Here is a 229,521-nt window from a genome sequence, read left to right as displayed (position 1 = left end):
TTACTGCGTGCATTTTGGGGAAATACCAGCACAGTAGTGCCTCACAAACAAAATGGACATTCTTTTGTAGTGAAACTTTCAGGACCTCAACCATCTCTCAGTTTAGTGCTATTATGGACCTTTCTTTACGACCTGGCCTTTGAGGCTGAATCACAGCTCATTGCAGCTGTAACATTAGCGAATGGTCGCTTCTCCATCTCATGAGAGGATGTTTTGCTTACCATTCCTGGGAAACCCAGTGGCTTCATGCTGCCTGCAGATAGTAATAGCAAGCTCTAACATTCCATACCTCTGTTTTCTTTTGCACCCAAAATAGGCTCCGAGGGCTGAGCACACACTGTCCCTGTAATTTGACAGGCCAGCTGCAGATCTTGAAATGCCTGGGTCAGTCCTTGATGCCTCTCCCACTTGCTGAATATGTTTTGATGGTCCTAGAGACTGGCATTACAAGTCATACTTGCCAGGACTGGAGCTGAAACCAGTGTTTGTTTATTTAGCAAAAATATTTTTAGGCTGTCTTTGAGGATAAAAAAAACCTTCACAAGGCAGTTTCCGTAAAAGCACCATCAGCACTATCATAGACCACAATATCATGTTCCATTAAAACTGAAATTAAAACAACAGTATAATACAATACCAGGCCAGCATCATATCATTAAATATCATCAGGAGCATTAGAAAAAAAGGCATAAAAGCAGCACCACCATAAAACCTTTAGGAAAAGGGTGTTTTAAATAAACAAATAAATAAATAAATAAACCTTTAAAGCCATTCTAAAAGCCTGAATTATTAGGGCCACATTACACCAAGCAATTACAGTTGTGCACAAATGCCTTCTTGAAATTGCCCGCTCTAATTTTGGGCAGAGAAATTTGGGGGATTTCACTGAATTTCTCCACAGAGAGTAGAATTCTCCAGCATATGTGTGTGTGTGTGTGTGTGTAATATGTTGGCTACTGCTGCAACAGCAACCGTGTTGAAAGTCTGACCACCATTTTGCATACTTCCCAATGCACAAGACATCACGTCTTGAGGCAGTGTGTGTGTGTATGTGAGTGTGTGTGTTGGTGGTGGTGGGAAATGGTGGCCATCACAAAAAAAGTGAGTAATATTTGAAGACAATTCTGCAAAGTGCTCTTCTTTTTCTATAGGGCTGAGAAAAATATCAGAAATCTTTTCAGAAAAATATCTTCTGAGAAAATTCAGCACAGCTCTAGTTGTGTTCCAAAAGTGTGTTCTGCCTATGGTGTATGTAGCAAGAGGAGAAAAAGAGGTATTTTGATCCACAGGGAAAGAAGAGAAAGTAGTTTTGAGTTATTGCATCCCAGCTAAAGAACAGGAAGCTTAACCACAAGTCCAGGGATTGTGTGAATTACTCCTGAGAGTAGAAGGACAAAGCACAATTGAAATGAAACCTGAATGGCATGGTGCTAACCTGACTCCTATTTGATTTTTGCAGCAATAACCGTTTCTTGGATTTTAAACGAGATGAATAGAATAGCTGCCCATGGACTCTTTCTATTAATAGGATGAGCCTGATTAAATTAGAACTGAAAGCAGTTTGTTGACAGAGATGGCTATGCGAAAGCTACCATGGAAACGCAGAGGTCAGTATTACATCAACAGCTGAAGGAAGCTTTTCAGCTACATTAGGAACTAGAACTGTGAAGAGCTAAATAAAGCCAAATTGGGCAAGCTGCTCTTGTCAGTAAATTAAGTTGTCGATGTCTCCATCAGACTTTGTGTAGTAAAAGCCAATCAAGCAACTGTTTTCCTTTAACCAATTCATCAGTTAACTCATTGATTACGCTTAAATTTGCATATTGTTGGACATCAGTATTGATGCTTTGGTGAGATATTGAATGAAGTTGCAGGGGTGTTTGTCTATTTATTTATTTAGGAGAGGGGTGGGCAACACTTAGCATGCTGCATGCTCCCCCCAATCCCTGACAAGAACAAAAGAAATAATGAAAGGAGGTCATAGTAAACTAGTTTAGAACCCCCTGATTATGTGCAAAATCATAACACATAAATGGTGCAGGAGAACTTTATTATATTTATTGGAAAAATGATCTTATTTTTGATAAATTCATAATGGCAAAAAAGCATTTAACACACACAGAGACACACCCAGACACCCAGCCAGTACATCCCTACATCATTACTCAAAGAATAACAATTTTAATACAAACACAACCATGTGAACAATAAAGTGTGGTTATAACTATTTGTGTAACCTTATTGTATATTATGATTATGATAAATAATAAATATAATCAGAATCATAGGAATGTGGAATTGGAAGGGACCACAAAGATCATCCAGTCCAATCCTCTGCAATGTGCAGGAAAACCAATTAAACCTTATCCAGGGGAGGTGGCTGTCCGGACTCTTCGTAAAAACCTCCAGAGTTGGAGAACCCACATCCTCTGTAGGTAGACTGTTCCGCTGTCACAAAGTTTTTCCTTATATTTAATAGAAATCTAAGTAGCTGTAACTTGTCCCCATTATTTTGGGTCCTAATTTCTGTGGCCATGGAAAATAGTTCTTGACCATCTTCCCTGTGGCATCCTTTTATGTACTTGAACACTGCTAACATGTCTCCCCTCAGTCTCCTTTTCTCCAGACTGAACATCCCAAGTTCCTTCAGCCTGTCCTCACAGGGCATGTCCTCAAGTCCCTATATCATCTTTGTTGCCCTCCTCTGAACTGGTTCTAACCTGTCAATGTCCTTCTGGAAATGTGGTGCCCAGAATCATACACAATACTCCTGGTGTGGTTTCGCTAGTGCTGAGTACTTACAAAATGCCTAAGATTTTCTAACTGTTGGAGAGATATTAAAAAGATAAGACAGTCTCTGACCACAATCTAATAGACATGATATGGAAGGTAAAAGGAGGGAATGGAGAAAAAAAGCAAGCACTTGATGACAGCTCCTTCTTTGGTTAATGGATGGGGTCAGGTTGGCCTCCCGTTGCCAAGATGGTCTTCCTGGGAGGCAGGTCTTGCAACCTCCCAGTGGCCTTGGTGTCCTGGCTGGTGGAAGAGGACAGAGTATGCCTCCCTTCAGCTCTGAGGTCCCAGAGAAACCTTATATCTCCCCTTATTCCCTCATAACTCATTTTAAATTTAAAGCTATGATTTCTAAACACTGCCAGTTTTGCCGTGCTTTATGCAGAAACTATTTATATATGAACACTGAAGAAAACATCTGAGATACTCCATTCAATGTATTGGTTTTGGTGGTACAAGTGCATCCACTTTATTTATTTTAATGAATTGCTTTATATGATTTCAGGGATTTCCTAATATAAGAATAGAATTGCCAACCATTGGAATCTGCTTGCTATATCAACATTGTTTGAAACATGTCCAGTCTTGTTCAAATCTAGTATGAGTATCTGTTCCCAGGCTAATTGGTACGGCTAAGTCAATTTTTCCAAAGTTGCCTTATGCCATAATTTAGATCTTACTTTTACAAGTTTTAAGGAAGTGCTCAAGGCAGAGAATGTAACTTAAATAATAAATAAATGTTAATAGATCTAATCAATCAATAATAGAAGAAATAAGTAAGTAAACAAACATAAAAAAACAATTATAATATAAGGATCCAGTGAACAAAACCAGACGTTCATTAGGCAGCAGAAAAGTCTTCAGTTGGCAGTGTATGGTTGCTCCTTGAATAGCTGTCCTGTTTTTCAAAACCTCCCACTTTCGTGGGAGACAATAACGAGGCCTGCTAAGTAATCGACAAACCTTTATTTAAGTAATGAACATCTCTTCTCACCTGAAGAGAGTCTAATCTCTAGGAAACTTTCCCCTAGGCAAAACTATGCAAACTAAGTGAGACAATTGTCCTTTCAAGAAGAGCCTTTTCCCCAGACGCCTTAACTTCAGAGAGACTAGTTTTGATGCAGCTTCTAATGGGACGCCAGTCAGGCCGACTTTCTCTCGCCTTCCTTTAGCTCTCCCCATTTTAGTCCCCATTTTAGTTTGCGGCGAACTCTAGGATCAGTTAACTTCTCCGTGCTCTCCCCTTCGGAAGAATTCTGAAACTGACTGATCACCCGAAACACCTTCTTCCAACCCAGGGGGAGCAGGGCTAGACATGACACCAGTTTCATGTCCTTCTTTTTTGGTTTCCTGTCCTTCTTTTTTGGAATATATTCTCTGACACAAGTTTTTTTGTGTTTTTAATTGTGTTTTTTATTTGTTTTTAGGATTGTTTTAACTAAGTTTATGTGAATCTTGATTTTATTACTGTTAGCTGTCTTGAGCAGCATTTTTTTGGGGGGTAAAAATGTGGGTTATAAATCAAATAAAAAATTAAAAGCACAATTAAAACAGGAACAACATGAGCAGTCACACAAAAAACTGGTAACACCAAAAGTGCAGGAAGGCAGCTTCTTTGAATAGTAGCCCAAAGTTGTACTTTCAAAACAGGACAGAGACCATAATCAGGCAATACGTACACTACCCTTGATGAGCCCTGTCAAATTGTACAAGCAATACATCACTACGTCAAACATTTAAAGGGGGAAATGATTAATAATTGCATCTGTAATAATGTCTTCCACCTACTCCTGAGATGCATCATCAGTCAAGTAGAGGCGCATCTGAGAGTTGAGGGGGAAATGCAATTTGTCCTTCTAAGCCCGATTCAAGGTGCTGGTTTTAACCTATAAAGCCTTACACAACTTGGGACTACAATACCTGATGAACCACCTTCACCGATATGAACCTACCCGAACACTACGTTCAACATCTAAGGCCCTCCTCCAGGTACCTACTCCAAGGGAAGCTTGGAGGATGGCATCAAGAGAGAGGGTCTTCTCTGTGGTGCCCCCCCCCCAACTGTGGAACAATCTCCCTGACGAGGCCCGCCTGGCACCAACATTGTTATCTTTTTGGCACCAGGACAAGACTTTTCTCCCAGGCATTTAGCAATATGTGATGAGCCTGGGTCTGTTTTTTTAGGCTCATAGTCAAGTTGTTATAGTGGTTTTAAATGTATGTGTATATTGTATGTTTTTGTGTTTTTTAATTTTTGTATATTGTTTTTAAGTGTCTTAATCTTTTGTAAACCGGCCAGAGAGCTTTGGCTATGGGGCAGTATACAAATGCAATAAATAATAAAATAATAATAATAAACCTTGATAAATTCTACAAGCAGTCTAAATCTCTTCTGAATCTCCTGCTCTCCTTCACTGATGAGAGTACTCTGAAATTTAGTTGCTTCCTGCCTGGCCTCTTTCTGTAACTGCTTCAGCCTCTACCCTAGGTCTGGCATCTTTGTTCTGCAGATTCTGATGGATTGCATCCAATGTAGTCCTTTGTAGGGTGTCTCTACACTCTTACCAGGCTTTCTTTTTGTCGGATCTTTCTGTGTTCACTATGGGCTCCTTTAGACAGTAACCAATGGTGACCATGTGATTTTGAATTGAAAACTTCCCCTTTGGGGAATGCGATTCTGCTAAATGAAACAGTATCATCTAGTGGCGGAATAATAGCACTACGCTAACTTTACATGCTTGAGAAATCCCACAATAGTTTAAATACTGCATTATCGCCATAAAAAATAATTTTAAAAGCAGGATCTTCGGGGAAAAGCACTAGAGCTGTCCTGAAGGTTGCCGGCGTCATGTAAAGGACCTGCAAATTTCCTTGATTGGCCAATTCTGAGCGTGCAATAAATCGCTCATGTAGAAAAGCTTGCAGAGTGGGTTCATTGAAATGAATGGGACATAAATAAGATGAACATTGGATACAGCCCATTGCATATAGCCCATGGCAATTCCTTCTGAAATGACTTTGTGGGTAGGGACTAGATGAAACCTGTTTTGCTAGCATACCTGAAAACCTGCATAAACATAGCATGTATCAAAAGTATAGGCAGCATATAATATGTCTACTATAAAAATGAAATTATTATGATTCTCCTGGCTGGATTGTTCATTTTGTATTCAGATCATCAAAGCAACAGTTAATTTTGAATGAAATTGCTGAGCATTTTCTAGACCCTGGATGCAGAAACTACTACACAAATTTTTAAACTATAAAACACAGTGCAATAACTGCTGTCTAAAAACAAGGGAAAACAGGAAGCAGTGGGGCCTCATCACCTGTAGACTAGCTGTGCACTTCCATCGTGACCTTGAGTTTAATATCAGGCTTGCTACAATAGAGCCATCTGTGTATGGGGAGCCTTTAAGATCCCATAGAATTTCATCAGTTAAACCATGGCTATTTCGCTATCCCAGTTTAGAGTGTACGTTTATTCCATAAGCCAGATGGTGGCAGTATAGAATGTATTAGATAGCTTGGGAGATGCCTGTTCTCTAGAGGTAAAAAGAGTTTTTAAATAGATAGGAAAAGATAAATTAAGACTCACCTATATCATCTTCTGTTCCTTATTTGTTGGGTTTAAAATAGATGCTTTCCCACCTTCGTTGAAAAGAAATAAGGCAAGGGTGGTATACTTGTTGTATTCAGCCTTGGTGTTGTATGTAAGGCTGCAGTTCTAGACACACTTACCTGGGGCCAGCTGAAAGCATACTGGATACTGTTGTTTTTATACTGTTGTTTTTATGTTTCTGATGGTTTTTTAAAATTTTGTATACTTTTTTTTTAATATTTACTGTTTTTAACTTTTGTAAACCGCCCAGAGAGCTTCGGCTATGGGGCGGTATATAAAAGTAATAAATAAATAAATAAATTTGGCTGCCTGACATGAAGGATGAGATGATCCCCACCCCCGCTCCATGCCAGAGCCAGAAGTCACTTGAATCTTACTCCAGCACTGATGAGGATGGTACAGCTCTTCGCTCCTCTGATGCCATGTTTCTCGCCTGCCCAAGGGTCTCTACTTCCCTTGTTCGGCTTCGTCCATTTTCTTCCACTGCCCCTTACGCCTGGAATGCTCTCCCAGAACATTTGAGATCTACAACTTCAATCACAGCTTTTAAAGCTCAGCTAAAAACTTTTCTTTTTCCTAAAGCTTTTAAAACTTGATGTTGCTCAGACTTTAGACTGTTAGTTATACTGTTATACTGTTAGCTTTACCCTACCCTGTGCCTGTTTACCCTACCCAGTGCCTGTTTCCATTCTCTTCCCCTCCTTATTGCTTTACTTTGATTTTATTAGAATGTAAGCCTATGCGGCAGGGTCTTGCTATTTACTGTTTTACTCTGTACAGCACCATGTGCATTGATGGTGCTATATATATAAATAAATAAATAATAATAATAATAATAATAATAATAATAATAATACAGCATCCTTCACTAAATCTGAGGGCAGCACACAAGCTTATGGGGTGGCCAGGTGTCCTCTTTAACAGTCTTCTATTTTGAGGGCTGCCAGGTGTCCTATTTAACAGTCCTCTATTTTAAGGGCTGTTTGAAGGTGTCCTATCCAACTGCAGTTTAAAGATATTTAACTATAAGAACAGTTTGGCAGCAGACGGAACAGGCAAGCACAGACATCACCTGGTCACAGTCTTCCACACAATTTATTTATTTCTAACATTTCTGTACCGCCATATCTGCTAAAAAGTCAACAAGGCAGTGTACAATGATTTTAAAACCATGAAACCCTGCAGCTATAAAAACAAGAACACTAAAAATAGTTAAAATGTTTAAAACTACACATTTTAAAAGGCTTAGGGTACAGTCCTACGATTGCCAGGGGCTATAGGATTTTTCAAATTCCTCCTCTCAAACCCATAGACATTGTTACGACTTCAGGCACTCAAAGCGGCTAACAATCATGGGAAGTTTAAAAACAGAAAAATGAGAATTTGGTTAAAAATAAAATAAAATAATAATAATAATAATAATAATAATAATAATAATAATTTGAAAACACAGATAAAACACATAAAATTGCAGAATGAAAACAACATCCAACCCAGCAAACCAGTTTATGTACAAAAGATCCGCTTAACAGAACCATCTGCCTGCTGGTGGCAGGACAGCAGAGGAATCCAACCAGCCTCCCTTGGCAGGAACTTTCATAATCTGGGAGCAGCTGCTGAGAAGGCCCTCCCTCGTGTTGCCACCAAATGTGCCTCTGAAGGCAGTGGCACCAAGATCTGAAAACCTGGGCAGGCTTGAATGGGAGAAAGCAGTCTTTAAGGTAGTGTGCAGCTCTGTATGGAAGTTTTAGCTTTAGTTAACAGTAAGAGTGGGGCCCAATCCAGTTTTTTTTTTACTATAATGATACCTGCCGCCTTTTCTTGCTGTGTGCAGGAGAAGCAGTGCGATAAAAAGGCCCACTGAATGGGCCATGTGGTTGTTGCTGCTTCCTCTTTGGAAGCTGTTGGTCCCTATTGTAGGACAGAAGCAAGAGGCCAAGTAATGGTAGGAAAACATGTCCCCCACCCCATCTGCGGAGGCTCTAACAGCCCCGGAACATCTTCCTAAGCATTTGGCGTGGAGTAAATTTCCCCTTTGAAAATATCTTTAGCTGAAGCCATGGCCACCACCATGATCACATTTGACTGGTAGTATTAGCATTTCGGTCTTGAAAGCTGCCCTGAGCACAGCTTAGCTGACCCCTCGGTGACCAAATGTTGTGGAAGAAGTGACCATTAACAAGACTCCCCTGTGGAGGATGAATGAGTATTCAGCGTATTTCTGCTGTCACATCCTCGAATCAAATCCCAAAGTGCATGTAAGCAGCATTTCTAATAAAGAGCCTACCTCTGAGCAAGACAGTTTTAAGCTCTGTTAAATCAGTCTCCAGTGAGGTGTTCCTTTTAGTGTCTCTCCAAACATACAGGGTTTCCACTTATTTTGAAGGGTTTTATTCTATTCTAGTGTCCAAGATATTTGAGCTTTAACAAAGGCACCAACTAAGCCTCTATGTACACTACATGAAACAAACATCCACAACGCATCGTAACCCCTGGGGTGGCTGCTTACGCATCACAAAAAGTAGAAGACAAAAGAATATGCTGGTTTGCTTATAATTTACCCTTGCTAATTTCTATGTATAGATACAAATTTAGAAAGAAGAATTTGCTATAATCTAAACAGAAATAGAATTCTGTTAGGCTCCTGCACCCCACTCCTGATGGAGGAGAATTTCTAGGAGCTCCAGCACTTACTCAGACTTCAGTTTCCTAGAAGGAAGGTATTGGAGACATGTGGTATTTACTTACGCTGTGCTCAGGATAAAGGCTCACAACATCACAGTTCCAAGCAATGACTGCTTCCTTAGTGCTCCCTGAAAATTTTCTTCCCCAAGGCAAGAGCTACTCTCTTGTCTTAGATTCACCCTTTCCCCAGATACATGTCCTCCTACTTCTCAGGCCTTGTAGAATGAAAACTACCAATTCAAGAGTCACAGGGTTGAAGGAAATCCTAAGTGCCTTATACTCAGAGGCACTGAATTGTAAGTGACACCTGGAGGTAATTTAGACTGACCCCAGGCACATAATGCTATATTTCATCGTAGTGGAGAAGACTGACCAGGTGACCTGTGTGCCTTGCTCAGTCGGCTGTCCAAGTATTGATGGGCAACTTCAAGGCCCAGCTCTTCCTTATGATGGTTCTTTATCTTCAAACCAGACTTGGACTAGACATCTCTTCAGAGAGAGGATGCCTTCAAACTAGAGGACAACCCTCTGTAAAGAAGACAAATGGTAATTTTAGTACCAGTTACGCATTCCTGGTAAGAACATTCCATCATTGGGTGCTACCACTATCCCTATTCAGGGTTGTAAATTACATAATTATAACCTTCTTTTGATTCTTTATCTTTAAACTGCACTTGGTCTAGATAGCCCTTCAAATAGAAGGACCTCCTCTAACTTTCCACTACAAGGTAAGACACTTGCCTGCCCAAAACACCTCCAAGGAGAAAGTGCCATTACTTTAAAACCAGAAGATCATGGGCTGGTGATGATCTACCAACATTTCACAAGTGAAAATAAGGACATGCTTGTAAAACCCATATTAACATAGTAAGGGTCACTACCAAAGCACTCCCACCATGTGACTTTTACACTACTACTGATGTCACCTACTCCACTATCTGAATGCTATATTCATATCTTCAGCCTCAGCTTGCTTTCTGCCAGTTTAAAAGCCAGAAAGATGCTTGCTCATGATACAAATGTACTTGAAAAATGTAATTGTCCTAAGAATAGGTTATCAGTGCTTTCAAACCTTTCTCAGCACCTATGGTGTGTGAAGTGGCAGTGCATGTTGCCATACAATGCAATCCTATACAGGTCTACCCAGAAGTAAGTCCCATTAAATTCAGTGGTTCTTACTTCCAGGTAAGTGGGTAAAGGATTGCAGTTTTATAGCACAATCCTAGACATATTTACTCAGAGGTACTGTAAGTCCCAATGGGACTTACACCCAAGTCCTTGTCTATACGATTGCAGCCTTACAACTAAACCATGCATTATTTTAAAGATGTAGCTCACAGCTATCTCTTTTTCTATTTTACTTTAGAGTAAGTGCTGCGTCCCCAATCTGGATCAGGACCGTCGTGTAGTGGGAGGGCTCGCCCTGCAATGTGATCGAGGAAAGCCTGCACTTGCAACATATATTGCCAAACAGCGATCCGCTTGCTTTAGTGACCATGCATTTAAATGCATGCGCAATAGAGACTTTGCTATCAGAAAAGGAGTAGAGTCTGCTATAATTCCTGCACAATATTCACCTGCCACCTTGGTGAGAACTAGTCCTCAATTGGCTGCTACCAGAATAGGATTTTGCATGACAGCTGAACGCACAACATTCAGTTTATCCATTAACTTCAATGCTCTTCACGTTGCTTGTTGAAACAGCCCGGATCACTCAATTCATCACTTTCAATGGACCCCTGTCACATTTATTAACAGCCTAAAGGCAATTATTTATGCTGAGAAATTTAAAAATGACAAAGTCACATTGAAAGAAACTGAATTGAAGCACTTAACTGTGAGCTTTTAGGCCATGTATGTTTAGGCTACACTTCTAAGCTTCCTTGTGAGGGAGCAAAATGTCCCATTGAAATCAAATTACCCCCAAATACACATGCTTAGGATCATGGCAAATGCCTAATTTTCAAGGATTGTTATTTGTGGAAGGTCACTTTCATAATAATAAAAAAGCAAAATTTGGCATTCATAGGGTGCTGAGGGCACAGTTCACATGGGGCATACATAGTGCAATCAAGATCAATTACTCATGGAATTTCTGGGTCATTTTCATGACAGCCTCCTCCTCCTCTGGTGTCTCTCTTGATGTTTTTGAGTTTTATTCCGCTGAGATTTAACTCACCGAAAATGGAGTAACAAATATACACCGCTATCAAAGAGCTGGTGTATTTCCTGGATAGCAAAATATTCCTATAAGGTTGAAGCACCAGCTACTCGTGGTTTAAATAGAAGATATGGAACTTCCCCACCAGAGGAACCATAAAATTAAATAAATTAAATTAAAAAAAAACTACCTGGGGGTGGGGGAAGGGGGAGGTACATTTATTGTGTCTATTGTAATCTGAGAATGGCTCTGCAAGAAGAAAACCCAGTAAACCTGATAGCAGCTGTATAAGATAGGTCAGTATTTGTTATCCCATCTTGCAGATGGAATAGGATGATGGGGAAAAAGGGCCTGTCATTCTCTCACCTGGATTGTGAGATGGTATCATTCTCCTTAGCAGTCTAAGAGGTGGTTTTCTTAGTGAGTCTTTTCTTACAATAAAGCTCAGTCCAACCCCATCCTTAACACTACAGATTTTATGTTTTTGTCTGTTCAGTTATAACCCTTTTTTCCTAACCGCTCAAGGCAACTCACAACATCAGCTGGAAGAGTGACTCCATAGTGAAAAAAGAAATGAAACTAAATCAACATACTTTTGAATAGAATTCCTGCCAAATTATATTAGCTTGTGGCAGTGAACGCTAGAAAGAGAATGGAAATGTCTGGGGGGAAAGATCCCAAACCATGACGCCTGTGATAAAAGGAGAGAAATAAACATTGTGTGAAACAATCCCAGCAAGTCTTTTAGCTGTCAATTTCTGGTCACTGAACTGAGCCCAAGTAAGTCTCTGAGGCGTCACTCTTGGTATTTCCTCCCCGCCCAAAGCCAGTGTGATATTTAATTAACTATGCTGCATTTCTATGCAAGGCAGAGAAAAATATGTTTAATATGTTTCGCGCAGCATGGTGCGGCTTCGTGCGACTGTGTCTCTTGAAATGCAACTTTTGCAGGACAGGTGTTCCCAATAGATATTGTACAATATTGTGAACTAAAGCGTGTAGGAAATTAGGGATTAGGGACTTGTTCCTTTCCTTGGACAGAAGATTGGGCAGAAAGTAGATCCCCAGATGTTTTGGTCTTCAACTCCCAGCATTCCTGACCATTGGTCACATTGGCAGGGGCTTCTGGGAGTTGAAGTCCAAAACATCTGCCCACCCCCTGGAATGCACACACCTTAATGAATACTAAAGCTTATTATGAACACAGGAAGCTGCTGTATACCAACAAGTCAGGCTATTTGTTCACCTACCCCAGTATTTTCTACTATGAAAGGCTGCAGCTCTCCAGGACAGGGTAGCCATATATCATACTTTATTATACCAATGGCAGTCCTCTATTTGATGGCCTCCTCTATTGGAAGGGCTGTTTCAGAATTCTTTTAATTCTAAGTGGGTCTTTTGTACTGCGTTCCAGTGGGTGGATCTCGAGGTTCTAGTAAAAGACAAAGTAGACCCTGCAAGCCTGAAAGCCATGCATCCCTAGTGCAGATGGAAACATTTCAGCAGGCACAGCTGTGTTCACGTCTGTGGGATGAGCTTCACCTGCAGAACTTCTGTCTTCCGCACATCTATTAGAGCTGCCGGAGTCCTGTCCTCCTTTGTATCTAGTCACCCTTGGGATTCTCTCAGCAGGAGTTCCAATAAATCCTAACAAATTAAAGCTCTGAATCTGAATAGGTTTGAAGTGCCTCATTATTTTATAAGGGGTGTGTGTATGTGTGTGTGTGTGTGTGTAGGTATAGCTTTTAATATCCCAATCATTAAAATAAACAATAACCCACTGATGACAGCATGAATCAAAATGCTACAGGGAAAACCTGAGCAGATTTCAAAAGCTTTTGCAACATCTTGGACCACCCTTAGCTTGAGGACTAAATTACCCTTTATGTCACCAAGCACACAGCGTATTCTATGTTTTTCCCTTCCTTTCCTGGAAAGGTTAATTTTAGATACAAGGAGAAAAACTGTTCTCTCAAACTGTTGAGAAAGTAGACGTACTGTATGGAAAAGGCTATGCCCAATACGCACGTCTATCTGCAATGTGTTTGTTAATAAGAGATGCCATTTAGATGTCAATCATCCTCTGTATTTCAGGCTGAAATCCTGTGCTTCTTGATGCCTTAAGGTTGAAGAAGACAGACATAATGTTGGTTCTTCACCCACAGTGTGAGCCCAGCTTCTTCCCACCTTCAAAACGTATGCGACAGACATATCAGCAAGCTGTCACTCTTGGCCTTCGTTCTATGCTTCAGATGTGCTGCCCACTCATGTACATCCATTTATCATTCACCTTATTAAAAGAACATCCTGCAAACATTTAAAAAAGAAATTCAAAGCTGTTTTGGATTATTGGGGCGGGGGGAGTGTTATACGACATCTCAATCCCTTCCAATAATAATAATAATAATAATAATAATAATAATAATAATAATAATAATTTATTTATTTATTTCTTACCTGCCTCTCCCTTTGGATTGAGGTGGGGAACATGTGTTAGTACAGGAATCAACACATCTTAAAAATTCTTGATTTTACATTGATGAGTAAAATGAGTGCCCTGCACATGTATATCTTCCCTATTCCGCTTCAAACACATAGAATCACATTTGTTTTCAAAGCATCTTGCATCAGAACTGAAGAAGTACGTGTATTTGCAAAGCTGTGAAATGACTTCCCCCATTCTCAAAGTGAGTCATCTTTCTTTACCTGAACAGCAGATGTGCTGGCAGGGCTGGCCCTACCATTAGGTAGAGTGAGGCAGTCATCCAGGCTGCCGAGCCTGGGAGGGGTTAGCAAGGTTCTGGAGGAGAGAGCTATGGGCCATGTGGCTTGCCCCGCACCCCCTAAGATAGCCTGCCGCCTTCATGTGTGGGGGAGGATGCTGCCCCATTGCCAGTGCCAAGCAGCAATTCAGCGCCCTGCCCCCTTTGGCTTTTGTACATGGAATGGGAGTTGGCACCATCATATCCTTAGCCTCAGGCAGCAAAATGTCTTCTGTCAGTCCTGTGTTTTGGGCATTTGATCCAATCATTAAATTTCATTTTTAAAATGAAAATGAAGTATTGTTAAACACACAGACTCACACACACTATGAAAGACAATAGCGACCGCATACCCTTGTATAACAAATTGACATAGAAGAAGATTATTTAATTCACTAACTGCTCCTCCTGAACTGATTTTGTAAGTTACAGATGTAATGTGCTAGGTATTTTTAGTTGGTTCGTGACTGCGTTTTCCCACGCATTTCTTCAAGCAAAAGCCAGATACCCCCACTAGGGGGCAGAATGAGACAAATATTCAGTGAAAGTGACAGCTGGGAAAAACCTGAGAAAGTAAAATGCGTGGTCCCCAAATCTCTGCAGCAGGTTAAACCAGTGGGACTAAATAAGGGTCTTTTAAAATAACCCTTTTCATCTTCTAATTAAAAATGAGCACCTCTCCCTGAATTATGTACTTTTGACTCAGCCCATCAATGTTAGGGAGACATTTTTGTCAGCCATAAGTAAAAAGCACAGTGATGGATATGCTTGTTTTGCATATTAAATCTGCATCTCTCTTGGCTGTAACAGTAGCCATGTTGGCCTGCAAAATGGTTTGATCCAGTCTAAGCTCTGTTTTGTTCTTGCAATGTATATAGAACCAAGTATTTCCCTTTTGTTCACTTCCCCTTCGATTCTACTTGTGAGACCACTCTGTCAATAACCCCAGGGTCTTAGCAAATCTGCTAATAAGATTTCAGTTAGTCATTTTCATTCCTGCTCCACTCTCCCTCCCTCCCTCTCTCTCTCCCTCTCTCTCGCTCTCTCCTCCCCCCCCTCCTCGCTTATAGAAAGGGGTGGGGTGGGGTGGGCTGGATAGGGAGAGGATAGCATTTCAGCCAGGTAAGTTTAGATCTTGGGCAATGGTCTTACGAAGGGGCTCTTTAGATGGTCATGCATATTATTTCAGTTGTGACGCGCACCATTAACATCTCATCTCTCCCCCCATCCAAATCTCATGCTTTAAAACTGCTTCTACATTCCTGATACATTGGAGAAAAACAACAGCAAAACAAACAAACGTGTTTGTCAATACTGATTAAAAAAAGGAATGCTCTGAGCATATGCAGTTCAACATTTTCAACTCATTTAAATCATAGCACCTTCACGATTATATGAATGAAAAGGAGTTTGGCAGCCCAGGTGCTGACCTGTTTGCTGCTCCCCTCCATCACCTGCCACTCACTGGGTGGCTCTTTGCCTTCCCACCCCCCAGGGATGCAGGGCATTGGGCTTTCGCCCTGAGTTTCAGCCCTAGTGGCACCACTGTAAGAGGGCAAAGCGGGATGGAGAGAGAGAGGATGTGTTCTAGGGTGCAATCCTATAGGGCTGACCCTAGGGCCATTTCTACACCCACCTTTTCCCCTGGGATCGTCCTGGGATCATCCCTGTGCATCCAAATGACACACAGGGGATCCCGGGAGCAGGCAGGGACGACCCCTCCATTTTTCTGGGATAATCCTTAGGTGTAGAAAGGGCCTAAGCCTCCGAACTCAGGGACTTTCAGCCATTCAGTGCAGGGCAGGAGGAGCAGCAGAGATGATCTTTGCCTCTACAATTCTCCCGCTTTGCATTTTGGCTAGATGGATCCCCACCCACCTCTAGCTAGGACACATTGAAGCTGGAAGGAAGGAAGCTGGGGAGGCCTGAGGGTACATTGTAAGCCTCTCCTCCTCACCCACAGAAACGCCCCCTTCCCTTCCTCTCTAAGGTTACCTTTGCAGTTTCGGAAAGGCAGCCGGTGAAGTTCTCTCCATGCTGCCTGCAACCGGGGGTGGGGGGAGGGGCGGGGGACTCGGATTCCCGGCTCTACATTTGATCTAACCTTGGATCCAGGAATCCGAACTATACTGTGCCCCCTTCCCCCAGACTGGTTAGAGGCCATAGGATTGCTCCCCTAATGAATTTTTGGAATGCCCCAAAGAAAGGAATTTCAAGACAGCCTGTTCTATAAACAGATACAATTACAATCCTTCCTGGGTTCAGTTGTCTTATTCAGCCCTGCATGTACATCTGCAAGAGTTATTAACCCACAACCATTTTTATTAACCCACCTGTCCAAACACCTGGTAAGATACACGGCACACTGACAGCCTGGAAGGAGAATATATCAAGGCTGGCGATCCTCCAGCCCGTGGCCTCCCTATCTGACTCACGCAGCATCCCTTCCTTTGGCCAGCACTGTTGCCAATGGAAGCTTTTAGAAAAATCTAGTTGCTGAGCAGGGGGCAATCATTCATGGTGTGTGTGTTTGTTAAAGTCCCCATGCAAGTGGGCCAGTTACAAGTGAGCCATTAATCCTATGCACTCTACTTGGGAGTAAGACTCATTAGACTCAGTGGGATTTGCTTCTGAGTAGGCATGCATAGCATTGTGCTGGAATAGTGTTTTAAGGAAAAGGGAAGGCAGTGGGGTGGGGAGGCTGGGAAGATGCTAATCTCGGATCTCTTGCACCATTCTGGATGTGAAGGGTGGGGGAAGAACTGCAATCCAGTGGGGCAACTTCTGGGTATTGAGAGAGGTGATAGAGATGCACACCCCCCCCTTGTCATTCTGTTGCAGGTTTCTCTCAGGAGCAGGGCAGCTGGAAGCGGGGAAGGATGCTCAGTAGCTGGCCTACAAGGCAGGTAGAGCACAAGGAAGGAGGTGAAATAAAGAGACCGGCAACAAAGGACTAGCAAGAGCATCATCCAGTGATGCCTCCAGCACTGTGGCTGTTGGACAGGAAAGTGCTCTGTCAAATTGAGCAAGGACAGGGACACACACACACACACACAGAGAGAGAGAGAGAGAGAGAGAGAGAGAGAGAAGCTGTACTGGAAGTCTTTGTGAGATGCAAATGGCCGGCAGACCTTGCAGTGAAGACCATCGCCCTAGCATTTTACAGTATGTCAGTGTGTACTATCTCTTATGCTGTTTATATGTCTAACAGGGTAACCTCATAGATGTCCACTCAAAAGTAAGTTCAGCGAGGCATACTCCTGGGCAAAGGGCCATTCCTCTTTAGGGCTGCCGTAGTTGGTGGCCATAGATATAGTAAAAACAGAGAGCTGACTTGAGCCTCCCAGAAAGCTCAGCTCTCTGGGAGGAGCACAATGTACAGGTAAGTCCCAGCAGCAGCAGCTCTGGGTTGGGGAGGAAGGGATGAGGGACTGCGAGTGGGGAATGGGAAGTTGGGAGTCCCACCTTTCCTGGGTGATGGCTGTGTGACCAGCACCCAGGAACCTGCAAGGCTGAGTCGCTTCAGGGGAGATCTTGCTTTGGCACCGAGGCAAGGTGGGCACTCCCCAAATGGCCTGAGTCGAATTGGGGCCATTTCGGAGGTGAGTTGGGGGTGGAGCCTGTGCACAGCCCTACTGATAGGGCTGATGATGATAATAAATATTATCATTAGGCATGTGCTCCGCTCCGATTAGAACCGGAGAATCAGAAGCGAATTGGCTTGCTCCGCCTTGCCCAGAGGCAGAGTAGAAGCGGACCGCGGACCCTTAGAAGCAAGGCGAAGAGAAGCGCCCATTTTCGGAGTGATTCTCTTTCCACGGACCGATCCGATCGCCATTTTGAAACATTTCGCCCATAGGATTGCATTGCGGAAAAGAAAGGGGGATAACTGTGTTGTTTTTGAAGCTGTCTTTCTGAAACTTCTTGTGCTTAGAGAGTCATGGCTGGGGGTCATTTTGAGCCTACTCTCAGCTCTCTGCGTGGTGCGGTTCGCTTGTTAGAATTTTTTAAAAAGTAGGGTAAAGGCGGGAAAAAGATTACCTTTTCGATTGCTGAGGGGCAGAGTCAACTCCTGGTCATGATCACATGATCCCAAAGTTGGAGGAGGGGATAGGCAAAACGGGTAACTTGGGATTCTGGGAACTTCTCTTTCTTAGTCTGAACGGACTTTTCCCAGTGTTTTTTAAAACAGTAGCCCCACCAAATGCACAAACACAACCTGAAATCATATACTAAGCCAATAATAAGAGATAGAAAAAACACAGCACTGCTACCCACCCTAACTTTGGGGAACAACTGAATAGATGTGGTGCAAGGGGATGAGCTCCCCTAGGGCATGTGGCCGTGCCCTCACTTTCCTGTTCTTGGAGGGCCATCAGAGCCCTCCAAAGAGTAACCTAGTGAAGCAATGCCTATCATGAGTTGAAGTGAGTGTTTGCTTCTTAAAAGACTGGTACCTAGACAGGACCAGTCAAATTGGCAGATGATTCCCCCTTTGGGCACGTCCACCCCCCCCATTACTGGTAAAAGACAGATATAGCCTTTTAAAAAAAGTTCTTCTTGTTGTTTATTCAGCAACACTGCTGCTTTTAATTCCACCCCTCCTTTGTTTATTTATTTATTTATTTATTCCATTTTATATGCATTACTGGCTTATCCTTGGCTCACTTCCTTATGCCCCCAGAAATGTCTGCTGCCTGCCTGCCTTCCCTCCCTCCTCCCCTGCCCACCTCGCAGGGATGGTTTGTGTCTGGCTTTGACTCAGGGGAGAAGTCCTTCCTGCGCTCAATTAGACTTTTGGAAGTTCCAAATCCATTTTTCAAGTGTGGAAGAAGATTCATATTTAGGCTGATCTCTCTACTCCCCAATTCATGGCATGTTGGGATTTCCTTTGAAATGGCCCCATTGAGCTGTCTGCAGGTTTAAGCTCTGCCAAAAATCAGGGGATGATGGGATTGCCTTGTACCTTGGCATGATTGTGGGTCTAGATGGCATCTGTGAGTGTGCCCACTTCCCTTTTTTTTATCTGTCCAAATGTCAGAGAACAGTCCACGTCTGCAAATGGGGTGCCCGATTTTCATAAATTCCCCCAAAATCAGGGGATGATGGGACTGCCTTGAGTCTGGGTGTGCATGTGTATCCCTGGATAAGCTATCATGGTGCCGAGTACATTAATTTCTAAACTGGTGTCAAGTAATAATTTCTCTCTAATCTTCGTATAAAAACATCAACAGAGTAAAACGTGGACAACCGATTCAATTTCATTGCTTCCACATGGGCACAAGCGATCATGAAAAGTAATTTTCTGAAACCTCCTCTGCAATAGAATAGATGGCAGGATATTAAATCTTGCCATAGTTAGTGCGTGCCAATATTTGGGTATATTAAGCATTGAAAAATATTTCGCTTCTGCCATTCCGAATCTTGGGTTACTACCTAAGAACAGAGGGGAACAGGTTCTATCTGCTGCAGATCTTAGAACTTGTGTATCAGTCTCTTACCCTTTGAGACAAAAGGGCCTTCGCTTCTATCATTAATAGAGACTCTTGGCAGAAGCTTGTTCCAGAGTAGTTTCATCCACTCAGTGACGAATGGGTCATTTCGTATCTTGTAGAGGTAGCCTGAAGAACCAGGGCTGTACAAACAAATCCAGAATTTTAGTATTAATAAGTATCAATTTTAGTATTGATAAGTACTAAAAGGCAACCAGCGTCATCTCTGGAAAGATGACAAGCATGTAGTTATGTGTCTAGTACTTCTGCTAACCACTGAAATGTATCACATACATCACCTAAATAATACTAACAGCATACAGTAACGTAGGCCAAGATTATTATCCCTATCTTAGCAAGAGGGACTGAGAAGTAGAGGCTTTCTTAAGATGTTCCAGTTTGAATGGTGGGGTAAACCAGTCATTGCATGTTTCTGTATCCTAGTAGTTGTAGATGCAACCTCAAACCTGCCCAACAGCTAGTAGAGTCTAATCTAATTATCTGCTGTCTCCTTGTGAAGCACAGCCACTTATACATTGCCCAAAATGAGGTAATGCAGCACCAGAAAAGAGGACATCAATTTGCATTAAAGTTATGCACACACATACACACACTGTCACATTCACAAATTTAGGAATTGCTATTATAATTTAAATAAAAATACAGTACATCTCACCATAGTGCGGAAGATGGTGACCAGGAGACCTTTGGGCCTCGCTCAGTCTTTTGGCTAAGTGCTGTTGAAGTGCAACTTCTTTATCTTTAAACTGGACTGGACTGTCCTTCAAATAGAGGATTCCTTCAAAACAGAGGGCAGTCCTCTGCCAGCCCATCAAATAGAGTGTTGTCTGAATCTCAGTTGCATTACTGCCTGCCATCACAACGTACCAGGACAGTCTTCAGGTAAGAAAATAATATATTCACAAAAACCAGAAGGCACTTTTCACATGCTCAGGGGCACTTCAATGGGGGAGGAAGAAACTCTGCATGTGCTCAGAGTGCTCAAGCCCTTGGTGCCAGAATTTGTGTAAATGAAGGTCACAAGCTTAGACAAGGGTTGTGGGTTGGAAGCCAGCCACCCATTCTATCTGTATCCTGTTTGGGGAACTGGTTTGTAGATTTGGAACAGAGACTAGACTGATCCAGACCTATTTAGGTCTTCTCAAAGTTCATCATTATTTGCTATCACATATTTCAGCATAGAATTCTGCATGAAGTGGGCCTATGTATTGCCCTCCTGGGCAGAACTTTTGGGGCGTAGTATTCTTTTTAAAGACAACTCATCCTCTGTACTATTTTATTCACTGGAAGGAAGTATGGGATCATGTTGCAATTGCTTTCCTAGTTTCATTGACAGAGGTGGGAAAGGGGTTAAAGCCCCCTCCTATCTCTCTGAATACCCCATTGTGGACCTTGATATTAAGTAATGTACTGTTAATGTCTAATGTGGTATATGAAGTGTCTGTACCCAAGGAATCAGCTATCCATTCTATAACACTCATGCTGGCATCTGAGCAGGGAATTATGAGATATTCATTCTTCATTTATTTCCTTCTCTCCCTGCCACAGTAGTTTTAACCCCCATTTGGGTAGTGATTTAGGAAATAAACACATTTGCCACCAGTTTACCTCAGGAAAACGATTAACTAGGTAGGGCAAAAGTCATATGAAGAATGCCATATAGATCTCTCTTGGCTTCACAGCCATTCCCCTTAGCCCTGTTGCCATGGAAATTATTTATAATGCCTACAGGGAGTGCACAGTATGGATACATAGAACTACAATATGTTTTCAGCCTATTTAAGTCAAAGCTGACAGCAACAAATGTGTGTGTGTGTGTGTGTGTGTGTGTGTGTGTGTGTGTGATTGAATGGAGCTGGCCTTCATTTGATGGGAGGGATCATTTGAAAAGAAAAAAAAGAGAGAGAGGGTGCTTTAAAGAAACAACATTGGTTAATTAGAGTAGTTTAGGAAATAATTCAGTGAAATTTATCCTAATTAAAACATATTGAAACCTTTTTAATTTGTCTGCTGATTACTAATTTGTTTACTGACGAATTCGTGGAGAATCTGTTTATCAGAATGCCTATTAGGGCACAATCCTATGCATGTTTTGACAAAAAAAATAATCCTATTTTTTGGCTGGCTGTGGATGCTGGTAGTTGTAGAACTTTTTCCTGTCTAAACATGCATAGGATTGCAGCCTTAGTCATGATAATGAAATGCAACCTCCGCATTCAGGGGCAGTTTGCTTTGCTGGAGCAGATATTAGGAACAAACATCAAGGGAAGAATGTTACCTTCATGCCACACCTGTGAGCACTTAGGATGGCGAGGAAGAACAGGAATGTCCAACATGTCCTATTTTTACAAATCAAGGGGGTAAAATGCCGCAATAAAGACCTATATTATTCCCTTTACAGTTTGGTGCTAAAATGGAAGTAACATCATGAAGGTTCAGCTGAACCCCTCTATGCATTGAAAGAATAGGAGCCTTTCTGCATGAGTCATTTATTGTGTACTCAAGATTCTTCACTCACAGTAGTTTGTGGGTGCTTTACACAACGTTGTCATCCTCCAGGGCCTCTCCCATGTTTTGCAATCATTATAGCATTTCTTTTTTTCTAACGAGGAATGTATGGCATGTCTGTGAATGGCAGCGTGCATGCAGGCCTCATGTATTTGCGCAATTCTGCTACACCATAGTGCCACTTGGTGTTTATGAAATGAAACATATAGAAAGGCAGAGAAAGAAAACCCTGAGGGGGAAAACATGTATAAAGGAACCAATCTCAATCTGGAAATGCTTCCGTAAAGTGGTGGGTTAAAAGCCTCTTGTATGAAAGCCCTACACTGGCTGTGGGTCCATGAGAGACAACTCACCCCCCCATTACTGCTGATTCTCCCAGAGACCACATACACTCTGCTGTGTGGTTAAGAAAGGGGATCTCCATGTGCACTGATATACAAGCGTAGAATGCCTCCAAACAAGCAGAACCCTAATCAAGCCAGCCTCCTCCAATGAGCACAAAGCAGCATACATGGTTCTCTCCCCTTCCTTTTACCCTCACACAGTCCTGTGAGGTAGGTTGGGCAGAGAGAGACAATGGCCTAATCTACACCAAGCAGGATCTTGCACTATGAAAGTGGTATATAAAAGGCAGGAGCCACACTAAGCAGGATATAGCAGTATGAAAGCGGTATATGGTCTATTGGACTATGTCAATGGGCCCCAACAGTTGTCAGTGCAGTTCAGTACCGCTATAAAGCAGTAGTGTGGTTCCTGCCTCTTATCTACTGCTTTCACAGTGTAAAATCCTGCTTGGTGTAGATTAGGCCTTAGTGATGCCCCCCACCCCCTGCAAAATATGTTTTGTGCTTCTGTAAACCTTAACTTTCCCCCCAAGCCTGCTAATACCCCCCTCTTGTCTTTTATTGGCTCTGTTTTTCACTACCATAATTTTAGCAATACTCAGCAGCTGAGTTATCTATCTATCTATCAATCTATCTATTAGGGTGGGCAGCATAGGGGCTAGAGCATCTGCCCTATGAGGGAAGGTTACAACAGCTGGGATTGTTTAGCTTGGAGAAAAAGGAGGCTAAGGGGACATGTGGTAGAGGTATACAAAATTATGCATGGTGTGGAGAATGCACATTTTTCTCCCTCTCCCATAATACTAGAACCCAAGGTCATCCCATGAAGCTGATTGTTGGGAAATTCAGGAGAGGTAAAAAGAAGTACTTTTCCACTTAGTACATAGTTAAACTATGGAATTCACTACCCCAAGGTGCGGTGATGGCCATCAATTTCAATGGCTTTAAAAAGTGGTTGGATAAACTCTCGGAGGAGAGGGCTATCATTGGCTACTAGTCTTGATGGCTGTGTGCTTTCTCCGGTATTAGAGACAGTAAGACTATATACACCAGTTTCTGGGGAACATGGGTGGGAAGGTGCTGATGCTTATGGGTCCCTGGTTGACAGCTGTTTGGACACTGTGTGAACAGAGTGCCAGACTAGATAGACTCATTGTCTGATCCAGCATGGTTCTTCTTACATTATTATGGCCCTCCAGATATTTTGGCTTACACCTCCCATGATCCCTCATTATTGTCTACGTTGACTAGGGCTGACAGGAGTTGTAGGCCAAAACATTTGGAGGGCCACAAGTTGTCTACCTCTGAATGATATATGACAGGAAGATGATGTTCCAAGGTCAGAGATCAAGGCTGAGCTGAAGCCTGAATGAATTAGGTTCTCTTTTCCAGGGGGGGATCTACACTACTGCTTTTAAAGCCCTTTAAAGCACTTTGCAAACGTTTTGAAACCTGTATATGCAGTGTGTCCTGGGCCCCAACAGTTCTCAAAACTGTTATAAAGCGCTTTAAAGCGCTTCAAAGCAGTAGTGTAGATCCCCCCCAGGTAAGATGTGTAGGTAAGATTCAGTAATATGAAGAGGGGATCAAGCTACAGGTCACAAGTTGACCTTGAAATATTGGAGTTCCACAATTCTTACATTCTTACATGTCAATCAGCCAAGGCTGGGTGATGCAGCAGATCCCTGTTCACCATGAAGGCTGTCTCATCTTAAGATTGGCAGGTGTGAATTGATGCTCTCCCAAATGCAGGACCTAAAGCACTTGATGACACCAGGTTTTTCTTTTTTTGCAATTCTCACTACTGATGACGTGACTTGAATCTATGACTTTTTACTCTACAGAATATAAGGAAATACATACATGCACACAGCGTTGCTGTTTATTTAAGACTCCTTGTACCCTAGGCACTTGTCTTGTCTCACCTTTGACTCTTTCTTGAAAAAGAATTTGCCAACAGACTTTCCTTTTTACCACCCTTAGATGGTGATGTGAGGAATCTATCCTCAAAATATTTGCTCACGTGGGCATTGATTTTGACAGGCTGCTCTGTTTCATGGCTCTTGCGATGGCATATATTCTACATTCTTTCTCCTTTTGCACATTCCCTCATCTCTGGGGTTATTTTCCAAGAGGCAGATGCATTGCCAAAGCCTTTCCATCCCTTTCAATTTAAAAAGTTTTGCAGAATTTCGCAAAAGAAAATAGCTTGATTGGAGTTTGTTTCATCCACATGCCATGGGTCACAAAGGCGGGGAAAAAACGTAAATGCAGGCAACAGATGATTAAAAGCAGGGGTTAATCTTCAGTTGCGATATTAAATATTTACATGGAGACTATTAATATTAATATTTCTGATTTCATCTTCCTAGCTTTGGGCTTAGTGCTTTTTGGAGACGATCCTCTATGCTGCATTTACTCTTTGTCATGAAAAATGTAAATGCAGGGTGAATAAAAAAGGAACTGCCCATAAAAGTTTAATCACCAGCACTGCTCATACAAGCTAAATGCAGGCACTTCTAAATACAAATCCTGTGTATATGTCCTGCTTGTAAATGGGCACGATCCAGAAAAACATCCATTGAGATCCCATTGATTTTAATTGGAGAGAGTTACACAAAATGTTTAATTCTCCCATTGAAAGACAGGATTGCTTATCTTTAGCTGGATTGCACCCAGTAACTCTTACAAGTTTTAGTTTGTTGGGTCCCAGCATTTCCTCAAACAAAACCTAACAAATATTGGGAATGATACAGCCAAAGATGAATGCTTTAAATACCCATTGATTTCAATGGGATAATTTGTCTAAATGGCCTCCATTGTAATTAATAGACTTTAAAGTGCTTGATTTTGGCTAGATTACACTCTGAGTTTATAGCTACTGCCCCTTTCTATTCAATCTGATGTTCTTGGACACAACAGCAGAGCAAAGAAATCACCCATAAGTCAAAGATAAAAGATAAATGTTGGAGCCAGGTGGAGCTAAAGGTTGATTTCTTGTGCTGTGCATATTCTTCAATTACATACATGTGCTGAAAATGTAAAAAGCTATGACATTGGGTTCAGACTTAAGCAAATTTTAAAAAACAAGGACCTAGATCTTATGAAAGTGTAGATGGGAATACTGTATGCACATAGTGGTTAATGAAAACTCAGAAGCAAGATGAGGAGGGGCTGTAGCTTAGGGTGACCATATTTGGGAAACCAAAAAAGAGGACACCTAGTGTGCGTGTGGGGAAGCAGCTTTCTGAGTCCTGCAGAAAGTATGTTATTCCCCCACCACCTTAAAGAACCCGATTGGAGTGGAGGAGGGGAAAGGATTTCATTCTGCACCATCACCATCCACTCCAATTGGGGCCTTTTCTATAATGTCCACGAATGACCCACTTTCCCCTTTAAGACCTCAATTGGAGCTCAGGATGGGGGAATGATGTGCCTCAAGAAAGCATGTCATTTCCTTAAAGGGGAAGGTGTGTCATTCCAGGACATTATTGAAAATTATAGAAAATCCCCCCTGACACCATGGAAAGAACAAAAACCAGGACAAATCCGGGGAAATCCTGACAGTTGGTCACCCTACTGTAGCTCAATGGTAGTAGACATGCTTAGCATGAAGAAGGTCCCAGGTTCAATCCCTGCTATCTCCAAGCAAGGATAGGAAGGCAGTCCAGTGTCAACAATTCTGGGCTAGATGGACCAGTGTCTATCAGAATAAGGCAGGTTCCAATGTTCCTAAAAGGCAATCTCAATTTTGAGGGAAATTTAAATATATGCAATACTTGCTTTCTTATCAGACTTAGGCCTTAGCTAGACCAGGCAAAATCCTGGGGCGAACCCTGGGATCATCCCTGTGCATCCACATAACGCGCAGGGGATCCCGGGATCAGTGAGAGATGATCCTTCCCTTTCCCAGGGATCTCGCCCTCCACTTTGGGCCTGCTTTTTCCGTGGTCCTGGGCTAAGCCCGAGACCACAGAACATGTGGCCCGTTGCTGTGGCTTGACCCAGCTCCATGTGATTACTCGCACAGAGCCGGGAGCTGCGCCCATTGGGGGTAGGGTGGGGGAGTGGGGAAATTAAGTTAATTTTTTTTAAAAAAACTTACCTTTGCACACAACCGTTCGTGCGCTCCATCTTCTTTAAAAAATAAAAAAATGGCGGGTGCGATGCCTCTCTTTCTGAGATCATCGTGCCTTACGTGTAAATGGAGGAGGGATTGCGCGTTAATCACAACGCAAGATCTTCCCTCCTCTGTTGTGGGATAGAAGGCAGGTCTAGCTAAGGCCTGAAACTTATTTAACTGCTTAACCAATATAAAATTGATCTTTATCAATTAGCTAGCATTTTACTTCTTTTGTCAAGGGCCTTAAAAGACAGCAATGTGTAAACAGTTCTCAATGGCCCTTCTGCATGTATCAAGAGTGTGGAGATCTTTGCTATGCTGGAGGGTATGAGGTTAAATATTCTTATCCATGGCCTGGAAATGTGGCTCTCGCTTCATTAATCCATTAGAAGCCATCTGCTTCAAAAGGCTGCAGTTACGTCAGATCAAGTTATTTCCTTTAGCATCTTCCAACTCCCCAGTTTAAGATGTGTACAAAATGATGCTCTGTTAAATTCAATCATTTTGATGGTCATGCTTTTGTCACTTTTGATCCCATGGGTTGTATTTGTTTTCAGCATTCTTTTCATGAGGGATGCAGGAGAGTTTGGGAATGATTGTATGGAATGCAAGTATGGTGTGGAGGTCAAAAGCGTTATGATTTCTCCCCATCCCCCAGTTAACATCTTTCTTTCTAATGTTTATTTTTAATCCATCTTCCTCTTCCATGGCTATTTTAGGGCCAAACAAGATATAGTGGCAAAAGAACTATGCTCAGATCTTTTGACATTTATTAGAATAATTACAAGGATTTCTTAACGTGGTTAAATTTAGCTGTAAAATATCATTACGTAACTCACTACAAGTCAGTGAAACTCATGTCTCACAATTAGATTTAGGATTACGGTATTAATAAAATATTTGGGGATACGGAATGGATATCAAAGATGAAATAATTCACCACAAAAACAAAAAAAGCAGCAGCAAAAGGAAAGGTATTTTTTTTAACAAATATTTTCTCTGTACTTTAGCTTTGAACCCTTCATTTAAAAATATTTATATACTGCCCTTCATTAACAAATTCCACAGTGGTTAATTTCAGTTAATGAGATTGGAGATAATATGTGTAAACCCAGTCAGGATAACCTAAGGGAAATATCTTCCATCCATTCCCATTTAGTACATCCTCTTGAGCCTTCTTTTTTGTCCATAATATTTCACTTTAGGTATTTTTTTTATTTACGTACATGATTTATATTCCAGCCCCTCTTAACATTGTCCTCTAGGCGATTGACCAAAAAGGTTAAAAACATAAAAACAATACTATTCTAAAAATAGATTACCACCAGCCTCTGATCAAGGCTAAATGAATAAATGAATCCAGCAACAATAAAACATTAAAGGTGCAATCCTATGCATATTTAGACAGAAACAAGTTTCCCAGCTAGTTGTAGGACTGTTTACTGTGTAAAAATGCATAGCATTGCAGCTAAAGACAGCAGAATTGAAAGCACTGACGATCTTTAAACAAATCTTAAAATGCCTGGGATGGTAAAAAGGTCTTTGGCCAATGCCAAAAGGATCAAAAAGTAGGTACCAGGTGAACCTCTCTGGGGAGTGAGAGTTTTCCACAATCAAGGCATCACTGCTGAATAGTGGAAATTTTGAGGGAAATTGAAATATACACAATACTTGCTTACTTATCAGACTTTTTTTTTACTCAATCCAAGGTTTATTGTACTAGCTAAAGGCCATGACAAATACATCAAAAGAAAGCATCCATACATATATACAGTAATACAGATACCTCAAAAATACACAACTTGAAATTTACCATAACTAAAACTCAGCTTTCACTCAGCAGTCTGAATCTCCATGGCAGTTTATGGCAATTTTGTCTTAAACTTTTTTGTTTTAAAATTATTTAACTGCTTAACCAATATAAAATTGATCTTTATCAATTAGCATATAAAATTGCACACTATTTGGCACATATCTGAACCGCCCAGAGAGCTTCGGCTACTGGGTGGTATAAAAATGTAATAAATAAATAATATCTGTTTACTCAGACATAAGACCCATTCTGTTTAGTGGAGCTTACTCCCAGACAAACATACACAAACTCCTAGGTAAATGCATATAAACTTACTCCCGGGTAAGCACATGCTTAAGATTTGCAGCAGTGTGTCAGTGTCACAGGGCTCATCTACATGAAGCAGGATATTCCACTATAAAAGCAGTATGAAAGTGGTATATAAAAGGCATGAGTCACACTACTGCTTTAGAGAGGTACTGAAGTGCACTGACAACTGTTGGGGCCCATTGACACCTACCATATACTGCTTTCATATCGCTTGTTGTATATGTCTCATGGACCCCAACAGTTGTCAGTGCACTTCAGTACCACTATAATGCAGCAGTGTAGATCCTGAAGTGCACTTCAATACTGCTATAAAGCAGCAGTGTGGCTCCTGCCTTTTATGTACTGCTTTCATACTGCTTTCATAGTGGAATATCCTGCTTGGTGTAGATGAGCCCAGTGTCATTTGAGGGTAGAAGTGTATGGATTGTGAAGTCAATTCTGTCTACATTTCACGGATTATCAGGGGCCTTTCATTCCATGATCTGCTAATCAGTGGAATCAGGGTTTTTTAAATTTCCAAATTTGTGCAAATTTGCACTTGTGAAAATGCAAACAAACAAACAAACAAACCAAAAAACAAACAAACAAACAAACAAACAAAAACCAAATGCACATTTTCACATTCTAGCCTATGGGGAAAATGCACATTTTTGGCCATTAAAAACAAAGCAAAAACGTTTGTGTATTTTTCTATCTCTAAATTTGTGGAAAATTCCAAAAAGTTAGGGAAATGGTCTACAAGTTTGTAGAATCCTCCCGATTGGAGAAAGCAGGCACACTGCAGAATCTGCGGGTCAGATTTATAAAAATCCAAACTCATTTGATTTTGTTTGGATTTCTCCAACATCCCTATTTGAGAGGAGATGAAAATGTCAACCACAAGAATCATAGAATCATAGAATCATAGAACAGCAGAGTTGGAAGGGGCCTACAAGGCCAACGAGTCCAACCCCCTGCTCAATGCAGGAATCCACCCTAAAGCATCACCGACAGATGGTTGTCCAGCTGCCTCTTGAATGCCTCTAGTGTGGGAGAGCCCACAACCTCCCTAGGTAACTGATTCCACCGTCGCACTGCTCTAACAGTTAGGAAGTTTTTCCTGATGTCCAGCCGGAATCTGGCTTCCTTTAACTTGAGCCCGTTATTCCGTGTCCTGCATTCTGGGAGGATCGAGAAGAGATCCTGGCCCTCCTCTGTGTAACAACCTTTTAAGTATTTGAAGAGTGCTATCATGTCTCCCCTCAATCTTCTCTTCTCCAGGCTAAACAGGCCCAGTTCTTTCAGTCTCTCTTCATAGGGATTTGTTTCTAGACCTCTGATCATCCTGGTTGCCCTCTTCTGAACACGCTCCAGCTTGTCTGCGTCCTTCTTGAATTGTGGAGCCCAGAACTGGACACAATACTCTAGATGAGGCCTAACCAAGGCCGAATAGAGAGGAACCAGTACCTCACGTGATTTGGAAGCTATACTTCTGTTAATGCAGCCCAAAATAGCATTTGCCTTTCTTGCAGCCATATCGCACTGTTGGCTCATATTCAGCTTGTGATCTACAACAATTCCAAGATCCTTCTCGTTTGTAGTATTGCTGAGCCAAGTGTCCCCCATCTTGTAACTGTGCATTTGGTTTCTATTCCCTAAATGTAGAACTTGGCATTTATCCCTATTAAATTTCATTCTGTTGTTTTCAGCCCAGCACTCCAGCCTATCAAGATCACTTTGAAGTTTGTTTCTGTCTTCCAGGGTATTAGCTATCCCACCCAATTTTGTGTCATCTGCAAATTTGATCAGCGTTCCCTGCACCTCCTCGTCCAAATCATTAATAAAAATGTTGAAGAGCACTGGGCCCAGGACTGAGCCCTGTGGCACCCCACTCGTTGCCTCTCCCCAGTTTGAGAAGGTTCCATTGATAAGTACTCTTTGAGTCCGATTCTGTAGCCAGCTGTGGATCCACCTAATAGTTGTTCCATCTAGCCCACTTTTAGCTAGTTTGTTAATCAGAATGTCATGTGGTACTTTGTCAAAAGCTTTGCTGAAGTCAAGATATATGACATCCACAGCATTCCCACAGTCCACAAGGGAGGTTATCCTATCAAAAAATGAGATCAAATTAGTCTGACAGGATTTGTTCCTGACAAATCCATGTTGGCTTCTAGTAATCACTGCATTGATTTCAAGGTGTTTACAGATTGACTTCTTTATAATCTGCTCCAGAATTTTCCCAGGGATGGATGTCAGACTGACTGGTCTGTAGTTCCCAGGTTCCTCCTTTTTTGCCCTTTTTGAAGATAGGGACAACGTTAGCCCTCCTCCAGTCGTCCGGCACCTCACCCGTCTTCCATGATTTTGCAAAGATAATAGACAAAGGTTCTGAGAGTTCTTCTGCTAGTTCCTTCATTACTGTAGGATGCAGTTCATCGGGCCCTGGAGATTTAAACTCATTCAAGGAAATTAGGTGTTCTTTGACCATTTGTTTATCAATCTCAAACTGCAATCCTGCCCCCTCAACTTCTGCTTCACTTTTTCCAGGGGGGTCATAGACCCGCTTTTGGGAGAAGACCGAGGCAAAGTAGGAATTGAGCATTTCAGCCTTTTCTTTGTCGTCTGTTATCAATTTGCCATCCTCATTAAGCAGTTGAACCACCATTTCTTTCCTCTGCCTTTTACTACTCACGTATCTGAAGAAAGCCTTTTTATTGCTTTTAGCATCCCTCGCTAATCTCAGCTCATTCACAGCTTTAGCCTTCCTGACGCCATTTCGGCACTTCTGCGCCACTTATCTGTACTCTTCTTTTGTAGCCTGGCCTTCCTTCCACTTCCTATATGTATCCCTTTTTGTTTTCAGGTCATCTCTAAGCTTTTTGTGGAGCCACATTGGTTTCCTCTGTTGTCTTCTATCTTTTCTCCTTGTTGGAATTGTTTGTAACTGTGCCTTTAAAATTTCATTTTTTAAATACTCCCACCCATCCTGCACTCCTTTTCTCATTAGGCTCCCTTGCCACGGGACCTTACTTATTATAGTTCTGAGTTTATTAAAATCAGCTTTCCTAAAATCCAGAGTACGTGTATGGCTACGCTCGACTTTTGTCTCCTTCTTAATCAAGAATTCAAGTATGACGTGGTCACTTTCCCCCAGAGTTCCCGTAACTGCCAGTTTATCCACTGAGTCATCCCTATTGGTCAATAACAAGTCAAGGATTGCCGATCCTCTAGTTCCTTCCACCACTTTCTGTTGGAGAAAGTTATCACCCATACATGTCAGGAATTTCTTGGAAGGACCGCTTTTGGCAGTAATGGTCTCCCAACAGATATCAGGATAATTGAAGTCCCCCATCACTACTACATCACACTTCCTTGAAACACTGGCAATTTGTTTCTCAAAAGTTTCGTCCTCGTCCTCTCCTTGATTGGGTGGTCGGTAGTAGACTCCGATTATCATATTCTTTTTATTCCTTGCCCCATTTATTTTAATCCATACGCTCTCGACGGGGCTCCCAGTCTCATCCGCCTGTGTTTCTGTGTAGGGATCGGTATTTTTAACATATAGTGCAACTCCACCTCCCTTTCTATTTCTTCTGTTCTTTTTGAACAAGTTATATCCTTCAATTGCTATATTCCAGTCATGGGAGTCATCCCACCAAGTTTCAGTTATACCTATCAAGTCGTATTTGCCTTCATGTAATAAGAGTTCAAGTTCATTCTGTTTGTTTCCCATGCTCTGAGCATTAGTATATAGACATCGAAGACCATGTGTTTTATAGTCTGGCTTTGTTCCTACCTTGTTGCAGACACTATTTTGGGACACTGTTGGAGCTGTTCTCTGTACTGTGGTGCATTGGCCTTCATCCATTGTTGCCTCAAAATTTACGTCTCCCACCCCCGTAAGATTCAGTTTAAAGCCCTCCTGATGAAGTTCTTCATGCTGTGGCCAAACTCATTCTTTCCAGCCCTTGTGAGGTGCAACCCATCCCTTGCCAGCAGTCTGTGTTCCAAGTAGCGTAGCCCGTGGTCCCAGAATCCAAAACTCTCATGACGGCACCACCTTCGAAGCCAGTCATTCATCCGGAGTATTTTTCTTTCCCTTTCTAATCCTCTTCCAAGAACCGGGAGGATGGATGAGAAAACTACCTGGGCCCCAAAGTTCTTCAGTTTCCTTCCCAGAACTTCAAAGTCTGAAGTTTGAAGAGGGCAAGCTCAAAAGGATAGCAGATGCAGGGTACTTGAGTCCAGTATTTATTTATTTATATTTATTTATTACATTTTTATACCGCCCAATAGCTGAAGCTCTCTGGGCGGGTCACAAAAATATTTGTAAATTGCATCAAAGGTCTCCAGAAGCAAGCAAGCAAAGAAGCACCAATTCATAAGCAATGAAGGCCACATTCCTCCCATGAAGGTTCCAGTATCCTCTAGGTATCGGAATGCATCTTGAATTAGACTGCTGAATATGGCAGCTGCAGCCTTCTTCAACCTAGTGTCCTCCAGATGTTTTGGACTACAACTTCCATCAGCCCCAGCCAGCATAGATGTAAAGGGAGTTATAGTCCACCACACTTGGAGGACATCAGGTTGGGGAAGGTTGCTCTGAACTATGCACAGGAATTATAATTTTCTAATGGTATAGAAAATGTTGTGCTATATATAAAAACCTTCATACTGTGCATTTTGAGTTGGCAAAACTTTACCTTAAAAAGGATTTCACTCTTCTAAAACTGAAAATATTTCACAGGGGTAGCCCCCCCCAGTGTTTCCCCAAATTTCCAATTTTGCCACAGAAAAAAGTACTTGAAAAACACACACAGGGAAAACATTACAATTTATTTATTTATTTTTGCATTTATATCCCGCCTGTCTTCCTTCAAGGAACCCAAGGTGGCATACATAATCTTCCTCCTCTCCATTTTTATCCTCACAACAACAGCCCTGTGAGGTGTGTTGGGCTGAGAGTCTGTGACTGGCCAAAGTCACCCAGTGGGTTTCCATGGCCAAGTGGAGACTAGAACCCGGATCTCCCAACTCCCAGTCTGACACTTTAGCCACTGCACCACACTGGCTCCTAATAAATAAGGGTGCAATCCTATGCACGTTGAGACAAAAAAATATCCTACAGTTCCCAGCATGCCCCAGCCACAATGGCTGGTTGGGCCACGCTGGAAATCGTAGTACTTTTTTCTATCTAAACTTACATAGGATTGCTCATTAAATCAATCAATCAATCAATCAATCAATCTAGGCTTTTACATCTCTAATTTGAACATTTTGCTCCACCAAGGTGGAGATATCTTGTTTCCCCATGCATCTAGTGCAGGTATGGGCAACAAATAGGCTGCATGGTGTATGTGAGTCCTTGGCCTTAAGTGTGGCTCCCACTGAAGTTGTTGTTGCAGCAGCAGCAATGTCAAAACAACCACTGGATTGCCACCGAATTTCAGTGCCAAACCGTGACAATGGCCTAAAAAGACCAAATTTGTGCATCGCATGCATTAAGACCACAGTTGTAATGTGCTTGTTGTTTTTCTGCTGGCAGCACTGAAATTTAGTGGTATGCGGAGGCAGAGTGTAGTCACTGGGGATTCGGGCTGGGTGGGTTTGAAACTGCCTCCTGAAGACCTAAAGTTGCCCACCTGGTCTAGTGCAATCTTAAGAACATCTACTCAGAAGTGACCCTTTCTACACCATTGTTTTTCTCCGGGGTCATCCCTGTGCATCCAAATGACACACAGGGGATCCCAGGGACAACCAGGGATGATCCCAGGGGAACCAGAAACTGGGGATTTCCTGTTTTTTCTGCAATCCCGGGACCAACCCAGGACTGCGGGAGATGTATGGGTGCTTGCCCCTGCTTTGTCCCACCTCTTTATGAGTAAACGTGAGGAGGCTGGAAATGGGCATGGGGCACAGAGCTCTTCGGGCACTACATGCCCGTCGGGGTGGGTAGGTTTTTTTTTAATAAAAAGAAGTACATTTTTGTTGGGAGCACAATTGCGCTCATCTACCCTATTTTTTTTTAAAAAATGGCAGGCACGACATCCCCCCTTCCTCCCGAGTGTGCGCGTATGGATCCAGGGGGAGGATCTCACAAGCAGAATATCGCAAGATCCTCCCCTCTCCCTCCTGGGAGGCCTGGAAGTGTAGAAAGGGTCTTACTCTCTAGTAAGAGTGTTTAGGATTGAAACCACAGAAAAGCGTTTAGGATTGAAGCCATAGCTTCTAGTCCCTGTAGCATTCTACACCACCAGCACTGTACTCTTTCAAAGAGCTCATCTGGTCAATGGTGTCCTACTAAGTACGGAATAACAAAGAAGAATCATATCTGGAGTTTCATCAACTGAGACAGCACAGTAGGGAATCTTGGAAGGTTGTCTGACAATTGAAGGCTTTTAGCCCTAAGGTGTGCTCCCCTTTTGCCGCCTCCTATTGGAAATTTTACCCACTAGGAGTCTATTATATATATATATTTAAAGCATACCTTTGTGGTCCATTATTTTACTCATCTGGACTATTATATTATTTTATTCTATTCCATTAACAAAGTAATTAACCAAAACAAAATGAAACTCAACAGGACAATTTTCAGACCTCGTTCTTAATTAGTTCTGGCTAAATTTAATCATGTGTTCCTACTTGTTGTTGTTGTTGTTGTTGTTGCAAGAAATAATATATTTTTTAAAAAAACGCAACCACCAGCACAGTGCTGGTTTTTCCCTAGGTAACCAAGCAGAAATATAGCTCTTGAAATATAATGCACATGTTATGCTCCATATGAATTTGGTATGCACATCCCAAAGTTGTTAAAAGCCCTGAAAGCGGCATTCTGACTGAAACATTCAAGGCTGGCTTAGCAATTTCACATGTACTCTGTTTTATTGGGTTTACTGTGAGATTTTTTTTTCTTGCCGAGAGAGAAAAATCAGCAATGGCTTCATATGAAGCAGCCAGGATAGAGGATAGCTCAGTGAAAATGCTGACCCAGTGTGCAACTGACAAAGTCCGTGCTGGGAATCATTAGGAAAGGAAGTGAAAATAAAACTGCCAATATCATCATGTTCTAATACAAATCTGTGGTGTGACAACACTCTGCCTTGGTCACTGCATCTCAAAATTGAGCCGATAGGTCAATTCACTGATTAACTCTGCCTGCATGAATTTATACATGGGCTAAGCAATACTTCTAAAGAAAAGGTTTTCTTAGACAATGCACGCACACGTCACAGCAGGTATCACCTTAGGAGAGGCATTCCATTGTGACTCTTCTATGATAGTGCCTCCTACTTACAGCTTTTGTAAGTTCTTCTATTAAAACAATCAATTTTAAGGAATCCTCCCTTGCTTTGTAATTAATTGGCGACATATTTTTAGTCCATCAAAAGTTGTTGTTTTTAAATTAAATTAATCTGATCAATCAACTATTTCTCAAAGGATAGGGTGAACATATAAAAAGGAGGACAGGGCTCCTGTATCTTTAAGAATTGTATAGAAAAAGGAATTTCAGCAGGTGCCATTTGTATGCATGCAACACCTAGTGAAATTCCCTTTCCATCACAACTGTTAAAGCTGCAGGAGCCCTGCCCCCTTTGTATCTGATCACTCTGGTATAGCTCCTGCAGCTTTAACTATTGCGATGAAGAGAGAATTTCACCAGGTGCTGCATGCCTACAAATGGCACCTGCTGAAATTCCCCTTTCAACACAACTGTTAAAGTTACAGGAGCCCTGTCCTCCTTTCCATAGGGCCACCCTATCAAAGGATGTGTTTAAGGACTAGTGGGCACATTGGGTGGTGTCCAGTGTGTTTGCTCTATGAGTGGAAGGAGATTGGGTTCATGGATGGAGAGCTGCATTCATGGAAGGCTTCTGTGAATGCAACACTCCTTCCCTGAATTCCCAGAATGTTATTGGGGTGGGGTGAGCCTGCTTCCATTCAAGCAGTGAAAATTTTGCATACCAACCATTATGCCCAGCTTGTATGAGCTATATTGATGCACATAACGCCTGGCTGCATAAAACAAGACCTTTCTCTCTATCTAGACACATTCCATATACCATTTTCAAACTGTTTTCAAAGTGTTACATCCTGCTTGGTTTAGATCTGGCCACTTCTCTCATAGGGAATTGCTCCAGCTCCTTGATCATTTTAGTTGCCCCTTTCTAGATTATCCCTAATCTAAATGCTTATCATGGATCCAAGGGTGTGGGATCCAGCAAGCCACCAGTCTGGCTGCAGTGCTGAGCCCAAACTCCTCCCTGCCATAAACTCATTACAACATGCACACACAGGATGCCACATCAGACGGGTGAAAATCACATTTGCCTACCGTCACTTCTCCATCTCTGCTTTTCTTGCTCAATACTTTCTCTTTCTCTCAGGGAGAGGAAAGAGGAAGTAAAAAAGTGCACGTGGCCTATTCAGGGGATGACTTTAGCAAGAGATAGCAGCAACTTCAGTCTTTAAAAATAATACGGACTTACTGGGGACTTTTTTTTTGTCATGCGAAGGACGCTAGAAGGGGCCATGCCTTGAGAGGGATCCACAAAAATCCATGAGTGCCCAGTAACAAGTGTGCAATAAAACCCTCATCTGATAACAATCCTAATCTCACTGAAAACTTTTATCTGAACTGTTTTGTTGATCTCTTCAGTTTCTGCTTTCAGTGGTGTGTGTGTGTGTGTGTGTGTGTGTGTGTGTGTGTGTGTATGTATGTATTTCTCCACCTCTTTGTACAGCCTCAAAGAAACCAGCACAGTCTTTATACCTAACTTTTTAATCTAATGGTGTGTCTATATAGGTCTCCAAATAGCTCCGGGGCATATTAACTGTAGAGGAAAAAAAAAAGTAGCACAAGAATATTGTAATATAAAGGATTTAGAAATGGTTGACAGGACTTGAGAATAGAAGAAAAAAAAGTAAAAGAAGAATGCTATCAGTCCTGTTTGAACTGAAAGATGCTATTTACCAACAGACCATCTCCTAGGTTTTTAGTCTAAACTATCGCTAAGTATGTGTGTCTTCCAAATAGCCTTCTGCCAAACACACTAGATTTAGAAAGGAAATTTCCTTGGCAGACCCAATATATATTTAGATTGTCCATCATTATCCTTCTCTGCCTTTCTTCAGTGATTGTGCATTTTACACACTTACAAAAGAGAGCAATTTAGATTGCCTGTTGTGCATAAAATAATCCACAGCCATGTTGCCTGCTGACAAAGAGGAACATTTTTTTTATTCAGGATAATTTCCTCTCCCCCGTCCTGCACATGGAGGCATTGTGTTTGTTCCACCAAAGGAAAGATTACAGATTTTTTTGTGTTTTAATTCAATGGTACATTAGCAGGCTAGAGAAACACAGCACCAAAGAATGATTGGGTTTCCTGCCGAAATCATGAATGAGCTTTTTTTTTTTTTTTTTTAAAAAAAGTGGCTCTTAACTGTACTATTGACTTGGCATAGCTCCTAGATTCGTATAATATTCCTTAATGTGATTTTTTTCATCACACAAACCTCACTCTCACCTAATATTGGAACCCAGAGTCATCAAATGAAGTTGAATGGCAGGAGATTCAGAACAGGCAAGAGGATTCCTGCATTGAGCAGGGGGTTGGACTCGATGGCCTTGAAGGCCCCTTCCAACTCTGCTATTCTATGATTCTATGATTCTAAGTACTTCTTCACAAAGTGCATAATTAAACTATGGAACACTGTACCACAAGTTGTGGCGATGGCCACTAACTTAAATAGCTTTGAAAGAGAATCAGACAAATTCATGGAGGAGACTATCAACGGCTATTAGTGATGATGGCTTTATATTACCTCTAATATTAGAGACATTAGTCCTCTCAACACATTGCTGGAGAATATGACCAACAGAGTATGTCCTGCTTGTGATTATCCCATTGGGATACTTGGGCCTTAGCTAGATCTAAGGTTTATCCCGGGATTGTCCCAGGGTCATCCCTGTTCATGTAAATGACATACAGGATATCCCGGGAACAGCCAGGGATGATCCCGGGATAAACCTTAGGTCTAGATAAGGCCTTGGTTGATCACTGTTGGAACAGAATGCTGGACTGGATGAGCCATTGGTCTGATCTAAGAGGGCTCTTCAATGTTCATATGATGACCGAGAGATATGTAGACCTTACCTTGAGCAATTTCACTAACTTTACAGAAACTCTTTAGGCTTCTGGACCAAGCAACAAGCAAAGGATTAAGGTAGCAATGGAGTATATGAGCAAGAAGTCCAATGAACCTAGAGGGTTAAAGCAGAGATGGGAAACGTATGTCCCTTCAGATGTTGTTGGAGTGCAACTCCCATAATCCCTCACCATTGGCTATGCTGGCATGGGCTGATAGGAGTTGCAGTCCAAGAACATCTGGAGGGACACACATGGCCCTCTCCTGGTTTCAAGTCTGGTGAATAGTTGAGCTGGGCCAGATCTACACGTCGTTGCGAAGGCGCGTCCGTGCTCCTTTTTTAAAGACATACCTAAAAGAAGCGCCTCTTTCTTTACTGTGTGTACTGTGAGCTAGGCAGCGCCGCCTGCGGAAGAATCTCTACCCCATTCAAAGACGCTGCTCTGCTCTGGCCGCTTCCCCCTCACGTGTTCTTCCATTCGAATAATCCCCCCTCCTACCCGGCGGCTCCTCCTGCAAAACACTTTTCTCTCTCAGTGTGTTTGTATTTGCGTTTGCGTGCGCGTGGCGGACGAGTTCAGCTCCTGCCTTTCGCTCCCCCCCGCGGTGTCATCTCCCTGGGACTCTCTTCGGTGTGTGCTCGCACACGTGCACACAAACACAAATACAAACACACCGAGAGAGAAAAGTGTTTTGCAGGAGAAGCTGCCGCCACCGGGACGCGCCAGAAGAGCTGCCGGGTGGGAGGGGGGATTATTCGAATGGAAGAACACGCGAGGGGGAAGCGGCCAGAGCAGAGCAGCGTCTTTGAATGGGGTAGAGATTCTTCTGCAGGTGGTGCTGCCTACCTCACAGTACACACAGTAAAGAAAGAGGCGCTTCTTTTAGGTACGTCTTTTAAAAAGGAGCACGGAAGCGCCTTCGCAACGACGTGTAGATCTGGCCCAGCTCTAAACTGTAGGCATACAAAGCCTCATACCTCGTGAGAATTATGGCCTGTTTGGTCGGCTGGGTGTGAAAAAGATACCACAAGCTTTCATGGGCCAGATCTACACCAAGCAGCATATAGCACTAGGAAAGCGGTAATAATAATAATAATAATAATAATAATAATAATAATAATAATAATTTTCTTACCCGCCTCTCCACTTGGATTGAGGCGGGGAACAACAATGAATATAAAACACATTAAGAACTGATTTAAAACATAGCATGCATGATTAAAACATCCTTAAAACATTCTAAAAACATTCTAAAATGAAATGAAAGCAGTATATAAAAGGCAGGAGCCACACTACTGTTTTATAGCAGCATTGAAGTGCACTGACAACTGTTGGGTCCCATATACCATTTTCATACCACTTTCCTAGTGCTATATCCTGCTTGGTGTAGATCTGGCCACGATCTCTCTCCTATCAGTATAAATTTCGTATTCACCAGGTAGCAGAGAGATTTCATCAGAGAATCCTTTGATGTCCATGCGCACGGTCTCAAGAGGCTCTCTACTTTGGAATATCATATGATAAAAGACTCCAGACATACCAAGGAAAGAAGTTCTTTCCAAGTGCATTATTTAGGAGATTTTCTTATTCATATGTGAGCCGTGGTTTGCAATTGGTAGGTATGGGTTAGAAAAACAGAATCTTAACTGGACTAAAACCCAGCAGAAACATTTTGGCTCAGAACCTTGTAATTCCATTGTCTTAACACATGTCTGTATTCGAGTGATATGAAAATTATTATTATTATTATTATTATTATTATTATTATTATTATTATTTATTTATATAGCACCATCAGTGTACATGGTGCTGTACAGAGTAAAACAGTAAATAGCAAGACCCTGCCGCATAGGCTTACAATCTAATAAAACCATAGTAAAACAATAAGGAGGGGAAGAGAATGCAAACAGGTACAGGGTAGGGTAAGCAGGCACAGGGTAGGGTAAAACTAACAGTAGAAAGTAACAGTAGAAGTCTGCACAACATCAAGTTTTAAAAGCTTTAGGAAAAAGAAAAGTTTTTAGTTGAGCTTTAAAAGCTGCGGTTGAACTTGTAGTTCTCAAATGTTCTGGAAGAGTGTTCCAGGCGTAAGGGGCAGCAGAAGAGAATGGACGAAGCCGAGCAAGGGAAGTAGAGGCCCTTGGGCAGGCGAGAAACATGGCATCAGAGGAGCGAAGAGCACGAGCGGGGCAATAGTGTGAGATGAGAGAGGAGAGATAGGAAGGAGCTAGACCGTGAAAAGCTTTGAAGGTTAACAGGAGAAGTTTATATTGGATTCTGAAGTGAATTGGAAGCCAATGAAGAGATTTCAGAAGTGGAGTAACATGGTCGGAGCGGCGAGCCAAGAAGATGATCTTTGCGACAGAGTGGTGAACAGAAACCAACGGACTGATGTGAGAAGAATTGAAGTTGAATGTTGGTTAGAGCAATACCTCCACTTTCCTTTTCCTGCCCTGCCTAGCTTTATCGGTTTAGCCTTGCAGTAGCGATGCTGCGGGCTTTTGAGCTATGGGATGGTGTATATACGAGCTCCAAAGCGGCAGCATATTTACACCTTCCCATAGGCAGACTCCTCCAGAAGCAAATTCTGTCGCTGCTGAGGAATCTTTGCACAGCACAGACATATTAACTGGGTACCAAGGGCAACAATAGGCTCCTGCCTTGACATTTCCCCTCAATTTGGAAATCCTTGTGTGCCATCTCATGCTTACTCTAAGTAGTTTCTATGGCAGTCGCAGCTTTCTAATTAACACGTATATAGGAAAGCAGCCAAGGAACAAAACATTTTGTACTTCAGTGTAAATAAAAGGCTGACAGCTTGTTAGCAAACTCCCCACCCCCAACAACAACACATTGATTGTTGTTGTCTCTTTTGAACGAAGAGTCAAGTTGAATCAGCTTAATGCAACATTGCTTGAACTCTATTAACTACCCTGGTTACGAAGGAAAGCAGGAAGTGGGCGGTGGGAGGGGGCGGGGAGGAAGAGTTTTTGCCAGCCCAGAAAAGAAGCAGACAGATATGTGCCTTCTGACTGGCTTCTTGCCTTTCCAAATAACATCCAGAATATAGCATGCGTATTATAATAGTGCCGTTTTCTAGCAGTTTTCTCATTTTGAAATGTTTTTGACAGCATTTTATAAATACCTTTTCAAAAAGAATTATTTCCATGTATGGCATTGTGTGGAGGATGGAGGAGAGCATGACTGACTGGCACATTTTCTACCCGCCTCCTCTTGAGGGCTCCTCATGTCGGCGCTTCCAAGTGCAACCGACTCCCAGAGGATGGCCATTGGTGAGGTGTTCTTGAAAACCTTAGGAAAAAAGTTCTAGCTAAGGGCCAATATAGGATCAAATTAGGGCTGTTCACAAATGGCCTCTCAAAATTTCCCACCCTATTTGTGGGCAGAGAAATGGTGGGGGTGGGTGGTGGGTGGGAAATTTCACCAAATTTCTCTAGGGGAAGGAGAAATTTTCAATCAGGCCATGGCTAGACCAGGCCTATATCCCAGGATTGTCCCGGGATCATCCCTGTGCATCCAAATGACACACAGGGGATCCTGGGAGCAGGCAGGGACGACCCCTCCATTTGCCTGGGATAATTCTTAGGTCTAGCTAAGGCCTCAGTTTCTTGGAGGTGGGGCTCCGCATTTGCAGGGGTGGGTCTTTGTTTTTACCTTAAGGTTTTGGTTTTGCTAGCGGTACTGCAAGTGGCATCAGCAACAAATTCTGCTGATGCCCCCATTTTGCATCTGTCCCCATGCATGCTCCATAGCTTGTGTCATCCAAGGGCATTTTATAAGGGGAGAGGGGGCCACCACAAAAACAGTGTCTTGGTAGTGGACAGGAATGTCGTGTGAATCCCCCCTTTCTATTACACTTCTCTCCATTGCTCTTCAGTCTCCTAGAGTGTCGTCAGGCAAGCATTTTATTGCACACTTGTTACTGCCCACTCACAGTTTTTCGCAGGTCCTTTTGATGCTGCTGTCTGCCTCCCGTGCCACTCTTATCCTTTCTGCTTGTTTTCCCGTATCAAAAAAAGACCCAAAACGTGCTGCCATTTCCTGCTGTGTGCAGGAGAAGCAGCAGGATGAAAACGCCCACATGGTGACTGTTTACTTCCTCTTTCTTCTCCACGTAAAGAAAGAACAAGTATTGTGGGACAGAAGCATGGCGGGAGAAAGCAATGGTAAGGAAAAATGATTTCCCTTTTGTCTGATGACGCTCCTAGGGTGCTGTAGTTCCTAATCATAAAAAGCCCTATGGAAGAAATGATCTCATGTTGACGTCCCCTGAGCTTTAATTGAAATGTGGGAAGTGAAGGAAGCTACAGGTTGCCAGAGAGATGAGTGGACAATGAAAGACAGGGCACTTGCACACACCCCTCAGCCACCTCATAAGTAAGTTAAGCACAAGAACACTGAATCCAACCCATGAGAATATCTCCAATTTTTTCTTCTGGAAAGCAATTTATTTTCTATCAAATTGAATCAGAATGGTCGGGGGGTGGGATACGTGGAAGAAATTTTTGGCACGCCACTAGTTCTAATCAAACATTTTAAAACTAGAAGTATGCACACTGTGATTGCAACTATATGCTGCCTGGGGGTATATAATTAGATTTTGTTCACACATATGCATGTTACACACTGTACTGTGCATGTTAGTAAACCTCATGTGTTATTTCATGTCATTTCAAAGACTACACTTTTCAATGTAGGCAGTTCATGGGCAGCCCTAATAAAGTAATTATCACTGTCTATACTTTCTGTATTTCATTTCCCTCGGACCTCACTGATTACATTTTCAGTTCCCACTCCAATGTGTGTATTTAAACTGGTAATGCAGGATAAGTCTTCATACATCTGCTGTAGTGAACTGTAGTCTGCAAATGCTTATGCCATAATAAATTTGTTAGGCTTTAAGGTGCCATGAGATTCTTTGTTGATCATATGTTGTTGAGTAGTCAAGTACTGAAACTGCCTGTGTGAATTCATCTTGAGAGTTCATCCAAGTAGTTCATTCACACATTTCACACAATGTGTGCCAAGGGTATGATATATTGAATGAATATTTAAGGAGCCTGTAATGGAACAGTCCATTTCCTCCTCTGATACTTGCCTGCTGTGGTTCCATTCCACTGAATGTGGTTCTGGATTGTCCCATCTTTCTCTGTATATGTTGGAGATTGTGGAAGTCTCCACAAGCTGCTTTGTTTTGCTACCAGAGCATTAGGTTTCTATGTACCTTTTAAATAAATAAATAAATAGGAAGCTGTTCATCATCTGTATCTATTGAATGCTGACTTGACAAGACAATCTCAATAGGAAGCTGGGAGAACTGCCCAGAGAGCTTTGGCTATTGGGCAGTATAAAAATGCAATAAATAAATAAACTAGCTCAGTAGATAGGAAGCTGGGACATCAGGCTTCAGATCCTCTTGTATGAAAGAATACACTTGGAATTAAAGAATCCTGAGCCCAAGAATTTGTTTTGAATCCCAGAACTGAATGGAGCACAAAATTTCTCCAAGCTTTCTTGATTTAATTTGTTGCTGCTTTTGTTACACAACTGCCAATCTACTACAAATCATCCAGAGGATCTACCAATAAAACCAGATCTGCCTTCTGCCCATCCCTGGTCTGTCCTGATTGGCAGAGGCTCTTGAAGATTTAGACAGGAATCTTTTCCTACACTACCTGAAATAATGAGTGGACCTGGGACTTTCTGCATGCTGAGCATATGCTCTACACAGAGCTACAGCACTGCACATGTAAAAAAAAAAAGTGTTCATACATTGTTTTCATGCAAAATCACCCAGTTAAAGAGCTTTCTCATCCCACTCCTCAAACTTTCCATTAAACATGCCTTAACTGATGTTTGATAGTGCTATATAAAATAAATAGATCTTCAGGAGAGTATTCCTAACAAATATGCTTTGAGGTTGTTTTTAAAAATATACATATCTTCAATAAACCATTTGATATGTTTTATCATGTGCAATTTCCTGTTTCTTTAGAAGGTGGGACATTAGCAAAGTTTATTACTGTGTACACACTCAACATCATTCTTAGGGGTGCTTGCGTAAGCTTGTTCTTAGAAAAATGTGTGTGGGTGTGTAATATGAAAGTGGAATGGGAAAAGCTGTTGCTGTCAAAATGGAAGTTTTGGAAATGATATTAAAAATATAGCAGTGGGGACTAGTGTCTCTGAGCCTGGGACCCACATGACAAAAATCTTCATATGGCTAAGAAATACCAGAATGTATTATTAGATTGTTTTGTCTTAATCCTGTGGACAAGGCAATGTCTTTTTAATTTTTATATGGTGCATTTTTAATAAATGATGAATGAAGGCTATGACAAGACACATTTCACACTTTTCACTTGCCTGCTAGATTCACTTCACTTGAATTCACTTGACTGGAGAATAAGAACCACTTCTTTTTAAAAGCATGGGGTTTTTGCTATTGCTAATCCAAAGTGATTCTTTGGATTAGTAGGGGATGATCCAGACCTCTTTTCCTGCTCCTTGTGCAGAATTCCTCTGTTATTCTCCCTCCTTTGCCTCTTCCCCTCGCCCAGGCAGGACTGTGCTTACACAATGCCTTTTGTGGGAGATAGCTTGGGTCATAGGACAGAAACAGAAGGGTGCCTGATTAGGGATATATGGATTTTGCTAAATCCATTCTGTCCGTGTTTCATGAATTGCCAGGCACCTTTTGTCCTGTCGTCCACTCATTGATGGAATCATATTTTGGGTCCACTTTGGAAAGTGCCCAGGGCAAGTAAAGGAAACTGTTCCATCTTTCTCACTCTGGTCCCTGCTTGCATGCTTAGAGAAAGGAAATGAACATGTAATGACAGCAAGGATGAGCAGTTTCGTGGACAGGAAGCTCCAGGGAGGACAGTGGGCCCCCTGCAGGGGTTTGAGCCTCGACAGGTGCTCAGTGATGCCTACCACTGACACCAGCTCTGGCGCCATTACTAATATATGTCCCAGGACTATGGCATGGTAATAAAAGCAGGTTCAAGGACTGAACCCATTATTATTATTATTATTATTATTATTATTATTATTATTATCATTTATATACCACCCCATAGCTGAAGCTCTCTGGGCAGTTTACAAAGATTAAAAAGATTAGATTAAAAAGACTGAACATTAAAAATCAATGTACAAAATTTAAAAACAAAAGCATAAAAACAGCTAACATTTAAAACAATTTTTGAACACTCAGCCAGGCCAAAGCCCGTTTTGGAGTCAGTTGAAACTCAACATATGCTGTTAAATGCCTGGGAGAAAAGGAAAGTCTTAACCTGGTGCTGAAAAGATAACAATGTTGGCGCCAGGCGGGCCTCATCGGGGAGATCATTCCATAATTGGGGGGCCACCAATTATCTGGTTAAGGGCAAGTAATTTTACTTCCAATGAACCTTTGGGCAAGTATACTTAGTCCTGTAGCCTGAGGGCCAACTTTGACATAATATTTGTCACATGTTTAGTGCCATATTATGTATGCTTACTCACAAGAAATCCCCACTGAGTTCAGTGGAAGTTACTCCCAGGTTAAAAAAGAAAAGAAAAGCCAAACACATTTTTGAGGCTCAAGTGAATCCTCCATGCAACTTACTCATATATGATCACATTGACTGCATCTATTTAGCTTACGGGATTTTCCACGGACAATTTTGGTGGAAAAATTTAGGGAAAACAAGCTTCACTCCTGGACCATGGAGTCATGGATGCTAAATGTCATGCTAAAACTGGTCCTCGGTTTAATCAGTTCATTGCTGATATTCACATATGGGTGCAGACTGGATGTACAAGCAAATGACTACTAAATCTCTGCATGGCCCCTGAATATCAGAACCATCCCAGTGATGATTTAATGCTAATGCTACCTTTCTTCTGACCCACCGACTTGCATTTCCCATTACACTTAACCTGCAATCCTATGCACACTTATCTAGGACTAAACCCCATTGAATATAGTTCGAATTTCTTCCAAGTAAACCAACTTAGGATCCCACTGCTCATGAGGGGAAGCCACATGCAAAGTGAACGTGTTAAACCTCACCTCTGATTATTTGGGTCAAACTGCAGTTCACCTTCCAGTCATTCTGGAGTCTGTCATCTCCTGATACCAAGTAAGCCAACCCATTTAGAAAAGCTGACATATGGTCTCCTTACAGCTCTCGCTTGCTTGAAATTTGCATGCCACATTGGGAAGGTCTGACAGTTGTTGTTATCTTTTAAATGCAATGCAAGACATTTAGTCTGATCCTCCCCCACCCCCATGACTCAGTACAGAGGCTGTCTTTTATAATTTGAAACATTAAGATTACCTTATTGGAACATCCATTTCCTCCTTAAATCTATGTTGGAGCACAAGAACTCTCTCAGACACTCTGGCAGATAACTCACTGACTTCTCCACTCATAGGAGATGGGATTGCTGCGTGGTGGCAGTGGAAAAAGTGGTATTGGCTAGGGTGACCACATGCAAAGGTGGACAGGGCTCCTGTTGCATAGAAAAGGGAATTTCGGCAGGTATCATTTCTATGAATGCAGCACCTGGTGAAAGTCCCTTTTCATCACAACGCTTAAAGCTGCAGGAGACCTGTCCTCTCGACCAGATACAAAATTCCCTTTTCTATTCAACTGTTAAAGATACAGGAGCCCTGTCCTCCTTTCCATATGGTCACCCTTGGCTACATTGTAAATGCTGTGGGAGTGAGTTTAAAGCTTCTTTTGCTAGAGCCCCAATGAATCCATAATCATTGTTCCCGTACTGCTAATAGCAGCATGGGAACAGCAGGCTTTTCCCTGCCTCCCAACTGATAGCTGATCAGCTGGGCAGCACGGGAGAGTGGGGAGCCCTTCCGGAGGCCCAGCGGGCTGTACAAGAGTGGCCAAGGGCTACATGCAGTCCTTGCCTTATCCTTACTTGGTCCATGGAGGAACCAAAGTCCACACCCACTCCCTCTCCTAGTCCCTGCATTCAGGCTGGGAGCTCCTTCATGCACCACTTGACATCCCCATCAGGACAATGAGAGGTGCACAAAAGGGCTTGATTGGTAGGGTGACCATATGACAAGGAGGACAGGGCTCCTGTATCTTTAATAGTTGCATAGAAAAGGGAAATTCAGCAGGTGTCATTTGTATACATGGAGAACCTGGTGAAATTCCCTCTTCATCACAGCAGTTAAAGCTGCAGGAGCTATGCTAGAGTGACCAGATTTAAAAGAGGGCTGGGCACCTGCAGCTTTAACTGGTGTGATGAAGAGGGAATTTCACCAGGTTCCCCATATGGTGCTTGGACAATCTGCATCTTCAATCATTGGCTGAGTCCTTTTATCCAGGCAGAGAGAAGCATGGAGCTCCATGCCTCTCTTTACACGGACAAAGGAAAAATGGGTGTGGCGTGAAAATGTGCCGGAGAAGGGATAAGGGCTTTGGGAGTGAGGCCTGTCCCTCCCTGATGCCATCTAGGCCCTTTCTACACCTAAGGGTGTAGAGGGACACAGGGGAGACAATCCTGGGATTTCCTGCTTCTGAGAGCGTCGCCCTGCATCCATATGGCCGTGCGACATCCTGGAAGTGAAGAGGTATGTTGTGGCTGCCATTTTTTAAAAAGAAAGAACAGGAGCTGGAGTGCACTTGGGCTCCAGCAGAAACTAAGGTAAAAAAATGAACCCCCCCCCAATGTCCCTGCATTCCTCCCAGCCCAGCTCCTTCCCTCTGCTGATCCTGAAGACGGGATGTGTGCCCACACTGTCTGCAGTCCCCAGGATTGGCCCAGGACTGCGGGTAATCCGGGATATTAGCAGTCCCAGAAATCCTGGGAAAATGGAGGGATGGTCCCTGCCTGCTTCCGGTATCCCGTTTGTGTCATTTGGACACACAGGGACGATCCAGGGATGATCTCAGGAAAAAGGGCAGATGCAGAGCCCTAGACTCCCAGACCGGTTTGGAAGGGTGCAATTTTGGACCCCACCTCTGCTGTCAAGGGACTCTAACAGTGCAATGCTATGCATATTTTCTCAGGGTATGTTCAGTGGTGCTTACTCCCAAATAACTAAACAAAATGAGTTGTTTATTTAATTTATGCTACTTTATTATTTCTTTTTTCTTTTAGCCCTGCTGTACCCCTTTATTTTGTCTATTTAATTTGCAATTGTATCGCATTAATTATATCTTATTCCAATAACAGTTTTGTAATCTGGATGGATTACAAAATATGATTTTGAGTATGCTTGTACAGTGTTTTCTGGCTCTTTCAACTTGGACTTTTCCTAACACCATTTGTTGCCTGATCTTTGGCATGGATGCCTATTCGGCTCTTTGCATTCCCAATTTGTCCAAATGCCAACTTTACGTCTGGCTTTGACCCAGACCCTGTGGCTTATCACCTGACAACACTATCCTGTAATGTTAAAACGGTGGTTCCAGCATCACCCTGCTGCTTCAGTGAAGTTTCTACCAATGTCAGCCAAAAATAAATCATTAATCCAAGCGACCCTTCCACCTGAGATTTATTGTAAATGACTTGCCTGCACCCGCAGCTCTGATGAAGAGTAATCCCACGAAACTCATAAATCATTCACTGGGACTATTCATGCACTCCACGCTATCCATGCGCCCACCCCCACCCCCAGCCAAGCACCAATGCCCCAGAAATACATTAATTATCATTTCCTGCCATTCAACAAACACCATGACACATATGATCACAGCTCATGAATGGCCTAGTTCCAACCTTCATTTCTCTCTTTATGTGCAGTTCATAGAAGTAGGTCAGGTTAGGCAGTGATCCTGGAGTGCAAAACGGTGCTGCCTATGGGGGAAGGGGGGACGGCTGCCATGCGCACAGTGGCACCTGTCATGTTGACTTCAGTACTAAAACAAATGAATGACGATGACTGGGGCTAGTGACCTGCCTCAAGGTTGGATATTGTTTGGCCTTAATTAATTGGCAAGGATGGTTACGAAGTTGTGTTTGATGACAATGATCTGGTTCTGCGCTTCCTACATCCACATTGTATTAGATAGCACAACCCTTAGAGGAAACCTAGTTTATTAGTTTTCAGGGCCAGCCTTTATTAACACGGAAGGGTGTTAAGTAAGCGCATTGTTGTAAATTGCCATTTTGGAGGTGGCACCATAGCAACTGCAGCCACAGAAATTTATTTTTAGGCTCGGCAGGACTCAAAAATAAATAAATAAATTAAAATTAAAAGCATCTCCACAGAACCTCTGGGATCGAAGAGTTTTTGGCTTGGTAGGACTGATTGCTTGGTTGAAATGTTCACCGTTGTGGGAAATTGAGTCAGTAGAGCCAGTCAGAGGAATTTTGCTGTGCTAGACAGAATACTCCTATGCTTTTCCAAGAGGGTCAAGTAGATTAGATCCACCCCACATACAAGCGACAGCATGGTGGACCATGATTATCCCTATATTCTCCAATTTCTCTCGGTCATGCATAAATCCTTGTTGATAATGGGAGTGGGAGCAACAACAGTGGCCAATTTATTTATTTATTATTTATTTATTTATTTAAAACACTTATATCCCACCTTATATCATTAAGATCTCAGAGCGGCGTACAGATAAAAACATACAGTACAAAACAATAAATACCTGCTGTCCCATGCCTATCTTTCAGTTGATCACATGCCTCCCTCGAATTAATGTTGTTTTCTTTCTTATTCCTTTCCATGGCTTGTATCCAATGTTAGTCCTACTTAGAGTAGATCCATTAAAATGAATTGGAGTTAAGTTAGACTAACATTGGGTAAAAAAAGCCCTTTGGATTCAACCTTATGGATTCTGTAATTCACTGTCAAAATCCATCCCCCTTTCCCCCAGTGTGGAATGTCTGAACCCACTGCACTGCTTCCTGGACAAACAGATCACCCTAGTCTACCATGTATGACTGAGCTGGAGGAGTTGTTGTCCATAAATCTGGGAATAGGCCCAAGACACGGGACATTGGGAATAAGCCAAGCTTTGGGGGAGCACAAATGATGGCGTGCACCTAAGCTATAAGATGAGCAGAATTTCCCCAGGGATGGAATGTTATGAGTACACCCTGCAACTATTGCATGCTCTAATGCAGCCTATCCCACCTTGGAGCCTTCCAGATGTGTTGCCCAATGACTGGGCATGATGGGAGTTGAAGTCCAACACTTCTAGAGAGGGCACCCGGTTGGGGAAGGCTGCTGTAATGTTTCCAGCTAGCTTTTAATTTGTGACAGTCAATCTTTGCAAAGTCAAACTTGATTAGATTATAGATTCTTTTTTGCTAGTTTGATGCATTCCATAAGCTGTACTCCATTGAATCATAAGCTCAGCTCAATGATAGCTATCAGAAAAACTAGTTTAAGTTAATAAAGTATTATTTAAAAATGCTTAACACCGTAGGAGACAGAAAAAAGATTCAAGGTGAGCTTGGCAGGATGGAGAACTGCACCAAAATTAACAAAATGGATTTCAACAGAGATAACTTTAAAGTTCTGCATTTGAAAAGGAGAAATCAGCTGCACAAATGCATGTCCTTTGAGGAAAGGTTGAAGAAAATGGGTATGCTAGAGAAGAGACTATTAAGAAACAATATGGTATCTATCTTCAAATATCTGAAGGGTGATCATATAGATGATTGAGCAAATCTGTTTTATCTTGGACCCAAACCAATGGGCTCAAATTGCAAGAAGAAGAATTTTAAGCATTAGGGAGAACTTCTTGATGGTCTGAAGTGTCTGATGGTGGAAGGGACTGCCTCAGAAAGTGGTGGATTCTCTGTCTTTAGAGGTTTTTAAGCAGAGGCTGGATGGCCACATATCAGGGATGCTGTAGTAGTGAATGATCTGCATCATCAAGGGTTGGACTACATGAGGCACCTTCCTACTTTATGATTCTATTATTCTACCTGGGCCCTGCTGACACATCCTCTGGTTCGAGTATTATAGCTGCTAAAATACTTATTATCAAGGTAATCCATTGATAAACACATCTTGAATTAGCTGCTATACGCATGGAAACCGCTTCAGCTATCATGGACCAGGACTCCAGTTTCTCATCCTCAGAGGATCCTGACCCCTTATCCTCAGAAGAAAAGGCTCTGGAGTTAATGGGAGAAGACATTATGGAAAAGTGTCATGAGGCTTCCATTTCTCTGGGGCCCAGAGGAGGTTGCATTACCTTCTTCAGACTGTAAGGACTCGGGCCACGAGGAGACTAGCATGCCTCAGCTGTTCCCACATTGTCACAGTCTGATATTGCTAAAACAGGCCAGGCCCCTTTAAGAAACAAAGCCTCAGTTAGTATTGAGATATGGCCAGCCAGCTTAATGCAACTAAACTCTTATTTAAGGGTCAGCCTTACTCCGCTCTTTATTGGAGCAGCATATAGGCAAGCCTATCTGTTTCCATCCAAAGCACCACTCGGAGTTTTCTGTGGTGCCGTTATATTTCGGACCCTGAAACCTGACCTTGCTGGAAAACACACACCAATCTATAGATGGCATCATCGGTGCCTAAACAACACTAAGCCCTCATCACAGCAGAGGCAGAACAGAACATCTGCACGTGTATCTCTTTGTGCATAAGGAACCCTGTTTTGTATTCTGTTTTATTTTTTTCTGTACAGCACCATGAACACTGAAGGTGCTAAATAAATAAATAAACAAACAAACAAATAAATAAATAATAACTGTGTGCATATGAGTGCTGTGCACATTGTTGTCTGAGATGAAAGCATCATCCAATACCCTGGTGTTGAGCTAAGGAACACCCGTTTGTTACAATTGCATAAGATAGATTTCCAGTAGATTGCAGCCATCAGACAGGCATTGTTTTGTGTGCAGAAATGTAAATATTGTATATTCCTTTCCTGAAATTTTCATTTCACCCCAGATGCCTTCTCATGGCCTTCTCATGCTATATAAAGGAACAATATCCTACCCTGAAAATTCACTTATTTTGGCATTCTTTATTCCTCACTCACCCTCTACACTTCCAAATGTTGTAGCTTACGGAAACCAGAAGCAAACAATGGTCTTCAGCCAGCTAATTAGTTAAGAGCAGCTGTCAATGAAACAAATTTGTGTCGGTGAATATTGTTTCACAGATTAGCTCAAGAAATCACCTTTTTTTCATCAGGCAGTCAGTGACCATACTTGTAACTTTAATATGAGAATGAGTGTTTATACTAAGGTGACCATTGCTTCCCCTTCTTTTAATTTTTTTTATTTAAAGGAAAGCAATAAGAGATACAATTACGTTAACAAATACTATTTTGGTCCTGAAGTCATAGCGAGTCTTCCTGCCACTGGATTCTCCCATCTGCACCACTATGAGTTCTGTACATCTGTTCATGCTGGGTGTCAGCGTGAAGATTTGACACTCCCCCCCCCCCCCGCTGCTAGCTTGTTCTGCTTTTGCCACATAGCTTTTCTTTTTTACTTGCCAAGCTGTGGAATTTCTAACTGAAAGTAAATGACAGTTTTATTTACTGACTAGCAAATAGACATGGCTTTACACGGGTTGGAATAGTCTTTATTTTGATACAGAGAAGCCCTCATGCAAAGGTACGGAGCTGTCAGAGTTGGACACAAAGTTGTGCCCAACTCTGAGCGAAACCACACCCACTGATACCCCGAGGCATGGCTCCTGCCAGGGTGCACTCCCATAGGCCCCTGAGGGAGGGGTTTTTCTACTTCATTCCCCTGAAGGGGGCTGCCTGGGAGCAGAGAGAAGGGGGCATGCATATAACTCTGTCCCTCAGTGTACTCCTCTCCATTGACTTCAAACTGTATTGAATGTTGGTCAGGGGATCAGCCACCCAGTGACTGAAGATGGTACTTCAGGTTCAAACTCCCATGTGTTTAAATTAATTTAAATTAATTGATACATTTTTATTTTTTAAAAAACAACAAATCCCAAAGTGCACACCCCTAGGGTCTTCTTAATAGGCTTGTCAACTTTGAAGTGTCTAGGTTTCACGGTCTTGGAGCTATGGTGCTGAAAGGCACCCACCTACCCACCCCTTTATTATTATAGATGTGTTTAAATGTATAGTATGGCCTATCTCAAGGGTTTAGTTCTCAAGGGTATGCTCAGGAAGTTTTGGACTGCAATTCCCACATGGCTGTGCTGATTGGGGATCATAGGAGCTGTAATCCAACACATCTGGAGGACACCAGGTTGGAGGAAGGCTGCTCTGTAAAATATATTTTTAAAAAGGGATTTAGAGTGTAGTCCTAGTGGGATAATTTAAGCCTCCAAACATGGAGTCTTACAGTCAGCCAATGCAGAGCTGGAGGAGTGATGGAGATGATCTTTACCTCCATGCTCCTTCTGCTTTGCATTTTTGCTAGATGGGTTTTTTTTTGCCCATCTAGTTGAGGCACTTCAGAGGGGGAGGAAAGTAGCCCGGAGAGGCCTGTGGATAGCTTGGAATCCAGCCTCTCCCCTCCCCACCCACCATAACTCCTCTTTACCCCCTCTCTGAGGTTGTGTTCCTGACCTCAGAGGCGCAGTTCTTTCCATGCTGGATGTGAGGGGGAGGGCGTAGGGAGTGCAGATTCTTGGATCTCACACTGGAGCACTGTCTCCAACCTCAGATTCAGGAATCTGAAGTATCTTATGCTCCCCTGCCCCCAGATGTTGTCTAGGGGCCAAAGGATTACTGCCTTAGTTATTGCATCATATGTTTTCAGGTGGCACATTTTGGCCTTTAGAATTAGTATCAATCCATAGTAAAACCTGGGCAGGATCTACACTACTGCTTTATAAGAAATTTGACAACTATTTGGGCCCATAACATGTTACATATACCATTTTCAAAGTGTTTTATCCTGATTGGTGTAGGAACTCCATCAGACGAAGGGAAATAATAGTTCCCTACCATTGCTTCTCTGCCCCCGCTTTTGTTGCTCAATACTTCCTCTTTCTCAGGGAGAGGAAAGAAGATGTAAACAACGTGTACGTGGCCCATTCAGTGGGCCGTGTATATTGCATTGCTTTTCCTGCACACAGCAGGAGATAGCAGCAAGTTCCATCTCTAAAAATGAATCGGACTTACTGGGGTCTTTTTTTGTCATGGGAAGAAGACCAGAAGGGGTGGGAGATGCACGAAAGGTGGTTGGCATCATGAATAGGACCTGCAAAAATCCATGAGTGTCCAGTAATAAGCGTGCAATAAAACACTCATCTGATGATGCTCTAGATCTGGCCCTGTATTATGAAATTAGCATTAGCAGATTTTAATATAGATAGATAGATAGATAGATAGATAGATAGATAGAGATATATACATACACACATACACACACATATTAGCAGTGGTTTTCAAACTGTGTTTCTAGCAGCTCTGGCATTCTTTGGAAGCTCTTATCAGGGGTTCCTCATGGAGATGTTCAGTAATGGTGGACAAGTTCTTAAAGATGGCCTATCCCTCACTACCATGCCTTACAACGAGTATTGTGTTCTGGATGCACCCTTGGTTTGTGTAGGGTGAAGCACAAGGCCAGCACCCATGTGAATGGAGGGTGGAACCTAGAACACTCCCCTAGATCTTCTACAGGATAAGGAGTTGTCTTGCAGAAGGCCAGGGCTCCCTTGGGAGACAGACTAAAATGAAAAGACACCCTGAAGGTAGAAAGGTGGCAATGACTGTACTTGAGATGCATTTAGCAATCTTCTTGACGCAAGAGAGAAAGGCCTTTGAAGTTTACTGAAATGGATTGATCTGCATTATGAGACCTTTTCTACTTCTGTTTTGCAAGGTGTGGGGAAACTGCGGAGCCCACACCTTGCACACCTTCCATCAGCTCCAGCCAGAAAGGCCAATGGTCACAGATGGTGAGAGCAGCAGTCCAGCCACACCTGGATGACCACATAGGTTCCCCATCCCTATCATAATGACTTATACAAAGCCTACAGGGGCAGAAGTAGAGCTTGCCCAGTGCATTACATTCCCTGGTTGTACCTTCCATAATGACACAGGAAGAAAGAGACCCAGAATAACATATGACAAAGGAAAGCTCAAGCAAGCCGCCATTGCACCATGAGGAGTCAATCACTGGCCATCCCTGTGGCCACTTCCCTGCTTCTCTAGGCCTGCTGGCATTGATTGACTGATTCAAAAATTATACCTGCCTTTTTGCAATAAAGCACGTAAGGTGACTAACAAGTACAACACAGAGACATAGCATAAAATATACCTACACACTTCTCTATTTGTATGTGAATAAAAACCACAGATGACAACTTCTTGAGCCACACTTACTGCTCAATTTTTATCTTTGCCATTAAAATGCCAAATCTTCATCAACACGCAGAAGAATGCTGCCCCTCCGCCCCACTAACAGCAGAAGGCAAGAAGGAATCAACACCTAGAACAGGGATGTGGGGAACCTCTGCCCCCTGGGCTGGATGTGGCCCTTGGGGGTTCTCCATCCACCCACAAGCTTCTTTTGCTGTTATCTCTGATCAATGATGGGGGATAATAGGGCATTTAAAGGGAATTATCCTTTAAATACTCTGCAAATTTATTTATTTAAAACATTTCTTAGCCACCTATCAGGGCAGAAGCCCTCCCAAGGTGGCTTACAACCATACATGAAACAGTATAAACATTAAAAACAATAAAAGCACAAACAGTAAAATATCTGTTAAAAACTAATAAAAGCTGACAGTAAAAATTAACAATGAAAACAACAAGGGCAGTCAAAAATCAAGCTGTGCTTTTTGCTGGGCGTGAGAGCTGTTGCAAAGAACTGAGCTGTGCATCTTGCAGGCAGAGAGCTGTTGCATTAGGGCCTACTCCTGCATAGACTTGTTTAGGTTTGAGCTTAGTTTTGAATGCTTGCTGGGAAAATGTCCAAATGGGTAAGAATAACATCTGGCCCTACTCCCACTGCCCTTAACTGCGCCCACTGAGACCTAGAGCTGGCCTTATGTGAAATAGGAGGAAGCTCCCGCAGGAGGCGGTGGGGTGTGGAAAGGGTGCCAGATCTGTGCCCCTGCCAGGAGGGCTCACCGGTTCCTCCTGGGCAAGGCAGCCTTGGTGATCGTTGCTGATGCTGTTCTTCAGTGCACCAGTGCCAGGACTGGCCTTACCATTAAGTGGAAGGAAGTGGGTGCAGCACCTCCCGCTGCACCAGCTGGCTTACTTTCCTTAGTGGGGACACATGCGCCCACATTGCCAGCGTGCTACCTCTGTAAGGTCTTCCTTCCTTCAGGAGCCACACTGGACAAGCGTGCAGGTGCTGCATGGATTCGGAAGGCCAAAAGAGCTTTCAGAAGCAGCGCAAGGCACGGTGAGGCGCATGGGCCACTGAGCAGCTGCTGGGGTGGGGTGGGGTGGCCCTTGGGCCGGGCCTGCTGTTACTCCTCCCACGTTAGAATTTTGCCCCTGGGTGGAAAAAGGTTGGACACCCTGACCTAGAATCTAGAACCCAAGAATTTTTGTGTTACCATGTTTTCATATCATGAGGGGAATGGGGAGGGAATATCCAGAATAATTGATCTAGTATTGCACACTTTCCCTTCTACCATGAGTACTGTCATCAGAAGACATCCATGGATGCCACCAAAATATTGCAGCACCTCCTCAAAACTACAGTTCTCAGTCCTCTTTGGAGAAAGTTTTTGTGGTGCAACTGGTTTAAATAGGTAGTGTGTGGACATACCCTTAAGTAGAGTAACCATATGAAAAGGAGGACAGGACTCCTGTATCTTTAACAGTTGCATAGAAAACGGAATTTGAGCAGGTGTCATTCGTATCTATGGAGAACCTGGTGAAATTCCCTCTTCATCACAACTGTTAAAGCTGCAGGAGCTATACTAGAGTGACCAGATTTAAAAGAGGGCAGGGCACCTGCAGCTTTAAGTGTTGTGATGAAGAGGAAATTTCACCAGGTTCTCCATATATACAAATGACACCTGCAGAAATTCCCTTTTCAATACAACTGTTAAAGATACAGGAGCCCCGTCCTCCTTTTCATATGGTCACCCTACCTTAAGTATACAGAAACCATTTGGGGGAAGTTTGCATTTTATATTTTAAAGCTCCAGCACTGTAGCCTGAAAATGAGACTCAGTGGATCCGTTTATTCTTCTGCTTCGGTCTCTTAAGTAGAATGAGAGCGTGATGCAGATGTTGCCTCAATATGATATGTTTTTCAAAAAGCGGTGCTTATTAGCTCAAGATGTGCCCTCCGTGTAAATAGTAACACATAGAGATAAAATAGCAATGTCAAAATATTCATGCTGAGACCCTCTTGTAAGGAATAATGTAATCTGTTTAAAAGCATAATAATACCGAATGGGCTGAACCTTGAAAACGTTCTGCTGTTAGCAAATAATTCATACACATTTGGCTGCTAGTTGAAGTGGAACACAGGCTGTAAAACATGAAAATCTTTCCGGTACAATCCCAGGTTGTGTTGCTGGATTTCTGTGTCATCCTTTCGTATTTTGTAGAACTTTTCACAGGAGAAATCTGACCTGATATACTTCAGTGTCTGCTGTCCTCCCTAAAAACATATAATCCACAAAGCAGATGGGAAACTAAACCTAATACTACCAGCTAAGAAGAAGGAGAAAAAGAAGAGATCATTGCGGAAGAAATCTTTGAACAAGAACAATTTCCCTGGGTTCCATCACACCAGCGTTTTATTGCACTGTCATCCTGCCTTGTTTACCGCTTTGCCCTGCGACACTCATACAACGTTGTCCCTGTCCTGCAGTTGTCTCACCTCTTCCCCTCCATTTTCTGTAGTGTTCTAGGGCAGGGAAAGTGTGGCATTTTTCCTCCACATGGGATAAAACTCTTCCATCCCTGTGTATTGCTGTCCTAGTGCTATGACACAGAATCTTCCTTCTTGGGGGCATCTGTGTTGAAGGGCGGTCTTGCTGATGAAAGAGGAGGGCGTGCTGAGCTGCTTGAACAGACTTCCACTGCTCCAACCTCTCTCACATTGCTATTTCTCCCCCTTGAAAGGTAGAAACAGTACCTAACTGATCAAACGCTAAATCATTAAAACAGTAGACAACAGAGGCCATCTGTGTGTGTGTGGGGAAGGCACCCACATCCTTCACAATGTCCATCAACCACAAGAACCAATGAAGTAGAGGGGGAAGGAATAGGGTTGGGACAAGTTCGGTGGTGATACCAGGAAGTGGGAGCCGGCGTAGGTGGAAAGGTAAACAAAGCGAAATAGAGCAAGAATGCACACATGTGAAAGTGACCAGCTCTTGACGCATTAATGAAATGGAGGTGGAAATCGTGGATGCATACCAGGAAAAAAAAGTAGGTGTGATGGAATTCACTATCATATACAATAGATTACTCAAGGGTCATACATAAATCCAGATGAAGCGACCAGAGACATAGGTAGAGTAGCCAACTTACATATGGCCACAGAAGAGGACAAAAGAGGACACAGATTTGTATAATATTTATGCATGCTAATTGTTTAGGTATAGATGCAAATCTGGAAATCTTTACAGTAATAGTACTTCCAGACGGAAACTGTTTTGCCTCCTTAACAGATTTTTTGTAATAAGAAAAAAGACCAAAGAAACAGTGGGAGTGTTGAAAAGGAAGATGAAGATGAACAATTTTAATACGCTGTTTTAATCACGTTATCATTTTACTGTTTTATTTCTTATGTTCCCCACTCCGGAATCTATTTTAGATAAGGAGCAGTATATAAATGCTGTAAATAAAATACAAAAATTTTGTGTTTGAGGCACAATAAAACCCTCATCTGGAAGCACCGCATTTTAAAGAGAAATAAGTATTTTCCAGCACCTGTGGTGGGGTTCTGGGGTGCAAAAATGGTCCCCAGTCCTCCAGTGGTTTTGGGGAGAAGCCTGGAAGGAGGAAGAGAAAGCTGTGTCATCAAAGGGTGGCCCTGAGGAGAGAAGTTGGCTTCATGTTCCCCTGATTTGTTTCCCCCCAAATGAGCTTTATTTCCAATAAAGTCTTCATGCTGTTTGGGATGACTGTTCTTCTAAAATCTCCACTCTGTGCTGAAAACACCCTGCTTAACATGTCTACTCACAAGTAATTTCCATTGACTTCCATTGCACTTACTCAGCATGGGAGCAGAGAGAAGGATGGGAAGAGAATTGCTTTGCGTTTCATTTCAAATCTCGCTCATCCAGAAGAGCGGACTTTATGCGTGAGACTCCACTCACATATGCCCAAACTAATGCAATTTCTCATGCAGTAGGCCATGCAAAAGTGGTTCTGTTTGTTTCTTTGCATAAGCCAGTTTAATTGGCTGCATGTGCCACAAGAAGAGCAAATGTGATTGGATGAAAGCATGGTTTTAAACTGAATTGCATTGGAAAACGTCTCCATGTCGATAGGCCCCTAGTGTGCCTAGCCTTAAGTTTTGAACATGATTCTGGTTCATTTCTCAACTCAACATGGACTAAAGCTCACCTTGCACAAATCTTGCCTCAATTTCCCATTTGTGAAGTAGTATTGATGCCGATGTACCTCACATCCTCTTGACAAAGATAGCAATGATGTCTGTTTATTAGAAGCACTTGATGAGAAAACTGATCTTCCAAGTGTCCTTTCATACCTTTATCAATGGTTATGGTCGGAATCCAGATAAGTCCATTCTTGGACACAAAGCCCTTCTCCGCATGCTTGGGAAGGTGACAGAGGTGGTGGATGGTTATTCATTCTCATAGCAGTCCCATTACAGTACTCCTACAGATGGCCTCTGATCTTCGGTGGGGTTGGGGAAGCCACAAGGGGGAGCTAAAAGTCTTTATTATTTATTTAATTTTAAAAAAAAAATCAGTAATGAATTTGCAGCAGAAAGCAAGAACCAGCTCATGTCATTGCTCTGAAGTGGAATGAAGGCGCCACAGAAAACTCCCATATCAGAAATATCTTCCTGTGTCTCATGATAAGAATAGCCTTTTCTTTCAGTATACAGTCTGAACAATATTCATGATTATTCCTTGTTAGAATGAAAACCTTTCCTATTCCCCTCCCACCTTTTCTCTCCCTGCTGCTGTTGTGGGGTCAACCTCATCATCAGTTATGTATGGATAAATTACTTCATTAGGACTGATGGCGTAGGTAGCTACGGGAAGGATTATAGTCTTGAATGGGTAAGTTTCACGTCTTATATTATATGTATGTTCTTTCTAGTTCTGTAAATAGGTATCTAGCAGTCATCAAATTGTCAGTTGCATCGAGATCCTCAAGATATTAGGCCTGATTGAAGAAGTAAAAATGTTCCTCTATTCATCTTCTACCTGCTCATCACCACCTCTTGAATCTTATGGACAAAAGCATAGCTACCGTGAAAATTAACTCTTTTACCCATGTCAAGATCTGAGGGCTCATCTACACCTACTACCTGGGATGGGTGGTGGTGGAAGGATCCCGGGCTTTCCTGTTTCCACGATCGTCCCCCAGTGTACACACACCAGTGCAATGTCCCAGAAGTCAGGAGGGACACTCCAGCACTGTTTTTTTTTTAATTTTAAAAAAGCAGGAGCTGGTTGCGCAACTGCCCAGGTGCGATCCTGCAAAAAATGTAAGTTAAAAAACAAAACCCAAAACTTAGCACCAAAAAGTGCCAGCAGCCATTCTGGAGATGGCAAAACTGCTACTCCCCACCTCCATGGGCACACAGCCTCCCCCCCCACAGCTCCATGCCCATTGCAAAGCCCCGCTACTTGTGGGGAGGAGGGACACCTGGGAGCCTGCATTACACACACCGCGGTCCTCGAGGTTGTCCCAGGACTGCGGGAAAAACCAGGATAAGTGCTGTCCATTTTATACCAGGGAAAGTGAGTGATCATCCCCAGTTGACCCCAGGATCCCCTGTGCATCATTTGGACACACAGGGATGACCTCAAGCTGACCCCAGGATAAATGGATGGTGTAGACATGTCCTCGGTTAATGATGGCATATAAATGATTCACTTTCTAGTACCTACAGTGATCTCCTCCTTGATAATGGGAACTTTGGCCCTTTCTACACCATATGGGTGTAGAGGGAGGGAGGGGGGCGATCCCAGACTTACCTCCTTCCAGGATCATCCCCCACGTCCAAAAGGCCAGTGCGACGTCTGGGATGGGAGGTGGGATGTCGTGTGAGTGGAGGTGGCCATTTTTTAAAAAGTTACAGGAGCTGGAGCATGCTCGCGCTTCAGCAAAAGGTACGTGGGGGAAACCCCCCGCTCTTGCTGCCCCACCCACCCCTGATTCCTCCTGGCCTGGCTCCTTCTCCCTACTGATCCCCGCTGCTTGTGGGGAAGAGCGAAGAAGCCGTGATGGGTGGCCACACACCTTCCGTGGTCTTGGGATGATCCCAAGACCGTGGGAGGAATCGGGTTTTCCCAGGGATTATTTATCCCTGGGAAAATGCATGCTCGTCCGCGCTGCCTCCTGGAGACCCTGTGTGTCATTTGGATGCACAGGGACTCAGCTGTGACAAGCCCGGATTTTCAGGCTGGTGTAGAAACGGTCTTTGACTCTCCAGCAGAGAGGATGTCTTCCTTACTTTTTATCATCCTGCATGTAATCAGACCACAATTGGACTTACGAAAGGGCAAGTGGAGCACACGGCAAGGAGAGGAATGTTTCATTTTTTATTTTTTGGGGCACGATGGCACATTGAACCTGTCCCACAGAATAGGCAGGCCTCAGTAACATAGGACAAGACAGAATATGTTTCAGCACAAATTGAAAACCCCTGTTGTCACTTGCTAAGTAAACAGAAAAATAGCAACCGTATTCATTTTAAATAACACTTCATGGATTTGTAATAATAAAAAAGGAGATGAATGCTGCAATCCTATGCATGTTTAGGCAGAAATAAGTCCTACAACTCCCAGCATGACTCAGCCAGTGTAGTTGCAATACTAGTAGAAAAACCTCAGATAGAAATATTCACAAAAATAATATACACACCTCAGATCTAGGTGTTCAGACTGATAAGGAAAAGTTGTTTCTGTACAATTTCAAAGCAACCTGGGTGTGGATGGGGAAAAGTTCATTCCATAGAATTCTAAACCCACTACACAAAATCAATCACAAGCAAATGGTGGTATGAAAGCGGTATATAAAAGGCAGGAGCCACACTACTGCTTTATAGCGGTATTGAAGTGCACTGACAGCTGTTGGGGCCCATTGACACATACCATATACAATAATAATAATAATAATAATAATAATAATAATAATAATAATAATAATAATTCTTACCCACCTCTCCGATTGGATCCAAGCAGGAAACAACAGCAAGCATAAAATACATATATCCTGCTTGGTGTGGCTCCTGCCTTTTATATACTGTTTTCATACCACTTTCGTAGTGCAATATTCTGCGTGGTGTAGATTAGGCCCAAGAGGCTTAGTGAGATAAATGGGGGAAAGTGGCTGCAATGGCTTTTTAGTTGTTTTTAACTTGCATCTCTGCCACTTGCAGCGGTGGAGTGCCATTCTCCTCAATGCCTCTCTCTGTATGATGCCATGTCCGGATATAGTAGCTTTCCCCAACCTGGGGCATCTTAGGCCTTAGCTAGACCTAAGGTTTATCCCGAGATCATCCTGGGGTCATCCCTGTTCATGTAAATGACACACAGGATATCCCGGGAGCAGGCAGGGACGACCCCGGGACGATCCCAGGATAAACCTTAGGTCTAGCTAAGGCCTCTGATGGGTTGGATAACAACTGTCCATTTTTCCAGGGGGATATCATCCAATGGTTTCTCAGGGGGTGGCGCTCACCATTAGCAGTGGCAATAGCATAGCTTCTCCTTTCTTCCCCTAAGGATTCCTCCACCACTCTCACCACCGCTTGCTGCCTGTGGCAGCAGCTGCACCTTTGTGTCGTCAACCCGAGCACCATTTTGTGTCTTCCACAATACCCTGGATTTAGCAGCACTCTGGGCCTTGTGGGGAGAAAATGGCAGCCACCAGAATAATTGGTAGATGAAATTTGGAGCATTTTCTGCAAAGTGGCCTTCTTTTTGGCAGTGGTGGTGGTAGTGATGGTAAGAAAAAGGAAAACAATTAGGAATTTTCTCAGAAAAAAATGTTTTCTGAGAAATTTTGGCTTAGGTTTAGAAAATATAGAATGAGTACAATTCTTGAGTATTTTGTACAGTAAAATGTATTTTATTGCTTAGGGTTGAATGGGGCTTTGGATACAAATCTTTGTCATTAATGACGAGCTTCTTATTTTTGAGGCAGTTTGATTTCAGGTCAGCATCTGTCCATTAACAGATTGTAGGCTTGCTGACATTGTTTATCAAAATTGTAAAGGAAAAATGGTTGTGGCCATGCTCTCTGTTCAAGTGGGCTCCATATCAACGCAGTATATCCCCTACCTAGAACATAACCCAGAATCCTCTGCAATGCACTTAGGGTTCTGGAGGAGAAGTGTAGGGGTTTTTCAGCAGACAAATTGATATGGAAAATAGTTGCTGAAGGAAGAGAGATTGAAAACCGGCATTACTTAATTCTTGATCCTTAAGTGCATGTACCTAATTTGTATGGTAACAGATGGGTTAATAAATTCTCTCTGAAACAAATATTCAGAATAAAAAGACCAGTGCCACCAATTTGATATTCAAAGAGACAAAGGCTCTGATATCCACGTGGTGTTCTTTTGAATCTGGTACCATATTGGAAGAATAAAGGATTGTATTCCTGATTTTGTTTTTCTCCTATTACAAGACAAAATGAGGCAATTCGCTGAAGTCTTTATTCATTGTGGAGCATGATTGATCTGAGATTCATAGAAAGAGGCAGCTGTTTGCAGAAATAGTGTTGTACCCTTGGCAGCAGAGTGAGATTTTGCAAACCCAGTAAATAGCTGAACTTCTGAATTAATCGCTGCTTAATGTAATTGAATCCTCATATTCTAGGAAGACAGAAGGCCTTTTCATTAATGCAGGGGAGACAAGCTGTGGTTTGTGAGAATGTGATAAGGTCAGTTCATGCTTTGAAATGAGAGGAAGTGCTTCTGTGTTATCTAGTCATCCCCAACAATTAAAACATCCTACTGAGATCACTGTACAAAAGGAGGTGATGATGAAAGTCTTCCCACACTTCCTACAGGCAAACTGTGCTTAAGTAACTCAGGCTGCCTCCTGTTTTTTTGGGGGGGGGGTTCTTTAAAAAAGCAGGGGTGGGGGGTAAGAGGCATCTAGGCAGGCTTTCCTTGGGGAAAATGTTCATAATTCAATCCAAGAACCATTTTGGACGCCCATTGCCAAAGCATGTGGTGGAAAGTAATAAAATAGAAATGAGCACATCCCACTGGGATGTTCTCTGGCACAAATCACATTGAAATGAATGCACAGGACAGTACTCCTATGGGCCAAGGTTGCATGTCATAACAACTCAGTGTGTTTGTTTTTAAACTCGAGTAGTTGTGCATGACTGGGAGTGAGTGAGCTTACTGGCTCCTGATCAACCCAGGAATCCGGGATTTAACCATGGGTTCCAACTCTGGATTGTTTCTCCCCCAACAATCGAGAGTTTCAAGTTCAGACATCATGATAACCCAAAGACAGAGCATCCCTGGGTGGTATAGCTCCTCCCACTTATAGAGGGAGTGATCAAATTGCCAGGAGCCAAGGGTGGGGTGACCTATTTTTTGTTGAATTCATATTCTAGCAGTGGGTGGAGCCAGAGTGAAAAGTTGGCAGGTTTATGGATGTTCAGAATGCATTACGTTCAATGACCTTTGTTCAGGATGCATTGCATAATTTGAGGGGGGTGGAGATAATAGGGGTGTGCAGAGCAGGTCTGCTCCTCCCTGAAATTTGGTGTGAAGCTCCAATGAGGCAATTCCCAACCCTGATTTTAGGGGCGGCTCTGTCTCCCCACACCATCGGATTACCTGGCAGAAAACTGCTCTGTTTTCAGAGAACCGTTCTATTATTGTCAATGGGAATAAACAAAAATGCTTACATCTCTGTCATTTTTAAAGATAAAGAAATGAAACTTGGCACCCTGGTAGCTCTTAAGTAGCTCTTTAGATATGCCAAGTTGGATGAAGATCCCTTCATCCCTTGATTGTTAGGATTTTTTTTTATTTCCTCCCCTCCAACCGTTCCCCCTCCATTCCCCCTCCCCCACTTCAGATGCACTTCATCTTCTCTCAAGTGAGACTGCAGAAGTTTCAGAAACTACAAACCTCCTATAAAAATCAACGTCCCCTATCTCCATGTGTGGAACAAGAGCACACACCTACACACTCAATAACACACAAAGGGGAGCATGGGGGTGGTACTACAAGAAGCAAATAAAAGCAGACACACACAGACAAAAGAAAACCCAGCAAAGAACGCTGGCTCTGGCCATGTTGGGAGAGGGAGAGGTGTTTCTTCTAGTTCCCTCCCCGCCCCCACCAAAATTAGGCACACCCTTTTCTGTGTTGCTGGTGGTCCTTTTGAAGTGCCAGGGAAAGCTAATGGAACTTTCCCATTTCTGGGACATTCAGTCAGCCTCAGCTGCATTGTGAAAGAGCAGGGCTATGAACTATGGGCCCTTTCTTTTATAATCCCGCTCCCTAAGCAATGTGATTGAGGGGGAACAAGGAGGACTGTGGCTATTGGTTAGCCATAGATGCCAAACTCAAAACTACCCCTCCCCCACCCCTCAGCGTCTTCCTAATATGGAAGTGTTCAGTTAGCTGTCCATCAACATAAAATGAGCCCTCACGTCGCCTAAAAAGACTTCGGATACCTATTGATCCATTCGTGGCTCGAAACAATCTTCTAACCGCTCTGCAGCTTTCCGACGGTTTTGAAACTGTCCCCTAACTGCACCACGATTTCAGTGGTCCATCAGAGCTCCGTCAGATCCCCAGATTTTTGGTGTGGAGCACCCCCCCGCCAACCAGTAAATAATATCAACAATCCGGAGCAGGGCAAGAGAGTGGACATGGCCTGTTGACATGATGGTCATGGCATAGGGAGAGTCTTTTGGTTTGGACTGAGAGGCCTCGAGTTCTGCATTTGTCCTGTGGCCTGGACGTTTCTCACCCCCCACATTGTCCTGTTCATGTTCAGAAATTTATAAGCAGCTTCCTGCTCCCCTAGCTCTGAAACTAGGCAGTCGAGCATTAATAAGCTAAGGGGAGGATTCCCCATCCCACCCCTACAACTCCAATGATTCCTCATGGGCTTCTAGTTTGTATGTTGAATTCACATTCTTCATGGGAATTGTCATGGACTGCAACTCCGTTCACTCTCAGCCGGCACATCTAGAGGTGCCACATTGGGGGATGCTGAATTAAATCACTGCCTATCTGTGTTCAAGTTGTTAAACTCCTCATGGTAGTTGCAAGCTTTAAAAAAAAAAGGGAAAAGAAATTTCAGGGGATGAAGACTTACCTGAGTAGCTCCACTATTCCATCAGTTACGTGATCATCTGTCTCTAGAACTAAACTCTTCCTTTGTAATCTACAGTTACCTGGAGGCTTCACTTATTAAACTGGACTCCCCACTGATTTCGTTTACTGTCTTTGTTTATTAAACTGGACTCCTGTTGACCTCCTTGATTGACTCTCTGATGCTATCCATGGAACATTCCAGATTGGAACTCTTTAATACAAAGAACATTATGCTACGATTGGAAAGAGGTTGTAAAGGTTTATGCTCAAGTTTACCATTAAACAATGAGACTGCTTTGCTAATTTCCTGGGTACTCTTTGGTTTTTTTAAAAATAGGTCGCATATTACATAAAAGCTCCCAATAGAAGGGCAGTAGAAAAAGCTTCTTTGTGCAGTAAGGGATTTGTGGTTTTTTTTTGGTCTCTGGTGATTTTTAAGTATAGACTGAATATACCTCTCTTGTTGATTGTTTTCAAATATGAAATTACATTGGCTTTATATCAGTTTAAATGATGGCTTCTCCCAAATAATCTTGGAAACTGTAGTGTGGTAAGAATTCTTTCTTAGACCATAGCTAGACAGGGCAAAATCCCGGGGCGATCCCTGTGATTGTCCCTTTACGTTCACATGTTGCACAGGGGATCCTGGGATCAGGGAGGGATGATCCCTCCCTTGCCCTGGGATCTCGCCCTCCCTTTCAAGTCTGGTTTTTCCATCGTCCCGGGCTGAGCCCTAGACCATGGAACATGTGGCCAGGCGTCGCGGTGTGTCCTGGTTCCTCGCGAGTAACTGCGAGGAGCCGAGAACCATGCACGGGGTGCAGAATGGAGGGCGTGGGATATATATATATATATATATATATATATATATATATATATATACACATATACACATACACCTTTGGGCGCACAAGCGCTCGTGCGCATCTTCTGTTGTTGTTAAAAAAAGAAAATGGCGGCCGCAATGTCCTCTCCTTCTGAGGCCGTCGCGCGCCCGCATGTAAACAGAGGGGGGATGTCACGATAAAAACATTGTGGGATCTTCAGCTCTCCATTGAGCAATAACAGGTAGGTCTAGCTGAGGCCTCAAAATGGGATATTCCTAACTTCCCTCACAGAAATGGCTGTAGACGTAGGGTGACCATATTTTGGAAACCAAAAAGGAGGACAACATGGCTGCCCCCAATGGGGTGTGCCCACCAACATGCCCAGCCCCCAAGGGGGTGTGCCCACCCAAACATGGCCTTGATCACATGTCTGATTTCACAGCACACAATTAAGACAAACCTGTTCTACATAACATCTTAATGTTAAAATCACTGGAATAAAGAACAAGTGATTCAATGTATCTGAAATCAACTTTACTCATTCCTACTTTTGTAGCTTTTGCTGTCATTTGAAACTTTTGCTATACTCTGTGTGATACAGTTGCCCCTTCCCTCAAATATCTTTTCAGACTGCAAGTCCTTTACTGGATGACCATAGTCTCACCTTTCCTAACATTTAACACTCTTTCCCCATCACCTTTCTCATATCCTTACTCACACATTCAGCATACTGCTACCAATGAACAGATGAAGCAGTTGACAAGTACAGAAAAATCTAGTACAATAAACCAGCAACCAAACATTCAGAAAGAGTATAAACTACTATTCCCCTGCAAACATTAGCCATGGAACAAAATGGATTAAAGGCTAGCACCTCTTAGCTTGTTTCAACTTCAACCAGACATAACAGTCAAAAACAACCAAGAAAAACACATTGACATAGCAATACCTAAAGACAAAAATGTTGCAGAAAAGGAAGAGGAAAAGAGAGAAAAATATCACCACTGGCTATGGAAGTTAAAGAACTATGGCAACAGGAAAAAGTTACAATTATTCCTTTAGTCACATCAATCACCAGCATCACATCATATTTTTTTCAACAGAAACCCTTCAGAAGTTAGGCCTACCAAAATACATGCACGCCAATGTCTAGAAGGGAGTCATACTTAAAACATGTTCAATAGTCAAGAAATTTCTAAATCAGTAAAAGACAGCATGACTTGGCAAGCCTATCATGTTCATCGAGAAAAAACACCACAAGCAAGAAAAGAGAGGTATATGATGATGATGATGATGATGATGATGATGATGATGATGATGATGATCATAACAGCAACCCTGTTAATTTTTTTAAAGGTTTTTAAGAAGGATGAACAATTATCAGCCATTGTTACAAAATATACATTATGCCAAAATACAATTATATTGTATTTTATATTATGGTTTTTATACTGTTATTTTATACTTTGAATGTTTTTAATTTTTGTAAACTGCCCAGAGATCTCCGGCTATTGGGTGGTATAGAAATGTAATAAATAAATAAATAAATAAATAATAAAATAATTATATCAAACAAATTGGAAAGGAAGGTCTATGGGTCTAAAATGCATTATTTAATAGGAACATCACCTCCAAATCACCCCAACTCACAGAATACAGCCCCCCCCACTGCAAACATGCACATGCATTCATTCATTCAAACAACCAGGCATCCCATTCAGACATCAATACACTCTCGCACGTGTGCGCGCACACACACACATTCAGGATCACACCATGCACCCATACGCTCTCTCTCTCTCTCATTCACACACATTGAGGATTGTTGCGATTAACGCGAGATCTCGCCATCATTAACACGTAAGGCGCAATGACCTCAGGAAGAGAGGCATCGTGCCCGCCATATTTTTAAAAAAGGGGACGGAGCACATGAATGCTTGTGCGCAAAGGTAAGGTTTTTAAAATTTAAACTACTTTCCCCACTCCCCCAACCCTACCCCTGATGGGTGCAGTGCTCCTGAGCAGCTCTGCGCCCTGTGCGCAGCTCCCGGCTCCGTGTGAGTAATCGCACGGAGCCAGGTAAACCCAAGGAAATGGGCCACACGCTTCACGGTCTCACGCTCAGCCCGAGACCGCGGAAAAAGCAGGCCCAAAGGGGAGGGCTGTATCCTGGGGCAAGGGAGGGATGATTCCTCCCTGATTCCAGGATCCCCTGTGTGTCATCTGGACGTACAGGGACGATCCTGGGATTCGCGCCAGGATATAGCCGGGTCTAGCTAAGGCCTCTCTCTCACTGGCCTGATTCAGACAACATGCTAAACCATGCTGCTTAACCACAAAATGGTTAAGAGAACCATCTTGTGGTTAAGCAGAATGGTTTAGTGTGTTGTCTGAACCATGCCTCTGTGTGTGCGTGCGTGTGTTTCTGGGAAAGACAAAGCGCCGATTTAAACATGATATTGCTCATGGAGACTCAACATACCCATGTTAGCATTCCATACAGTTGTCATCCGAATCTTCTGCCATGGGAGCTGGCCAAAATGCAATCAGTGTTAACATGCCAGTGTTGGATGCACAAATGCAAGTATCTGATTGCTGTCATGCTAATGTTTCCTATCTGTGGACTAGCACATGTGGTAAGAGAAGTCATCTGCATGAAACATTTCAAATGGGCAAAGGTTTTGGCTGGTGTCACCTTTAAATTGCAGTTAATGGCTACTTCAGTTGATACATGTCATGTGGATGGATTCACTCTGTGTGATAAACATGAATGTTTATCTGTGGCATGGAGGCAAGTCAAATGGTGTGTGGCAAGGAAACAAACCATGTTGTCTCTCATCACAACAATCTACCTGGTGAACCAGTATGTGTGAAAAATGGTGCATGGCTGCCATGTGAAAGCAGAGGTGCCTCAAGGGTGGTGATTGTAACTTTAAAATGACTTTAAAATTCTTTAAATGCATTTTAAACTTTAAAATTTTAAAATGACTCTAAGGCCATGGCTAGACCAGGCCTATATCCCGGGATCATCCCTGTACACCCAAATGACACACAGGGGATACCGAGAGCAGGCAGGGACAACCCCTCCATTTGCCTGGGATAATCCTTAGGTCTAGCTAAGGCCTAAGTGACCAAGTGAGAGGCTATGACAATTCTTGGGCCTCAGCTAGACCTACCGGATCTAGCGCGATGGAGGGGTGAGGATCTCGTGATATTTTTATCGTGAGATCTCCCCCTCTGTTTACACGCGGCGAGCGACAACCTCAGAGGGAGAGGACGTCATGCCCATTTTGTTTTGTTTTTGTTAAAGAGGAGCACATGAACACCTATGTGCAAAAGATAAGTTGTTTTATTTTAAATAATTTTCCCTGCTCCCCCCACCCCACCCCCAATGGGCGCAGAGCTCCTCAGGAGCTCTGCGCCCTGTGTGTGGGTCCTGGCTCCTCATGAGTAACCACGAGGAGCTGGCACAAACCGCGACGCCCACACACACGTTCCGCGGTCTTGGGATCAACCTGAGACGGTGGGAAAAGCGGGCTCAATGGGTAGGGCGAGATCCCGGGGAAAGGGAGGCATCATCCCTCCCTGCTCCCTGGATCCCCTGTGCATCATGTGGACACACAGGGATGATCCCGGGGATTGCCCCAGGATATCGCCCCATTTAGCTATGGCCTTTACTATTTTAGTTTACTATTTTAGTCTACTATAGCAAAAGCAGGGCTTATTAACCTTTATATATATATATATATATTAGTGATCAAAACCCTAAGTGTTTCCAATGGCCATTTTTGCCTGTAAGTTTCATACCTTTGTGTCAGCAAGGACCTCAGCCATTTAAATTGCTTATCCTGCCCAATTTCCATCGAGAATATGTCTCGTTTGATTTCAGCATTCTTTTTCCTTGTAAATGCAGAAAGATGATTAAAAATTGAATTTCCATAAAGCTGCAGTATAAATGGCTATTTATAAGCAGATAACTGGATTAGTTTCCATAGGAACAGAAAATAAAGTGTAAGAATCAAATGAAAACCAAGTACAACCAAGGGATCTTTCCTGTTCAAATACAGATCCCTGTTCTTCCTCTATCACCAGCACTTTTTTTTATTCCCATCTAGAATTGTATAAATCCAAACCTTTTCTTAGTCATGATCCACGATTCCAGGGGAGGAGGTTGGGACCAAGAAAATCACACTGTGGAATAGGCATGTGCTCTGCTCCGATTAGAAGCGCAGAAGCAGGAACGAATTGGCCTGCTCCGCCTTGCCCAGAGGTGGAGTAGAAGCGGACCGCAGACCCCTAGAAGCAAGGCGAAGAGAAGCGCCCATTTTTCGGAGCTTCTCTTTCAGGCGGACCGCTCCGCTCGCCATCTTGAAACATTTCGCCCATAGATAACTGGGTTGTTTTTGAAGCTATCGTTCTGAAAATTCTTGTGCTTAGACAGTCGTGGATGGGGGTCATTTTGAGACTACTCTCACCTCTCTGCGTCGTGCGGGTCGTGTGCTATATTTTTTTAAAAATCGGGTAAACGAACATTACAAACAGGGACAGCGCGGGCCAAACGGCGGTTTTCGCCCATAGGATTGCATTGCGGAAAAGAATCGGGGATAACTGGGTTGTTTTTTAAGCTATCGTTCTGAAAATTCTTGTGCTTAGACAGTCATGGATGGGGGTCATTTGAGACTACTCTCAGCTCTCTGTGTGGTGCGGGTCATGCGCTAGAATTTTTTAAAAAGTAGGGTAAAGGCGGGAAAAAGATTACTTTTTCGATTGCTGAGGGGCAGAGTCAACTCCCGGTCATGATCACATGATCCCAAAGTTGGAGGAGGGGATAGGCAAAACGGGTAACTTGGGATTCTGGGAACTTCTCTTTCTTAGTCTGAACGGACTTTTCCCAGTGTTTTTTAAAACAGTAGCCCCACCAAATGCACAAACACAACCTGTGAAATCATATACTAAGCCAATAATAAGAGATAGAAACACAGCACTGCTACCCACCCTAACTTTGGGGAACAACTGAAAAGATGTGGTGCAAGGGGATGAGCTCCCCTAGGGCATCTCATTGTGGACGTGCCCCCACTCTCTCCTGTACTTGGAAGGCCATCAGAGCCTTCCAAAGAGAGTAACCCGGTGGAGCAATGCCTATCATGACTTGAAGTGAGCGGTCTACTTCTCTTAGTGGTGGAGCGATGCCTATCATGAGTTGAAGTGACAGTTCCACTTTTCAGATCTCTCGTGGTGGAGCAATGGCTTTCATGAGTTGAACTGACAGCCTTGCTTCTTAAAAGACTGGTTGACCACCAGTCAAATTGGCAGCTGCTGCTTCCCCCTCCCCTGGGCACGTCCCCCTATTGCTGGTAAAAGACAGATATAGCCTTTTTAAAAAAGTTCTTCTTGTTGTTTATTCAGCAACACTGCTGCTTTTAATTCCACCCCTCCTTCGTTTATTTATTTATTTATTCCATTTTATATGCATTACTGGCTTATCCTTGGCTCACTTCCTTATGCCCCCAGAAATGTCTGCTGCCTGCCTGCCTGCCTTCCCTCTCTCCTCCCCTGCCCGCCTTGCAGGGATGTTGTGTGTGTCTGGCTTTGACTCAGGGGAGAAGTCCTTCCTGCGCTCACTTGGAGTTTTGGAAGTTCCAAATCCATTTTTCAAGTGTGGAAGAAGATTCATATAGGTTTATCTCTACTCCCCAATTCATGGCATGTTGGGATTTCCTTTGAAATGGCCCCATTGAGAGGTCTGCAGGTTTAAGCCCCGCCAAAAAACAGGGGATGATGGGACTGCATTGAGTCTTGGCGTACGGCGTATGTATCCCTGGATAAGCTGTCATGGTGGTGAGTTTGAGGTTTTTTTTTAACGTGCAAATTGACGGAGCTATTGGAAAGGGGTGTGAATGGGTGTTGGATTTTCATAAATTCCCCAAAAATCAGGGGATGATGGGACTGCCTTGAGTCTTGGCGTGCGTATGTATCCCTGGATAAGCTTTCATGGTGGCAAGTTTGAGGTTTCTAATGTGCAAATTGATGGAGCTATGGAAAGGGGTGTGAATGGGGTGCCTGATTTTCAAAAATTCCCCAAAAATCAGGGGATGATGGGATTTCCTTAAAACGTGGCGTCTATGTGGACACATGGATAAGCTATCATGGTGCCAAGTTTGAGGTTTCTAACATGCAAATTGACGGAGCTATCGAAAGGGGTGTGACTTAGGGTTATGGGTGGTGCGTTAGAGGTTAGAGCCCCGCCAAAAATCAGGGGATGATGGGACTGCCTTGAGTCTGGGCGTCCATGTGGACACATGGATATGCTGTCATGGTGGCGAGTTTGAGGTTTCTAACGTGCAAATTGACGGAGCTATCCCAAGGGGTCTGAATGGGGTGCCCAATTTTCATAAATTCCCCAAAAATCAGGGGATGATGGGATTGCCTTAAAACTTTGTGTGCGTGTGTATACGTCCATGAGGTGTCATGGTGCCAAACATGAGGTTTCTAACTTGAACCAAAAAAAAGTTGTTTACTTTTTTAGCTTTCAATGCAACCCTATGGGGGGAAAAAACGGAGCTCCGATCCGGATCCGGAGCTCCGAGTGGAGCGGGGGCAGGGCGAAGCGGCCCGATCCGAAAATCGTGGATCTGGAAGTGAAGCGGAGCGGGGGGTCCATGCACACCCCTACTGTGGAACTAAAGAGAAATCTGCATATTGGCAGTATTTTTGCAGCATTTTCAATCTGAAGAATTTAATCGAGCTGCGAAATTTGGGTTTCTGGTTTATAAAATTGGGGGAACTCATACAGGATTTTAAGCAAAGACACACACACAATCACGTTGAGAGCCTGAATTCTAACGCAGTCGATAAAGCTATCAAAATAAGCTGAGTTGTGTTGATATAAAGATGGCAATGCAGCCTTTGTATGTGATGGGCTACTCCAATGCTGATTTGTTTCCATGGCAACAGGTCTCTTGCCTCATCACTCTAGCAACAGGTGTCTGATCACTTTGGCAGTCAGTTTGGGGATCTGTAACAGTATTGGGATTGTATTTTTTTTTTGCTGCCTAATACTTGCCATTTTCCAGCATTGCTATTCAGCCTCTATTAAAAGAGCCTGATCCTGTAATCAGAATCTGCCAGATGCAGAGTATCTTTAGACGAATATTTTATCCTGTGCTCATGACTGGCAACTCACAGATCTTTGCGAGTCATTTTAAGCCGGCAATCCTCCTGCTATTTCTGTTGTTTTCCGCGCTACAAAATAAGACCTGGAAAATTAGTTTCTTCTTGACCCTGATGATAATTGGCACTACTTCTTGCTGTGTGCAGGCGAAGCTGCGCCATAAAAAACACCCACTGCATGGGTCACATGGTCATTGCTGCTTCCTCTTCCCAGTGTGAAGAAAGAGGAAGCTGTTCATCCCTACTGTGGGAGAGAAGCAGGAGGCAAAGTGATGGTGGGGAAACGTGAGCCTCCTCCCCATCTGAAAATGCTCGCAGAGTCAAACTACATGTGTTTAATTTTAGGGTAAGTGTGCAAGGGCCTGATTCGGATTGGGGACAGTGCATGCTGGGAAGGGAGGATTAAATCTTCCTCTCCCATGTGTTTGCATCCCAAAATTCTGTTCTCTCCCTGCCCCTGTTCTGTGATAAAGAAAAGAAAAAAGCCTCCATTGACTCAAATGGTAATTGTTCTTATTTTGTAAATCCCTGCACTGGTTTGGTTTGGCCCTTATTTATCCAGAGATTCAAGAAAAGTATTTAAAACGACTGTGTTTAGGCAATACTGTACTGAATCTGAATGATAGTAGTGTGACACTAGTAAGAGGTTTACAGCACCGCTTTCACTGAATTAGAAATCAAGCTGGCCCCTTCATCTCCATAATTTCATCCTGGGTTCCATTTGGCCAAACAAGATTATGAAGAAAATATGGATCCCACAAACTGGTTTCTAAATGATATATTACCCTTGCTATCTTGTATGCTCACTTATATATTGTATGTGTATTTTAAATTTTACGTTACCTTGTTAAACACAGTGTGTATTATTTCATCATAATTATTTCCAGAGATATTGGCTTTAAAGCTGTACCTTTAAAACTGTACATAGTTTGGGTCCAGGTTACCTGCGGGATCACCTTCCCCTGTACAATCCACCCTGCACACTCAGGTCCCCGAGAAGGGTTTTCTCCAGTCAGCCACAACTAGGCTGACAAGTATTACCCAGAGGACCTTTTCTTCTGCTGCCCCCAGACTGTGGAATGGCTTGCCAGAGGAGATTCGTCAGCTTAATACTCTCTCTGAGTTTAAGACAGCCATAAAGACTAGTCTCTTCTGGCAGGCCTACCCAGATGAATTTTAAACTTAAGAATTTTAAGATGTTGTCATTGTTATTTTAATATTGTATTGGTTTTATATGCTCTTTTAACCATTTTTATTTATTATATTGTCTATAATATTGTTCCCCGCCTCGATCCGGAGGGAGGGGCGGGTAAGAAATATATTATTATTATTATTATTATTATTATTATTATTATTATTATTATTATTATTATTGCTATTGTACACATAAAACTGTTTGTGTTCATGCGCATGCTTTCCTGGGTACTTATTAGGTCTGTTTTTGATCCCTTGGCTCATGTATGGATTTTGGGGCGTAGTTTCTGTTTTGCTGTCATGCTGGACTGCACGCAAGGCCCTGCTCCACTTGTGAATCTTCATTGGTGCTTGAAAATGTTCTCAGCTCATGTATTGTGCATGGAAAGGTTTTTATAGATTTGTTGCTTAACAATTATAGGGCTTCTCACTGTTGGGACCTCTGCCTGCAGCTGTCTTTAAATACAGAGCAAGAGATAGTTTAATAGAGCTTTTTTATTATTATTTTTACTAATGCCCATAAAGGCTTCTTGATGCAAATAACTGGCAAAATATGTTGGTATCTAAATTAAGACAACAAATAAGCTAAGGGCATGATGTATGTAGTTTGATCCAGCAAGTCAATTCTTACATTTTTAGCTGAACTCCTTTGTGTTTTACAGCCACATAATCTACATCTATATATGTCTGTATAAGACTTTCAATTTGGGCTTCCTGTCCTCCAGCAACTTCTTATGAAAACCTAGGTTGTTTGTATGATTGGTATGTGTGTGTGTGTGTGTGTGTGTGTGTGTGTGTGTGTGTGTGTCTAAGGCAGGGATGGGTGAGAATTTAGTTTGGTTCATTTTTTGAGAAGAACATATCCAAATTCACGAATTTCTTCATAATCAGGATGGAAAGAATTTGAGATTTAAAAACAAAACAAAACAAACAAATCCTGAATGTAGAACAAAGCCAATCTCAGAGATTCGTTCACTGAGGCTAAGAGTTTTGACTGCTTAGCTCTTCAAAGTCTGGCTTTGAATCTCTGTGTATTCAACCACATTTGTGGTACTGAATTCGGGTTGCCACCTCTTTTTTTCTGACAGGCTCCTCATCTTTTATCAGCTATGTGGCGGGCAAACATATTATGGTGCTCTCCATACTGGGATAAGTTGTACAGATAGGTGATAACTTTATTTTTTATGAGAATTTATCAGAGCTCACACAATTCTTCATATATGGAGAAAAATGGATGGAAAAAAACGGATGGAAAAAAATCTGAAGATGGGAGAAAGCAAAACTCTGAGAATCGTCCATCCAGGCAGAGGGCTTTGTGTGCTTAGCTCTTTAAAGTCTGGTTTTGAATTCCTGTGTATTCAGCCATCTTTGTGGTGCTGAATTAGGATTGCCATGTGTTTTTTCCAACAGGTTCGTCGTCGTTTAACAGGTACATGACAGGCAAGTACCATATGGTCCCTTCCATGCTAGAGATAGCTGCACTGATTGAATTGGGCTAGTGCGAATGGGTGAGGATCTTGTTCAGGTTTTTTGTTTTTGTTTATAAGAACTTACCAAAGTTTGAAAATTTCTTCATAAATGGGACGGAAAGAATTGAATGTAGGAGAAAGGGAGATGGACAGATTTGTCCAGGGATGTTACTTCTTTTACATAGCAAGGGTCTGCACCTTAGGAGCTGCACAGGAGATGAATGAATGAATAAATAAATAAATAAATAAATAATAAAGGTTTTCCCAGCTTGGAGAAAAGCCTCTTGTGGTTTAGAAAAATGTCACCAGTTGACTTTTTGCGTATTGTCACTAACCCTTGGTGTTCCTCTTCATCATCAGCAATGCATATACTGTTATATAGGAAAAGAAGGGTGTACAGTGAAGATCTAAACTCCCTTGGGACACAGATGAGATCTCTCTGCTTCAATGAGGAATTTAATATTTATTTTTAATGATATTAGCACAATAAACTCACACAGTAGCATTGATTCTGTACTTATTTAACAAAATACATTTATAGCAATTTACAAATAGTTTTCGTTTTCATTTTAAAACAGTGCATAACATTTTATTAGAACACAATACTTTATATAGAATTCTCATTTGAAAACATATTTTTTATTTTACCCAATTTATTTATTTATCTGTTTATTTATTTTTCTTAGTAAATTACAGCCTAACAAAGAAATCGGTGCCCATTTTAGCAAGTAAGAAAAAAACTAGAAGATGCCACCTGCCCATTTATTTGATTTGTTTGAAATTAAGGTATCAGTGGAATGTAAACAAAGGTTCGTTTTACAAAAGGCTCCATATACGATATACACATAGGAGTCAGAGTTCCATTGTATATCTTTATTACATTTTATTTATTTGTTCTTGAATGTAATTACGTTTCTGAGAAGCCGTTATTAAAAAAGAGTAACCTTTGGCACTTCTGAGTAAAAAAAGAGTATTTTCAATATTTTACGTAAAGAATGCAATTACAATGATTCTGCAAGTGCTTTAAAATTGTCTGTTGTAATAAGTAGGAAAAAGTTTAGATAGGAAAAATATCACACTGCACTTGAAAGAATGCAGTGAATTTCTGAGTCTGAAAAGCAACTCATGATACCTTTAATATATGGTAGGCTAATCAAAACAAAGCAATTGAAAAAGCAACCACCCCCACCCAAAAAAACACCTATATGTGCTGTTGACAAAATAATCTGTTTTTTCTAGAAGGGCTATTTTCAAGTCCTTGTATTATTGCAGTTGCTTAGGCTGTAATCCTAGACAAATTTACCTGGGAGTAAGTCCTACTGAACTCAGTGGAACGTACTTCTGAGCAGACATGCCTAGGATTATGCTGTTATCATTTCCCTTTCTTAGATTATCGATTTATTAACACCTACATGCTCTCTCATATTTCTAGGCTAGCAGTGACTGTGGCCTACCTGTGCTTTTGAAGACCTTCCTACTTGGTGTAGCTAAATTGAGCTATAATTCTTCATCGAGCCAAGTCTCTCCTCCATTTAAAGAGATGCCGGTGGTGGAAATGATAAATACCAAACATTTGCAGATCTGCAGCCTTGTTTACAAAAATGCTTGTCAATACTGCAAATGGAAAATGATTGCAACCAATCCAGCTAGGGCATTCCCTATGCAGATCTCTACACAGAGTTGGGATCTATAGATGCAAGAGGGTGTTGGACATGAAGGTCATCGGCTGGATGCCTGCATCCAGCAAGCCGGGCTGCATGCTCGGTTCCTGAGCTGGATTGGGAGTTGCATGAGCACAGGGTGGGTGGAACTGGGATATAGCTATAAATCCGGATGTGTATCCCAGCACACAGTGCTCATTAGCTCTCAGTGGTGTGGATTAATGGTTCCTTTTCATCAAATGCCCTATTAGATGTTTCCTTGAGTCACTGGGTGGTGATGTTCACTGCTTGCAAATACTGTGCTGTGTGGCTAATGCTGGATTTCTGAGCCATTAACCAAAAATCACTCCCTTCTTGTAGAATATGACAAGGGCCAGATCTACACCAAGCAGATATAACACTTTGAAAGCAGTTTGAAAATGGTATATGAAATGTGTCCTGGGCCCCAACAGTTGTCAACACCATTATAAACCATTATAAAGCAGTAGTGTAGATCTTGCCCCAGGTTCCATTGCAATCATGACTAAATGAATGCTCTCAGGAAGGAAAGCAGGGAAAGACCCTGGAAACCACTGCTATCTGGCCAGACTAGGATAGATGAGTTGTGTTTGGACATGGGAAACCTAGGTTTAAATCCTTGTTCTACAATTAAACTCTCTGGGTGGTCTTAGGTAAGTCAATATTTCTTTACTTTACAGGATTGTTGTGAGGATAAGATGCCACTCTGAGCTACGTGGAAGAAGTGTGAGAAACAAATATAGCAGAAAAAAGTAATTCTAATTGATTGTGCCCCATTTAGGTTAAAAAAAAACTAAAATGCTTAGCATCCAAGGATTTTGAGTTAATTGAATTGTTGCCAAATGGTAGCCCGTTCTATAACTGTCAGCATTTCTAGCTGGGAGGGATGCTTGGAGAATTTTGATTTTGCCAATTTCTGATACAAATTGACCTGATCTGCAACTCCCAGATTAATATGCAGATCGGAACCAAAATTATTCAATACATTTTGCATGTCCCGAAAGTTCTGAAGCAGTTCTTGGCTCCAAAAACAACAACAACAACAAAAAAGTAAGATTAAAATGTATTTTAAAATGCTTGAGAGAAAATATCTTTAGAAATGCACATTTTGAAAGAAAATAAGTTTAGAAATGTGTATTTTAATACCTATTTAAATGTGAATTTTTGTGCGGATTAAAAATTCACAGATTAATGTAGAAACAGGACAGGGTAGACCTTGGCGTGAACATGTGACAGGGACTGGAAAAAAGATTTGTCCATCTCCAGATGACCCCAAGGAACCCCGTGTCTCTTTCACAGCATGTTTCAGTAGTCACTTTTCTCCTTAGAAAACCATCTCAGTGGCATCTCATCTCCTCAAGGTGAGTTTATGGTAAGGAAAAATAATTTCGGTCCCTACCTGAAAATGATGTTTAATGAGATTGTTCACTGACTGCAATAGGTTCTACAATGCAGCATTCGTACATTGATTTGCCTGTTACAGGCTGTTCCAAAAGGTAAAATGAAGTCTAACCACGTGAACATGCTATGGGTACTTTAGTGGTAATTGTGTGCCAAGCCAAACAAGTGAGGCAAACATGTCTGGCTGTGAACTTGAGTGTGGGGTATTTCATCAGTTGTTTGTCCCCATGTGACAGGGCCGGCCTGTCCGTTGGTCCAAGGTATCAGGCCTCCAGAGACCACCAGGTAGCCAGCTACCAGATATCTCTGCCATTGTTGCCATGTGGGATATGAAGCACTCAGAGGAAGGTAGAAATTCCACAGTGATGCAGGAAGGTAAGAGAAAAATATTGTGCCTGCTTAATATCACCTTGCTTTGAGTATGAAAGATGGCAAAAACTCATCTGGGGTGGGATGCGGTAATTTGAACACTCAGTGAATGCACTCCTATTGTTTTATTTCAGCCTCCATCTCTGCTGAATGTTTTACCAGCCTTTACAACACAGATGCAATTATCAATGTGAAGCACTAGTTTAACAATGTTGAATTTTAAAAAAAGGAAAGGTCAGCAACGAGACAAATTGAGAAACTGTTTACAAAAACTAAGAATGTGTTGAATTAGTGCTGTAAGAGATCCCTATTAAAAAACAACAACAACACAATACTTAAACTAGTCCCAAGTTAGCTCACTAAGAAGCGACCTCTGTGTTTGTAGCACCGGTAACTAAACAAAGTTTGGAGAGAAGGGGGAAAAAAAACTAACCAGGAGAGAGAATGTGGAATATCATCCACATTTTGTTTCATTTTGTCTCCAGTAAACATTTCAAAGAACTACACAAAACCTTTGCAATCTTTTAATGTGAAAATTCCACTATAACAAAGCTGCAATATTTTTCTACTCTAAATGAATGCAGCCAGCATCATATTTTCAGCAATTTTACTCGGAAAGGAGTTACACATCAAAATGCCATGTGTCTGTAGAGAGGAACAGGTATGTAATTTTTCTAAAAATGTAAAGTTAGAATCAGCACCGACTTGTATTAAATTTTGGTGCAAAACCCGCAAAGGTGAAGTACAACACTGGTACAGCTTTTGCTTTTTTTTTTTTTTTTAAAAAAATCAATCACCTTCCATTGGTTCTTGGACATATATAAATCAAAAAAGTTGGCACATTCAGGAAATAAGGTGTCTATATTTATGATTGCTGTTTTGTTGACAATCGTTCCCCCTTTGAGTCTGGGGGAAAAAAACCCAACCCCGTTATAGGAAACATCCCATTCATTAGGTTCTTGCATTGTGCTTTCCACACCCCCCCCGCAACATGAAATCCACAAATTCATGCACAATCACTACACATCAGCAACATCCATAAACGGTCAGGCTGATGGTCGATATTTTGGCACATCAAGAATATTTCGGCATCAGCTCAAAAAATAAAAAAAGAGAGCACAAAGATTGTACCAAACGGTATTGATAGTTAGTGGCGTGGCTCAGCTGATGCACCAGCCCTCACTCTTTGTAAGCTCTTGTAGGAGATGTTCCTTTATAGAAGATGTTCCTGGTGTTCTCCGGGCTGCTGCCCCTCTCAGGGATTAAAATGATGTTACCTTTTCTCCGAAGTGTTGAGTCGCGGCTGGACGAAATGGACAGGGTCTCTGAGCCAATCTCGCTGCCTTCTACTGGGGTGACCCTGATCGTGGTTATCCCATGATGGTGGTGCTCGCTGCTATCGAGGTTACTTCTTTTTCTGTCCCCCGATCCGTAACTGTCTTTCAAAGATTCACAGCTCTCAGAGTCTCTGTTAAGATCGTTGAGCTCGTAGGTTTGACGAAGGCTTCCTTTCTCGGGTGCTTTCCATTTCCATGAGCCACTCCCTTCCCCTTCCGATGGCATCTGAATGATGGGCCTGTTGTTTTCTGGGTGGGCCTCCACTCTTACAATGCCACTCGGCTCGTGGTCTGTCAAGGTTTTGTATCGGATCGCTCCGGTACAGGTGACCGTGCTGCCATCAGAGCTCTTTGGGCTGCCCTGAAGGACGCCTTGTTGCTTTGACATAGCTATGACCTGCATGATCCTTGGCTGGCTGTTGCTTCTGCATCCAACAGTCTTCTCAGCAGCTTTCAGCCACTTGGCGCGAGCTGAGCTAGTTTTTGGAGATGTATTCACGTTTTCCTGGGTCTCTTCAGGAATATGCACCAGCTGCGAAGAACCTGGGCGTGACTGAATAGAAACCCTCGGCCCGCCAGAAAGGCCGACGCTGTTACAGCCTGGCATGCTACCAGGCTGAAGCTTCAGGTACTGGTTGCTAGGGCCATGGTGATCTCCATTAACGCCCACTCTGGATGGCTCAGAGCTTGACCTCATTTCAATGGCCCTCGGAGGGGACTGTCCAGAATCCGTCTCTATCACCTGCAAGGACAACTTCCGACTTTCGTTTTTGTTCTTCCACTGGGAGAGCAGCTGCTTTGAGCGGGCAGAATCCATGGATGCATGGATTGTTGCATTCCGTCGAGCTGATTCTTCCATTGCAGGCGTGTTGGCTCTGGGCAATGTGTTGCTGAAGGTGACCATGTTCTCCTTTCCCATCGGACTTCGTGGCGTTATAATCTCCACGTCAGCATTTGCTCTTTTGAGGTTAGTTAGGGAGCCAGTGTCTCTGTGGTTCCTGGTCAAGATACTCTCAGCGTGGTGCGTGGAAATGGCATCATTGCTGTTACCATTCTTCCCTGGTAAAATTCTATTGGCATCTTGACTCAGGTCAGTCAACGACCTTATTGGTTCTCGTTGGGGGTTCGGATGAAACATATTGTCTTCGCTTGGCAGGAAGTTTCCCACAGCGTAAAAGCCCTGGTATTGGGAAGAAAAACAAGATCCCATTATGGAAATTAAACATTTGTAGGTTCTTTGATTATGGGTAGTTAGCTTCTCACACTCAGTGTTGCAGATATGGCCCAGTGTCATAAAACTCCAAATATATCTGCACGTTATATTTTATGTCCAAGTAAAGAATTTACTCTACTGGAAAGAATTTACTTCAGTCAGCAAAAACTAGGCTGACAACCATTACCCAGAGGACCTTCTCTTCCGCCGCTCCCGGACTGTGGAATGGCCTGCCAGAGGAGATTCGTCAACTTAACAGTCTTCTGGAATTTAAGAAAGCCATAAAGACTGATCTCTTCCAGCAGGCCTACCCAGTTGAATTTTAAGATGCATAATAATAATAATAATAATAATAATAATAATAATAATAATAATAATAATAATAATATTCCTTACCCACCTCTCCATTTTGATTGAGGTGGGGAATAACAGTAAACGGTAAAATACATAAAACTGAATTAAAACATAAATATGCATTGTTAAAACATCCTAAAAAACATTCTAAAAGCATTCTAAAAACATCCTAAAATCCCACTGGATAGGCCTGACAGAAGAGATCAGTCTTTATAGCTTTCTTGAATGCTAGTAGACTGTTAAGTTGATGAGCCGGCAGGCCATTCCACAGTCTGGGAGCAGCAGAAGAGAAGGTCCTCTGGGTAACAGGTATTAATCTAGTTTTTGCTAGCTGAAGTAGATTTTTCCCAGAGGACCCTAGTGTGCGGGGCAGATTGTATGGGAGAAGGCGATCCCGCAGGTAGCCTGAACTCAAACCATGTAGGGCTTTAAAGGTAATAACCAACACTTTATACTTCACTCGGAAATTAATTGGCAGCCAGTGAAGAGATTTTAAAACTGGTGTAATATGGTCATCCCTAGGTGTACTGGTGACCAGCCTGGCTGCCATATTTTGAACTAGTTGAAGTTTCCGGACTAGGCACAAAGGTAGCCCTATGTAAAGCGCATTGCAGAAGTCAAGCCTTGAAGTTACCAGAGTGTGCACTGCTCTCTTTAGGTCTTCTGACTCTAGGAAGGGGTGCAGCTGGCATATCAGCCAAAGCTGATAGTAGGCACTCCTGGCCGTCACATCTATCTGGGCTGTCATTTGGAGTGACAGATCTAGAAGCACCCCCAAGCTGTGAACACAGTATTTCAGAGGGAGTGTAACCTCATGCAGAACTGGTTGACACACCTCCAAACCAAGGTTGTGGCCTTTGACAGCAAGCACCTCCATCTTGTCTGGATTCAGCTTCAGTTTGTTTTCCCTCATCCAGCCCATAACTGCCTCTTAGCATTCATTCAGAGGAGACACACTATGTGCTGCCTTTTAATAATGTATTTGTTTTATATGTTTTTAATCAATTATATGTATTTTATGGTGTTTTGTGTTGTACCCCGCCTCGATCCAGACGGAGAGGCGGGTAAGAAATAATAATAATAATAATAATAATAATAATAATAATAATAATAATAATAATAATAATGTGGTATGACTCATGACAACCTTCCTAATGAGTATTTGAATCCCTCATTGCCTGTTGTACGATCCCAAAGAAGGGAACAGACTTGTCAGCAGCCAGAATAGGTAGAGAAGGATCTGGAAGGGTGGAGGTGGGGATCTAGATCAGCTTGTACTCCTTCATCCACATTCCCAGAAAGAAGGAGGAGTAGGAGCTGCCACACATCAAGCCATCCTCAGAACAGCCACCGTGGCTGTTTTAAAGGAATAATGGTTTGCTTACTCTGGCAGCAGCTGCCTTTGCCTAATACTAAGGGGAGAGCAGCTGCTGCCAGAGTCAACAAAGCTGAAGGCAGGTTTGAATAAGGTGGGGAGTGCGGATTTTGCATAGGTGTTAGGTTGTTTCTGTATGGAATGTAGGAAATAGGCAAAGGTATGTCAATAATTAGATCTTATCCACCCCTTTCTGCCTTTTTTGGCTGCTGTTAGGAGGCACCTGCTTTTTTTTTTTTTTTTAAGAAGAGCAGACTTCTACAATTCATACATTGTTTCCATGTGTATATAGACATGGAAAATATTGGAGTTATTCAGTGACAGCGTCTGCAAAAAAATATTTTGGGTTTGGCTGTAATTCGTCTTGATAGATCAACACAGGGAGGCCTGCAAATTGCAAAACCTTTCTGAAAAAAAATATTTGGAGCTACTTTAAGCATGCTCAAGCTTTGGGCATACCCAGAGGGATGTTAAAAAATTCCCACCTCCGCCCTTGTCTTTAAGCAGCAGGCATCACAATTTACTTTGAAACACCCCTCGGTTTCAAAAGTTGCTTGCCATATATTATGGCTGACCATATGAAAAAGAGGACAGGGCTCCTGTATCTTTAACAGTTGTTTGAAAAGGGAATTTCAGCAGGTGTCATTTGTATATATGGAGAACCTGGTGAAATTCCTTCTTCATCACAACAGTTAAAACTGCAGGTGCCCTGCCCTCTTCTAAATCCGGTCACAGTATAGCTGCAGTATAGTTCCTGCAGCTTTAAATGTTGTGATGAAGAAATTTCAACAGGTGCTGCATGCATACAAATGACACCTGCTGAAATTTCCTTTTCTATGCAACTGTTAAAGATACAGGAGCCCTGTCCTCCTTTTCATATGGTCACCCTACCATACATTATATAGCATATAGGATGATGGAGGGTGTGGCTTAGTCCAAACTAGATCTTGGCCACTGTGGTGGGAAACATGCACTGTAATTTTAAGGGCTTAACTTGGAATAAAAAACAGTGCATTTCAACTGCCATTTCAACAGGAATAAAGTGGCTTAAATTACCGGAATCATAAGAAAGAGTGACAAAGATCTGCTGGACGCAGCCTAGTTTCCTATTAAAATGAGTGCTCAGATTATGAACACTCACCAGTAACTGCGTTAAGACAACATCTGTACAAGAGAAGTGATCAATGTGACCAACCATAAATTCAAAGAATTCTCAAAGGATTTTTAATATATATAAAAATTTTAATACTAATGTTTTCTATTCATTTCAGCTTTGTTTGGGAGCAATTCCTGGCCTCTGCATTTTATTTTACAGGCACACAGTCTGATTTACTGATCCTTGCCTCAACCTGATTAGTTTTCTATTCAAAGGTTATGCCCTTTCTGTTGCTTAATATCCATGTAATGTAATATCTTCGTGAGAGACAAATTCATCAGTTTCAAAACAGTTTGTGCAGAAACTCTGCAGGGCTTTGAGATTCACTCTATTCACACATTCATGGTCCATTAAAAAACACCACCACCACACTGTGATTTTTTTTCCTGCTGGGGTGGTCTTCTGATGGGGAGTCTAAAACCTGAAGAATACCAAGGGATTTTTCAAGTTCATGACGTGTATTCTGAAAGGGCTTATTTTGGATAACATATTCTATTTCTGCTAATTAATTTCCTAAATGGCTTGGGGCCAGATAACCTGAAGGATCATCTCCATATACCTATAGCCATATAGCCATATATACCTATCCAGACCCTAAGATCATCTACAATGGTCCTTCTCCAGGAGCTCCCCCTCAAAGGAAGTGAGGTGTGTGGCTACTAAAATGAGGGCCTTTTCTGCTGTAGCACCCTGGTTATGGAATGAGCTCCCCAGAGAGGCTTACCTGGTGTGCCTACATTGTACTCTTCTTGACACCAGGTAAAAAGTCATTTAGTTTCTGTTGCTTTAAATTTGTGACTGTGTTTTAAATCTTTAAACCTGCTAAGTTTTATTTTGGTTTTTATTTTATACCGTATTTTTAAACTTTTGTACTGTATTTTATCATGTTGTAGTTGATGGTTTTAATTATTGTGAACTGCTATGGGGTGCTATAGAAATTGAATAAATAAATAAGTTAATAGGAAGGGGAAAGAAGCTGTTAACGGTATTGACAACTGAACTCCAGCCCTACACCCCAACAGTGGGTGAACCTCTGGGCCTGTCCTAAAACATGTGGAATGAGACATTTAAAATGTTGGCCCAATTCCCTCCCCAGTCCAGCAAGGGTGATGTTAATGGGCCTGTTCAGATGACACTTCAAGCTCTGTGGTTAGCGGAACTGTTGCACACAACACTTTAAGCCATGGTTAGAGCTGCTAACCCTGCTGCAGGCAGTCTGACTGTGGCTAGTGAGTGAGCAGGGTTTAGCGAAACACATCATACGAGACACCTTAAACCTTGCTGCTTAACCAAACTCCTTAACCAGCAGGGTTTACGGTGTCTTCTGAACAGGCCCAATATGAAAGAAAGAGTCCTGCGTGGCCATTCCCTGCTGAAATGGGCACTGTCCATCTAGCCACTCAGGGTAGGACTTTGGGATAGAAGTCCATCGCCCCACCCAGCAGAATGAGCAGGAGGGCTCACAAGGTCAGCAAATCTTGCTTACCACATTTTGAAGAGAAGGAATACATATCACCATCTAAAGAGTCCTCCTTGCCCTGCCATAAGAACATTAAGTCCAGAATCTAAAATTACCTAAGTGCCCCACTGCATCCAGTACTGGGGGCATCATATGTGGTGCCCAATGCTGTACTCAGGACTGTTGTGCATCCTCTATTAAACAGCTGGGAGGCCCCAACATGGGCTCATTATTACATTTATAACTTATCCTCCAAGGAGTTTGAGGCAATATACATGAATCTGCTCCCCTGTCCCCATTTTTTCTTCTCAACAACCCTGTAAGATAGGCCAGGCTGAGTGACGGGGACTGCCCCAAGGCCAACCAGTGAGCTTCATGGCTGATTAGAGACTTACATGCAGGCCCACTACTTCATATGTGAAGTCTTAAACATAATGGGATGTACCCAATGTCAGTCTATCTCATGTCCCATTCATTTCAATGAGTCTACTCTAAGCAGGAGTAAGACTGGATACAGCCCATTACATTGTCTACCCTAACAGATTATTAGCTGCCTTTTGTTTGCAAGTGTGTCGGAGGCGCGTTTGAGAGAGTCACACAGAACATGATATATTACAAATCTAAAAGTAATGTAAGATTTCTTAATTATAAGGCATGGTGTCTCTGAACAGTATACTTACCAAGTAAAGGGCAATTCCACCTCCAATTAAAAATCCACAATAAACATCAACTGGATGGTTTTTGTACTGAGTGATGCGGGTCAGTCCACAAATAATCCCACAGATGATAAATGCGAATACTAGAAGTGGTTTCAGGAGCTTAGAGGAGTCAGTTAATGTAGAATTGAAGTACATCTTTAAAAGAAATACATTAAAAAGGTTTAGTAAAGTGTGCCAGATGGAATAATTTCTTTTGCTTTCTTGTTGCTTTAATGAGGTAGTAAAGAAGACCAAACCAATCGCATTAGGTAGTTTTCAAATAAATTTTTTTGACTTGGTTTATAGGATGAGCAGCGGTGGTCAATTTTTACAGCTCCTGGGGCTGTATGTGTTGTTGGATGGGTGCCTGGACACACACACACACACACACACATGTATAAAGGCCCTTCCATAGATTCCCCTGCTTAATGTGGAGAGGTGGGTGGCTACTAAGCAGAAGGCCTTTCCAGTGGTGGCACCCAGGATGTGGAATGCCCTTCCCAGAGAGGCTCACTTGGCAACTACATTGTAGTCTTTTCAGCACCAGGTGAAAACCTTATTACTTTTTCAGTTTAAAAATTCTGTTATGGCACAGTTCTATGCATGTTTAGACCTATAACTCCTGGTTAGGAAATGCTGTGATTTGTAGGACTTTTTCTCTCTCTAAACGTGTGTAGGATTGTACCCTTAGTGAGTTTTTAGACGTTTGCACTGCTGCTGACTTTTAGCTTGGTTCTTACTCTGGTTGAATTTTATTTTAAACTTAAGGGTTTTTAAAAATTTATTTTACTATGGTATTGTATTTTGTGGTTTTAAGTTAGTTTTGTGAACCACTCCTGCCCCCAGAATTGTTTCTGCTGAGAAAGGGGGCACGCAAGGAGAGTCATCTTCATGTGTCCTGTTCCCCAGGAGAGTTGGGCTCCTGCCAGCCGACCGAACATGCACACATAAACACACAGGTTGAATCCAGACTTAGGGGGCAATCCTATGTCCCCTAGAGAGTGTTAGGTGGGGGGACAAAGGATTTTTCAGTTTTCTGGCTTTGAGCTCACAGACAGCACTCTGAGCTGGGACCCAGGAAACAGCGTTCCCCACCTCCTCCCCCTTGCAGCCAGCATGGAATAAACCACGGTGGCTGCCTCTCTGTGCTTGGTAAATGGAACATGGAGTGGACGAAAAGGGGGAGGTCCTGCAGGGATGGGTGGCGGGGGAGGAAGAGACCAGAGAAGTTGGTCTAGCTGAAAAAAAGAGGGCGGACAGAGCACAGAGGAGCAGTTCCCCTTTGCGCTGCAGCCGCTCTGCATTGGGAAGTCCATGAGTTCAGGAGCTTAAGCGTATCCAGGGTACAATCCATAGGATTGCGCACTTAGTCATACTTAAAGTAGACCCATTGAAATCAATGGGACTTAGTTCACAGATAATTACTTCTCTAAGTATGTCTGGAACCAACTCAGAAGATTTTGGGAGAAATAGAAATTTATCCAGATTTTTACTTTCTTATCAAGCCAAAACTTTCTTTACTAATTTAAGGACTTAAACTATAGTTGGAGTAACTATATTGTTAATAGTACATACATGTTATTCTTTATATATCAAATGTAAATGTATGCATACTTTCACTTTATTAAAACAATAATTACAGTTATCCAGGGTTCAAGATAAATTTACAAGCTGCCAATATCCTATTTATCTATTATATTTTAAATTTGCCTAAAAACAGGTGTTCTCTGGGTGGATTATATAAAGCTAAAAGGGAAAAAAATCAATTCAAAATAACAACAAATAGTAAAAGTAAAACATTATAAAAAGGTATAAAATCAACCATAAAATTCTCTGGCTTGTAATTAATTGCAATTAATCATATGTTGCTCCATCTTACTGTTCCTTGCATTTATTGGTATTGTTTTTAGTAGTGCATTGTAAATGTGATGTTTACAATGTATATGTGAATGGATTAAATATTTTATTATTATAAATGGTATATAAGTATTTTAAATAAACAAACAAATAAATAAATAAATAAAATGCCTGGGAGAAAATAAAGGTATGTCTGGCATTGAAATGATAACTGTAAGCGAGCCTCCTTGGGGTGGGCATTCCATAAATGCACAACTGAGAAGGCCCTGTTTCTTTGTTTTGGTCAGCTGGGCAAACAGTAACGAAAGAAAAGGTGAAAAGTTGGGTGAAAATAGAAACCTTCAATAGTGGAGCATAAGAAGGAGGGATGTTCCATATGGGTTTAGAAACAGCATGTGGAGGTTGGAATGAACACGTAGCAACACAATAAACACTTTTTTTTAATTAAAGAAAAATAAAGACTCCAACAAAAGTTATTAAGGAGTAGTTATACCAACCCCCTTTTAAAAAATCACTGGGAAATCTGGCGAATATATAAAAAGGATTTAGTCCCGAGCATATCCCCAATTACACCAGTGATAATAATGAGGAACTTTCCGGAAAATTTAAAAAAAGGGTTGGGAAAATGTTTAAAAGAAGGAAAGGTATTGAAGTTAAGAGACTGGATAGAAAAGATGAAAACTAGTGAAGAAATAAAGGAGAGATTAAAAGAGAAAAATATATCGTGGTTTAATTGTATTCAATTAGAACAGTGGACGAAGGTTAAAAGATAACAGAGAGTGTAGAGGAATTACTAAGTCTGAGGAGTTGATTTAAAAAAAAGAAAAAGAGAAAATAGAAAATAAACCAATAAAAGGCTTAATGAGTGAAATATATAGAATATTAGTGGAAAAGAGAGACAGAAAGCAAAGATAAGATGGTATGGGAAACTGATTTGAAGGAACAAATAGGGCAACTGAGCTGGAAGGGGATATGAAACGAGTGTTGAGAAACATGTCCTTGAGGATAAAAGAAAACTATTATAAGCTCGTCTGGAGGTGGTACCTAACCCCAGTGAAACTAAATATGATAAACAAGACGAATTTGGCATTATGTTGGAGAGGTTGTCAAGAGAAAGGATTGTATTTACACATGTGGTTTGAATGTATATTTGTATAAATATTATGGAAAATGGTGTTCAATGAGATAAAAGAAATTATAGGAATGAAGATAGAGGAGACACCAATCGTGGCATTGTTATCAGTGTATGGTGATTTGAAATGTAATCAAGAGTTAAAAGAATTGATAACGAATTTGTTAACAGCTGCAAGATTAATGACATCCAGGAACTGGAAGGTTCAAGGGGATTATCATATAGAAGATTGGTATAAAGAAATGGGATATTGCTATTAATGAAAAATTAATATGTAACAGAGTTAGAAGAGGAATGACAAAACCGAATGATTTTGAAGTAATACGGAAATAGTTTTTGGACTTTGTATTATTAAGGCGGAGAGGGAAAACACCTCCAGAAGAATCAATGAGATTTTGGAAATCAGAATAAGATCCCTGGGTTGGGGGTGCACGTTAATGTTAATCAAGGATTAGATCAAAGTAGAATTAAGTGAAAAGAATGTATGTTTATTAATTTGTTTAAGTATGTATTATTATGTATTATGGGGTTATTATTATATATTGTTTTGTTTGTATTGTTTAGAAGTATGGTTATGTAGTTATAGAAAATCAATAAAAATATATATTATAAGGAGTAGTTATACCTCTGGATATTCAGCTATACTTTGTAATACTACTGAAAAGGATAGTATTATTTAATGGTCATGCACAGCCAGTGTCAGTTATAGTAACAGTGAACAAACAAGACTAAATTACCCATGCTTATTTACTAGATTTTTAAATCTAACTCCATCTCAGTAAATAATATATTATTTACAGATAGTTTTAGCATAAAATTCTAAAATCAGATCGGAATGAATCTAGAGCCAGATTTACAGCTTGTGTCAAATCATTATGAATGTGGAATAAAAAGCAGGATATAACACTATGAAAGTGGTATATGGAGTGTGGATTGTGCCCCAACAGTTATTAGGGTACTTCCATACCACTATAAAGTGGTAGTGTAGATCTAGCCTGGGTCTGAGGCTGCAATACTATCCTACTATACTCAGTGGGGGCTTATGTCTGAGTAAACATGTATTGGATTGCGCTACAAAAGATCCGTAGCTTCCCATTCTGAACTTTCACTTTGAGCGCCAGAGTCTTCATAAAATGGAAGGCTTTCACAAACTGAAAGAATCTTCTAAGTTCTTTTTACATATTGGTTGGTTCCTTGATTGCGTATATTTTAAAATATTAATTAGTTTATTTCATCTGGGGTAGAAGGAGGAATCTAAGAGATTTGCATCAGTGTGAATTAGCTGTAGATCAATACTGTGCTTTTAGAAATATTTCATGTATTTTGAAAGCAAAAAATATTTCGTATAAGGGGTGGTTTCCACGAATTTCCCCCTTAATTTCCAAATTTTCCATTTCAGGTCTATGAAAAAAATAGGGAGAGAGGGAAGAGTCCTCTCCCCCGATCCCCCCCCTTCATCCCCCTGCTCCCTTATTTACATATCTAATCTTTACCAGCCTGCTTTGCAGTAGACATGAAATGCCATTCTGACTTTCCCCTTATTACAATTATTATTATTATTATTTATTTATTTATTTATATAGCACCATTAATGTACATGGTGCTGTACAGAGTAAAACAATAAATAGCAAGACCCTGCCGCATAGGCTTACATTCTAATAAAATCATAATAAAGCAATAAGGAGGGGAAGAGAATGCACCAAACAGGCAGTATAAAAGTCAGAACAATTCAAGTTTTTAAAGCTTTAGGAGGCTGAATTACTCACCGAAACGTACACAGCTGCAAAAGCGGCCAGGGTGGCATGTTGAGAAGGGAATGACTTTCTGCAAAGGAAGGACACTCAAATTAAATTTCTCACTTAAAAATACATTCTACTAGGGCTGGTTTAAAAATAACCAAAGCGATGGGTGGCCCAATATGGCAATCATGTTTAACTTACAAGCTGTAATCAGGGAAGTGATTATTACATTATTGGGTTTATAAAAGAAAAGAAAAGAAAAGAAGCCCTTTTAGCATTCTGGAGAGCATAGCTGCGAAAGTCCACATTAGCAAATATTAGCAAATAACATATTTTGATTGCTGTGATTAAACTTCTGATCTCAAATAACTTGACCCCCCCCTTTTTAATGATGGAAAGAAATTCTACAGACATACACAAAAAAATCACTACTGCACTATGATCTAGGAACAAGTTATGTACTGGTAGCCATTGATTTCAGGAGAGATTTGAAAAAATAATTAACCTATCAATTAACACCTTGAATCTATTGCTTCAAAACTGGCAGCAATGCCCTCCCCGATCATGTATAAGTGATTTCCTACTTGTGGTCTCGGGCCCATTTGGAGAGGAAGGCTGAGCTGATGGCCACAATTTGGTTTATTTTATTAATTTATGAATTAATTAATTACATTTTTATACTGCTCAATAGCTGAGGCTCTCTGGATAGTTCACAATTAAAACCTTAAAATACAGTAAATCAGAACATAATATCAAGTTAAAAGTACCAGATAAAACCAAAATAAGTTACAGTCCAGGTAAAGCCTGTGTGAAAAGGTATGTTTTCAGAAGGAGTTTAAAGAATGTTACTTTTTCTGCTTCCTGTACTGCATGAGGTAGGATTTTCAGAGGGTGTGCCGCTACAGAGAAGGCCTGCCTTCAAGGTTCTTCATGGCGATATTCCGTTCGTTTCAGAATGACTAGCAAGACCTTCTCTGAAGATCGACTGGGCTTGTGTACACGCATCTTGCCCCGATACAAAAGAGGGCAGGGCTCCTGCAGCTTTAACTGTTGTGATGAAGAGGGAATTTCACTAGGTGTTGCATGCATAACAAAGACACCTGCTGAAATCCCCTTTTCTATGCAACTGTTAAAGATACAGGAGCCCTGTCCTCCTTTTCATATGGTCACCCTATAAGTTCTGAAGTAACATTTAAATACTTCCTTTCTCTAAAGAACACACAAAAAAAGAACACATAAAGAAACATTTCCAAGAAAGCAAAATTTAGGGACTGCAGCCTGGCTATGAAACAGACACAGTCCTGCAAAGAAAAGCCTACGACGATTGGTGACGTATGGAAACGCAGTAGAATCTGTACTGACCTTTACATGTGTGAAACATAATGAGAAAATAGATGCAGGGATGTTGTCCCTTTAGTTTGCCAAGGCAATCTTAATGGGAGCCACTATTCTGCCTAGCTCTGGGAACTGAAATAAGGTTTTCAGGGTGTGTGTTTTTAGGAACAAAGGTCGAGCCATATTTTTTGTTGTTTGTCTTCTCTGAATAATTCATGAAATTGCCAGCCCAACTTTCTGCCTGCTAGTGGCAAGTGTTTGTAGGTCATTATGTTTTCATGTGGCTATGATTCGCAGTACAAGTTTTTAATGACCAAGTAGAAAGACATCCTGCATCTCCTTTGAAAATGCCAGGTGCACGTCTTTCTTACCCTCTCCCAGAGGGTTGTCCCGGCTCCTTGCGGTTCCTCGTTAGGAGCCGGGAACTGCGCACAGGGTGCAGAGCTCCTCAGGAGCTCGGTGCTCATTGGGGGTGAGGTGGGGGGAATGGGGAATTTTTTTTTTAAAGAAAGGACTTACCTTTTGCCCACAAGTGCTGCTGCCTCTTTAAAAAACAAAACAAAATGGCAGGCGCGACGCCTCTCCCTCTGAGGTCATCACACACCACATGTGAACAGAGGGGGAGATCTCACGATAAAAATATTGCGGGATCTTCACCCCTCCATCCCACTAGACCGCTAGGGCTAGCTGAGGCCCCGGAATGGCTCTTTTCGTATGTTCTTATGAAGGAACTAAACTGTTCAGCCATGTTTTGTTTGTTCTTAGTTGCAGTGTAGGATACAGACTGTACCGTGACAACCATAAGCTTGAATGGGAGCCGGTGCGAATGAAGTCTGCTCCCAACCTCAACACTCCAGCCCTTCATCTTTCTTACCCTCTCCCAGTATCCTACTCCTTGGTTATGCTAATGTGTGAAAGAGCACAGGAAATGGCTTTGACACATATACATATGGAGAAGTGAGAAAACAGTTGGGGTATTCCATCACCACTGCTGAGAAACCAGCTACCTTTTACTCACCCCAAGTGCCATTTAGCTGGCAGCCATCAGGCTACCTCTTTTCATTCCTGCTGGTTGTGATGAGAACTATAACTTTAAGAACTGGTACGTCAGCTTGCTTTTTTCCTCCTCTCATCCCATCCCTTTTTCCTTATCTAGGGTGATCATATGAAAAGGAAGACAGGGCTCTTGTATCTTTAACAGTTCTGTAGAAAAAGGAATTAAAGCTGCAGGAGCTATACTAGAGTGACCAGATACAAAAGAGGCCAGGGCTCCTGCAGCTTTAACTGTTGTGATGAAGAGGGAATTTCACCAGGTGCTGCATGCATACAAATGACACCTATGTGGTTCAATTGTTAAAGATACAGGAGCCCTTTCCTCCTTTTCACATGGTCACCTTACCTTGTCTGTCATGTTTTCTAAATTGTAAGCCTGTGGGGTAGGGACTATCTTACTACTGATTTCTTTAGAGCTAAAGAGGAGGGTAAAATGATTTAAATAAAGAAATAATAATCAAATATACCCATCACGGAAAAGCGATGCATGCATACCACAACCTTACAAAAGCTTACATATGTTATCCACAAATGTACATCCAAAACTTTGCATAAAAGCAGATGGCAAGACATTCTCAACAAATTAACATACTTTAAATAATAATAATAATTCTTATGTCTAACCTTCCATCATTGATGACCATGGGATCAGATCCTGAGCAAATATCCTCCACAATGTAAGAATTTTCTGAGCAGGATACATTGAGGGATGTATAGTTAGGCTTGCATACAGTCAGGAAATATGGCGTTTGATACCCAGTGGACAGCTGTATAATATCAGTGATGAGAGCAGTGGCACAAAGGCCAAAAACATGGACACCTAGAAGCAGAGCAAAAGAACTGTTACACCTTTTGCCAAAGAGATATAGTGCTTTATTCTAGTCCGGGAATGGCAAACTAGTGGTCTGTGGCCCAAATCTGCATTTCTGGGGGGGCGGCTGGTAGTGTATGAAGCACAATGTCCCACCCTTCAATTCTCCTTAACCCTCTTTTTGGATTTTGTATGTAACATCTCAGCTGTGCCTTCAGAACTGTGCAATTCTTGCTACTAGATTGGCCTTCTCCCACACAGTATCCTTCAGATGCTTTTGCTACAGCTCCCATAATCTCTGATTATGTGCTGGTTGGGGCTGATGGGAATTGTAGTCCACATTTGTAGAGCACCAAGTTGGGTAAGGCTGTGCTAGATGACCCCAGCTTTATCATTAAGGCTAACTATGACTATAACTGGACCCAATCCAATGTTCTTACAGTCCCCCCTGTTTTTATAATCATGTGTATTATATCACTTTCTTCAAAATGTGATGAGCTATCTCTGCTGTGTTTGGGGGTCCTCCTGCTCATTCTGCTGAGTGGGGCCCAGGACATCTACCCCAAAGTCCAACCCTGAGTGCACCACTGGACCTACTTCCAATTTATTACATTTATATCCTGCCCTTTCTTCAAGGAGCTCAGCAAAAGCCTACAAGGTAGGTTGCTTAAGTTGAGAGATGGTGACTGGCCCAAGATCATCCCATGAGCTTCATGGCTGACTGGGGATTTGAACTCATCTCTCCTGTGTTGAGAAAAGTGTGTGGGTAAATGGAGGCATGGACTGGGTAATCTTTTGATATTATGGTTAAAAGGAACACATTACGTACTTGCTCAGGGTCAGTGTTTTTACAGTAATGGTTGTAACTACAGACTTTCGTTCTGATCTCAAAGAGAAGCATGCTAAATTAATACCACTGGCTGTGTGTATTTATTTCTTTTCCTATTGTAAAACGAGAACTAGTCCTGCTTTTTTTTTATAAAGGGTAAAGGAAAATATTGTATTTCTCTTATGGCTGTTATGTATTGGTGATTTATTACTGAGTGTTGAGTATTGCTGATAAAAAAGACATATTAGAGCCAATTCAAACATGAGAAATGCTATGTCTGATAGTTCATCCTTGACTGGACTGATTCATGCTGCAGGAATATTTTAAATGTTATAAGTCTGAATGAATCACGTTTTTAAAGGCAGGGAGGCCCACTTGTCAAGTTCAGATGCTGCTGCAGAGATGATGTAACTTCTAGAATTGGTTCCTGTATCTGTTCTCTTTCCTCTTCCCGCCCCATTCCTTTTTTCCTTTTGTATCATGTCTATTCGATTGTGAGGCTGTGGGCCTTGTCTTTTCATCTCTTTACTACACTGAGAGAGTTTTAGATGCTTTATAAGTGAACCGTCGTCATCATCAGCTGCAACAGGGGTAGGGAACATGTGGCCCTCCAGATGTTGCTAGACTGCAACTACCATCAGTCTTAGCCAGCATTGCCAGTGGTGAGGGATGATAGGAGTTGCAGTCCAACATCTGGAGAGCCACATGTTCCCTGTCCCTGATCTGCATTAAAAGGATCCACAAACATCTCACCACATGCTTCAGAACCATCACAGTCTGAATCATAGAATCATAGAATACTAGAGTTGGAAGGGGCCTACAAGGCCATCGAGTCCAACCCCCTGCTCAATGCAGGAATCCACCCTAAAGCATCTCTGACAGATGGTTGTCCAGCTTCCTCTTGATAGAAGCGGATAGAATCTCCATGCCTTTCCCTTGACCACAAGGAACAGGAAGTGATGGATGCTCATGATAGCCTCAATCCATGTGGTGAGTACTTCAAAACATTAAGAGAAGTAGAAGGATCGGTTGGCACCATTCCCATGGTGAAGATAATGTTTGCTCTGATCCTTCATGTTTTTTTTTCCCCTTACAGGTCTGACACATCTAACACATCTTTTAGAGTTCTAAACATCATGTCTAAAGCAATAATAATCCAGCCTTCCTCCACCTGGTGTCCTCCAGATATGTTGGACTTCAACTCCCATAATTCCCAGCTAGTATGGCCATGCTGGACAGGAAATATGGGAGGGGAAGTCCAACACATGTAGAGGGCGTCAGGTTGGAGAAGGCTGAAATAATAGAAACCAAGATTTTTTTCAACAAAAGGCATTAGCCAAACAAAACCCACCAACAAATCGGACGGCTCTCCTAAGGAAAGAGTTGAAGTTGCAGCCACCTGCATTGATATTGGCCTCAGCTCCGATTCCGTTCCGGCGTTTTGAAAGGCAGCAGTAGAGAATGCCTTCACCCACCATGATCTAGAATGACAAAGGAAGGCTACAACAATTCTGTGACCAGGGCAGGACATGATTTGAAGGTATCATATATAATCATAAGGGAACAAACATAATTTGTGTGTTAACATTGCATCATGCACATCTCTTAACACAATTTTGCTGAGTGAGGGCAAGGGATGTATTATATTTTTATTATCTTGAAAACTCTTTGTTTGCTAGGGAGATGTTCTGAGTTGTTGGCTGAGAGAGTGGCTAACCTAGGACCTGCCTTGAGGATTCCTGAACTGAAAAGCAGGATATGAAATACTTCATTAAATATAAACCAACAACTGAACAGAGCAAAAATCTACATGCCTCTACACTTGCCAGCACACATGGCCCTTCTCTTTGAAAAGGGGCTTGTGAAACAGTATTTTAGAGTGCAATCCTATGCATATTTAGACAAAAAAAGGTCCTAAAACTCCCAGCATGGCCCAGCCAACCATGCTACACTGGGGCATGCTAGGCGTTGTAAGACTTTTTTCGGTCTAAACATGCATGGGATTGCACCCTTAGTCTTACAAACCTCTATGAGGTACTTAATCTTTGAGAGACAGTGACATACCCAAGGCTTACTAAGGCCTAATCTACACCAAGCAGGATATTGCACTATGAAAGCGGTATATAAGAGGCAGGAGCCACACTACTGCTTTATAGTGGTATTGAAGTGTACTGACAACTGTGGGGGCCCATTGACACAGACCATATACCGCTTTCATACTGCCATATCCAGTGTGGTGTTGCTCCTGCCTTTTATATACTGCTTTCATGGTGCAATATCCTGCTTGGTGTAGATTAGCCCTAAGTCTGCAAGCCTCTATGCACTTACCTGAAAGTAACCCTCTGAAATTAATAGGACTGAAATCTGAGCAGACGTATAGGATTGATCTGTAAGTAAATTTGTTAGCAGTGTCGAGGTGCGAACCGAGATTTGCAATGACCAATCCAATACACAGTCTAGGCAGTGTTTTACATTTTGAAAGGGTTTTGACACCATACTCTGGGATGAGCCCAAAGAACTTGCCCACTTTGCATTAATTTTAGCGAAGACCAAAATTCTTCTTGTTTCTGGCTATTTTCAACATTCTCTGCTTACATCTCCACATTGTTTTTACAATGCTCTTCTACTCTGTGCTGTTGTCCTTCTTCTTAGCTCTCAGTGTTCTCAGTCTTAGTTGTGCTCACTGGCATTAAACTGGATTGGCTGCAGTGACTGACCTGATTTTGTTTATGAGATCATGATGCCATATCTAGCATGATAATATCACAGATGCCCCCTAAACAAGAATGTGGGTTGCTAAGGAGAAGCTGCCACCGCCAGGGGACCAGAAAGGGCACTGAAGAGCATTGGGACAAAGCAAATGTTCAAAAAGGTGACCCCCCCACTCTAGGAATTTGTTTACATCAAATATGACAATTTTGAGAAAAATATCATTTATTACAAAATTGATAGCAAATAACAAAATAGCAATATAGTAAAAATTCAAGGTTGGGGCCTGCAGCAGAACGATGCAGCATGAAATGTGCCTGTCCACTCTTTCAGCCAGCCATGCCCTCTTCTATGGTACACCATTCAATTCCCCTTCCAACTGTTTTCCAGTCCGCCCTGCCAACAACCAGTAAGCATACTCATTTTCCATTGTGCTGTTTTGAGGTGTGTCCTTCAACTTACAATTTTTACCCCTACATATTTTTTTTGGCACTTCTGCAAACCATGGGGTACCTTTGCTTATGTGACTAAAATGGCACCACTCACATACAAGATGGAGGAAAGGGAACCACTATGAACATTGGTACCTCCCTCTTGTAAGTTGGTGGCGACATTTCAGTCACATATGTAAAACTACTCAGGCTTGAACGTAAGAAATAAAGGAAATCATATGGTGCTTGTCTAGTTGTAACATCTTGTCACGGAGTTGGAAGGGACCACAAGGATCATCTAGTTGAACCCTCTGCAATGTGCAGGAAAACCAATTAAACCATCCATGAGAGGTGGCTGTCCAGCCTCTTCTTCAAAACCTCCAGAAATGGGTCAGTCAGAGGATGTCAAAACAGGTGCATCTTGGAAGAAGCACACACACCCTCATGGTGAAAGAAAAAGCAGAATGCCTCTTCTAAGACACCAGCAGTTTTTCAACTAATTATAGTCAAAATAATTGGGATTTTAAAAACAAATGAAGCCTTTTTCACCTTTTAGCAGTGTGATCCTATGCATGTTTAATCTGAAGCAGGTTCCACTGTATTCATTTGGGCTTACTCCCAGGTAATGTGCATAGGATTGTAGCCTAAAATGCTTTTAATCAGTTAATGAGTCCATCGAAGTAGATTACCTATGTCTGTAAGAACTATTTTCCCTGGCTATAAAAAAATGAAATGCCATGTGGAACTCATGCGCTGATGCAGTGTTCTTTTGGCTAGATTCTATTCTGCCTAAAATGATCAATTTAAAGAACCCCGTACTTGTTCTTAACTTGTCTTGTTCCCAGAAGAATTTAATCTTCCTCTTATGTGTCCTAAAGTGTAAAAAGGACCGAGAACTGGCACATGCATGCATGCTCAACTCTTGATGAAAGCAACTTCATCAAGGTGTAGAATGAGCCAACACAGACATTTAACAACACAAGTAGAATTTTTGTATCACCTGATGCTATTCAGATGCAAAACACATTACACTGCCAGTCACCAACAAACGTATATGCATGAACTAGGGCTGTACGGACTGTGTAAAATCTGTTCCATCTGTGTTTCACGGATTGTTAGGACGTTAGGTGCCTTTCATTCTGTTCTCTGCCCATTGATAGAATTGGATTTTTGTGCAAATTCGCATGTGCAAAAATGCACAAATTCTCTCAAAATGTGCATTTTCACGCTTTAGCAAATGGGGGAAATATGCATTTTTGGCCGGGTATTTTTTTTTTTTGCGTATTTTATGGAGAAATTTGTGCAAAATTTCTGAAGGTTAGGAAAATGGTCCATAAGTTCATGGAATCCACTTGAAAGGTGGATCCAGTGCAGAATCCACGGGTCGGATTCATAAAACTCATTTGATTCTGTTGCAGTTTTCTCTAACATCCCTAGCATAAACCAGCCCTGTGTCTTTTTTGGTTGGAAGTATAATCACAAAGAATTGGGTTCTATAATCAGGGGCATTTCCCAAGTATTTGAAATATAAAGCTATACAGGAAATATAAAAGAAAACTTTGTTTTAAAGTTTTAATTAAAAATTGTGGATACCATTAGAAAACTGCTGATACAGTAAGCCTCCTTGTATGTGAGCAATTGAGAGTACAAGTGGTCTGACATCACTGCTAAACCAATAATTTCCTCCCGGCTGCATTGTGTATCTTAATGGGTTTTTCTTATTTCCCCTACAGCAAAATAAGGGCAGTGAAGGTTGTATAACTCCATGAGATTGTGGATGGTAAAAGGGGACTTAGGGTATTCTGAAAGCTAAGAGCTACTGTCAAAAACAGCATTTAATAGTATAATCTGTCTCAATACAGCCATTACGATGATGTGGCTTTGATCAAGAACAACTAGTGGGATCTTAAATTAACATTTTTATTTTTGCAGAGTTCTCAGTTGCTTGGCAGTTACTCCTGAAGATCCCACTTGGAAGAGTCATTTTTTTTCTATTACAGCAAAGTGATGTGAGAAACAAATTATATTTCAGTATACCTTCTTGCTGTCCTTGACCTTTGAAGGAAAAACAATGGCAACAATACTGAGGAACACTGTAGGAGTTTCTACAGCAACCTTCCCCAGCTGAGAACCTTTCAGATGTTTTGGACTACAACTCTCATCAGCATCAGTCAGTTTGGCCAATGGTAAGGGATGATGGGGGGTTGTAGTCCAAAACATTTGGGGGCCCCCATCCTGTCCTAGAGTGGTCAGACCATGCAACAGGATTTAGAACTTGATTTAGAGATCCTATTCTAAACCATCCTGGGGTCCCGCACCACTCTTGTCCATATACCCCAACCTCTTCCTCTTTCAAATATAAACAGACACCAAGATCTTAATTTATGCCAAAGCTCAGACTTCAGAACATGTGAAGTAGCAATATAAAGAGCACCCCTGAAAATGTGCATGGTATAATTCTGTCACTACTAGGGATGACCTGACCCATTGCTAAGGTGATGGGAAGAGAAATGGGAGGAGGCAGTGGAGTGAAATGCTACCTGGGGAAAAATACAACTCTACCTTAAAATTAACTGCCTCTTCTTGCATGAATTTGCCTGTAAACTACAGTTCTCATTGGAGGTCCAAGTCTAAGCCTTGGTTCTGTCCTCAAGGGAGGTACGGCTAGCAGTAACAAGAGCTAGGTCTTCTTGATGCTAGCACACTGGTTGTGGCATTCTCTCTCAAGAAAGGATCAACTGGGCCCTTTTAGGATATTTTTAGTATGTTTTTAGGATGCTTTTAGGATGTTTTTTAATCAGTATTTTATGTATTTTATGCTTGATGTTGTTCCTCGCCTCAATCCAATCGGAGAGGCGGGTAAGAAATAAATTATTATTATTGTTGTTGTTGTTGATGGTTTTCAGATGGGGCCATCATAGTGTGAAAGCAGATTGCTGTCTCAAGGTAGAGGGCATGGTACACTTCCTAGCAGAATGCCCATTGTATGCAGTGCTGAGGAAGCAATCTCTTGAGCACTTAATAGTTGGGTTCAAGGATAACTCCTCTTTAGGCATAACCCTATCACTATTGGCTGGTATAGATTATTATACATCATATAGGACTGCCAAGTTTGTCAAACGGGATCTGGAGAAACAAAAGTCACTGGCTGCCATAAAACTTGCCAACATAATATAACATGTTAGCAAATATTGGTCAGGATTATAAAATGTTTTAATTTGCTCTTGTTAGCCACTTTACTAACACATATTTCCTCTGGCTGAGAGGAGTATTTTATTATGTATTTGCATGCGTTTGGCCTGATTGGCTAATAAGCAATAAACTTGTTGTTGTATTTTGCTGACTTATAAGGGTTTTACTATATATTAATGTCAGAGACTGTTTTATTTTGTTTGTTTTTGTGGTTTTAAATTTTAATTGCATCAAGATTGTGTTTTGATTGCTACGAACCACTTCTGGGACCTTATGAAGGCTGAAAGGCGGTATATAAATGTTTCTATAAGCAAATAAAATAAGTAAATGTGCTTCTTCTGTGGCTGTTCACAAACAGCCACCAAAGAAGGGAGTGCAGCCCAGCTCTGGAAAACAGGAAAAGTTACCCAACTGTAGGGTGACCATATGGAAAGGAGGACAGGGCTCCTGTATCTTTAACAGTTGAATTGAAAGGGGAATTTTAGCAGGTGTCATTTGTATGCATGCAGCACCTGGAAAATTTCCCTCTTCTTCACAACAGTTAAAGCTGCAGGAGCCCTGCCCTCTTTTGTATCTTGTCACTGTATCTTGTATCTTGTCTCCTGCAGCTTTAACTGCTGAAATTCCCTTTTCTATATAACTGTTAAAGATACAGGAGCCCTGTCCTCCTTTTCGTATGGTCACCCTACCCAACAGCCAACCCTCCCTATCATCTTACCCCCAGCTGAGGTAGCTCATGTGCTGTACTACAGCACCAGAAGAGAAGATGCTATTGTCACATTACCAACCAACTGGGTGGCTCTAATTTTCCACCTGCACTGTGCTGCGATTTGCAGTCCACTTGTGTTAAAACTCAATGGGAATTGAGCTGACCTCTTTAAGCCTAGTCCTGCTTTTCACCTTCACATCCTCACCCAATTTTCTTTTTGTGGGTATGATGTGACAGAAATCTGGGAAATGATTCGTATATATTTGGACTATATTCGTATATAGTCACTTTTACACAACTCTACTTGAATACGTATATACACATTTGTGTATTGATTTTAACATTCTTTTGATGCTGTTTGGTTTTGGGGATAGTTTTTTTTTTTAACCTTGACTTTTATACTTATAAAGCAGAATCCTTTGGGACCCACTGCTAGCATAATGGGGAGCTAGTGCTTTGTAAAGGAACTGGAAACAAGCAGAAATGCTTATTTCCCTAACGGGGGCAGGTCAGCACTCAGCACAGCTTGCAGAAAGGAACTCTGGTGACTTGTACGGATCTGAAATGAGTATTGCTGGGTTTTTGTTTTTGTTTTTAAATGAAGTGGGTCCTACTGACAATACTTCATTTTTACTCTACAGTAGATGCAGGCATCCCAGCTTGGATCTAGACTCTAGTGCCTGCAGTTTTGATTGTGAAATTATGGAATGAGTGGAAGCACAGTAACAGCGTAAGATACTTGGCCATAGAAATTTTAAACAAACTATTTTGAAGACGCAGGCCATAGCTAGACCTAAGGTTTATCCCTGGATCATCCAGGGGTCAAATCTGTTCATCTAGGTGACACACAGGGGATCCAGTGCTCAGGCAGGGTGAACCCTGGATGATCCCAGGATAAACCTTAAGTCTAGCTGTCGCCGCAGTTTGAGAGTGTTAATTTCTTGATATCGGAGGAGTCAGAGTTTAACCAGATGAAACATGGATTGCATCAATGGAATCTGGGCTATGCACAAGTAACTGCATATCTGTAAGTCTGCAGACTTATTGAAGCACTTACTAACAAAACCTCGAACCTGGTCTTCTCTTGAAAGAGAGCATTGCAAGGCGTGAAGAGGAGAAGTGGAATCTTCTATAACTCACCGTAATTGCAGGTGCAGCAAAAGCCAAACTGAGCAACATCAAAAAAGGAACAGCCTCCTGTGAAGGTTCAATGTATGGCATACTCAGACTCCTGTCATAGCAGCTGAATCCAGAGTGAACAGGCTTGAAGACATCAGTAAGCTCAAGGAAATAGAGGCTCACAACAGAAGATGCCAGTATGGGCAGCTGGAAAGGAAGAAGGAAAAGGAATTGTTAAAAGCGATGCGTACATTCTGAGTCAGATCTGCAATCATCCATACTAATTCAATTAACAAAAAATCCTTTTGGTTTAATGTGTTGCGATAATGGCATTCTAGATTGACTCAAGCTCCCAAAAAGATGGGAAATTACTGCTGTTAAGGGCATGATATTTAGGAAATATGGATATGGGATCCTGTACTGTGGCTAGCTCTGGTTTCACCACTACCTTCGAGCTGGAGAGCTGCCAGTCATGGACCTTAGTCCCAGATTTGTCTGTTCACTGGAATAGACTTATGGGGTCTCTGCTATCATGCAACTGAAACTATCTTTACATGTGACAACTAGTACTTCATTTTACTCTACATTTTACTCTACATTAGGCACAGGGATCCCAATTTGGATTGGGACTCTAGTGCAATTTTGATCATGAAATAGTGATTGCTTTATGGATGAATATTTTCCAGCAGAAATTGGAGCCCCCCACGCCCCCACCCCTGAATCTGGAAGAGGCCTGCAAAGGCTATTTATGAAAGTCTGTTGGACTGTAGTAAAGGAAGATGTTCAGAGATGAATGGAATGAATTGGAACGCCTTATACAGTCTAATCAAAGGAGGGTTGCCTTAGCTTCCATATGTACTATTTCTGTAGATTTAAATCTGAGCCTGATCGGACAAAAAATGATTTATCACATATATCACACACCTCTGAGGCCCATTAAGAAGCAGCTGGCTAGCTCAGCTAGATGCTGGTGATGTCGTGAGGAAAATGCCTCATTGAGCCATATAATGTGGACATTTCCTGTAGTGGCTTTTGTTGGAAATTATTGATCGTATAAATTTTGTTCTTGAAAAATCTGTCATAATTGCAGATATAACATGCTTTTAAATTACATCTCTGAGATGTGGGAATTAACAGATGGACAGCAAAGGTGGATGTTGAGAGCCCTTAACAGTTGCAAAGAGACTTCTACTTCAGGCTGGGAAGGAAAATCATCCAGGGCTGAAGGTCTCACTGTTCTTTTTATATTTGAACGTATTCCTGCAACCCTCAAAGTTGTATGGATGCGTTTTTAGGTATATGGACTGTTTATATATTTAATATATATTCAAATATATATTTATTGTATATATCTGAAATGGAAGTGTTAAATCCTTTCCTCCCTCTCTTTGTGTTCTTTGTTTTTCTATATCAAGAGAGATGATAATGATTACTGTGTATTGATATGTTTTATGATATGACTTTTTCTCCCTCCCCTTTTGCTTTGTTATTGTTGTAATTGTTGTGTTGCAAATAAAACCATTAAAACAAACAAACAAACAAACAAACAAACAAACAAACAAACTGGAAGGCACCAGGTAAGGCCATGCTGAGTTATACTTTGCTTTCCTAAATACTCACAGAACTAAAGATATCTCACTAATCCTTGCACAACTGTAAGGTGGATCATGATGTTATCCCCATGTTACTTATGAGGGCTTAAGGCTAGAGACAGCGGCTTGTGTAAAGCAACCCCAAAATTTAATGGCACAGGTTACAGCTGAACCAAGGACCTGGAGGGCTACATGTCTTACTTTACAGAGGACATTTCTCCTCTATTTGAAGGCATTCCTCTTTAAAGGGCTCTCTAGACCAGGTCTGGCATATTTATTTATTTATTACATTTTTATACCGCCCAATAGCCGAAGCTCTCTGGGCGGTTCACAAAAATTAAAACCATAATTAATGAATGAATAAATTTATTACGGTCATTGACCAGAACCAATAAAAACATTAATAACAAACAGACAATCCCAAACACATACATATATTATTATACTACATACATCCAGCAGTTGCTGAGAAATTGTATCACACAATCAGAGGCTGCAATCGACGGTTAAAAGATTTTAAAAGAATTTGACCACTTTATTCATAATATGTGGTATCTCATTGGAGAGAAACAAAGAAATATAAAAACTGTCACCAAAAAAATCCCACGTGTCTGTTTGGCATTTAACACCTGAAGTTTATACATTTAGCACCCACTCTGACAATAATTCACCTCAGCACATATAACTCACAGCACATTATTTTATTATTGAAATCCTTCTCCATTTAAACCCCTTTCTCCACATAGTTTGGAGAAAGGCGGTGTTTGTCCCTCGCCTCAGGCATATCGAGCAGTGGTGCTTGGCTTGAGCAGGGAGTAGCTGTGGCCAGGTCTGTTGTTCAGAGCCTGTGTCGTGGCAGTAAGTGCCAGGCGGACCTCTCTGTGGAGCTCATTCCACAGCCGGGGTGCCACAGCAGAGAAAGCCGCTGATAAAGAACCATAGGAAGGGGTCTTGAGTTGCCCATGAACTCTGAGCATCTGGACAGCAGCCTGAACAGGCAGATGCTCGGGTCACCTGGATACAGTCTCTTCTAACCTGGAGGGATGTATTGTATTTCTATTTAAATTACAGTAATTTTAATCTATACATATAAATCAGCTTGTGCACATTTTATGTCCTCTTTGTTCTCTCTCTGTCTCTCTTCTTTTTTTTTTGTGGCGGGAGTGGGGGTAATGGATTTCGTCTTTTTTGGAGATGTGTAGCTACCTTGCTATGTCAACATTAGCGTGTATACTTTTGTAGCAGAACACTGCAAAATGAGTCCAGGATCTTCTGCCATTCCAAAATTCTGATTATCAAAAGGAAAGTTTGAATAGTTTTCAGCTATAGTATTCATTCATTCATTCATTCATTCATTCCAAGAATTTATTTTCTACCTTCTATAAAAGCTGTACAAGGTAGTTCACAATTAATTTAAAAAAAAAAATGAAAGAAAGCAAATTATAAAAATAACAGTTGTTAATAGCATATCCCTAGGCATGCTACTTGGAGATAAGATCCACTGACTTCAATGGCTTTTACTCTCATAACATTGTTATCTTTTTGGCGTCAGGTTAAGACTATTCTCTTCTCTCAGGCAGTTAACAACATATGCTGAATTTTTAATTGACCCCAGAATAGTTGTTTTAAATCGATATTGTTTTTAAATCGATATTGGTTTTAGGCTTTTGATGGTTTAAATTTTTTATATATCTGTTTTTAATGTTCATTGTTTTTAACTTTTGTAAACCACCCAGAGAGCTTCGGCTATGGGGCGGTATATAAATGTAATAAAATAAATAAATAAATAAATAAATGTGTCTAGGATTACAGCCCAAAACATTATACAATTGAAAGCCCAATGGAATAAAACAATTTTCAGAAAGCAGCCATGTTAGTCTAAAGCAGCAAAAACAAGGAATAATCTTGTGGCACCTTAAAGACCAAACTTTCATGGATTATAGCCCACTTCATCAGATGTATGGAATATTACGAAGGGTTTCAGGTTGATATACAGTACATACCCAATAGGGGCCTAGTGTGTGTGGCCAGCCCCTCCGGATGCGGTCTGCACGCAGCCCCTACCGCTTGTGGCTATGATGTAGTGCCCCCAAAATGAACGGAAATGACCTTCTCCGTGAGCCCCTGCTAAAGGAAGTGAGGCAGGTGGCTACCAGGAGGAGGGCCTTCTCTGCTGTGGCACCCCAGCTGTGGAATGAGCTCCCTAAAGAGGTTCGCCTGGCACCTACACTATACTCTTTTAGATGCCAGGTGAAGACCTTTTTATTTTCTCAGCATTTTAAGAGTCTAGCAACATAATTTTAACTTTGTTGCTTTAAATTTGTATTTTAAATCTGTATTAAATTCTGCACTGCTGCTTGTTTTTATCCTGGTTGTGTTTTTATATTGTATTTTATATTATGCTTTTATACTTTTTATATTTTGAATGATTTTTATAGTTTTATTTTTTGTAAACCGCCCAGAGAGCTTCGGCTATGGGGCGGTATAAAAATGCAATAAATAAAGAAATAAATTTCTGGAAGGGGCAGGTCGTGTCCTACTAGAAATGAGCATTTCTACTTGTTTCAGGGCTTGCAAGCAGTAGGGACTATGCATGGAGCACGACCAGCGTGGCTGGCTACATGCACAAGGCCCCTAGTGGACCATTTCTGGACCATATCACTCTTCCCTCTATTTTATGGTTTATGATTTGGAGTCTTACTTTAAATTGTTCATTCGTTCGCATGTTTGTTTTGCTTCCTTCCTCCTTTCCCCATTTCCTGTTAAATAAATCCTAGTTGTTTTTTGTTTAATATTGAAGTTGCTTGCTGGTTCCCCCCTTCCGCTTTTCAGGGATAAGAGACCTGGGATCAGTATCTGTCTTCCTCACATCATCATTACTGTATGTACCCAGGTCCTATTGTTCCCACCACTACACAGGGTTCCTGGTAGGGTAAGTGGAGTTACATATGCATTGCCATCTCAGCTCCCAGCCATCGTAAAATAATAATAATAATAATAATAATAATAATAATAATAATAATAATAATAATAAAAACACACTATAAAATTCAATACAATTACATTTTAAAAAATCAACCGCAAAACAAATTAAGAACAGAAGAACCAGATCAAGACTTTAAACAAGCCCTTCTCCACAGCTTTTCTTTTAACCATTCCCTACATGTTTTTCCCATTTCAACTATTACCAATGTTGAGTGGGACCCATCTATATCACAAGGATAACATAATAGCAGTGGTGTTGATCTTTTGAACAGAGTTCAGACTGCAAGATGGGACCCATATAAAAACTGATTTTAATTCGACTTCAAGGTTAAAATTCAGTGACAAACTATACGAAATGCTTTTCTAAATCCCTAATATACATCATGTAGCATACTGCCTTTAATCCATTCATGGATTTAAAATGGCAATTAAATTTGCATAAGCTGATTTAGAGCACAGTGCAGTTAGGAGCATCAACTGCGTAAGCAGGAGTCCACACATTGAGTTGCCAGACCTCCAGTGGCCGCCATGTCTTCAGTTTGGGCCAGTGCCCATTCAAGCCTCACACAGAGTGAGAGATGCCCCCATCCCCTGAGTTCGCCACAGATTGCAGAGAACTCAGACTGGGTGACATCTTTCGCTTCATGGTGGATTCTGCACCAGACAAGAAGCCAGTCTCATTTTTATGATCTTTGAACAGAGGCAGAATAGCCACTTCAAAGCCCAGTGCAAGTTGACAGACAGAACCACACTCAGCTTCTCTGCACTTGCTGGAGGACTTGAGTGGGAGGATTAGGTCTGTGACAACTGCAAATAATGGTTGCTGGTTACTAAGACAAGTAAACATTTTTGGAAGCCTGTGTGTAAGACCTGTGGACATTGGCTTTTGTGCATAAGTACCATTGTGACTGACAGCTGCAGTTTTCCAGTTACTTATTGCTTTACTATGATTTTATTAGAATGTAAGCCTATGCGGCAGGGTCTTGCTATTTACTGTTTTACTCTGTACAGCACCATGTACACTGATGGTGCTATATAAATAAATAATAATAATAATAACTTTTCTCCTACTATTTAATTTATTATTTATTTATTTTATTATTGCATTTATATCCCGCCTTTTTTCCTCCAAGGAACCCAAGGCGGCGTACATAATCTTCCTCCTCTCCATTTTATCCTCACAACAATAACCCTGTGAGGTGGGTTGGGCTGAGAGTCTGTGACTGGCCCAAAGTCACCCAATGGGTTTCCGTGGCTCAGTGGGAACTAGAACCTGGATCTCCTGACTCCCAGTCTGACACTTTAGCCACTGCACCACACTGACTCTTTAAATTTCTTCAAACTCTTCAGAGAAAGATCCATTTTTTTAAAAAATGGGCAACTACAGGCAACCAATCCTGAGCCCTCAGAATATATAGGTTAGAAGGAAAGGCAAACAATGAGTTAGATCCAGATTTAGCCATATTAGGGTAGACCCATTGGAATCCATGGATAGTTATGGCTAACTTAAATCACGTTGATTTCAACGGTTCTACTTTTGATCCAACTCATTTATACATTTTCAGTGGAATTCTATGTATAAAGTTTGTGCCACTGACTTCAATGAGATTTAGTCCCAGGCAAGTGTGCACAGAACTGCAGCCACTGGAGATACATTCTTCCAAAGGGATCTCCCTCATTAAGATTCTCTAATTACAGGACCATATATTCTCTCCTGCTTTTGTTTTGTTTGGCAAGTCTGGAATTATATTAACAAAACAATTCCCATCAAAATTCAGCAGCTACTATACAAACCTGAACATTTTTAATGGCAGCATGCAGACGCTATAATAACACTTTGTAGCTTCACAAGTTCCACCCATTGTACTTTATAACTTTAAAGAATGCCTCCAACCAATTTTATTAAATTTTAAATAGAAAACAATCATAAGAGTTCAAAATGTTTGAAATCTGCAATGACTTATAATTTCCCATTAAAAATTTTAATACAAAATTTTAAATCTGAAATTTGACATGAACTTTTACTTCAAAATGTGTGTGCTTTAAGACTTCTTGGCATCTCTTCTTAGTTTTGATTAAAAAAGGAATGTCATGAGTTATCTGTCAAATACTACTAAAATTAAATACCCATTCCACAATGTCTACTTAAATATTACCACATACTGGCCAGATTTGCACATAGAGTTTGGGTTGTTGAATTTTGGGTTGTTGCGATGTGTGAATGCAGTTGTGAATATCAGACATGTTTCAGCTGTACTCTAGATAGATAGATAGATAGATAGATAGATAGTCCCATTCCATTCTGTTTGGCTCCCTACTGAAACTAATATAATAATGCTGGATATATGGAGTATTGCAGCAATTCTAAGTATCCCAACACTCAACGGAATATATATTCATATTGAGATTGGTACATAATTTAAAAGCAAGTTTCATCAACGTAAGTGGTTGATGTATTTTCACAAAAATGTGTTCAAGATTGAATTTCCAGTATGTTAAAGCCAATGATTGAAGAATGGATGTTGTGGCAATAAGGAACCTAACATGTAATCCTATGCATTTTTAGACAAGTGCTACAACTCCCAGCATCACCCAGCCACCACGCTGGCTGGGGAATGCTGGGAGTTGTTTGTTGTTGTTTATTCATTCAGTCGCTTCTGACTCTTCGTGACTTCATGGACCAGCCCACGCCAGAGCTTTCTGTCGGCCGTCACCACCCCTAGCTCCCCCAAGGTCAAGTCTGTCACCTCCAGAATATCATCCATCCATCTTGCCCTTGGTCGGCCCCTCTTTCTTTTGCCTTCCACTTTCCCTAGCATCAGCATCTTCTCCAGGGTGTCCTGTCTTCTCATTATGTGGCCAAAGTACTTCAGTTTTGCCTTTAATACCATTCCCTCAAGTGAGCAGTCTGGCTTTATTTCCTGGAGTATGGACTTGTTTGATCTTCTTGCAGTCCAAGGCACTCTCAGAATTTTCCTCGGAGGTAAATTCCAGGCAAGAACGGGTATGATCAAAAACAAAGATGGCAAGGACCTAACAGAAACAGAAGAGATCAAGAAAAGGTGGCAAGAATATACGGAAGATCTGTATAGGAAGGATAATAATATTGGGGATAGGTCAGACGGTGTGGTCAGTGAGTTAGAGCCAGATATCCTGAAGAGTCAGGTTGAATGGGCCTTAAGAAGCATTGCTAATAACAAGGCAGCAGGAGACGATGGTATCCCAGCTGAACTGTTTAAAATATTGCAAGATTATGCTGTCAAAGTGATGCATGCCATATGCCAGCAAATTTGGAAAACACAAGAATGGCCATCAGACTGGAAAAAATCAACTTATATCCCCATACCAAAAAAGGGAAACACTAAAGAATGTTCAAACTATCGGACAGTGGCACTTATTTCACATGCCAGTAAGGTAGCACTCAAGATCCTGCAAGGTAGACCCCAGCAATTCATGGAGCAAGAATTGCTAGATGTACAAGCTGGGTTTAGAAAAAGCAGAGGAACTAGAGACCAAATTGCCAATATCCGCTGGGAGTTGTAGTTTCTGTCTAAACATGCATAGGATTGCGCTTTCACTGAATCTATATAGGACTTCATCATTTTCAGACACTGATGCCTCTGTCCTACACACATTTATTTGGAAGCAATTCCTATTGTGAAATGTACTTCCACATACATATGCTCAAAACTGCATCCTGGCGATCTACTATTGTAGCTTTAGGCCAGGATCCAAAGGCCATCTGGAAATTTTCCTTGAATCACTGATGGAAACCTAGCAGTAGTAACCTCTAATCTGATGTGCAGAGTTTATTTACTTATTTATTCATGTTATTTCTAGTTTTGTTAGTCAGTTATTTATAAGATTTGTTAACTACCAGCTCTCTGGGCGATGTATGATAAACACAAGAATAAAATCCATATTGTTGTTTGGGAAGTGGAAAACCTTAGAATATGCACTGAGACAGTTGCATAGACCTCTCAAATCCTCTTCACAACGATGTGTGGTGGTGCACAGTGATGCTGGCACAAACATGCCTATTTTAAAACCCTACGCACGGCAAATGGAGCAAGCCCACCCCACTACGTTTCCTGCCAGCGACAATGGTTTCATATTTTTTTTTGTTTTAAAATGACTCAGCCATTATGGTTATCTTAGCATAATGGCTCTGTAAGGCTAAAACGATGTTGATATACCATATATTCACAGATGAGTCACTCCATGCCTTCCCCCACCATGCCATTTGAATCCCTTTCTATCAATTTCTGTAGGATGCCCACTCTGTCCTATCTGGCTGATGAGGTTGTATGGTACCATGCACTGGGCTGTCATGATTCCATGCTAAATAAACAGCTGCGACTCTGTATACATACTTGCATGCAGAGGGATGTATGGTCACAAAACATACTGTTCCAATCTATCTAGCCCAGTGCTATCTACTGTGGAGGAACCCTGGAAAGGCAGGTTACCTCTAATCTCCCATCTTACTATCCTTTCAGTAATGCATGTTACGTATTTGATAGCGCTGTAATTTTAACCATATATAATTTTTACCATATGTAGTATAGTAAAATGTCAAGTTTGTATGTGTTGCAACGATCTGTAGATTGAGCAATAAACGTATTGTTGTTGTAATTGGGATTTGCTGAGTGTTGTCCAAAAACTCCAAGACACAGTTTCTCTCCTTTTAGAAAGTTTATTACGAGCAGTGCTGCAAGGTGACGGCCCTCAGAGGATCTGAAGGACTCTAGTTTCAGGCAAAGCTAATATACTTATAGGGTAACATCCTTAGAAACAGCAGCAGAACTTCCTCATTCAATACACCAATCATAATACAGTAATAGGTAAGCTTTTCCAACCAATGATAGGCACGGCTCTTACGCATGTGCAGAGTACAATGCTTCTAAGGCTAGAAAAACAATACATTGATGGGTATTGGCGAACCTGGAACATTTGTTTCTTTGTGGTTACTACCTTTCCTGTCCTTACTGGGAGGCTCGCATTCAGATGGTTGAGCAAGTGTTATTCAATATATTGTAGTTGCAGAAGCTTTGATTAAATTGCTACAGAGGCTTTAATTTCTAATAGAAGGGCTTAAAGCAGAACATGGTGGGCACAGGTGAAAGACCACACACACCTTGATTTCCTCGACACTACACTACTCAGACTGGGAACTGCTCTTAGGAACAAAAGAATCTGCTTTTACTGAGTCAGAACTTGGGCTATCTAGCCCAGTATGATAGACACTGACTGGCAGCAATTCTCCAGGCTTTCAGGCAGGATTTTTTCCATTCCCACCTCGAAATGCCAGGGATCAAACCTGGGACCTTCTAGATGCAAAGCAAGTGATCTGTTTCAAGAGCCCCTTCCCTCTTGAAAGTGTCAGGCAGATAATAAATAAATAACCATTACTTGCCTGAAATGGCTGTCTCACTCTACCTAATGGTAGGGCCGGCTGTTCTCCACACATAAATTTGGATGCAAGCCACTCTTCGCTCAACCTATTAAAATACTTTTTCAGGCCTTTCTCTTTGGTATATAAAACACATCTTTAAAAATAAAAAGGCTGAAGAAAAAATTGTATGTTCAACAGTCTAAAAGTTACAAGTGGCTCTTTGAACTTACGCATATTTATTGGCTGTGCTGCTTTGGGCAGCAGGAGTTTGGCAATTACAGGCATTAACTTCAAACACCTTGAGCATGTCGAACATAATTAGATGGCATAATATGCATCGCATCCATTGCAAAGTAGAAATCCCTCTTTCTGGTGTCAAATTGGAATTTTAAGGACAGACACAGACAAAACAGAAGTGGGCTAATATGGTCTCACTTTGGTGGGTTGATGGAGAGAGACTTTAACGATTAACCCTTGTTAACCGTGTTTGAAATGTATAGCTGAGAAGGAAGTGAAATTTCGACCCAGTGGCTTCATGCAAAAAGGCTCTAACTAGTTTTCAAGTATTCAGAAAGATACTGTAGCATGTGCATGGCATCGCCTGCATATGGATTGTTTCAGAGAAAAAACAATAAAAGTACACTTCTATTCATAATAATACTAATACGAATAATAAATTTATTTCTTACCCGCCTCTCCCTCTGGATCAAGGCAGGGAATAACATAGAATACAAAAATATTATAAAATACCTAAAACTGATTAAAACATATAAAACTAATACATTATTAAGAACAATAACAACAACAGCCAGACATCTTAAAATTCGACTGGGTAGGCCTACTGGAAGAGATCAGTCTTTATAGCATTTCCATATTCAAAATGACTGTTGAGTTGGCGAATCTCTCCTGGCAGGCCATTCCATAGTCTGGGATGTCTACTCAGAACTGTTGAGTTTAATGAGACTTACTTCTAGGCGAATGTGTATAGGATTGCAGCCTACATTTATGATCCTAAACTCATTTGCTTGAAAGAACTTACAGGGAAAATAGTGGCCTTCCTTAGTTCCCTGAAAATGATTAGTATATTTAATAAGCTTCCCTAACTCTAGAATTGTTAAAAGTTCTTTTTAGTTTTCCACAAGTGCAGTAGTAAACATAGACCAGCATAATAATGCTAGAGCCAGGGGAACTACAGTTAAAAAGCAAGACAACTCCTGAATCAAAAACTAGAAATGATTCTGCTATGTCTTCAGATGCTGCTAGGTATTAATTATTCTCCTGAAATTGACAGGATATACTTCATGAAACACATACTTTGTCTGTAGAACTCATGACCAAAGGACAATAAATCACATAGGTGTTCTTTAGGTTTTTTTTACAGGCTTTCAATAGATTCATACAGGGTTAGGATGGCCACTTATACATCACCAAAAAAGAGGATAAAAGAGGGCAGCAATTTGCATAATATTTTCAAGAGGTGATTGATAACTGGCAAATAGAGGGAGAAAACGTGGAGGCAGTGACAGACTTTGTATTTCTGGGCGCAAAGATTACTGCAGACGCTGACTGCAGCCAGGAAATCAGAAGATGTTTACTTCTTGGGAGGAGAGCAATGACAAATCTTGATAAAATAGTTAAGAGCAGAGACACCACACTGACAACAAAGGTCCGCATAGTTAAAGCAATGGTATTCCCCGTAGTAACCTATGGCTGCGAGAGCTGGACCATAAGGAAAGCTGAGCGAAGGAAGATAGACGCTTTTGAACTGCGGTGCTGGAGGAAAATTCTGAGAGTGCCGTGGACTGCAAGAAGATCAAACAAGTCCATACTCCAGGAAATAAAGCCAGACTGCTCACTTGAGGGAATGGTATTAAAGGCAAAACTGAAGTACTTTGGCCACATAATGAGAAGACAGGATACCCTGGAGAAGAGGCTGATGCTAGGGAAAGTGGAAGGCAAAAGGAAGAGGGGCCGACCAAGGGCAAGATGGATGGATGATATTCTGGAGGCGACAGACTTGACCTTGGGGGAGCTAGGGGTGGCGACAGCCGACAGAAAGCTCTGGCGTGGGCTGGTCCATGAAGTCACGAAGAGTCGGAAATGAGTGAACGAATAAACAACAAAAATTTATATGTATAGGTAAAAATGCAGAAATAATGAATATAACTTAAAAAGAAATGCAATGCATCTCACCATAGTGAAGACTGACCAGGTGACCTGTGTGCTTGCTGGTGATGAGCAACTTCAAGGTCCCGGCTGTTCTCCCTCTTTATGGTTCTTTGACTTTAAAACTAACTGAGACTGGGAACCTTCAAATAGAAGACTGTCCTCTGCTAGTGCTCCAAAAGAGAGGACTGTCCTCTGTAAAGGAGGCCACCTGGCCACCCTACAACAGGATAGGTCATAAGAACATAAGAAGTACCATGCTGGATCACACCAAGGGTTCATCTAGTGCAGCACACAGTAGCCATCGGCCAGGGATGAACAAGCAGGACCCCCACCCCCGTTCCCCAGCAACTGGTTCACACAGGCTTACTGCCTTGAATACTGGAGATAGCACACAACCATCAAGGCTAGTAGCCTTTGATAGCCTTTGCCTCCAGGAATTTATCCAATCCCCTTTTAAAGCCATCCAAATTGGTGGCCGTCACTACATCTTGTGGTAGTGAGTTCCATAATTTAACTATGTGCGGCGTGAAGAAGTACTTCCTTTTATTTGTCCTGGATCTCCCACCAATCAGCTTCATGGGATGACCTTGAAGTATTTTGCGAGAAGGAAAAAAATGTCTCCCTATCCACATTCTCCATACCATGCATAATTTTGTATACCTCTATCATGTCTCCCCTTAGCCTTTTTCCAAGCTAAACAATCCCAGTTGATGTAACCTTCCCTCATTGGGGAGATGCTCTAGCCCCTTAATCATTTTAGTTGCCCTTTTCTGCACTTTTCACCAGGTGGTGCATGCATATAAATGGCAGCTTCTTAAATTCCCTTCTCTATACAACTGTTAATGAAACAGGAGCCCTGTCCTCCTTTTCATATGGTCACCCTGCATTTGCTACTTCCAGGGTTTTTTTTTGTTTTGCACCAGGGAACAACCCCCACCTACTGACCCCAGAATAGTTGTTTTAAACCGATTGTCTGTTTTTTGTTTGTATTTTATGCTTTTTAGGGTTTTAAATTTTGTATATTTGTTTTTAATGTTCACTGTTTTTAACTTTGTAAACTGCCCAGAGAGCTTCGGCTATGGGGTAGTATATAAATGCAAATAATAATAATAATAATAATAATAATAATAATAATAATAATAATAATAAATGAAATGATGCAAACCATGCCACCACCCGAGGAAGATCCTTCTCACTCCATTTTACTGCAAGCAAAAATTGCCTTTTAGTTGCTATTTTATTTTTTAAAAGAACCTTTACCAACTTCTCTCAAGACTATAACGAAGCTGAGCTATAACATGAGACAAAAAGGCAATTTCATGTCCAAGGAGCAGCATTTCTGTTTCCCTTCACAGAAATGTCATTGGCTTGGCAGTTGTAGGAGAATATTGTATGGGAGCTTCTTTCTTAATGCCACTTTACAAAGCATCTAGCAGACAGGGGGAAATTGAGATACAGAAAGAGACATTTTCACTGAACTAGCTTTTAGAACAATATCACTCACACACACACACACACACACACACACACACACGAGTTGACATATTTAATGAGATAGTAGGCTTAGAAGCACAGAGTCAGTCCCTAGGTGGAACACCCAGTACATTTTATGGCACCATGTTGCAGATATATTATATGCATTCTTGATGTGGTTTTGAATATAGTAGACGTTTTGAGTGCATAAAGGGAAGTAGACAAATATCGCCCTGTAAATTAAGTCCAAATAGCTTAATTTAGTTGTGTGGCTTTCTTCACACTGAATGCTTTAATGTTCTGGATCACAATCTAAAAAGCTGCATCAAGATTGTGGCACAAGGAACTTCAGTTGGAAGAGGAAATGGCAGAAACCCAATGTTGCCACTTGTGAATAGCCAAAAAAGAGGAAATGCATTACAAAAAGAGAGGGAGAGAACAAAAGAGGACACCACTTTGCATAAAATTGGCATATGCGCATTTATATGTCTAGCTTCAAATTTAGAAATAATTATTACAATTTAGATAGAAATACAGTACCTCTTACCATAGTGGGGGAGACTGTGACCAGGTGACCTGAGGGCCTTGCTCCATCTGCTGTCCAGGTGCTCACTATGGATGGGCAACACCAAGGCCCAGATCTTCCTTCTAATGGTTCTTTATTTTTAAGCTGGACATAGACTGGATAGTCCTTCAAAACAGAGGGCAGTCCTCTGTAAATGAGGACACATGGCAACCCTAGTATGTCCACAGGTAGGGTGGGAACCCACTCATGGCCAACTGAATTTCCTGCAGGTCCAGAGACTTGTGACAAAAGTGATGATGTGCATATTCACCATGATTTACTATTTTCACTAACAATGTTAGTGAAACTCATCGGTCCATCCCTGATGAAGAAGATATTCCTCAAAAGCGTCAGCAAGTGTAGTTACAGGAGGAGGTAGATGTTTGAAATTAAGTCCTGTGCTATACTGTCCTCAGTGCTCAACAGCTATTTATTGGTAGAGACAAACTCAGTGGAAAAGCACAGGCTGGCCCAATCCATTTTGCTACCTGAGGGGAAGAACAAGATGGTGCATCCCTCTTGTTCCATGGACAAAAGTTGACTGAATTAGCAGGCAAATCTGTCTACGCCACTGAAAGATAGGAGAAACATCCCCCATTGTGCCTGACTTAGAGGGCACAGAGCAGGCCACATGGCACACAGTCTCTTCTCAAACACCCTGCTACCACCTCCCAGCATCTGCCACCTGAGGCAACTACTTCACACTGTCTAATGGTAGGGCCAGACCTGGACTTTGCATCTTGTTTAAAAGATCACAAGTAATGGGCTTCTGCAGGAAGCATTGGCAAACAACTCTTAGTCAGAGCAGGCAGTACTAAATGGATGAAGAATATCAGATGTTCACTGTTGAGAGCCAGCTACAACTTCTTGTGGTGACCCACTAATAATTGCAGCTTTGCCTTTTGGGCACAGTGACTATTGACTTCCCTCTCACTAACTATGAGAAAGTTCCTTCCTCTCCTGTGCAATGGGTACTTCTTTTGCATTAACACCATGTGTTGCAAGATCAACAGCAAACTGTATGTGTCCAACGGTGATAACTTGCTTTGAAACACAGACATACTTCAAGGTTGCCTTTGTCTTCTTTCTCTAATGTGTCAACCACCGACCGTACCCCTGTGCTGAAGAGGGAGGGGCGGGTCTCATTCCTGACATCAAGCTGAGCTTCAGAGGAATTTGGAAAGGAGCAAGGGTTCCCTTGGGAGTCTCCTCTATGACACTGCACTGGGCTTTGGAGGCTCTTGAAAAGCAGTGAGAAGTCTCAGTATTTATACATGCCTCTGATGCTCAGTGGGACATCTGGAACATCCCCTTCTCCAGCCTATGGGAAAGGGTAGATGTGGTCTCATCCCTGACATTGTGCTTGTAAGGCATCAGCAAGCTTGAACTAGTAGTATCATGTGCTAAGATCAGGAGCCCTCAGAGATTGAAGCCTTAGAGTGACTCTGTTGATACACCAGAACCAGTCTCTGGTCCTTCTGAACTGGGGCCCACAGCCTCAAACCCCGTGTCTGAGCCATGTGAGCCCCAGGAGTTTTCACTGCCCCCTGATTCTGAGCAGGGAACCTCAGACTCCTCTAGTGAACTGACAACCCTGAGGAGCAGTCCTGAACTGGCTCCTCCCTCCTCCAATTTTCACTCCTCAGAAGCAGCCAATACCTGCAGGAAAAGGCTGCTGGCCATTTAACAGACAGATTCAGCACCTGAGTGGATGGAGCTCCCAGAAAGTCTCTCCTGGCCCCACTATCAAATCCGGCCAATTGCTCCTAATCACAGATGGAGTGATTTATCACCTCTTTAGCTTTGGGATTGCTGTCCAACGTCCTGAAACTAACTCTAATGCCATAGATGACTGAGCTGCATCTCCCATTCCGTGCCTAAGGAGGCAGATGATGGGGCATGAGAAGCAGCAGGGCCAAGTGACAGCTCACCAAGAGGAAAACCTGGCTGCTGGAGCCTTGCTGCTCCTCTATAACCCCTCCAATAGTGACGGGATGGGAAACTGCAGCCCACCTGTCCAAGATGAATCAGGTGACTTGATGAGGGAGCCAATAGGGATCCTGCTGGCCTTATATAAGAGCCCTTCTAGAGTTGGCTCCCCAGTCTAGGAAACTCATGCATGGGACCAGATGTAATGCAGCCCTCCAAAACCTGGTCCTCTACAGATGTGTTGGGTTGCAACTCCCATAATTCCTAGCTCATCACCCTTTCTCTGACCAGGCCTTCTGCTTCTGGGGCATCAACCTATTGCAATGTGACTACTGGCCTGTTTAAAGCACACTATTGCCTCTGCCTGTATTGGGTCCTGACAATATAGCTTTGAAAGCACATGAAAAGCAGGGGGGAAGCCTCAAGATGTGCTTTCTGGGTGCCCCTGACACCCACTATGATGTCATAGAGGAACTCCACCCTGCCTCTCAGTATAATAAAAGAAACACACTTCCCAAGTAAGCACATTTGTGGCCACAATTGATGCTCTGTCAAAGGGTTTATGAAATACTGTTATATCAAATGAAGAACTGAGTGTTGAAATGGAAGGTATAAAACCCTGAATCTTAATATTTCCACATGAGACATCTTGTACAAAATATTATTTGGTATAGAGGAAAAAGAAAATATTATTTTCGTATAAGGGAAATAGAAACAGAATTTGAATGGTAGTGCAAATAATTAATTGCAGCAAGAGGAAATATTTGATTGGCAGCCTTTATTTTAAACTGATAAATGTAGGCAAATCAGCATTTTTTTTTGAGAAAATGAGAGAGTATTTGAAAAAGAAAAGAAATAGATCTGGGTTAATATTCAGCCCAGCTTGAATATTACAGCCCACCATACAGATGGAATTATATTTACAACTTAGCCCAAGATGACTGTTGAAGATGCCCATTAAATGTCCTCTTGTATAGAAGTATAAAGTGTTGGTTATCACCTTTAAAGCCCAACATGGCTTGGGTCCAGGCTACCTGCGGGATCGCCTTCTCCCATACAATTTGCCCCGCACACTCAGGTCCTCTGGGAAGAATCTACTTCAGTCAGTCAAAATTAGGCTGACAAGTATTACCCAGAGGACCTTCTCTTCTGCTGCTCCCAGACTGTGGAATGGCCTGCCGGAAGAGACTCGTCAACATGACAGTCTATTAGCATTCAAGAAAGCTATCAAGCCTGATCTCTTCCAGCAGGCCTATCCAGTGGAATTTTAGGATGTTTTAACAATGTATATTATGTTCTTAATTCAGTTTTATGTATTTTATTTTTACTGTTGTTCCCCGCCTCGATCAAAATGGAGAGGCAGGTAAGAAACAAATTTTATTATTATTTATTATTAGTAGTAGTAGTACAGGAAAGAAGTTCTAAGTTAATCAGTAAAATATCTGGGTACACAATTTCTTTCAAGGCAAAGCAGTTTTATTATGCTATCTGAAAGGGCTTATTGATAAGTACATTTATAAGATAATAGCCAATGTCTGAGTGCCACTTTTGGGCATAAATGCAGGATGTAAAAATTAAAAACAAATACCCCCCATTGGTCCAGGTCCCTCCTCATGTGGAGGAGCGCTACACAAATACACGCAGATGGTGGGGAAGCATTTCTGTTGAGCCATGCATCAATGGCAGGGATGTGGTCCCATGACTACCCCTCCCACATTCTTTCGATGTATTGGATGTGTGTGCCATGTAAACTTCCCAGTAGCATCTCTTTCCCTTGCTGTATAGCACTCTTAAACATAATCAGTCTCTAGTCCAGCCTTGTGGCTTCTAGATGTTTTGGACTACAATTCCAGGTGTTTGGGACTATCATTCCTGACCCTTTGCCATGCTGGGAGCTGAAGTCTAAAGCCATCTGGAGAGGGCTACTTTGAGAGTGCTACTTATTCAGGCATTTTACTCATACATTGTCTCCGTGTCTGAGCAGGGCTATGGTGAGTAGCTCCACCCCTGATATCACATGCATTGACTAGCCCCCATAGAGACTTCTTCTGTATGTGTAGTTGCCAGAGCAGGCTTGCTGAGCATGCATAACATGGGGTGTAGCTTCACAGCATGGTTCTGTTCTCACATGTTGGGATGAGTAAAATGCCAGAAGCTTCTAAAGGAAATTAAATCATTCAAGTCCATATGTAAGCCAACAGTTGACAGGAGAGGCTCCTGCCAAATCCAGCTGGTGGCAGCTCTAAAAACTTCAGGTATGGCATTATCCACTCTTGCCAGCTCTTCTCTAGCTCTATGCATCTGCTATGGGTTTGCCCCTTCCTGCAGTTATTCCCGATGCAGACTGTCTCTGATCATGTATATTCCATATACTGGTGACAAGCCTGTGATCTATACAGCCCAGCCAACCAGCAACTAATCAAGGTTGCCAGAACCCATGCAGATCCTTATGATACATTGTTATTTATAGAGCACCATCAATATGCATGGTGGTTTAAAGAGGACAGATGTCTGCCCCAAGGACCTTACAATCTATTATTATTTATTTATTTATTTATTTATTTATTTATTTATTTATATAGCACCATCAATGTACATGGTGCTGTACAGAGTAAAACAGTAAATAGCAAGGCCCTGCCGCATAGGCTTACAACAGAGGAAGTAGTGGCAGGGATAAACAGAAATAATGTATGATTATTTCAGTTAAAACACCCTTGGTTACATGCTTACTTGGTGGATGGCCTGCTCTGTGGATACACTCTCTGTATGCTCAGAGACAATTGACACAAGGCTGTCATTGGTCAAGTGTTGGGGGGGGGGGCTAAAACATATATACCTTTACAAAAGCTCAAGAAATTTTAAAACACAACCAAAAAGTTGCAATAATATTACAAGAAGAGCTGTCCCATGTGCCACAACAACCACAAGCTACATATATGGTGTCCTACAGTGCTAAGCACAGAATAATACAATGCTGTTCAGATCTGATCTCGGCAACACAACGGTTAAATATATAATTCCCGCCCCCTCCCTCTCTCCTTTCTTGTATTTCAGAAAATAATCTCTGTCCTTGCAACTTTCCATGCAACATGTGAGAACTAAATCCCACTCCATCTGGAGGATAAAAAAGACTTCTGCATAATTCAGTCGCAAAACCCTTCCCCCTCATTTTAATATGGCATAATTTAATACCAACAAAGGATCCATTTTCTTTTCACAAGATCAAGAGTAATCCAAATTGGGTGTGTGCGTGTTCTCTTAAGGTAAGGCCAACATTTTAAAATAAAGACACAATGTTTTCTTCTGCTTATGCACACATGCAAACCAGGACACAATCTGCATACTTCGCTTTGCGTTGACATGTGGAACCTGCATTCACGAATGGGTTGCGCATACATCAATGAAGCAGACACCTAGGTGGGGAGCAATGGCGTTGAAGAATGGCACTGCATAAAGAAGAGCTGAAAATAACAGTGATCAATACAACAGAGAGGGCAGTCCTAAGGTTCCTGGCTCATAAAGCCCCTCCGAGGTCAGAGAAGTCCTGACACCTCTTTTCACTGGGCCCAATCGATATTGATAAAGTGGTTTAGTAAAATGAGGTATTCATATATTTGTGTGAGAACGAGAGCTTCCCAAACTCTGCTAGCATCTTTCCCCGACAATACCACTTTTATTTTTCAGAAATATATTTCAAAATCTGCCAGCAATGCTTTCTACTGTAGAATCTGGCTGTGCTTTCTTAAGGACTAGAACAATGTGGACAGTGTTTCCTTTTTGCGGTTCACTGCAGGGGAAAACTAGTGAGAGCCAGTGTAGTGTAGTGGCTAAAGTGTTGGACTGGGAATCGGGAGATCCAGGTTCTAGACCCCACATGGCCATAGAAACCCACTGGGTGACTTTGGGCCAGTCACAGACTCTCAGCCCAACGTACCTCTCAGGGTTGTTGTTGTGAAGATAAAACGGAGAGGATGATTATTATGTACGCCACCTTGGGTTCCTTGGAGGAAAAAAGGCAGGATATAAATGCAATAATAAATAAATAAATAAGAATCAGTAATGGTGAACAAGTTTTCTGCTAACAATGTGTATTCATCTCCTTCAGGAAGCCATTCTTTGTGCCCATCCCTGACACTTCCTCTCCTGTGGCACATAAAGAGGAGTTGGGGTTGAGGTTCACTTATGTCCCACTGTCCTTTGGACCTAGCAGAAGTGGGCTCCTTGCTCTGGCTTTGGGCATAAGAGGGGAGGTTGATTGCCCAAGAAGGAAAGAGAGAGAAGAGACATGGAACTGGGAGTCTAAGGAGCTGGCTATCTTATTTTCCCCATAAGCAGGAGGTGGGATCTGCCTCCTGGGGTGAGGATACATTGGAGGTCAACAGCTGAGAGACGGACTGGTGACATTAAGGTGGCCTACAGCACTTGCCTCAGCAACATGGCAAGTTGTTTCGTGGAGGCGTGTTTGCAAGGAACTCCAAGCTTCATGGAAATATAGGAACATTAAAGCTATGCAAAGTTTATTCAGGCATCTAAGCAACAGGGATTGCCACCAGTTCTGACAAACCGGATCAAGCATTGGGTGGCCACTTGTGCATCACCAAACAAAGAAACCAAAAGAGGACACTGATGTGCATAAAATGTGTATATGCCAATTTATAAATGCAAATTTAGAAATAATAATTATAATTTCAACAGACAAACAATTTCATAGAAGGGAACACCAGGACGGGCTGATCTGTGTGTCTGCCTGTTTGGTCTGCTGTCCAAGTGCCAACTGTTGATGGGCAACTCCAGGGCCCCTGTGGCTCTCTCTCTTCTTAGGGTCCTTTGTCTGGATGTGAACTGGATGTGAACTGGACACAGATTTCTGGCTGTTATTTTAATAATGTATTAATTTTATATGTTTTAATCAGTTTTATGTATTTTATAGTATTTTTGTGTTCAACGTTGTCCCCCACCTTGATCCAGAGGGAGAGGCGGGTAAGAAATGAAATTATTATTATTATTATTATTATTATTATTATTATTATTATTATTTCAAAGAGAGGACACCTTCAAAATAGAGGACAATCCTCTGGCAGCCCTTCAAATAGAGGACTATACTCTGTAAAAAGGGAACACCTGGCCACTCTATAAGGCCCAGCTCTTCCTTCTGATGGTTCTTCATCATTAAACCAGTGTGGACTGGGCAGCTCTTGAAATAGAGGATGCCTTCAAACAGAGGACTGACCTCTGTAAAAGAGGGTACATGGGCACCTCATTTGAGCATCACCACATCCTGGACTCCTTGTGAGGAAAGGCAGGATGTAAACAAACAAACAAACAAACAAATGTTTATTTACTTGCAAGGAATAAGGCCATCTCTGGACTGGTTGCATTTTGGACATACTTATGGAAGTGATCTCCCAGCAAGTTTTGAAATGTATCAGTGCAGACTATGGTAATGTGAAAGAAAGTTGGTGGGCTAAATCCATCCACACTTAAATTTCCGTCACAAATATGTCTGCTTATGTATTAATTCTTTGACCATCTCATCTGTAACATTGTGTAGAGTCAAAGGGTTTAGTCTTTCCAGACTATTTATGCTGTCCTTCATCTATGAATATAAACCAAATGATTCCCTCACCTTATCTTTGCCTACCCTTGGAATTTACTCAGCCTTGTTGTCAGGCCCATGTGGGTGGTGACAGCGGATAATTATGCTAGCGAGTCTCCTAACATTTAATTTCCCTTTCGTAAGACAACCTCAGTCTCTAAGCCTTAAATGCATCCAGGAAAGCATTCGCCCACGAAGATGTCATGAGCCAGCTGCTTGTTACAGGACCTATACAAACTCAGTAGCAGAGGGTAAGGATCTCAAAAGCTCACAGACAGGTGAAGTAGGTCTTTGGATTGTCCAGATCTTGAGGGAACCCAGGAGAACCCCAGAAGTTTCTCCAGACATTGATGCTAGCAACTCACATTTTTGCTACTGAACAGCCAACCTTCTGACATCAAAGCCAGATGTCAGAAGAACATCCTCTCTTGAGGAAAAATATCCCCATTCTCCTGTCTAGCACCCTGTGAGTCCAGCCTGTTCACTCAGAGAGATTCCAGATCAGATCTGCCAGTGTTGGACGCAGGTTTTTGAAGGCTCTTGGGCAAGACACCCTCAATGAGCCCCCCCTTCAGTGGGTCTACTTTGGCCCTTTCTTCACCTAAGGGTTATCCCAGGAAAATGGAGGGATCATCCCTGCCTGCTCCCGGGATTCCCTGTGTGTCATTTGGATTCACAGGATCGATCCTGGGATGATCCCGGGATGTAGGGCTGGTGTAGACATGCCCCTTGTCTGGGTCAGTGCGAGAGGCTGGTAAATAAGTAGGTTGCAATGGTGAAGAGGAGGAACAACTCCAGGGGACTCTTTTCATTGGGCCCCTGCTGGGGTGTGGGCCCTTGGCTGGTGCCCAACCACGCCTACCCATGATGCCCTGAGAACTGTCTTATCAGAACAAGCTGCTATGAAAGTGCAAAGAAATCAAGTTATTACCTCACAGGGACGCTGAAATGATGGATTGGCTGTCTGAGCTTTGTCTCTTTATGAAAACTGCAGTAACCTAAAGAATGGGGTTGGACCACAGATATTTTCACTAGAAGCTCAGTTAGTGTCACACACAAAGCTGAGTAGAAATGCCTCCCTCCTTTCAATGAGTGATAGTATTGGTGGCTAAAAAGAGAAGTGGTGTTCATGTTTCCTGTTTTTCCCTCTATATTTTTTAATCTTGAAGACACCACAGTGAGGGCAGGAATCACTGCCCTCACTCTGATTTGTCTTCAAAAGTCATCAGGCAACCAATTTCATTGGCTGCTGGGTTGAGTTGGCATTGCAGCTAGCAACAGTGGGAGACATAAGCACTACCCCTGCCAAAGCCCCAAAACATCCATGAAAAAGGAGAGAGGGAGAGGAGAATCCATGAAAACTTTTGCAGTCTCCCCCTAAAGGCCCCTTTCCAATTTACTTGTGAACTTTGAGCTTACCCCAGGACGTACCCTAAATTATTTTAGAATGTTTTAACAATGTATATTATGTTTTAATTCAGTTTTATGTATTTTATATTTACTGTTGCTCACCACCTGGATCAGAATGGAGAGGCAGGTAAGAAATAAATTATTATTATTATTATTATTATTATTATTATTATTATTGATGGACTCCTGACATTTTGAGCTGTGTATACGCCAAACTCATGTTCATTTATTTATTTAATTTCAAAGAATTTCTATGCTGTTTTTCATTTTAAAAATCAATAAATCCCAAAGTGGTTTACAAGATAAAATCATGATAAAACCAATAATTAAAACAATAAACATTGGTAAAACCAATACAATCTCATTGAAATAGCCAGAGGTAGCTGGAAATGCTAACAGTCAAGGGTAAACAAGCATATCTTCAGTTGTCAATGGAAACACTCCACACTAGGAGCCTGCCTGACCTCAATGGGGAGATCATTACACATGGTGGGCACTACAATTGTGAAGACCCTCCTCTGAGTCATGGCCAAATGAACCTCAGTAGGCCACAATATGGTCAGCAGGACCTCCCTATTGAAATGAAGAGACCAGGATGACACTTATAAGAGAAGATGGTTTTTCAGATGCTTTAGATGTCCTGGTTTTAACCCTTCCCTGCCTATGACCAGCTTCACCATCAGAGCTCTTAGCTTCTTCACCCTGCTGCACTCTTTTTCTTCTAAATCCCCAGATAGTTCTGACAAAAGTCCTTGTCTGCTTGTGACCCATTCTTGGCAAGGCAGAGGACAGACTCAATTTTGCTTTCTAAGAATGCTTTATGGTTCTGTAACCTTTAAGCTAGGAAACCTGTTTACCATACTGGACTTAGGCCTTGCTCTTCCTGAGATGGTCAGCATGTGCCTGGGAAGGAAGTGCCACTTCATGGGCTCACATCACTGAAGGCTCCTCTGTTCAAAAATATTCCAACTGCATAGGCAGAATGTCATTCTCTTCCCTTTTCTATGCTTGCAACGATGTTATGTTTTCCTAAATTAATCTTACTTTAGTCTATGAGTTCTTTGTTTGCCCTGACAAATCTACAAAGCCTTACCTGATGTTCAAACATGTTATGTTTGATATAATATTTAGGCAGGAGTTTTGAAAGTCGCCTGGTTTAAATAAGGTCTGCATGTACTCTGATCTGCTAACTCCTTTCTGTCTATAGGTCCATGGGAAAACCCACCCATCAGAATGCAGGGCCAGCCCTACCATTAGGCAGATTGAGTCACCTCAGGCAGCAGATTTGGGGGTGACATAAAAGGACAGCAAACGGTTAGTTATTTAATTTACAATTATTATGTTTTTACTGCTAGGAAGGAGGTGCTTGTGAGATTTTCTGCTTCAGGAGCCAAAATAAATTGATTGCCCTAAGATACTATGGACCTTGATTTTGGGGTATGTGTGGATGCAAATTGTCCTGGGCGAGTCCTGCCAGAATGTAAAGAAACAGGTATGCATGTTTGTGTGTTGGAGGGTGGGTATGTGGCAGCAACGGAATTAAGTCCCAGAGTAAAAGTTGTCTGGCTCTAAGCTGGCTTCTTCACAAGCAGGAACAAGAACATGTTGTCCCCATCCTAGTTCCAGCCATGCCCTCTGGTAGCCTCACACTTGGTGCTATTGTGAGGGATGCTTATGCATGTAGAAGAATGAGAGTGAGAAACTCTGATTGATCAGTCTTTCTCACCCTAGAGTCAGGACCGCTGTTGAGAACAGGTATGGCTGGCCACTTGCCAAGGGCCTATACCCCAGCAGGCGGCCAAAGACAAAACCACCCTGGAACTGTTCCTCCTCTTCACCATTGCAAACTGCTTCTTCATCTTCTTCCCACAGCACATAGTTAAACTATGGAATTCATTGCCACAAGCTGTAGTAATGGCCACCAATTTGGATGGCTTTAAAAGGGAGTTAGATAAATAGCTACTAGTCCTGATGACTACGTGTTACCTCCAGTATCAGAGGCAGTAAGCCTATATACACCAGTTTCTGGGGAACATGGGTGGGAAGGTGCTGTTGCACCATGTCCTGATTGTGGATCCCTGGTTGACAGCCGGTTAGCTACAGTGTGAGCATATTGCTGGATTAGATGGACCCTTGGTCTGATCCAGCACGACCCTTCTTATACTCTTATCTTTTTATCTGCTTCTCACTCTGGCCTAGAAAATGGTGGTGGTTAAGAATGAGGCACAATCGATGCCACTGCCTCTCTGTGCACAGACTCTCTGCCTGGCAACAAGGCAAGTGGTAGCAATGGTGACAAAGAGAATGAGGAGCAATAGCAAGTGGTGGCTATTTCAGTGATAAGGCAGACCCTCTGAGGGAGGGGACACATTGAAGGTGTCTTGCCCAACGGCCTTCAAAACCCTGGAGCCAGCCCTGCCAGAAGCAATAAGTGCCCAGAGTTATCCAGACTATGAAAATTCAGCTCGGAGAATCCCTGGCAAAGGGAACACTTCACTTTCCAAAATAGCTCAAGAACAGTGCCCTTCCGAAATGCCCCACCTGAAGAATGTGTTCTTTTCTCTGCATACAAGTCCATTAGCGATACACTTTTGTTTAGCAAAGAAGGTGGTACATAAAAGTTAGCAATAAATAAATAAAACATACATTTATTGAGATTGACTTCTCTTCGGTCTTGTTCACTGTTTGGCCTCCTACCCTGCGGCCACCTAAACCACACACACATTTACATTTTCTTCTTTGCCACCCACTCTCCAACCCCCACTGGCTGGCTGCTTGCTCCTGCTGGCTTTCGTGAAATAACAGCCAGTGGTGTGCTTTATTTCCTTCATTGTGCAGTGCAGCAAAGTCTTAATGTTTGGTTTCCCTCTTGTATACAATTCTGTAAGCTATTCCTTAGGCGATAAATGAAGTCATGGTTGTCAAAAGCCGCCTTAAAGTGATTCCATGTCAGTTCTACTGGAGCGATGGAGGCCTCCACATACACTCCAATAAAATAATATTGAAAGAGCAAGGCCACATCTCCTCCTCTATACTCTCCTGTAATGTCTAGAGAAACAAAAAGCATTATATGACATCACTACCCTCAGAGTTTCCCTGTTGCCATTTGTGGACCCCCAGAAACTTGAAGTACAATGTGATCAGGTATAATGCCTTTCCAACACGTCCATCCTATCACCTAGTTCTGCCCTCAAGATGTACTGCCTGGCAAGAACAGTACTCCATAATTTTTCTGATCATGTTGCTCAGTTCTCAGCCGTGCGTTTTGAATGGTTATTCCAAAATCAGCCATCAACTGCACTCATCTAAGCAAAGCTAATATGAAATACCTGAGTACATTAGAGAACACACTGGACCTCTTGGAATCTCCCAACCCTGCCATTTTGGTTTGAAGTGCAAGACTGCAATGGCCAGCAACCTTGGTTTAGTGGCTAGACCATCCAGTTGAGTTGAAGGTAGGCCAACTGGAAGCAATATTATTTGATTATTCGCAAAGTAAGCATCCCTTGATTTGATCTTCCTGGGGAGCCCCTGAAGGTTTTCAAATGGCCTCAGGACCATCTGCCTTTTGCTAGTGCGTGGTGGCCTAAATGTGCAGAGTTGCTCTTCCCATGACATAGATTCATCATGAAATACTTAAAACCTTCCATCCACTATCATATTTTGAAGGCCAGAATGCAGCAAGAACCCTAAATGTCTGTCTTTCTTGGCTGCATTCAGTGGAGGTTTATGGCTACAATGGCAGTAGGGCTGTGAAGCCACTCTGGAGCTATCCAAGGTGCTGAACCTATTTTGGAGAAAGGGTTGTTCAGTACCTTGGATAACTTCTTTAGAGTTCTGACTGGTTCTGATTGAAACAGAGCGGATTCACATCAGAACCACCAGCCTCCACTGGACACATTTACTAACCATTCAACTCTTTTTTCCCTTGCTTGTGAGGATTAAACAGGAGAGTTGGGCTGCAATCCTGTACTTACAAGTCTGGGAATAATTTCCATGGAACTCAATGGGGCTTACTTCTGAGTAGACACATATAGGATTGCACTGTTAGGAGAAGGAATGGGCACTTTTCATCCAAACTTTTCTTATGTGGGATAACTCACACATTCCTCTCTCCCTGCTCTTGCAAAACTTTAAAAAATTTTGATGCTTCCTCCCTAAATTCTCTCTCTTTTTAATTTTTTTTACCAAACAACAAAATACTCATTTAATACCATCCTTACCACAATCCTTCCTTGAAATGGGCAGACATTTAAAGCACTCTATATGCCATGTGATCATATGTGATAGCCAGGTTGTGTGAAATGGCTATCAGCTATCCTTGGACAGAGTCATCCTCACTTGTCAACACAGAACCCATCAATGGGAGTCATGATGGGATGGGATGAACTTATTGTTTGCTGACTACTCCAACTTTCCTCCCTTATGTTGTCCTGTGCATCACCCCTAAAACAAAACAGGTTGAATCAGTCCATCACTTCTTCCCTCCTGAGCCCTGCTCACTTACTGAGCTGTCAACAAACGTATGAATCTGAAATCCTTTTTTTTGCCCCTCAGCAGTTAAGAAACATGTTGCAAGTACCTGTACATTGCATTGCCAGAAGCAGTCAAAGTGTGTGCTTGTGGAACTGTAATCAGGTACTACCAACCGGGCAGCCATAACAGATTTTTAGCCTTTAATGGGAAAAGCAACAACAACAACAACACACACTGACATCTTTGCTTTTGTGAAGGCGCACAGCACAGCTGTGACCACCTATGAAAATACCAACAGCCATCCAAGCACATCCCATAGACCGGACGCTTGCCCTATATGTACATATGCTAACAACAATCCAACATTGGTTGATTAATAATCTGTTTTTAAAAAAGAAGAAAAAGAAACCCAAATTGTTCTCCATCCCCATCCCCTTAATGTGCTATCGTTTTAATTTTCTCAGCTACAAATGCATGCCCAGCACACACACACACATAACACGACCCCCCTTTTTTCTGAAACAAAATTGGGATGCTCCTGCACACGTGATATGATCTCATGTAGCTGCCCCTTCCATTTGCAAAATTCCCTTCGATTTTCTTTTAAAGGAATGATCACTTACACACACAGACACACGCACAGTTTGTTTTTCCAAGGTAGTCCCCCCCCACACACACACATCGAGGCAGGTGTGTTCGCACTGGTACAGCTTGCTGAGGTTCGAAACCTCATTCTGATCTTGTTCAGGAAACAACCGTTCGTCAACAGAAACCAAATGAAAGTGTGTGTGTGTGTGGGGGGGATTCCCTCCCCCTCTTGATTAAAGATGAGATCATGAGACCCAGTTTCTAGGCATCAGTGCCAGGCAATCTGACCAAGATCTCCCTGAGAGCATCCACGTCAAATCTGAACGGCCACCCCAACTCAAGCCTTGCATGGAAGTCGAACACGTACACACACGCACACACACACTCGTGTTGTACAACTGATCTCCGGCTCTTTCGATCAAAGAAGCCGAGCAGGGATCCCAGGGGACCGGCGGGTGGGGGCAGAGAGTTCGCCCCGGACGTGACCCTCCCTCCAGCCCTCCCCGCCTCCAAGGGGCTGCATTGGGCTGCCGCTCCACCTGCCCGGACTCACCTCGACAAAATAAAAGCAAGGCAGGAGAGTGACGCTTTCCTTGGTGGTCACTTTGCTCTTGGGTCTCTCTTTCGCGGACATGCTGGCGCCGGCGGCGGCGGCGGCTGGCATGAGGTGGGCAGGCGGCGGCGGCGGCGGCGCGGGAAGCAGCGAGTTGGCCGCGGCAGGGGCGCACCCGGGCAGCCTCCCTCCTCTCAGGCTGCCCCAGTGCCTGGCGGTGATGTCACATCCCCCCGGGGCCCCCTCTCGGTGGGGAAGGAGCGCGCAGCCCAGGACTTCCTCCTCGCGAGCCGGCGGCGGCGGCGGCAGCAGCAGCAGGAAGCCCGGCTGCTGCTGCTGCCCGCCGCACGGCCGGCCTCCTCTGCCGCTCTCGGCCAGCAGCCGCCGGCTCTGCTCCTGCTCCAAAGCGGCGGCGATCAATGCCTCCTCTTGGCCGCCGCCGCCGCCGCCGCCGCGATCGCCTCCGGCATAGAGCCCTTGCCTGCACCGAGCAGCAGCCGTCGCTCTCGCAAGCCGGCTTCTTCGTGCAATATTCATAGATCTGACGTCAAGGAACCTGCTCCATGCAGGAAAAAAAAAGGGGGAAGGGGGCCCGTTTGCCTACATGATGAAGCTGGAGGAGGAGGAGGAGGATGCATCGAGAGAGAGAGAGAGAGAGAGAGAGAGAGGCAGCCGCCTTAACTCCTTCACGCCCTATCCTCAGCGCGGTATTGGTGAAGATTTAGAAGGGGCGGGGTGGCGCTAACACGTAGATCGTCAGAGAGGATGAGCGAGTGACAGGAGACCGATTCACACGTTACGGTGTTCGTTTTTCTTTGGGCGCATGCCTCGGGCGTTTTGGTGCACGCCTCGTGGCGGAGGGGTGGGCAGCTTGTGGCTACCCAATGTTTCGGCCTACCACTCCCATCATCTCTTACCATTGTCTGTGGTGGCTGGGGCTGATGGGAGTTGTAGGCCAAAACATCTGGAGGGCTACAAATTGCCCATCCCTGATGTCGATGCTCCTCTTGAAGTACTGGCAGGCAGGTCATCCACACAGGTACACCTGACCTGGGCAGAAGAAGGTAGGAGGTCGGGATCTCCTGGTATATCTCTGGGTGATCCGAAGCAGATTAGCAAAAGGATTTCTGGCTCCCAAGATGTTTAGCAAAAACAACAAGAGAATACTCACCCACCCCAAATTATGTTAAAATATAATGCTGAAAACTTGGCTCTTTACTTAAAATAAAACTCTGAGCTCAGAGTTCTTTCATTCTAATTGTATGTCTTTGTACCAGACTCTGATTGGTGGATTTTGCGGGTATAAAATATTGGTGAGAACATGAGGGGGATTTCTAGATCACTGATAATGGTTAAAAGACGGGTTGGGCTCAGGTCTGTCTGGAAAACATGCAAAACCCATAATCCCAGATCCCCCCCCCCTTTAAGGTTAGTAAGTGTAAGGAAATTGAATTCCGTACGTGCTCAGAAGTAGCCTCATCTTTATTATTTCCTATCATACAACAGGGGGATTAACACTGAAAAAGCTATGGGTCCCTTCTATAGGTAGGACAGTCCTCAAAGAAAATGGATTTGTAAAATAAAAATGACATATCAATTGTATTGATTGCTGCATTGGTGCCATTCAGTGAGCGTGTGGGAAAGGGATTTCAGCGGAAGGGCGGTATTGTGTCTTGGACATAGATAAGATTCAACTGCAAAGAAAAATAAGACAACTCATCATTCAGTCCATACAGCCAGAACGTCTAGAACAGCCTACCTCAACCTGGTGCCCGCCAGAAGTTCTGGACTACAACTCCCAGTGTTCCCCAGCCAGCCATGTTGGCTGAGGAACACTGGGAGTTGTAGTCCAGAACGTCTAGAGGGCACCAGGTTAGGGAAGGCTGATGCAGAAAATAACCTAGGAAAAAAAAAAGATATACAATACAATCTTATACATATCTACACAGAAGAAAAGTCCTAGTGTGCTCAACGGGACTTCCTGCCAGGTAAGTGGGTATAAGATTGTAGCCTTAAAGGCGCAATCCTATGCATGTTTAGACAGAAAAAATTCGTACAACACCCATAGCTGGCTGGGGCATGCTGGCAGCTGTAGGACTGTTTCCCCCCACTAAACATGTACAGGATTGTTCACTAATTTATTTCAACTTCAACATTTTAAAATTCATTTATTTCCTGAACCTGCATACTAATTGACTGCCACAACAATAGAAATATAATTGTTTTGCAACCAAATTCGTTTGCAACAACAGCCAAGGAGCATAATCCTAAACTTTTGGTCATGCAGCCCTTATCTGCCCTTTCTACTGCAGAATTTATATCTGCATAAAATAAGAGACAAATTTCTGTTTAGTTCTCTGTACTCATACAAGGATGTTGAAGAAGATCACATACTAGGAAAGTTAACCAAGACCACATACCTGAAGAGTAACAAGTGTCTAGAACATCCGAGAAGAAGGGATGGTGGTGGTTACTGGAAAAATAGTGGGGTATGGAATAGTGGAGTATGGACCCTAGTTTGAAGAAAATTTTTATAAGTATTTACTATAAACAGCTGATTGGAAGATATCTCCTAGGCAAGGGATGGGGAACTTCAGGTTTGGAGGTCAAATCTGCCCTTACTGGGTCTCAGTCTGGACCTCCGGGTTTGCGGAGATGCCCCTGCCTCCTTCCCCTGCCCCCACCCCCTTTCCCTCAACCACCAATCATTTGGTGATTTCCTGGCTTTTGTGCACTTCCCCCATTCTAAAAGGATGAAGTGCCTCACCTAAGGCCTAGTTATTGGCAGTAAGAGCCTTAAGCTAAAATATACTGATATCATTGGTAGTTTGGCCCCTCCCCTTTTGCCTTTGGCCACTCCCACCACTGGAATGCGATCCTTGAGTTTCTCCAGAATTGAATTTGGCCCTCGGACTGAAAGTGATTCCCTGCCCCTGTCCTAGGCAATTGGTGGTGGGGAAAAGAGGAAAAGCAAACCAAGGCCCTCCTTCACAATGCTAGTTGGCATTTCCCTAAGCAGAACTTCCATTTCCCCCCCTCTGGAATTCAATCTTTGGTAAATGTTGACGGCAAGTCTAAAAAGGACTTGTTGAAGTTCCCCTGAAAATAGGTGTACATTTGTCCAGCTGTCTTCTACTTCAGCCCAATTGTGAACATGGGAGTTGTAGGTCAAAACATCTGGAGTAGGGATGTGCTCCGCTCCGATTAGGACCCTAACCCTTGCCCAGAGGCAGAGTAGAAGCGGACCGGGGACCCCTAGAAACAAGGTGAAGAGAAGCGCCCATTTTCGGAGTGCTTCTCTTTCCGCGGACCGATCCGATCGCCATTTTGAAACATTTCGCCCATAGGATTGCATTGCGGAAAAGAAAAGGGGATAACTGTGTTGTTTTTGAAGCTATCTTTCTGAAACTTCTTGTGCTTAGAGAGTCATGGCTGGGGGTCATTTTGAGCCTACTCTCAGCTCTCTGCGTGGTGCGGTTCGCTTGCTAGAATTTTTTAAAAAGTAGGGTAAAGGCGGGAAAAAGATTACCTTTTTGAAGGGCTGAGGGGCAGAGTCAACTCCCGGTCATGATCACGTGATCCCAAAGTTGGAGGAGGGGATAGGCAAAATGGGTAACTTGGGATTCTGGGAACTTCTCTTTCTTAGTCTGAACAGACTTTTCCCAGTGTTTTTTTAACACAGTAGCCCCACCAAATGCACAAACACAACCTGAAATCATATACTAAGCCAATAATAAGAGATAGAAACACAGCACTGCTACCCACCCTAACTTTGGGGAACAACTGAAAAGATGTGGTGCAAGGGGATGAGCTCCCCTAGGGCATGTGGACGTGCCCTCACTCTCTCCTGTACTTGGAGGGCCATCAGAGCCCTCCAAAGAGAGTAACCCGGTGGAGCAACACCTATTATGAGTTGAAGTGAGAGCTTTGCTTCTTAAAAGACTGGTTCTTACACAGGACCAGTTAAACTGGCCGATGATTCCCCATCTGGGCACGTCCACCCCCCCCTTATTACTGGTAAAATATAGCCTATTTTAAAAAAGTTCTTCTTGTTGCTTATTCAGCAACACTGCTGCTTTTAATTCCACCCCTCCTTTATTTATTTATTTATTTATTCCATTTTATATGCATTACTGGCTTATCCTTGGCTCACTTCCTTATGCCCCCAGAAATGTCTGCTGCCTGCCTGCCTTCCCTCCCTCCTCCCCTGCCCGCCTCGCAGGGATGGTTTGTGTCTGGCTTTGACTCAGGGGAGAAGTCCTTCCTGTGCTCACTTAGAGTTTTGGAAGTTCCAAATCCATTTTTCAAGTGTGGAAGAAGATTCATTTAGGTTGATCTCTACTCCCCAATTCATGGCATGTTGGGATTTCCTTTGAAATGGCCCCATTGAGCTGTCTGCAGGTTTAAGCCCCGCCAAAAATCAGGGGATGATGGGATTGCCTTGTACCTTGGCATGATTGTGGGTCTAGATGGCATCTGTGAGTGTGCCCACTTCCCTTTTTTTTATCTGTCCAAATGTCAGAGAACAGTCCATGTCTGCAAATGGGGTGCCCGATTTTCATAAATTCCCCCAAAATCAGGGGATGATGGGACTGCCTTGAGTCTGGGTGTGCATGTGTATCCCTGGATAAGCTATCACGGTGGCGAGTTTGAGGTTTTTAACATGCACATTGACGGAGCTATCGAAAGGGGTGTGAATGGGGTGCCTGATTTTCATAAATTCCCCAAAAATCAGGGGATGATGGGACTGCCTTGAGTCTGGGCATGTGTGTGTATCCCTGGATAAGCTGTCATGGTGGCAAGTTTGAGGTTTCTAACGTGCAAATTGACGGAGCTATCGAAAGAGGTGTGAATGGGGTGCCCGATTTTCATAAATTACCCAAAAATCAGGGGATGATGGGATTGCCTTGAGTCTTGGCGTGCGTATGTATACCTCCATGAGGTGTCATGGTGCCAAACTTGAGGTTTCTAACTTTAACAGAAAAAAGTTGTATACTTTTTTAGCTTAATGCAAGCCTATGGGGGGGGGGGGGAAACGGAGCTCCGATCAGGATCCGGAGCTCCGCGGCAGAGCGGAGCGGACATAGGCAGAGCGGGGGCGGAGCGAAGCTGCCCGATCCGCAAATCGTGGATCTGAAAGAGAAGCGGAGCAGGGGGTCCGTGCACACCCCTAATCTGGAGCAGTCTTCCAAATGTTTTGGACTCCAACTCCCATTATCCCTGGACATTCTGGCTGGGGATGATGGGAGTTGTAGTCCAGCAGATCTGGAGGGCTGCCAATTGGGCAATGCTCAGCTGGTTGGCCACACATTGCCCACCCCTGTTCTAGGTTAACGTTTGGCCATTTAATTCTCATCTGGTTATTATAACCACCATTTTTTCCTTTGCATTGGACATGCTAAACTTTACCTTTTAATAAGTTGCTCTGAACTCATGAGCATGTATGTGTGTTGTTGTGTAAGTTTGTCCTGTCCTTTTGCCATAATAAGGGCTCTCAGTTGCAGTTAATGGAAATGGCCCTGTTTTAAGGGAGCAAACAACTTTGTTTGAATGACTCACATGGAGTTCTGCACTAAGGCATCCATTATTGTTCCTGCAGGATCATGAGAGGAGCTGACTTTACCATGAGCAATTGTTTCCATGGTGAAATGTGTTATTTTGGGAGAATTATATTGTGGGGCAAAACCGGAAGCTGCCATTGAAGTTAATGAAAATCTTGCCTAAATGTAGCATATGCATGGGTGCTGATCTGTACCTATACATCTACATTTATAGTTATTGCTGTAATGAGATAATTACCTTTCATTTGGCATTTTTCTAGCCTATGTGCTGTTCACACACAGGCACTCAGCAATTCCTCCAACAGCAAAAACTTAAGAATCCCTATACAAGATCACATCAAAAATCTGTCTAGTCCAGCATTCTGTTCCAAGAGTCGTCAACAAGGGAAATTCATAAACTGGGCATGATTGCAAAGAGCCCTACCTTATATTTTGTCCACAACGCTGCATATTTCATACTATCATAGAAGAGTAGAACTGGACAGGGCCAACCATCCAGCTAATGGTTGATGCAGAAGCTACAGAGTGAGAGCAACCCCAACTCATGGCCCTTGCTTGAAGGCCTCGAATGAGGAACAGCCCACCACCTGTCCAGGTGGTGAGCTGTTCATCAAACTAGGGTGACCATATGGAAAGGACGACAGGGCTCTTGTATCTTTAACAGTTATGTAGAAAAGGGAATTTCAGCAGGTGCATGCAGCAGCACCTGGTGAAATTCCCTCTTCATCACAACAGTTAAAGCTGCAGGACCCTGCTAGTGTGACCAGATACAAAAGAGGGCAGGACTCCTGCAGCTTTAACTGTTGTGATGAAGAGGAAATTTCACCAGGTTCCCCATATAGACAAATGACACCTGCTGAAATTCTCTTTTCTACATAACTGTTAAAGGTACAGGAGCCTGGTCCTCCTTTTCATATGGTCACCCTTGTTAAACTGCTGTGATCATCAAATCATTTCTCTAGTGTTATTCAGCCAAATTCTATTCCCCTGCAATGTAAGAACATTACATTTAATCCTGCCCTCTGGGGCAGCAGAGAACAAGCGTTTGCCCTCTTTTATGTTCCCTTCAGTTTTGTCTAGGCGATACATACACACTGCCTTCAACCTTTCATCATAGGAGTGGAGGTTAGTAGTTCCTATGTCAGTGTGGTGGTGAATCTGCTCCATGTTTCAGTCAGAACCAGTGATAATGCTAAAGGATGTCTCCAAGGTTTTGAGTGTACTTAGGGGATAGAATTCAGCACCTTGGATTGATCCTTTGGAGTCCTGACTGGTTCTGACTGAAACCCAGAATGGCTCCACTGCCCCGCTAACATTGGATCCACCAGCCTCCACTGTTTTCCATACTGGTGAGCATTTTTGTTGTTTTTAGACAATGGCTAAGATGCTTTCCAGTTCTTTTGTTTTTTTTTAAAGGCATATACGCTAGTGGCCATTACTTCATTTCGTGGTAGATGAGGTACTTTACCACAACCCAACATCCAACTCTGGAGCCAGTGCTGAGCTCTAGGATGCAATATTAATTTGCTCTGAGTGCAATGTCCAAAAATAGCCTTTCAGGACAAAATTAATGTTATACTTGATGCAGGGATGCCATGTTTCACCTTTCCCCATAAGTTTTAGTCACACTTACCTGTGTTGTGATATCACCATGTTCTGCATTTCCATTCTATTAGTAGGGATAGGGGAGGAAATTGTTCAGTTTGCATTATAGTGTGAATACACCTAATTTTGCACTTTAAAACCAATATGTGAACCGTAAACTAAAACCCAGTTTTCCTTCAAAATTCACACTTCTCCAATTTTTTGCAATAGAGTTCTCAGATTAAAAAAAAAAAGCATACAAAATATTAGGGGAAAGTGTACTGAAAATGCATATATACATGAAAATAATGTTAAAATACATAATATCAGGAAAAGTGATTACAAAAAGGGTTAATGCTCAGGAGAATTGTGAATAAACATGCATATATTAGGAGAAATGCACACAAAAATGTGTATGAATTTTCATACAACCTTTTTCTCTCTCATTGTGTTGGCTGAAAAATTATTTAAACAGAGAAGGCCACAAAGACACAACAAGAATCTGCTAACTTCCAAACAGTTTGGTGCAAATGTATTGACAATGTATTGCTTTAATTAGCAAACAAGAGTTCCCAAAGAAAACCAGCAGGAAGTCGTGGACAGCTATGGAAAGATACATTTAGACAGAACAAAATCTTCTTCGGTGATCGACTTCTGTGGATAAATGTAAGATATATTGAACGTGCTGTGATTCCTGTTAACCGTAGTTTGCTTTCTTAAGTAATGGTTGTGTTTTGGTAATTGAATAGTTGTAATATTTTCTATACACTCAATAATATTATGAACATGGAATTTAAAACTCAGCAAAATAATGTTTTTAAAAACGTTTTGGACAAATCAAACAACAAGACTGGAATAATGAGAAATGGAGGGAAACAGAAATAAACAAAAATAAACAAATTTGTCCATCCCTGTGAGTGACAGTTAATAATGGGTACAGGGGAAACATATGATGGGCCTGTTCAGACAACACACTAAACCATGGTTAGGCTGCTAACCCTTTTGCAGCAAATGGTTGTTGAGCATGTTTAAACTGTGGTTATGTAGCCAGTGGTTAGGAATGGCTCACATGACATGTGAGGTCATGGTTCACACGATATGCTAAGCCATAACATTTAGCTCAAAATGCTTAACCACTGTGGTTTAGCATGTCATCTGAACAGGGTTATTATGAACATCATGATATGGGTAAATGTGGCTAAGGTTTACATGGAGAGTGGGGACGACTTAACAGAAGAGTTATCGTACTCAGCAGTGCCTTCATGTGTAGGGTGAACATTTGAAAAGGAGGACAGGGCTCCTGTATCTTTTACAGTGGTATTGAAAAGGGAATTTCAGAGTCATGTGTATGCACGCAGCCCCTGGTGAAATCCTCACTTCATCACAACTGTTAAAGATACAGGAGCCCTGCCCTCCTTTTCATATGGTGACCCTTTTCATGTGTTTGGTAACTCATAGTTTGACCCTTAGACAACGGATGTTTCTAGGAATATTGACAACAGCCTAGCTATCTGAGTTTATCGCATTAATATGATAATCCTCTCATGAAGGAAGAAAGAGCTGCATTGTGGGAGTCACAGCCTGCTCTGTACAAACAGCATTTGGGCTGAATTTTGCAGTTTTATCTCATCTTTGTAACGCACAGATTACTCCTTCAAAGTGAATTGAATCCCAGCTAGACCCAGGTCAATCACTTACCTTGCAGTCCCCTATCAAAGTAGTCATTCACTCAGGAATTACCTAAATTCTTAATATATAACCTTATTTTTTCTTTATTAAAAAAACGACAACTTAGAAAACTTTCCCATTCATTTTTAAAGGAATTGCCTTCAAATTGGGGTGTGGTGGCGGTGGAAGGAAGGAAGGGCCATCACCATTTTCCAGAATAATTGTTTCTGAAAACAGCTTGACCAAACAATTTTGTAAGATGTTACCAGATAAGAAAATCTCGAAAGTATTAGCCACCAGGAAAAAACAAAACAAAACAGCCAATCCTGAAGCAATATGTGAAAATGGAATTTTTGAATAAAATTGAGGAAAAGTAGTTGTTAATTATTAACACTTACATTAGCTTTTAGCAGCTTCATTCCCACCCCTCACTTTCCTCTGAAGATTTTTTTTTTCATGTCAGGAAAATAATTCTCTGCTTTGATCCACACTGTAGGTCTCAGGAGAACAGGATGGAATTTGACTGAATATGGAAGGCGTTCTACAGTGGGGCATATTGAGTATACACAACGGAGATCTCCAGAGAGTACAAGAAAGGTGAAATGTGCCTTTAAGTTAGCAATAGCACTAAGTGATTGTTTCTGCTTTATTCTGTAATTTCCCTTTTGCTCTACAAAGCTGCCTCCTTATAGTCCTTGCATAAGTAGGTCAATGTTTTAAAGCAACAGTTGCACATAAATAATTTTATGTTGGGGAGGTTATGGAGTTTGCTCCAGAACAGAATGCTTAGACCTGGGCCAGATGTACACCAAGCAGGATATAAAGTGGTTTGAAAATGGTATATGAAATGTGTCATGGGCCCCAACAGTTGTCAGTGCACTTCAATAATATCATAAAGCAGTAGCATAGATCCTGCCCCGGTGGCAGAAAGCTTCCCCAAGTCAAGGAAAGTGGTTATGTTAGGGAACACACCCCATCCTACTTTTGCCATTGCTGAAATCTTCTCCTCTTCTCATTCACTGGTCACCTGAGAAAGGCAGTGGCTCAAACCTCTGCATCTATAGTCAGATCCGGGAACCAAAACACAAATAGATACTTGGAGTGGAATGACCACTGTGGATAGGGGGACATGTTTCTCCCTCTCTCAAAATACTAGAACCCGGGGTCATCCCATGAAACTGATTGGTGGGAGATTCAGGACAGATAAAAGGAAGTACTTCTTTACACAGCACATAGTAAAACTATGGAATTCGCTACCAGAAGATGTAGTGATGGCCACCAGTTTAGATGGCTTTAAAAGGAGGCTAGATAAATTCCTGGAGGAGAAGGTTATCAATGGCTACTAGTTATGATGGCTATATGCTGCTTCCAGTAGCAGAGGCAGTAAGCCTGTGTACACCAGTTGCTGAGGAACATTGGTGGGAAGGTGCTGTTTCACTTGTGCCCTACTTGTGGGTTCCTGGGCAACAGCTGGTTGGCCACTGTGGGAACAGAATTCTGGACTAGATGGACCTTCAGTCTGATCTACCATGGCTCTTCTTATGTTTTTATGTTAACTAATGGGTGTCCACAGGAGATATGTAGTTTGGTCCTGGCTAGTTCTGAGTTCTTCCTGCATGCTTTCTCAGTAGAACACCTGTGATCCAACAATCCTGGGCACTTTTCCATGTGTCCTAGGATTGCCTTTTCTCATGTGTGCCTATCTGTATCCTGAGGTCACCATCAGAGGCCCTGTTCTGAGTGCCCACCAGGTGGAGGGAGGCGGCTCTAGTTCTAAGCTATATGTTGACTAATAAATTTAATACACTAAATAAATAATCATGGAATAGAACTGTTATAAATACCATAGGGAAAGTTGATTATCCATTAGACAACAGCCATGAGGTGAGCAGGATCAAAGAAGATCCTTCATTAGAGGTTTCTAAGCATTGGCTGGATGGCCCTTTATCAGGCTGCAGTCTAGCTGCAGATTTCCTACCTTGGCAAGGGGGTTGGATTTTTTTTGACATTTGAGGTGCTGTCCAACTCTGTGTTTCTAAATTCCCTAATGACTATCTGTGCTTTCCGATCTATGGTGCTGGATTCTAGAGTCTCATGACTGTTAAGATTTACTTTCAGAATGTCTGACTCATACTAGTAGTGTTTTCCTTAATTTATAAATTATAAGGTCATGTGTCTGGGCTGAAGCTGGACTGGGAACTGTACGCCAATCTGAAAGCCCTTTCTCTAATCGCAGACTATTGCAGTCAACTATAGTTACCCTGTGGTAAAGGAAAGTGCTTTCTGCATGCCTCAAAGCATGTTCTTCAGTATGACATCCTCTCATATCCCAGGACTCAGCTCTGTTCCTGAAAACACATTTAATGGCCCAGTCCTCTGCAAGAATGCTGTTTCCTGTCATCAGTGGTCTATGACACATCTCAAATTGAAATCACTAATGTTGAATATATGGTGTGAGATTTAGGAAATATGTAGTATGAAATAAATTATTGTTCTATGTCTGGTTGGCGTCTGATTCGCTTTGCAGAAAAGTTCAGACTTGATAGATTTTCTGGTTGGTGCTCTTGAAGAATATGCTCAGCCAAGAGTACTAATGTCATAGATTCTTTTGAGTGCTGCTTTTTGTGTGTAACGCCATTTTAAAAAAAACTAACCAATTGGGTTGAGGAAGTATGGGTTGTAGATTGTATCCAAGTTAGTCTAACTTAAGTCCTATTCATTTCAGTAGATATTCTCTAAGTAGAACTAACATTGGATACCACGTTTCATTTTAAATCAAAAATTCAGCAAAAATGGTCCAAAAGGAGAAAAACGGCTTGCATGAGATGCTGTCACCTTTGATACCAAAATGGCAAAATCAACAGGACAGTAGCAAAAATGAGTACAAAAATGACCCTGTGTTCAGCGATCGCACAGTATCCTTAATGAATATTCATTAAACGAAAAAACTACGGTTTACAAAACAACATTAAGGCTCTACAGTTTTCAACCAAGCACCAAAAACCAGGGAAATTGGGAGTTAAGGCTCACAAGCCTTAACGCCACATCCTCCCTAAGGAGGCAGAAAGTGCCAGTGAAATTCTCATTCTCCCAAAGCAGATAAACCATGAGGACAGGATGGAGAATAGGATATGCAGAGGTGACTGTGGGGTTGTGGAAAATTGATGACGAACAACTTAGGGCTACCTACTTCTTTTTTGTTTAGAGCAACCTGGTGCCCTCCAAAGATGTTGGACTACAACTCCCATCATTGCATGTCAGTATGTCCCATGGACAGGATTGCTGGGACTTGTAATCTCAAACATCTGGAGGGTCATAGAGTGTCTCTAAGTGCCTCTCTCCTTCTTTCTCGGGCATGTGTGCAAAAGATGGGAGGGGGCGTCTGTTGCACTGCTTACTTGCAGCCCCCAGGAAAGCCGGGACTTACTGTACCTTCGCATTGCATTCTAAATCAACAGAAGTGTCCCATTCTTAATGAGGAGGATCCTGCACTCAAGCATTGGATTACAGACTTTTACAAAAGAAAGAGTGTGGGTGGAAGCTTTATTTCTATGGGATGGAAATGATGCAGGGGATACATTAGCTTTCCCTTCAGGGCTGTGCACGGACCCCTGATCCTCTTCATGGCCTGATCTGGAAAATCTGGATTGAGCCTGATCCTCTTCGGGCTGATCTGCCAGTCCCCCGCTCCACTCTGCGGAGCGAGATCCGGCTTCGCCGCCGGTGCCACATGGATGGCGCCACCGGTGCCAGTGCCAGGTAAGCCACCCCCACCCCCTTACCTGTGTCTGTCATCGCGGGCTTCAACTGAGGCCCCGGCTTGAATCCGGAAGAGGCCTCGGCCTTCACTTCCGGCTTCAACCGGGGCCTCAATTGAAGCCCGCGATGGACTGCGACGGACGCAGGTAAGCCTCCCTCTTCCCTGCCCCCTTACCTGGCTCCGCTGCTGCCATGGCTGCATGGATGGTGGCGCCAGGGGCGCCAGGTAGGCCAAGCCCCTGCCCCCTTACCTGCGTCCATCACGGGCTTCAATTGAAGCTGGAAGAGGCCTCGGCCTTCACTTCCAGCTTCAACCCGGGCCTCAATTGAAGGCCACAATGGACACAGGTAAGCCTCCCTCCTCCCTGCCCCCTTACCTGGCTCCATTGCTGTGTGGCAGCACCAGATGAGTCCTCTCCCCCCCACTTACCTGCGTCCAGAGCTCCAGATTGAGGCAAACCTTTTCGCCTCGATCTGCAGCCCCCCCGACTCCCTTCACCTCCGCCTTTTCTGGAGGTGAATCAGGCTGCCTCGCTACTGCTTCTCCAAACTGAAGAGAAGCAGAGCACAGCCCTATTTCCTTTTGCTTTCAGCACTGTGGTGGGTTGGTGGGGGTTCTCCCTTAACTACAACCAACCCCAGGCAGTCAAAAAAAAGGAAAAAAGAAGTGGCTACCTCCTATATCTTGACAAAACTACATGTCCTAGCCATGGCAAAATAGGAGAGCACTGTTTGGGGCTCAAGTGCTTTCCCAACTTTTAAAGCGTTTAAAAATAATAATAATTGGTAATGCTTTTCTTTCATGATAAGACTCCCCAGCCCCAAACCTGGGGACACAAATGCATATCTTCCTCCCCAGTTATCAACATTAAAACCCATCATAGCTAGTAAGAGCCCAAGCAGTATATACCCATATTGTGATTCCCAGTCAGACTGGTTTGCCAGAGTGGGATGGGCAAAGGAAGGGGGAAACTTTCCTTGAAATAGTCCTCCTTCCCAGCCACTTTCCCAGTGCAATGGGGCTCTTCTCCTGCCTTCTCCCCCTCCCTTCTGATCAGCTCTGAGGCTCTATAAGTGGCTGTGTCACAATATGGAGTCAGATAGGGACTCAAGGAATAAAAATTCTTTAAAAATCAAAGATGGGATTTTTTAAAAAAAGAAATTGTAGTTGGTGGGGGAGGAAGAGGGCAGGTACAAAAAAGGGCAGGGCTTCTGCAGCTTTAACTGTTGTGATGTAGAGGGAATTTTACAGGTGCTGCATGCATACAAATGGCACCTGCTGAAATTCCCCTTTCAATACAACTGTTAAAGATACCGGAGCCCTGTCCACCTTTTCATAAGGTCACCCTATTTAATGTGTTTGTTATAAACACATTCTCATTTTAAAATGTTGGTTCTTACTATTGTTAGCCACCTTTCTTTCGGCAGAAAGATGGGGTATAAATCAAATAAATAAATAAATAAATAAACAAACAAACAAACAAATAAAATATTGGTGAAGCACTTGACCTTGAGAATTAGGAAAGATCAACAGCAGAGCTAGTGCTAAGTCTGGGTTAACTCATTGAGTCTGGGATCGCTCCAAAAACCACTTCCCAGGATTCTTGCACTTGTAGACAATTTAACCACATAGGTCTCATGCCTCACATGCTCTCCAACAGCAGTGGGGTGAGTAGGGCGACCATCTTTTGTATCTGGTCACTCTATTGTAGCTCCTGCAGCTTTAACTGTTGCGATGAAGAGGGAATTTCACCAGGTGCTGCCTGCATACAAATGACACCTGCTGAAATTCCCTTTTCTACACAACTGTTAAAGATGCAGGAGCCCTATCTTCCTTTCCATATGGTCACCCTAGGGGGTGAGGCGGGTTTTGTTGCTGTGATGTCACTTCGTCAGGGTGCTGGGCCATCTGCAAACCATTCTGAGCATGGACACGTGGATTCTGGTTGAAGTGATCTCAAGTGGCCTTTCCCCCATGGCAGGAGTAAACATCTGCCAGCCCTGTATACTGGTGATGCTGCTGGGGCTGCTGGGACTTGCAGTTCAAAACATTTGCAGGACACCAGGCGGCCTAACGCTGCTCTGTGGAGTGTTACCTTTTTCTTTGAGGATATTGACATGACTTTGGGACATGAATAGCATCCTCCCCCACCATCCTATCTGTGAATTGGAATTGTTGTAAAATGGCATTTTAAGGCTGTAATTCTATACATACTTATCTGGGAGTAAGCCCCATTGTATTCAACAGGACTTTTTCAGAGCAGGCATGCATCGGATTGCAACACCTTTCATTCTTCTAGGACTCCTGTAATAAATGCGCTAAATAATCTTTGAGCACTCCCGTAGCCCATTAAAAAAAAGGTGACCAAGACAATCTCCTCCCATTCTTCATTGCCATCAATGAAAGTTTCCTTGCTATCTTCTGCCTTCCGCTTACCCTGAATTGGAGGATTGATGCCCACTGCTTAACTCATGAAGTTCTTTTTCCGTTCTCTCTGTTGGTAAAAGATAACACAGAGCGGATCACTCATTCTTCTTCCTGCTGACCATCCATTTAGGAGATGTGCAATTCATTTTTTTGTTTTTAAACAGGTAACAGTTTTATCCTATCAGTCACTTTAAATTTAGAACCCTGTTCTGAAGTAAGGTATTTTGGAACATGGAAAAAACGGAGTGTAAATGTTCTGCAAAAATGGTGAATAGTGAAATGCAGGAGATGGTAACTTATATTATTCACCGCTGATACAACTGAAGAGATCCTAGAATGCTGGGTTTGCAAAATATTGGAAGAATTTATGAATACAAAATACTGAAGAGTCAGTCAAGATTTGGGCACATACTAAAAATTCAGAAGTACAGTCCCCCCCCCTCCCATTCCCCGTTTGATTGGAATTTTAAATACGATTTACAGAGCCAACATCCAAAGATACCGCATTATTAACCAGTGGTAGAGAATATTCCCTGATTCATAAACCCCACCTCCCTGTAAAATGAAACTCTCGCCCTCTAGGGTGATATGCTCTCATGGGAATCTAGGCTTTTGCTTACACCAAGTCCTGAACCGCTGCTGAAAAGTGATAGATTCCAAATGGCAAGTGCTAACCCCTACCTGGATTTACTGCTGTGGACTGCAGTATCACCTCACTCTAACATGACAATATAGAGTTGTTCAAATGACCTAAAGCATAGAAGGAAAGATGCCACAAGTAATATAGCCTCACACTATTATTATTATTGTTATTATTTATTTATTTATTTATTTATATAGCACCATCAATGTACATGGTGCTGTACAGAGTAAAACAGTAAATAGCAAGACCCTGCCGCATAGGCTTACAATCTAATAAAATCATAATAAAACAATAAGGAGGGGAAGAGAATGCAAACAGGCACAGGGTAGGGTAAACAGGCACTGGGTAGGGTAAAACTAACAGTATAAAGTCAGAACACTGTCTGACAAACAGAAAGAAAGAAAGAAAGAAAGAAAGAAAGAAAGAAAGAAAAGACTCTGGGTAGGTGAAACTTTGCTCTGGAGAACATAAACTTGCAGAAAACCACACTAGCCCATGTCTTGATTAACATTTTTCTATTAATCAGGATAATACACTCATCTTGGACTATGAGTGTATTACATTTCAGCTTTCTATTTTTATGTAGAATGCAGATGTGGGAAACCTGTGGTCCTCCAGAGGTTGTTGGATGACAAGTCCCATCTTCTCTAACTGGGGCTGATGGGATTTAGAATTCAGCAACATCCAGAGGACCAAATACCTTAACAGATTTGCTATTCACATGGGTGTGACCTAAGCTTCTCCTTCTGTACATAATTCCAAATCCTTATCTTTCATTAATTAGTTACACATTTATAATTTCAACTGAGCAATCCACAAATATGTTTACATTGTCACTCTGATTCAGCTGTGTGTGTGTGTGTGTGTGTGTGTGAGGGGAGGAGGCTACACATGTGCAGAATCAGATTTTCACATGTGTATCCTTGTTAGATGGCCAAATGTGCATCATTTTACGGCACTTTATTGCTGGTGAAGACATTTTGAATTCTGAGAGTGTTGTGGGTGCTTTCATAAAATGGCTGCCATGCTAGGCATGACATGTTATACCAAGTCATACTCTCCACAGCACAAAATGCCTTCCTAGGCATATGTGACAGTGTCCCATTCCTCACATGCTCAGTGCTATAGATTCACTTGCCTACATAGGTAGGTATCTAGAAATGTCTTGCACTTTCCTTCAGACTACTGGTTCCTACCACCCCACCCCACAGGTACTCATTGGAAGAATCACCTGCATCCATAGGAGCCTGCCTAGTTTTACAACCATCTTCAGAGATCCTGTTGTCTGGCCTGCTATTATAATCAGGGTGGTGGTTACTGGGACAGTGCCTTTGTGGTGGTGACCCTACTTTTAGAATTCCCTTCCCAGGGAAATAATACATGCCCCCATTGGTATTGGCTTGTAAGAAGACCCCTGAGCATGCAGTGTTTGGAGGATGCCTTAATAGTTTTGTTGAATTGTTTGATTTCTGATGACCTTATAGAAACCTTCGTAAGCTACATTGGGAGGGCTATGTCATGAAAGGCAGGTTAAATTTAATAAATGTAATAAATAAATATTGTTTGATTGCTTTTTTATTTGAATGGAATAAAGTAACAACAAAAACAACAACGCATTGTAAAAGAAATGACAAAAATGCATTGTTAATCTCAAACTAGTCTAATTCTCAATATACTGTTGTACACTTTTTCAAAGGGCATTTTCCTCCTGTAAGAGTACACTTTTTTTTTTTTGCCAATTATGACAGATTTATTCACATAGGATTTAGATGACTTTAACAATCAAATGACAACATTTGCAAGGGCTTGAGAATAATGAAATTGTCAGGATCTTCCTTTTCTCTCTTTGGTCTGTCAAACTGTCAGTCCTGTACTACTGTAAATCCCAAAGGGAGATACATAGTAGAGAAAACAACAGTGAATCACATTATTTAAATATGATGCAAGTCTTCACACTTTCTTTTTACATTTTCTTAATTTAAGAAGCAAATATATCTTACTATTGTGAATGTTCAAACCTTGGCAAATGTTGACATTCATATATCAATGTTGACAACCCTAGATGAGTTATGTGAATGTGCAAAAATCAACACAACCCCTACTTTTCAAACAGGTGACAGTAGATACTTGCTAGGGCTGTGCACAGCCCCATCTGTTTCGTCTTTGGGGCCATTTTGGAGCCTCCACAATGGCCCAATCTGACTCAGGGTGCTTGGGGGCTTGGCTGCCTCATGTTAGCACTGGGTTCCTGGGTGCCCACCACACTCCTGTGCAGCTGGCACCCAGGAAAACTGGGCATTGGACTCCCTGCTCATCTGCCTCCCCCCTGTACCCAGAGCCACCACCATTGGGACTTACCTTTGCCTCTTCCCTTAAAGCCATGATTTGAAGGTAAGATGGAGGCTGTTTTTACATAATCTATTGCGGCAGCTGTAAAGGGCAATTTCCCTAATTTGTGACCATAGATCTATGAAAAAGAGCAAACCCCCATACCTTTAAATCGCAGCTCTAAGGAAGGAGGATGCACAGCAAAGGTAAATCCCAGTGGTAGTGGTGGCAGCAGCAGCAGCAGCAGGTTCACGGGGGGATAAGGAAGGGGGAGGGGGAGGGGGAGGGGGAGGGAAGGGAGATGTCCAGTGAGTCCTAATGGACTCATGGTTGGCCTCACGCTGGCAGATGGGCGGGTGGAGGGAACGGCCTACCACCAACCTGAATAGGCCTGATGCACTCTGAAGCCTTCAGAACCAATCTGCTGTGCCTCAGGTTGACCCAGTAGCACCTCAAAGTTGGGCCGAGGAAGGCTGAATCATCCCACCTCAACTCAGATTCACGGCTTAGGCCCGAGGTAGTTCATAGCCCTAATGCTTCCAGTTACATAGAGATGACAGAATTCAGCACTGTATCTGTATGTTTTGAGAGGTTCAGAAGTTTGTCTTGGATTGTCAGGCTACTCTTCTTTCTCTTGTTGTCTTCCTTTGGCCAGTGCTGCCTTTTTACTTCAGGGCTGAGGCTCCAAACTCAAAAGGCCATTAACAATACAAGCCTATAGTCTCACTCAGGAATAAGTGTCATTGAGATCAATCAGGCTTACTCCCACATCACACCAGTCCTCTTCCAGCTTCATTGGCTGGCTGTCCAGGTTCGAGCCCGATTCAAAGTGCTGGTATTAGCATTTTAAACCCTTAACGGCTTGGGGCCAAGCTATCTGAAGGAATGCCTCCTCCCATATGTACCTGCCCAGACCCTAAGGCCATCCTCAGGTGTTCTTCTCCATGAGCTCCTGCCAAAAGGAAGTGAGGCAGGTGGCTACCAGGAGGAGGGCCTTCTCTGCTGTGGCACCCCGGCTGTGGAATGAGCTCCCTAAAAAGGTTCGCCTGGTACCTACGCTATATTCTTTTAGAGGCCAGGTGAAGACCTTTTTATTCTCCCAGTCTATAAATTTTAACAGTCTATAAATTAATTTTAACTTTGCTGCTTTACATTTGTATTTCTACACTGCTGCTGATTTTATCCTGGTTGTGCTTTTATATTGTATTTTATATTATTTTTATATTATAGTTTTATACTGTTGTTTTATACTTTGAATGGTCTTAATTTTTGTGACCCACCCAGAGAGCTTCAGCTATTGGGTGGTATAGAAATGCAACAAATAAATAAATAAATAAATAGTATAGGATTGCAGCCTAAGCGTGCCAGACAAGGAGCAGCCACCCTTTGTGCTAATAGTGATAGCTGCTCTTTGCAGTGTCTTTGCTGCCAGGCACAACCACCGATGGAGGTGTGAACTGCGCTTTGGTTTCAGGCGATGCTCACCTCCTCTGTGCATGGTGTGGACAGAAACATTTTGCCTAAGTCCTCTTGGGATGTGGATGCTTCTTCTAGGACAGAACTACCCATCATCAAGAGGGCAGCAAGACCAAATGTCAGAAAACAGGCAACCCTTTTATAGACATAATTACAGTCATAATGATGTAACTGTTCCTCCAGCAGCCTAAATATTGGCCGAAATTTCAGGTGATCAGAGCTGGAGCTCTCTTTTCTGATAACTTTTATATTGTGCTTCCTTTTAAAAACAACAACAGAGGTACGTCTTGCCAGAGTTCCCCCCATCTCCATCAGAGAATTTTACCTAAAAAACAGTGGCAACGGAATCCTTCTGTACAATGGGATCAAGTTTTTCCCCATCTACAAGGCAGAGGCCCAGATATGTAATGGTCTTCCCCTCCACTATTCTAGCGCTTTAAACTAGGGTGACCCTATGAAAAGGAGGACAGGGCTTCTGTATCTTTAACAGTTGCATAGGAAAGGGAATTTCAGCAGGTGTCATTTGTATATATGGAGAACCTGGTGAAATTCCCTCTTCATCACCACAGTTAAAGATGCAGGAGCTATACCAGAGTGACCAGATTTAAAAGAGGGCAGGGCACCTGCAGCTTTAACTGTTGTGACAAAGAGGAAATTTCACCAGGTTCCCCATATATACAAATGACAACTACTGAAATTTCCTTTTCAATACAACTGTTAAAGATACAGGAGCCCTGTCCTCCTTTTCATAGGGTCACCCTACTTTAAACCCTCAGTGTAATCCATACTCTTTTGATTATAGTTCATGTTTCCCTCCTCCTCCTACCAAAGTTCCTCTTCTCCTGCCTATCTCAACCGATCATGCTTTTTCATGCCTCTTTCTCTGCTCCTAGCTTTTCCCTCCTCCACTTTGTGCTCTTCCACTTCAGCAGCCCTCTTCGATCAGTATCCCCTTTGTCTTCCGCCTCACGGCCTTTTTCTTTCCCATTATCCTGTCTCCTGTTTTGCCTTGGCTTCACCCCCTGCCCCTCCATGCAAGTTTGCTGCCAACTGCCGACAGATGCTCTTGTTCAAAACCATTTGTTAATTGAAATAGTAAGTGGAAACCGGGTGACCCAGTTTGGGAAAAAAAGGGGAGGGATTGTATCAAACGGCCACCAGCCTCCCCTCCCGATGGCCACCTGAGACTCTTACCATGCTCATCTTACCCTTTAAATATTAACGGTGTCAGGAATGTCATCAACGATGGGTAACACTGTTTTGCACTTTAAGACAGAGGAAAGTGCTGCTGGAGGAGCTGTCCAAGGTAGGAGTTGATAAGCCTAACCGATCATTTGACTTCTATCTCTTTCTTCCTTTCCAAGTTCTTTCATTCAAGCTCTCAAGGAAGCCAAAATGAGAGCAAGCGATTTCTTGCCCCAGCAGATGCTTTTTGGGCACAGAGGTCGAGCTGTGACCTGCCAATGGAATCAATGATAACAACCCAGGATCAGTGTAGGGGTTCCAGCAAGGTGGAAATAGATAGGTCAGAAGGGTCCCCCCTCCCCCGCAGAAAAAGGGAAGGGCATTGGGCTTTAGAAAGGGAGCCCTCCACTAAATTACAGATGATTGCCCCAGAAGTCAAGCCGTTTGTGACATTTCTTCAAGAAGTGAGAATTTCTTGAGGTATTTGATCACGGTTCTCTTGCTCAAATAAAAGAATGGATCTTTAGGAGAGCGGGGAAGCCAGAAATATCCCCGCTATGTGGGGAAAAAATGGAACATCCCAAACTTTGTTATGAGAAACAATAAGGAAATAACTTCTTTTCCGCTTGCTTCTTTGGTTTTCTACAGTATACTTACAGAACATGTTTACATGGATTTAGCCTGCAATCCTAAACACACCTGGTAGTAAAACCCCTTGAACTCAGTGGGGCTTAGTGCTGTGTAAATGTGTATGTCATTGCACTGTAAATTTTATCAACTTATTTATAGAAATAGGGCAGTATCCTATTGTACCCATGCTCTCCTGGGACCCACAGCTCGTGCAATGGGGCTTTTGTGGTTCTAACAATAACCCAAAATTAATGGGAAAACTTATTTCCAAGAAAGGACACATCAGTGGAGCTCACAGAAGCTCTGCTGATGTGTCCTGATCCAGAAATGAGCATTCCTCTCTTCCAGGGTTATTTTTAGAAGCATAAAAGCCCCATTGCACAAGGGGTAGGTCCTGCAAGTGCAACAGAACAAGCAGAGGTGCAGCTTCCCCATTCGGTACTGCTCATGGTTGCATGTCTAAAGACAGGATCTTTTTGATGGTAGCCCCATATCTGTAGAATTCCTTCCCTATGGAATTACTTTTGGTTTCTTCTTTACTGGCTTTTATATGGACCTTAAAGACCTTTCAAGCTGCTTTTAATTGGTATCTGTGGTGCCCTATATTATTTTAACTGCTGTTCTTAGTTTTGGATTGTGGTCTTACTCTTATAACATTAATTAGTATCTTTTATGTTTTTGATGTGAGCCACCTTTGCCCTCAATGACAGCATACAAATCCTAGAAAGGAAGAAAGAAAAAAAGTAAGAAAGAACACTTCCTTCATTCTGCCATTTACCTAAAATAATGTGTGAAAGAGACCCACACACACAATGGCTTTATTTACACTAATCATTCCCCTCCAAAATAAGTGAGTTCACACATCTGAACTAAGAAAAATAAACTCTAAAGGACAGGAAATGACAAACTACACACACACACACACACACACACACACACACACACACACACACACAGAGTTAGCACAGGTACGGTACATGGAATCAGTGAAATGGCCTATGTTTCTCATATATATATATATATATATATATATATATATATATATATATTCGGATCCCCAAATCCAAAGTGGAGCAGGCTGATCCAGACTTCCTAAACCTGGTTCTGGAGCAGATAGGGGAAGGTCCGGATCGACCCAAAGAGGTTCGGAATGGTCTGAATGGATTCGGACCGTTCTGAAGCTTCAGAGCCAGGTAAGTGGGGAGGAGGGAGGGGGCTTACCTCATGGGGAGGGGGGTCTGGACCGACCCGAACCAGTTCGGGCCTGATCCGGAAGGTCCAGATTGGGATCTGAAGTGGTTGGGGGGGCATGCACAGCCCTACTAGAAATCTATATTTTTTTAAAAAAATGGATGCAAAGGTTTCCAGAATGCCAAATTTTGTGTAAGAAGCAAAATTTGGTTTGTGCTGAACCTGAAGAGATCCAAGATGCACGTAGGTGTTACGTTACTCAACACCCTTTAGGACAAATAGTGACCACCAATGATTAAGTGCTGTTAAAATCTATTGGCACTGGGGGAAATTTTGCCATTTGTTTCAATGGGATGCAGTGAGCACCCTTTATAAGGTGTGAGTTGTTTCCCATGTGTTTTTCAATAATATTTTCTATTGTAATTTCAAAGATCATATAATTTCATAAGGTCAGAGGTACCGTTATATAAAGCGTTGCAATAAGACGCGGCGTTGCTAATGTTCCCTTGCAGCAGGGCGTGTGAATCACAGCTGGCCTCAGCAGTTGTAATTTGCACTAAATCTTCCCCCTGCTTTTAAGATTCCCCCCCCCTCAAAAGTTTTATCTGCCTGAGGATATGACATTGGTTTTAGGAGAGGGGGTGGTGGAAATGAGGTTATGGGTTTTCGTTTTGCAAAAGTTAATCAAATGGATGCGCCCTATTCTTAGATTTAGAAAAATCCCTTTTGATCTTAGAAGAAAAGAGATAATGCAAATTACTTCTCTCCACTCAGTTGTCTTAATGATGATCCTGCTTTGATGATGGCATCATCACACTGGGTTGTTCTACTGATATTTATTTAGGTGCTGGTCCTCAGAGCCTCCAGGGTTGGCATGCACACAACTCCGGTGCATGTAGTGTGAGTTCTAATGGACAGTGATGGATTTCTATTGACTTCGTATCCCTGTATTTCTCACAGAACAGATTAGTCAAATTGTAAATGGTTTCTTCTTAGGTAACACCACATTCTTAGCATTTCTTACTTAAAAGTCTTATCAGGGTTCAAAATAATTCTTCCTTGACTGCTGTGCCTAAGAACGTCTTAATATCAGGATTAGAAATATAAGATCAAAGTCATGGGATATGCTTTTGAGCTACAATAACGGATGATTATTACACAACAATGGCTTGCTCCACAGTTGTGACCCTTTCAGTAAAGAAGGATGGCTAGTCTCTCTCAGCTTTAGATGGAAGTGAGGCCTACATCTTTTCTGGTTGGCTCAGGGCAAGGCTTCATGGACGGAACAAGCAGACTGTCCTGGAATCAAGTTACCAGGGGGGCCTTCAAAGCCTAAGGGCTCATCTACACCAAGCAGGATATTCCACTATGAAAGTGGTATATAAAAGGCAGGAGCCACACCACTGCTTTATAGCGGTATTGAAGTGCACTGCAGGATCTACACTACCGCTTTATTAGGGTGACCATATTTTGTAAACCAAAAAGGAGGACAACATGGTCGGCCCCCAAGGGGGCGTGGTCAGCATCAAGGGGGCGTGCCCACCCGAACATAGCCTTGGTCACATGTCTGATTTTACAGCACACATTTAAGACAAATCTGTTCTACATAACATCTTAATGTTAAAATCACTGAACTAAAGAACAAGTGAGAGATTCAATGTATCTGAAATTAACTTCACTCACTCCTACTTTTGTAGGTTTTGCTGTACTTTGAAGCTTTTGCTATACTCTGTGTGTTACATTCTCCCCTTCCCTCAAATATCTTTTCTGACTGTATCTTTACTCATTGCAAGCTGCTGTTGTTGTTAACAGGGTTTGCTACTAGCCGGCTGGATGGCTGGCTTTTTTTAATTTCATTTTTTTTTAAAAAAAGCTTGTGTATAATTGTCACACGTTTCTCTACTCTAACATTAGGGTGGGTGTTGTGGCAGTGAACACTACTTTGCCCATTCACACTTCTCACTGATATACATTAGCTTCTCAAGGCTTGTGTGTTGGCACCACTGCGCACATCCAGACTTTGAACTCCTGTCTACTTCCTGCACAAACATGCGACTCTGAGACCCTCTTCCTGATGCCCTGTGTTTTATGCCAGTACTATGGGGCTAAGTTACCATAGATGTCTCTGGGTTGTTTGTGCAGCCTCTGTTGTCTCTCACTCTAAGTCATTGCAGACAAACCAAAGCCTCCAGCCTCAAACAATCTCTCTCTCTCTCTCTCTCTCTCCCCCCTCCCCCCAAAGTCTCCCAATGGTCCAGCTAGGCTGCACACTTGCGGCTTGGGATATTGCTTATTGCAGGTTATTGCTTGGTCATGTCTGGTGACTCTTACATCATCATCATCATCATCATCATCATCATCATCATCATCATCATCTCCCGCCTTTTGCCCAATACTTTAAAAACCTCTGCCACCAGCCACCTCCACCTCCTCTCCTCCTGCACAACTTTGATGCACTCTTAAAACACTCTGCATGGCAAGCCAGCCTCAGGGCCAAGCTACAGGTGCATCTGGATTGCCTTCATCTTCTCTCTGCCTTATGCCAGCCTGCCAACATTTCTAGCCTCAAATAATTCCCCACCCCACCCCACCCCCTCTCTCTCTGCCAAAGTCTCCCAACGGTCCAGCCAGGCTGTGCACTTGTACCCTGTGGCTGGGGGTAGGGCAAGCTTGGTTACATCCGGTGACTCTTGTTTTTTAAAAAAACTCCACCGCCAGCCGCCTCTGCCTGCACCAAAACTGGACTCTGAGACACTCTTAAAAAGGCTCTGTGTGGTACAGCAGCCTCTCAGGGCTCAGCTACAGCCATCTCTGAGTTGTGGCTTCAGTCTAACTCTGTCTCTAAGAGATATGCCAGCCAACCAAAGCCACAAGTCTATCTATTTTTCTCTGGTATGCACTTCAAATGTTCTGCATTGCATCCCAGCAGTGCAGTCAGAGCATAGCTCACAAGTGTACAAAGGGAAGTGGAAGGGAAGTGGTAGCGAAGCAAAGCAATGATATGCCAGGTTCCAACATTCGCAGCAACAGGGCATCCGCAAAGAAGAGAGCCTCTCTTTCGACTGGCACCTTACTATTGGTCATGAGAGTTTTTCTCTAAAGATGACCCTTCATCGCCCATGGTGTGGAAATTTGGGAAAAAGGCCTCTGGCCCATTCTATTTTGCCCTGTGGTCATCTTTGATTGACCTCTCCTTTCCCACATTTTGATTTGTGGATGCCTTGCCTCTGCTGAGCTCCAGGTACCCGATTGCACATCAAATCTGCAACAGGAAAGGTGCCTTGCTTGCCCAGGACTTCTTACCTAAAGACTGGAGATCCCCTTAATGCCAAGGGCTGAAACTGCTCAATGTGCAACACTCCAAAGAGGAGGTTTGACACCTGAGTTTGAAGGATATGGCTCCAGCAGTTTTTTAAAAAAATAATTTTAAAACTTTGAACTTTTAAAAAAATCCTAAAAAAAAAATGGATGAACAGATCTGTTTCAAATTTGGTATGGTTAAAGATCTACCTAAAAGCTATCATGGTGCCAAGTTTCATCTCTTTACCTTTAAAAATGACAATTTTAAAAATAATAATTTTAAAACCTTAATTTTTAAAAAATTCCTAAAAATTCAATGGATGAACGGATCTATTTCAAATTTGGTAAGACTAAAGCCCTGCCTAAGAGCTATCATTGTGCCAAGTTTCATGTCTTTATCTTTAAAAATGATGGAGTTATAAGCATTTTTGTTAACTCCCATTAGAGCTGCTCTTTGGCTGGGGAAGATTGGAAAAATCCAGATTTCCCCTCCCCCTCCCGGATTTGTTGCTCAAAACCCAGACAAATCCAGTCATATGGTCACTCTAGCTTTATAGTGGTACTAAAGTGCACTGACAACTGTTGGGGCCCATAACACATCTACACGAAGCAGGATATAGCACTATGAAAGTGGTATGAAAGTGGTATATGGTATTTATTTATTATTTATTTATTTAGAATATTTATATACCGCTCCCCATTGAAAAATTTCAGAGTGGTGTACAAGGTAAAATGAAAATAAAAACAGAATAAAACAGTTAAAACAAAATTTAAAAAGAAGCAAAAATCAGAAATCCAAGGCTGCATGTTAAAGAAACGCTTCTTGGAATATAGATGTTTTCAGGAGGCGCCGAAAGGAGTACAAGGTCAGAGCCTGCCTGACCTCCAGAGGCAGGGAATTCCACAGGAGGGGCGCCACCTTGCTGAAGGCTCTTCCCCTGGTGGATTCCAATTGGAGGATGGATCTAGGTGGAACCACTAGGAGCAGGCCCTCGGATGACCTCAGTGACTGGGCAGGTTGGTAAGGGAGAAGGCGCATGGTATGTGTCAATAGGCCCCAACAGTTGACAGTGCACTTCAATACCACTATAAAGCAGTAGTGTGGCTCCTGCCTTTTATATAGTGGAATATCCTGCTTGGTGTAGATGAGTCCTAAGTGTCACCTTGCCTTACACCAATACAACTGGACTGGATTGTGTTGGAGAGTTCTGTATCTGCTATCTGTTCCTTCTCTATACCATTTTCAGCAAAGCCAGTACAGAGAAATTCAAGCCACTTCCTATCTGCCAGCCTCCCCCAACCTGGGGACTGTCTATACGGCCACAAAGCCCCACGGTGGCTGCAAATCTGTGCTGCATCAGTTATATTACACAGCCACAGATTCACAGCCACTGCAGGGCTTTCCCTCGAAACTCCTAAGAAAAAAAGTCGGGGATTTACACTGACTTTTTTCTCGAGCATATCTGCAGTCTAGCCTCACTCTGGAGTTGTGACGGAGGCATGGCTGGGCAGGTGGTGACCCTGATTGGTCGCTGTCTTCCTGGCACCGGAAACATCGCACTTTCACTGTGGTGTCAGAATTAGCAGCCCTGCCACAGCAGCGCCATATAGAGAGCCTCCTGGTGCTTTCCAGATGCTTTGATTACTGTTCCCAGCATTCCTGACTATGTTGGCAGGGGCTGATGGGAGCTGAAGTCCAAAACATTTGGAGGGCACCAGGTTGGGTAAGGTTATCCTATCTATCCTATAATACTGGCGCCATCCAGACAATGTAATAGTTTCAGCTGCAGTCTTGTGTCTTGTGGGAAGCTTTATTGGAGTCAACCCTCATGAGTGATTAACTTCTAGTTGCTGCATTCTTGAATAAAATAGAGTTTTATCTTTTCATTTTGTGCTCTGGATTCCTGTTTGGTTGCCTCCCTCTCTCTTAAGGATCAGGCAAATTGCTAAGACCTTTTATTTCACCAAGCATTTAGTGTGGGTTAAAGTTCTGTGTTTTTATGCACTCGTTTTATTATGTAAAATATAATAATGAATAATATAATAATAAATAAATAATAATATATTATGAATGCTATACTATAATATTATAATATCATCCTATAATAAATAATATAATAAACATTTCATGTAATAAATAATAAATGAATATAATATTTGAACTGTTTTTATTTTATTTAAAAAGTATTTATTGTGTTTTATGAATTTTATTACCTTTTTTTTGGTGGAGAGGAAGCTTTATATTTATTTATAAAGAAAAGCAGTATATAATTTTAAACAAATGATTATCCAATGCTGAGCTTTCTAATCAGACTTTTTACTCCCTTAGTAGAATTTCTTGTCAGCGACAGTGACAGGTGGCATGAACGGGTCCCCAGTGCAACCATTTGCTCCATCTGCCGTCACTGTTCTTACACTGTATTCTGCTGACACCAACTCTCCACACGTCATCATTTCTGTGAATGCGCTAAGCGCTGCCTAAGGTGTCTCAGTCTTGATTAAGAAAAAATAGCTATTGATTAACGCCGATAGTTTCTGAAGATTCCAGGCAGATAAAAGTGGCTTTGGAGTTTTAGCTTGGGGGTTGGGGGATGGGGGAGGACATTTATTTATATATTGTACTTGTAAGTGAACTTCCTATGGAGAAGTCCGAAAGGCTTACAGTGGCTCTCCAGGAGTCTCCCATCCAGATACTGCTTAGCTGAGATCTGTTAGGCTTGAAAAATGGCACCCCTCTCATTCTGTCTACAAAAACCAACTGGGCTGACAACTGAATCTCACTTCAACACTGACAATGGGACGTTGAGGGCAGCAGGCTTGTTTAGAGGGCACAGAGTAGGTTGCATGGCACATACCCATCAGTTTCCTCCAACACCTGGCCACTGCTGCTGTTCCCCCTCATCCCAGCAGCTGCTGCCTGAGGCAGTGGCCTCACTCTGCCTTATGGTAGGGCCAGTCCAGGTTGCAATGCTGAAAGACAAAGAAAGAAACATAAGCAGCTTGCATCACCTCACTATAAATATCAGTGAAGATTAAAGGTGGGATGATGGGAAATGAACTCTAATTTGGAGGCTGGCTTTTTCTCCCCCTCCCCCTGCACTCAGCAGCTCCATCATTTTTCACATGTGATGCCCTGACTGAGTTAGCCACATCACAGGAAGCCATGCCCTGGTAATCATAAGGCCATCCATTTCCAGGCCCGATCTTGTGTGACCTTCCAGAAGTTCTTTCACTTATAGCTTGTTTGGAATATAGCTGCACCCAGGATTAAGGCCTGGAATAGTTTAGATTAGGGTGTCTTTCCCTGAACGGGTGCCAGACTACAATTCACACTGATGGTGCTATATAAATAAATAAATAAATAAATAATAATAATAATAATAATAATAATAATAATAATAATAATACCCCCCATCAGTGACCTGCTGGCTGGGGATGAGGGTCATTGCAGTAAAAGGCGTCTGGAGGGCATCAAATTGATAATCCCCCAGCCAGAATTTCATCTGGCACTCTGGTTTCCCACAATAATCCGTGTCTGATGGATGCTTTAGTCTGAACCCATCAGTATTCATAACCACCTAGATAAGACAGTGTTTTACAGAATAATAACCATTGTTAAGTAAGCTCATCTGTTCAAGTGCAATTTGAAGCCAAGTACTGACTCTGCAGACCAGGCTTGGAAGTGGCATATTTCTTGTGCTGGAGGGATTTCTGTACAAAATGTGCTTGGGTCTTGAGCGCTAAAATATGCTGCTAGGCATTAGCCACCTTGTAGGTAGAGTTGGCTACGCAGCGTGGGATGACCACCATGACCACATCTCCTTGGGCTCCCAGATAGGAGAGAGGCCAACTAATTAGAGGGAATACATCGAATTAGGGCACAATCTTATGAATGTTTAGATCGAAAGGAGTCCTACAACCTTCAGCATTCCCCAGCCAGCATAGGGTTGTACCCTTACTGCATAGGATTGCATTACTATGCATGGCATTGCACGTTTAATGTACAGAGTGCTCCTATTAATGTCAACTCAGAATTAAGTACCATTGGGTTCAATGGTCACAGGTAAATGTATAGCAGGGGTGATGGACCTCTTTCAGCCCAAGGATCATACACGGTTTCAGAGAAGCTCACAGGGGAGCATTCTAGTGGCACGCAGGGCTGAAGGCAAAAGGGGTGCAGCCGAAACACCACCCCTCCCAGCATATTTTAATTTAAAGCTGTAACTGCCCATACCAAAGCCTTCGAAGAGGTTTTCGGACCTTTTAGAATGGGCAGAAATTGCACGAAACCTGGGAAAATACCAAACTTGATCAGGGAGAGGGATGGGGCTTGGCGAAGGGAGTGTAAAGAATCCTGGACAGCTGGATTGGGACCCTATGAGGGTCGGATTTGGCCCACAGGCTTGAGATTCAATACCGGGGCCCTGGTAAATAGATTCAGGGTGGAGGCTTCATGGTCCCAGGCCTAGCAACAGCCCTGGGCGCTTCCTCCCCAATGACGGCTGTGTGTGTGTCTGTCTGTGCGTGTGTATGCCAGAAGATTCAGCCTCACATCTCCTGCCTAGTGTGTTGCTTGGCCCTCAGAATTCTATTAAAACTCCAGTTGCAACAAACTGGCAGCTTGAAGGACTAGGAAATGATCTTTCAAGTATGATAGGGAACAATTTAGCTAGATTGTGAGAACATGGTTAGAGAACAGAAATTACAATGCAAGCTGTTCGCAAATATATTTTATGTATCAAGAGCTGGGATGGAAAAACCAATCATGAGAAGAGGGATTGTGGAAAACATGGATCACCTATGGAAGGAGAAAATGACACCTGCGAAAAAGGAATCTGCCTTTTGGCAGATAAAGACAAGCCAGTGCGGTGTAGTGGCTAAAGTGTTGGACTGGGAGTCGGGAGATCCGGGTTCTATTCCCCGCTCGGCCATGAAACCCACTGGGTGACTTTGGGCCAGTCAGAGACTCTCAGCCCAATGTGCCTCACAGGATTGTTGTGAGGATGAAATGGAGAGGAGGAGGTTTATGTACGCCGCCTTGGATTCCTTGGAGGAAAAAAGGTGGGATAAATGCAATAATAAATAAATATAAATAAAACAGACAGACAGACAGACAAAGTTGTGCTGATCCATTAGTAAAAGTCAGGATCTAGATCTGAATTCTGAACAGAAGTGAGGCATTTTGGACCAAATTGGTCTGGATCCAATTGCTTCAGACTTGCGCTTGACTTTCCTGAGAGCCTTCTGAGCAACTGCTCCTGCTCGGTCGTCCCCCCGGGTGAACCCAACACGCACGTGAGCTGCCCTCTGAGCCTTGCAAGCACCCCTGCTCCTTACCCAGACCTGTCACAAGTGCCCTCAGCTGTCAGCCTCTTCAAGGGAGTTGCCATTTTCTTTTGAATGGGTCATTTACACCTTTAATGTTGTGTGAATGACTGCCTTATGCCCGCCATTTGTACAGGGTTTGACATAAGGAAATAGATGTGTCACCGTTTTAAAAGACTCTGGCAACTCCTATGAAGAGACAGACTGCTGTGGGCGCTTGCGACAGGTCTGGGTACAGAGAAGGGGGCTCACAAGGCATGGTGGACAAATCTTCCTCGAAGAGGTGGATGGCTGTGGGTGCTCATGGTGGGTCTGACCCACTTCGGATGTCCGAATTGTGATTCGGATATGGATCCGAAGCTGGTCTGACCAAGTCTGAATTGAGCTGAGGCGGAAGTTCCAAATCTGCCTCTGAATCTGGTTGGGCTTCTGTGTCCATACACAGCTCTATTAAAAAAAAATCTAAAATCAGGGAGGGGGAATTCAAAGCCCACAGTTAGGCAATACCTTTATTAGGCTCTTGAGTTTCTCCAGAAGTCTACATCAGGTGTAGGTGATATAAGAAGCAGGGGATGGGCTTTTTTTGGGGGGGGTGTCAACTTTTTTTTTGCTGCAGCAGGGGGCATTGGGGTCCACATGTGGTCTGTATCCCATATGTCGCCCACTCCTGCCCTTTGTTGGTTGTTTTCATTGCAATAGATGGGGATGCCCCCTCCCTTTTGAAACTTTTTATTTTTAATTCTACCCTGAATTGTTTGGATGAGTTTAGTATTTCTTTCCAAAATACTAAACTCATCAAAACAATTCAATACATTTTTTTAAAAAAAGAAAAACAACAATAACAACAACAACAACAACAACACAAAATGACTAAAGACAGAATTTATTTTAAGCATTTTACCCCCTTCTTCAAGATGAGTGAGAGCAATGCATTATGCAGCTACTGTTATGCTAGTAATTATTAATATGTGATTATTGAATAAACATGTATTTGAACTCCAGAGCTTCCACACTGTCGTGTTGCCTTGCATCATTTTGTAAGATTTGCTACATCTAATTTGTTTTATAATTTAAAATTACAATTTAGAGGGAAGTGATTTAATTAATTTAAAAAAGACATAAATCCCAGAACACTTTAATCCTCCCAGGGTGTCATTCACTACTTTTCTCCAAAAACAATACATTATTATTAGCTCTTTAATGGTCCTAATTTCTTTTCTTTTCAAGACTTTTTATTTTTACAGATTTTTCTTTTATAAAGGTGTTACAAAAGTTTTTCCCTAACTCTACTGTCAATTACACAAAGGTTAATAACTTGCTATAACAGGAAACATTGTCTTAGCTCACTTGAAAAAGAAAAAGGAAAAAAGGTGTGGTGGTATTGAGACATGATCTCCAGAACTAGATGCCATCTTTTCCTTTCGAACCCTATTTTTGACCATCCTGAGCTGAATGGTTCAATGGTGTGACCTGAGATAACGGGAGCTTGCTAAGTTCCTAAAGTTGCTAATGAATTCTAGCTCAGCAACTTCATGCTCCACTGTAGCATTGAACTCTCTAGAGCAAGAGAGTTTTGGAAAAAAATCTGTGCCCAGAATATCCCCTGGCTCTCAAAGAATTTGTTATTAATTAACCTTACAGCTGCAGCCAATATGCCAAAGTGACCAACAATAGCTTGGGATACTGTATTTCTTCAGTTCTAAGACACACTTTTCCCCCATATAAACATCTCTAAAAATGGGGTGCATCTTAGAATTGCGGGTGCATTTATTCTTTCTTAGAATCAAAGCTTTTTTTCTGTTGGTGGTACTGAAATTAGTGTGCGTCTTACAATCGATGGCGTCTTAGAATCGAAGAAATACGGTAATTGTGCATCAGGGGAACTAACAAAGGATTGCACATAGCAGACAACAGGGGCATGTCTACACCATGCCTTATCCCGGGGATCGTCCCGGGATCATCCCTGTGCGTCCCCATGACGCACTGGGGATCCCGGGGCAGGGAGGGAAGTTCCCTCCATTTCCCCAGGATAACTGGGACGGCTTTTAGCCCGATTTTTCCTGCAGTCTTAGGATCCCCCTGAGACCGCGGGAGGTGTGGGTGGCCATCCCAGTTTCCTCCCTGTTCCTCACAAGTAAATGCGAGGAACCAGGAACCAGGTGCAGGGCATGTAGCTCTTCAAGTGCTCTGTGCCCATCGGGGTGGGGAGGGGAGTTGGGTCAGGGCTTTTTTTTTTTAAAAAAAAAATACTTACTTTTTAGTTAGAGTGCAGCTGCATTCCAGCTCCTTTTCTTTAAAAATAATAATGGTGGGCCGACGTCCTCCTTCCTCCCTGGATGTCACGCGCCCCGTGTGACTGCAGGAGGAGGATCTCATGCTCAGCATATCGCAAGATCCTTCCCCCTCCGCTGGGAGGTGTAGACATGTCCCAGGATGGATGTGTTATAATCCTTGTTACCATCACTTAAGGGCTCCCTAATGGCAGCAGGGAATAAAAAACTATGGCCAGGTATAATCAATACAGGAATTACTTGGTGTCGTCTTTCCTTGGTTCTGCTATTGAACTGTCTAACCACATACGCTTCCATTAAACTCTGAGGCAATTTCTCATAAGGGGTTCCCTCACAGCAAGTCCGCCGCTCACTCCATCAGTGACGCCTCAGGTGCATGCGTCCGGCTGACTGATCATCTCATTACACACACCTCAGGCTATTGAAGTGCTGCGTGCCATGCTGCATTCAGGGAGGCATATGTACATAGGTGTATTTGCTGACATCGGATTGGTACACTTGCACATGCATAGCTAAATGACAGCACATCCATGGCCTATCAGTTTTAGTATGCATACCTGGGCCTAATCCACACCTGCCATTTATCCCAGGATAGTATCAAGGCCGTCCCTACCACGCCACATGACGTCCACCTACTCCCACAGTGATCCAGGGGGATATTTCCCAGGATATCGCTGGCTGCTTTCCCCCCAGGTTTTCCCCTCTCTTGGGACAATCCTGAGGTCCACGGGCAGTGTGGCCCCTCCTCCTGAGGCCATTGCTGTTCCTCGCCAGTAGCAGGGATCAGCGGGGTGAGCCCAAGGGTATTGGAGGTGAGGGAGAGAGCGTATGCAACACGTTTCAGAGGGGTCTCAGCATCTTCCAGTGCCAAGTTTTTTGTCTGTTTTTAAATCACAGCTTCACGCAGGAGCACAGCTCTGCTCTTGTGCAAGCAGCAGGAGTAGTAAAAACAAAACAAAAAATCTTCGCCCGGGATGGCTCTCCTTTAATTCCAGGAGAACTCGCTGATGTGTGGCCCTTGAGGGATGATCTTGGAATCTGCAAACCCCATGATCATCCCTCCCCACCCCCAAAGGGCTGCGGATGAGGCCATGGAGAACTGACTTCAATTTAAGGCTCATCATAAAGTCTGCCATTTATGCTTTGTTATCCTACTTGCATTTGTCCTTTGAAGAGCTCAGGGTCTGGAAGTGGGGCAGGAAATATTTAAAGACATGCTGTAATGCAAGGGTGGGGTTATAGATGTCATTGGACCACAACTCCCGTCATCCCCAACCACTGGCCATATGGGCTGCGGCTGATGGGAGACGGAGTCCTACAACATTTGGAAATCCACAGGCTCACCGCCCCTGGTTCAATGATGTCATACTGTCATTTGGTGACATCACTCTCTGCTTGAAGTTTGGACACCAGCTCAATCCTTCCATTTGTTTTCAAGGGGGACGGGAAAGATCTAAACCAGGGTGTGATGTGGCATATTCTCCTGAGCATTGGAAAATCACAATGACACTAGGTATGTAGGATTTACAACATCATTCTCCATTTGAAATTCTCAGCAATGACTTTTTGCACACATTTTCAAGGCAGCCAGGGAAAGATTTAAAGGCGCCCCAGCAAGGCGGGCCGTGCCATTAGGCAGAGTGAAGAGCCCCTGCGTGGAGCTGAACTTGGGTGCAATGATAAAAGGGCAGGAAGCAGTTCATAGCGGACAGAGCAACCCCATGCATGTCTGCTCAGAACTAAATCCAATGTAACTCTCAGATAAATGTGTATAAGATTACAGACTTCATTTATTTTGGTTGCATTTTTATTGCCAGGGGAGGGAAGAGGTGCTTCTAGGATTGTCTGCTCCACATGCCAAAATTACTTGGCCGTCCTTGGGTACGATGCATCTTGGCTTGGGGTGGGGGAGCCATTTGTTGCTTCACCTCAGCCAGCAATATGTCTCAGGCCAGTCCCATTTAAAAAACACAGCAGTGTGGTATCTGCCTTAAAGTTTGAAATCTCATAACGGAAGGTGTTGTGTATGCTCTAAGCTTGAGTCAAACAGTCTCCCACAACTTTGGGGAGCACAGCTGCCCTCAGAACTTCATAACAGGTGGTGACAGCAGCAAAATAGTGGGACGGGAATGGTGGCCTTGGGAAATTTTTGTGAACCACTCAGAGAGCTTTGGCTATTGGGCGGTATAAAAATGTAATAAATAAATAAATAAATAAATAAATAAATAAATAGTGTCACCAGTTCCCAGAGCCCCCAAGTTTCTGCCCAAAGATATTTTAGAAGAACTTGGTATTTTTGGAACATCACTTTAGAATTTAAGTTCAAATCCCCACTAGGCTTCTGATGTATTATTATTATTATTATTATTATTATTATTATTATTATTATTATTATTATTATTTGTTAAATCTCTTCCATCTGTGTTTTGTGGGTTATCAGGTGTATTTTATTCCATCATCCTCTCATTGACAGAATTGGACTTTTTGTGTGTGTGTGTGTGTGTGTGTGTGTGTGCGCGTGTGTACAAAGATTTTATTCAAGTGTGCATTAGAACAAATGTCATAGGTCAGATTCATAGAAATCTGCACTCATTTGAATCTGTTGCAGATTTCCCCAACTCCCTATCCAGGAGGACACAAAAAACACAATACACCCCGGGGAAAATGATATCTGCCATTATGGTTAAGAATGGAAACAAATGTTGCTGTGCATGCTCAAGACACCATTCTCCTTTTCAAGTTCAAATCCCAGTTCAACCCTTGCATTCATTTTTAAGGTGGGCTGGAAAGGTAGCTTTGGTGTGGTTTTCCAGGTCAGATTCCCAGTTTGCAGTTAAATGACCAAGTTGAGCCTTGCTTGATTTTCAAGAGGGTCCAAGGGAGATGGAATATACTGTATTTCTTTGATTCTAAGACACACTTCCCCCCCATATAAACATCTCTAATAACGGGGTGCATCTTAGAATCGCGGGTGCGTTTATTATTTCTTAAGAATCAAAGCTTTTTTTCTGTTGGTGGTACTGAAATTAGTGTGCGTCTTACAATCAATGTTGTCTTATAGGGGTGTGCACGGACCCCCTGCTCCGCCCCGTGGGCCGATCCGAAAATTTTGGATCGGCCCGCTCCGCTCCGTGCCACTCTGCCCATACTCCGCTCCTCTTCGCCGCGGAGCTCCGGCTCCGAATCGGAGCTCCGCAGTGGAGGGGAGTGGCGCCAGGTAAGGCCGGGAGAGGAGGGCGGGGGGGGGGGTTACCAGGCCCTGCCGCCGTCGCCGCCCATGCGGCGACGGCGGCAGAGCCCGGTAAGGGACCAAGAGGGAGGGGGGCCTTACCTGCCTCCGTCCGCGGTCCGTCGGCTTCTTCAATTGAGCCCGCGGTTCAACCAGGAAGTCTGGGCCGCAAGTGCGGCCTAGACTTCCTGGTTGAACCGCGGGCTTAATTGAAGAAGCCAACGGACTGCGGATGGATGCAGGTAAGGGAGAGGAGGGTTTTTTTTACCGGGCCCTGCCGCTGTCGCCGCATGGGCGACAGCGACAGCGGCAGGGCCCGGTAAACCCCACTTACCTTTCTGGTGGATCCTCTTCGCCACGCTCCGCCGGCCCCCCAATCCTCTTCGCCTCCGCCTTAAGGGCAGGCGAAGCCCCCCGCTCTGCTTCTAATTTGCCGGTCCGATTAGAAGCGGAGCACATCCCTAGTGTCTTAGAATCGAAGAAATGCGGTAGATCCCCTGAACAGTGAGATACTGAGTTGAAAGTTGGAGTATGGGTGCTTCCAGATGGAGAGCTGCTAGCACTATCAGAGCTTCTCTAAGTGAGTGATTAATTGCACACTCATGATTGGCCACTGATGGAAGTTTGCAGATCTGTTATATGACATTATCAACATCCAGGACATCTCCTGTGCTATCCCCTAGAAATCTTGCTTTTAAAAAAGCCAGAGATAATGTGGTAATATCTGGGAAATAGTGAGATCTCCCAATGTGTAAAATGGGCATTGCGCTATAATTCCACCACTAGATGGTGATGTCTCATTAAAGTGAATGGAGTGAGAGGAAGTAGGCAATTCAAACCATGTGGCCACCCATGGCTGCCTGTGTGTAATGGTGCTGATTGTAATCCCAGAAAGAGAAGTTCCTATTCAGGAGGCATTTTTTGCAATAAGAAAAAAAAGATGAAAGTACTGATGGGAAAACACTAGAGGGTTGTGAGTGGAAGAGGATGTTGTCTAACCCCCCTGCAAAATTCTGTGAATGAAGGCCAGGCGACAGCATGCTAGTAGCCTCATCTGGAAGCACCTGATATGTATATTTGCAACATATTTGTGCTCCTAGAGATTTACCAGCTGCTTGACCCGGCACCCATTTTAAGGAGGAGGGATGGGATAAGCATGAGAAAAGATGCAAAACAGATTGTAGTGCGATATCAGAAGCAAGGCCCTCCCCCTCGTTGTGCGTTGCGATTTGAAAAATCGCACAATTGCCAGCTGATTCTCAGCTGGGGTTTTAAATGCCTGCTCGTAACAATAAGCCGCTTGCAATGTGTTGGTTTTGACTTTGCTACAATTCCTTTCATTCAGCTCCTCTGCGTCTCTTTGCAACTGGACATGTTGTCATGGAGATTGTGGGCAGGGGGCGGGGGGCGGGGGGCTGGGATGATTCTGCCTGCTGGGTTTTATTCTAAGCCCGAGAATGGAGGGCTTTTGTTGAGATTGCAGCCTGCAGGATTTTATCTCATGCTAAACTCAATTTTTTTGGTGGTTTTTTTTTTTTTTTTTTTGCTGGTTGATGGTCGTTTTTCTTATTGCCATTTGTGTTGTGGATGTGTGTGTGTGAGAGAGACAGATGGTAGGGGAGATGGTAGCCAACAGGCAAAGAGGCATTATTACTGCTAGCCAGAGCTTCTTTTTAAAATGGGGGCATCTTCTTGACAATATCAGGTTCACCAACTCAAAGCAATGGCACTAACACACCGCACCCCCTTTAAGCACGCTGCCGTCTCTTTCAGGTCTTTCTGGGCAAATAATTTGCAGAAGGTTGCCACCCGGTGGTTGCAGGAAGGAAGTACTAGCCGGAAAGACTCCATGCTCATGGCTTTCCCAACCAGTCTGAAATTGTCTGTGATCCTTCTGAAAGCACAGCAATGGTGGCAGTATTACTATCAATACATTTCGTTGGATGGAGGTGGATTTGCTTTTTTTGGCATACTGCTACAATGTCCTCTCTTTTCATTTTCTGCATGGTGTAAACTGTTATTTGCCAGTTCCTGTTCTCCCCTGTTTTATTTTGATTATTGGGGTGACGGTTAAATTTTGTTATTTTACAAAGTTGTATTGATTGTACCCCACTTTGAAGTTATTTTATAATGAAAAGCACATAAAGGTTTTCTTGAATATATAAGTAAAACAGAGGACCATGCGAAACTGATGAATTAAAAATCAAAGTGTTCACCTCACAGAGGAGTCTGCGTGCTCTATCACTATTCGATTGACTCTTCTACCTGTTGGAATACTGATAGCAGGGCTAAGGATTAATTTGTTTTGGAGTTTTTAAAGTAGCTAGTAGGTGCAATAGCAATGGTCACTTAGAGCACAGACTAATTAACAGCTCTGAATGCATTAGAGAGGCTTGGATGCAAACAAGGATCACAGCAGGGAGGGAGATGTTGCCTAGCAACCAGATGGAGCCAAATGAGTTCCCTTTTTAGCCTGGGTTTTTGGCATGGCCAGGCCCTCCCAGGAGGTAGGGTGAATCCCCCCTCAGGTGGCAGATCTGGAAGGGTGGCGGATCCATATGCCTGCCACTGGGAGGACCATGGGTCCCAATATGGACTTTGAAAGTGAGACATAGGACAGCCAGCTGTTACAAAAAGCCCTGCTGGCCACTCTCCTGCTGTGGCAAATGCTGCAGCAGTAAAGCAGCCATTGCGGCTCTCTGGAGCAGCTGCTACCATCCACCCTAGGCCACACTCTGAGTAAGGCATAGGCAGGAAGGCAAAAGCTGCAGCAAGAGAGTGCTGGTGTGGCTCCCCAGAGCACTGCCCGCCTGATACTTTGATCTGAGGACCCCTTAGAGCAAGGCATCGGGTGAGTAAGCTGTTTGGGGAACCACGCCAGCAGCCTCATGGTGGCTCTGCACAGAGCATTCCAGCCCAATTACTTTACGTGAGGGGTCCTTCCTGAGAGTGAAGCATTGGCAGGGAGCTGGCCCTCAAGACCACCTGTGCCACAACACAGAGGGTCTCCAGGGTCACCTCCCTGTCAGGCCAGGCCTCACTCTGAGGAAGGACCCCTCAGAGCAACGTATTAAGAGGAATACATTGCTCCTGCCCTCTGGCAGTGGTGGCGGCTTGCGGTTCTCCATCCCTGACAGAATGGGTGTGTGTGTGAGTGTGACATGGGAGTGGGGGGAGGTGAAATGACATGGAGCATCTTGAAAGAAGACATGGCTGGCTGCTTGGCTCCAACTTTAATTACTCCATATTGCAACATTATTTGCTGCTATCACTTGCACATTCTAAAAGTGAAGTACACCAAATGTTTTAATTCAGAAAACAACAACAACAACAAGTCTGCTTCACCTATTAGGTATCTGGGAATTGCTGAACTAAACCAACCACCCAACCCTGGTTAAAGGCTTCAGAGATGCATTTAGACTGCAGTGCTAGGCACACTTACCTGGGAGTAAGCCCCATTGGACACAGCGGGACTTGGAGCACATCTGCACCCTTGCCAGTCAGGGAATCGGGGAGTTGGGATTGTTCTGCTCCTTCTGATGAATCATGCATAGGACTGATCTGCACATCATGCTTATAAAGAGCCTACGTTAGTCTCGATAAACTGCACCACTTGTGAGGAAGCAGCTGACATCTGTCAATATGAGCGCCACACTGTATGAGTAAGTACCACACTGGCAGGGCATGATCACTCCACGGACCATAACAAACCACTTGGTAGCAATGTCAGAGGAATCTGTTTTGGGGGTGGAGATTGGTGAGTTTTCGCAAGCTTTGCCCCCACCCCCTGAATGGCAGCTTGTGGATCCCTGACTTGGCTTGACTCAGTACATGCAGTGTCAGGCAACCTTGCAGTTTCCTGCCTTTTGGGGGTGGGGGTAGGGGTCAAATTGCTCCTCCAATTTTGCACAAATTGCACTATTTACAGCAGCAAAATTGCACAAATTGTGATTTCCATAAATATTCCACCCGCAATTTGGAAATCTGCAATCTCGTGGATAAAAAATAAGTCCCACGCTCTTGTCAGGCACCCACGGACCATCTGGTGGCTCGGTGTGTCCGCCCGCCGGGGTCAGCCAACTGGCAGGAGTCGGGCGAGCAGAGCACAAAGAGGATGTGTGGGAATTCACCCATCCCTAGTTGTCAGGAGGCTGCACATAATTTGAGCTCATGACTATCAATAAGCCTTTCAGATGATTGGAACTAATTTGCCATTTCATTTTTCAGCTCCGCAGCCTGGGCAGCTAAGCCTCTGAATTTTTCAGCAGTCTTCATAATATTATGTTAAGGCCAATAATAACAAAAGAGCCTAATTTTCCACAGCTATGACAAAAATATACATAGAAACTCCAGAGGCTCTAGTAAACACCAAATCAATTAAATCCGTATTCAACTGCAAGCGTAATATGCTGTTAACGGTCATTGATTCTTTTACTACCAAGCTCCTCTTTCCTGATTCTCTCAAACAGATGTAAGTATCACAAACACATCCCTGCTTTTCATCTGAAGAGCCGCCTTGTGGAGAAACAGGCACTTCCAGCCACAGGCTCAGAAGAATACAGCAATAGGGGTGGAATTGGGAATGAGGATAGGGGAGCGTAACAGTGAGATGTGGCAGCGTTGGAGCTTTGGTGGTGAGATGGTGTAAGTCTGCCACCTCACCAAAGCAAAGCAAAGACTGCTGCTCATTTCTGATCACCATAGATAATCATTCATTCAGAACAAATCTGGCCCAAGCTAAGCACATTTATGTCTCATTGATTTTGGTGGGAGCAGAGAAATTGCGGCGGGGGTGGGTGGGGATTTCACAGAATTCCTCCAGTGGGTGAGGAAATGCCCCATCAGTTTCTTCGGGGTGGGGATCACCATGAATCGCGGCAGTAGCAGACTGATGGTGTAAATGGCAGCAGCAGCAAGTGTGTGGCCATCTTCCTCAACAGTGTCCCAGACCTGGCGTCATTCCAGGGCAAAATGTGTCCGTGTTTGGGAGGAGGAATGGTGGCCACAAAAATTAATAGTGGTGGAGAATATATAGAGAAAGTTCTGCAAGACTGACGCACCTGAGGCTCTGTAGGCTGTGTAAACCAGCCAGGTGAGTAGAGCTCAGTGCTCTTGAAGCAAATGGTTAGGAGCGGCACCTTTGACAGTTCACTTTCTGAAATTTTATAGCAGTTTCCTCAGTGTCTGTCTTCTAGGTTTTCATAAATCCTTCTAGGTTTTCATTAGCTTCTCAAGTATCCCCCTTGACCTGTGTATTAAAATTCTGCTCGCCTGTATTCATCGTCGCCATTTTTCAGTGCAAATCTACGAATTTCAGTGTCAATGATCATAAAAGTCTCCTTAGGCAGCAGAAGTGCACTGATCTTGCGCCTTCTTTGCTACCAGCAAAATAAATTTTAAAATAAGTATTTTAAATGAAGGTCAGTGATACAAATGGGACTAGCAACAAAATGTTGCTGTTTATCTAGCTAGACCGGGCTTTATCCCGGGGTCATCTCCGGGATCATCCATGGGTGTCCAAATGATGCACAGGGATCCTGGGATCAGGGAGGGATGATCCCTCCCTTGCCCCGGGATCTCACCCCCACTTTGGCCCCAGTTTTTCCATGGTCCCGGGCTGAGCCCGATACCGCGGAACATGTGGCTGGGCGCTGGTTGACCCAGCTCTGTGTGGTTCCTCGTGAGGAGGCAGGAGCCGCGCCCATTGGGCGTAGGGTGGGGGAACTGGGGAAGTAATTTAAATTTAAAAATTACCGTTTGCGCATGAGCGTTTGAGCACTGCTGCCCGTTTAAGTTAAAAAAAATGGCGGGCGCAACGCCTCTCCTTTTGAGGTCGTCGTGCGTGGCATGTAAACAGAGGAGGGATCCTGCAATAAACGCATCATAGATCTTCCCTCCTCTATCACGGGCTAACCGGTAGGTCTGGCTAAGGCCCAAGTCTTGGTATCAGTGTGCAACATTTCCCTGTGTTTTCCCTGGCACTAGGGATGCACAAATTGGTATTTATCCATTCGACCTATGTTCTGTGTGTTTACAGCAGATGTTCCCACTTGTGAATTTTTAAAATAAGCATATCTTGGATTTTTTTTCTGTCTATGGAATGTCTTGGAAAGCTTGCATGGACGTACATTGACAACACCAGGAACAGCAGGAACGTCACATGCAATGTATATTTTTAATCTAGATTCCCTGTTCTTCTGCATGATTCACAAATTAACTTTCTCCATTTGGTGAACACAAGCCATAGATGTTTTCATTCTGTGGTGTGTAGTTGTGGTTCTGGGTGCCACCAGCAACTGAGGAATATCTATTTTCGTTTGTGATTGAGGATAAGGGTGGTCTTTTTTTGGCTGTGGACATGTAACCCTGTTGGGAAAAAAGTTCTCTTGAGGATGGACTGTTTGAAGGCGATTGTGCTTATCGTGCCTTTTCTTTGGGGACTAGAATAGGGATGGGGGGGTAGAGAAAGAGAAATTAATTACATTCACATTTTAATGCAAACTTACCTAATTTGCACATGGTGAGCTGAAGGCAGTTATGCTTCAATATTCTCACTTTTCGGAATCTTGCAATGGAGTTCTCCAATAAAAATGTGTGTACAAAAATTTGCACATGCATATTAGAGAAAATAACATGCCAAAACACATTTGATTGGGAAACTTGCTTGCAGAAATGCATGTCTTAGGAACAAGTTTGCACTCTTCTTCTTATTAGGAGAAATGCACATGAAAATTTCATATGAATTTTTGTGGAGAAGTTTTTCTACATTTTTTTGGGGGGGGGAGGGGGCAAACCGAGGACAAAAAACTTAGTGATGGAAAAATAAGAAACTGAGTGAAACTGAAATTGACCGATTTGTCTATGTGAAGGTCTAGAGTTGGCATCTCAGTGATGGCAGTGGTGGGTGGGTGGATCTTATCTGGACAAAAGAGGGTCTTTTGTTGGACATCTTGATCAGGTTTGTGTATGCTTGGTTGGAGGTTGCTGCTAAGGGTAATTCAATTTTCTTAGTTTTATCTTTTCCTCTTTTGGTACTACTTTGAGGTGGGTGAATTGTCATTATTTGGCTTCTTAATATACACTGCTGAATGCATTGCTTGATGTAGGTATAACACTGATATTATTGGTGTTGGATGTTGTTAACTCTCCAATATTGGTATGTTTCATGCTCATTTAGAGTTTTGATATGTTTGAAATGAATTGTAAGTGTTCAAATGTCAATGGTTTATTGCAGTGTATTTTTATTTATCATGGCTCTTGGCTATTCTTTGAACCACCTCAAGCACAGCTTATGTGGAAAATGTGGTACATAAATAAATTATGACTATTCCTCAATCCAATTTCCATAACGTTGATCAGGTACTCATCTATATGACCACTGGATTGCATCTCATTATTTTTCAACCTGCATTTCCCCTGATTCAGTTCTGCTCAAAGAGCATCACACCGCAGCAGCCACGACAGCCCGGCCTTGTCTCAGCCCCTCCCCTGCCTGTTCCGAGGCATTTGTTTAAGCACTTGGCACTGGTGCTACTCTGACACTTTGCTCCAGCTGCTACGTGATGTTTCCTCCCATGTTGCAAAGGCAGGGAAAGTTTAGGGTTGCAAAGTTAAAGGAGAGAAGTCCAGGACGGAGGGACTGAGTGAGTGGAAAGTAGGGGTGTGCATGGACCCCCCACTCCGCTTCACTTTAAGATCCACCATTTTCGGATCGGCCCGCTCCGCCCCGCCCCCACTCCGCCTGTGCCCACTCCGCTCCGCTCGGAGCTCCGGATCCGGATCGGAGCTCCGGTCCCCCCCCATAGGGGGGGGTTACCGGGCCCTGCCGCCATCGCCGCCCATGCGGCGACGGCGGCAGAGCCCGGTAAGGAGGAGGGGGGCCTTACCTGCCTCCGTCCGTGGTCCGTCGCCGTCTTCAATTGAGCCCGTGGTTCCACCAGGAAGTCTGGGCCGCAAGCGCGGCCCAGACTTCCTGCTGGAACCACGGGCTCAATTGGAGACGCTGACGGACCGCGGATGGAGGCAGGTAAGGGAGAGGAGGGCGGGGGGGTTACCGGGCCCTGCCGCCATCGCCGCCCATGCGGCGATGGCGGCAGAGCCCGGTAAGGGACCAAGGGGGAGGGGGGCCTTACCAGCCTCCGTCCGCGGTCCGTCAGCGTCTTCAATTGAGCCCGTGGTTCCACCAGGAAGTCTGGGCCGCAAATGCGGCCCAGACTTCCTGCTGGAACCAAGGGCTCAATTGGAGACGCTGACAGACCGCGGATGGAGGCAGGTAAGGGAGAGGAGGGCGGGGGGCGTTACCGGGCCCTGCTGCTGTCGCCGCATGGGCGACAGCGACAGCGGCAGGGCCCGGTAAACCCCACTTACCTTTCCGGCGGAGCTCCGGATCGAGGCAAAGAATCCGCCTTCACCTCGATCCTCTGCGCCATGCTCCGCCGGCCCCCCAATCCTCTTCGCCTCCGCTTTAAGGGCAGGCGAAGCCCCCCGCTCTGCTACTGCTTCTCCGGTCCGATTAGAAGCGGAGCACATCCCTAGTGGAAAGGCGGTTGTGAACCAGCTGCTCGGTGATCTCTCCTGTGGCATCCCGGGAAGTGAGAGACACCTCACTTTTGGGGGTGGGGGCACCAGGCAGGACTGCGCTGAATTTGTGCCTGGGCTCATCCTTCCATTTCTCTGGTAACATGATGTTAAAGAGTTAAAGAGCTGATTAAGTAGAGGCTTTGGGGCAAGAAAGCTGCCATTGATCTCTAACAAATGAGGCAGCAGATGAGGAAGCAAGCGGGGGACTGCTCGCTCGTTGCCTGTTCGCCATCTTTGTTGGGAAAAAATGAGTCAGCTGATAGGTGGGAAGGCGGGAAATCGGCCAATCACATCAAAGCTACGCCCACCTGTCCTAATACGATGCTAAGTTGAACCCTAACCTAAAAGTTGTGGTAAAACGTGAATGCTAATAGGCGCATAATCACAGGGGAAAGCTGGCGCAATGGTGAATGGACGGCTGCGTCATTTAACCAATTGCGCGATTATGCGCAGCAACAGCACTGTAAAGCAGCCGTATAGATGTGGCCCTAAATAGCTGTCAAGGCTAAGCCATAGGCAGCTGTTAGAGATAAGCTGGGACTGATGGATGCACAGAGATGCACCCGAGCCTGGAAAACCATTGTTGCTCAGACAATGTCCCAGCACAAACAGGAAGTCTCTTGTAATCCTTCCTGTCTAGGAGGCTTCCTGTCTAGGAGGGCCCAATGGCTAGCTTGAGTGGGTGGGACTAGTTCAAAGCTTGAGAATACTTTGTTGGGCAGACAGAGGCTCCCAAATAAAGTTCAGCTGTTAGCTGACCACATAGGGCAGCTTAACACAGTACTAAGAGTTCCCGGTTATATAGGGTGACCACATACAAAGGAGGCCAGGGCTCCTGTATCTTTAAGCAGCCGTATAGATTTGTATGCATGCAGCACTTGGTGAAATCCCCTCTTCATCACAACAGTTAAAGCTGCAGGAGCCCTGCCCTCTTTTGTATCTGATCACTCTTGTTGGCAGGCCTGTGGCACACCTTGGTAATTCGCAGGTGTACTGCAGTGTGCCCAGCACAGGCTGAACCCACCTGAAGGATAACAAGTGCATGGGGGAAAGTACTCTATAGGGTTCTATGCGAATACCTTCTCACAAGCACTGCTGTGTAGATCTATGCTCATAGAATGGGATGGATCATGTCCATTGTGGCGGGCAGACCCTTGGCTTGCAGGATCGGCCATCAGTTGAATGCTGAGCTCTTTTAATCTGAGGCAGGTGCAAAATAGTGGCAGAGGAAGGTGAGCATTGATTTGCCAAACAAGGTGCCTCTGAGCTCATGCTCAGCTCAGGAAGTTGTCTTCAGTACCAGAACTGGAGCTCACTCACAAATCTCCCCCTGTCCCCCATTGCCAAGCTTTCTTGCCTACTTTAGGAAATTTTAAAATTATTGGGAATTGGAATCCTTGCTGATCTACCCTGAGATTTACACTGCTGTCTTCTGCCTACCCTATTTTGGATAGGAACCAGAAACATGGATAAGAATCAGCAACAGCATCTAAACTCACAGAAGATATTTTGTGTACTTTACTTTCTTGACTCTTTGTCCTTTAGAAAAAAAAAAGTTTGAAAAAGAACACTTTAAACATAATTTGGACCCTGCTATATTATGAATGGTATAAATGTCTCTCTACATGTAAAATGGGATTATTTTGCATAAAACCGCAGTGAAGACAGAGATGCTGGGACAATTTGTCAAGTGTGGCTGGCATTATGTGACACATCTTCACATTATGCCTTACGTGACCATATAAATATGGTAAAATAAATAAATCTTCAGCATCATCTTGTTCCTTCTGGACTATGTACTGCCTATAACCTGTGAATGCTTTATCATCAGAGTCAGCGTGGATTGCATAAACCCTTTAGGGTTCAGGGTAAATCGATTTCAGGGGAAGGCACAATAACTTCTTCAGGTTTTTCGATCATTAAGAGAAAGCTGTAAGTACTGACTTCCTTTCAGTGAACGGGGTTATAGTAAGAAATCCTATACTTATTTAGACACAGTGCCCAGTAGTTGCATTCCATGGACTTTTGCTTGCTGCAATATTATTCAGATCTTTTTGGATTACCCAAAAGACCCCTCTTTCATCTCGCACCTCATAGTAGAGATAAACTCTCAACACATGAATACTGAACCAAATATGGGTTCGATCCTGACTTAGTCATACTTAGAGCCATTTAAATCAATGGGGCTTAAGTTAGTCAGTTAAGCCACAATCTATGCATGTTTCGACAGGAAAAAAGTCCTACAACTCCCAGCATTCCCAGCAAGGCTGGGGAATGCTGGGGGTTGTAGGATTTTAGTCTGTCTAAACATGCATAGAATCGAGCCCTTAGTCACTTAAGTATGACTAAGCCTGGGTTCCTCTGTGAGTTCAAACAAATACATAAGGCCATTTCACTCATTACATCTGAGGCACAGAAACTCAGATCTGGAGGGCAAATCCAGCCCTCATGGGGACCCAAAGCAGATAACTCCACCCCTTCCCCTGACCCCACCCCCTTTTTATGTCCACCAAATGTTTGGTGGTTTTTAAAAAAACTTTAGAATCATAGAATCATAGAATAGCAGAGTTGGAAGGGGCCTACAAGGCCATCGAGTCCAACCCCCTGCTCAATGCAGGAATCCACCCTAAAGCATCCCTGACAGATGCTTGTCCAGCTGCCTCTTGAATGCCTCTAGTGTAGGAGAGCCCACAACCTCCCTAGGTAGCTGATTCCATTGTCACACTGCTCTAACAGTCAGGAAGTTTTTCCTGATGTCCAGCCGGAATCTGGCTTCCTTTAACTTGAGCCCGTTATTCCGTGTCCTGCACTCTGGGAGGATCAAGAAGAGATCCTGGCCCTCCTCTGTGTGACAACCTTTTAAGTGCAATTCCACCCCCCACCCCCATTCTAAAAGGTTGAAATTCCTCTCCTAAGTGTTAATTACTGGCAGTAAAAGCTGAAAGCTAAAATAGGCTGTCATTTTTGGTGTTTTGGCTTTGACCCCATCCTTTTGGCTTTTGGCCTCACTTACCACAGGAAGTGACAGACTTGACCTTGGGGAAGCTGGGGGTGGCGACAGCCGACAGAAAGCTCTGGCGTGGGCTGGTCCATGAAGTCACGAAGAGTCGGAAACGACTGAACGAATAAACAACAAAACAACCACAGGAATGCAGCCCACGGCAGCTTCTCTGAAATAGAATTCAGCCCTCCGGCTGAAAGAGGTTCAACACCCTGTATGACACAATGACAGGCCTGGATTTCCTATCCCCTGTACCAAATAAGGAGCTGCAGCCAATTACAGCAAACCTGTACTAGATAGATAGATAGTATGGAAATATGTTTATTGCAATCACTCTTTCCATGTTTATGCATACACTTAAAAGATATAAAGGCTAAAGACAGGCAGTAGTTTGTAAAAGACTTGATAATGCTTTGGGATTGTATTTCTCATTGTGTTTAGACACACATTTCTTTTGTTCCACAGCCCTTGGCCTGTTCAACTAGGTTTGGAAGGTTTCTAAACAATGCAACCCCCTGCGAAACCTGTTTACCAGAGGTGGAAGATGGATGAGTGTGCATATATACACAAGTAGTGATCCCTCTTTCAAACTCCCTCCAATTCTTTGTAGAAAAATAACTCTTGTCTTCACACCTATGGTGTACATCAAAAAAATACGTTGGATATGACCCATATTTGAAAGCTGCAAGACAAGAGCAAACAAATGAAAAAACCCCGCAACAAAACACATTAGTGCACATCATGGGCATGCTCATTTAAGCTTTTGCCTCAATGGCCTAATTCACTAATAACAAAAACTCTCTAACGCTAAGAAACAACTAATTCTAAATGGATAAACTGTGTGCAGAGTAGATTTATCTGCACTTTAAGTAGACAAGTCCATCAACTGAATTAGTGCAGATGCTTTAACAGATCTCATTACACCGGATAAGGCTCTGAGGGTCACTTATCTATACCTGAGATGCATTCATAGAATAAAAAGGAGGCATTTCATTATCATCCAGTCATCCTCGGCCTTTTGTCTTTGTCTTTTACATGAATACAATTCTATTAATCTCAGTGGAGCTACAACAGACAGTCAAAGGTATAAGCAATTATTTTTTTGCATTTTGAAGCATACTAATTGTCTGTTTTGGCAAACTATGGCCTTTGCTAGACCTACCTGAAAATCCACGAAGCAGGAGGGGAGAGCCTGCGATGCAGCTATCGCGGGCTGTCGCGGTAGTCTACACTATACAGAAAATGGAAGGCTGTGGTTTGGAAACAACAATATAATGAGAGTGATACCACTCAAACCACAAGGATATCAAAATAGCTTTCATAAATGAATATTTCAGAAATCTTTACAAATTTTTACAAATATACAAAATACAGGCACAACAACATTATTTCACAAAGCCTGTAATAGATGAATTATTCATATGAAGCGTCTTTTTTATATAAACAGAAGTCCGGTTACTATGCTGTTTCGAGGGGTCTTCTTCAGTATAACTCTGAAAAGTAATTCAAAAAACCATACTCAGCATTTATAAGCAATAGCATATTATTAATTACTGTTTTGTTTTGTTTGCTTTCTATAATAATATGCTATTGCTTATAAATGCTGAGTATGGTTTTTTGAATTACTTTTCAGCATTATACTGAAGAAGACCCCTCGAAACAGCATAGTAACCGGACTTCTGTTTATATAAAAAAGACGCTTCATATGAATAATTCATCTATTACAGGCTTTGTGAAATAATGTTGTTGTGCCTGTATTTTGTATATTTGTAAAAATTTGTAAAGATTTCTGAAATATTCATTTATGAAAGCTATTTTGATATCCTTGTGGTTTGAGTGGTATCACTCTCATTATATTGCAGTAGTCTACACATCAGAAACGACGGGCTAAAGGAAAGCCCCGTTGCGTCCGCCATTTTTTTTTTACAATTTAAAGGGCTGGGTGCATAGGAGCACATGAACGACAAAAGGTGAGTTTTTTTTTTTTTAAAAAAAAAGGTTTCCTCGCTCCCCCCACCCTGCCCCTGATGGGCGCAGCTTCTCCTGGCTATGTGCGAATAATCGCGCGTAGCTGGGAAAAGCGGCAGAATGGGCAACACACTCGCGGTTTCAGGCTCAGCCCAAGACCGCGGGAAAATTGGGCCAAAAGTGGTGCCCATTATCTTGGGGCAAGGGAGGGTTGATCCCTGCCTGAACCCGGGATCCCCTGTGTGTCATCTGGATGCACAGGGGTGATCCTGGGTATCAGCCTGGGATATAGCCTGGTCTAGCAACGGCCTAAGCCTCCTTCTCCATAATGAGAAAAGGGAAACACTAAGTTATAGAAATGGGTAAATATATATTCATGCCTGGTTTACCATTCATGGGCCAGAAGGAAATATGAAAAGAAGTTCCCCAATTTGGTCCACAGAGAGTTCCCATCTGCTTCTCCTTGGATTCCTCCAGGGCTTGGCTAGCTATGTGTATTGTGTATGCACTTGTGCACACATGCGCATGCATTGAAACATGGAGGAGTGGCACATGAAGTCCCATCCTCCTATCATGCCCCCAGTAGAGATTTAGGCAAAGTTTCTAAAATTCCTTCAGATGAATACTGAAATTGCAGGCTTTTTTTAATGGAAAAATGTGTAATTAATCTTAGGTAGTCTGAAGGCTTTGAAAAATCACCCCTACCCTGCTGTTGTACCGACACATATACAATTAGGAGTGAGCAGTGAAGTGGTCAAGTTGCTGATGACACCAAAGAATCTCTCCAAACTGAGAGAAAGGGCATCCAAATGTGGTTCAATATAAGCAAGTGTAAAGTGACGCATACTGGGGCAAACAATCCCAACTTCAAGAATAACCTGATGGGATCTGAGCTAATGGTGACGAACCAAGAAAGTGATCTTGGGGTTGTGGTGGACAGCTCAATGAAAATGTCAACCCAGGGTATGGCAGCTGTAAAAAAGGAAAACTCCATGTTAGGCATAATTAGAAAAGGAATTGAGAATAAAACTGCAAATATCATACCGCCTTTATACAAATCTATGGTGTGATCACCCTTAGAATACTGTGTACAGTTCTGGTTCACACACACACACACACACACACACACACACACGAGCTGGAAAAAAATGCATTAAAGAGCAAAAAAATGATCAAGGAGCTGGAGCATCTCTGCTATGAGAGAAGGTTGCAACAACTGGAATTGTTTAACTTGGGGGGGAAAGGAGGGTAAGATATGATATAGGTGTACAAATGCATAGCCACTAGTCCTGATGGCTATATGCTATCTCCAGTATCAGAGGCAGTCTGCTTCTGTACACCAGTTGCTGGGGAACATGAATGGGAGAGTGCTGTTGCACTCATGTCTTCTTGTGGGTCCTCCAAAAGAATGCTGGACTGGATGGATCCTGGGTCTGATTCAACATGGCTCTTCTAATGTTCTCATGTTCTTAACTACTCCATTGGTTTGTTTAGGACAGGGGAAGGCCTAATCTGACCTGCAGGAGAAGCATTCCAGGGGTTGTAAAGCTTACCTCTTGGGACTTATTGATCTAAAGTCCTTTTCCAACCCTGGCTCAGGAAAGCTTTGCTGGCAGAGGCCCTTTGTCTAGTTCCCTCTGTGTAATTTCACCTCCATTTTTGGAGGGGGACAACCCCTGGAAATCAGGCCTCCATGCAACTGGAGGAAAGGGTAGGGAAGAGAGAATCTGTGAATTTGGTTGGCCACTGTGAATTGTATGCTGGGCTAGATGGACCCTTGGCCTGATCCAGCATGGTTCTTCTTATGTTCTTCAGCTTGATCTCATTCAGGTTCTCAGTTTTCCACCACTAGGTTCATTGCATCCTGGTTCCATGTGAGCTATTCCCACCCTCACCTTCACCCTCTACCCGCTGCACAGAATTGTGTGTACACTGCCCTGAGATCTTAGTGATATAGGGCGGGATATAAATATTATAATAAATAAATAAATAAATAAATAAATAAATAATATTCTTGTGCATTTTTCAAATCTACTCATTTTTGTACCCATGCACCATTGACTAAATCATGTTTCTGCATTTACAGATGTACACATTTCTTCTTCCATGTTTTTCAAGTGCGTGCAGCTTGCCAAACCCAGTTTTGTTTTGTTTTGCAAAACGCAAAACAAAATTAGAGATGTATGGCTTTCCAACTGCAGATTGCATTGACGTTCACGTTCTGTTCTGGGAGATGCAGATTGGGTAATCTTGTTTTAAAATGTGAAGCTATTCCTTATAAACACTAGAGGCTATTGCGTAGTGGAGCAGACAGGCTCACATCCTGGCTGAGAGTTGTGAACAGGGCACAGTAATCTTTAAACAACCCTGCATAGTAGATCTATACTATCCAAGTCAGGAGGAGGAAATCATTTTGCTAGTGGAAACCCTTGAATAGTATCAAAACATTTAAAAGCAAAATGAAAGGTTGCGGGTCTTAAATGTATAAAGGATAAGGTTTCAGTCAGATGAAAGGGTTTCCTGATCTAGGGGGCTTCCACACACAGTCTTCGGGGTGCCCCAAAAGCGCTTCAGGGCGCCCCGAAACTCCTAGTGTAGCTACCTGGTCAGAAGAGATGGAGGAAGAGGCGGCAGCGGCGGCGGCGAAAAGTTCCCAGGGCTCGGCGGCTTCCTTGCCGCCGAGCCCAACTCCCCGCTGGCCTCCTCCTGCTGCCTTCTTCCGCCGAGCTCTCCACCCCGGGTGGCTCTTTCACCGGCAGCAGGAGGCCGGTGGGGAGTTGGGCTCGGCGACAAGGAAGCCGCCGAGCCCTGGGAACTTTTCGCCGCCGCCGCCGCCTCTTCCTCCGTCTCTTCTGACCAGGTAGCTACACTAGGAGTTTCGGGGCGCCCTGAAGCACTTTCGGGGCACCCCGAAGACTGTGTGTGGAAGCCCCCCTAGTCACCTGGAATCTCTTCACTCTGAGGACAACTCACAGATCTTGAAAGAAAAATAATAAAAGGGAGGGTGATGGCTAAAAAGTACAGCTGCTTTGATAGTGCAAAGTATTCCATTAATAATACTTATCATTTGATCTTCTTTTAGATTATTAGTGCTGGATTTAAAAACACACAGGGTGGGAGGACTGGCACTGGCAAAAATGGTTTCTTTCATAAGAACAGTTTAGGGTGCAATCCTATTTGTCTTTAAGCAAAATAAAGTTCTACATGGCTGGCTGGGAAATGCTGGGAGCTGTAGGACTTCCCCCCCCCTGTCTGAATGTGAATGGGATTCCACCCTTAGGCCCTTTCTACACCTAAGGATTATCCCAGGAAAATGGAGGGATTGTCCCTGCCTGCTCCCGGGATCCCATGTGAGTCATTTGCATGCACAGGGATGATCCCAGGACAATCTCTGGAAAAAAGGCAAGTGTAGAAATGGCCTTAGTCTCAATCTAGAACCTCCTGGTGCACAAACAGAGTCAGCTGCACCAGGAAACATCACCCTTTTGGGGGCAATTTAGAGGCAGTTCTGCACAGACATCCAGATTGGATTTCGGGGCAGTAGTTTTCCAACCTATTAAAGTCAGAAGGTCCAGCCTTCCTCAACCTCTTCCCTTGCACATGATGTACCAGTGTTATTATTTCAGCAGAAGCAAGCATACAGTCAACACACCCATCACACAAACCCATCTCTCTAGTTTTTAAACTGGTGGATCTCCCACTACAAGGCTCTCCCCCTCAGTCCCATCTCAGGAAACATATTCCCATTGAAAAAGGAGGTGAATCCTTCACCTGAGAAATGAGTCCCTTCGAAGGAAGCATTTCCCTCATCTTCAGGATGACATTTTCAGGGCTAGATCTCCACCAAGCAAGATACAACACTTTGAAAGAAGTTTGGAAACTTTATATGGCATGTGTCCTGGGCCCCAACAGTTGTCAGTGCACTTCAATATTGTTTATAAAGCAGTAGTGTATCTCCTGCCTAGTACTTCCGTTTGAGAGCTCTTGGGATGTGCTTATATGGTGGCCACTTATGAGTGGCCAAAAGGAAAAAGGAAATGCATCACCCCCTCCCAAAAAAGACACAGATTTGCATAAAATTTGCACATGCTAATACATACGTATAGATGCCAATTGTGAAATAAATATAATTTAAATAGAAATGCAATACATCTCACCATTAGGGCTGTCCATGTCCCCCCCCCCAACCACTTCTTAGCTGGACCTTCCGGATCGGGCCCGAACTAGTTCGGGTCAATCCAGACCCCCGAACCCTCTCCAGAACCGGATTGAGATCCATTTTGCCCCCCTTCCCCACTTACCTGCCTCCACGGCAGATGGTAGAGGCAGGCAAGTGGGGCAGGGGGGACAAAATAAGGCATCCGAATAAGCCCCCCTCCCCACTTACCTGGCTCCGCTTTCCACTGCCACCACAGTCCATGCGGCAGCCTCGACTGCCGCCGACGCCTAAGGCCAGGAGCAGGCCGCGGCCTACTTCTGGTCTTATGTGTTGGCAGCAGGCAAAGCTGCCCCACAGACCATGGCGGGAGTGGATGGCGGAGCCAAGTAAGCCCCCTCCCCCTTCCACACTTACCTGGCTCTGTCGCCATCGCTGCATGGACCGTGGTGGTGGCAGAGCCAGGTAAGCCCCCCTCCCCCTACCTGGCTCCACCATCTGCCGCCACCGTGGTTTGTGCGGCAGCTTCAACTGCCACTGACGCCTAAGGCCGGAAGCAGGCCATGGCTTACTTCCGGCCTTAGACGTCGGCAGCAGTTGAAGCCGCTGCATGGACTGCGGCGGCGGCGGAGCCAGAACGCCCCTTCCCCACTTACCTGACTCTAAAGCTTCAGAACGGTCCGAACCGCTTCGGGTCAATCTGGACCTTCTCCGACCCACTCCAGAACCAAGTTTCGAAGGTCTGAATCGGCCCGCTCTGCTTCGGATTCGGGGATCCAAAACGCAGCGGAGCATGCCCCTACTTACCATAATGTGGAAGACTGTGGCTAGGTGACCTGTGTGCCTGCTGGTTCAGTCTCCTATCCAGGTGTTGTTGAGTGGTTCTTGGTCATTAAACTGCAGTTTGATAGGACAGCCCTTCAGATAGAGGACACCTTCAAACAGAGGACTGACTTCTTTCAAAGAGGGCATATGGCTGCCATAAATGCTTATGGCCTCCCCATAACTGACCTGCCTGAGGGCATCTTGTGTTGGCTGACAAGAGGTGAGGTGCCTTTGCTTCCTTTCAACAAAGATCATGGGGGTGTCTTCACGGGGCTGAGTTGGCGCCGCATTCCCCCCAAACCTTGTATTTATTTATTTATTTATTTATTTATTTATTTATTTATTAAATTTTTATACCGCCCAATAGCCGAAGCTCTCTGGGCAGTACTTTTGCTCCTGCAGGGTTGTGCCTCATAATCCCCATGCCACGGAGCAAGCACGGGGTTTATGGCTGTCATCCGCCCACTCCCGCCTTTGAAGTGCTTTAATGTGCTTTGTAACAGTTTTGACAACTGAATATGGAGAGTGTCCTGGGGCCCAACAGTTGTCAAAACTGTTATAAAGTGCTTTAAAGTGATCCTGCCAGAGGGAGGAGGAGGAGGAGGAGGAGGAGGAGGAGGAGGAGGAGGAGGAGGAGGCAGCAGCTGCCGCCGGAGGGCTGGGGAAGAGAAAATATTGTAGGAGGCAGCTGGCGGGGATAAAAAAAAATTTTAGCAGGAGAAGGCAGCGGCAGCTCTGGGGAAGAAAATAAAGTCTTCTCTACATTCCGGTGTCCATTCCGCTCGCTGGCCAAGCCCCTCCCTCTGCCTGGGTGGGGGTCACCACCCACTTAGGAATGCCCCCTGAGCAACTCCAAAGCAGTTTCTGAGTGAGAACAGACTGGCAGAAGAGCCAGGCTGCCCTCGCTCTGGCTGGAAAAGTCGGGGTAAGGCCCCAACTTTTCAGCCGCGCATTTTTGGCTTTTTGCCCTGGGGCAGCTTCGAATCTGTGGCTGCATCATCTAACCAATGCCACGCAGATCCGGCGCATCAAGACATCAAGACACCCCCCCCCCATTTCCCTCCCACCCCCACCAGCTCAGGATTAGCACCTGCATGCTGCTTTCTGCTGCCAGGAATATTGCCCCAGTGATATGAGAGAAACACACATGAACAACTCCTGTAATTTAGGTGCCTTGCAATGTTATGCACTTTGTTCTGTGTTGTGTTCAATAGTGATCTGCTCTATCTTGACCAGGACTGTGCAGAATGCTCATCTATTTTAATTTTGGGCTCAAATGGTTTTTGTGTGTGTGCACATGTATGAGAGAGAGAGAGAGAGAGAGAGAGGGAGATTTCCTGGAAGAAAGCCTACTTTAACGGTCTCCCTTTTTGGTTAGCCTGTTCACTGCTATTCATTGGAATTTGATCCCCCTCTCTTCTGCTGTTTAAGCACTACGCTTGCCTGTTTAGGGATTTTTTTTCTCTTCCTAGAGAGATTCCAGCCAATCATATTTGGCTACATGATATTATTATTATTATTATTATTAATAATAATAATAATAATAATAATAATAATAATAAATTTATTTCTTACCCATATCTCCCTCTGGATTGAGGCGGAGAACAACATTAAATACAATAATACAATGAGGTTCATCAGATAAGCATTTTATTGCACAATCACTACTGCCCACTTATGGATGTGCGTGGGTCCTTTAGACCATGATGTCCACCTCCCGCTTCTTCTGCTTGTTTTTCTGTAGAAAAATAGAGACCTTTTAATCCAACTATTTTTAAAAATGGAATGTGCCGCCATCTCCTGCTGTGTGCAGGAAAAGCGGCACGATACCAAAAGCCTCTGAATGGGCTACACAGTCTTTGTTTACTTCCTCTTTCCCCTCCGGGAAGAATGAGGAAGTGTGGAGAAGCGACAGTAAGGAAATGCGATTTACCCCTTGTGTGATGACGCTCTATATCACTGAGGGCTCATCTACACCAAGCAGGATATTCCACTATGAAAGCGGTATATAAAAGTCAGGGGCCACACTACTGCTTTATAGTGGTATTGAAGTGCACTGAGAACTGTTGGGGCCCATGACACATACCATATACTGCTTCATACCACTTTCATAGTGTTATATCCTGCTTGATGTAGATGTGTCATGGGCCCCAACAGTTGTCAGTGCACTTCAGTACCACTATAAAGCAGTAGTGTGGCTCCTGCAGTGCATTTCAATGCCTCTATAAAGCAGTAGTGTGACTCCTGACTTTTATATACTACTTTCATAATGGAATATCCTGCTTGGTGTAGATGAACCCTGAGAGTAAATAAAGCCAATTGAGAGTAAAGGCAATGCTTCCTACTTCACATAAGTGACTCCAGCCAATCAGACCACACTTTCCTCTCCCTCTGGATGTGTGAACGCTTTTGCCGTCTTTCAATGCAGTTCTTGAAAAATCACCAAAAAGGTGTGTGAATGTGAGGAGGGCAGGATGCAGTCAAAAATGTTAACAAAAATCACCTCCTTTCAGCTCAGATTTTATCCTGTCTTATCCTAGCTTATCCAGGTCCAAAGACCCCCTTAAAGCTGTCATTTCAAGTATATTTCTTCACTAGAGCTTATTGTATCAAGTGGAAGTCACCCTGCAGGACAAAGGAATTTGAAATTAATGCACGAAAACTGTGCTGAAAGGCATTTTCAACCCTTCAATTGCTCCAAGCTCTATTGCTGGCCAGCACTCTTAAGAGCATAGCATGCAGGGAATAAAATGATCCAGCTAATGAAAATCTACGTAGGTGAAGCAGCAACAGCCACTTAAAACTGGGTGACTATATCAAAGAGTGCCTTTCAGTGTGTTATTTTTTTCTGCGATTTTGTTTTCTTAACTGACTGGGAAATGTAAGGTCTCCCTTGAAGCAGATTCATCGTTTAAAAGGAACAGCTAATTCACTTGATTATTCAAACCTAGCATTTATTCAGCCCTGATCATGCTTCCTTAAAGGCAGTGTGGTTAGAATAAAACTCTGGACTATTTGGAGACTTTTATTTCTGCATTTAATATACTGAGAACTCTTTGGTGTAATAGTTAGCATGTTAGACTTGGATTTGAAAAACTTTGGTTGAAATCCCCACTTCAGCCACGAACCACACTGGGTCACCTTGGGCCAAACACTTTCCTTTGGCCTAACCTGCCTCAGAAGGTCACTGTGGCAATAAAGATGCTGCATCTTTATTGGCCAATCTAAACTCCTAGGAGGGACGATGGTGTCATGCCCCTGCTGGAAGACTCCTCATCTTCCTCCTCCAACGCACTAGAGCTTTCAGAGATAGATGATGTAAATGAACTATGTATATCAGCAGGCTTGGGAGCCTGGTTCCTCAGGGAGGAGGACAATGGGTCCATCCCCACAGGAAGAAGGGAGCTCTGCTTCAGAAACAGTGGCTGAGCCCAGTCCCAGTGTGCCTCATGCATTAAGAGGCTAATCAGCACACCTTTTGTAAGAAGAAGTGCCTGGGCCTGTTCAGACAACACACTAACCCAGTGCGGGTCACTCAAAAATGCAATCCACGGTGGGGTAATAGGGGAAGAAAACCATTCCCATAGTGGACAGATTACCCATGCCCACTAAACATCGTCTGCCCACTAAACATTGTCAGCGACCATAGAGTCTGCTGGTAAGAGCAGGCACCACTTCTGGTGACACTATTGCTGCTGTGGACATTTTCTATGTTCTTGTGGCCCTTTTGCCAGCTGGGAAGGCCAGCGTGGCCGAGTTGTGCTGCAGCACTCCCTGGGTTAGGCAGGCACTGGGATGTTGAGAAGGATCTTCAATGATGAATGATCAAATCCTGTGTATTCAGGTAAACATCACCCAAGAGCAGAGACAGGTTTGGAACAGAGTATAAGTACCATTTTGTCTGTCTATCTATCTATCTATCTATCTATCTATCTATCTATCTATCTATCTATTGTCTCACCTATTTCCCTAAAAGGGAATTCAAAGCAGGAAACGAACGTGTTTAACAATATTTATAACAATATTTAAAACAATTTAAAAACCCCAAATAAATGAACAGCACATTTATAAAGACAGCAGTTTGGTTTAACCTTTAAAAATGCTCATGAACTATTAACACTTTTATCCAAATGCCTTCTTTTTTTTTCTTTTTTTATTAGAATTTTATTATTTACTAAAAAACATACAACATACAATTAAAGAAAAACAGCCTAATACAATAATATTGCGATACATTAAAATCTCATATTTTCGCTTAGCCTTTTAACATAATCAAACTTAACCTAAAAGTGCACCCCCCACCTCGGGACCTTATTCCTGTTTCCAAAAACTCATAGTTTCTTCAGCTGGTGGTTCCCCACTTCCCTTAGACAACACAAATGTTAGGAACTGTTTCCAGATTCCCTCAAAATCATTCGTTTTTGTTATACCTCTTCTCATTTTAATATTACATGTCAATTTATCATTAATAGCGATCTCCCATACTTCTTTATACCACTCTTCAATAGAATATTCACCTTGAATCTTCCAGTTCCTGGCTACAATCAACCTTGCCGCAGTCAGCAAATTCGTTATCAATTCCTTAATTTCTTTACTACCTTTAAAATCTTCTTGTAGTGAGAGTATGCAACCCTTGGTGTTTCTTCTATTTTCATTCCAACAATTTCTTCAATCTCAGAAAACACCATCTTCCATAACTTTTGCACATACTTACATTCCCACCACATATGTAAATACTTTCCTTTTTCACCACAACCTCTCCAACAGTTTGCTGAATGCTGATTATTTATCTTATTTGATCTAACCGGGGTTAGGTACCACCTCCAAATAATTTTATAATAATTCTCCTTTATTCTCACTGACAATGCCTTCTTAAAGAGCCATGTTTGTACATGCCACCTAAAACAGTGTAGTGTGTGTGTGTGTGTGTGTGTGTGTGTGTGTGTGAGAGAGAGAGAGAGAGAGAGAGAGGGAGGGAGGGAGAGGGAGAGGGAGTGGGGCTGAAAATTCTCTATTGGCAGAAAATTCCACAGGGTGGGTGCAGTCATCAAAGGCTCTAGACATACCGGATCATCACAAAGAGGAAAATCGTGTTTCCTTACCGTTGCTTCTCCGCACACACTTTTGTCCCTCATTACTTCCTCTTTTGAAAGAGGAAGTAAACAACCCGCACATGGCCCAATCAATGGGCCATTTTGATCCTGCTGCTTCTACTGCACACATCAGGAGATAGCAGCAACTTCCGTCTTTAAAAATAAGTCAGACTTACTGGGGTGTTTTTTTGTGGTGCAAAGAAGGCTAGAAGGGGCGAGAGGCGCTTGGGAGGCAGACAACATTGTGAGAGGGACCAATGAAACTCCATGAGTGCCCAGTAATGAGCACACAATAAAACACTCATCTGATGGAGCTTTTTGTGGCTGTCTGCCTACCATCCTGAGTTTGGGGGATCTGAAGTAGTGTCCCAGATGATCACTGGAGCAGGTGAGGAGGAACATATGGAAGAGGGCCGTTTACACTGACCTCCAGGTAGGGATGTCGGAGGAAATTGCCATGGATTCAAGTAAGCCGGGATTTGTATGAATCTGACCTGCAGATTCCACAGTGGATCAGCTTTTTCTGAGTTGTGCAGATTTCGTGGACTTGGAGACTGTTTTTTTTTTAAATGTTTGAAATTATATGCAAATGTTGTCATATAAAAATAAACAGAATAAAACCACCACCACCAAAAATGGGAATTTCCCCCCATAGGTTAAAGCATGAAAATTTGCACAGATGCATTCTTTCAGCAAGTGTGCACTTTCCAACACAAATGCAAGTTAGGGAAATCGAGAGAAATTCAATTCCATCGATGAGCGGACAATGGAATGACAGATACCCGACAATTTACCCAACTTTGATGACTGTACCGCTTCAGAATGCAGTGGAACTCTTCTACTCAAAAAATTCCCCGCATATTAGGGTGACACAATGGAAAGGAGGACAGGGCTCCTGTATCTTTAACAGTTGTATAGAAAAGGGAATTTCAGCAGGTGTCATTTGTATGCATGCGGCACCTGGTGAAATTCCCTCTTCATCACAACAGTTAAAGATGCAGAAGCCCTGTCCTCTTTTGTATTTGGTCAAGTGGGCAGGGCTGCTGCAGATTTAACTGTTGTGATGAAGAGGGAATTTTACCAGGTGCTGCATGCATACAAATGACACCTGCTGAAATTCCCTTTTCTATGCAACTGTTAAAGATACAGGGGCCCTGTCTTCCTTTTCATATGGTCACCCAACTGAATATGGAAGACAGGTCAGGGAGAAGGCAACCAAGAGCCCATCTTAGTAATGACTAGTCCTTCTAGTTTAATCTATGCAAACAATATAGGCATGCCGTGAGGATGCTGAGGATAATCAAAGGACAATGGCAGCCATGTTGATGCCCTGCTTGCAAATTGGGAGCTTTCAGGGACATTTGGCTAACCATTGGCATAAACAAAACGTTTGGTTAGATGGTCATGGCTAGATCCAACAAAAGACAATTCACATGTTCCTATGTTATGTTCTCTCATAACAATATAATACTCCTGTTAATGGCCTTCATATACAAAGCTACGGGATTATCTTGGTTTCTCGAATGAAGCTGTAACTTCGCAAATGAAATTATTTTGCTTGCTAATCCCTTATTAATTTTCCTGTCTGTAAATTGCATATATTCTTCCTTATTTCCTTAATATAAAGACATGTCCTCCTCCTTACTTTCAGTAATTTGACACATTGGACAAATCTTAATCCTAGGGGCTAAATGTAATCCCGTGAATCCTTTCTTTAATGGTAACACTTATTTTACAGCAAAGAATTGCTGAGGGATTTTGATTCAGTGTTTAACAGGCTTAATGTGCAAGCCATTAAACCACACTTGACTCACTGAATCCATGTGGAAAGAAGTGGGGTTCCTCCTGGTATAATTCAGAACATGTAAAGTGAAGGCTGCATCCATGTGATCCCATGGCTCTGCATTCAGAGGAATAAACATAATGGTGTTAGACACTTATGTAAGGAATACCTTACTTTTTAATTAAAGAAATATCAAACATGATGGCACCTTAAAAATTAAGACCAGAACTGCATATTGACATTAAAAATCTGTCTGCCACCCAAACTGGCAAGCATCTGCTTAATTTCTCCTCTTTCCATAGTGTCTAGGGGATGGGCAGGCAACATTTTTGGGCTGTAGGAACATTGGGCTATTTGAGAAATTGTCCTGGGCACCAACACAAAATGGCTGCCATGAGAGGTGTGGTAAAAGACAGCTAACCTGCGCAAAAGACTGAGTACAAGGCAGAGGTTGAGTCTGAGCTCCAACACACTAAAAAACCCTCCTTCAAACCAAGTTTCCAGTACTTAAATCTGAATCTAACCCATTATAAACATATTGTAAACATCAATAATGAATACTAGAAAATCAACTATTCCCAACATTAATTTAGTGCTTATCTTCAGCCTAATAATTATATTAAATACCAAACAGCACCTTCCATTAAATAATTTATCTAGAAATATCTTCATGTTATGTTTCAAATGTTTAAATAATCAGTATTACTATCACAGCAGGATAAATATAAACAGGTTTCCGTGTTTAACAAAAATTGTTTATATTTACCCTCTTAATTTTGATGAGCACTTAGCTTAACCAGAGATAACAACTCCCAAACCTTATTTACCCAGTCTGTTTTTTGTTTTTTTATTTGATTATCAAAAACTTTGAAATATAATTCTAGCTGAAGTCAATAAATACATAATTAGCACATGAATACTGTGGAGACACTACAGGTGCAGTGTCCTGGGTTCCAGCATTGATTTAGTTTTAAATATTTCATTTATTTTAGCAGCAATCCTAAAAGGTTGTCTGAGCAGTTGTTGAGAATGGTATAACTGCTGCTCTGCTGGCAGAAGAGGAGGACGGAGAAAGCCTGTTTGCACATCACAATAAGCCTAAAACAGACCATGGGTTGTGGGTGATTTGTTACCCATGCCCTCTGTGGCGTTACCCACATTTCTATTCCTTTAGGCATGCCTGATGGAGTATGTCTAGAGAGTACGGAATTTTGGACTGAGTGGGTGTGGCTGGTGATGCTGTGGAAAGGGGGGGAGGAGTATATATATGGGGGAGCTGAGTGGTCTGAGGTGTTTGGTTGGTGATTGGGTTTGGAGGGTAGCTGTGTTTAGCTGTGTGATCTCTTGTCAGGAGTTGTGTGAGGAGTGAGTGAAAATAAGATCATAGGGACTAAGGATTGTTATTATTAGATTGGTTACTACCAGTATTCTTAAGAATAGGCAGGATTGGAATATAATTCAGAGGAACTAAGAACTGTAAACTACAATAAACATTTTCTTTATTTTGCAACCATAAATAGGATATTTTAGTATGTTTTTAAGATGCTTTTAGGATGTTTTTAAACAGTGTATGCCATATTTTTAATCAGTATTTTATCTATTTTGTGCTTGTTGTTGCCCACCTCGATCCAATTGGAGAGGCGGGTAAGAATTATTATTATTATTATTATTATTATTATTATTATTATTATTAAACCACGTGTCAATTTGGCTGTGTCTCATGCTCTATTAGTTAATAAATAAACACAATACATCAAACCTTCAGCCTGCTATAGTCACAGAAAAGCCTTTTCCCAAATCTCCTTACCTTTTCCCTCTGCTATAAGGGAAAGGTTATATTTTCCTTTTTACCCCTTCCTCAGGTATTTAAGTGGTGGTGCTTAGCCTGAGGGAGGTGTGCGCGTCAAACCTCTTGTGTGTGAGGTGGTGGCGTCGCACCCTCCCTTGCCCTCTTCGCACAACATGACAAGCTGCAGCATACCCCCTCCACAGTTTGCATATATAAAATGGCAGTTGGCATACAGCATGAAGCCCGTGCAGGTGGACTAAGTCATGGGGGTCAACTGTGTTGTGCTAACCAGGTCAGCGAGTGTGCTTATGTCCTTAAAGTAGGCCTTGTAGTTTGAGAGTCAGAGGTTTGAGCTTCCTTATGTGACCTCCTCACTCAAGAACTATGAGTCCCAGAGCTCCCTGTGCATTGGCAGGAGGGAATAATATCTAGGGTGACCATATTTTGGAAACCAAAAAGGAGGACAACATGGTCGCCCCCAAGGGTGTGTGTCCAGTACCAAGGGGGCATGCCCACCTGAACATAGCCTTGGTCACATGTCTGATTTTACAGCACACATTTAAAACAAATCTGTTCTACGTAACATCTTAATGTTAAAATCACTGAAATAAAGAACAAGTGAGAGATTCAATGTATCTGAAATTAACTTCACTCACTCCTACTTTTGTAGGTTTTGCTGTACTTTGAAGCTTTTGCTATACTCTGTGTGTTACATTCTCCCCTTCCCTCAAATATCTTTTCTGACTGTATCTTCATTCATTGCAAGCTGCTATTGTTATTAACAGGGTTTGCTACTGGCCCCAGATCTGTTTCAAATTTGGTATGGCTAAAGTGCTACCTAAAAGGTATCATGGTGCCAACTTTCAGCTCTTTATCTTTAAAAATGACAGCTTAAAAATAATAATTTTAAAACCTCATTTTTTAAAAAAATCCTAAAAAATCAATGGATGAACAGATCTGTTTCAAATTTGGTGTGGCTAAAGTGCTACCTAAATCCTATCACCGTACAAAGTTTCATGTCTTTAACTTTAAAAATGACAATTTAAAAAATAATAATTTTAAAACCTCAATTTTTAAAAAATTCTTTAAAAATCAATGGATGAACGGATCTGTTTCAAATTTGGTGTGGCTAAAGCTCTACCTAAATCCTTTCATGGTGCAAAGTTTCATCTCTTTATCTTTAAAAATGACAATTTTAAAATAATAATTTTAAAACCTCAATTTTTAAAAAATTCCTAAAAAATCAATGAATGAACGAATGTTTCAAATTTGGTTTGACTAAAGCCCTTCCTAAGAGCTACCATTGTGCCATGTTTCATGTCTTTATCTTAAAAAATGACGGAGTTATAAGCATTTTTGTTAATTCCCATCAGAGCTGTTCTTTGGAGAAAATCCGGATTTCCCCTCCCCCACCCGGATTTGCCATCAAAAACCTGGGCAGATCCAAGCAGATCCGGTCATATGGTCACCCTAATAATATCTGCTGCTAGAAAGGACAAAGCACCAAAATAATCAGGCATGGTGGGAGCTGGTGGTTCTGATAGGATTTACTGACACAAAATATATGTGAGTAAATGTCTATTGTAAAGTGAACTGGCCTATTTATACAATGTTCCCAGTTGCGTTGGTCCATTGGAGTAAAAAAATAATAATCAAAACATTGATAGGAAAATATTTGTATTAGGTCCGACCAAAAAGTTGCAGAATTGTCAGCAAGCTTTGTAGGCCTCTTTAGGATGGAAGTGATGTTAAACAAACCTAGAAAAAAGTGGGGTTTGTAGATGGTATAATGTCAGAAATGTAGGGTGGCCACATGTCCTACTTTAGGAAGGGCAATCCTCTGTTTGAAGGGCTGTCAGTGGACAGTCCTCGATTTGAAGGTATCTTCTATTTGAAAGGCTGCCCAGTCCATGTCCAATTTAAAGATAAAGAACCATAAAAAGGGAGAACAGGGGCTGGCCTTGAAGTTGCCCTTCCACAGCAAGCCCCTGAACAGCAGATTGAGCAGGCATATCGTTCACCTAGTCTAAGGGACAGTCTTCATGGCATTGGGTTGGCGCGGGGGTTTTGGGTGGCCATCCGGGTCCCGGAACCGCCCCCGCCCTCTTCCTGGTGGAAGGCGACCAAACGCTGGTTGCCTTCCACCAGGCTCCGCTCCTGGGTTGACCCCACATTGGTCCTGGAGCGACTTCACACGGTGCAAGTGCTGTGTTGACATCACTCCTTTTGAAAAAGTTGGGGCGAATCCCTGACTTTTTTTAAAGCGGTGGCTGCGAACCTATGCCTGTATCACCTAGCCGGCAGGACACAAATCCACAGCCACTGTGGGGCTTTCCCCACATATAGACAGCCCACAAGTCTTCCCCACTATGGTAGGCTGTATTGTATTTCTATTTAAGTTATAGTAATTATTTCTCAATTTGAATCGATATGTATAAATTAGCATATGCAAATTTTATAAATTAGCATATGCAAATGTTATACATCTCTCTGTCCTTTTTATGGTGATGCATAAGTTGTTATGTAGAATAGAATTTAATTTTTGTGAACCGCCCAGAGAGCTTCGGCTATTGGGCGGTATAAAAATGTAATAAATAAATAAATAAATAAATAAATAAATAGAAAACATAGTTCCAAAATTAAAATAGAAACTTCTGTTTCATGTCTTGTGAGATTGTATGTATGGGAGGGGTCATGGGATGGGATGCATATGGGAGTGGTCCTGTGCTACAAGTTTGGAAAAAAATGATGCTTGGGCCCTGTACATACTGATCTGTAATGATCCCTGTAATGATCTGTATTTCAATCAGATCATTAGGAAACCAACTAGCATGTGTTCCTAACAGCTCTAAGTATATTGTTAGTATACAATTTGAAAAGGACATTTGAAAATCATATAGACCTAAATCGGTGGTAGGGAATCTGCAGCCCATTGGTCTTATCTGGTCCTGGAGGGGATCTACACTAGTCAAGTTAGAATGTGTCTTACCATTTTTAAGTGTGCTTTTGGTAGTATTTCGCCACATGACGTTCAGTTTGTGACGTTTTATTGTTGTCTGTTCTCTGGTTTTTATTTTGAACTTCTCTGAAATAAGTTCATAGAATCATAGAATCATAGAATAGCAGAGTTGGAAGGGGCCTACAAGGCCATCGAGTCCAACCCCCTGCTCAATGCAGGAATCCACCCTAAAGCATCCCTGACAGATGCTTGTCCAGCTGCCTCTTGAATGCCTCTAGTGTGGGAGAGCCCACAACCTCCCTAGGTAGCTGATTCCATTGTCGCACTGCTCTAACAGTCAGGAAGTTTTTCCTGATGTCCAGCCGGGATCTGGCTTCCTTTAACTTGAGCCCGTTATTCCGTGTCCTGCACTCTGGGAGGATCGAGAAGAGATCCTGGCCCTCCTCTGTGTGACAACCTTTTAAGTATTTGAAGAGTGCTATCATGTCTCCCCTCAATCTTCTCTTCTCCAGGCTAAACATGCCCAGTTCTTTCAGTCTCTCTTCATAGGGCTTTGTTTCTAGACCTCTGATCATCCTGGTTGCCCTCTTCTGAACACGCTCCAGCTTGTCTGCATCCTTCTTGAATTGTGGAGCCCAGAACTGGACGCAATACTCTAGATGAGGCCTAACCAGGGCCGAATAGAGAGGAACCAGTACCTCACGTGATTTGGAAGCTATACTTCTATTAATGCAGCCCAAAATAGCATTTGCCTTTCTTGCAGCCATATCGCACTGTTGGCTCATATTCAGCTTGTGATCTACAACAATTCCAAGATCCTTCTCGTTTGTAGTATTGCTGAGCCAAGTGTCCCCCATCTTGTAACTGTGCATTTGGTTTCTATTCCCTAAATGTAGAACTTGGCATTTATCCCTATTAAATTTCATTCTGTTGTTTTCAGCCCAGCACTCCAGCCTATCAAGATCACTTTGAAGTTTGTTTCTGTCTTCCAGGGTATTAGCTATCCCACCCAATTTTGTGTCATCTGCAAATTTGATCAGCGTTCCCTGCACCTCCTCGTCCAAATCATTAATAAAAATGTTGAAGAGCACTGGGCCCAGGACTGATCCCTGCGGCACCCCACTCGTTGCCTCTCCCCAGTTTGAGAAGGTTCCATTGATAAGTACTCTTTGAGTCCGATTCTGTAGCCAACTGTGGATCCACCTAATAGTTGTTCCATCTAGCCCACTTTTAGCTAGTTTGTTAATCAGAATGTCATGTGGTACTTTGTCAAAAGCTTTGCTGAAGTCAAGATATATGACGTCTACAGCATTCCCACAGTCCACAAGGGAGGTTATCCTATCAAAAAATGAGATCAAATTAGTCTGACAGGATTTGTTCCTGACAAATCCATGTTGGCTTCTAGTAATCACTGCATTGATTTCAAGGTGTTTACAGATTGACTTCTTTATAATCTGCTCCAGAATTTTCCCAGGGATGGATGTCAGACTGACTGGTCTGTAGTTCCCAGGTTCCTCCTTTTTGCCCTTTTTGAAGATAGGGACAACGTTAGCCCTCCTCCAGTCGTCTGGCACCTCACCTGTCTTCCATGATTTTGCAAAGATAATAGACAAAGGTTCTGAGAGTTCTTCCGCTAGCTCCTTCATTACTCTTGGATGCAGTTCATCGGGCCCTGGAGATTTGAACTCATTCAAGGAAATTAGGTGTTCTTTGACCATTTGTTTATCAATCTCAAACTGCAATCCTGCCCCCTCAACTTCTGCTTCACTTTTTCCAGGGGGGTCATAGACCCGCTTTTGGGAGAAGACTGAGGCAAAGTAGGAATTGAGCACTTCAGCCTTTTCTTTGTCATCTGTTATCAATTTGCCATCCTCATTAAGCAGTTGAACCACCATTTCTTTCCTCTGTCTTTTACTACTCACGTATCTGAAGAAAGCCTTTTTATTGCTTTTAGCATCCCTCGCTAATCTCAGCTCATTCACAGCTTTAGCCTTCCTGACGCCATTTCGGCACTTCTGCGCCACTTGTCTGTACTCTTCTTTTGTAGCCTGGCCTTCCTTCCACTTCCTATATGTATCCCTTTTTGTTTTCAGGTCATCTCTAAGCTTTTTGTGGAGCCACATTGGTTTCCTCTGTTGTCTTCTATCCTTTCTCCTTGTTGGAATTGTTTGTAACTGTGCCTTTAAAATTTCATTTTTTAGATACTCCCACCCATCCTGCACTCCTTTTCTCTTTAGGCTCCCTTGCCACGGGACCTTACTTATTATAGTTCTGAGTTTATTAAAATCAGCTTTCCTAAAATCCAGAGTACGTGTATGGCTACGCTCGACTTTTGTCTCCTTCATAATCAAGAATTCAAGTATGACGTGGTCACTTTCCCCCAGAGTTCCCGTAACTGCCACTTTATCCACTAAGTCGTCCCTATTGGTCAATAACAAGTCAAGGATTGCCGATCCTCTAGTTCCTTCCACCACTTTCTGTAGGAGAAAGTTATCACCCATACATGTCAGGAATTTCTTGGAAGGGCCGCTTTTGGCAGTAATGGTCTCCCAACAGATATCAGGGTAATTGAAGTCCCCCAGATAATAGAATAGTTGTTCTATTTGGTATGATGTGGCCTATTTCATCATATTAAATGGGTTTCCTGTAGTTCTTAATTAGCCAATCACATTCCTGGGGGGCATGTTTATGTAATTTCCGCGCCCGAAGTTGGAGCCATTTTTTTCTTTCAAGCCTCTTTTGTGCAGACAGTTTTAGTTTCACTTTTGGGAGGCTGCTGGTTGGATCATTTGTAAGTGAAGGATTCTCGGAGAGAAGAAGAAATGGGAGGGGAATTGGCAGACGGGGAAAAAGAACAAACGGATTTCTTTTCTTAGTGTGGCCAAAAGGAATGCATTCCCACGGAAAGAGAAAAGTAAGTAAACGTTTTAAAAACTGCTACGTTTTAAATCATTCAAAAACAAACGTTCAATGACTGTAAAAACAACGTTTCATATACTAGTGTAGATCCCCTCCATGTCTAATTCCATGCAGCTCTCTACCTAATTTCATGTGGGGTGACACAGAGGGGGAGAGAGCAATGCAATCCTGCAGCGCTGCAAACTCTGCCCACATTTGGCTCATGCTCCACCTACCATCAGTTCTGGCTCTGCCCACCATTGGCTGTTACAACAACAGTTTATTGCAGTCAATAGACCATTCCAGCAAATTAGCTGTTATTCACTGGCCCTTTGTAAGAAAAAAAGGATTCCCAACTCTGATCTAGACGTATAAACATGTGTTTTATTTTATAGAAGAAGAGAAATGCACATATGAAGTGAAGGCTTCTAGAACATTTTGTTAGCTAGTCACTAACCATCAAGGGAATGCTTACGCTTCAGCTATTTCAAATTCCTACAAATAAGGCATTCTGGTGTAGGAAATGGCATCCAGCACACATAGAGATCTCCAAATGTGACAATTGCAACCATGTATTTTGTAGTATCCTGTCTGTAACTTCCCAGCACTTGTATAATATAATTTGTAAATGCAGCAAAATACATAAATGTATAATTGTCACATGCAACATGTTTAATCTGATGTACGCACAAATTCACACACAGCTGTGTTATTCATGTATCAGCTTTGTAATGACAGAAACAACCTCTGAAAGAAGCTGGTTGCTTTCAGAGATGGTTGTGTATGTCTCTATGAAAAACTACGCTTTTTTAAAAGAAGAAGAAGAAATACACCTTATTTTATCTGACAAACATTCTTAAGCATGGCATGGATTTCTTTTCTTTTCTTTTTAAACCCTCCACTATTCAAAAGAGCAGCAAGTCTAAAGATCAAGACTTGCTTCTGATGTGTAAATTTCTATCATTGATCTGCTTTTATGTACTGTTTGCTATTCATGACATAAACGACTTATCTGCAGGGGAAGGCTTTGAACGGAAGTATTTTTGTACATTACAACACTTCCTTGATCTCTTATATAATGTATGAAGAGGAAAAACCAGCATGATTCAGCATGATTATACAATGATTCAGAAGAAGGGCAGTTAGTGAAGGGTTTCTGGTACAGGTTTAATATGATGCCCACTATATGGCAGGATCTACACAACTGCTTATAACGGTTTATAATGGTTATGACAACTGTTCAGGCCCAGGACACATTACATATACAGTTTTCATACCGTTTTAAAAGTGTCATATCCTGCTTGGTGTAGATCGGCCCTAGGTCTTAAGTCACTGCAGCTCTGGACATGCACTTGGTGTGCCAAAGTTTCTAGTCTTCTGTATAGGTGGTATTCTTCACCAGAGCTAAATTGTAGTGATGGCCTCCAATTTGGATGGGTTTGGATACATTTCTGGAGGAGAAGGGTATCAATGGCTACTCGTCCTGATGCCTATGTGCTACCTCCAGTTGCTGGGGAACATAGGTAGGAAGGTGCTGTTGCAACGTGTCCTGCTTGTGGATCCTGGTTGGCAGCTGATTGGTTGCTGTGTGAACAGAGTGCTGGACTAGATGGACCCTTGGCCTGTTCCAATATGGCTTTCTTATGTTCTTAAACAGGAAGTGCTTTTTTGTAGGGTTGATCTTAAGTAATGCGCTTAAGCAAATATTGTAGCAGTTATAACTTTCCACACATACCTTTTAAATTGCATTATCATCATGAAGGACATCCTACATTATATTTCAGGATGCCCTGTCTTTCCCACTGTTCTCAACAATCACTAACAGATATGGCCTGGTATAAGAACTGGACCAATTGATGCTAGCATTTCACATGATATTTTCAAATTACAGAAGGGGTAAGGGGAAGCCTCACTGTTTTATGGGGTGTCAAAATGTGATGAGCTTTCTACCCATTACATCATCATCATCATCATCGTCATCATCATTTATTTCTTACCTGCCTCTCCACTTGGATCAAGGCGGGGAACAACAGTGAATATAAAACACATAAAAACTGATTAAAAACATAGTATACATGATTAAAACATCCTTAAAACATCCTAAAAACATTCTAAAATTTCACTGGATAGGCCTGCTGGAATAGGTCATTCTTTATTGCTTTTTTAAATGCTAAAAGACTGTCAAGTTGATGAATCTCCCCCGGCAGGCCATTCCACAGTCTGGGAAAGGCAGAAGAGAAGGTCCTCTGGGTAATACCTGTCAGCCTAGTGTTGGCTGACTGAAGTAGATTCTTCCCAGAGGACCTGAGTGTGCGGGGCAGATTGTATGGGAGAAGGCGATCCCGCAGGTAACCTGGACCCAAACCGTGTAGGGCTTTAAAGGTGATAACCAACACTTTATACTTCGCCCAGAAACTAATTGGCAGCTAGTGAAGAGATTTTAAAACTGGTCTAGGTATTGTTGCTCAAAGGAAACTGAAGACAACGAGGTTATATAGCTTAGTTTCAAATGAATGAAACAGCCGGACCTATAAAATTCTGCATAAAAACAAACACAATAACTAGACAGGTTGAAGCATTTTTCACTTCACTTGGTGCTTCTCCTCATGTAATCTAGAGATTTTGTCACTGATTTTAAGGGCAATTACAGTGATCTTATTTTGGAAACCCTCAGAAAAGCAAGACGGGGAGGAATCAATCATTTCCCAGTTCAGGAAGAGAGACAAACAGCGGAATCCTCCAGTGTAGTTGATATACAAGATAATCTTGCACCATCAGCATTTCAGTGAGTAGTTGGCAGCACACAAGATCTTTTGCTTCCTTTGAGGTTTTCTCCAAACCTGGCTGTGAGGAATAGAAGATGCTGTTATAGCAGGGAACTTGCAGTGACTCTGTTTTTTTAATTTGCTCCTCATGGAGTGCATGCACACACACACACACACAGACACACAACCTATTCAAATAACTTCTTGAAACCAACTCTTGTTCCTGTCTACACTGGCACAGGTAAATGGGTGCGTGGTGTGGCCAAGGACCACACTTACCTAAATCTGGGATTCAGATCACTGAATCCCAGCTCTATGCTGCTATTATTAATGACTACTTTAAATTTATAGCCTTAACCTTCCTAAATGCTCAGGGCAGGCAATAAAACATATGGATGAATAAATGAATGTATCAAAAGGCAGGAAAGAAAGAATTCGGGCACAACCATGACCAAATAAAATGCCATCATATTAAAAGCCCTTACCTTCTACTAACCTATCCTCCAGCTCCCCCCACCCCAGTGACTGAGTTGTTATAGGTTATATCTACTCTATGAACTACAAATGGTGGCATTTTATTTGGTCTTGGTTGTGCCTGGATTGTTTCCCCAAAGAATCTTGGACATTTTTGTTGGGTGAAGGTGCTAAAAACTCTCTGACAGAGAATCCTTGTGGCTCTTGAACCAGTTTAAGATGCTAACGTAACGTCTGGATTATGTGAATACCAAATTCCAAGCATCTTTATCTGGTGCAAATGCACCTTAACTATTTTGTTGTGTCCATCATGTCCCATTTTAAGGAGTAGATGTACAAATGTCCCATTTTCAGGATTACTTTTATAGTAAGGGTATCTTGGATTACATATGTAACAAATTTCAGCTTTCTGTGTGGAAGCACCACTACCACAATTATAATACCTCTGTCCAATGATGATGATGATGATGATGATGATGATGATGATGATGATGATTTATTGCATTTCTACTGCCCCATAGCTGAAGCTCTCTGGGTGGTTTACGAAGATCAAAACCCATTAAAAACACATTATACAAAGTGTAAAACTATTTACATAAAAACATCAACATCAACATCTACCCTGTGTAGAAATATTGTAGTTTTATTTATAGAGATATTGCTAAAATTATAATTTGTCTTGTTTACTGTGCCTAAGTTTTCTGACACATGTTGTGCTACAATAGTTTATATGCAGCTCAGGTGAGACACAACAGGTGTGACACAAATGTGTACAACAGGTACAAATGGGTAAATAAGTAAATATCCTCTGTCTTGGGACAAGGAAATTATTGAGGATAGAGGAGGCTAGGCCTTGTTTGATTGAGTTTGTGCCATGAGATGATTATGCAGGCTGACGGAAAAATAAGGGAGAAGCTTCTAGTACAATACTAAAGCCAACCTAAAGCCTCAAGGGAATACTCACAGGGATATAAGTTGGAGTGGATTTGCCTGTTTATAATCTGGTCTGTCAGATATGACATGCGGCTTCCCAGCTGCTTCGAGTTCAGTGTTTGCTCTTTCTAGGATGTGTGTGTGTGTGTGTGTCCTTTTTGCTCTCTTTTTTATCCACAGTTTTCCATTTAATGGAATTTGGTTTCTTTTAGATCACAGTCTTCTTCTATAAAGAATCTCTCTTTCCTCTGCTTGAAATGGTGTATGCAACAAAGTAAATGCAAGAAATTCCATTCTGAGGTAAAACTCACATTAGAGTCGTAGGCCTTAGCTAGACCTACCTGTTATCCTGCGATGGAGGAGGGAAGATCTCACATTATGTTTAACATGAGATCCCTCCTTTGTTTACATGCAACGCATGATGACCTCAGAAGGAGAGGCGTTGTGCCCGCCATTTTTTGGGGGGGGATTAAAGGACCAGCAGCTCATGAACGCTCGTGCACAAAAGGTAAGTACTTTTTAAAATTTAAATTACTTTCCTCACTCTCCGCACCCTACCCCCGATGGGCGCAGAGCTCCTGAGGAGCGCTTCCGGCTCCTCGCGAGGAATCGCGCAGAGCCGGGTCAATCCGTGGCACCCGGTCACACGTTCTGCGGTCTTGGGCTCAGCCTGGGACCATGGAAAAACTGGGGCCAAGGGAAGGGTTATATCCCTGAGCAAGGGAGGGATCATCCTTCCGGGATCCCCTGTGTGTCATATGGACACATAGGGACGATCTCGGGGATTACCCCATCTAGCTATGGCCCATCTAGCTATGGCCAGACTCAACCAATTAAGCCATATATGACTTTCAGTAGTGGGGTAAACAGATGTGCAGCAAGGCCTGGGTGACCTGGCTTTATTTATTTAGACAGTTATTACATTTATATTTTGCCTTTCTTCCCTCATGGAACTTACAGTGGGACTTACAGGGTTCCTAATGCAGTTTCTCATCCAGGCATTGACTAAGCCCAGACCTGCTTAGCTTCAGTAAGATAGCTGCCTTATGTGCCCTCAGACTAGCTCTTTTTTCATTTCTGCTTTTTATAGAATCACAGAGCTGCAAGGTCATTGCTTAAATATCTCCATTTTCATACTAGCTACACATTCTAGATTCTCTCAGACATTTCTTCTGAACAGGAGCCTCCACATTCATACTGATGGAGATAATGTGACTAATATATTATAGAAGTAGCACCAGTTATTTTGTTTATCTGGCTAATTTTACCTGGCCTTATTCAGCCTTTTGTTGCAAGACTATTTGCAATCACCAATTTGAAGCCTTCCAACATTTACAGACAATTCTTTTTTATATATATCAACAATTTCATATTCTTCATAACACACTATTCTGTGTTGTAAAGAACGTGAAAAATACAATTGGTTTCTAATACAGTATTTAATAAAAGAGGTTCATTCATTTAAAACCAAAACAAAAGCTTCAGGTCTCTTTTTCTATTCACTCTTATGTAACATGTTAGCTTTGTCATTAATGTATCATCCCATTAGTTCTCAAACCATTCATCCATTCATGGACCTTTTTGTCCCTCTAATAGCTAGATATTGCAATCTCACACATTCATTAATTTTTTTTTTAAAAAAAATTGTGAACCGCTCAGAGAGCTCCGGCTATTGGGCGGGATAGAAATGTAATAAATAAATAAATAAATAAATTAAACACCGATTCTTAATAACTACTATGTTGCTGCTATTTCTTCTTGTTTTAATATTATTTCCAGGTAATTCTTCATTTTGAGATTGCAATTTTTATATTTTACTGTGAATCTCCTTTAAGTGAGCTGACGGATGTTTAAAATAAATAAATGAAAATGACTTCTGTTGTAATTATCAACAAACTGGAACTTGAAAATAATGCATATCCTTTGGTTCATTAAAAGTGACACCTTTTCATTATACACTGATATTTGCAATAATATTTTCTTCACCTGACAGGCAAAGACGTATTTTTCCTCAACTTCATCACACACACACTGACTTCCTCGCTTTTACTTTCATGAAAATAAATTCAACCTTCCCTAGCTACATTTCTTTACCTACCTTCAGGCAAGATCTTACATTTGCACCTCTCTGGAGAGCTTAAAAAGCTACACAAAACCATAATGAATTCGAGTAATGTTTAAATACATTTGATCAGATGACAGTATTTATCTTTAGATTCAATGAATTATTGACAAGTACTTTGTCCACGGCTGAGGTGAAGCTCAGTCAGAAAGTGTAATGAGACAAATGTTGAGATATCAGAATGCAGGACCCTGGAAAAAGTCATGCCATGAACCATGAGCAGGAGCAAGTCATTGCAGATTCCACCCATGCTAATTATGAGAAGCCTGATTAAGTGGACAGAAATAAAGTGCGTATGGGCAAAATTCCTGGTAGCAGTTTGGGAGGGGGGATTTTCATTAGGAAATTGGTGTGTAGGAACATTTTAATCCCCTCCCCCAGGAATGATTGGATTTCTTCCCCTTGCCTCCATCTCCATGGCTGTAATTAAACACTTTAAAAAGAAGTGGGAGATCTGATCACAGAGCACTTGATGCCAAGTCTAGTTTAGCCCTCCCTTGGTCAGAGAAGCCAAATGGGTTGGACAGGCTGACATGCTTCAACAATGGCCACAGCAAAACCAAGCCTATATGCTCCTGTGCAGGTCCTGAAGACATGACTGGGCCTTCCCAGTATCATGAGTGCTTCCTTAGAGGGCCTAAGTGCTTGCACTCCTGCAGCACTCTGTGACCTCCTTCCAGATCCCCCCCCCAATATCTCCATCAAATGGGGTGGGTGAGTGTGTTTGGTCTGTGGGGTGCTTGATTACAAAGGAGGACTCCTTAAGAGGAAATAACTCCATATGAGTAGGACTCTTGCCAGAAGGCTATAATGAACTACAGCTGAGCCCTGGGTGGGGCTGAGGAGGCTCTGACAATAAAAGCCTTCAGTTCCAGACTAGACAGTTCTGGAAACAATGCCATTTCTTCAGCTCCTTGTGCCTAACACCATGTTTCCCTTACCTTAACTCATGTTTGGACCTTGTTATATCAATTTTGGACTTCTGCCTAATGCAGTCTCTGGATTATGATTAGACTTGCCTGCTATCCTGTGCACTTGACCTTGGCCACACTCCTGATTTACCTCTTGACAATCCCTGTTTGCCAGTAAAAATCCCTGTTTGCTCTAGGCTTGTTTAATTGAACTCCTCCATTGCAATTAACTGTACATGTATGGCATTGTCCTTTTCAGCTCCTTGCTATGCAGATTGGTTGTTTAGCTCCTTTCTATGCAAATTGGCTACACTGCTGCTGAAGAAGAGCCTTGCAGCTTCAGACCAAACGTGCATCTAATCCAGGTTCCTGTTTCCCACAGTGGCCAACCAGATGCCTCATGAGAAGTCCACAAGCAGGACAGGAAGGCAATAGCCCTCTCCTGCTGTTGCTCCCCAACAAGTGGTACTCAGTCTTATGCTCCTCTGGTAGACCTAGAGGCTCTTTATAGACACATGACTAGAAGTCATTGAAAGACATCTCCCTTGAAATTTGTCTAACCCTCTTTCAAAGCTATCTAAACTGGTGGCCATCTGGTGACAGCGAATGCCATAAACTGATTATATGTTGTGTGAAGGAGTGCTTTCTTTGGTCTGCCATGGATCTCCTGCTTTGACGTCGGATGACTCAAAGTTCTAATACACTGACAAAGGAAGAAAAACTTTTCTCTACGGTTATTATGGCCTGTATTCGAGTCTAGAGATGGTGAATTCTCTTTAGGGATCATATTCCTGTCTGACTAATTGAGCCATGAAATAATCTCACCTCAGTCTTGAACTAATTTGGTGGCTTTAGCCAAGCCGCTACACTTTCAGCCTCTGCTCAGGCCAAGGTCTTCCCACCAAATCTTTCTAGTGTTCCGCCAGTCTCCGATGAATAATAAATTACAACGATGGCAAATTTCTCCCTTCAGTGGGCCATGCCTTTCAGTTTAATATGGCTGTGTGTTCGGGTTGCCATATGCAATATTAATAGCTTATTTTACGTAACAGTGCACCTGATTTTTTTTAGGGCTACGTGGGGGGAAAAAGAGTGTCAATGGGAAATTAGTGTGAGTAAAGGCACAGGAAAAACTGACTAAGGGGTTTGGGGAATGGCTCTAGAGGCATCAGTGTAAATTATTACTCCATAAAAGAGCTGTTAGTTTCTACTGCCACTTTGCACTTGTTCAGAGCCGTACTAATCAGAAGACAATTTCAGAAAACTGTCCTGCCCCTAGTTTTTATGAGGCATTTCCCTGTTCATTGCTCCTGCTGTGAACATGAACAGCATGCCAATAGATATCACTGCGCTCAAAAATTTAAATAATAAATGACTGGACTAGAGAAGAGCAGCACGTTCAGCAGGGCAGTGTGTGCCTGGGAGAGTGGTGGGGTGCATGGGTGGGTCTAGCCAGTTGTAGCCACTCTGCCTTCGGTTCGTCAAAGTAGATTGGGCACTGAGCCAAATGACCTCTGAATCCCAGGATCCCAAATTGCCAAAGGCTGAAAAATCTGGTCTCATTTCCTTCTGTCCCTACAGTTTCACTGCAGTGTGTATGAGATGGATTCATTCCTAGCCAGGATTTCAGAAAACACTCAGCAATTGCATAGGTTCTTCATCTCAGGAGTTGGTTTTTTTTTGCCAGATTAGTAAAACAGAGGGAAGGCAATGTGCCTGTTTGCATTCTCTTCCCCTCCTTATTGTTTTATTATGATTTTATTAGAATGTAAGCCTATGCGGCAGGGTCTTGCTATTTACTGTTTTACTCTGTACAGCACCATGTACATTGATGGTGCTATATAAATAATAATAATAATAATAATAATAATAATAATAATAATAATAGCTCAGGAGGGGTGCGCATGCATTTTGCATGCAAAAAGGCCCAGGTCCAGTCCCCGGCATTTCTGGGTAGGGCTGGGGCTGTCTGAAAATCTGGAGAGCTTCTGCCCATCAGTGTTGAGAAGACCTGGTTAGATTGGCCAATGGTTCCTGTGTTCCTTATTCCGGGAAGAAGAAATAGGAAATGGTATGACTGTGTGCCTGGCAGGAGTACAGCTTTCTAGTTTTTGGCCAGGGACAGCCCAAGACATTTTGCTGCCTGAAGCAAAGAACAACATTCCTCCCATTTTTAATACAAAAGCCGACTGCACTGGCAGTTGAATTTATTTTCAGCTCTGGCGATGGGACAGCATCCTTCACCGTACGTGAGGCAGTTGGTTTGCTTAAGGGGTGCAGGGCAGGCCATGTGCCACATAACTCTTTCCTCCAACACCTTGCCACCACCCGCCAGCATTTATCACCTGAGGCAGCCACTTCACTCTGACTAACGGTAGGGCTGGCCCTGCTGGTTCTCACTGCATGTTCATCACTTAGTACAGTAACTACTTGTTTCAGTTGCTGCTGTCCTTATTGTTCTCCCAGTGGGACCATTCCAGTGGAAGCCAGGAGGACTCAGTCTTGCCGTGCCTGTCACCCTCATCATTGTAGTCGCAGTGTTGGCAATGCTATGGAGGCCTCTGAGGCCTTAGCTAGACCAGCGGTTATCCCGGGCTAATAGCCGGGATCGCCCCTGTGCGTCCAGATGTGCATCCCTCCCTGGCCCCGGGATGCAGCCCTACCATTTGTCCGCAGTTTTTCACGCAGTCTTGGGCTGAGCCTGAGACCGCGAGCGTGTGGCCCATTTCCGCAGCTTTTCTTAACTCCACGTGATTACTCGCGTGGAGCCGGGAGCCGCGCATGGGGTGCAGCACTCCTCAAGAGAGTTGTGCTCATCAGGGCTAGGGTGGGGGGGAACGGGGAAATCATTTTTTTTTAAAAAAAAACCCCTGCCTTTATTTGCTCGAGCGCTCGTGCACAGGCGGCCCTTTAAAAAATAAAAAATGCATTATCTAAGGGGAGTGGAAAACCACCTCCAGAAGAAACAATGAGATTTTGGAAACAAGAATAGATCCCGGGGTGGGGGGGTGCACTTTATGTTATGGGATGATGTTAAAATATTAAATTAGAAATGTTGTAAGGTTATTCAATTCTATGTATTATGATTTTAATTTGTAATTTTTGTTTGTTTTTTGTTTGTTTTATTACTGTATTGATGTATGTTAAAGTTTAATAAAATTTATTTTTTTAAAAAAAAAAATGGCGGGCGCAACGCCTCTCTTCTTGAGGTCGTCATGCCTTACTTGTAAACGAGGGCGAGATCTCACATTATTCACAACGCGAGGTCTCCTTCCTCTCCCCTGGATTTTCAGTTAGGTCTAGCAAAGGCCTGAGTCATTTTTATCCTCGTACACTGGCCTGTTCTATTGGGTCGGAGTACTGAGCGTCACTTACTTGGTTTACCTGTCTCTTAGCTATGTAGTGCATGCCCTCCGCATGTGGGTGCTGGGCAACCCGATGGCAGTGGGCCTGCGCTTGGGTGCCTGGGCAGTTGTCATGGGAGCTACTGATGGAATTGGAAAGGCTTATGAAGAAGAGTTAGCCAGACGTGGAATGAAGGTGGTTCTTATCAGCAGATCTCAGGAAAAACTGGATCAGGTTGCCAGTGAAATAAGGGAGAGGTTCAAGGTGGAAACAAAAACTGTTACTTCTGATTTTGGAGACCGAGTTCGTATTTACCAAAACATAAAAGCAAGCCTGGAAGGCCTTGAGATTGGTATCCTAGTAAACAATGTGATGGTTTCATATTCTTATCCTGAATACTTCCTTGAGATCTCTGACATAGGCCTGAGCTAGACCTAAGGTTTATCCTGGGATCGTCCCTGCCTGCTCCCGGGATATTCTGTGTGTCATTTACATGAACAGGGATGACCCCGGGATAAACCTTAGGTCTAGCTAAGGCCATAGATAAAACAATTGACAACATAGTAATTTTTGTGAACCGCCCAGAGAGCTTCGGCTATTGGGAGGTATAAAAATGTAATTAATAAATAAATAAATAAATAAATAAATAAATAAATAAATAAATAACATTAACATCATATCTGTGTGCAAGATGACACAATTGGTGCTGCCCAGCATGCTGGAGAGGTCCAAAGGAGTTATAGTGAATGTTTCCTCTTTTGCGGGGCTTCAACCATCTCCATTTCTCACTCTATATTTGTTAACCAAGGCTTTTGTGGATTTTCTCTCTCAATGTATTGTCCCCCCAACACATTCCTAAATGGAATGCAAGGGACATTGGCTTTCTCAAACTTTAGCTGTGGAGTTGGACATCAAGGGAATTTCCCCCACTCTTCCCTGTTGTGTTTTGGTCTTGATTAGTTAGCTCCCTTCCAAAGTATTGGTGCAAACAGCTTCACAGATGAAGACTATCCAATCCCTAACTATGCATGGCTGTTGCACATGACATGCCAGCAATGTCTGGAGCACTGGCCACCAAGGCAGCGCCATTATTATTATTATTATTATTATTATTGCTGATATGGTGGATCAAAATGGATGGGCCAAAGAGGAAGAGAAGTTGGCAGTGCACCAGATCTTTCAGTCCCTTGTTAAGAGCGAGGATGCAACTATTTCACATTTTACACAACAGTCACATTTGGGGGCCATGGATTTTGTCCACCACATTTTAAATTTTGCTGGGAGAAACCCCAGTGTGAACACCCATGTTGCTGTGGCAAACTCATATGCTATGTAAAATGTGAAGCAGTTCCAAGAATGATAGATTTATAGCAGTGGAGACTGATGGCTCCTATGTCAGTGGGGTGTGAATCTACTCTGGGTTTCAGTCAGAACTAGTCAGAACTCAAAAGGAGCTATTTAATGTTCAATGCTCCTTTAGAGTTCTGACTGGTTCTGGCTGAAACTCAGAGCAGATTCACTGCCCCACTGACATATCAGCCACCAGCCGCCACTGGTTGTACATCTGGAATGTTACCTCAGTAGAGTTATGACTGCCATTCGCCTTTCTCCAGGCTTGAGGCATATTGGCTGTTTTTCATTTTGGAGGCTTCAACCCCACAATAATCTTTGGAGGTGTCTAACCCATAATAATTAACTGGGTTCAGCCGACTCGTCGTTTGTTGCGTTTCTTCTGTCGAAGCTATCGCGCAAATAGGATAATAATCTGGAGACCTGTCAAGTTCATAATGCTGATAAGAATCAAGAAAATAAACAAACACAATCTTGTATTAGAAATATAGTTGAAATAGTACAACTTTGATGTCATTACCAGCACTTGACTGTATCTTAAAACTGTGACTGTGATATATGTATACTGTGTATTAGAAAGTATTTATTGTAAAAAGATAATTGTCTTATGAGTAAATTGTATGCACAGTTGCCATCTATGATTATGCAGGTGATGCATCAGGTATATTTGTAAATAAATAAAGTTAATAATCACTATTTATCCCTGTATATATATTGTGTAGTAGTGTGCCTTGGGCACTTCGGAACGTTAGATTATTTATACTACTGCCTTCCTTCTTTTTATATTTTGTTTGTTCTGTTTGCAACTATCAATCAGTGTCAGATAACAGGCTAAATGAGGAAAACGTTTGGCATATAATATGCTTAAGATGAACCACAGTTTGGCCTCTATGAACCATTTCATCTGTAAGTGAAATCTAAAAAGCAAGACTTTTCCATGCCTGTCTGACAGACTTTGCACTGTGTGTTTTGCATTTTTCAGCGATGCTCCCAAAAATCATTTCAACACATTATGGATTTTATTCTGATCCAATTCAGCCCTTTGGGGCCCTAATTGAGCAAAAGCTGTCAAATGTATAGCCCCAAACAAGTAATGTGTATTTTCAACTTTTTAAAACAACAACAACAACCCTTCACATACATAATTAATGGAGGGTTTCAGTGAAAGTTACTCATTACAGATGGCCATTCTGGCTAATAAGTTTACTAGGGTCATAGGCTATCAAAAAAGGGCTGCCTCATTGATTCATTCCAGATGGTAACCATCACAGCTCCTGGCCATGATCTCCCTCCCTCTGTCACTTTTCCTACTAAAACGGAGGTGTAGGGTCCACTGTTCTGTGCCTGCTCCGCCCGCACATTCAGTGTGGTGACAGAGGGACCCTGCACTATCTAGCAGGAAGAGGAATGTTGGAAATGCTCAAATATCGGCTTGATTTATTTATTAACAGAAACATGATGGTGTGAATACAACGCACAGACAGGGAGTTATTTTTCCTGTACAGGCTTGCATGAGGCTTTGCACAGAGCTTTGCTTTGCACGGAGCAATTTTAAAAATCTGAACAAATATCAGCACTTAGTATGTCTATCCTACATCAGGTACTTTCCTATTTTTCCCCCCACAGGTGAACATGCTCTCCTATGCTAGGTCGCAGCCTCGGAGGATCAACACACTTTTGCCATGCTTTATTTTAGTCGAGGTAAGGAAACACTTGAAGTGCATTTGTACAATTACCCATTTATGTGTTGTTGTTTTTAAAAGAAGCATGCTCAGATTGATCATTGAGCTTTTTGTGAGCTTAAAGAGTCATTCTTGTGTTGTTACAGAGTGGCTGTCTATTTTCTTGAAACCACTTTTCATAGCTATAAACGTTCCCATTCCTGCATTATCGTTGTTCCATTCTTTGAGAGCATGAGAAACAAGGGTGTTGTGCCCACTGGCAATTTTTCATGGGGGAATTGAGTTTAATGCTTTCTGAAGTGATTAAGTCGTATGGAAGCAAAATTACCACCGACAAAGAATGGTGCGATATGTAGAAGTACTCAGCATAATTTAATTGTATGTATGTTGTATGGCTCAATCCTGCCAGTTACAATATTAACAAATAAAGAAACTTTTATGAGTGAGTCAAAAGCAGCAACATCATATTTGAATGCAGTAAAATATTAATGTAGTAGACGTGATATGCAATACAGGAAACTTTTCATTTTTTTTTAAAAAAAAGTAGAAGCTGAATATTTGCAGTTTTTCTAGTTAAACATTGGTGTAGTGTTAAATTTTGAAGAGGGCTCATCATGACAGTTCCCATAGTCACCCACCCACAAGGAGAGTCCAAAATGCAGGCGTCAGTGTTCAGAGCCGGCCTTACCATGAAGCGGTAGGAAGCTGGTGCAGCAGGCAGCGCTCTGCCCCTGCAAAGGGTGTGCCACTTCTTGGTCCTGTCAGCTGCCTGCATGGTGGGGCAGCTAGCCAGCCATGCAGGCAGCTGGCAGGACCAAGAAGCAGCCGGTTGTTCATTCGCGCACTGTGATACACTTTCCCTCTCACTCCACCCCACTCCACTTGTGCACCACCCAACCCTGCCCGCCTTCCTGGCCTCGCCTGCTTGGCAGCTGGCTATCCAGCTGGCTTATTCTTCTTTGCATGCCTGAGCATGCTGGCTTCCCCTGTGTGCTGCCCATAAGAGATTCTCACCTTCAGGAGCCACACGGCTCCTCCACAAGGTCAGGCAAAGTCCCAGAACTTCTGGGACCTCTTGAGATACTTTGCCTGACAAGCTGTCACTGCACATCTCCTGAAGGCGCAAATCCATTACAGGCAGGACGCTGGGGAGGCGGGTGCTTCTATGCACACAGAGAAGAGTAAGTGAGCTGGTGGGTGTGCGGGCTGTTGAGATACATGTGCATCACACACCCAGAAAGGTAAATAAGTGGGCAGGCAGAGAGGGAGGGCGCGGCAATGGTGACAGTGGGTCCCCACTTCAGGCAGCGGCCTGCCTTGGGCCGAGCTTGGCTTTGTTGATCTCTCTCTCTCTCTCTGTGTGTGTGCGTGCACAGTGTGTTTGTTGTTGTTTTGTGTGTGTTTATACACCTGCCCCTGTCTCACAGAACGAGCAGCAGCATATAGCATAATACTCAGTCCATTCAGATCAGCGGACAATAATGGAATGTTGAGCTGGCAAAGAATAGTGTGGTGGTTAGCATGTTGGACTTTGCCTGGATAGGCTTGAGATTGCTCTAGAAAGGGAAAGAGAGGGACATAACTTGTCCCCAAGTAGCCTATGACCACCAGCTCCAGATTTCCCAGGAGTTTATTTTCCCAGCACCAGAGAGAAACATTTGCTCTCAAAGTCAACAAACCAGCTCTAGCATTTTTTTTTTATCTCCATCAGGATCAGGTCTTTTGTGGAGCGACCCGGTCTCAATTGCCCTTTCAAGTCCAAGCAACCCCAAAATACTTTACATTACACCGGATTTAATGCATGACAATATACTGTTGTTGGAAAAATCCACCCACCTCCCCCAGCTATTGTAAGACTGCAGCTTTGCTCAGAAGACAACAGAGAAGTCTGACCAGGGTGGCAGATGATGTCAGCATCCTTGCTAATAAAAGTCTCAGTGCTCCAGTCCTGCGAACCTTGGCTCCACTAAACCACTGTTATGAATTCAGTCATCTGACAGTTGTGCATCTTGCTGATCTTGTGAAGAGATCTTTCATTTCCCCTATGTTTTCCAAACTGTGGCAGGATCTACACGACGGCTTTATAAAGGTTTATAACAGTATTGACCGGTTGAGGCCCATGACACATTCCATATACCATTTTCCAAACCACTTTCAAAGTGTTATATCCTGCTTGATGTAGATCTGCCCTGTGTCTCAGCTCTAAGGGGGCTTTTCAGGTGTTCCTAAGTAATGGCAGACAAGCTTCCCTGTAGTTCTGGGAACACATCTCTTTCCCCAGTGAGAAGCAGCAGCAGATCATGTGTCAGGCGTGTTCCATGCCATGCGTTGTTCCAGTGAAGTGCAGTGAGGCACAGCACGCTTGGCCGATACCCCACATGAACTGTGTCCTGCATGAACTTGGTCCTAGAAGATGCTGCCAAACATGCTGCACTTTGCAAGGCTTCCACGGCCGATGTGCAGGTTTTCCTGGGTAAACAAGCTGATGTTGCAAGGAACGTTGGAAATCTGGACTCTCCTAATAGAGCATCCCCTCCTACACTAGAAAATATGATGAAAGCAGTATGATTACGAGGGTTGGGTCAGTGCCTGCTCCAGGTTTTGGAGGGCCTTTGGGTAAAACACCCTCAATAGTGTCTTGCTCTATGAGTCTACCTCCTGCTTTTGTTCCCTATCCTCTTTCAGGGAGTCTACCTTCCTCTCTTGCTCCTCATCCTCTTTCTTATCATTCCTACTACTTACTTGCTTGGCAGGCAGAGAGTCAGTGAGCAAGTAGGCAGAGGCATCTGTTGTTCCCCCTTCTCACCACCACTAGAGCAAGAGGCAGGTGAACAAGGAAGTTGCAATGTTGAAGAGGAAGGGCAGTTCCAGGGGCCCCTGCTGAGGTGTGGGCCCTGGGCAGGTGCCCAACTATGGCTACCTGTGGCGTTTCCCCATAATTATGTCTGGTAAGTATGGAATGTTAGAAATGAGTGGGTGCAGTTTATGATGTAATAAGTGGAAGGGGGGAAAGGAGTATATAAGGAGAGTGTTGGGAGTTTGTGAGGTGTGTGAGTTTGAGTGCGTGTGAGGAGAGTAAGAAGAGTTTGGATTCTAGGGACTTCGGATTAGTGCGAAGAGAGTGAGGAGGTTGGTGTGTGGAGAGTTTAGATCAGGCAGGATGGAAAGTATTATATTTTAATTTAAAGCTTTTAAACAACAATAAACTTATTATTATTTTGTTAGCTACCCAAATGCCATGTGTCAGCTTGGCATTATTTACCTGCCTTACAGTTATTAAACACCCACACCAGAGTATCCCCACAGTATATTTTGAGAGATCCTATATTAAACCTGTTTCCCTCATAGCTAGAGGAAAGGTCTTAATTAACCCTCTCTCAGGGTTTCAGGTGGTGGTGCTTGGCCTGAGAAGAGTTTATGTGGCTGGCCTAGTGTAAGGGTCTGTTACATTATACTACCCTTGACAACGGCCCTGTTTGAAGCACATTAACACTGGACCATGTAGAAGGCCTGATGTGCTGTTGTTTCACAGATACAGGAAATTAAAATGACATTATTAAATCATCTCTCCGAAAATCTCATTAAGTGCTCAAGATAATCAAAGTCTTCCGCAAGAGTGTGTCATTGCACCCTGTGGCACTAGTTATAAACAGTCGCCTTATGCAGAGTCAAAATATAGTTACCCCTAGCACAGCATTGTTTACTCCGCCTGGCCACAGCTCTCTATAAATACAGTTTCCCCCAGTCCTATTACCTGAGAACCTTATCTTGAGATGTCAGCCACAGAGTCTGGGACTTGTGTTGTGGCTGTGCTGGAAACTTATTCTGATTTAATTTCTTTTAACCATTTTTGTTTGATTTGATAGAATTGCTTAAAAAGAAAACCAAAGGAAAAGACAATTTCTGAGAAATTCTCCTGGGTGAGGTGCAGAGTTCTTGTACTCACCTTAGTTACTTTACATAGCTCTGCATTACCTCAGTTATGGCTGTGCAATGCATGAGTGTCCTGTTTTTCACTGTACGATAATCTCTTTGGTGATCTGCAGCCTCCCCAGCTTCCCACACTTTTCAGTTGAAGCCCAGGGGAAGATGTCACGAAGTCATTCTTCCCAGGAAGGCTTTTCAGATCAGGAAGCATGGGCAGCCAGGGAGGCTGCAAAGCAACAGAAAGGTATGTACTAGAAAGGAAAAACCACACAGTACTCTTGGCCACCTCATAATTATAAGTTCAAAAACTCCACTGAAAGAAATTCCAAAGAAATTCCAAGGTGCTTTGAATTTTCATTTCACAGGAAAAGAGAATTTGAGGTAAATTAAGGGAAGCACTACTTGGGACCAAGCAACATGTGTGTGTGTGTGTGTGTGTGTGTGTGTGTGTGTGTGTGTGTAGTGGTGGGTTCTCCTAGTCCCTTTTCTTTACCCCATGATTCTTATATTTTATTTATTTATTTATTTATTACATTTATATACCACCCCATAGCCGAAGCTCTCTGGACGGTTTACAAAAGTTAAAAACAATGAACATTAAAAAGTATACAAAATTTAAAACCATCAAAAACATAAAAAACCAACAGTATAAAAACAACAGTGTTGCAGTTATGTGAGCTAAGGGAGATATAATATTCCTTGGCTGATTTTTTTAAAAAATATTTTCTATATTTTTTTATATACCATCCTCTTTCAATTTTTTTTTATTTCAATAAAATAAAGTTTAATGCCAATAAAACAGTAGTCACCAAAACTACAATAAAATAGAATGAGGAAGCAGGTGAGCGGGCGGCTGCTGTTTCTTGAACTTGCTGGCTACCTGCATGACCAGGCATCCAGGTGGTCAGCAGGACCAAGCAGCAGCAGACCCTTTGAAGAGGGGGAGCACTGCTGTTTCCATCCTCCACCACCCATGCACCCACTTTCTACCACTTCATGGTGGGGCTGGCCCTGCAAAAAAGGCGCCAGTCGAGTCTCGCTAAGGAAGGAGTTCCACATGCGGGACACTGCCGCCAAAAATGCCTCTCTCTCTCTCTCTCTCTCTGGTTGCCATGTGGTTCTCTTCTGATGATAGGGGCACCTGGAGAAGAGCATCAGCAGATGACCTCAGTATATGGACAGGTTGGCATAGGAGCAGGCATTTCTTTAGGTACCTGGCTTTTGAGCCATTGGGAGTTATTTCCAAGATAATGGATTAGTGGCATTATGATCTATGAGGACCTTTTCCACTACTGAGGCACAAATATACTTTTTTTTTGTACATTTGTACATTCTGTAGAATTTCAGCATACATTTATTGATTATTTTTTGCTCAGGGGCCAAATGTCTTCCTTCAAGTTGCACTTCAATTATAGGGATCATGCGTTATCTGAACAATGGATTATATTTTGTACTGAGATGATGATGATGATGATGATGATGATGATGATGATGATAAATGTTTCTTGGCTGCCCTTCAAGGCAGGAGCCCTCTCAGGGCAGCATACAACAATAAAATGCATAATAAGAGCCGATGCGGGATTAAAAATGAGAAAAACAACATAAAATCAGTAATAGCAGCAAACATATCAGGGGAAGGACAGAATACAATAATATGTTTTCAAGGCCATCCTAAGCCTGCTATGATGATGGCTGCTAGGTGGGGCCACTGCAGAAAAGACCCTCTCTCATTTTAATACCCACCTAACTGCTCTCACAGTTGGGCAAATGAGAATTATTATTATTATTATTATTATTATTATTATTATTTATTTATTTATTTATTTATATAGCACCATCAATGTACATGGTGCTGTACAGAGTAAAACAGTAAATAGCAAGACCCTGCCGCATAGGCTTACAATCTAATAAAATCATAGTAAAACAATAAGGAGGGGAAGAGAATGCAAACAGGTACAGGGTAGGGTAAGCAGGCACAGGGTAGGGAAAAACTAACAGTAGAAAGTAACAGTAGAAGTCTGCACAACATCAAGTTTTAAAAGCTTTAGGAAAAAGAAAAGTTTTTAGTTGAGCTTTAAAAGCTGTGGTTGAACTTGTAGTTCTCAAATGTTCTGGAAGAGCGTTCCAGGCGTAAGGGGCAGCAGACGAAAATGGACGAAGCCGAGCAAGGGAAGTAGAGGCCCTTGGGCAGGCGAGAAACATGGCATCAGAGGAGCGAAGAGCACGAGCGGGGCAATAGTGTGAGATGAGAGAGGAGAGATAGGAAGGAGCTAGACCGTGAAAAGCTTTGAAGGTTAACAGGAGAAGTTTATATTGGATTCTGAAGTGAATTGGAAGCCAATGAAGAGATTTCAGAAGCGGAGTAACATGGTCGGAGCGGCGAGCCAAGAAGATGATCTTTGCGGCAGAGTGGTGAACAGAAACCAACGGACTGATGTGAGAAGAAGGAAGGCCAGAGAGAAGAAGGGCCTATCTTGCTGTTCTTAAAGTGCAGATGGGCTAATATATAATGCTAAATCATCCTTCAGATAGTATGTCTGTTAGTATTGTGATTGCCATGTAGAACATGTTTCTACAAGTATCCTGGAGATCTATTTAATATTGTCTGCGCCACCATTAGTTTTGAACAAAATAACTTGCTCAGCCCATCAGCTCTGTGTGTGTGTGTGTGTGTGTGTGTGTGTGTGTGTTCTTTTTAAGTATTTTTTTCTGTGGCTGTATGCCTCTCTGATCTACAACCCCAACACTGGGTATGTTTTGTTCTCACCTCTTCGTAAACGGCCAGGCTAAATCATTGCTATAGAAACCAAGAAATATTTGCCATGAAGAAAGCTCTAACAAATTATCTTGGGCAAATTCTTTTTTTAGTAGAAAATAATTTAACTAAAATTAGTTGTGATTGAGCTCCATTCAAACCAATGGAATACATTAGTCACAACTACATCAATTCCTGTTGGTTTTTTTTTTTTTTTTTTTGGTGGAGCTTAGGTTGAATGCTATGCACACTTATTAGTGAGTTACTTACTTCTGCATAGGGTCAGGAGGTTCAGTTATGTGTCCCTGTGCTGTATCATGCCAGGATCAGTTGCCAGGGCTTGGTCTCAAAGCTGCAAAGTAGCAATAGAAAAAAGTACTCTGGATGTATTACTCCTATGGATGTGTATTTAATTATAGGACAACAATTTTGTAACTTTATGCCAGCGGAGAGGCAGGATCTAGGCCTGAGGAAGCTTAGGAACTGGGCCAAGCTGGCCACTCCACCGAGCCTCCCCAACCCTGCTCTTGTTTCCACCCATTTCTCCACCTTAGCCTGATTTAAAGTTACCCTAACAGAATTTCATCCCACTGTCATTGTAAACTAAACTTCACTACACCAGCGTGAATTAGAGTTGGACCAATGTAAGGAATATATTAATAACCCTATCCTTATCCAGCCGCCATAACTCAAGGCTAGGATTGCACTTTTAGTCTTTTCTTCTGATCTTTGAAGTATGCTATGAATTATAAGGCTTCTTATTTTCATTCTTAGGAAAATATAATTTTGGAAACTTTAAGTAACTGTGTGTGTGTCTTGAAAGTTTCCAAAATGTGGAGACTCTCTCTCTCTCTCTGTGTGTGTGTGTGTGTATGTATATTATATCCACATTATACGGTGAGATTTTCTATCTAAAATGGAACAGCTTTCTTCCTTTCCCATGGGCAAATGGGAAGAGAAAGCTCAACCCATTCTTTTTCCTATCAGACATCATGAAATTCCAGCGCCATATCTTCTCCTGCCTCAATCAAAGACAAGTGAAAATGGCTTCTCATTTCCAGTGCTGTCCAATTCCAGGAGAAAAATGATCTGGCAATGCCCACTTTGAAGAGCACAAACTGCCTCTGATAATGTATCTGGCAATTTGTCTTCCATGTAATTACCTTGAAGTGGGTTCTTGGTGTATTGTGTTGCACAGTCTGTTGATGTAGGAGCGGTCTTTGAGTTATTTATAAACTTAGGTTAGAATTTACTCATCCGTTCCACATTTCAGTCTCTTGGAAGAAGTCTTCAACACCTTCAATTTCATACATCTATCAACACAATGCTGAAATAAAAATATTAAACGGCAGCCTATCAAGTTAACAGACACAATTCTGAACCAATTTATTTGTGCACAGTGAAAACCTTGGAGCTTGGGGCAAAATACTTATGAATCATTTGGACATCAACACATCGTGACCTACCATATATTGTGAAAACTCCCAAGTTCTCTGAGGTAACTAGCCTTATAGGTTACTTACGTGACAGAAAAGGAAGTTAAAGTTGTGAATGGTAGTTTGGGGTGTGTGTGATATTTCTAATACTCCAGGGGAAAAGATAAAAAAGGTGATACATTTGTGGGCTATTTCACATATTCACATACCTCACTTGACAATTGAGCCTCAAGTGCTAACTTGCATGTGTGAGTATGGATGTTAACATGCAAACCTCCACGGTTTGCAACCCTGAATGCAAGAACTTGTCCACCAAAAATGTTAGCAAATTACCAAAAATGTGCTCACATTCAAATTTCCCTGTTCAATTTGCACAAATTTCCAAATTTGTGTAAAGATTTCTTACATCAGCTTTAGTTTACGTGGGAATTTGCACAGCTTTGGAAATTACACCAGTTTGGGAATGGTTCTACAACTTTCATGTTTGATCACTTTGTTTTGCAAAGGGAGAAGTGATTTACATGAATGTAAATTGGGTGCAAGATGAGCAGTGAGCCAGGGTTTGGAGAATCTTGGTGAGCTGAAGCATTGCTCGTTCTCCTGTCCTTACGTGTGAGTGAACCAGGTCATACTACTGATACTTAGGGCAGGATTGGATGACACATCTTCCATGATCTGGACTATCACATGGAGGGAAGGAGTGTATGCCAGCACTCACCCACCTAGTATGCCCCTACCATGCCATCCCTACATATCTATGTAAAGTTGGAATATATGAAGGTACCTTATCCATGTGCAATCAAGTGCACATAGGTCAAAATCACAATGTTGATTACTAGATCACCACCACCATCTCCCAGGTGACTGGCCACAAGATTTTTACCTGTGCACATTGAATTGTGAGTGTGTACACCATATTCAAATATTTGACCCTGTACAAACGTGCTGGGATGGCAGGGCAGATGCATTGGGTGGACAGGGAGGATTTGCAGGCACTTGCTGTTCTCCATGCAATGGAAGGGTTTGGGGGAAGTCCATAAATTCCAGTGCCAACAGATACATTGGTCACTAGAGGAGGTATAAGACAGATCACTGGGAAAGTACTTCTTCAAGTGTTCTGCGATGTGACAGCACACGTGGCTTATACGTATAAAACCTGAAGTTGTCATCATGCAACATGCAACCCAAGCCAAGAAAATGAACAAATCTATGATGATATGTGTCACAAAAAGGCATGCACATCTCCCAAAGAGGGGAGAATGTAAATTACCAAGCTGCAAAACTAGTTGGAGTTTTGGGAATACTTTGATGGGAATACTTTGAGACAGCAAAGTCACTTCCCATCTAAACTTTAAAAAACTAATTTAGGGGGAAAAAAGTGGAGAAGCTGTATAAAAGGGGACCAGAAGCTTAGTTTTGAGGAGCAAATCTTTTTTAGTGCATATTTTGGGTATCCTGCTCTGGTCATTATATTGGAAGGAATAGGAAACCGGGCAGAAAGCTGGTTTGGAGACCTACATCCTGAACAAGAAAACTACTGTGATTTTCATTGTAGATTTTCATTGCGCATCTGAGAATACCTGTGCCAGGCTAAAAATAACTGAAGGAAACCTAGGCACTGCTGCTTGAAACCGAGAGAACAGAGTCCAGAAAGGACAGGAAGCAAGGGGCAGGCTGAAAGCAGAAAGGTCTAGACAGACAGATGATGGCAAAATGAGAAGAGAAACTCTGTGAGAAGATACACGAGGTGTGGTTTATTACATTGAACTCAACAATATTCTTTCCATAAATTGTGCAGGTGGTATAGTGGTAGCCAGTAGGCAGCTGCTGGTAAGAATTGCTGGCTGTGGCTGCAGGGCATTCCTGGGGGAAAGAAGAGCCTGTCCTTACCAGTAACTATTGGGTAGTTGTAGGAGAGCAGGTTGTAGGCCAAAACATTGAAGTAGAGCTCAAATGTTTTGGTCTACAACTCCCATCATCTCTCACCATTTTTACCACTGGTTGTAGTTGAAGTGAGCTGTAGGCTAAAATAGCTGGAGGTCCAGAAGTTGCCCACCCTAGCAGTAGAAGGAAGGGGGAATCTCAGCTAATTGGCTAACAGCTCTCAGGGTAGTCATGGGCTGCTGATGTCGGTTGGAGATGCTGGCTAGTTAGCAACCAGACACTTGTATGGTGCTGACTGAGGCCTTATCTAGACCTACCTGTTATTGCACTATGGAGGGGTGAAGATCTGACAATGTTTTTATCGCAAGATCCCCCCTCTGTTTACATGCGGCGCACGATGACCTCAGAGGGAGAGGCGTCACACCCGCCATTTTGTTTTTTGTTTTAAAGGGAAAGATGTGCATGAGTGCTCATGTGCAAAAGGTAAGTGTTTTTTTTTTTAAAAAAACTTATTTTCCCCTCTCCCCCACCCAACCCCTGATAGGCACAGTGCTCCTAAGGAGCTCTGTGCCCCTTGTGCGGGTCCCAGCTCCTCACGAGGAACTGAGACAAACAATGACGCCCGGCCACACATTCCGTGGCCTGGGACCATGGAAAAACTGGGCTCAAAGGGTAGGGCGAGATCCCGGGGAAGGGAGGGATCATCCCTCCCTGATCCCGTGATCCCCTGTGTGTCATGTGGACACATAGGGAGAATCCCGTGGATCGCCCTGGGATTTCAACCCATCTAGCTATGGCCTGAGACTTTTGTGCCTTACACTGACACCTACCATTATTTGGCAGCAGCATGAGGGGAAAAAAACATATTTGGAAGGAACACACATGGTAGCTTCTACCCTGACATCAATTCCTCTCTCTTTTAAGTCTTGATGTTCCCCATTCCCTACATATTCCATGTTTATGGTCTATAAAACACAGTTAAGGGCATTTTACTTTGTTTTAAAGCAATACATCCATAAGCTAAAATGTGACTTGACTGTCAGTAAGCCACTGCTGGCAACCTTTATAATAGAAGTGTGCTTGTACATATAGATTCTTCTAAGTGACATATTAGATCTAGACTCTGAGGCTTCCAATATAATTGTATTAATTATCCTAGTTTAATAATGTATCTAGGCTTTTCAGAAAAGCATTTTCTGAGCTGTAGGTGCTCATATTAATAGGTTTCTTCTATAGCACATTCTCTCCTTGGAGTTTTAGGCTTTAGTTATATATACTTCAGGGTGAAGGGGTATTGAACATATTTAGTAATGCACAGTCGTTTGATTCAGGCATGCATTGTATCTAGGTATGGACAAATCTGTCAATCTTGGTTTCTCTCATTTGCATTATTTTTTCCAGTCTTAGGGCAGTATCCAATGGTGACATTCCGCAAACTCAAATAGTGATAGCGTAGCAATGCTGAACCTTTTAGTTGTGCAAGCTTTGCACAAAATGTTGCACAATGGTGCAAGCAGTTGTGTAACCATTTGCACAATGGGAATGTACAACAGGATGTACAATGCATTCCACAGCACATTGCACAAGAGTTATGCAAAACCGCTTGTGCAGCCATACTTGCGCATATGTAACTTTAGTTGGATTCTTCTCTTGTGTATAGCTCCAAACCCAGTTTCTGCTGGCACTAACAGAATGACACAGTTGGATCCTGTCCTTCGGTTTGGTTCATCCCAAACGTTGAGGTTTTTTTTAAAAGTTTGCATGAAAATCCATACACATTT

General features: G+C 42.7%; 2 protein-coding genes across 2 annotated transcripts; one reads left to right on the top strand and one right to left on the bottom strand.

The window, feature by feature from the left end:
* Positions 1-81,217: 81,217 nt before the first annotated feature.
* Positions 81,218-134,617, bottom strand: PLPPR4 (phospholipid phosphatase related 4). The gene is made up of 7 exons (XM_063136222.1): positions 134,507-134,617; positions 105,797-105,982; positions 98,967-99,096; positions 96,600-96,795; positions 93,615-93,672; positions 88,842-89,015; positions 81,218-83,784 (listed from the first exon to the last, which is right to left on the bottom strand). The coding sequence occupies exons 1-7, from the start codon at positions 134,615-134,617 to the stop codon at positions 82,447-82,449; spliced, it is 2,193 nt and encodes a 730-aa protein (XP_062992292.1). The 3' UTR covers positions 81,218-82,446.
* On the top strand, positions 134,616-215,565 carry LOC134403086 (very-long-chain 3-oxoacyl-CoA reductase-like). The gene is made up of 5 exons (XM_063133211.1): positions 134,616-134,723; positions 136,879-136,995; positions 214,665-215,127; positions 215,250-215,271; positions 215,370-215,565. Exons 1-5 carry the CDS (start codon positions 134,616-134,618, stop codon positions 215,563-215,565), a joined length of 906 nt encoding a protein of 301 aa, XP_062989281.1.
* The last annotated feature ends 13,956 nt before the right edge of the window (positions 215,566-229,521 follow it).

Source organism: Elgaria multicarinata, chromosome 1, assembly GCF_023053635.1.
Source record: "Elgaria multicarinata webbii isolate HBS135686 ecotype San Diego chromosome 1, rElgMul1.1.pri, whole genome shotgun sequence".
NCBI lineage: Eukaryota > Metazoa > Chordata > Lepidosauria > Squamata > Anguidae > Elgaria > Elgaria multicarinata.
This window is presented reverse-complemented; position numbering and strand designations above follow the sequence as displayed.

What these genes read in the sequence shown, in the direction of transcription:
- LOC134403086 (XM_063133211.1), top strand. Translation starts at nt 134,616, where the DNA reads ATGAGGTGGGCAGGCGGCGGCGGCGGCGGCGCGGGAAGCAGCGAGTTG. An exon ending in GGCTGCCCCAGTGCCTGGCG is followed by an intron (nt 134,724 to 136,878) that starts GTGATGTCACAT and finishes TACTCATACAAG; the next exon opens with GATGTTGAAGAAGATCACAT. An exon ending in CCTTGAGATCTCTGACATAG is followed by an intron (nt 215,128 to 215,249) that starts GCCTGAGCTAGA and finishes CTAAGGCCATAG; the next exon opens with ATAAAACAATTGACAACATA.
- PLPPR4 (XM_063136222.1), bottom strand. Translation starts at nt 134,617, where the DNA reads ATGCCAGCCGCCGCCGCCGCCGGCGCCAGCATGTCCGCGAAAGAGAGA. An exon ending in GAGAGCCGTCCGATTTGTTG is followed by an intron (nt 96,796 to 98,966) that starts GTGGGTTTTGTT and finishes CTCTGCTTCTAG; the next exon opens with GTGTCCATGTTTTTGGCCTT. An exon ending in ATGGTCATCAATGATGGAAG is followed by an intron (nt 93,673 to 96,599) that starts GTTAGACATAAG and finishes CTTCCTTTGCAG; the next exon opens with AAAGTCATTCCCTTCTCAAC.